A 288,358-nucleotide genomic window follows, 5' to 3' on the forward strand; every position below is an offset into this window, starting at 1 on the left:
AGAAAATTAAGGGCCCTGTTTACTAGGCCGCACTGTAGGAATGGGTGTCTCTAGCATTAGCACACGCTAAATTTTAGTGCACTCTAAAAATGCTAGTGCGCCTTAGTAAACAGGGCCCTAAATTTTGGATGTATTCTGTAGAAGTTGTTTACTTTTATAGTGTGTTTATGGATGCCTGTTCTGGTGTATGCATTTGATAATATTTTAATAACTGTCTATACTTATGGCTATGATTTCTGAACATGCGGCAACATTAAATGACAGACTTTTAAATGCCCAGCTGGGTATATATAGTAATATCATCTTTGTGAAATGTTTCAGATATATCCATGTACTTGCTCCCATGATATAAATGAATTCTATTATTTTGTCTCACTGTATTTTCAAATAAGCCACATTGAACTTGAATTTGTTTGGGATAATGTGGAATATAAATGTAAAAAACAAAAATCTTTTATCCTCTACCTTTTAAGACACTGCAAGTTTGTTCCAGTGAAGACTTAATTAAAATAACCTGTTCCTTAGCTGGGCCCTAGTATTACCATGTTGAAATGCAACCACACCATCTCTGTGGTTATGTTCCACTAATAAATTATTGGCTATCTTGAATGGATTATATAACCGTTGGATGCATGACTAGGACACAACATACACTTATGTATTCAATATCACAATTCCTCATGTACAGCCAGAAACAACCTTTTAGGGTGGATAGTGTTCACAATGAGCTCCTTTATTATCAACCAGACAGAAGAGATAAGAGAAATCAGTTTTGGCACAGTGTAAGTCATCACAAGAGCAAAATATAAGAAAACCAGTGGACTGCATTGTGGGCTTTTAGCCCATTTAGTTATGTTTAAACAAAAGAGATCTGCATGAAACAAAATATTTATTTGTACTTTGACTTATAAAACCACTTGTCCCTGAAACATGCCTAAAAACAGAATAATCCATTTGTGTATCTAAAATGTAAACATCTAGAAAACAGATACAGATGTTATTCCATGTGCCCTAATTAAATGGGAGTTTAATGTTACCTCCATTTAATTTCAGTATATTTAATTTTAGCATGTTCCATCTTTATAACTCAGGCTTCCTAAGGCAGAAGATTAACTCATCAAGAAACAGGATATCCTCACTGAAATCTCGCCTTCTGTATTGTATAGAACAGTGTAGAAAAAGGAGCACAAAATACAGAGGTTATAACTGATGTTTCTACCAGATACATCACTTTTTAAGCTGTTTAGTGATATCAATTTTTATTTCATTAAATTTATATCTAGACTAGTAAAAAAAGGCCCGTTTCTGACACAAATGAAACGGGCGCTAGCAAGGGTTTCCTCAGAGTGTGTATGTTTGAGAGAGTGTGTGTGAGAGTGACTGTGTGAGAGTGAATGTGCAAGAGTGAATGTGCGAGTGTGTGTGTGTGAGTGTGACAGAGAGTGAGACTGGGTGCGAGTGTGTCTGTGAGAGTGTGTGTGTGAGAATGAGATTGTGTGCCAGGCCGTCCCCTCCCTCTCTTCGAGTGCCAGGGTCGTCCCCTCCCTCCCTCTCTTTGAGTACCAGTGTCGTCCCCTCCCTCCCTTCTGTCTGAGTTCCAGGGTCGTTCCCTCCCTCCCTCCCTCCGAGTTCCAGGGTCATCCCCTCCCTCTGTGTTTCAGGGTCGTCCCCTCCCGATTTATCCTTTATATGGAGAAGGAAACATTGTTGATTTAAACTTAGAATGAACTCTGTACTTATCCTATGGAGGGATTGTTGCGGTCATGAGTGTAGTTCATCTTGCTGGGGTTCCAGTCGATAAAGTGACGTAAAAGTGGCTGTGGTGTACAGTCCAATCCCTGTTGGAGGTTTTTGATGTCCAGCCCTCAGTTGACCCTCCATGTTTCAGGGTCGTCCCCTCCCTCCCTCCGTGTTTCATGGTCTTCCCCTCCCTCCATTCCTCCCTCCGTGTTAGCCTCCGTAATCGGGATATGGGTGCAGCGCTCTGCAGGGAGGGGTGGGGGCTGAGGGTGTGTGTGTGAAGCGCCGAGGGGGGGGTTGATGTGCTGAGGGGGGGGGCTCCTGCTCGCCGCGGCCTGGCTGCTTTTTCCCATCGCCTTTCCCGGTGGCGTTGTGATCCGCGTCCACGTCACGTGCCCGGCCCCCTCCCAGGTCAGCCCTGCCCCCCAGGGGTGTGGCCACAATGGCTACAGTGACGTCAGCCAGGGCTTCGGAGCCTAGCAGACCAACTCTGAAGAAAGTCACGGACACAGGTAGCCAGAAGCATAGAACATTGGAGGTGAGAATTATTATATAGGATATGGGAAGGTTTCAAATAAGTAAAAAGAAAAAAAAAATTGCCCTCCACCTTTTAAGGCACTGCCTATCCAACTGGAACAGCTTTAGACTTTTAATAGATGGACCACACATTTATTTTTACTTATTTATTAGGATTGATTTACTGCCCTTTTGAAATAATTCACTTAAGGTGGTGTACAGTAAAAATAAATCAAATATAAGCGATAGACAATTACAGCAATAACAAAATATTAAAGCAAGAGGGATTGGGATGGAAGGGAAGGGTAGGGGAGCGGGGGAATAAGGGGAGGGGATTAAAAGTTTGGAAGATATAAAGTTGTTCTATTAGTTGAATAAGGTATTGCATTTGGGGAAGTTAGGAGTCTTGTTGATTACCATACAAATTGTTAATTATTAATGTTAGAGCTGCCTGTGACTATAGGAAGAAAGGTAGCTGCATATGTATTAGCAGGGACTATCTGATATTATACAGTGTATGTGTTTTCTTGATTCCTATTAATATTAATAAAAGATTCGAACATAAAAATATTAAAATAATACTGACTGTCATCTTGTTGGGCAGACTGGATGGACCGTGCAGGTCTTTTTCTGCCGTTATCTACTTTGTTACTATGTAATACAAAGTATAGCACAGTATACTACTTACAATGTCAACACAATATGTAATGGAACATTTTAATTTGACAGTGTAGGGTATAAGCAAAGATGGAACATATAGGGGTCCTTTTACTAAGCTGTGGTAAAAAGTGGCCTGCGGTAGTGTAGGCACGTGTATTGGGTGCGCACTGGGCCAGTTTTTACCATGTCTGCAAAAAAGTTTTTTTTTTAAAATTGGGACGGGAAAAGGGCCTGCGGTAAAACTGAAAATAGGGTGTGCCCAAAACCAGCCTGAGCCCTTAAAGCCACACATTGATCTAGTGGTAAGGGCTCATGCGCTACATATGCAGTGACTGGTCAGTGCGTGCCAAGGGCTGATTACTGCTGGAAACAACGTGTATTGCAGGAAATAAATCATCTAGGCACTCTAGGTGTGCGCAAAATCTGAAATTACTAGGGGTGTGGTAGCCTGGCAGTAGTCTAATTTTGACTAATTTAAAGAAAGTTGCATATGAGGTTAGAGAGATGATAAAATGTTAGCTAGGGTAGAAATGGGTATTTATTTTTGTTACATTTGTACCCCGCGCTTTCCCACTCATGGCAGGCTCATAATCTTTTGCTATTGTTTTGGGTGAACTAAAGCTCTGCCTACTGGCTTCAGCCCGTATAACGGACTTCATACGAAAACACACACAACGTCTCCTATTTTCTTCAAGCTCCTTGATCTCGGTCGTAGTCGTTTCCTTATTTGCTTCGTCTGACTCCGCCCACCTGTGAACCCCCGCCCGCTTGCACGTCCGAGTGCCCTCTGGTTCTTGCGTTGCGCTCGCGCCCTGCTGTGTCTATATAAAGGTTCCCACGTCTCCCCCATTCAGTATGTCAGCGTCCCCCGAGAAGCGGATGAAGATGGAATCAGCGCTGGAGCAGCTGAAGCAGTATACCACAGTTGTGGCAGATACTGGCGATTTCAACGGTAAGATCGCAAGACGTGTAGTGGCGTGAGAGAGAGAGAGGCGCGTCCCTCCTTCCTGGCCTGTGGCGCGGATTAGTTGCTAGTTGCACGCTTCTCTACGGGCCTTATTCTTAGTTTCCGCTTCTTCGCTTTAATTCATGTTATACTTACTGTCTTTACCGCTATTAGCCCCCCCCCCCCCCCATCAGATACGTGATGTGTGTTTGTCTATGTGCTTTCAGAGTACCAGCCCTTGATGTAGTCTTGTTCAGTGTCTTTCCTTTGTAAAGCTTCGTTTTCACCTCTATAATGGTCAGGATGGTGAGGCAATGAGGGCTGCTTCTACTCTCGCATGGGATTTGAGCTGTTGCAAGAAGATTTGTGCTGTAACGAGTTTTGTTTCTACATTTGTCTAGTTACGGAGCAGGAGTGAACTACTTCATATATCCTTTCAGGGTTCTTTCAAGAGGTTGTGGCATGAGACAACTGTTGCGCATTTTTTTAAAGGTTATTCTAGTTTGAACCGTGGAAGGTGGTAGGACTCATAGCATGTAAAATGCCCCACCCTGTAAAGTATTTATCTGATCTCGATTTTCCAGTTTGCTTAGAGTGTTTATTCTAGTTGGTGTTTGTTTTTTTTTGTTTTCTTTAGCGTTTTGGTCACACTATAACTTCCACTTTGTTTCATTTTTATTTTTCACATTTTGAATGCCCTTTCACTACTTGTAGCCAGATAATTTTATTCATCCATCTCTGTAGTCCCTTAGGGCCAGACGCACTAAACTTAACGAGCAAGTAGTAAACCCTGGCATGCACTAAAGACTTTTTTTTTCTGAGGATGGGTAGCAGCTACCGAAAACTGAATGCAGATGAGCAAATTGTGTAGAAACCCTATTGTAATGAGATGCACTAACCTTTTCCGATTGCCTTAACGCTGCAAAATCTAATGAGAGGTCTGTATGGGATTGAAAAACTGCTACAAAAGTAAAAAAAAAAAATAGCGCCCCGCTTTAAAAAAGATGTCTATTTTGGCCGTCATCCTCCCCCCCCCCCCCCCCCCAAAGACGCCGCGCCGCTCAACAGTGCAGTTGAGGATGCCCATTAAAAAAAAAAAAAAAAACCTTTCCTGAGCCAATCACAGCACGTTTAGCTTCCAGGTCTCTCAGCTGAGTGAAGCACTGCCAAAAGAGATGTTTTTTATTATTTGGGGGGGGGAGGGGGGGGATTGACGGCCAAAATGGAAATTTATTTTGGATGGGTGTTGGCCGACATTCCCCCCGCAATAATAAAAATGTCTTTTTTGGCAGTGCTTCACTCAGCTGAGAGACCTGGAAGTCTCTGAGCCAATCACAGTGCGTTTAGTTCTGCTAAACGCACTGTGATTGGCTCAGGGACTTCCAGGTCTCTCAGCTGAGTGAAGCACTGCCAAAAAAGTCATTTTTATTATGGGGGGGGGGGGGGGGGGGGGTTTGGGATGATGGCCAAAATGGACGGTTTTTTTTGGATGGGCGTCCTCAACTGCACTGTCCTCTGGATTGAGCAGCGTGGCGTCTTCGGCCGGCACAGGGAGGCGTATTTGGCATGTGCAGAGCAGCCAGCATAACGCTTGACTGGCCGACTGTTTAACTATGGAATTGAGAATGCAAATGAGCTACAATGAGCAGCTCATTTGCATTCCCTTTCCTTAATGCATGCCTGTTCCTTACCGATTCGCTAAGGGAATCAGGAAGGGCTCTAACGATTGTTTAGTGCATCGATTGTTTTTAGTGCATCGGCTCCTCAGTCTCCTTTACAGTTCCCACCTAGTTATCAGCTTTTAATTTCCTACTTCTCTAAGTCTCTCACTTAAATACCCTATCTCATTCCTTTACTTTCACCAGCTTTCTAGTCCCTCCCCCCCCCCCCCCCCCCCCCCCCCCCCCGAACTTCAGCTGCTACTTCTCATCCACTCATCTGCCTGCTAGTCCTTCTGTCATTCCTTCCCCCTCCGGGCCTTTTTGTATACCTTTATTCACTAGGAGTAGCCTAGTGTTTTGATCTAGAGAAAGTTTCTCTATCCCTGCCCCGTCCCCGTGGGCTCTGTTCTCATCTGCAGAATCCTTGAGAACTCATGATTTTATATTTAAGCCTTATTAAAATATAAAAAAGAACATTATGCTGCACAACTGTTGTGTATAAATTACAAATAGAAAACAATAACAATGAAAAGCTATAAGATCCCACATCTGTGAAGGATAGTGAGTAGGTAAGAGGGCTTTTGGTACCCTTAAGGTTTGGTGCATTAGCCAGTGCCTTGTTGGGTTGTTACAGTAAGACCTGGCTACCTTTTCAATTCTTTGAGGGCTGTTCTGTTTTCAGCTGAAAAATGTGCACTATATTTGCAGGACTCTTATATGATTAAGAGCATTATAGTTGCCTAGCGAGACACAATGTTAAATACTGTAAAGTAATATAGGTATGTCATGAAGGGTGCCCTATGCTGAAACCAAGGTTTTGACACTTTTACATAATCTCTATATAATAATTTGTAACTCTGCTTCCCTGGATGGCTGGCTGGGTTCGTAACAGTATGCTGACGTCAGCTCGCCTCCAGTGTTCCCTTCCCTCTGTGTCCCGCCTGCACGTAAAGACGAAATGATAACAGAGGAGGGTAGGACACGGAGAGGGAAGGCTGGAGGTCCGCGAGCCCAGCCTGCCGCTGTCACCTGAGGTAAGATGAACGGCTTAAAGGCAGGGCAATAGGAAGGACAGGGTCACTGGCCATGGATGTGAGGGCAGGGGAAGCCAGAATTGCGGGACATGGAGGGCAGGGCAGAGGAGAATTGCGGGACACGGAAGGGAGGGTAAGGGAGAGAGGAGAAATTGTGTAGAGAGCCTTCCTAGGGCCCGTTTCATTTTTAATGAAATGGGCTTTGTTGCTTGTGTAGTATGACTGTAGATAAATTTTATTTTTTATTTTTCTTACATTTGAACCCTGCGCTTTCCCACTCATAGCAGGTTCAATACGGCTTACATATTATATACAGGTACTTATTTGTACCTGGGGCAATGGAGGGTTAAGTGACTTGCCCAGAGTCACAAGGAGCTGCCTGTGCCTGCAATGGGAATCGAACCCAGTTCCCCAGGACCAAAGTCCACCACTCTAACCACTAGGCTACTCCTCCATGAGACCTGTAAGGTATAAGTGGAGGAGTGGCCTAGTGGTTAGGGTGGTGGACTTTGGTCCTGGAGAACTGAGGAACTGAGTTTGATTCCCACCTCAGGCACAGGCAGCTCCTTGTGACTCTGGGCAAGTCACTTAACCCTCCATTGCCCCATGTAAGCTGCATTGAGCCTGCCATGAGTGGGAAAGTGCAGGGTACAAATGTAACAAAAATAAATGACATGCTACTTATACTTGAGTTTGTCTTCTGGCCATGGCTGTATTTGTGCAGCATAATCTGCTGGACAAGTCCCTGCCATTCTGGGAAGGTCCTGGTTTATCCTGCCCCCCCCCCCCCCCCAGTCTTGACCACCTGATCTCACAATTGGGTTGGTGGGGAAGAGAGTATCATCAGTCATGTTCAGGTCCAGCTTGCTAGTCTCTACCATTTTAATGCTACGTAGTTTGTGCCATGTCTGGTATTGTCTCATTCTGTGTTTGTGACAGACCAGGTCTTGTATTGTTTTCTACTAACTACTTGAATTTGTGGTTTTAATCTATAAAATAAGCCCTTGGTTTTGTTGCCAGTAACATAACACTTTGAGAGTGAATAGCTAGCCTTAACTGCAAAGGTAAAACTTGAAGTGATCATGGTGTAGCTCACTTAGCGAACTTAGCATATATTTCATATTCCTTCAGTCAAAGCATTGATTTTAAGCTGCCTCATACCAAGTTATTTGGAGTGACTGTGGTACAGCAGTGAGCTGGTGGTCAGATTGTTTTTTTTTTTTTTTAAACTTATATTTATTTTAGATTTTTCTCACACCTTTATAGACCACTTATTAACTAGCTGCCTTCTACGTTGGGAAGGTTATGGTTATCTTTACATCAGGTATCATAAGCTCCTTGGGACAGCAGCTTCTGCTATATAGCCTGTCTTTCAGTCTCAAATCAGGATGATTTGAAATAAGTGCAGGAGAGTCCCTTGGAGTAAATACATCTGACTGGCTTTCCTGAATACTTGCTGTGCTGAGGAAATATGGATATTTCTTGAAGGAAAGTCTAATGGACTGCTTCTACAAGCTCTGTTTAGCCACCTGGGCATCTTTTAAAAAGCTGGTGTTTGAAGTTTAACTGGAAAATCCAGTTAGTTGACCTTTGACAGTAACTGTTGCAGTCCTGAGCTCATTTAGTAACTTATTTAGGAAATTGCAATGCTAGAGTTGCTTCATAAGGTATTGCTTTGTAAACATGTGGTTTTCACCATGCCCCCTCCACCCCTCTTACTCAAGGTTGGTAAGATCTGAAGGATATTGCTATATTAATTGCCTTCTAGTTGCTGGTGGTCTGACTGCATTTCTTTCCTAGACACTGAAGGGACTATTTAGTCTCTGCATCCCACCCAGTATGAATGGAAATAAAGCATATTTTATTATTTTTTTTATTTTATTTTGCTCACACCTTTTTCAGTAGTAGCTGAAGGTGTTGCATTCAGGTACACTGGGTATTTCAGCATATGAAACCTGGCATTTTGTGTGGTCTGTCTCGTGTGGGAGACTGGGATTGATGCCTTTATATGGCTGCTGTTTGTAACTAATGGTCAGTGAGGGGCAAACACCAGGTTCCTGAGACATGAAAGGAACATAGTGCTTTCCTTTAATCTTCAAGGAGCATTAGGAAACGGCTGGATGATAGGTCTGAACAGGAAGACTGACTAGATGGGGAAAATCTGTACCTTTTTTTTTTTCCCTTCCTCTGTACAAACATTTTGCAATGTAGTGGTGAAGCTAGGAGTGGAGTGGCGGAGTGGCCTAGTGGTTAGGGTGGTGGACTTAGTTCCTGGGGAACTGAGGAACTGAGTTCGATTCCTGGCACAGGCAGCTCCTTGTGACTGTGGGCAAGTCACTTAACCCTCCATTGCCTGCCGCATTGAGCCTGCCATGAGTGGGAAAGCGCGGGGTACAAATGTAACAAAAAAACAAACAAACTGGTGGTATGATAGTGGGTGATGAGACTGGCAGCAGTGCGGCTTGTCAGAAGCAGTATTCTACGCCTACAGAGCTGGCTTTTTATTCCTTTTTTACCTCTAGAGCTATGAGGTCCCTGAAAAGGATTGAGCGAAGTCTGGGTAACTGGGTATACATCGGTAAAGAGCTGTTGTAGAAAACGTAAAAAGCCATCTTCACTAGAAGTGCAGTGTGGCCTGTGAATTGGGTTTGATTCCGTTGCAGCTCCATGAGACTCTAGGCAAGTCATTTAACACTCCATTGCCCTGGGTACAAAAATAAGTATTTGTATATTATGTAAGCCACTTTGATTGTAACCACAGAAAGGTAGTATATTGAGTTCATTTCCACCCCCACCCCCATTTTTCAGAACCTATTGCATTACTGTTGCCAAACAGTGACAGAACTTCTTGACTCATTTTTGGAAGTGCCACCCTTGTATCCTATTCCATTACTGTTCCTGTGAGTTTGAGGAACTAGATTAAATTCTTGATACAACTTTTGAAATACTACTACTACTATTACTACTATTTAACATTTCTAGAGCGCTACAAAGTGTACGCAGCGCTGTACAAACACAGAAGAAAGACAGTCCCTGCTCAAAGAGCTTACAATCTAATAGACAAAAAGTAAAGCATTTAAATTTAAAATATTTAAGCAGTCAAGCACAAGAGAACAGTCACAGAAGGACAGAAGATGTTGAAGGGTGGTCAGTGTGATTAGGTCTACTCATTCTATACCACCCAGGACTTTGTAGACCTCTATCATATCTCCCCTCATCCATCTTGGTGTTTTATCCATGGAAATGGCTTTAAAAATAAATTGCTTTTTTTAATCCAACTGAGGGGCTGATAAATCTACCATGGGCTGCAGCATATGGTTGTGTGGTGCACCTGCATGTCAAAAGGGTTTCTGTGCTGAAGTTTCATCACTACATAGTCCTGTGTTGTTGTTGGGTAGCTAACTGGCTGTCATTTTTTTTAACGTTTAAATGTTTAAGCTTATAATAGTCACAAACATAATATGCTCATTACAACTAAGCACAATTGGTCTCTCAAACATACAATGAAAGTATTGAAACGCTAAACCGTAACCTCTCAGAATTACCCAGCTACCCGCCTGAACAATTATCTGGCTGTCATAGTTTAATATGCTGTACACTATCTACTATGAGGGCATAACACAGACCTACCACCATGGGTCTGTATCAGGCTCCATCTCCCTCCCCTCTTCACACCTTTTGTCCCAGCAAAATAAGAGGTCTCCTCCCTTGCAATTTAAAGTTGCCCTGGTGCTTAGTGGCACTGCCTGATTGACCTGGTTTTAAAAAGGTTCCTAGTGGGGTCCCCCAGACCCTTTACCTTTATAAGGCAGGAGCAATGCTCACTCTTTTGGTGCAATCATATTCATAAAGCCAGTGCTTAGCCTTGCATGGTACTCTTGGAATGCACCAAGCAATTCCAAAGTTGGCTGTACCCAGAAGCAGGAATGAGTGGGCATTGCTTGTGTTTTGAGGTACAGGTCTGTGGAGTTCTGGGCATTGGGGTTAGGGGTCTTAACTAGACACCAGAGACTTTTTTTAATTTTTTTTTATTATTCAGGTAGGATGGGGGGGGGGGGGGGGGGGGGGAATGAGACATGAGAGCAATATTTTTTTTTTTTTTTGGGGGGGGGGGGGGGGGGTGCCACTAGACAAACTATGGAAAATCTTTCTTTAGTTGGAGTCAATGCAATGAGCAGTAATTTGTTTGTTGCTTGATTTTAGCATGTAGCCGTATTCTTGGTTCTCTAATTTCATGTTAGAGCCACATTCTGAGACCATTCTACTGTGAGGGGTTCTGCATTGGCACCTGAGTGGTAGGTGCTAGTTTTGTCTTCAACTCAGAAGGAGTTATCTAAGGGACTTTCATTTGTCCTATCAAGCATGTATGATGCATTTAGTACCCGGCAGGGGTTATATAGATTCTTCAGAGATCTTAAATTGCGCCTTTTCTTTGGGGATTCTCAGGTGAGCAAGACTATTTCCCCAGTATGGGCAAAAAATCAGTGGATACCCCCTGGACCTGCAGATTCTTCCATCATGGCATTTCAAAAATTAGTTTGATCTGAGTAGGTTAAACGGACAAGTTGCTAGTATGTTTAATCTGGGTCTATTAACCATAGATGGTGTATTTGGGAACTAACAAATAACCATGTTGTTCAGAGGGCAGATAAGGGGAGAATCCATCGTGATTATGGACCGGGAAAAGTATATTGCTGAGGGCTTGAGACAGCTACAATAGATTATGATCCTACAGTTCAGTTGCAACAAAAAATTAGGGAATGTGTAGATACTGCGGTGATAAATGGAATTTTCTCAAGTAGAGAACAGTGCTTTCTATGCTGCCCTAGGGTTCCCTATATTTACTTTATCCCGAAGGTGCATAAATCGCTGATGGATCCCCCTGGATGCCCAATAGTGTCCTATGTTAGGGATTCCATTCAGTTTATTCAGATGTTGGACTTTGTGGCGCTTGATGGGCAGGACAGTGTTTATTTGGTGGTGCTCGATGTGGTAACCTTGTATATCAATGTTCCGCAGAATGCAGTAATAGTTTAGCTTGTGAGTATTTTGCTGAAGTTCAGGTACCAGTCTCCAAGATAACAGTATTGTGGGAATTATTGTCTTTGGTCATCTGCCACAACTATTTTGAGGTTTAGCAGAATTTTTATATACAAAAGGGTGGAGTGGCCATGGGGGCCACTGTCACGCCCTTGGCGTGTCTTTATTTGATGCAATTTGAAAATAATCATGTATATACCTCACCATATTGTGGCAATATTTTTGCTTTGGGAGAGGTATATAGTTGAGGCCCTCATGTTTTGGAGGGGATCAATGAGCGACTTCCAGGCATTTATTGGGCATTTAAATACAGTGGATGCGCACATCAAGTTTACAACCTGGATTGATGAGAAGGAGATAGTTTTCAGATTTTAAATATCCAAAAACTATTGAATGGTAGGTTTGAAACCATAATCTTTAGGAAAGGGACCGACAGGAACACTTTGCTCCATTATTCGAGTTTTTATGATGATTCTTTGGAGAGGTGTTCCTGTCAGTCAATTCCTTAGATTATGGCGGTTATGCTCTTCTACTGCAGAATTTAAAATACAATCGTGGTATATGATGGAAAGATTCTTACGAAGGGGTTACCCCATGGGGGTGCTTAAAGCATATAAAAGGGCATTATTCGCGCATAGACCTTCCCTGTACTTTCCTAAATAGGAGCTTGTTAAATAATTCTCTAGCGTGTGTGCTCCCTTTTTCCTATCAAGTGCCAAAGATAGGGCGTATTATTCACAAGTACTGGCATATTCTTGCTGTGCACCCAGTGTTCATTGAGCACCCTAAGGTTGTGTGTAGACGCAAAGCTAACCTGGGAGAAATCCTTAAGAGACTGATAAATTTTCTCTAGGCTTGCACTCCCCTTGTGGGAGGTGTTTATTGTAAACACTCTGACCTGAATTTTCTCTAGGCTTGCACTCCCCTTGTGGGAGGTGTGTTTATTGTAAACACTCTTTGACCACCAGTTGTTTGTCCATTCCGGGTACCACCAAGAAGTTTTATTTAAAAAGCAAGACCACGTGTAGTAGTGGTCAAGGGGTGTACTGTATTATGTGCCCCTGCTCTCTGTATTACATTGGCCACACGAAACGCCAATTAAAGCAGAGATTGGCTGAGCACATAAGTAATCTTAGACATCAGAAAAAAGAGGCTCCTTTAGTCTCGCATGTCTTCTCTTGAAGTATGGTGGCCCCGAATGGACTCCACTTGGAGGTAGAGTGGGGTTAGGGTGGATCAACTTTGAGTTCAGTTATTTAACCCAGGAAGTAGAATGTGCGGGCATGAAACTTGAGGAGTGGAGATCCGGGACTGACTTGACGGTAGTCCTGCTGGTAAGCATCCGTGAATAGTACTAAGAATATGTATGATAAGAGAGGATATCATTGGATGAGTGGTTATGATGTGCTTTGGCATTTATAGATTACATGGGAAGTAGTTCCTCCTGAAGTACCACAAAATGCGGTCACGCATCCAGGAACAGTGCAACGTTTGGGGCGATGTTTACTTTTAATGGACTGAGTGAAGCTCTCCTGCCTGCCAGAATATTGCTGTAAAGGGAGTATATTGCGCAATGCCATTGTGGATTAAAAGATTGTATACAACTGTCCTGTGGGATGTGCTTTTTTTTTTTTTTTTCTGCCACATGAAATTGTGGAACTGGGTTATATTAGAGATTCAGATCTGCACGGTATTAGGATCATATGGTGCAGATTGAGGAGGAATTTTTTCTCTTATTTTTGGACAGATGTCTGGTAATATCAGGAAGACCAGATATTTCAGATCTTAGGAGGATCCATATGACATGTGTGGACAATATGGCTTAAAATATTATGAGATGATGATTTACAATGTATGTGAGCGATTTGGCCCATAAAGGTGTGTAAGCAGGATTGAGCTTTGCCCAGACAAAAGGGAATGTGTATGTTGGGCTATGTTCTATTATAATAGAAATTTGACATTTACATTATTTGTATGGAGTAAATTATTAAAAAAAAAAAAGTGATTAAATTTTAACTGCCAGACCCTCGACCATTCTTCTAACTTTTGGAAATCCCTTATCATTGTATCTACTCCCTCCAGGGTATCCACTCTATTGGCTATTTTTGTGTCATCCACACAAAGGCAAAGCTTTCCTTCCAACCCTTCAGCAATATCTCTCACAAATATATTAAACAGAATAGGCCCCAGCACCAACCCCTGAGGAACTCCACTGCTCACCTTCCTTTTCCTCTGAGCGTATTCCATTTACCACCACTCTCTTCCACCTGTTGGTCAGCCAGTTTCCTATCCAGTTCAACCCTTTCAGCTTATAAGTCTTCTGTGGGGGACCGTATCAAAGGCTTTGCTGAAATCCAAGTAGATTACATCTAGCGCACGTCCTTCATCCAGCCAAAGAAGTCAATGAGGTTAGTTTGGCAGGATTTTCCTTTGGTAAAGCCATGTTGCCTTGGGTCCTGTAACCTGTTTTCTTCTAGAAAGGTAACTATCCTTTCTTTCAGCAGCGACTCCATTATTTTTACCACTAATGTGAGACTTACTGGTCTTTAGTTTCCCACTGCTTCCCTGTCTCCACTTTGTGAAGAGGGACCACATCCGCTGGTCTCCAATCTCGCTGTACCTATCCCGTCTAAAGATCTGTAAAATCTTTTTAAGAGGTCCCACAAGGACCTTGCTGAGCTCCCTCATAACCTGGGATGTGTATCTTATCCGACCCCATAGCTTTGTCCACTTCAGATTCTCAAGTTCATAAACCTCCTTCCGTAAGCAGCACAGTATCTACTCCATTCCCAGATGTTCCCTCATCACTCATCAGCCGATTACGGTCCTTCTCCAGGATTTTCCTCCATGAACACTGAAGACAAATAACTGTTTAGCACGTTCGCTTTATCCTCCTAGCCATTTGCATTATCTTTCAGTCTCACAATTCCATTACTATGTTTTCTCCTTTCTCCAGTATATCTGAAAAAGGTCTTGTCACCTCTTTACATCTTTAGCCATATTTTCCTCTTCACTTCTTTGCGTTTAATCCAATAATCTTTTCCATGTTCCTCTTCTTATTGCATTCTTTTATATTTCTTGAACAACGCTACTTGTTTGGAGAACCATATAGGCATACAGGCATCCTGTTTCTCTTTGTTTACTTTCCTCGTATAAAGATTAGTCACCACATTTATATCAGCCTTTAGCGTGGACCACTGTTTTTCCACATCTCCTACGCTTTCTCATTCCAACAGCTCCTTCAGGTATTCCCCTCCCCTCCCCCCCCCCCCCCCCCCCATTTTATCAAAATCAGTAAGTCTGAAATCCAGTACTTTGAGTTTTGTGCATCTGCACTTTGCCTTTGTCCTTGTATCAAACCATATCGTGTGATGATCACTTACATAGGTGGGCACCCACCCGGTTATTGGAAACGCTTCTCCATTTGTGAGCACTAGATCCAGCATAGACCCTTCCCTTGTGGGTTCAGTCACCATTTGTCTGAGCAAGCCACTTTGACAATTTTTTTTGGTATATTAAAAGCAGGAAGCCGGCAAAAGAATCGGTTGGGCCGCTGGATGACCGAGGGGTAAAAGGGGCGATCAAGGAAGACAAAGACGTGGCGGAGAGATTGAATGAATTCCTTGCTTCGGTCTTCACCGAGGAAGATTTGGGTGGGATACCGGTGTCGGAAATGATATTTCAAGCGGACAAGTCGGAGAAACTTACTGACTTCACGGTAAGCCTGGAGGACGTAATGGGGCAGTTCAGCAAACTGAAGAGTAGCAAATCTCCTAGACCGGATGGTATTCATCCTAGAGTACTGATAGAACTGAAAAATGAGCTTGCGGAGCTACTGCTAGTGATATGCAATTTATCCTTAAAATCGAGCGTGTTACTGGAAGATTGGAGGGTGGCCAATGTAACGCTCATTTTTAAAAAAGGTTCCAGGGGAGATCCGGGAAATTATAGACCGGTGAGTCTGACGTTGGTGCCGGGGAAAATGGTAGAGGCTATTATTATTAAAAACAAAATTACAGAGCACATCCGAGGACATAGATTACTGAGACCAAGTCAGCATGGCTTTTGTGTGGGGAAATCTTGCCTTACCAACTTACTTCAATTCTTTGAAGGAGTAAACAAACATGTGGACAAAGGGGAGCTGGTTGATATTGTGTATTTGGATTTTCAAAAGGCGTTTGACAAGGTACCTCATGAAAGGCTACAGAGGAAATTGGAGGGTCATGGGATAGGAGGAAAAGTCCTATTGTGGATTAAAAACTGGTTGAAGGATAGGAAACAGAGTGGGGTTAAATAGACAGTATTCACAATGGAGAAGGGTAGTTAGTGGGGTTCCTCAGGGGTCTGTGCTAGGACCGCTGCTTTTTAATATATTTATAAATGATTTAGAGAGAGGAGTAACTAGCGAGGTAATTAAATTTGCTGATGACACAGTTATTCAAAGTCGTTAACTCGCGACAGGATTGTGAAAAATTACAGAAGGACCTTACGAGACTGGGTGGCTAAATGGCAGATGACGTTTAATGTGAGCAAGTGCAAGGTGATGCATGTGGGGGAAAAAAGAACCCGAATTATAGCTACGTCATGCAAGGTTCCACATTAGGAGTTACGGACCAAGAAAGGGATCTGAGTGTAGTCGTCGATAATACGCTGAAACCTCAGTGTGCTGCTGCGGCTAGGAAAGCGAATAGAATGTTGGGCATTATTAGGAAAGGTATGGAAAACAGGTTTGAGGATGTTATAATGCCGTTATATCGCTCCATGGTGCGACAGCACCTTGAGTATTGTGTTCAATTCTGGTCGCTGCATCTCAAAGATATAATGGGATTGGAAAAGGTGCAGCGAAGTGCGACTAAAATGATAGCGGGGATGGGACGACTTCCGTATGAAGAAAGACTAAGGAGGCTAGGGCTTTTCAGCTTGGAGAAGAGACGGCTGAGGGGAGACATGATAGAGGTATATAAAATGAGTGGAGTGGAACAGGTGGATGTGAAGCGTCTGTTCGCGCTTTCCAAAAATATTAGGACTAGGGGGCATGCGATGAAACTACAGTGTAGTAAATTTAAAACAAATCTGAGAAAACGTTTCTTCACCCAATGCATAATTAAACTCTGGAATTCGTTGCTAGAGAACGTGGTGAAGAGGAGAGTGGTGACATCACGCTGAGCAATGGCGGTGTGAGAGAATAGCTCCGCATGCCAGCCTAGAAGCTTCATCATATATAACCGCTGGAAACGAATATAACGAGAAGAAAATTAAAATAATTGTAGCGGAAGACTTACTGCGGGCAGAGATGTCTGGAAGAGAAGTGGCGGGGTCCCGCATGTCTTTAAAAGACTTTACATATGTACTGCATCAGAGCGTGGACAAGATGGCACCTGTCGAAGAGCGGGGAAAAACTGCTAGCATCGGGGGTACTGCTTCACCCGGTGAGAGTACGGAGGAAAGAGAACTGTCTGCTAAAGACTTTTGGGCTCTGCTGGATGTGATCCGCTCCAATATTAAAGGAGTCCGTGAGGATTTTGCTACTTTAGCAGCGGACCTCCGCGGAGAGATTACAGAGCTGGGTCGACGGGTGGAAGATCTTGATGAACACGTGGAGGGCCAGCAGGAGGCTCTGGACACGGTAGAACATACATTGAAAGAACATCAAGCGGTATGTAGATCGTTGGAGAAGATTGAAGATTTAGAAAATCGGGGAAGGAGATCTAACATCCGCATTCGAGGGGTTCTAGAACAGGCAGAATATTTGGACTGTGAAAAGGTCACACAGCAAATCGTGAGCATGCTGCTGTCTGAGGACGGACAAGAAGTGGCCCCTGAATCAATTAAAGTGGATCGGGCTCATAAAGTAATGGCGAGGATGAGCTAATACACCAAGAGACATTATTGCCTGCTTCTCAGATTATAAGGTAAAAGAAGCGATACTCCACAAAGCGCGCAAAAAGGAAGCTCTGCAATGGGATACATTCCCTATTGAACTATATCGAGATCTGGCCCTGGCCACACTAAAACGACGAGCAGAGATGAAGAATTTCACCAGATACCTGCGGGACAAAGGAATTGTATACAGGTGGCAGCACCCATTTGCTCTGGCCTACAACCAAGAAGGAAAATGGAACCGGATTTTAAACATGGAGGCAGCACGTGCCACATGGCCGGAGGTGGAGGCTCCCGTGGGGGGTGCGGAAGAACACAGCAGTCTGGATTTGACATCTCGGCCGGCCCGACAGCGCTGGACAAGAGTGGCGAGAGGCAAAGGGCGCCTTACCAGACAGCAATCAGACAAGAAGTTGACACCCTCGCAGAACAACATGACTTGAATATTGGGACTGGTGTAGTGGTAATATATAAGAATTGGATGTTGCTTTTGAGAGGGTGGGTAAGGGTGCGAAGGGAATATGGTTATATATGGGGAAGTTGTGTGCAATGCTTGGCATGTGGTTGGTCACCGTTCTCTATTTTCAGAGGTGGGATAAAGTTGACTCATCGGTTAGATAGGGGGGGATGTGGGGGGAATGGGGAAAAGGGGTATCTCAGAGGGGGTTTCTTTTTACATATATGCTGGAGGCAGAGTCTCAGGAAGCTGAATAGGGAGGTTGATTGTAAACCCCCATGATAGAACTAACCTGTTTATCCCTCAATGCAAGGGGCCTTAATACCCCCATAAAATGTAGGAGGCTATTTAGGGAGGCAAAGAGGGTGGGAGCAGACATATACCTCACGTACTCCACTTCCACGTACTCTCTCCCTTCTAACAATCTACCCATAGATAAAAACTGTTTACCCCATCGCCCTCCTGCTATTATTCCATCACCGTAGCAATTCCCCAACGTCTTACCCTATAGTTTCTACGCACCAAAGGTGATTGATCTGACTCTATCTTCTTAACTTTTCACAATGTAACCCATAATCGCAATGTAACAAACTGTATTTCCATTATTTACAATGTATTGTAAGCCACACTGAGCCCGCAAAAAGGTGGGAAAATGTGGGATACAAATGCAATTAAATAAATTAAATAAATATTGTTTGTACAAGAGACACATCTGCTGCCCAGACATGAACATTTATTATATAATCAGGGATATCCTCACCAATATTTAGCTTCGAATCGACAGCAGGAGTGGGGATCCTTTTTAGGCAAGGCCGTAGCTGGGTAATACAGGAGGTAAAAAGGGATACTGGGGGTAGATTTGTGATAGTGGTATTGTCCCTTGGGGGGCAGTCTTATACACTGGTTAACATATATGCTCCAAATCAATCCCAGGGAGATTTCTATGCTGCCCTTGGCAATCATCTCGGGCGATGTGTACAGGGGGAGATATTGGTAGGTGGAGATTTCAATCTGACAATAGAGCCCGCGATGGATAATTCGACCGGAGTGGCTGGATATGCTCAGCCAGAGCGGGATAAACTACTCCAATTTCTGAATCACTGGGGGTTGGTGGACATTTGGCGGGTAATGCATATGGGCGAGAGAGACTATACGTGCTATTCTGCTCCACATGATACATATTCGAGAATAGATATGTGGATGGGAAGTGCAGGCATAGTTACCCAGGCAGAATCTACAGAGATTTACACCCGGTCCTGGTCCGATTATGCTCCGATAGTAATAGCCCTGAGGCGATTTCCAAGGAGTACAAGATCTAGAAGTTGGCAATTCCCTGATGGGTTATTGGATGACCCACAAAATGTACAAAGAATTGAAAAAGAAATTGGGGAGTTTTTACAGTTTAATGATACACCGGGAATAACACCAGAGATACTATGGGAAAGCTTAAAGGTGGTGATTAGAGGGAAAGTAATAGCATTGCAAGCATATTTAGGGAAAGACCATAGGGAGAAAAACAGCTTATAGACATACAGTACAACACCTAGAAACATTAAACAAGGTCAGGCTACGGCCAGACAGCAAGAGGAATTACATAGGTCCAGAGTTCAACTACTGGATTTGGAACTTAGTTATTAAGGAACAAATGCAGCGGACACAACAGGAATACTATTGAGTTTAATAATAAAGCGAGTAAATTATTAGCCTATAAATTACAACAGCTTAGGGGATGTAATGACATCGGTAGAGTGAGAATGGAAGATGGGCAGAGCTGGGATCAAGTAGAAGAGATTCAGAGAATATTTGTTGAGTATTATCAGAGGCTCTATCAACCGGAGGGGCAGGTGGCAGAGGAAGCTATACAGAATTTTTTGGACACGGTAGACATTCCTAGCCTGAGAGGGGCAGAGCAAGAATTGCTATCAGCACCCATAACACTAGAGGAAGTGACCTTAGCAATCAAAGGTTTACCCAGGGGAAAAGCCCCGGGTGCAGATGGGTATAGTAATAGTTAAAGCATTTATAGAATCTATCTTAGCACCCATCTTGCTTAAAGTGTTCAACGATATTCAGCTTGACTCTGTGCTCCCACGGTCGTGGCGTTTAGCCACTGTGGTATTACTCCTTAAGCCGCATAAAGACCCACAAAGTTGCGGCTCATATCGGCCCATATCTCTATTGGGAACAGACTAAAAAATGCTAACTACAATCTTGGCTGACCGGTTGCAAAGGGTGTTGCCTCGCTTGGTCCATGAGGACCAAGAGGGATTTATAGCAAATAGGCAAACTTTTGATAACACGAGACGAGCACAATATATACTGGACAAAATCAAACAGGTGGGACAACTGGTGATCTTTCTCTCACTGGATGCTGAGAAGGCATTCAATAGAGTGCTGTGGCCCTATTTGTTTGCATTGTTGAAGAAAGTGGGCATTAGTGGGCAATACTTATGTTGGGTCATGGCGCTCTATCGTCACCCTATGTCTCAGCTATGAATTAATGGTACATACACTGATTCATTTGAATTGTTTAGAGGTACTAGGCAGGGGTGTGCCTTATCCCCACTATTGTTCGCATTAGCTATGGAGCCACTGGCAATCTTGGTTAGACAAGATCCAGAGGTGCAGGGCATTCGCATAGGGCGGCAAGAAACTAAAATTATGCTTTATGCTGATGATGTCCTGCTTACACTTTCACAACCTGAACCCTCACTGAGAGCAGTGATGACGATACTTCAGGGGTATGGACAAGTCGCAGGTCTCAAGATTAACACTCAAAAATCAGAACTCATGCTAATACAGTGCCCTGCAGGGTTACAAGAGGAAATATAGTCTCACTTCCCTTTTCAATGGTCTCCTAAATATATTAGATATTTGGGGGTTAATTTAACACCAGATACAGGGGATTTATACCAGGAGAATTTTGGCCTGGATTGGCTGCTGTCGTGTACAGGATGCTGGGCTCGATGGACCCTTGGTCTTTTCCCAGTGTGGCATTACTTATGTAGGCATCCATAATCTCCCTACTTTCTGATTCTGCAGACGGGATGTTCCAATCCAAGTCAGACAAATTGAAATCTCCCAACAGTAGCACCTCCCCTTTCGTACCAATCTTTTGAACATCTATCAGATCCTTGTCTAACTTCTCCGTTTGTGCAGGAGGTCTGTAGATAACCCCCGTGTGAATACAGGTTCCGTCCTCTTTCCAGGACGATCCGTAAAGCTGCTTCCTTTTCCCAGGTTCCCCGCATTTCAACCGCTCTGATGTTCTCTCACATAGTGCCAGTCCTCCACCTCTTCGGCCCTCTATCCTTCCTAAAAAGATTATAACCCAGTATGGTCACATCTCATTAATAGGAATCGTTGAACCACGTCTTCGTAATAGCAACAATATCCAAGTTTTCTTCAAACATCAGGGCTCGCAAGTCTTGAACCTTATAGACTGAGCATTTGTGCTCATTGCTTTCCATGTGCTTAATGTGGTTTTCTATATTTACGTGATCTTTCCCTCTGCCATTGTTTATTCTGGAGGTGACTTTCTGAAATCCCTTGTTTTGCTTTTGTCACACCCACCCTCTAGTTTAAATGTCTAGACATACTGTCTGAATTTCTCCCCAAGGATCCTTTCCCATCACTGAAAGATGTAGCCCTTCATTATAGTACAGACTGTTATTTTTCCACATATTACCCCATGCTCCTGTGTATCTAAAACCTTCTTTACACAAAAACTCAAGCCACTTATTGAATTCCACTGTTTAGCAAAGTCTTTCCTCTCCCTTCCCCATGTAGGAATTACTTCAGAAAAAGCCACAGTCCGAACCAAAAATTTGTCCCTCCTGTTCTGTAAACTTGCTATTATTTGCCAGGTCATTTTTCCCCCCAGGTGAATTATAACATCAGCATTTGAAGCCTTGTTCTCTTCAGATCACTTTTTCAGTATTTGGTCTGTACATCTTGTAGCTGAAGATCCTGGAAGACACTTCACTAGGACCCTGAACTGTGTTCCTAATTTAATGCCTCTGATAATGGACTCTGTGATCAGTAAGAATTTTCTGCTTTTCATCAATCTGTCATTATTTGGGGGATGTTTCTTGGGTTTTTCTACTTTCACTTCCTCTGGTTCCACAACAGTATTTCTTTTTTTCAGCATCATAATGATGCAACGCTACAAAAGAATTTGACAGGGGCAAACCTTGTCACATCTGTGGTCGTAACCCCTCTCAGGCTTACCTTATTTCTGGCGGTCAGCGTCTAAGCTGGCTTTTCTGTTCTTCCTGAGTTAGCTTTGTCTCTGTCTCTGTGTGCTGGCTGCTTCCAGCACGGCACTGATTTCTCCATTGTGCTGCACCTGTGTATGTTGAGCCACTCTGTGCTTCAGTATGCTTTCTGCCTGCTTCTTGGTTTGTGCTCCTCTCGCCCTCTAGTGGCCAGAACTGGTGGCTGCCATAGACTGTCTTGCTGTCCCTACCCGTTTCAGGCTTCAGCCCAGCCCAGTCCGGTCCGGATCTTCCAGCTGCCAGACTTGTCTGTGTCTGAATAGCACCCGTAGTTGCCTGGAGATTGCTGCAGCTGAGCCTCAGGTGCTGATGGGCTTTATTAATCACCTAGAAACTTCTGTGTTTGCCTTTGCATCATCTAAGGTCCCTGGTATGTGGGTGTGCTCTGTGCACTTCTGCCTAGTCCAGTTTTATGCTGAGTTCTTGCCTGATTCTTGTTTGTGTGTAGTTAGCTTTGGTTTTATTTAGTTCCTAGTCTTGTTTCTGGTCTGCATTTCCTTGTCTTGTGTCTGTGTTCTTTATTAGTGGCTGCTTGGCAGCTTTTAGTCCTGACTCCCTCCTGTCTGTGTTTGTCTTAGTGGCTGCCTGGCAGCTTGTAGTCTTGACTCTGTTGTGTGTTTCCTGCTGGTATCCAGTTCCTGCCCAGTCCTGTAAGTCCTGCCGGCCACCTGCACCCAGGGGGTAAACTCCTGGGGAAGGGTGGTCAAGTGCAGGTGAAGCCGTGTTCTTGTCCAGTGTGTTCCTGCTTTGCTTATTCCTGTCTGCAGTCCCTGCTTTGTGTGTGTGTTAGCCCAGTGCTGGTTGGGGTGGTTTTGCCTGCCACTCCTTGGCAGCGGCCCAAGGGCTCACAAACCTAGTTGCTGCTTTGAGACCGGACAGCTTGTGAGTGTTCTGTCACGGATCTTAGTCTACCAGAGCCTATTGTGACCCATCTATTTCTCCGTTTCATTCTCTGAGGCAGTGGTGGTGGTGGTAAATTGGCTGGGAAATGAGTAATCCTGGGTGCTTCTTCAATTGTATCTAATTCCTTCTTGAGTTTCTGTTTCAAAGCTGATATTTGGATCTTATTGGTGGCCTTCAGTAGATAGTGATCTTTTTATAAGGAAGTAAATTGGGCAAGGATATATTGATGTAATTCCAGCCACCTAGGAATGTCCTGCTCCTTGAGATTCTGAAAGCTGTATGGTGACATATGTTGACCCCCACTCTTAAGTCTTGTCTAATACTGTACATGGAGTTTTGTTTCCATAAAAATTTTGTTTTAGACTAACTTTATAGAGATTGCAAGGAAATGGGAAAGGAGTCGTGCTGAAGATTAAATTTAGTTTGGGGGTCAGAACTAGCTTAATAGCTTCTATTTTTCCCCACAAAGTGTAAGGTAAAGGGGAGACAGTATCATCCATATTTATCTTGGGGTTTTATCAATGATGTTGGCTTGAGTAAAGGCTGATATTTCAAACTAAAACTACTGATCTTAACATCTTCTAATTTGGTAAGTTGAAAGAGCAAAAACTAGCTTATGAAAATTCCTCAGAATATAAAATTACACCTACAGTGGAAAGCACCCCCCCCCCCACCCAGTAGAAAGCTTGTCAAGTATGAGAAGGAATTAAAGCAGCGAGGACTAACTTGGAGCAGAATCTGAAGTTTGTTTGGAGCAGTCAATGGATTTCTTCTTCAAGGAGCCAAAACCTTGTCTGCCATTATCACCATTACGCACAGTTGAACAAGGAAGCTGCTCCTTGCATCATTCTAGTAAACATTGTTAGCCTGTTTCCAAGAACTGTACTGTAAAATTGTCAGCTGGGCACTGTACCAAAGCAGGCTTATTTTTGGATATTTTTTTTCAGCTATTGATGAATACAAGCCCCAGGATGCCACCACAAATCCATCCCTAATACTGGCTGCAGCCCAGATGCCAGACTACCAGCATTTGGTGGAAGAAGCTATTGAGTATGGAAAAAAGCTTGGAGGGTAAGAGCTCCTTTTTTTAATTTATTTTTTTAAGCAGTTTGGGGGGGGGGGGGGGTTACCAAGATGTTAAAGCAGTCTCATGATGTTTGTAGGATACTGAAGTAATATGCAGCTTAAAGTAAACTAATTTAGTGCATGGCTGTGACAGAACTACATTTCTCGGGGGCTGGTAGCATGGCCTAGGGCTGGGATCTGAATTCTGGCACAGGTAGGTCATTTATTCCTGTTGCGTTCTCGAGGACCTTGGCATTTTGTCAGGCTTCTTCCCCGGGAGCACTGGGTTCGTGAGTCCTTGGGCCACTACCGTGGAGCGGCAGTGGCAGGCAAGGTCACCTTCAATGTAGAGACGAGGCAAGACTGGACTGGAACCCCGGACTGGAGTTCTGCACTGGAGTGGAGCCCGCTGGACTGGAACCAACGGGACCGGAATCTGCTGGACAGGAACACACTGGACCTAGGCTTCACCTACGCTTAGCCACCGTTCCCCGAGGGTTGAGCCCTCAGGTTCGGGCGGCCGGCAGGGCTTACAGGAAAATCGGAACTGGAACTAGCAGGCAGGAACAACAGGAGTCAGGATACAGAAGTGCACCTAGGCAAAAGCAAGGCAGACAGGCAGGAAATATCCGGGCTCCGGCAATAGCAAGGCAGACAGGAAGGGAATGTCCGGGCTCCGGCAATAGGACTGACTGCAGGCAGAGAATATTCGGGTCCAGGCAGTAGGAAGGTCAGACAGCGGGCAGAGTAGTCAGATTCAGGCAATGGTCAGGTCAAGGAGCAAGCAGAGAATATCTGGGTACAGGCAGTGGTCAGGTTAAGGAGCAAGACTATGGCTGGAGCTCCAGTAACAAGGAGTACTGGCAACAGACAGAACTAGGGCTGAAGCAAAAGAAAACACGGGAAAACCAGAAAGCTAAACACAAGAAGACTAGAAGCTGTACACAAGCTAACAGGAAAGCTGTGCCCAAGCTAACCAGTCATACGCTAGAAACTCACACTAGGCAAACACAGGAGAACTAGTAAAGCTGTACACAGGCTAACAAGCAAAGCTGTGCCCAAGCTAACTAGTCATACGCTAGGAACTCACACTGAGCAAACACAGGAGAACTAGTAAAGCTGTTGTCGCGGTTGTGCCCAGGTCCCTGGCTCGCAGTCACCTCGGTCCTCGGGGTTTATACCTGGGGAATACTGCGAAGTGATGGTTTACCATTTCCCATGTTCCAGAGGATATGCTGGTCCGGATATTCCAGCTCTCCAGATTGTTTTGGGAGTTTTTTTTGAACCAAGCATCACCCATACCTGGTGAACTCCCTTGTGACCTGCCTTTATTAACCACCTGGTAAGATTCCTAGTTGCCTTGCAACAGTGTTCTTCAGAGGCGTTCCTTTGATGTGAGTTGTTGCAGTGCTTTTGTATTTTTCGTTTTGGTGACTTTTACTCTGCTTGTTTATTGGACTATTCTTCTGCCTACAGCCTGCCCTGACCCGGTTGTTTCTGGATTGTTCATTTGCCTGCTGTTTTCCTGGAACCCAGCGTGTTTCTAGTGACCTGTTATTTGTCAGCCTGCTGCTGTGTCCTGCAGTCCTGCCGGCCACCTGAAGCCAGAAGCTCAACTTCTGGTGAAAAGCAGCCAGGTGCAGGTGAAGCCTTGCTCTGGTCCACTGTGTTCCAGGTCCGGTCTGCCTTGTCTTGTGTTGGGGTGATTCTCCTGCCACTGCCGCTCCTCGGCAGTGGCCCAAGGGCTCACAAACCTAGGTTCCTGCTGTGTATACATGACAGCTGTACACAGGCTAACAAGCAGAGCTGTGCCCAAGCTAACTAGTAACAAGCTAGAACTCACACTGAACTGGACAATGTAGCAGTGCACAGAGCACTCTAACATACCAGGGACCTTAGACAATGCAAAGGCTGCAGTCTCTAAGTGCTTAATAAAGCCCTTCAACACCAGAGGCGCAGCTGCAGCAATCTCTAACTACGGAGGCTGTTCAGGCACAAACCACAGAGCAGGCAGAAAGCACAGTGAAACACGAGAGGCTTCCCACACCCAGGTGTCGTGTAGTGAAGCAATTAGTCATGCTGGAAGCAGCCAGCACAGAGAGAGAGCTAACCCAGGCAATACCCACAGGTGCAGTATAGTGAAGCAATTAGTGTCATGCTGCTGGATGCAGCCAGCACAGAGAGCCAGAGCTTGCTCAAAGGACAGACAGAAGAAACAGGAGCCAGCTAGGAAGCCGACCCCCAGGAACAAGGTAAGTATGAGGGTGGTCACAGCCACAGACGTGACAATTCCTCCTGTGCTTGCTTATTCCAAACTGTTTTAAACTGTGGGGTCTCCTATTAACAGGTTCACTTCTTGCTGCAGGAGAGGGGAAGAGTGAGCAGAGTTGTAGCTAGAGAATATGATTACTATTACTGTGGATATACTGCACAGTAAGGACAACACCCTAACTAGAATCACTGCAGATGAAGGAACAAAACTTTCCCGCCCCATGGAACAGGAAAAGACATTACCTTCTTCCGTTCCTGTCCTCCTCCCTGCAGGAGTTGCTTGCATTTTCTGGCAGTGACTCATGGGCTGGCTCCATGTTCTTCCTCCTGCTGTGTACCACCCTCTCTACTGCCTCTTCCTGTTTAGTGTCAAAACAGGAAGCTGTAGAAGGCAGTGGAGTTGACTTGTGGGTTGTGCCCTGTGCAGAAAATTAGTGGAGGAACAGCTGTTTTTTTTCCTGCAGCTCCCAGCACTATACTTGTAGGGATGCAGGAGCCAGACGAGCAACGAGATCCATGCTGTAAGTGCTCTGATCACTAGCCGCCAGGTTTCTGGCACATAAGGAATGCTATCACTTCACGATCCCTTCCCAAATGTTTTAATGGAACAATTGGTGAAAAAGGATGGTGTCAGCATTTGTCTAGGGTGGTCCCGGGATCGTAGAGGCAGTCAGGGTCCAGTTGACAGAGGCAGTGGGTTCCCAAAGAATATACAATCCACATGAGTTTGGATATATATATATAGAAAGGTTCCTTGTCATCAACAGCAGATGAATCCATTAACTGATGGGTTGTATCCGCCTACCAGCAGGTGGCGTTAGAGAGCACTGAGAAACCACAGTGACCTTTGATGGCTAGCCCCTTCTGCCTTCAGTATATCTCTGTTTCCAAGCAGGTGTGGATGTCGCTTGATCAGCTCCAGGAATTCTGCCTGGGGTGGCTCCTGTGCTTTGCCAGTAGAGTGGGGGTGTTGTGGCTGGTGGTGCCCACTTTGAAGGCATACTTGGTTTTGTTCCCTGTCCCTCGTTTGCTGCCTGCCTCCAACTTTCCTCACAGTGTGAAAAAAAAAAAAGCGCGCTTTTACTGCGTGGCTGTTCTGAGGCTTTCTCCAGAGTTTTCTGGTTCTGTGCAGCTTGACAGGAGCTCATTGACTTGGTCTTCTGAGGTGAGAGTGGTGTCCAGCTCCTCCGGGGAGGTTCCTGCAGACAGCATTCTGTGCGGGGTAAGTTTTGTTGCGAAGCCGCCATTTTATTTCTATATTTCCGTCCGGTTGGGCGATGGCTGCTGAAGGCGTTAAGCGCTGCTTCTGCTGTGGTAAACGCAGGTCGGCAGCGGGGCTTTGCAGTATGTGCTCCTTAGACGCTTGTGCTAATACGGGCATGGCGAGCAGCGATTCTTCCCACTCGATGGAGCTGGCAGTGGGCGCTATTTTGCAAGCGCTGCGTGACTTGGCCCTCACGGTTGCGGAGGAGTCTTGAGTGCAGGGGGATGCCTCGTTCTGAGGCTGCTAAAGGAGCTACTTCCTCCGCTGCTCCCAATTCGGGGGCGGAGGGCCAGGGTGAGGGGTTTATTTATTTTTTTTTTTCTCCCCTGAATTTGTGCTGCTGATGCATAAGGCCTTTATATTAAAAAGGACTCCACCGGAGACGTCTGACACTGTGTTGCGTTCTGGATTCCCTCCAGGTTTTGATAGTCCAGTGTTGGCTCCTGAGTTTCCTTCTTCCCCCGAGCATTGGACTGACGCTAAATGTAGACAGGTAAATTCCCCATCTGAGGGTGGCGCCTCTCCCTTTTTCCCCACTCTAGTCAGGCTGTGGGGAGTCTGAGGAGTCTGGTAGGCCCTCATGGACGGATGATCCATGTGAGGGTCCCTGGTGCCACAGGTTTTGGATGATCCTAAAGCGGTGCAGATTTTCCACGGCGACGAGCTGCCAGCGCTCATTTCTGACGCCTTGCAGGCCCTTTCTATTGAAGATCTGGCCGAGGGTGATGCCTCCTCTGTTAATCCTAGGATGGCTAGTACCAAGAAGCCTTCTCGGGCTTTTCCTGTGCATGACTCCATCCAAGAGCTTATTTCTGCTCAATGGTCTGACCCTGATGGGCCTTTGAAGATAGCCAGGGCTATGAGTAAGCTTTACCCTCTGAGTGAGGATCACTTGGCCCCTGTCGAGAATTGGGGGGTCCATCTCTAAATAACACTAGTACTGGGGTGATCCAGGAGTTATGAGGTTTTAAAAGGAATTGCCACTGAGAGAGACGTTAGGTCTCAAATACCGGCATTAGTCCGCCTCTCAGCACTGGCAAGGAATAGATACCAGCCTTATGACAAACTGGATTTAGGCTACAGGTTATATAATGCAGCGAATGATAGCCTGATGTAGCAAAAGCATTTGTACTTACAGCCTTTCATCATTAAGTGAAGCCCACAAACCATCATTTAGAATGAAGAGTTTATTTGCATATCAGACTTTAATCGGGTACATTCATCAGACAAATTCTGGATTCAGCTGACCGGAGCTCTGCTGCTTCCGAGGCGTTGGAGAAAAGTACTCCCGAGGGCTTGCATGCACCCTGCTTTTATACAATTTGGTCACTATACAAGTCTATGGAGAGGGATTTTTTTCCTCTAATATTGCTTAATCTATGAGTCATGACCTCCGGCCAGGTGCTCTTCCGTTTTAGTATTGCAACTTGTTGTGCAACTTCCCTTTTTGTAAACACTTCCTTAGATACGGACATCCAAACATCAAAACATGAACATCTCCCTAGATACGGACATCCAAACATCAAAACATGAACAAAACAACTTTTTTATGAAGATATCTAAATTTGGATATATTAGGTTCATATCATTTTGTGATCTGGGTTAGGATTTTAGCCATCAATTCCTTGATCTTGGCTTTTGCACTGCTTTTGAATGTCACACCAAATTCTAATGAGGCCCAGTCAGTGCCTTTTAGCAGTTTAAGCTGTTTAAGGTATGTAAATTGACCCACCACTATTCCAGTGGATGGATCCCAAGCGGGGACACATATTAACTTACAGGTAAAGCACGTCCTTGCTCAGCCAGTCATAGATTTTTAAACCTAGCTGGTATTTTTACAGCCTGAGTCCTAAAATCTGGCCTTCCACCCTTCCGGTGGGCATCCAGTGAGAGCCTCTTGCTGTAGTATAATTATACACCCCTTTTGGGATGCCTAAAGTGGGTGCGTTGATCATGGCCGTGACTAAGAAGACCACTCTCCCGGTGGAGGGAGGGGTCGCTTTGAAAGATATGCAGGACCGGTGGCTAGAATCCGTGCTGAAGCGGGCCTTTCCTTAAGGGCGGCGATTTCCAGTTCCTATGCAGCCTGTGCCTCTTTCCTGGTTACAGGAGGCGGTTGATCAGCCTGAGGATGGTACAGGTTCCCCCTCTGAGGTTGGCGTGCGTATGGAGTCTGTTCTGTCGTTTTTGGCTAATGCCCTTTATGACCTGGTCCGAGCTTGGCTAAGCAGATGTCTGTGGCGGTTGCTGGCCGCTGCCTTCTTTGGCTGCAGCATTGGGCGGCTGACATGGCCTCTAAGCAGAGGCTGGTAAGGGGGGGCCTTCTGTTATTTAGAGAGGACTTGGAGAATATTGTTATAGACCTGGGGGACTCTAAATCCCAAGTTACCTGAGGATAGGTCGCGGCCTTCTTCCAAAAGTCTTGTTTTTTCCCTCCTCTTCCAGGCCACGTTTCCGTGAAGCTCGCAGGTATCGCCCGGGGCGCTCTGCTGGGTTTTCTCAACGTGCCCATTTTTCAGCAGAGGAACTCCTTTCGCTCGGACAAACGTTCCGCAGCGGCCGGTCAATGGCCAGGAGTTCAGGGGCATCCTCCACAATGATGGGATGCCGGTCCACTCGTCGATTCCTGCAGTAGGGGGGTCGTCTTTCCCTTTTCATCGAGGAGTGGACCAAGATTACTTCAGATCAGTGGGTCCTGGACTTGATCAGAGAAGGCTACCGATGGTGCCCCGGTGAGAGACGCTTTTTTGGAGTCCCGATGTGGCACTGCCGTCAAATGGGCGGCGGTAGAGGAGACCTTGCAAGTCTTGCTGCACCTCGGAGCAGTGATGCTGGTGCCTCCCACCGAACGCGGTTGCAGTCGCTATTCCATTTACTTTGTGGTCCCTCGGAAAGGCGGGTCTTTCAGACCGATCCTCGACTTACAAGGAGTCAACGAGGCCCTAAGAGTGCGACACTTTCGCATGGTACCCTGCGCTCTGTCATTGCAGCGGTACAGCCAGGAGAGTTTCTCGCATCTCTGAACCTCAAGGAAGCGTATTTGCACATTCCTATTTGGCCTCTGCATCAGTGGTTTCTCCGGTTTGCGGTTTTGGGCCAACATTTCCAGTTTCAGGCCTTGCCTTTTGGCCTAGCCACAGCTCCCCTTACATTTTTCCAAGGTGATGGTGGTGGTAGCTGCCTTTCTCAGACAAGAGGGTATCAGAGTTCACTCTTATCTCGACGACTGGCACATCAGGGCGGATTCGGCAGACGAGAGCCGACTCGCTACGATCAAGAGTTATAAATTTTTCAGACTCTGGGCTGAGTGATCAATTTGCCCAAAATCACCTGTACCCCTGTCTTTGGGGGTCTGGTTTGACATGGCCTCGGGGTTTCTGTCTATTCCTGCGGATGCCTCGCCCGCGAGCTTGGGACTTTGTTCAGCTCCTGGGGTAGATCACATAGCCGTTGCCTTGACTTTCATCTCAAGCTATTCTTGATCCACTTCAATCTGGCTTTTGCCCCCTTCATTCAACAAACAACGCTTGCTAAAGTCTCCAATGATCTGTTCCTAGCCAGATTCAAAGGTCTCTCTTCTATCCTCATCCTTCTCAATCTATCTGCTGCTTTTGACACTGTTGATCACAGCCTGCTCCTTGATACGCTGTCCTCACTTGGATTTCAGGGTTCTGTTCTTTCCTGGTTTTTTTTTTTTTTTTTTTTTTTTCTTTTTTTGATACAGCACAACCAACATATGCACAAGATACCATCTTCTTAACCATAAAAATCTCACGTCAATAAAAACAGGTAACAATCCACTCTGTCAAAGATTTTACATTTTTTTATATCCCCCTATCTCCCTTCCAAACCGTCATGGCAGTCACAGACCCTCCTCATGCATTAGTATTTAGGATTTCATTCAGGTGTACCCATTCATCTGCTGTCGGGTTAAATTTGCCCCAGCGGCGATCTGTCAATTTTTCCATTGCTGTCACCAGGAGTGGCCTAGTGGTTAGGGTGGTGGACTTTGGTCCTGGGGAACTGAATTCGATTCCCGGCACAGGCAGCTCCTTGTGACTCTGGGCAAGTCACTTAACCCTCCATTGCCCGCCGCATTGAGCCTGCCATGAGTGGGAAAGCGCGGGGTACAAATGTAACATAAATAAAAATAAATTATGTATGGAAGGGCCTTCTTTTTGCTTCCAATTCAGAGCTGTAGTAGTTTTTGCCACCGCTAGTCCTATCCGTGTAATTCTACATTGCCATCTCTTCCTTCTTTTATTGCCCCACCCCAGTAAAACACCACTTAGGATCGCATGGGAATAAAACGCCCAGGGCCTTAGTGAGTAAGCTTGTTACTTCTCCCCAGTACCCATGCAATCTCATGCATTCCCACCATATATGATAAAATGTCCCTGTTTCCTTCTCACATCTCCAGCACTTATCTGAAGCTTCCGGAAACATTACTTTTAACTTATCTGGTGTATTGTACCATCTGCTTAAGATCTTATAAGCATTTTCTTTGATTAGCACGCATATTGATGCTTTTTTTAACCTCCATACACACTCTATGCCTAAATCTCGCTCCCATGCCAACATATACGGCAGTTTGACCACTTCTTGCCCTCTGAAATGCCCATATAACCTTGATATCCCTTTTCCTCCACCATCTATCGTCCCCCACAAATTTTCAAATCTTTCACTTTCCAGTGGATTATCCTTAACCCAATTCTCTGTTATATAACGCTGAACCTGAATATAGGCAAAGCGGTCAGACTCAGGGAGATCAAATTCTGTCTGAAGTTCTTCAAAATTCTTGGGAGCTCCATCTCCCAATAGTTCCCGAAAGCGAATCAGCCATTTCTGAGCCCAAGCCTTAAAGACCTTATTCTCTCTACCCACCAGAAACCCGGGTTCCTGGATAATCCAAGCATATGTTGATATCTTCTGAGAACCCCTTAATTTTTGTTTTAGGGTACCCCAAAGCTCCAACAGATGCGAGACGAAAGGGTTTAAGGTCATCCTTTTGTATCTATGCTTGGGGATTGAGGCCCATAGTAACCCATCCAACTTGCCCTCTTGAACAAAAATCTGCTAGTCTGGTCACCAGAGAGAGGTCCACCCTGCTCTATTCTCCAATCTGTTTTAATTGTGCAGCCCAATAGTACCAAAGTACATTGGGCATGCCTCTTCCCCAATGCTCCACTGCCCTCCACATTATCTGTTTAGATTATCTCGCTGGCCGTCCCTCCCACACAAAACCCCCTAATTCAGACTGTATTTTAAGAATCTCTCACTTGGGAACCTGTATATGCAGGGTCTGAAATAGAAACAGCAGCTTGGGTAAGATGTTCATTTTGACAGCTGCAATCCTCCTCCACCAGGACAGCCAGCCTTTCTTCCATCTATTCAGATCCCCTCGTATGCCTTTAAATAAGGGCACATAATTCAATAAGTATAAATTATCTAATTCCTTAGGGATCCAAATCCCTAAATAATGGAATTTCTTGTCATCCTAAAGGAAAACCTCTCCCCCATTTGTACTATCTCCTGCTCTGAGGCCGTAATCCCCATCAATTCGGATTTTTCTATATTTATTTTAAACCCTGATATAACCCCGAACCCACTAAGTTCCTTAATAATTATGCCTAATGTTGTCAGTGGAGATGCAACATAAAACAAAATATCATCCGCAAATAACTCCCATAACTTCCTGCAATGTAATCGAAGCCTCCAGTTCCACCCACTGTTCCATGATCCGCTGCAATCCTAGCTCCTGTAAATACTCCCGTATCTCCTCCTGGGTAGCCCTAGATTCCTTAGCATATAGTTCTGTATTGTACCGCCCAAACTGTTCTGATCTTTTTGTCTTGATAAAACATTTCTTCTCCTGTTCCTTTTATTTTAGTAATTGTGTTCTGACGTAGACCCCTGGCTAGCATATTGTCCGCCCTATTGCTAAATTCCAAAAACCTTTGTTGTAGCAAACTCCTGTGGTATTCTATCTTTCCCACCTATATTTTTTGCAATTCTGTTCTCCACTTTAATACTTAATCTAAGCATTTGGGATCCCCCTCTTTGGTGCACTGCCTCATAGCGAGCCAGCTGTTGACATACTGCTAACTCCTGTGCCGTCCGCTCTCTTTTTCTCTGGGACTCCCTACTTATAAGATGACCCCTTACAACTGCCTTCAATGCATCCCAGAGTGTTCCATCTGATACTTCCCCTGTATCATTAAAATCTAGGTATTCCTTTATAATCCCCCTGTATCTCCTGACATTCATATGCCTCCTCCAAAAGCGATTCATTTAGGTGCCAGACTGAACTCTTTTTTTTTTTTTTTTTTTTTTTTTTTTTCTTTTTTCTCCCCCCCCCCCCCCCCCATTCCTTTCAAGGAGATCCAAATGGGGGCATGATCTGAAGCATGTATACTTTCAGTCTCTGAACAATGTACTGCCCCCCCCCCCCCCCCCCCAGAGTACATAAGTACATAAGTAATGCCACACTGGGAAAAGACCAAGGGTCCATCGAGCCCAGCATCCTGTCCACGACAGCGGCCAATCCAGGCCAAGGGCACCTGGCACGACTACACCAAATGACGTCTATCCTAGTATACGATTGCTGTGCATGAGTAGTGCGTGAAAGTTTTTTGCCCAGGGTGTTGTAGTCTTCACACATCTAACAAATCAAGTTCTTTTATTAACCTTAGCAGCTGCCCCCTAGTCCATGCACCCCCTTCTGTTCAAACCCTTGAATGATCAATCCCCTCCACTGGGAAGTTAGTCACCCCCATAACCACCTTTCCCTCCACAAATGACGCTAAGTCTTCCCTTATTGATTCATAATATCCCCCCTGTCCCACATTGGGGCATATATATTCACAAATGTAATGGGCATATTACTTATCCTACCCTTCAGCGCTATACATCTCCCCGCCCCATCTTTGTATATTGCTTCCTTTACAATTGCAAACTATCTTTAACTTTTCAATGTTTTTTTTCTTATTGATGGCAGATCCAAGTACACAATTACATGAAAATGCCGTCACATACATTTAACCATTTAGTATATAGTCAATTGAGACCCTCCAGTGGATGTTGCCATCAAGATTTTTATCCTGTCCCTTAACATATGCCTATATGGCATACAACATTATGAACAAGTGTCTGTCAAATCAGCATCAACTATATCTAAACATAGTAGGGTATGCATTGCCCCCCTAATAATATCTACCAGACTCATAAGTATAATCATAGGCTGAAGCTTAACCCTTCAGGATGAACCAACCTTAATTCACAGAAATCTGTCACCTTTCCCTTAGTATCTCTTCTATCTCATAGGAATGTGAGGGTCTCCCAGCTGATTGAGAATAGAGCTACGTGCTTGAGGTTCTAGCACCTGTATGTAATTTTTCCAAATGAGGTAAAACTTTTTGCCTTTTAAACTTGAATTGTATGTCTTAGCAATAATGCATGAAGTCTGTTTCGCCATTGCCAGTATGAGGGGGACTCTCGTTTAACCCAGTTAACCAGTATACATTTTTTCCCAATTAAGCAAGCTTTATAAATCAACAGATTATGGTGGGCCGCACCAGCCCCCGACAAGGCATCCACCCCCCACAGCGCCTGGTCCGGTTGCAATGAAATGTGTGCATGCACAAGGAGCCCTAGGAAGGTAGAGATTGTTGTCCAAAAGATCTGGATTTCCTGGCATTCCCACAGAGCGTGATAAAACGTACACTGGGCCCCCCCCACATTTATCACATTCAGGTGAGTCTGTTCCTCCCATTTTATATAGCCTCGATTTAGATGTGTATGCTCGGAAGAGCACCCTTTCCTGACACACTCTCAGCTCTGCACTAGCTGTTCTCTTGGGAATTTTCCTCATATGACTTAGAAGCATTTGTGGAGTAACCACTCTTTGGAAGTCTCCCGCCCATTTCAGCATGATGTGGTATAGGTATTTGTGTTTCACTCTGCAAGAGTAGTTTATGAAGCAGCGATATTGAGGCAGCTTCCTCAGTAGGTGTTTCATAGAACTGGCTTATCTTGTTGGGCACATTAACAACTAGAGACTGATTAGGGATCCCTGCAACATAATGTGAAACCTGTTTGTATGCAAATATATCCGCCCACGATACTTCTCCATCCCAAAGTGTTCAGTTTCCTGATATTACCACCGGAATCCACTGTCTTGTACCCTATTTATTCCCAGTTGTCTCCATTTTCTAAATCTTACGTTATCCATACCTGGAAGGAAATCTCCATTTCCAACTATGGGCAACAGTCCACTTTGCCGTGTGTCAAAATCCCACGCCTGGTCTAGCTCTCTCCACACCTGTCTAACAGGTCTAATCAATAAGCTTTGCCGTAGTTTCTTTGGCAATGAGGTCTGTTGGGCCTGTAACATACTCCAAGCGCAGTGGGCTAGCCCATGCCTCTTCCACCTCCCGTGGGGTGAAATATGCTGTGTCTAATAGCCAATCTCCTAGGTGCCTCATTAAGCAAGCCCTATTATATTGCAATAGATGCAAGACTCCAAGTCCCCCCCTGTCCCACGTATCCAACATATTGTGCCATTTAATCTGCGGGCGCTTTTTATTCCAGAAAAACTTAGACAACATTCCGATCACCCTCCGATCTCTTTTCTTTAGGTGTATTGGCAGAACTTGAAAGTAGTACAGCCATTTCGGAAAAACTATCATGTTAAACAAGGATATTCTTCCCATCAGTGAGAGTGGCAAATTAGACCATCGATTTAGGTATTGTTTTGTAATCTCCACCAATTTAGTTATATTTAACTTATACAATTGTGCTGGGCCCCCCCCCCCCCCCCCCCCCCCCCGGTAACTGTATTCCTAAGTATGTAAATGAGTGATCTGTTTGCTTGAGTGGGCAATTTAAATTGGCCCACTTTTCTCTCATGTATAAGGGTTGAATTTCCGATTTATCCAAGTTAAGGCCGAAACCTGAAAAGTCTCCATATTCTTTAAAGATCTCCAAGATGGTTGACAGTGATACCTTGGACTGCCTAAGGATGATCAGTAGGTCATCCGCAAAAGCGGAAATCTTAAATTGCTCGGCGCCCATTTGTATCCCCTGCACTTCTGGCGTTCCCATAACATCCTGGAATAACAGGTCCAGCACCAGTACAAATAAGAGGGGTGACAAGGGACATCCCTGTCTAGTGCCTCTGGCGATCTTAAATCTCCTTGATATCACTCCATTCACTGTCACCTCCGCTAACGGGCCACAGTATAATGTTTCAATAGTTTTCCTAAAAAACCCATTCATCCCATATGCTTCCAATATCTCGAACATAAAATCCCATTGCACTCTATCAAATGCTTTGTGGGCATCAAAGCTTATCAGTTTGGAAGGAATTCGACCAAGTTTTATCTGCTCCAAAGCCTGTAAGACCTTGCGCACATTCTTCGTTACCGAACGCTCCCGTATAAACCCCACCTGTGGGTCTAATACCAGCTGGGGTAGGAATCTTGCCAGTCTATTTGCCATAATCTTTGCCAGTAGTTTAGCTTCATATGATAGTAACAATATTGGGTGATATGACTCTGCCCTAGTCGGATCTTTCCCTGGTTTTTAAGAGTACAATTATTTGCGCTGTATGCAGCGAACTGGGGAGTTCTCCTCTTGCTACATGTAGGTTAAAAACCTTTCCCACACATGCCCCTGCTTTGTCGACTAAGATTTTATGCACCTCAGATGTAAAGCCATCCACCCCCGGTGATTTATATAGCAGACTGTCCCTTATACACCGGCTAACTTCATCTTCAGAAATCTCCGCGTTTAATATAGCCCGCTAGTGGCCCGTGAATTGCGGTATATCCTGGCCCTCTATGTTGTTGCTTCTAAGCCTTCATCCCTTGGTTGCGAGTATAGTCTAGTGTAAAGTGTTTCAAATACCTTTATAATGTTCTCGTTTGTGTGATGTCTAGTTCCTTCGTCATCTTGGATTTGTCACCCATCTCCTCCCCCCACCCCCCTGCTTGATTAACTAACCTCGCCAGCATCTTCCCCTGTTTATTTGCATGTTTGTATAGTTATTTGTAGTACACCAGTGATTTCTGTGTTCTGGATTGGATCATTTGATTCAGTTCTCTGTGCCGACATCAGCAATTCCCTATGTCTATTAGATTGTGTCTTACCATACAACTGTCTTAACTGCCGTACTCTCGCCACTAATCGCACCAGCGCTGCCTCTCTCACTTTCTTTTTATGAGCTAAGTATATTATTTGGCCTCTCAATACCGCCTTAGCTGCCTCCCAAAACAATACAGGATCTGATTGAAGGCTATCTCTGTTGGTCTCTGTATATTCTGGTTTAGTATTATTTGTTGGACAACATATCTGCCCTGCGAATCTATTATCTTTCGCTTGAACTCACACTGTAGCCCCTTACGAAACAGTATAGCCACCCCTGCTTTTTCATTTGGGGTGGGACTATCCACCAAAGCTCCTACCCACCATCTGCACAGCTTTTTGTGTTCCAGCTCATTCAAATGTTTCTTGGAGTATGGCTATATGCCCTTTTTCTATTCAGTACCTGCAATATTTTGGATCGTTTGACTGGTGATAGTGTCATGGAATGTGGGGGGAACAACATCTTTACCTAACCCGTCCCTTATGTAATCCCACTAGGTTTATTCTCTGTCTTGAAATCACCTAGGGAAGAGAGGCGTCCCAGCTCACCCCCCCTAGCTCACCCCCCTCCAGCATTGCAACTGTGACAGTCCACTCCCTGCAAACAGATCTTTGTTTCCCAGTTTTGTAGTTTTTTTTTTTTTCCTGTTCATCCTGCCCTCCCCCCCTCCTTGTTCCCCATCGAGTCTTCGCAGGACTCGTCACGCAAAGGTACCCCGCTCCTTCTCTTATCCCCTTCCCCCCAAGCCCCTTTGCAGCCTTATTCTCCCCGTCGTATTGCTCCTCTTACAAACATATTATAACTATGTACACATGCAAAACCATTTAAGCTCATAGCAAAAATAAACCTTATACAGAAAAACTTAAGGGAAAAGAGACAAGCTTATCTTTCCAGGTCCCAGGGGCCACCCACCACCTAACGCCTGCTCCACTTAGTCTGTGCAGAGCAGGTGGTAAGTTGTACTCTTCTCCATCATCTAGCTCAGTGCTCTATTGAGGCAGATGTCCCTCAGGTCGCCCGCAGCTTCCCTCCAATATGTTCCTCTTGTCTTTAATTTCACCCACAAACTGATGTCTCATCCATTTGTTCCATTATGAGAAAGATCTGCATTCCCCACCTCTTGAGTCTTATAGCGACCACGATCCCGCCAGTGGGAAGTCCAGGATCTGTCAGTTTTAACTGCATCTCCTTGTGTTATTTTTTGTATTTTCCATAAGTCCTTAGGTCTCCTCAGCTATTTCGCTCCTCTAATTGCCTTCCTCCATTGTAATAATTAGTAACTCAGTCCTTACTGTGCTGCTTTTGCTGGTAATGATTTCAAAAATTCTCGAGCTTTCTCCACTGATTCATAGTTCCTTTCCACTCCATCTTGATAGTCGCAGTTTGGCTGGATATAGCAAGAAAAATTTTATTTTCCTCTCATAGCGCTCAGTGCATATAGGAGCAAATGCGCGCCTCGCTGCCGCCAAACTAATTGAGTAGTCTTCGAAGCACAATATCTTCCGACCTTCATATTTTAATCCTTGGCCCGCTCTAATTGCCTTTAAAATCACTTTTGTGCCCGTACTGCAAGAGCTTCAGAATGACCCCCCCCCCCCCCCCCCCCGAGGCTTTTCCGTTGACGGCGTGGCCCTATCCTATGGGCTCGCTCGATTTGTAGTGGATCCTGTAAGTTGTTTAATTGCAGCGTCTCCGCGAGCCAGCACTCCAGGAAATTCACCAGCTCCCTGTCTTTCACAGCTTCCGGGAGCCCGACTAACCGCAAGTTATTCCTTGCGCGATTTTCCAAGTCGTCTAGCTTTTGTTCCAGATCTGTTACTTTCTTCCGGATCGCCGCTCGTGGCTTCTCATCCACTTGTAAGCGGTCCTCCATATCTCCTACTCGCTGTTGCAGGTGATCCAGGTGGAAGCAGTCAAGCCTTTCATGTGCGGCTTCTGCCTTATCGTATAAGGCTTGCAGCTTTTTAACACTGCTTCCACCGCCACTGTTATCTCGTCAGTCCACGCGGAGCATACCGAGGAGCTCTGCCGGGTAGGGCTTTTCGCCATCTTGGGCTCCTGGGCCTTATTTTTCTCCTTTTCTTTCTTTTGTACCTTAGACGCCATTTCTCTGCCATTCTGCGATTTAAGGAGCTTTTCGCGTTCTTTTCCCCTTTTGCTTTATCTCAGGGTTTTATTGCAGAGGCTTGTCATTTGTCAATATTGCCGATAATTAATCGAGGGAATGTGGGAGCTCCGCTTTTTAGTGACCGCTCTCTCTCATGGCACCACGTGACCTCCAATGCAAACTATCTTTAATGTACACAATTAGACCCCCTGTTTTAGCCCCCTTAGGATCCGCCACTGGGAAACCCGCCCCTAAACCTTCAGTATTAATGGTACATCCCGTTGCCTTATGTGAGTCTCTTGCAACATTACTACGTCCCACTTCATCCTTCTCAATTCCCGAAAAATCACACTTCTCTTCCCCCGGCTGTTTAAGCCATTAACATTCCAAGAACCTACCCGGATCCCTCCCCAACCCCCTTCCCCCCCCCATCAACTGGCTCTTTCCTTCCAGCCAGTTCTGTTTCTGAAGAAGTGTCCTTGCCGGAGGCCCACCCTCTGATTGATCTATCCCCTACTTTTCATGCTTCCCTCTTATTCCCCATTATTTGACCTCATGTTAAACCCGCAATTCTGCAACAACAATGCATTACTGAACTGTTAACATATTAAAACAAACTTGACCTTCTCAGTCCCACTGTTACCAACTGCACTCCCAGAACAGTATCGTTTTCAAATCAGGTCCCATTTTCAGGCAGTGGTGATTTCCTTTTCTCTCTGTCCACTCTCTCCCATCTCGAATTGGTCTTACTTTCCCCTCCCTGTCGGGGCCGTTGTGGAGCTCCTGAGCCTGCGGGCAAGGTAGAGCAGCCCATTTCTGCAAGAATTTTCCAAGCGCCTTCTGGTTTTTGTAGTCTCAGATTTATCTCCCACAGTGACCCGCAGTCCGAAAGGGTATAGCCACCTGTATCACAGTCCCTCTTCTGTAAATACGAGGTGACCTCCTTAAATTCCCTTCTTTTTTGGGGTGTCATCTTAGCAAGATCTTGGAACAGCTGTGGCTTAGTTCTTCCATGTTATCTCCCCCATGGCTCTTGCTCTCTTCCATACCAGCTCTTTCACCAAAAACTCGTGATAATATACAATTATATCTCGGTTGATTTCCTCTCTGGGGGCCCAGGCTCCTATGTGCTCTATCAATTAAAATCTTCTCATGTCTTTGATCTTCAGCTGCTCCGTCTCCAGATTTCAAAATAAATGCACTGAGTTCTTTCACCACCTCCATTGTATCCTTGTACTGTTCCTCCTCTGGCACACTCTTAATCCGTAAGTTGCACCTCCGAGATCTATTTTTCTAGATCCTAAATTGCCCGTTCCAGCTCTTCCCGCAGCTGCCTTTCCTCTGCAAACCCTGTTTGAAGAGATCCCACCTTCTCTTCAGTCTCCGCTACTCTCCCTCCGATCTCCTTCACCTCCGCATGAAGTTCAGTATCGTGACTTTCTGGGCCCCGTTCTGCCCCTCACCAGGCTTCTCAGTTATATATTTAAATTTTGAAAGCTGCTTTCTGGCGACCATCATGTCCCGCGCTGCTTTATTCCACTACTCTGGGGTACTCCGATTATTTTTCGTGGATTCTTTCTCTTAAATTACGGACTCCAGCAGAGCTCCGTTATTATGCGGCCATTCACCGGCGCCGACGTCACTTCCTCCCCCCTGGTTTTCTTCTTCTCTCCCAGTGTACCTTTAGTGTATACTCTAGTGGATCCTCTTCTACTTCTATCCCACTGTCAGTTGGTGTACCTCAGGGATCTGTCCTGGGACCTCTTTTTCTCTTCTCCATCTATACTTCTTCCCTTGGTACTCTGATCTCATCCCATGGTTTTCAGTATCATCTTTATGCTGATGACTCCCAGATCTACCTCTCCATTCCAGAAATCTCAAGCTGAAACCCAGGCCAAAGTATCAGCCCGCCTGTCTGACATTGCTGCCTGGATGTCTCAGTGCCATCTGAAACTAAACATGACCAAGACTGAGCTTCTTATCTTTCCCCCTAAACCAACCTCTCCTCCTCCCCCATTCTCTTTCTGTGGATCTCATCCTTGCTGTCTCATCAGCTCGTAACCTTGGGGTCATTTTCAACTCCTCCCTCTCCTTCTCTGCACATATTCAACAGACTGCTAAAACCTGTAGTTTCTTTCTCTATAATATCAGCAAAATTTGCCCTTTCCTTTCTGAGCACACTACCAGAACCCTCATCCACACGCTTATCACCTCTCGCTTAGATTATTGCAACTTGCTTCTCACAGGTCTCCCTCTTCAATCTGTTCAAAATTCTGCTGCGCGCCTAATATTCCGCCAGTGTTATGCTCATATTAGCCCTCTCTCAAGTCACTTCACTGGCTTCCTATCCGTTTCCGCATACAGTTCAAACTCCTCCTATTGACCTATAAGTGCATTCACTCTGCAGCTCCTCAGTACCTCTCCACTCTCATATCTCCCTACATTCCTCCCCGGGAACTCCGTTCACTGGGTAAATCTCTCTTATCTGCACCCTTCTCCTCCACCGCTAACGCCAGACTCCGTTCCTTTTATCTTGCTGTACCATATGCCTGGATTAGGCTTCCAGAGCCGGTGCTTTTAACTCCTAACCCTTGTTCACTTGTTCAGAACCCTTATTTAATCATGTTCACTTTAATATTCCCTTATCTCTTGTTTGTCCTGTTTGTCCTAATTAGATTGTAAGCTCTGTTGAGCAGGGGCTGTCTCTTCATTTTCAAGTGTACAGCGCTGCGTACATCTAGTAGCGCTATAGAAATGATTAGTAGGAGGAGGAGGTGGTTCCCTGGGCGAGAGCTCACATGAGGCCACTGCAGATTTGCTCTGCTTCAGCAATGGTCTCCGATCTCCCAGGAATACCAACGCAGACTAACGTGGCTCCCTGTGGCCCGGCACAGTATGGATTGGTGGCTTTCCGACAGGATACTGCGACAGGGAATGCCGCTCGCGCTTCCTTCTTGGTGCCTGGTGATAACAGATGCCAGCCTTTCGGACTGAGGAGCTCATTACCAGGGAAGCTATGTTCAGGGTCAGTGGACACCCGTGGAAGCGGGATGGTCCATCAATCGCTTGGAACAGAGCGATTATTTCAGGTTCTGCTGGCCTTCCACAAGACTCTGAAGGGGCTTTTTGTCCGGGTGCTGTCGGACAACACGACAGCAGTGGCATACATCAATCGTCAGGGCGGCACTCAGTGCAGGGCCCTGGCCGCGGAGGCTGCTCAGATTTTCCACTGGGCTGAGCGCCACTTAGTTCTGCTGTCCGCAGCTTACATAGCAGGCCAGAGCAATGTCCAAGCCAATTTCCTCAGCAGATATCAAATCGACCCGGCGGAATGGGAACTGGCAGAAGTTTTTCTTCAGATTTGTGCCAAATGGGGGACTCCCAGGTTGGATCTGATGGCGTCAAGTGCAAACGTCAGTGTCTCGCTTTTTCAGCAGAAGGAGAGATCCTCGCTCGGCGGGGTTGGATGCTCTGGCTCAACCCTGGCCCTCCGGCCTCCTATGTGTTCCCTCCTTGGCCCTTGATAGGGAGAGTCCTTCTGAGGATCAGATGGCACCGAGGATTGGTGATCCTCGTCGCTCGGGATTGGCCAAGGCATCCATGGTAAGCAGACCTTTGTCGGATGCTGTTGGAGGCTCCACTTCCGTTGCCTCTGGTGCCGAATCTGTTCAGGTGCCAGTGACTGGAGGATCCCTGCTGATGTGGTCTTTCGGCCTGGCTCTTGAGGGCGCAATTGAGAGACAAAGGCTACTCTAACAAGGTCATCTCCACTCTCTTGCAGGCCCGCAAGTGGTCTACCTCCGCAGCTTATGCTCGGATCTGGGGCAAGTTTGAGGCATGGTGTGGTTCAAAAGCGGTCACAACCACGCGAGCTACAGTCTCGTTGGTCCTGGATTTTTTGCAGGACGGCTTACAAAAAGGCCTGGCTTACAATTCCCTTCGGTTTCAAGTGGCAGCGTTGGCATGCTTCAGAGGGAAAGTCTCTGGCTTGTCCCTTGCTGCTCATCCATACATTGTCAGAGTTTTTTTTTTTTTTTTTTTTCCAGAGCGGCGCTTCGGCGCCGTGTCCGGCCTGGAACCTGGAGCTGGTGTTGAGGGCTCTTCAGCGTTTACCTTTCGAGCAGCTTAGGTGAGCTTCTGAGAAGGATGTGACTCTCAAAACAGTCTTTTTGGTGGCCATGGGCTAGACGCATTTCTGAGCTCCAGGCACTTTCCTGTTGGGATCCTTTTCTGCAGTTCTCGGAGTCCGCGGTAACGGTACGTACAGTGCCTTCCTTCCTGCCTAAGATGGTTTCAGCGTTTTTTACCTGAACCAGCCCATTTTTCCTAGCTTCCGAGGGAGGACTTTCTGGATTCCTTTAGGCAATTGCGTCTTTTGGATGGCCGCAGGGCGCTGTTGCAGTATCTACAGATTTCAAATGACTTCAGGATGTCTGATCACCTTTTTGTATTGACAGGTCCTCGTCGCGGGTGTACGGTGTCTAAGGCCACTATAAGCCTGTTGGCTCAGGGAAGTCATTTTTTCTGCAAATCTGCTTTCAGGACGGTCTCCGCCTGAAGCGTTCAAAGCGCATTCCACAAGAGCAATTTCCTCCTCGTGGGCTGAAACGGGTGTCCTTTCTCTTCAAGAGTGGTTATGCGGCTACTTGGGCTTCTCAGCTCTCGTTTGTACGGCATGGGTAAAATTATGCCTTACCTGATGATTTTTTTTTTCCATTAGTCCCTCAGATCAATCCAGAGACTTGTGGGTTATGTCCCTCCACCAGCAGGTTAGATAGAGAGAACACTGAAGTTCGCCCACAAGAGGGCATGTGCAGCCATCCTAACTTCAGTATACGATACCAAAGCAGTAAAACTAGTTGAACAATAGAACGCTCTCCTGCCTCTCCAACAGAGCAAACAAGCTGCAGAAAAAAAATCTTGCAGCTGATTAACTAACAGTAACAATCGTTCCATAATAAACTTATTTAATCTCAAACTCGCAGACTACAAGAACGCGAATATAACCTTAACAAATTCTTCGATTATATACATCATACAGAATCAGCGAGTGTGAACCCAGGTAGGGCCTCTGGATTGATCTGAGGGACTAATGGAAAGAAAATTATCAGGTAAGACATAATTTTACCTTCCATAGCGTCCCCAGATCAATCCAGAGACTTGTGGGATGTACCAAAGCAGTCCTCAAGAAGGGTGGGACCGCATGCTCCCCGAAGAAAGCACTGAAACACGCATCCCGACGCGCCATGATATCCAGGCGGTAATGTCTTGCAAAAGTATGCACCGATGCCCAAGTAGCCGCTTTACAAATCTCATCCAACGGTACCAGCCGGTACTCCGCAATGGCCGTGGTCTGAGCTCCAGTCGAACACGCGCGAATCTGAAGAGGAATTGGTTTCCCCATGGAAAGGTAAGCAGAGCTGATCGCCTCCCGTAACCAGCGAGCGATCGTACATTTAGCTGCAAACAAGACAAAAAGATGATCAGACTTGCAGAAGGAATTAGTAGCCTCCAAATATGCGATAAGAACTCTTTTTAACATCCAAGCAACGTAACTGCCGAAAATCCTCAGGGTCATCTTCCCGTCTAAAAGTTAGCAAGTGCAGTTCCTGATTAAGGTGAAAACGCGAAATCACCTTTGGCAGAAAGGATGGCACTGTACGCATAGAGACCCCAGCTTCCGAAAAACGCAGAAAGGGATCCCTGCACGAAAGAGCTTGTAACTCCGATACCCTTCTTGCCGAAGCCATGGCCACTATAAATACCGTCTTCAACGTGAGATCCTTCAAAGACGTCTTACTCAAAGGCTCAACGGGGCACGCTGCAGCGCCTTCAGAACCAGATTTAAACTCCATTCCGGGACCACCGGTATCCGAGGGGGCCTAACGTGACTAACGCCCCGGAGAAAACAAACTACATCCGGGTGAGCGGCCAAAGAGCGACCACCCAAGCGGCCACGGAAACAGGACAGTGCTGTCACCTGTACCCTGATAGAGCTCAAAGAGAGGTTCTTTTCCAACCCCTCCTGCAAAAAGGCCAAGATAGACCAGAGAGGAGCTGATTCCAGCGAGATGCCCGACAATGAGCACCAGGAAGCAAAGGTTCTCCAGACTCTAGCGTACACCGCAGAAGTAGAATGCTTATGCGCCTGCAACATCGTCCTAATCATTGGTTCAGGATAGCCTTTGCGCCGGAGCCTCGACCGCTCAATAGCCAAGCCGTAAGCGCAAATGGGAGAGAATCCTGCATGGTCACCGGTCCCTGAACCAGAAGATCGGGAACATCCGACAGACCCAACGGTTAGTCTATCATCAGCCGAACTAAGTCCGCATACCAAGGACGCCTGGGCCAATCTGGAGCTACTAGAATGACTACTTTTGGATGCCGCGAGATTTTACAGATCACGTGACCGATCATCGGCCAAGGAGGAAAAACGTAAAGCAGGTCTTGCGGCCACCTTTGAATCAACACGTCCATGCCATTGGACCCAAATTCTCTGCCCCTGCTGAAGAAGCGAGGCACTGGCATTGGACCGGGGCCATCAGATCACTACCAGCATCCCCCAACGATCCGTGATCTGGTTGAACGCTACTTGCGAGAGCTCCCACTCCCCCGCATTTAGCCGGTTCCGGCTGAGGAAATCCGCCTGCACATTCAGGACTCCCGCTATGTGCGTTGCTGACAAGACGCGTTTCCGCCCAGCGGCAGAGGGCAAGAGCTTCTGAAGACAACTGAGCACTCCGAGTGCCCCCTTGGCGATTGACATAAGCCACCGCTGTCGCATTGTCGCAAAGAACCCGCACCGACCGGTTCAGTACCAAGGCCTTGATGGCTTGTAATGCTAACCGAATGGCCCGCAACTCCAACAGATTGAAAACAGTCTCCGATGGTCTCCATACCCCCTGTGCCGAGTGCCCTAGACAATGAGCCCCCCCAACCAGAGAGGCTGGCATCTGTCGTGACCACCCTCCATTCCGGAGAGGCGAGGGGCATGCCGTGAAGAAGATTGACCGATTGAAGCCACCACGCCACGGAATCCGGACCACATAATCCTCCGATAATGGGGACCAACAGCTGAGCAGGGACCACTGCAACGGACGCATGTGACTCCTGGCCCAAGGGACCACTTCCAACGTCGCTGCCATAGACCCCAGGACCTGAACATAGTCCCATGCCGTCGGGGCCTCCACTTGAAGAAGAGATGAAATCTGACGCACCAGCTTCAACCTGCAAGGTTCCGGAAGAAACACTGTGCCCTGAGAGGTATCGAACAGAACTCCCAGATATTCCAACGTCTGGGTCGGAACGAGCTGACATTTGCGAATGTTGATCACCCAGCCTAGCGAACTCAGCAGATTCATTACTGACTGTGTCGCCTGGGCACATTCCTCCTGGGACGGCGCCTGAATGAGCCAGTCGTTGAGATATGGATGAACTTGCACCTCTTTGTTGCAAGAAGGCTGCCACCACCACCACCATTACCTTTGAGAAGGTGCGAGGCACTGTGGCCAAACCGAACGGCATGGCTCTGAACTGAAAATGCTGTCCCATTACCGCAAAACGCAGGAAGCCAAATGGGAATGTGCAAGTATGCTTCCTTCAGGTCGAGCGCTGTGAGATACACTCCTGGTTGCACAGCAGCCATGACCGAGCGCAATGTTTCCATCCTGAAATGCCTGACTCTGAGGGCTCTGTTGACTGCGTTGAGATCTAGAACTGGCCGCCATTTTCCGTCTTTCTTTGGCACAACAAAGTTAATAGAGTAGCAACCCTGGCCGATTTCGGCCGACGGCTCCGGCGCTACTGCTCCTAAACGCAGCAATTCTGACAGTCTCCTGCACTGCTGCTCTCTTTAGCGGAGACTTTCAAGGAGACTCTAGAAAACTGTCGGAAAGAGGACGTGAGAACTCCAACTTGTAGCCGTCTCAAATGTCCAGCACCCATTCGGCTGCGGTCACCTCAGCCCACTCCTTCCCGAACTGAGACAGCCGTCCTCCAATTGCTGGAAAGGAATGAACCCAGGCCCCATCATTGGGCCCCTCTGCTACCCTGTTGGTTGCGAGAGGTCGAAACCAGCTGACGGCGATCCTGACGAAAGGGCTGCTGTTTCTGCTGAAACCGAGACTCAGGAACCCCCCCCCCCCCCCCCCCCCCCGACTCTGCCAGGCCTATATTGCTTGGCTTCCTTGAATCGAGTCCGGAAGCTCTTCGTCTGGGACTTACTCGTCCTCTGGCAAGCGGCCCTTGGAATCGCCCAAATCCTTGACTATCTGAGCCAGTGCCTCTCCAAATAGGAGGCGGCCTTTAAAAGGCAACCTTGCCAAACGGGACTTAGAGGCCACATCTGCGGCCCAGTGCTTCAGCCAAATCCAACGACGTGCTGAAACAGCCAACGACACTTCACAGACGCCCTGAGGATGTCATACAGCACATCCGCCAGGTACGCCAAGCCCGACTCCAACATAGGCAGACACTCGATCAAATCGTTAGGCGACGTCGCGTTCTGCACTCATGAAAGACAGGCCCGTGCCGCATAAGACCCGCAAATTGACGCCTGCAAAGACAACTCCGCCACCTCAAAAGAAGCCTTCACCGAGGCCTCAAGCCTGCGGTCCTGCGGATCTCGGAGAGCAGTGCCTCCCTCTACTGGCAAAGCAGTCTTCTTAGTGACCGCCGTAATTAAAGAATCTACTAGCGGCAAATGGAGGGACTCCAAGTCCTCCTGCCGCAAAGGACAGAGCTTGGCCATAGCCTGTGCCACTCTCAAGCTGGCCTCCGGCGAGTCCCATTGAGCCTTAATAAGCATGTGCATAGCCTCGTGGATAGAAACGCCCTAGAAGGAGTCCTAGTCCCGGACATAATAGAGGGCGCTGACCCTGCCTGAGATACGGGTTCGGGCGAAGAAATGTTTAACATTTCCATAGCCTTCAAGATCAAGGGCGGGAGCTCCTCCTTGCGGAAAAGCCTTGCCGCGGTAGGGTCATCCCTTCCCCCACCGGCAATTCTCCTTCCTCTAAGATCTCCGGCAGAGAATCTCCCGCACCTGGAGCCTCGTCAGAATCAGAGTGCCCCGAACCCTCAGCCCCCGGGCTAAAAAACTCCAAACGGACCCGTTTAGGGACTCTATGGGAGAAATCAGAAGAATCACGCTGACCCCCATCTAAAGTGTCCTCCATGGACTCCCCTCCCGCTGCCTTCATCAAAAAAGCTTTGTGCATCAGCAGTACAAGTTCTGGGGAAAACGGCGCCGTATGCGACATCCCCGAGGGGAGGGAGTCCGAGGCCCCGCGATCCAGAGCAACAACCGCCGAGGGATGCGTTCCCGTCACGCTTGCCTGCGGCTGCGGAGGGGAGGAAAAAATGGCGCTGGCTGCATCACGTGCTGAAGCTACCAGCGGCTTTCCCGCCGAGCGGATATCTGCTGAATCCGCCGCTTCCCCCTTGCCAAACATTCCGTCGGACCTGATCGGGGCTTGTCCAAGGCCCCTGCACATCCCTCGCAAGCTCTGGACGCCGGCTTTTGCGCTCCACACCGCTTAACGGTTTCCGAGGCCGACATAAAAAAATGTCAGACTCCCCAGCAGTCAAATTCACATACCTCGGAGTCTGCAGTAAGTAGACGGTGTCTGACCCACTTTAGGATTGCTCCGTTAGTGGCTTCGCCTATTTCTCCTTTTTTTTTTTTTTTTTTTTTGAGGCAGGAGAAAATTACAGGCTGACAGGCCTACACCTTACAAAGGCTGACAGGCTACCGGGTGTAGCCCCAACGTGCAAGTAAGCACCTCAACCCCAACTTAAGCTCAACAACCCCCGAGGAAACGGGATAGGAGCCAAATCACTGCAGAGCTGCACAGTATGTCCCCTCACCTGCTAGAGATAATACTGAAGTTAGGATGGCTGCACATGCCCTCTTGTGCTCGAACGTCAGTGTTCTCTCTATCTAACCTGCTGGTGGAGGGACATAACCCACAAGTCTCTGGATTGATCTGGGGACGCTATGGAATACAGGCTGGATGTGGCAGCAAAGCAGGATGCCCATTTTTGGAGCGCAAATGCTTGCTTGCAGAGTTGCCTGTTTCCACCCTATGTAGGGAGTGCTTTTGTACATCCCATCAGTTAATGGATTCATCTGCTGTTGATGACAAGGAAGGGAAAATTAGGTTCTTACCTTGGTAATTTTCTTTCCTTAGTCACAGCAGATGAATCCATGATCCCTCTCTGACTTTTTTTTTTGTTTTTTTTTTTTTGTTCAGATCCTTCATGCAGATATCGCATCAGGAGGAGTTTAAGATCAGTTCTCAGAGTTTCTACAAGCTGTTCTATTGCAGGAGGTTGAGAATGTCCCTCCTTTGTTGGCTATTGCTCCGGTTCTGGGGCGTTTGTTCACTGTGAGGAAAGTTCACGTTATTTTACCTTTCTTTCTCACTCTACTTTGGAAGTTTCATATACTGAAGGCAGATGGGGCTAGCCGTCCAAGGTCACTGTTGGTGGTGGTGGTCTGTGTGAAAGAGGAAAAAGTTGAAGTTTTATTTGGGGTAGGTACAAATGTTGAAGGCAGGAAACTCAGGTTGTGGGTGACTGGTATACGCGTGAGCGACTGTGTTTTCTGCTGGTAATTTTATCAAGGGAGGAAAACCAAGGGGCTAGGGAAAAATGTGACAGAATTTAAGGTGTGATAGAGGGGAGATTGAGGGGTAATTTGCTGTTTGGGGAAAGAAGCTAATAGGCTGTGTCTGTGTAAGAGGTGAGTTGTGTGGATGTTCTTGAGTACAAAGGTTTGGGATCAGACTGCAGGTTAAAGAAAATCCTGCACTGCCTTTGCATGAGTGTGCTGTACTCTCTAGATTGAACTGACAGCTATGCAAAGCAATGTTATGTATTTAAGTGAAGTCTGTGGGATAGAATGCTGAAACCTCATTGGAACAGGGGATGTTTTGCAGTGTGAGGTTCATGAATGCAGTGCAAGAGCCTGCTGCAGCACTTTAGGGAATCAACAGTGAGAAATGAGAACTTTAAATTTATTTGGTTTTGATTAGTGTGTGGCCACAGTATTGAAACCTAATTATGTCACCAGAAAGGAGTCATTTCCTGAATAAACATAGGGAGTTTAGGGTTTTGTCTCCCAGTTTTTTTCTTCGTAAGCGAGGTTTAGGAAGAAGACTTGTGAAGCATCCTGCATCAAAGACTTCTTCACGGGCCCCCACGCAAGAAAGAATTTGCACCAGTTAAGTACAGTCTGAATAATTACAGCTAAGTGCCAAGTCAGAGAAAAACTTTAGAATTAGTGCAGAGGAGAGAGTAAATACCACCTGTGGATTCTGCCAGGTAATTCCTTTGACTGAAAGATGGTTCTGTAAAATAAAATTGGAACCCAAAGAATCAAATTCTTAAAGTATTTGCATAAAAGAAACAATTACAGAGTTCACAGGAAGTGAAGGTTCTCAAATGTAAAATGTTATAAAAGGAAAAAAAAACACATCTGATGTTTGGGTTTTCTGTCTGTGAAGTTCAGTTGACCTGTTGACATACAAAACAAAAGTTAGATGTGAAATTGCATATTAGGGGGAAAAAACAGTTTTGTTAGGTTTAGAACAAAATTTTTCTCTAATATAGCTAAATAGCTCAATTTGAAACCATTATAAAAAAAAAAAAAAAAAAAAATATTGATATTCAAAGTAGAAGGTTTGATTCTTTAAACCGAAGCAACAGTGACTGCCATCTGATCTAGCAGCACATGCAGGAAAAGGAAACAACCAGCAGGATCTTGCTTGGCACTAAACTGAACAGGTAAAGATTCATTAAATAAAATGGCTCTACCACGCTTCTTCTGCCCATGCACATCAGAAGCATGATGGACAGTTAGGTACCGAGGATGTGATGGCAACACCTCATGTTTCAGGAGATGTTTCCTGCAGACAAACCACAGGAGGTTGAGCTCTCATCTCCCGAAAGAGCAGCATTTATAGGGGGGGTTGAGACCCTTAACATAACTGAACAATTTATTTTAAGTACATCACAGAGCAAGAAATTACAAAATGAAATTAGAACAGAACTGTACCATAAATTACATTCCTCATCCACATAATCCCCACCCCACTCCTAACTCCCCCCTCTCCCTATGCAGAAAAGAGCCACGGGATGGGAAACAAGAGGGCATGGCCCCCTACCAGAGAGCATCCCTTCACTCCTTACACCACACTCACTCAACCCCCAATATAAGAAAAAAAACTTAAGTGACAACCCTCTCGCCAAACAAAATAAGCATATAAAGCGAATGCTACATACCTGTAGAAGGTATTCTCCGAGGACAGCAGGCTGATTGTTCTCACTGATGGGTGACGTCCACGGCAGCCCCTCCAATCGGAAAACTTTACTAGCAAAGGCCTTTGCTAGTCCTCGCACGCCCATGCGCACCGCGCATGTGCGGCCGTCTTCCTGCCCGAACCGGCTCGTGTTCGTCAGTCCCATATGTAGTAAGACAAAAACAAGGGAAGACACAACTCCAAAGGGGAGGCGGGCGGGTTTGTGAGAACAATCAGCCTGCTGTCCTCGGAGAATACCTTCTACAGGTATGTAGCATTCGCTTTCTCCGAGGACAAGCAGGCTGCTTGTTCTCACTGATGGGGTATCCCTAGCCCCCAGGCTCACTCAAAACAACAAACATGGTCAATTGGGCCTCGCAACGGCGAGGACATAACTGAGATTGACCTAACAACTTATCCAACTAACTGAGTGTAGCCTGGAACAGAATAAACATGGGCCTAGGGGGGTGGAGTTGGATTCTAAACCCCGAACAGATTCTGAAGCACTGACTGCCCGAACCGACTGTTGTCGGGTATCCTGCTGCAGGCAGTAATGAGATGTGAATGTGTGGACAGATGACCACGTCGCAGCTTTGCAGATCTCTTCAATAGTGGCTGACTTCAAGTGGGCCACTGACGCAGCCATGGCTCTAACATTATGAGCCTTGACATGACCCTCAAGAGCCAGCCCAGCCTGGGTGTAAGTGAAGAAAATGCAATCTGCTAGCCAATTGGATAAGGTGTGTTTCCCCATAGCCACTCCCCTCCTGTTGGGGTCAAAAGAAACAAACAATTGGGCGGACTGTCTGTTGGGCTGTGTCCGCTCCAGATAGAAGGCCAATGCTCTTTTGCAGTCCAATGTGTGCAGCTGACGTTCAGCAGGGCAGGAATGAGGACGGGGAAAGAATGTTGGCAAGACAATTGACTGGTTCAGACGGAACTCCGACACTACCTTTGGCAAGAACTTAGGGTGAGTGCGGAGGACTACTCTGTTATGATGAAATTTGGTGTAAGGGGCCTGGGCTACCAGGGCCTGAAGCTCACTGACTCTACGAGCTGAAGTAACTGCCACCAAGAAAATGACCTTCCAGGTCAAGTACTTCAGATGGCAGGAGTTCAGTGGCTCAAAAGGAGGTTTCATCAGCTGGGTGAGAACGACATTGAGATCCCATGACACTGTAGGAGGTTTGACGGGGGGCTTTGACAAAAGCGAACTAAAGGCTGTCCTGAGATCGGCTTACCTTCCACAGGGTAATGGTATGCACTGATTGCGCTAAGGTGAACCCTTACAGAGTTGGTCTTGAGACCAGACTCAGACAAGTGCAGAAGGTATTCAAGCAGGGTCTGTGTAGGACAAGAGCGAGGATCTAGGGCCTTGCTATCACAGCAGACGGCAAACCTCCTCCATAAAAAGAAGTAACTCCTCTTAGTGGAATCTTTCCTGGAAGCAAGCAAGATGCGGGAGACACCCTCTGACAGACCCAAAGAGGCGAAGTCTACGCTCTCAACATCCAGGCCGTGAGAGCCAGAGACTGGAGGTTGGGATGCAGAAGCGCCCCTTTGTCCTGTGTGATGAGGGTCGGAAAACACTCCAATCTCCACGGTTCTTCGGAGGACAATTCCAGAAGAAGAGGGAACCAGATCTGACGCGGCCAAAATGGAGCAATCAGAATCATGGTGCCTCGGTCTTGCTTGAGTTTCAACAAAGTCTTCCCCACCAGAAGTATGGGAGGATAAGCATACAGCAGACCTTCCCCCCAATCCAGGAGGAAGGCATCCGATGCCAGTCTGCCGGGGGCCTGAAGTCTGGAACAGAACTGAGGGACTTTGTGGTTGGCTCGAGATGCAAAGAGATCTACCAAAGGGGTGCCCCACACCTGGAAGATCTGGCGCACTACTCGGGAGTTGAGCGACCACTCGTGAGGTTGCATAATCCTGCTCAGTCTGTCGGCCAGACTGTTGTTTACGCCTGCCAGATATGTGGCTTGGAGCACCATGCCGTGACGGCGAGCCCAGAGCCACATGCTGACGGCTTCCTGACACAGGGGGCGAGATCCGGTGCCCCCCTGCTTGTTGATGTAATACATGGCAACCTGGTTGTCTGTCTGAATTTGGATAATTTGGTGGGACAGCCGATCTCTGAAAGCCTTCAGAGCGTTCCAGACCGCTCGTAACTCCAGAAGATTGATCTGTAGATCGCGTTCCTAGAGGGACCAGCTTCCCTGGGTGTGAAGCCCATCGACATGAGCTCCCCAGCGAAATCAAAACTCGTAATGGCGATAAAGGCACCAAAAACAAGGAGAGAAAAAACCCGAACCAAGGCCTCAAAAAAAAAAAAAAAAAAAAAAAAAAAAAAGCCTACCCCGAAAGCGAAAGGAAACTTACGCGGGGTAAAAGCTGGAAACACGGGGAAAGGGAAAAGACTGTAAAGGTGGTCGTCTAATTTTTTTTTCTCAGCGAAAAATGCGAAGACACGCGAGGGTCAACTTTGAGGGGTGCGAAATGGCGCAAAACACGACCGTCCCGAGCGCGGACAAAAGAAGACTGACGAACACGAGCCGGTTTGGGCGGGAAGACGGCCGCGCATGCGCATTGGCGCGCGAGGACTAGCAAAGGCCTTTGCTAGTAAAGTTTTCAGATTGGAGGGGCTGCTGTGGACGTCACCCATCAGTGAGAACAAGCAGCCTGCTTGTCCTCGGAGAAAACACATACACACTCTTCCTTGAAAATCCATTCCAAATCATAAAAAGGGCTCTGAAGTCAAACTCCTAGGTCAACTGTTGACTTCTTTCACCCTGTCTCCACTTGCTTTCAACACTGCAGCTTTCTCTCATCGATGGAGCCACCAGTGGCGGGGGAAGTACAGAGGAGGCCACTCCAACCTTATGAAGAATCTGCCAGGCATCTCAATTTACTCACACAGTGCAATTTCCCCTCTGCAGGAAAACTCCCAAGGCAAATGGGAACATCCAACAGTATTTAATGTCGTCTGATACAAGTAAATCCAAAACGGACTTCATCACCTGATGCTGCTGTAGGGTGTAAGTAGAAACATCCTGATAACACTGAAATCCAGGCTTCATTGTAAAGCATAGGTGGTGGTTGTGGCTTGCAGCAGAACTCGCTTTGTCCTTGTGATTCAAAAAGTATGCCAGTGTCCTGAGGGATAATATCCTTAGATTTCCCCTGTGCACAGAGTGTACATGATAACCAAGACATGTCTCCTTCTGGAACCCCACAAACATAAGGTCTTTCTGCAGCCACGATTCTCAAGATCATCCATTTTGTAGAGTAACTTGGCGTGCTGCTCCAAAAAGCTAGTTCACACGGTGCTTTCATAGTGAATTGCTTCTTAGCTTCCAGTTCGCCATTCAATTGCCCAAGTCTGTACTTAAATTGACAATGTGTTCCACAGTATCTTCCTGGGATGCCTTAACTTCCTCTTTCATTTCAACCAAATAATGCTGCAGTCCCCAGGTTTGATCAGATGTTCCGTATCTCCCAGCGAGCCAGTGACTGAAAGCAGACAGAATCTGATTCCAAGACATATCAGCAGGGAGTTTAGCAGAGGACTGTGATGCACCTCCTCTCCCTTCTTGCTTGCCAAATTCTTGCCTGCCGCCTATCTCATCAAATTCAGCAAGCAGGTAGGTGCAGAAGTAAGCAATTACAAACATGGATGAGTGGTACTAGAGGGGCGATGAAGTGGAAGGGAGCAAAGGAATCAAGCTACCATCTAGGTAAGTGATGTCACTTCCTCCTCTTATGGTCCTGATTTTTGCATGGGCTTATTTTCTGTTCATGTGCTGGAGCCTTCACAGCAGAAAGGGAAGTGTTGGATACCTGAGATCTCGTGTTGTAGTGATTCTTTTTAAGATTATTGGTAGAAGGCTATGGTTGAGGAGGGGGTTGTGTATGCCATAGAAGGAAGTGTGGTGTAGTTGTCAGAGTGAGAGAGCTATGAAGATGTGTGCTGGAGATGATGTGGGAATGTGAACACAGAGAGTGGACAGGCATACAGAAGGGAGATGCTGAACATAGGGTGAATAGGGACGCAGAAATGGAAGATGAACGGTAGGCATGGAGATAGCTTCTATCAAATGAACAGGAGAACCTGATTAAGAAGACGGAGGGAAGCAGAAACAAGAGCGCGAGACCTGTATGACTTTAATAAAATGACCATATGACAAAAGGTAGTAGAAAAATGTATATTTTTTGTTTTGAGCATGTCTGATTTGAAATATACATCTTGCCAGAACTAGTGTTGGACATGGCTAGGATCCAGAGCAGAAATCGGAGAACACAAAGGCCCACTACCAGGCTGCACTTCAGCTTCCAGCAAGTATGGGACTCTTGCCTGATCAGGGGTCAAGGGCAGTTGCAGTTGCCCTAGTTGCACTCCCTTAACACTATCCCTGGCATGTACCATCTTTATATTTTACACAGTATAGGAGTAAATGCATCTTCATTATCTCTGGTGTATTACATAACTGAGGCTTGTGCAAATGGGTCAGAAGCAGAACTGGCAGGGATGGGGACAAACTACCTCCACTCCAGTACTCCTGATGTAAGAAGCCCGTGTAATGGGAGGGAGGGAGTCCTTGTCCATTCCCAGGATGTCCACCAAGTATTTTTTTAACCATCTTCAAGGGAGAAATTAACGGCGATTTGGGAAAATTAAGAAACCTAAGGTTGTCTTTTAGTCTGATTTTCCAGGTATTCAAGTCGTTTATGTAGGAAATTATTGTCTTTAACCAGAGCTGTTTCTATAGATCCCATTTCTTGAATTTTGATATCCACATGTTCCAATTTCTGGGTTTGCTGTGCAGTCACTTGTGCTTGAAGCAGGGCAGCCTCAGGAAGAACTTCAATATCAGAAGAATTCTGCTTTAAAGTAGTTTGCATAGAGGTTTGGCTAATGTAAACCATATCCCATGGTGACTCCAGCGTCAAAATTGCTGGTCTAATCACTCCACTAGCCACAGGAGGAGATTGAGATAGACTGTCAGCACGAGCTAACTTGGAAACAATAGCTTGAGGCAATACCTTTTGAAGCCTGTTGTAGTAATGTTTCCCAAAGTTGAGAATCTATCTCCGTTGCTGCAGTCACACCCTCAGACAGGACCAGCTGAGCCACTTCGGTGTCTGTCTCTGAACAGCCAACAACTCTCCTCCAGGCTGGGGAGGTGCAATTCGCTCCACAGGGCTCAGGGAAGCCCCGTTTCCACTCTTGATCGACTCCGAAGGGCCGAGAGCTGCAGAAGGGGTCGAAGTTCCCTGAGGACCCAGTTGCTGCCTGGGAAATTGCAGGGTTGGTTGTTTCATCGTCGAGGAGGTCACAGGAACCGAGGGATATTCCTTTACCTTCCCCCTCCGCTTCCCCATCGTTGACGAGGCTACAGAGGCACCAAGGAAAACTCACAAACACAGCAGCCTCCAGGAGCAAACACAGGTGCATCCATTCACAGCGCCATCTTGGAACCCCCCCCCCCCCCCCCTGAGTATTTCCATAGCTGCTTAGGCTTTTTCAAATGTTCATGTATAGATTGAACATGAATTCAACTGGAAAAACAGTAGTTTCTGCTGCATGTAAACTAAAGCCTGTAAGCCAAAATCTTTACCTGGGGTTTTTCATTAAGTTCAGCCATTTTAAAGGCACATGGTATGTCAAAAGTTAAGCCAGAAAGAATAGGGACAGACAGTGGTCTTTGTAAATCCAAAAAACTTTATTCAAAGCACCATATGAAAAATAAAAGTGGAGTAACTAAAGAGTAGGACACAACTCTGCTAGAATTCCTGCATTGGGAGTCATAGAACCAGCACTCACAGCCATTAAATGTGAGAGCAACCTTCCCCTGCAGGATATAGTCAATAACCAAAAGGGATTCTCTATTGCTGTCTAGGCCTCCTTTACTAATCAAGCAGTCCCTGGGCTGTTTTATCAAGAGGGAAGAAACCTTGTTAGACCTTGGCTCTAGGTTAGAAGCTTCTGTTCTTGCAGAAGGTTTAGTGCATTCCCTCCTAACTACATCCCAAGTACAGACTAATCCTTTGGAGATGCTAAGGAAGGAAAAAGAGTTGTTTTCTCATAAGGATTAATCTGGATGCCACACTTCTGTTCTGTTGGGTTATTTGTTAATTTTCTGTTAGGCAAAAGGTGGTGGTTCTTCATAGTAATGTAGTAGATGATGGCAGATAAAGACCTGTACAATCCATCCAGTCTGCCCAACAAGATAAACTCTGTGTAAAGTATGAGTTGGGACAATGAGTGAGGGTGTGGAATGTGGAGTAAGAGGGGCTGAAAGACTGGAGATAGAATGAGGCATTGAACAGGGATGGGGTATAAGGAGAGAAGAATCTCTGAAGGGATTGAGTGAGTGGAAATGGAGTTGAAAAGATGGAGGTAGCAGGTAATAAAAGAATGTCCTGGAGGCAAGGGAAGGAAGAGATAGGGATGGAGCTTAGGCAGTAGAGGTTAAGTGAGAACTGAGAGGGGTCTTGTCTGCTAATTCTCTCTGTGCATCTGTCTGTCCTGGAGAAGGGGGAATTGGAGACTGGGGAAGGAGAGAGACGGGGGGGGGGGGGGGGGAGTCATTGGGAATGCTAGTAGGTAGATGAGAGGTGAAAAGGAAGACAATAAGAGGGAGAATGAGGGTAAAATCAAATGGGCAAGTTTTTATAAGAGAAGTTGAAATACAAAAAGATCAGTGCCAGATGTAGAAAAGAAATGGAAAGGCAAACCTGGAAAAGTACTTGGAAGACTGACCAAAGGAAAGTGGGGATGGGGAGACAGAGACCAGCCCAATAAGAAACAAAATCTATATAAATCTCGCCTCCAACATTCTGAACCTCACTGTGTGGCAGAGAAACACTGAAGCCCTGTAGTCTTTTAGGCTGTTAGCACCACTCACTCTCACTCATAGACCCGCCCTCAGCCACGCCCCATCCACACATAATTCACAACCCGAACATTCTAAATGTAAATTTGTAGTTGCAAGATCCCATGAGTATCTGCCCCACCCTCACGTCACAACGTGGTGATGTGGAGGGCGGGGCTATGACACAGCCAATCGCCAGTTCCACCGCCCTCCGACGCACAGCGAGAAATAGCGACCTACACAGGGCCTCCACCCCTCCCCCCGACGCACAGTGACAACAGTAGGGTATCTGAACGAGGGTGTGTTTTATTTTAACCATGAATGCCTGCCCCGCCCACGCGTCAAACGTGATGACGTCGTGGGCGCAGCAAAGCCTAAACGAATCCAGGGTGGAACTAGAGAAACGGACCTCCAGAAGGAGACCCCTCAGAGACAACCCCCCCCCCCCCACCCATCCGCATAAACGGAACGACTCATGGACAGGAAAAAGAGGGAGGGCGCCGGCAGATGAGGGCTCAGGCCGGGGGTCACGGACAGGGTCCACTGGCGACTAGCAACAGGGGGGAGGGAAAGAGCACTGGGTCAGACTCCAGCGCTGCTGCCACCAAACAAACCTATGACATGCCTCAGGAGTATAACCCACGAGTGGAAGTGAGCCACGCAACACCACACTAAGCAAGGAAGCCCTTCGGTTAATCTGTTTCCACTCCAATAAGCAACCGTCATTCCAGTACACAAAAAAACAAACAAACATAGGAGCTGCTGCTACAAAAGAAAGGGGGCTCAGACAAAACCCTGAAATTGGGAGGGAAGGAAGGAAAGGGGGCACCTTACAACTTGAAAGGTAAACTATGGGGAGGGGGGTCCCTAAGACCCGAGAGGGGGAAAGGGGATTCCCTAAGACCAGAGAGGGAGGAAGGAGGGTCCCCAAGAACACGGGGGGGGGGGGGAGGGAATCCTCAAACCAAAGGGGCGGGGGGAGAGGGGAGGACACTCACTGTCTCACATACACACTCACTCTCACATACACCCACTCTCACACACAGTCGCAACCACCCTCTGTCACGCACACACACTTGCACATTCACTCTCTCTCTGTCACTCACAGACACTCTCTCAAACATACACACTCAGTGGAAAACCTTGCTATCGCCAGTTTCATTAGAACCAGAAACGGGCCTTTCTTACTAGTACCTAGATAACAAAGGAGAAAAAAATTTTAATGCAAGGATTGGGATCTCCGCTTTGAGAAACGTGTGTGTGTGTTTATTTTCTTTTTCTAGTTTTGTATTCTGTAGAGGAGAAAATGCATTTGTTTCTCATTAACCAATATTGCCCTGCTTATAGCATCTAGACTTCTTGGATAAAGGGGAGAGAGCTCAGAGTGGAGGAGTAACCTTATGGTTAGTGCAGTGGCCTGAGAATCAGGGGTATCTGGTTTGATTCCCATTGCAGCTCCTTGACTATTGGCAAGTCACTTAACTCTCCATTGCTCCAGGTACAAAAATCCCTAAATCTAATATGTAAACCGCTTTGATAACCAAAGAAAGGTGTACATCAAATCTCATCCCGTTTGTGGCTCCGTATTCTTTACCTCAGTGACTGATTCTGCTAGCATGTAGGGTCTGTGTAGGAATCTTAACAGTATAGTTCTAGTTTCCCAGTAGTAGGTATATTAGAGCTCTAGGTTCCAGTATATTTATAGTGCTGCCTCGGTTTGGTAAGTTTGCTATATAGGTTTGAAACTTCTTCTTGCAGAGCTTCATGTTTGCCAAGTGTCACATAAGGCTGTTGGCACCCAAAATAGTCCAACACTTTTAATCTCCATGTCCTGTAGAGTTTGTCACACAAACAAAAACCCATCCAATTTAGTCTGTGTTTGGCTGTGGAAAGAGCATGTGCTGCTCCTGAGAGTGATCACAATTTGAATATCTTTTTGTATGATGTATTCTGTTGTGGTATATATTTGATAAGAGAACTGGAGTTTCAGGGAGATTCTGTTCAATCCTTTAGAGAATCCAGATCACAACACAGAAAAATGTTTTTGGATGGTGCTATCAGTTTGATAGTTTTACCTGGTAGCTGAAACTAGCTGGAGGAAAGCTTTATGCATAGGTCTGTAACCTTGGAGGATGTAATGGGTCAGTTCAGCAAGCTGAAGAGTAGTAAATCACCGGGACCTGATGGTATTCATCCCAGAGTATTAATAGAACTAAAAAATGAACTTGCGGAGCTACTGTTAGAAATATGCAATCTGTCCCTAAAATCGAGTGTAGTACCGGAAGACTGGAGGGTAGCCAATGTTACTCCGATTTTTAAGAAGGGTTCCAGAGGAGATCCGGGAAATTATAGACCGGTGAGTCTGACGTCGGTGCCGGGCAAGATGGTGGAGGCTATTATTAAGAATAAAATTGCAGAGCATATACAAAAACATGGACTGATGAGACAAAGTCAGCACGGATTTAGTGAAGGGAAGTCTTGCCTCACCAATCTAATGCATTTTTTTGAGGGGGTAAGCAAACATGTGGACAATGGGGAGCCGGTTGATATTGTATATCTGGATTTTCAGAAGGCGTTTGACAAAGTGCCGCACGAAAGACTCCTGAAGAAATTGCAGAGTCATGGAATCGGAGGTAGGGTATTATTATGGATTAAGAACTGGTTGAAAGATAGGAAGCAGAGAGTAGGATTGCGTGGCCAGTATTCTCAGTGGAGGAGGGTAGTTAGTGGGGTCCCGCAGGGGTCTGTGCTGGGTCCGTTGCTTTTTAATGTATTTATAAATGACCTAGAGATGGGAATAACTAGTGAGGTAATTAAATTCGCCGATGACACAAAATTATTCAGGGTTGTCAAGTCGCAGGAGGAATGTGAACGATTACAGGAGGACCTTGCGAGACTGGGAGAATGGGTGTGCAAGTGGCAGATGAAGTTCAATGTTGACAAGTGCAAAGTGATGCATGTGGGTAAGAGGAACCCGAATTATAGCTACGTCTTGCAAGGTTCCGCGTTAGGAGTTACAGATCAAGAAAGGGATCTGGGTGTCGTCGTCGATGATACGCTGAAACCTTCTGCTCAGTGTGCTGCTGCGGCTAGGAAAGCAAATAGAATGTTGGGTGTTATTAGGAAGGGTATGGAGTCCAGGTGTGCGGATGTTATAATGCCGTTGTATCGCTCCATGGTGCGACCGCACCTGGAGTATTGTGTTCAGTACTGGTCTCCGTATCTCAAAAAAGATATAGTAGAATTGGTAAAGGTACAGCGAAGGGTGACGAAAATGATAGTGGGGATGGGACGACTTTCCTATGAAGAGAGGCTGAGAAGGCTAGGGCTTTTCAGCTTGGAGAAGAGACGGCTGAGGGGAGATATGATAGAAGTGTATAAAATGAGTGGAATGGATCGGGTGGATGTGAAGCGACTGTTCACGCTATCCAAAAATACTAGGACTAGAGGGCATGAGTTGAAGCTACAGTGTGGTAAATTTAAAACGAATCGGGGAGAATTTTTCTTCACCCAACGTGTAATTAGACTCTGGAATTCGTTGCCGGAGAACGTGGTACGGGCGGTTAGCTTGACGGAGTTTAAAAAGGGGTTAGATAGATTCCTAAAGGACAAGTCCATAGACCGCTATTAAATGGACTTGGAAAAATTCCGCATTTTTAGGTATAACTTGTCTGGAATGTTTTTACGTTTGGGGAGCGTGCCAGGTGCCCTTGACCTGGATTGGCCACTGTCGGTGACAGGATGCTGGGCTAGATGGACCTTTGGTCTTTCCCAGTATGGCACTACTTATGTAGGTCATGCTGCCTTTTTGCTAATTTAAAAGGGGGTTGGGGGAAGGGTGTGATGTGGTGGCAGTGTAGAAATGCCCCCCTCTGCTGCCACCCATAATATTTGTCTAGAGATGCTACTGGTCCAATTTTATCTGACTCTTCAGGTGCAACATCCTGTCTTCGTTAAACCTACCAACAAAACACAAATTAAATGGGCTACAGTCATAGCCAGTCTTTCAGAACACAACCTGCCCTACCTGTGAGAGGAAATGGGAATAGATAACGTTCCTGTGTAATCTGTTAGTAACAAGTGAGATTTTCTCAACTAGATATGTCCCTGCAAATAATCCTTAAGGAAGAAGTCTGTCCTTCATGCAAATGCAATAGCCAGTCCAACCATAGAATGGTATTCTGCTCAGACGAATGGATCTTGTTTGGGCCTATTGGTGCTGGGTCTCGGAACCAAAACCCAGTGCCTCAACCCCAGAAATTCCTCAACTGATTTTCTTAGACCCTCTGGCTTGATAAGTACTAAAAACACTGTACAAGAGAAGCTTCTCGCATTTACCAAAGTTTATTCTTCCCCAAGAACATGAAAAATAAGAAACAATAGAATTAGGAACAGCACATAAGAAACAGGGTATTGAGAGAACATAAAAAGGGAGGAGACATGGAGATGGTCGCATATTCCTTAATCTATCGAGATAGACTGAGGAAGATTTTCATCGACTCCCTTTGTCTTCCAGACCAGGCAGTTATATAGGCTGTAGTACAAAGAACTGGTCTCAGGAACACATCATACTTCATGCAGGATATGTCATTTGTTTCTTACAATTGCTCACATAAAAATATATATTGCATTTCCTTAAAAGTTACATCTCCTGCACATCCTCCATAAAAGCAATCTGTATCTCACTTCAAAGGATTCAGGACTCAGTTACCACGCCCCCCCCCCCCCCCCCCCCTGCAATAGCATTTTCTTATCCCTTCCCTGACTGCAGGATTTGTGTCTCTCTCCTCTTGTCAGCCCTGCCCTCTTGTCACCTGGAACTTTGCTTTGATCTGCATCCTAAAGGTCTCTCAGGCTAATAAACACACTCATGTAAACAGTGAAAGGCAAATGGCTCATTGTCTTTCAGTTGCCTGCCAGAGTGAGGTGGGGTACTTGCTCCACCTGGCCTGCTCAATACCATTCTAATTTACAGAAAAAAGAGAAATTTTCACTTCTCATCTATATATTATTTCTTAGATATTAGATATTTAGCAGTACTAAAACTGCTTGGTCTAGGCCTTCATACGTACCTCCACTAACAATCTCAAACCTTTTATCTGCAAAGGAAGTCAAAATGAATACTTTTTTGTTTCTAGAAGGAAGATGCCTGTGTGTATAGTAGTCAAGATGCTTAAAGCATATCCTGATCATCCTTTGTTGATCACTCAAGTTCTTGAGGCAAACTCAATACAAGGTCTGTCTCCTTTAAGCCCTTCTATCCCCCAGGATTTTTACCAAATGCATAGTTGTGGCCAGGGCTAGCTTAAGGGACCATGGCACCCTGAGCCAACTTTCTGGTTTGGTGCACCTTTCCATTGGTATGACCCCCCCCCCCCCCCCCCCCCCCCCCCAAATTCCTCCTTCCCTCTGCCTGCCTTGGCAGTTCCCCATACTGACTGTTTCATGTAATGCTACCTATATCAGCTCCTGCATATATCCTCTACCAAACCCCTATGGAAACAGGGAAGTTTGTCAAAGTAGGGGCTGGGGCTGATAGTGTTAGATGAAACACTGCGAGGGGAGGCTACCTTTTTAAAGGTAGATGGGGGAGGGTAGTCTGAGATGAGGAGTTGCTCATTCCTTTTCCCTGCACATGCAGTATCACCAGGTAACTTTGGGCCAGCTTAACCTATGGGGCTAGTGATGGCTCGGGCATTTAGTGCCCTTTATCTGTAGCACACTGGGCCAGAGCCTCACCTAGTTCATGGGTTAAGCCAGCCAGCCCTGGTTGTGGCAGGTGCTCATCTCAACTACTTTATCTAGTGTCATGAAATGCCTAGCACCCACCTGGGGTTAACCCTGCAGCCACCTAAAGGGTCCAACCCAGCACTACTTGGGCCCGCCTGCACCTGTGCACACGCTCATACACTGGTACTCTCCACCCACCACACCTGCTTGCCTCTGGGCAAGTCTATCACCTGCAAGTTAATTTCCAGGTGGTTTCTAAGGACACCTGAGCCACAATCCTAGGGGTCCCATAGTTCTAGAAAATACCCACAGACCAAGAGTACAAACTACCGGGATTCTGAGTCAGTCCAGGACAACAGAGCTAATAAACTAATAGGTTTATCATAAAAGGTGGAACAGTGAAAAGGTGTAAACAGAAATCATAATTATTTAAGAGGGATAAACAAGTTACTTTCCATTGGGGGTGGTGGGGAGGCTTTCCTCTCTTCCTGTGAAATGTAAGCTGAATGGAAAACAGCTGCAGCTTTAAAGCACAGGATAGGCACCACCTGCTGGCCAATTAAGGGAAATATACTGAGGGGAAAATGTCACACAGCAACATAATAGATTCCTCCTGTTTTGCCACAAGTGTCTACAAACAGCTTGTTTCCTGGCAGCTTCCTCAAAAACCTAGTTCTAGCCCAACAAGTTTACCTAATCCAGAGTTTAGGTTTGGAACTATAGAAATAGCCTTTCAGCCTACAAACAGGTTTTCACGTATGGGGTAGTTTGGACTTGTCACAAAACTCCTGTCAATAGAGAAAAAAAAATCTTTGCTTTTTATATCCACATTTTCCACTATAATCCAAGCAAGAGCCAGCTTAGCAATGCTCAGCCATATGGCCACCACATTAACAGTGAAAACCTCGGTAGGATCTGTTTTTAGTGGAACCAGCATACCCAGTGCTCTGCTCTTCTGCCATTTCTACATACCTTGGGGTGTCATTTTTGCTCTGATCAAGTCTGTCCTGAGAAGGTATTTCCAATACTGGGGAGTTCATTTAAATTCTTGTGAACCAGAACTTGTTCACATCCACTACCTGGAATTTGCAGCATTCGTATTCTGAAATTCAAATACATGACCAATTTGATACTGCTTTTTTGTGTTACAGCCAAAGTGGCTTACATATAATATGCAAGTATATTCTCTCCATCCCTAGTAGGCTCACAATCTCTAAAATCTGGGACAATGGAGGGTGAAGTGACTTGCCCAGGGTCATAAGAAATTGAACCCAGCCACTACACTATTTAGCTACTGATCTAATTATCCTTTCACTTCTGCTGGAAAGCAGCAAAAATTGAGCATAAGTGCCAATCGCACCCAACTACAAGCAGCTTCTGTGTTCCAAACCACTAGCAGGTTCAATTAAACCATACAAATGACCTCTGAATCGCAGTACTGCAAAACTTAATATAATTTTGCCAACAGTCAAAGCAAACCTGCTGCTGTGTTGTCATAACTCTTATTTGTTGGCCATATGATACCATCTTACACAAAAGACAGTACATTGGCATCTGTTAAGATACTGGGAAACAGCTTTTCTTTTACAGAAGCCTTCTGTGCAATGCTTCCTCAGCATTGGAACATCACAAGACACCATTCTTTGAGCCAGAGGAGTCTGCTTCCCTTGAGCATAACACCTAAAAAGTACACTTGCTGCTAATAATTGTCTCAGCTAAAATAAACTTCAGTCTATGAACTATATATTGTTTCGGCATAAAGACTGTTTACAAACAGCCCATTTTTACCTAGTGGTAACATTCCACAGCAAGGAAATGTCCTGCATCTTGTCCAGTTGGCACACATTGGCAGTTGGGTCTGATTTGCTGCCAAACTTTGATTAGCATGCAGTTATGAACAGGTGGTCTTCCAACATCTAAAGTGAAATAGCCAGTAGCTCTGATCAGGTATCTTTGAAGTCTGCATTGCTGGACACTAGTGCAGTTATACTTCACTAGTAAAAAAAAAAAAAAGCCTGTTCCTGACACACATGAAACGGGCGCTAGCAAGGTTTTCCTCGGAGTGTGTATGTTTGAGAGAGAGTGAATGTGTGTGTGTGACAGCGTGAGTGAGACTGGGTGTGTGTGCCATGGGCCCCTCCCTACCTCCCAGTTCCAGGGTCGTTCCCTCCCTCCAAGTTTCAGGGTCTCCCTCCCTGTATGGTATAGCCAGTATTCCAGTAAAGCTGCTCTGCCCCCTCCCTGCTTGCGGCTCTCTATCTCTCTCCGGGAGCCGAGTGGGCGTGGCAGAGTACAGTAGAGCGGCAGCCCTTCCCCTCGGCCCTCTCCTCCCTCCAGCTCCACTACCTTCTTGTAGTTCTTGCCCAACCACAGGCGCACGTTGTCGAACTGCAAGACAAGTGTCGGAGGGCTCGTAAAATTTCTTGGGCCGCCGTCCTTCTTCCGCACCACCATCTTCCAAGCGCTGACATACTGGCGGGCAGAGCTGTCCGGCCGCAGGCCGCCTCTGGTCGTTCTCTGAGTCATGCTGCGTCTCTCCGGCAACCTCAGTGCTCCAGCCACTCACCTACTCCCCTTGTCCGCTTCCCTCCATCCTTCACTCTGCTCTCTCCTCGCCGACTGGTTTCTCCTTCAGTGCTGATAGCTTCGCAGCTCCTCCCCTCTGCTAGCCAATCTGGTGTCTCCTTTCCGGTGACATCAGCCGGGGCTTCGGAGCCTAGCAGAAAGTCACAGACACCAGGCAACAAGATTAGAACGTTGGAGGTGAGAATTATTATATAGGATGTGCAGGCTACTCTAGAAAATGGGTTACCCAAAGATATTAACCTTTCACTTGGGAGTCACTGACTTACTATGGATTTCAAGCATTCCTTCCTTCCTCCTTGGTACATCAATACTTGAACTCAGGGAGTTGAGAAGAGGAAAACACACTGCACGGCAAGTTCGGAGCTCTATGAATTCCTACCAGTGACATGTGGTTGTAAGGAAAACTTATCAAGGTGAGCAGTAATACTTGCCTTTACAAAGATCTCCCAGGAAAGCAAGTAAGAGGTTATACTGGCATGTTCCTAACGTAACTGGATAAACGTACAAAAAACTGGCCAGGTAGGACTAAAATAACAATGGCACTTTTCCTGGGATGGGGCAAATTGTAGTTGCCCTAGGGCACTAAGATACAGAATGGAGTTAAAATACCTAGAAATGTATAACAAGACTCTACATATAACAGCTTCAGTTCTTGCTAAATGGTGTAGGACATTACTTCACAACTCCCTCCTGGAGGCATACCTACCCAGGTTTTCAGGATCACCTCGATGAGTGTGCATGAGAAACTTGTATATAATGGATTTTGGCTATTGCAAACTTCATTCATATTTATTGTGATACTGAAAACCAAATTGGCTAGGTGTTCTCCAGGCGAGGGTTGAAGCAGTAGTATAGAGGATAAACTAGTTTGGAAGTACTACATTTGTACAAATACTTCCTTAAAAGTAGTTCTTGGTAGCTCATCTGAACTTCAGAACACAGGACCAGTATTTTTATGTAGTAGCATTAAGGATCTTACTAGTACTTCATACCTCTTTCATAATGGAGCTTTACAGTTGGTGAAAAGGCCCTATGGAAACTGGTAAACATTAAACTTTTTGAATGATGGTAGAGAAGTACAGCTGCATATGAGAATTTGATTGTTAGAATGGATCAGCTTTTGATTGGGTCCCATTTTTAAAATTCACTTTTTTTCTTCTAATAGGTCAGAAAATGAACAGGTCAGAAATACCATGGACAAGCTGTTTGTGCTGTTCGGGGTAAAGATTCTGAAGAAGATACCTGGCCGAGTATCAACAGAAGTAGATGCTAGGTAGGATTTATAATACATGTAGACATCACTTTTCAAATTTGTCATGTCTCTATGGAGGAAAGTGGGCAGCAAAGGTGTAGTGTGGCTAGGAGTTGCTAATGGTAAATCACTATGAGCTTTATGGTACTATCGGATCCAGGTGTGCCCTCCAAGTCTGATTCCTAGCAACCACTCAATGAAGGACACCACCTTGGCATAATACAAGAATGGATTGCCATTACCTTCTCCCAAAGTATGGAGGTTTAAGTGACTTGCCCAAGGCCATGGAGTTGCTGCAAAATTTGAATGTGGACACTTAGTCGGCTCCACTGTTCTGCCCAAATGGGTGTTATCACTTCTACCAGCAGGTGGAGGTAGAGAACTGAATTCTTCCAGTGCCACCAGCATATAAGGTGAGGTGCTCCCTGGAACAATCCAGTATTTTTCTCTACCTTCAGCAGGTGGTAGGTCATGCTGATGGTGCTCCCTGGCCTAGCTCCCCACTCTGGCAGCCTGGTTGAGCTTGGAGCTTGGCTCCTCAGCCCCCAGTTGCACTTATAGTGCTACTGTAAAACTTTGGCTTGATCCTACAGGGCGTTGCCTGGGGGGGGGTCCCTATCCATCCATCCATCCATCCATCCCTCCCACATTCTTGCCCAGACCTTTCAGCAGCCCACATTACAGGCAAAAACAAGGTAAGGCAGACATTACCTTACCACTTCAGGCACAGGCAGCTCCTTGTGACTCTGGGCAAGTCACTTAACCCTCCATTGCCCCATGTAAGCCGCATTGAGCCTGCCATGAGTGGGAAAGCGCGGGGTACAAATGTAACAAAAAAATAAATAAAATAAAAATTCAGTTGCCTCCCTCCTGTATTCCAGAGGGTGGGAGCTGAAGCAATGGGCCTTTCAGCTCATTCTGGCTTGCTGGGGGGGGGGGGGGGGTCCACAGTTTTAACTTGAGGCCATTGTGTGGAGATGTTTGGGGAAGCCTGGATACTCCCCACAGTGGTCTCTACACAGCTGTACTCCAGGAAGGCCTCTTGGCTTATGTCAGGGTCTGAGTGTTTGGGGTTTTTTTTGTTTGTTTAGGAGCAGCCCTGTCTCACTGGAGGTATGAAAATCCTGATATTTGGGGTTTCTTGCAGCTAGGGTTGTATCAGGGGCAGGCTCTGACCTCCTTGAGGGTCCTGGTGGCTGCTTTGGCCAGTTTGTGTGGGAAGGTGAAGGGTATCTCTCAATTTTGCATAGAGGTGGCTCATATCCACCCTCTGCTATGCCCTTTCTTCTCTTCATGGGACCGGGCACTGTCTGATGCTCCATTTGAGCATCTTCACTTGGTTTCCATCAAGTACCTTCTGGTAGATTATAACCTCTGCTTGTAGAATCTGAACTACAGTCGGTGTTTTGCCGGAACCTGTATCTGTCCTTTACAGAGGACTTGGAGTTCCTGTGTACAGTCCCCTCCCTGAGGGATCGCCATTCATGTTAATCAGGAGGTCTACTTTTTTGGCAGAAGGTTTGGCTCTTGGGGATCTGAAGCTCCATGAGCTAGATAGGGTGCTGCTTTAGTAACTGAGGGAGATGAATACATTTCTTCTGTCTACCTTTGTGCTCTCTATGGCCCTCGAAAGGGCCGTTCAGCTTCTAGGCTTCCACTGTGAGGTAGATCAAGGCAGTTATTGTCTGCCTACCCAGCAAGAATCTGGTGCCTCAAGGTTTGAAGATCATACTCTGTTAGGGCTCTGGCTGCTTGGTCATTGCTCCATTTCTTTAAGCACTACAGATTGGATATGTTGGCCAGTCTGGTCAGAGCTGTCATTCTGGGGGAGGGGGGGGGGGGAAGGGAGCCTTTATTTGTGCAGAACAGTGAAGCTGATGCTAAAAGGAGAAATTGCCTTCCGGATAACTTCACGACACGCTGCAAGTCCACCCTTGGAAGACCTCAGCCTGAGGTTCTGTGTGTGCTCTGTGCTGGAAAGAAAATAATCTTGACTGGCAACCATACTGGGTTTCTGTGATGTGGCTATATCCTGGGATAAGCAGGGTAGTGAGTGCAACTGAAGTGTTTTGCTCACTTGATTATCATTGCATGTGCAGTGGTTTATGGGGCATGAGTGCATAACAAATGGACTTTTTTTTGAGTGGAGTCATACTGTATTATTCTGGGGAGCACCTTGGTTTATTGGTGGTCACTGGCAGAATTCAGTTCTCTACCTCCATCTGCTGGTAGGAAAGGATAACAGTACTACTAAATAGGAATAGGGATACGTTGGAACCACTAGAGTTACTCAACATTCATTGATTACACGTAAACTCAAGTGTATTTAATGTTTACAAAATACCTTTATTGAAAAAAATGTGCCTTTGACAATTAGCACTTATATTAACTAAAATCAATACTTAATCACACTATAGAACAGCTTAGGTGTGTAATTTTGACACATCCCTTTAAGTAATAATAGGGGGGGGGGTAATATCAGTTTCCGTTGTTTATCCATTGAGCAACGAGATATATATATATATATATATATATATATATACATGGGGAACAGTGGCTCCTGAGGACTTAAACCAGGAGGTAGAATGGGTTTGAGGCAGTGTCTCCTTAAGAAAAAAGTCTGGGTGACTTAAGCAATACAACTATTTAAAGATGGCGTTCTGGCCTCTTCAGACAGCTTCAGCGTAGCGGTTGTTAACCCACACATTGGGATGTCCCAGTCTGGGTGCAGCTGGTTTAATCTGAGAAAGTAAGTATGATTTTGAGTTTTATATTGTGATTTAGCAGGATATAAGGATTTAGTTATAGAGGAGTGGTAATGGGTTTGTGTTTTAGATGTTGTGGTGGTTTCGCCTGATGAAGTGAAATGCGGTCCAGCATTGGGGAACAGACATTCGCATGAGGAACAGCTGATGATGAATAGAGGAACTGTTACCCTTCACCGTGTACCTGTGGAGGATTTAAAGACATTACCTTACATTTTGCAAAGGTGGATTGTATAAGAGACTATCACAAAACGGACTGATGGTGGAATTACGAAAGTTCAGTTTGAATAAAATACCCGAGTGGAAAGCCGGGATGAGAGAGCTAACTGAAAATTAATAGCAATCCAAAGCCTTGGGAGATTGTAATAATTGTGAATGATGATAATACCCACTCACTTAAATATACATACATTGATGGAGAGTTTTAGTCAGGTACTACGAGTGATTGGTGAATGAATGATTGTAGTATTGATTTTAGTTAGGATAATTGCTAATTGTTAAAGGCACATTTTTTCAATACAGATATTTTGTAAACATTAAATACACTGGATTTTATGTGTAATCAATGAAAGGATAACACCAATTTGTGTAGCATGGTGTCTCTGACTAAAGAGAATTGTCCAGTAACACATAATTTCTCCTTTCAGTTCTCAGCCCACTGCTCTAACAATTGGGCTATCCCTCTGCTCCTCGTGGTACTATTAGCTTATTAATCCTTACTTAGCTTAGAACTTTAAGCTCCCCCTGTGATGTGCAATAACTTTTACTGTCTAGGTTATCCTATGATGCAAAAGGGATGATTGAGAGAGCCAGGACCTTCATTAAGCTTTATAAAGAAGCTGGAATTGACAAAGAGCGCATCCTCATTAAGCTTTCATCTACCTGGGAAGGAATCCAGGCTGGCAAGTAAGTATCTGCTTGTTAAAACAAGTGTGGGTATTAAGTTGTCTTATACATTGCTAATCACAATATTGCATGACAAATACTTGGTTCTTGATTCAGACTAGTGATGGTGTGCTTATAAATTGCTTATGCAATTCTTTCTCTTATGAACCCAGATCATTACCTCCAGTAACTTTTATCTAATGTTAGTTAGCCAGGAAATAGATGTTGCTTCTGTTCAAGTTTTTCCTGCAAGGTCTAATAGATTTGCTACTACATGTAGACTAAATTGGTTTTAATAAGTGCTTAAACACATAAATTGGTACTGTCCTGCATGCAAAAGTTCATCTTATCTTAGTATATAGAAACTGATCTTTCACTAGAAGATCTTAATATAAATTTATTCTTAGTTCATGCTACAGACTCATTTGGACTTGCCTGAGACTAATGACTTTAAGACTGATAGGGCCACTCTTCAGATGTCTTGCACAGCCTCTGAATATTATATATCCTTTTGAAATAATGTATAGAAAGAAATTTAGGATCAACAATTAATTTCCCATGCCAAATTCAATCCTGTTAAACTCCATTGAAAAAATGGGCCAGGTTTGAACTGTAGTTTTAGGAATCCCTCGTGGCCTAGTACATTGCTGGGGGAGAGGCAGCATAGAAACATGTGAAACACAAATCTTATGGCGTTTTCTTTAGCTTCCCCCTCCCCAATAATGAATGAACATTCACATGCTTTCCCTACTCTCTACTGCCACACCCATCTCAGCAAGGCTGACATAAGTGACTTGGTTATTTAATTTTTTTCTAAATTGTGAAACTTGAATGAGCTGTATAGCATAACCACTATGTGACTAAACCATGTACACTCACTGCTCGTGGTTATGTACTGGCTCCTAGTAGTTAAATACTGCAATACCTGTTGTGGGACAGTGGCATCTTATAGCTATAAAAATGCATCCTCTGAAATCTGATAGAGGCGTGTGGTTGGGACGGCTTCATTTTTATTTCCAAAATATTGTGGGAACCACACCATTCAAACTTTCCGTTCCAGGCCAGACAGTAAAAAAAGAGTGGTACTGTGTATGCTTTCATGAACCAGTGGGTACTAGAACACAAAGAGTTTTTTTTATTTTTTTTTTTTTCCTGTAAACCGAAGCACACTGATTAGGGAGAAGTGGCACCTTTTTGTGATGGTTTAAAAGTGCAGTGTGCATAAACAAGAAAATTGAACTGAAATGTGCTTAAGTAGCTGATATTGGTGAACCATGCAACAATATCAACTTTCTGGTAATTTAAAACAAAAAAAATATTGTACAGGGAACCAGGCCACCTTTGCTAGATGTTGGGGGTTTTTCCATCCTGAGCTGGCAACTTGTCTAGTCAAATTCAAGAGCTCTTCTGGTAGAGCTTACCTCCAGGATTTCAGTGATCAAGGACCACTGTACATATATTCAGAACAGATAATGCTTCATTGTAAGTATAAGTTCGCACGGTGAGGCCACTGGATACACGGCTTCCAGAGCCCATGGTGGGTACAGCTCGTTAAACAAGCTTTTGTCAGTTTGACAGCACCTGGGTTTAAAACACAACCTTCTTTTCACAGGGTCCTAGAGGAGCACCATGGGATCCACTGCAACATGACCTTGCTCTTTTCTTTTGCTCAGGCTGTTGCCTGTGCAGAAGCAGGGGTCACACTGATTTCCCCCTTTGTGGGCCGCATTTTGGATTGGCATGTGGCAAACTCAAACAAGAAGTCTTATGAGCCTTCAGAAGACCCAGGCAAGTGAGGTTTTTTATGTTTCAATGTTTTTATTGATGATGAAATAGGGTATAACAGATACCATAAAATATAGAACTTCAACAGTACATGGGAACAGACCATCATCAAATTTTTATATACTTCCTCTCTTCCACCCTCCCTCCCCCCTTACTTCTGTGTGTGCCAATCAATATTGGGGATAGTGGGTTTAAACATTCAGACCATGTGTACTGCCAAGGTAACTCACAATAGATTAAGGATCAAACTTCGCCCCCGTGGACTAAGTCCTTGTATATATCGGCCCCATATTGATATGAACTGTTTTTCTTTTCGGGGCTCCCTTCCCCTCTCTGGCTTCCCGGGTGTCCAACTCATGTATCTGATTCCTCCAGTGCCAATACACCGGTGGATCCGGGTCTATCCACTTCTGTAGAATAGTCTTGCGTGCCACTAAACATACCTTGCGACACCAAACTCTATTTCCTTTAGCCTGGGTCGCAAAAGCTCTTGTGTGTCTAAGACATAATGATCCCAGGTTCCACCTACTGAGACCTGTGTTATTTTAGTTAGATAACTCTGGATTTTTCTCCAAAAGGCACGTACCCTTGGGCAGCCCCAAAAAGCATGGTATAGGTTGTGAGGTGCATGATTGCATTTTATACATCTAGTATCATTTGTGGCCCTCATATGTCCCCATTGTTGCCCTGACATATATGCCCGCATAACCACCCTATATCCACTCTCTTAATCTCTCATCTATGGTGAGTGACGGAATGCGTCCCAGCGTTGCCCCGATGTCCCATCCTCTTAATGACTTCCCTGAGTCTCTTTCCCATTTTTGTATGATATATCCTAAATTATTTTGGCGATAGCGTGACACTAGTGCTCTGTATAGGGTTGAAACTGTCATTCTCGCTATCTCTAGGTTTTGAAAAAATGTGCTTACCAGATGTCCAAGTTTCAGTCTTAAGGCAGGCTGGTTTAGATGTAATGCTTAAAACCTGAGCATAGGCAAAGCGGTCTCCCCAAGTATTCCCTATCTTTTCTCGTAATTCCTTAAATGTTAGTAGGTTCCCTTCTGGTCCCATCAAGTCCTCCACCCTTGTGATTCCATTATTTCCCCATCTTATAAATGTAGTATTCTGCCCTGGCTCAAAATTCGGGTTTCCTCTGAGTGCTAACAGTTCCGATGTTGCTGGTGTGCCCCCCATGTTGATAGCCAGCCTTCTCCAAGCCATGCGCATGGGTTGTAACAGTCGACAACGTTTAAACTGGGTCGGAATCTGCCCCTGATCGAGATGTAGGAGGGTAAGAACATCATAGGGGGCAAAATATTGTCATGCCACCTCTATTGGCGTAAATATATTTGATTGGCCTATCCAATCTCCTACATGTCTCAGCAGGCAAGCCTGGTTATATAAAGCTATATCAGGCAGTCCCAGCGCCCCCACCCCCCGGTGCCAGCCTCCTAGTAAGGCTTTAAACTGCATCTTGGGCTTCTTTTTTTTCCCCAGCAGAATCTACTGAAAAGTTTTTGTGATTTTCGCTGTCTTTTCGTCGTAGTCGAATGGGAAGCGTTTGCATGAGGTATAACCACTTGGGAAATATCACCATTTGGATTACATTTATCCTGCCCCTCAAGGACAGCAGGAGGCCTTCCCACCCCTCTAGTTTGGTTTTTGTCCCTTCTAACAAGGTGGTGACGTGTAAGTCGTGCAATTTCTCCAATTCCATAGTCAGTTTTATCCCTAGGTATTTAAAAGATCCTTCCGCCCAGCTTAGTGGAAAACTTTGATCCCATAATGATTTCACTGTCGCTGAGGAAGCTAAGGCTTCCGACTTAGTCAAATTCAAGCTAAATCCTGCATAGTCACTGTATTCTTTCATCAATTCCATGAGTACAGAAAAAGATGCCTGGGGTTCTGTCAATAATACCAATAGGCTGTCCGCAAAAGCCACTATTTTAAATACGGTCTGACCCACTCAAACACCTTGCACTGTTGGGCTAGCCATTATATCTTGAATCAGCGGGTCCAGTGACAATACAAAGAGTAACAGGGATAATGGGCACCCGTGTCGGGTTCCTTGGCATATCGGGAACTCCTCTTATTCCATCCCATTAACCTTCACCCGTGCTTTTGGATTACAATAGAGAGCCCAGACTGCTGACAGGAATCTACCATCAAACCCATATTTCCCCAGCGTGGAGAACATAAATGGCCAATACACCTTATCGAATGCTTTTTCTGCATCGAAGCTTATAAGCAAAGAGGGGATGTCCTTCCTCTGTCTCGTATCCAATGCCCCAGTTATTTTCCTTACGTTTTTGGCTATAACTGTGCCCTCCACGAATCCAACTTGCGCTTCGTGCACTAGCTTTGGTAGTACTTTTTTCATTCGATTGGCCATAATTTTAGCTAATAATTTAATTTCCATATTGAGAAGTGATATGGGGCGATATGACTCTGGTTGTTGTGGGTCTCTACCTGGTTTTGGGAGCACCACTATTTGCGCTACAGACAAGTCCTCCGGCACTCGTTCCGCATCCACCATTGTATTAAAATATTTGGTGAGGGTCGGTGCAATGAACTCTCCCATTATTTTGTAAAATTCTGTGCGCATGCCATCGGGACCAGGCGCCTTAAGAAGGGTGCCTTGTCTAATAGCCAGTAATACCTCTTCATCTGTAATTGGCTGGTTTCAACTTATCCTTATCTTGTTGACTGAGAATTGGAAGTTCTAAATTATCTAAGTACAGGGATCCCGGCATACAATTCACTATAGAATTTTGCAAAGGTCTCACAAATTTTATTAGCTGCACGTTCTACTGTCCCTTGGGTCCCTCTGATTTGCAGTACTTGTCTTTTATTCCCTCTCGGGTTGGCTAGACGTGCCAGAAGGCGCCATGCTTTGTTTCCAAAGCGATGTAGCTGGAATTTGTAGTATAAGCGGGAGTTAGAGGCCCTTTGGTGTAGAAGCATATTCAGTGAGGCTTGGGCTTCTAAGAGGTTGCTGCGGTGAATTTCTAGATGTCCTTCCATATGTCTGGCGTGCCTTACACACTAATTTACTTAAACGCAATATTTCTCTATTTTGCATCTTTCTAACGTGGTGATAACTGATTATTTCCCCTCTTATCACTGCTTTTGCCGCGTCCCAAAACAGAACTGGGTCTCCTATATGTTGATTCAAAGTTTCATATTCCTCCCAGCGTTTTTAGTTTTGCCCTGAAGATGTCATCTCCTGCTAGGTCTAAGGGAAATTGCCAAGAGCTCCCCTTGCATTGGTTTATTCCCAGCTCCCAATCTAAGCATACCCAGGCATGGTCAGAAATCGTGTAAGGGCCAATAGACACATCCTTTACCCTCCCAAGCGTTTCTTCTCATAGGAGTATGTAATCTATTCTAGCCTGGGACTCGTGCCTGTGCGTGATGTGTATAGTCCTGCTCAGTGGGGTGTAACACTCTCCATACATCTATTAGATCTAGTATCTGCCCCATCCTTTTCAGGCCTTTGTTGGAAGCCACCGTGTCTCTCCTCTGTCCCTGTGAGCTATCTATTGAAGCATCCCACACTGTGTTGAAATCCCCGCCCACCAAGACATGTTCACCAGGGTAGGAACTCGAGTGGTGCATCACCTGGTTATAAAATTCTGTCATACTGATTGGGAGCATATACATTACAAATTAGTAGCTTCTGACCAGAAACTTCTATCTCCATCAAAACATATCTACCTCCAGGGTCCGCTACCAATGGGCGTACCAAGGCTGCCACTCCTTTATGGAGTAACACTGCCACTCCTCCTTTTTTCCCTTGTACCCCGGCAGAGATGCATTCCCCACCCACCATGTTTTTAATTTTGCATGTTCCTCTGGGCTGAGGTGCGTCTCTTGCAGTAGAGCTATGTCTATATGGTGTCTCTGCAAATGTTGTAAGATTTTTGTTCTTTTTATGGGTGAGTTGATGCCCCCCACATTCCATGTGACTAGCCTAACCATGGTCTATATGTAATCTATTCCTCTGTTGGTGCTCTTTCAGATCAAGTATCTTCCTCGGGTGGACGTCCCAGCCTAAGCATCCTCCTATGAGAAATTTGGTCCCTATTCATTACCCTAGTCCTTCCCCAATATAAAAGTGTTACCCCCCCCCCCCTTCCCTACCCACCCCTTCCCTTCCAGCCCCCACCTACTTCTTGCTGGCACCACTGGTGCTCTACTTCTGTGTATCCAATCAAGGACCCCCTCAAGTTTGCTGTAGTGTGTTTTCCCTCCCTTCACACATATTAAACAGCATTAACATCAACATTTAACTTAATGACCCAAAGCATTTAAACACCATTTACATTATTCCTGAATATTGCGCATTATCTCCTGTGCTTCCGATCTCCATAACTAGACCTGAAGTATTTTTAGTGTTTTGACTCATGTCTTGGATGTGCTCGGCCTTTCATGTTCTAGCTGGTCCACGAATGCTTGGGCTGCATCCACATTTTCGTAGAATTGTACAGTTCCATTGTGCTGTACTCGTAGCTTTGCCGGGTATAATAGGCTAAACCGTACTTGTAGGCTATGGAGTCTACCGCAGACTCGGGGAAAATTGTTTGCGTTGGAGGGATACTTTAGTGGAATAATCCTGGAAACACATAATCCGTTGCCCTTCCACTTCTAGCTTCCCTCCATTCCTGAGAGCAGATAGTATTTCCATCTTATGGTGATAGTGGAGCAGTCTGAGTATTACCACCCTTGGTCTATCGTTGAGAGCTCTCCTGGGACTCAGCCTATGAGCTCGTTCTATCTTTATTGGGCCTGCGGTACTTTGAGTCAACAATGTCTTAGAAAGCCAAGGCTATAAGAAACCCCGCAGTTCAGCATCTTTTATCAATTCAGGTACTCTGACCAGTCTGAGGTTGTTCCTTCGAGAACGGTTCTCTAAATCGTCCACTTTATCTTCCAGTGATGTCACTGCTTTCTTAAGGTGTTCAATATCTATTGTTGATTTCTGCGCCTTGGTTTCCATGTCGCCTAGTCTTTGCTGTACATCCTGCAAATCTGCAGTAAAGTTTGTAAACTTCTGGTCCATTCCATCTAGCTTATCATTTTATTTGTTGCAGTTGGTGACTCATAGCTTCCTCTACTGCTGTTTTAATTTCTGCAACTATTTCTGAGGCCCATGCAGAACTCACCGATGGGGATGGGGGAGAGCTCTTTTCAGCCATCTTGAGTCCCCCTCCTCTGGTTTTCTCCACCTCCTTTTTTTGATCCTCGGGCCACCATACAAATGTATTAAAGATGGCACTATTGTATTGAAGACCTGTTATTACTGCTGGCAGGTTAGTGCTGTTGCAGGTTGTAAACCCCCTCTACCACCTGTTATATCCTGTACTCTCAAAGCTGCAAGTGAGGTTTTTTTTTTTTTTTTTAGGGCGCTCTATTGCTTGTGTTGGAGGTAGAAGTATAGAAACATAGGAAATGATGGCAGATAAAGGCCATATGGCCTATCCAGTCTCGTTCGTACCATCTACTATCTCTTCCTTTCTTTAAGAGGTCTACATTCTTGTCCCATTCTTGCTTGGCTCTTTTCCACCAGGAGTCTGTTCCACACATCTACTTTTTTGTATAAATTTCCTTGGTGTTACTCCTGACTTTGTCCCCTTGCATCTTCCTATGTCCTGCTCATTCCTGAGATTTCTTTGAATTGAAAGATTTGCCTTCTGTGCATTCAGAGGTATTTAAAATGTCTCCATATTTCTCCCTCCTGACTTTTTCCAAGTATATCTATTGACATCTTTGTCATAATCATAAGGGACAGAAACTGACCGTTTTAGCAGCTGCACTGTGGACTGACATCTTGTAGGATGGAGTTGGAGTTTGAGGGGAGGGTAAGAAGGGAAGTGAGTATTCAGTGTGGGAGGCTAGAAACCAGGCCTTTCACTATTCAGTTTTGTCAGGCATGTTGTAATTTTTGTTGGTACACTTTGTTTTTGTGCCTGTTTAGTCTGATTTTTGACCTTCTGAATTTCAATAAAAAGATTCCAAGTAACAGAACGCAGTGGGGTCCAGAGGTCATCTACTAAAATGGTCAGGTGTATAAGAGCAGTAATGTTTATTAGTAAAGTGCTTTGTGCCTATTTGGTCTGGAATTTTGACCTGTTGAATTTCAATGAAAAGATTCCAAGTAACGGAATGGAGTTGGATCTAGAGGGGCAGCTACTAAAATGGTCAGTTTGTATAAGAGAAGTTTAGTGATCTATACTCCTGAAGTAACGTTTATTAGTAAAACTAGTAAAAAAAAAAAAAGGGCCGTTTCTGAGAGCAATGAAACGGGCACTAGCAAGGTATTTTTGTGCAATGAATGTTTTGAAAGGGATTTTGTGCCAGGGTGGCCCCCCTCCCAGGTGCAAGTGTGTGTTTGTGACAGAGAGTGTGTGGCAGGGTGGCCCCCTTCCTTCCTTCCGTCTCTCCCTGGCAGATGGAAGTGTGTGTTTGTGAGTGAGAGAAGAGTGATTGTGTGTGTGTGAATGAGTGTGTGGCAGGGTGTCACCCGTCCCCCCTTCCCTCCCTCCTTCCTTGCCTGCCTGCCGGTGAAGGGGAGTGATGTCAGTGCTGCATAGCATGCTAATCGTCTGTTGTGTGTGAACTGGTGGAGTAAGGAGTGCCCCCCTTCCTTCCCTCCTTGCTTGCCTGCCTGCCAGTGAAGGGGAGTTATGTCACTGCTGCATAGCATGCTAACTGTCTGTTCTGTGTGAACTGGTGGAGTAAGGAGTTCAGCTGTGTGTGTGTGTTTGTTTGTTTGTGGCTAATCGTCTGTTCTGTGCGATGTGGTGGAGGAAGGAGTGCAGTTGTGTTTATTTTTTTACCTAATGCTGCTGCATTTTGTTGGGTGTCGCCCTCGCGCTCCTCCGCGGCTCCGATTTAAGGCAAGGTGTGGAACTGCGTTTGTTTGTGTTATCTTCACTCGCCCTCGACGTGAGGGCGGGGTGGTCGCAAATGTTGTTTGTAGGGGGTTTGCGTCGGCATCGCAGCATTTGTATTCTGTGTTATCTTCACCCGCCGTGGATGTCATGGCGTGTAGGGGGGCTTGCGGCGGCATTGCAGCGTTTGCATTGTGTGGTACTGCCCTCGATGACGTGTTGACGCGAGGGCGGGGTGGTGATGCTGTTTGGATGTCATGACGTTCTGACGCGAGGGCGGGGTGGACACTCGTGCAGACAAATTCCGATCTCTGGCACCTCACATTCCGGAAGTTGCAGCTTCACTTAGAACGTTGGGATTGCGAATTATGTGCGGAAGATGCGTGGCTGAGGGTGGGTCTATCAGTGACAGTGAGTGGTGCTGACGGGCAGTGCTTCCCTGGGTGAGAATTATTATTGTAGATGAGCAGCTGTAAGTAAGGAATATGTCCTTTTAAGAGCATTACATGTTCAGACCACTACTAGATGACTGCATTTTTATCAAGGGGCTCATGTGTGTTAAACTGCATTTGCCATCATGGTCTATCTTACTGTATTAATATGGTTAATTTGCATGAGGAAAAGGTTTCCTCTCAGGGAGACTTAGCATGCTTCTAGAAATATTTCATAGCTTCTCATTCACATTCTCAACAGGGGTAAAAAGTGTGACTAAGATCTACAATTACTACAAGAAGCATAACTATAAAACTATTGTCATGGGTGCTTCCTTCCGTAACACTGGTGAGATAAAGGCATTAACAGGCTGTGACTACCTCACAATTTCCCCTAAACTCCTGGGAGAGCTCAGCAAGGACAACAGCAAACTAACACCAAACCTCACTGTTGAAAAAGGTATGTTTCCTTGAGAGGGCTTACAGTGCTTTGTAAGTCTTTTGTATGTTTGTACATTTTTCACATTCTGTCACATTCTTTATGGAGCTGCTTTCAGTGTGACTACTTTAGTAGTACGAACTAATCTTGCTTTTTGCAGAAATCTTCACATTTGATTTTGTACCTGGTAACTAATGACTGTAGGTTACTAGATTAGATTAGTTATCTGCTTTACAGGATGGTGCAGTTTTTTTGCCATTGGTAGCTGAGGGTTATCTGAATTCCAGTCTTTTGCAGTATATTTTTTCATGTCTTTGGGCACTTGGGCATTCACATCTTGCTGAGCCAATTGTGCTCCCATATTATCCTGTTGAAAGCTGACTTCTGTCAGTCCCAAGTCTTGTAGATTGAAGCATTAAAAAATTGTTTTTTCTCCCATGATATGCCTATGCTTTGCACCAGGGCTGGTTCAAGGCGTTATGTCCTGAGCCAACACCTCCTTTTTATGTGAGATTTTATATATATCTGCTGTTGTAAACCTCCCTGGATAAGGGTGGGTTAAAAATAGTCTAATCCAATACAGGTGCCTGGGCTCATACCACAAGAATGTCCCCACACTTGCAAGTAGGTGGATCATTTTTCCTATTAACTTCCTGCATGTCCCTTTCTAGTCTTTCTCTACTATTTCCTTCCTCCCCTACAGCTGACTGATGAAGAGGACTGTAGCCTAGTGGTTAGTGCAATGGACTTTGATCCTGGGGACCTGGGTTCGATTCCCACTTCAGCTCCTTGTGACTCTGGGCAAGTTACTTAACCCTCCATTGCCCCAGGTACAAATAAGTACCTGTATATACTATGAGTGGAGGAGTAGTCTAATGGTTAGTGCAGCCTTTAACACAGTCTGTTTGAAACCTACTCTCGGTCTCATTCCCCCATTTTTCTGCAATGTTATCAGAACACCTTACTCACACTCATAATAACCTAGTCTTGTGGTCCTGGTCTCCACATTGTAATCCTTTGTTGTGACTGCACCTCAGTGAGTGGAGTGGAACATGTAGACGTGAATCCTTTGTTTACCCTTTCCAAAAAGGACTAGGGAGCACACAATGAAGCTACAAAGTACTAAATTTTAAACCAGAGAAAATTTTTCTTCACTGACCATGTAAACTCTGAAATTCTTTGTTGGAATGTAGTAAAAGCAGTTATCTTAGCAGGGTTTAAAGGAGTGAAACAGGTAGATGTGAATCACTTGTTTACTCTATCCAAAAGACTAAGGGCCATGCAATGAAGCTACAAAGTAGTAAATTTAAAACAAATTGGAGAAAATCTTTCTTCTCTCAACATGTAATTAAACTCTGAAATTCATTGCCAGAGAATGTAGTAAAAGCAGCTTAGTGGGGTTTAAAGGTTCGGATAGCTTCTTTAAAAAAAAAAAAAAAAAATCCATTTATTAAAATGGACTTGAGGAAAATCCACTGCTTATTTCTAGGATAAGCTAGCATAAAGCGAATGCTACATACCTGTAGAAGGTATTCTCCGAGGACAGCAGGCTGATTATCACTGATAGGGTGACGTCCACGGCAGCCCCTCCAATCGGAATCTTCACTAGCAAAAGCCTTTGCTAGCCCTCGCGCGCCGATGTGCACCGCGCATGCGCGGCCATCTTCCCGCCCGAAACCGGCTCGTGCCGGCCAGTCTCGTATGTAGCAAGACAAAGAGAAGGGAAGACACAACTCCAAAAGGGGAGGCGGGCGGGTTTGTGAGAACAATCAGCCTGCTGTCCTCGGAGAATACCTTCTACAGGTATGTAGCATTCGCTTTCTCTGAGGACAAGCAGGCTGCTTGTTCTCACTGATGGGGTATCCCTAGCCCCCAGGCTCACTCAAAACAACAAACATGGTCAATTGGACCTCGCAATGGCGAGGACATAACTGAGATTGACCTAACAATTTTTCCAACTAACTGAGAGTGTAGCCTGGAACAGAAAAAACATGGGCCTAGGGGGGTGGAGTTGGATTCTAAACCCCGAACAGATTCTGAAGCACTGACTGCCCGAACCGACTGTCGCGTCGGGTATCCTGCTGCAGGCAGTAATGAGATGTGAATGTGTGGACAGAAGACCATGTCGCAGCTTTGCAAATCTCTTCAATAGTGGCTGACTTCAAGTGGGCTACCGACGCTGCCATGGCTCTAACATTATGAGTCGTGACATGACCCTCAAGAGCCAGCCCAGCCTGGGCGTAAGTGAAGGAAATGCAATCTGCTAGCCAATTGGATATGGTGCGTTTCCCCACAGCCACTCCCCTCCTGTTGGGATCAAAAGAAACAAACAATTGGGCGGACTGCCTGTTGGGCTGTGTCCGCTCCAGATAGAAGGCCAATGCTCTCTTGCAGTCCAATGTGTGCAGCTGACGTTCAGCAGGGCAGGAATGAGGACGGGGAAAGAATGTTGGCAAGACAATTGACTGGTTCAGATGGAACTCCGACACAACCTTTTGGCAAGAACTTAGGGTGAGTGCGGAGGACTACTCTGTTATGATGAAATTTGGTGTAAGGGGCCTGGGCTACCAGGGCCTGAAGCTCACTGACTCTACGAGCTGAAGTAACTGCCACCAAGAAAATGACCTTCCAGGTCAAGTACTTCAGATGGCAGGAATTCAGTGGCTCAAAAGGAGGTTTCATCAGCTGGGTGAGAACGACATTGAGATCCCGTGACACTGTAGGAGGTTTGACGGGGGGCTTTGATAAAAGCAAACCTCTCATGAAGCGAACAACTAAAGGCTGTCCTGAGATCGGCTTACCTTCCACACGGTAATGGTATGCACTAATTGCACTAAGGTGAACCCTTACAGAGTTAGTCTTGAGACCAGACTCAGACAAGTGCAGAAGGTATTCAAGCAGGGTCTGTGTAGGACAAGAGCGAGGATCTAGGGCCTTGCTGTCGCACCAGACGGCAAACCTCCTCCATAGAAACAATGTAACTCCTCTTAGTGGAATCTTTCCTGGAAGCAAGCAAGATGCGGGAGACACCCTCTGACAGACCCAAAGAGGCAAAGTCTACGCTCTCAACATCCAGGCCGTGAGAGCCAGAGACTGGAGGTTGGGATGCAGAAGTGCCCCTTCGTCCTGTGTGATGAGGGTCGGAAAACACTCCAATCTCCACGGTTCTTCGGAGGACAACTCCAGAAGAAGAGGGAACCAGATCTGACGCGGCCAAAATGGAGCAATCAGAATCATGGTGCCTCGGTCTTGCTTGAGTTTCAACAAAGTCTTCCCCACCAGAGGTATGGGAGGATAAGCATACAGCAGACCCTCCCCCCAGTCCAGGAGGAAGGCATCCGATGCCAGTCTGCCATGGGCCTGAAGCCTGGAACAGAACTGAGGGACTCTGTGGTTGGCTCGAGATGCGAAGAGATCTACCAAGGGGGTGCCCCACACCTGGAAGATCTGTCGCACTACACGGGAATTGAGCGACCACTCGTGAGGTTGCATAATCCTGCTCAGCCTGTCGGCCAGACTGTTTTTTACGCCTGCCAGATATGTGGCTTGGAGCACCATGCCATGACGGCGAGCCCAGAGCCACATGCTGACGGCTTCCTGACACAGGGGGCGAGATCCTGTGCCCCCCTGCTTGTTGATGTAATACATGGCAACCTGGTTGTCTGTCTGAATTTGGACAATTTGGTGGGACAGCCGATCTCTGAAAGCCTTCAGAGCGTTCCAGACCGCTCGTAACTCCAGGAGATTGATCTGCAGATCGCGTTCCTGGAGGGACCAGCTTCCTTGGGTGTGAAGCCCATCGACATGAGCTCCCCACCCCAGGAGAGACGCATCCGTAGTCAGCACTTTTTGTGGCTGAGGAATTTGGAAATGACGTCCCAGAGTCAAATTGGACCAAATCGTCCACCAATACAGGGATTTGAGAGAACTTGTGGACGGGTGGATCACGTCTTCTAGATCCCCAGCAGCCTGAAACCACTGGGAAGCTAGGGTCCGTTGAGCAGATCTCATGTGAAGGCGGGCCATGGGAGTCACATGAACTGTGGAGGCCATGTGGCCCAGCAATCTCAACATCTGCCGAGCTGTGATCTGCTGGGACGCTCGCACCCGCGAGACGAGGGACAACAAGTTGTTGGCTCTCGCCTCTGGGAGATAGGCACGAGCCGTCCGAGAATCCAGCAGAGCTCCTATGAATTCGAGTTTCTGCACTGGGAGAAGATGGGACTTTGGATAATTTATCACGAACCCCAGTAGCTCCAAGAGGCGAATAGTCATCTGCATGGACTGTAGAGCTCCTGCCTCGGATGTGTTCTTCACCAGCCAATCATCGAGATATGGGAACACGTGTACCCCCAGCCTGCGAAGTGCCGCCGCTACTACAGCCAAGCACTTCGTGAACACTCTGGGCGCAGAGGCGAGCCCAAAGGGTAGCACACAGTAGTGGAAGTGACGTGTGCCCAGCTGAAATCGCAGATACTGTCTGTGAGCTGGCAGTATCGGGATGTGCGTGTAGGCGTCCTTCAAGTCCAGAGAGCATAGCCAGTCGTCTTCCTGAATCATAGGAAGAAGGGTGCCCAGGGAAAGCATCCTGAACTTTTCTTTGACCAGATATTTGTTCAGGGCCCTGTTTTCTTTTCCACAAGGAAGTACCTGGAATAGAATCCCAGCCCTTCCTGCCGGATGGCACGGGCTCGACCGCATTGGCGCTGAGAAGGGCGGAGAGTTCCTCTGCAAGTACCTGCTTGTGTTGGAAGCTGTAAGACTGAGCTCCCGGTGGACAATTTGGAGGTTTTGAGGCCAAATTGAGGGTGTATCCTTGCCGGACTATTTGGAGAACCCACTGATCGGAGGTTATGAGAGGCCACCTTTGGTGAAAAACTTTCAACTTCCCTCCGACCGGCAGGTTGCCCGGCACTGACACTTGGATGTCGGCTATGCTCTGCTGGAGCCAGTCAAAAGCTCGTCCCTTGCTTTTGCTGGGGAGCCGAGGGGCCTTGCTGAGGCGCACGCTGCTGACGAGAGCGAGCGCGCTGGGGCTTAGCCTGGGCCGCAGGCTGTCGAGAAGGAGGATTGTACCTATGCTTGCCAGAAGAGTAGGGAACAATCTTCCTTCCCCCATAAAAACGTCTACCTGTAGAGGTAGAAGCTGAAGGCTGCCGGCGGGAGAACTTGTCGAAAGCGGTATCCCGCTGGTGGAGCTGCTCTACCACCTGTTCGACTTTCTCTCCAAAAATATTATCCGCAAGGCGAGTCCGCAATGCGCTGCTGGATCCTATTCTCCAGGTCGGAGGCACGCAGCCATGAGAGTCTGCGCATCACCACACCTTGAGCAGCGGCCCTGGACGCAACATCAAAGGTGTCATACACCCCTCTGGCCAGGAATTTTCTGCACGCCTTCAGCTGCCTGACCACCTTCTGAAATGGCTTGGCTTGCTCAGGAGGGAGCTTATCCACCAAGCCTACCAGCTGCCGCACATTATTCTGCATATGTATGCTCGTGTAGAGCTGGTAGGACTGGATTTTGGCCACGAGCATAGAAGAATGGTAGGCCTTCCTCCCAAAGGAGTGTAAGGTTCTAGAGTCCTTGCCCGGGGGCGCCGAAGCATGCTCCCTAGAACTCTTAGCCTTCTTTAGGGCCAAATCCACAACTCCAGAGTCGTGAGGCAACTGAGTGCGCATCAGCTCTGGGTCCCCATGGATCCGGTACTGGGACTTGATCTTCTTGGGAATGTGGGGATTACTTAATGGCTTGGTCCAGTTCCCCAGCAATGTCTTTTTTAGGACATGATGCATGGGTACTGTGGACGCTTCCTTAGGTGGAGGATAGTCCAGGAGCTCAAACATTTCAGCCCTGGGCTCGTCCGCCACAACCACCGGGAAGGGGATGGCCGTAGACATCTCCCGGACAAAGGCCGCAAAAGACAGACTCTCGGGAGGAGAAAGCTGCCTTTCAGGGGAGGGAGTGGGATCAGAAGGAAGGCCATCAGACTCCTCGTCAGAGAAATATCTGATGTCCTCCTCCTCCTCCCACGAGGCCTCACCATCAGTATCAGACACAAGTTCACGGACCTGTGTCTGAAGCCGTGCCCGGCTCAACTCCGTGGAACCACGGCCACGGTGGGAGCGTCGAGAGGTAGACTCCCTCGCCCGCACTGGCGAAGCTCCCTTCGCCGACATCGGGGAGCCTTCCTGGGAGGCGACCGCAGTCAGTACCGCAAGCGGCACCGATGTCGGAGACCTCACCCCGGGCAAGGGGCCAGCCGGCGCCCCACTCGACGGTGGCGCAAGCACCCCTTGTACCGGAGGGGAAGGGCGCAACAGCTCTACCAGGATCTCTGGGAGGACGGCCCGGAGACTCTCGTGCAGGGCGGCTGTGGAGAAAGACATAGAAGCCGATGCAGGCGTCGAGGTCAGAGTCTGTTCCGGGCGTGGAGGCTGTTCCAGGCTGTCCATAGTGGAGCACATCGATGCCTACTGGGTGCCAACTCCCTCGGCGACCCAGAGCTCTCGGTGCCGATACGGGAAAGGGACCGGTGTCGATGCTTCTTTGACTTTTTGGAACGAAGCATGTCACCGGAGCTTCCCGGCACCGACGAGGAGGACGTAGAATCCAGCAGTCGCTTCCTCGAGGCCGAAGAAGGTCGGTCTCGGGGGGGCTGCACCGCAGGAGCCCTCAGGGTAGGGGGAGACCCACCCGAAGGCTCACCGCTACCAGCAGGGGAATGGACAGCCCTCACCTGCACTCCAGTCGAAGCACCACCGTCCGACTTCAGCAGAAGTGGAGGTCCCGGTACCGCCGACGCAGCCTTCCGGTGTCTCAGCCCCGATGCAGAGGGTCGATGCCTCGATGCAGTCGCGGCCGAGGACGGAGGTCTGGACGCTGTCGACGTTGATGTACTCGATACTCCCAGTGCCGATGCCGACGAAGAGCCCGAGAACAAAACGTTCCACTGGGCCAATCTCGCTACCTGAGTCCGCTTTTGTAAAAGGGCGCACAGACTACAGGCCTGCAGGCGGTGCCCAGCCCCCAGACACTGAAGACACGACGCGTGCCTGTCAGCGAGATTACCCGGGCACACTGGGTGCACTTCTTGAAGCCGCTGGGAGACTTCGGTGACATGGGCGGAAAAATCACGCCGGCGAGATCAAAACTCGTGATTGCGTAAGGCACCAAAAAGAGGGGGAGAAAAAATTCAACCCGAGGCCTCAAAATGGCCTACCCCGAAGACGAAAAGAAAGTTACCGGGGCAAAAACTGAAAATAGAGGAAAGGGAAAGACCGAAAAGGTCTTCTTCCGAAATCCTTTTTTTCTGTAGCGAAAAGTCAAGAGACGCGCGAGGTCAACTTAAGGGGCGCGAATGGCGTAACACGACCGTACCGAGCGCGCACAAAAGAAGACTGGCCGGCACGAGCCGGTTTCGGGCGGGAAGACTGCCGCGCATGTGCGGTGCGCATCGGCGCACGAGGGCTAGCAAAGGCTTTTGCTAGTGAAGATTCCGATTGGAGGGGCTGCCGTGGACGTCACCCTATCACTGAGAACAAGCAGCCTGCTTGTCCTCTGAGAAAATATGTTGTACTGTTGTGGGATCTTGCCAGGTACTTGAAACCTGGATTGGCTACTGTTGGGGAAACAGCATGCTAGGCTTGATGGCCTTCCTAAATCCCCCCCCCCCCCCCCCCCCCCCCCTCTATTGCCCTGTCTCCATCCACAAGGCTTCTTACATTGCTGTGTCAATTATTGCTCAGATGACCAACAAACTCATCCCTCTTATTCCCAGTGACATATACTTATCTGTATACAAATAGCCCTAATGGTAAGCATTCCTCAGGATGATCTGCAAGTGAGGGAGATCAGCTGCCCCCCCCCCCCTCTATTGCCCTGTCCCCAGCCTAAATAACAGAAAACATCAGTAAATTCCCAGTATATTCCTCTCCCTCCCCTTGTCTCTAATCCCCCCTTAAAAAGGAGCAGTGCACACTTATTGCCATCTTACATCCCTGGAGCTTTAGCTTCAGCTAAGGGACAGATCTCATCCAAGCTGTTCATTCAGCAGCAGCTGCCATTTACTTTCATGTTCTTTACCCTTCAACTCAAAGATTTATTTTGTCAAATATGCAAACTTCTATTCTCCGAGGACAAGCAGGCTGCTTGTTCTCACTGATGGGTGACGTCCGCGGCAGCCCCTCCAATTGGAGATCTTCCCTAGCAAAGACGTTTGCTAGGCCTCGAGAAGTAGACTCCCGCATCGGCGGCGTGGAGCTCCCTCCATCGACATCGTCAGAGAGTCTGCTTGGGAGGCAGCCGACGCGGGCACCGCAAGCGGTACCGGCACTGGAGACCTCACGACGGGCAAGGGGCCAACCGTCGCCTCACTCGACGGCACCAGCCGCGCAAGCACCCCCGGTACCGGAGAAGGGCGCAACAGCTCCTCCAGGATCCCTGGAAGGATGGCCCTGAGGCTCTCGCTTAGAGCGGCTGTTGAGGAAGGCTGGGAGTCCGGTATAGGCGACGAACTGAGAATCTGCTCGGGGCGTGGAGGCGGTACTGGGCTGTCCAGGGTAGAGCGCATAGACACCTCCTGAATAGAGGGTGAGCGGTCCTCCCGGCATCGAAGCCGACTCCCTCTGCGACCCAGAGCTCCACGACGGGAAGGTGACCGGTGCCGATGCTTCTTTGCCTTCACACGAAGCATGTCACCAGAACCTCCCGGTACCGATTAGGACGTCTAATCCAAGCGCCTCTTCCTCGGGGCGGGGTCCGAAGAAGGTCGATCCCGGGGGGGCTGTCCGCAGGAGCCCTTGAGGCAGGGGGAGACCTACTGGAGGGCTCACTGCCACCAGCAGGGGAATGGACAGCCCTCACCTGCACTCCGGACGAAGATGCACCCTCCGACATCAGTACCAACAATGATCTCGGTACCGTAGACGCTGGAGCACTGGCCGATGACCTCGATACTGAGATTGTCGAAACACCAGGCGAGGCCCCGAACAGAACGTTCCACTGGGCCAATCTCGCCGCCTGAGTTCTCTTTTTTTTTTTTTTTTTTTTTTTAACAGAGTACAGGCCTGAGGACGGTGCCCAGCCCCCAGACACTGAAGGCACGAAGCATGCCTATCAGTGAGCGAGAGAGCCCGGTTGCACTGGGTGCACTTCTTGAAGCCACTGGGAGGCTTCGATGACATGGGCGGGAAAAATCACACCGGCGAAATCAAAATTCGCGATGATGGCAAAGGCACCAAAAATAAAAAGGGAGAAAAACCAGTACGGGCGGCCAACAGGGCCGCTATCAAAAGAGAAAGGAAACTTGTACGGGAAAAAACTCGAAAATAAAGGAAAGTTTTTTTTTTAAAGAACATGCGAAGTAGTATAAAAAAGATTTCCGAAACGGAAGGACGCAAGAAAAGCGTGAGGGTCTCCTCAGGGCACAGAACGACAGTAAACACAGCCATCCCGAGCGTGGAAAAAAGACTGACGAACACGAGCAAGTTTGGACGGGAAGACGGTCGCGCATGCTAGGGAAGATCTCCGATTGGAGGGGCTGCCATGGACGTCACCCATCAGTGAGAACAATCAGCCTGCTGTCCTCGGAGAATACCTTCTATAGGTAATCTAGCTTTCGCTTTATAGCTGTTTTCCATTTCCCTATGCCTTTGAATTATAAGGATGCTGTGGCCCACTCCCTCCACAGGGTCGTTGCTGCCACTTTCCCCCTCTTCACAGTGAAGAACACAGCCAGCAACTGAGCTGAGCACTACAGTGCTCTTGGCTTCCACTGCTCCATGCTGAAAAAGAGCTCTGAGTAGGGCTTACAATCATTAGCTGTCAAGATTCATCGTTGACTGAAGTGCCTCCTGTTTCCTCACCAGGAAGACACAGGAAGTAGCAGAAAACAGCAAACGGCATTCATGTGCTGGCAATGACTACATACTCTAGCTGAACATTTATCCCCCAAATTATAGCAGGACTATAATTTTGTTTTATTTGCTTTCAGGCTCTTGTTTTTCTTTACCCTTGCTAACTTCTGTCACTGGCATTATATTGTACTGAATATATTAAAACGGTTATAAAAAATTAAACCACAACTGCTATTGTCTTTCAAGTGTTTTGTTAAAGGGGCTTAATGCAAAGATGAGGATGGCAGAAATTATCAGGACTGCCTACTAACATTAAAAGCCCATATTAAGAGTATCGCAAACAGGCAGCACCAATTGAACAAGGACTGGCTGTTACCTCTTTTTTTTTTTTTTTTTCAGTTAAGCTGAATCAAACAAATTTTGTGAGTGATTTTGAATCGAATTGAGAAATGTTTGACTGAATTGGACTGCTGGGGCAGGGGAGCATTTTATTTATTTTTACTCCAAATAATTTCAAGCTTGAACTTGTTGCCAGTGAAAGTGGGAACAGCAGTTGTCCAAAAACCTTTTGAACCCACATATGCTAAATTATTGGAGGAAAAGACACTGCTTAACCTTGAGGTCAGTAGCATAGAAGTTACTCCTTGGAATTATGCTAGGTACTTGTGACCTGGATTGGCCACTGTTGAACTTAAGATGCTAGCCTATATGGATAATCAGTCTGACACAGTGGCAAATTCTTGTTAGGTTCAAGCCTTACATGCTGCTTGCTAATTTCATAGCAGGCTGTAGTTACGTATGTACTAAAAATTTGTCAATTAAAAGTTTTGCTGTTAATTCTTTAGCACTGCATTACATTTCAAGTTTAATTTGACTCTGTTAAATCTTCAAAAAAAAAATTCAGAAATGGTGGCTGCAATACTTTGCCAGTGGCACATTCTGACCTTGCCTTGGGAATGATTTAAAGCACCTCACATACTCTGAATTTGTACAAGTGCCATCATGTCTACACAATTCAACTTTTGTATGCCTTGCCTTAATCGTGGGCTGGTGTTGGCCAATCATTAATTCTAAATCTCCATTTTTCAAGAGAACATTACTGGCCTTGTATGGCTTAATTTTTGGTTGACTAAGAACTTTCTTTTCTAGGAGGTGGTAGGCTTCATTCACAGCTTTAATAAAACAGGGATGGATACAATAGAAATGCAAAGGATTCTCTAGCATTGCTAGCCCTGCCTTGGTGATAAAACATTGTAAAGGTACAGTCCATTGCTATGTTCTGCTTCTCTGCATAGAAATACCATACTTTTCTTGGCTTGCATTAACTGTGTATAAGGGATTTAGCTCTGATACTATGTAAGAAGACTTGCATGCAGTTTGATGCCTTCAGAGCTGCATTTACTTCTCACTGCCCAAGCTGCTTTTTTTTGTGGCTGTTGCATTTTAGTCTCTTGCATGAATCTTCTGAAAAGTGGCATCTTAAGAGAGGAACCTAGGTAGAGGAAAGCAACTCAAAACAGCCTAGTACGTTGCTGGTGTTCTATAGTATTTAAACTATTGATTTCTCCTTGTATGAGACATTCAAATTTTTGGATGGTATCTTTGGATACCAATTTTGGCAGGAATGCCTTTTACTGAAGTGGTCTCTATTAAATCTTAAGTATCTAGAGGCATCTAGAATAGAAATTCGTGTATTAACTGTTCCAACTTGCATCATAAGAACCCTGGTCCTTCTTTTAAGGAGGACCAGGTTTCTTATGATGGAAGAGTAAGAGTAGTGCATTTTTCAGAGCCAGAGCTGGGGAACTCAGCCAGGAAGGCATGGTCCAGCCAGAAAAGATAAAAACCCAGATATGAGAGATGGGGATTGGTGGTGGTGGGGGGAGGAAGCCCCCCCCAGACAACACTTCAACAAACCTTGCTCAGATGTGGCTTGCATACAGGGTAGGACTGGCTCCCAGAATAAAGGGGTTTGTATACAGTGCAGGGCTACTCCTATTAACTGAACTAGAAGTGCAGTTTAAAGCTGAACAAGCGGGATTTTTCAGTCTTGGCTCCTCAGCACAGGCTAAAACAGGCAAGATCTAGGCCCTAGTGGAGAGCTTCTAGTTGTCACCCACTGCCGTAAGGTGGTGTTGGGCACCCCAGCAGACACTAGAAGGTGCTCTACATAGAAGCTTATTAGATTCTGTCCTTGCCTGAGATCACCAGATTGAAATTTTCACTTCACTTCTCTGCCTACGTATGAATTTTGGAGTACAGCTGCTGTTGCCTCACTGAGGAACCAGTGTCCAGCTGCATGCTGAGCCTGAGAACCAGCACCACCTCCTACTTCAGCTGTAGAACAGGGACATTTTGCCAGTCTGTAGTTTTGTGGAAGTTTCACATCCTGCAATAACAGAATTTAGTGGTCCAAGTTGGAGAGGGCACCCAATCAAACTTTAGACTTGGTATAAAGACATACTTTTTGTAGATTTACTCAAGAGACTTCAAATATATTATGAACAGACGGTGGTGACCTTGGCTTACTTACAGAGACCAGAGTCTGTACCAGACTGTCTAAAGACCCCAGTCTAACTTAGCTGGAAGTTGTTTTTTTTAAACCTTGGGCTTCCTAACTTGCCATCTTGAGACAGGACTATCAGACTCTGAAACTGTGTGTCCAGTTAACCAGTGGCCCAGTGCCTTTAGAAAGTTGTTTCCAGATTCCTGATTGGACTTCTATGTTAGGACTCTAAAATGTCAACCCTGATGACACGAGCTTGAAGTTTCATTTATACCCAAAATCTGGAGCATGCAGTGGAGGACCCCTGAAGAAACATGCATGAATATGGGGGAAAACTAACTCTGGGAACTTTAAGGGATCAGATGAGGGAGGAATCTCAAGTTTGCAGTGCTCAAGCCCAGGCTAAAGATGGGGGAAAGCCTGTACCAAATCAAAGCACAAAAAGGGCATGCCCTTAACTACTGCCAAATGGCCCCCTTTGCTAGGGAGCATTTGGGAGTCATCCAGCTGTTTTTTCAGAGTCTTGCATGATGAGTGTCTTGTGGTGATGTACTCAGCAGTTTCTAAGCAAGACATAGTAAAATCATAAGACAGGCAACTTAAAGAATAACATAGTAGATGATGGCAGATAGACCTATATGATCTATCCAGCCTGCCCAATAACTCATTACATATGGTATGAAGTGATACGTCTTATATACCTGATCTTGATTTATCCTTGTCATTTTTAGGGCATAAGACCGTAGTCTGCCTGGCACTGGCCTTGTTCTAAAATTTCTGAAGTTGTCAAAGCCTCTGAATAGCTCCACTCCAGCCCATTCAAATCTATTCAGCCTTGATCAGGGCACAGACTGTATAAGTCTGCCCAGCACCGACTTTTCTTGGGATCCGATCCTTATTTAACATCTAGTAACTTCAAAAACTGATAACCCCATTTACATTGTTGCAAATGGGCTATTGTTTCGAGTGATTTTAAATATCAACACAAAATAGGTTTTTGGTTAATTTCATATTTTACCTTTGTTCATTGCTTTGCATTGGCTACCCGTTGAAAGATTTGTTACTAAATTATGTAGCACTGAGTATATCTTACTTGGGGGGGGGGGGGGGGGGAGGGGAATCCTGTACATCACTGTATCAGCCTTCATGTTCTTTGTGCTCATCTTTTTCTCAAAAAATTTTTTATATATTGGGACCACAATTGTGGCACGAACTGCAATTAGATTTTAAGGCTGCATTACTATTCCAGGAGGCTTACGGAATAAAGAATTGAGAATTTAGTTATAAAGATGTGTTAATGTCAAGATCAGACTTGGTAAAAAAAAAAAAAAATCCATCATATAATGCAGTCTGTAAATGTGAGCTGGCTGTTACTATTTAAAGTAACTTTTGTTTACTGTTATAGTTGTCTTACGTGTACATATCTTGTAATCAGCCTAGAATTCGCAAGAGCAGCAAATTTAATGCTGTTTAATGAATAAAATGGAGAAGACCCATAAGCAAATTGACCCAGTTCTATTGGACATGGTTAGGGCAAGATTGATAAATTTTCCCCCTTAGCTGACAAGCAAAACAACGTGGGCTAACACTAATTTACTGTTAAACCTTTATGGTTTTAAACCATTGTATAACACTGATAGTCATAACCACCCTAGTAAGAAAATTAGAAGATTAATGTGCCAAGGTCAGAAAATGTTACTGTTAAAATTTGACATACCCAGTGCTTTTATGATGCACAACTAATGAATCTACTAGACAATATATGAGCATTAATGGAGTAGTAGTCAACTGGTTCAGTGGATTTCAAAACAAATCTTACGAGGTCAAAATGTCCAACTTGATATCTGCACCATGGATGTCTGAATATGGAGTAGAGAATGACATGGGGATAAAATTTGGCCCTGTCTCCATGGGTTCTGTCATTCCATCCCCGTGGGCTCTATTCTCATCTACAGAAGCCTAACACTTATGATTTAAAAAATTTTTTTTATAAAGTATTAAAACAATTTGCTGTTCAACTATTTTATTATAAATAGAAACTAACAATGAGCAGCTCTAATAAACCCTTCCACCACACTCTACCCTTCCAACCCCAACAGTAGTTGACTTCTACTACCCCAAGGAACCCTAATCCACCCTGTTAAAATGTCCAGGGGTACAAATTACAACCCATTCTGTATACCATGAGTAGCCTAGTGGTTAGTGCAGTGGACTTTGATCTTGGGGAACAGAGTTCGATTCCCACTGCAGCTCCTTGTGACTCTGGGCAAGTCACTTAACCCTCCATTGCCCCTGGTACAAAATATGTACCTGAATATATGTAAACCACTTTGTAGTTGCAAAATCTCAGAAAGGCGGTATATCAAGTCCCATTTCCCTTCCCCTTCCCTAGAGGGGAGAAATATGACCTATGAAGCACTATTATGATTTTTTAATCTGTGGATGAATAAGTCATCAATCTCAGGATTCAGTCTAGCTCTCCTGTCTTCCACAGTCCCTTCTGCAATACAAGATGTGTGGTTTTTTTTTTTTTAGAAGATATGCTGGTAGCAGGATGTACAGGATCCCCCCCTCAAGCAAATTTTTCTAGCTGTGGCCAGCGTGTTGCTCGTTTTGTTTTTCCAAAATAAAAATATTATTGTCTTCCTCAATCAATCAAACACAAATATAACAGTCCAGTTCATTAATAGGCTTCAAAATAGAAAGTGACACAGGGACAAAGTTTGTCCCGTCCTGATGGGCTCTATCCCCATCCCTGCAGGACAGTTTGTCCTGTCCTCCGGGCTCTGTCCCTCTCCCCATCCCCGTGCCAGTCTCTAACGTGGAGTCCCAATTAGGGCAAGACTAACATTCAAATCTAGCACCATAAACAATATTGTTTGGAATGTCGCCTGAATATATGTTTGGACCTAATCAAACTAGCAATCGGAAATGCTAGACCTGGAGCTAAGAGGTTCGCTTCTGCATTTGCCTAACAAAGTGGCTTCTAAACCTAGTCCTGGAGGCATCCCAGCCAGTCGGGTACAATGAATATTCATGAGAATTGTATGCATTGCCTCCACTGCATGCAAATCTCATGAATATTTATGGATATCTTGAAAACCTGACTCTGGCTGCGGTGCCTCCAGGATCAAGATTATGGGAACCGCTAGCTTTTTTTTTTTTTTTAAAGTGTACTTAGTTCAGTCCTCTTGGAAACATTTACAAATTTTCACTTTTGGAAATTAAACCTCAATTTTCTATAACCAATAATTCATACCTGCTGTTGATACTGTTAATTGCATATTGTAACTTTTATTTGTTATATGTAAGCCACGAGCCAAAAGGGATAGAAGTTAACTAGATTTCATCCCATAAAATTGGATCCATGCTACAATTTATTTTATCACAGCCTATGCTATCTTTTTTTTTTTTTTTTTTTTTTTTTTTATAGTAACCCACACTGATTTAACCCTACCCCCCCCCTCCCAGGTCCAACTTGCTTATTTGGTATCAATGCTAGATAGACTGACCATAGATTTGGTAGGACTCTAAAAGAAGCACCTGAGGAAATTCATTCTTGACTGCACTACCCTGAAGCTCTAGCACTAATATGAAGATCAGAGTGGCAAGTACCCCAAGAGGTCTTTGTTATACCACAAATCAAGACAACTAAGCAGTATGTTCATATTCCAATTTCCTTGTCATCAAGCAGATGCAGCCATTACAGATGGGTTGTGTCCATCAACCAGCAGAGGGAGATAGAGAGCACACTTTTTTTTCAGTGCCTCATACCAGCTTGCTCCACTGCCTCTCTTCAGTATTCTCGATCTCCCCTAGCAGAGTGGCTGCAGCTTCTTCGAGCTCCATCTAAAATCTGCCTGGAGGTTGCTCCTGTGCTTTTGCAAGTTGTTAGCAGGGGTGTTGGAGGCTATAGCAGCTTCACTTTAAAGGCACATAGGTTCACCCTTTCCCTGCCTTACCCATACCTCCGTGGATGTGGACACATTGCTTAGCTTTCCCTGTCCTTCCCCACCAACAGTGGATGCAGGCACATAGGTTCGCCCTTTCCCTGCCTTTCCCACTCACCTGAGCCTCCGGAGTTCTATTTACCTCTGCTTTCCTCACAGCGTAAAAAAACAAAACAAAAAAAAAGACGCGTCGCGCTTTGGCGCTTAGACGCTGGAACAGAGGTTTTTCCTTGCCTTTTTCTGTGGGACCGGAGCTGTGATACTCGGTCCAGTGAGGTAAGAGTGTTTTCTGACTCCTCCGGGGTGGGTCCGCGATCGGGGCGATTTTGGCGCGAACCGCCATTTTGAATTTTACTGCCGTTTTCGGCGATGGCTGCGGAGACAGTAAAGCGCTGTTCCAAGTGTGGCAAGCGCAGATCAGCAGCGGGGCTCTGTAAATCGTGCTGTACAGACGTTAGAGCCGGCACGAGCATGGCGAGCGCCGATTCTTCGCGCTCTGAGCTGCCAGCGGGCGCCATTTTGAATTTACCACATGGCGTGACCTCCGCTGAGACGGAGAGTCCTGAGCCCAGGGGAAGGCCTCGCAGTGAGGCTGATATGGGAGCTACTAGCCCTGGCAGAGATCCGGGTGCCCAGGGTGAGTTTTTCTCCCCTGATTTTGTCTTATTAATGCATAAAGCATACATGCTTAAAAGAGCTCTCCCACAAAGCCCGGCATGGGCCTCTTCTAATGCCCCCCCGGTGGATTCTAGCCTGAGTATGCCCTCTGAGGCATTATTCCCTGATAATTGGCAGAATATGAAGCGCAGAAGGGCTCGTTCCCCATCAGAGTGTGCTGCACCTCCATTTTCCCCCCCGTGGTCGGGCTGCGAGGATTCGGAGGACTCTGGCAGGCCTTCATGGTCTGAGGAGCCAGAGTCTGGTGCAGAAGTGACTCAGGATCTGGACGATCCCTCCACGGTGAGGATTTTCCACCGTGATGAGTTGCCAGCGCTTATTTCTGATGCCCTGCAGGCTCTCTCTATTGAGGACCCTGCCAGTGGCACAGCCTCCTCTGTGAATCCTAGGATGGCTAGTACCAAAAAGCCTGCTCGAGCCTTTCCTTTGCATGACTCCATCCAAGAGCTTATTTCTGCTCAATGGGCTGACCCCGAGGGACCTTTGAAAGTTTCCAGGGCTATGGGGTAATTATACCCTCTGAGTGAGGAACATATGGCTCGCTTTGCTATGCCTAAAGTGGATGCCCTAGTCACAGCTGTGACAAAGAGAACTACCCTCCCTGTTGAAGGAGGTGTTGCCCTGAAGGATATTCAAGACCATAGACTGGATTCAGCACTTAAACGGTCATTTGAAATTGCAGGTCTCACTATTCGGGCGTCTGCATGCAGTTGTTATGCTGCTAGAGCCTGCCTGGCTTGGTTGCAACAGGCAGTGGAACAGCCCGGTGATGGAGCGGAGCCCTTTTTCAGATGTGGCTCCGCGGATGGAGTCGGCCTTGTCCTTTCTTGCAGACGCCCTTTATGATATTGTCAGAGCTTCGGCTAAACACATGGCAGTAGCAGTGGCGGCGCGCCGTCTTCTTTGGCTACGGCATTGGGCGGCGGACATGGCCTCTAAGCAAAGGTTGGTGAAGTTGCCCTTTCAAGGCCTTCTCCTGTTTGGTGAGGAGTTGGAGAAAATTGTGAAGGGCCTGGGTGAGGCTAAACCCCAGTGCTTGCCTGAAGATAGGCCTCGGCCTTCCTCTAAGGGTGCGGCGGTCCACTCCTCTTGCAGACCTCGCTTCCGTGAAGCTCGAAGGTACCGCCCGGGGTGTTCTGCTGGGTTCACTTCTCGTGCCTGTTTTCAGCAGAGGAACTCCTTTCGCTCGGACAAACGTTCCACAGCCACTGGCTCAAGGCCTGGAGTTCAGGGGCGACCCTCTCAATGATGGTGCGCCGGCCCTCTCCTCGAGTCCTGTCATCGGAGGACGTCTTTCCCTCTTTGCCGAGGAGTGGGTCAACATTTCCTCAGATCAGTGGGTCTTGGACCTGATCAGAGACGGTTACAGAATAGAATTCGACGCCCCTGTGTTTGTGGAGTCCTGATGCGGTTCTGCCGCCAAACGGGCGGCGGTATAGGAGACTTTACAAGGTCTGATTCAGATAGGGGCCGTGTCCCCGGTACCTCCCGCCGAACACCATCTACTTTGTGGTGCCGCGAAAAGGAGGGTCTTTTCGCCCTATTCTGGACTTAAAAGAATTAAACAAGTCCCTGAGAGTGCGGCATTTTCATATGGAAACCCTGCGCTCCATCATTGCGGCGGTACAGCCAGGAGAGTTTCTCACGTCTCTGGACCTGAAAGAAGCTTACTTGCACATTCCAATTTGGCCCCCGCACCAGAAGTTTCTGAGGTTTGCGGTGATGGGAAAGCATTTCCAGTTCCGGGCCTTGCTTTTTGGCCTCGCCACAGCTCCCCGCACCTTTTCGAAGGTTATAGTGGTAGTAGCTGCCTTTCTAAGGCGAGAGGGTATTCGGGTTCACCCGTACCTGGACGACTGGCTCATTCGAGCAAACTGTGCTGCAGAGAGTCAGCATGTAACAGCCAGAGTGGTCTCAGTACTTCAATCTCTGGGCTGGGTCGTCAATTTGGCCAAAAGTCACCTGACCCCCTCGCACTCTCTAGAATATTTGGGGGCCAGGTTTGACACAGCCTCGGGGTATGTGTACTTATCCGAGCAAAGGCGGTGCAAGCTTCAGAATCAGGTCCGTCTGCTCCTGAGGATGCCCCGCCCGCGAGCTTGGGACATTGTCCAGCTGCTTGGATTGATGACGGCCACCATGGAACTGGTGCCCTGGGCGAGAGCGCACCTGAGACCTCTACAGTATGCTCTACTCCAAAGATGGTCTCCAGTATCTCAGGATTACCAATGCAGACTTTCTTGGCTCCCTGCGGCCCGACTCAGCATGGAGTGGTGGCTCTCAGACAGCATGCTGCGGCGAGGAATGCCGCTGGCGCTCCCCGATTGGTGCCTAGTGGTGACAGATGCCAGTCTGAAAGGCTGGGGCGCACATTGCAAGGGGAAGCATGCCCAGGGTCTATGGACACCCGTGGAGTCGGAGTGGTCCATCAACCGCCTAGAGTTGAAAGCGGTGTTTCAGGCGCTTCTGGCCTTTCAAGTGACCCTGGAAGGATTGGCTGTCAGAGTGATGTCGGACAACACGACAGCAGTGGCCTACATAAATCGACAAGGTGACACTCAGTGCAGAGCACTGGCCGCGCAGGCCGAACAGATTTGCCACTGGGCCGAGCTGCATCTATAGTTTCTGTCGGCAGCTCACATTGCAGGTCAGAGCAACGTGCAAGCCGATTTATCTAAGCAGGCATCAGATCGATCCAGCGGAGTGGGAACTTGCAGACGAAGTGTTCCTGCAGATGTGGGGCAAGCCCGTGATCGATCTAATGGCGACAAGCACCAATGCCAAAGTCCCGTGCTTCTTCAGCAGACTGAGAGATCCTCGCGCGGCGGGATTGGATACCTTGGCTCAACCCTGGCCTCCGGGCCTACTGTATGTGTTCCCTCCGTGGCCCTTGATAGGGCGAGTGCTCCTGCAGATTTGGCTGCATCCAGGAGAAGTGGTTCTCGTCGCCCAGGAGGCCTTGGTATGCGGACCTCCGACAGATGCTCGTAGAGGATCCCCTTCAGTTACCTCTGGTTCCACGGTCCGGTGACCATGGAGGACGCTGGCCGATTTGGTCTTATGGCCTGGCGATTGAGAGGGCGCAATTGACAGGCAGAGGCTATTCCAATAAAGTAATTACCACTCTCCTGCAAGCCCGCAAGCGTTCCACTTCCGTGGCTTAGGCCAGGATTTGGTGCTAGTTTGAAGTCTGTTGTGCTGCCAGAGAGATCACACCCCTGCGGGCTCCTGTCTCGCCGATTCTGGACTTTTTGCAGGATGGTGTACAAAAAGGCTTGGCCTATGATTCCCTGTGGGTGCAAGTGGCAGCGTTGGCCTCCCTGCGTGGCAAGGTTGAAGGCGTGTCTTTAGCTGCTCATCCGGATGTGGCACAGTTTCTTAGAGGGGTGCTTCGGCTCCGTCCTCCCGTGCGTGCACTTTGTCCAGCTTGGAACCTGGGGCTAGTGCTGAAGGCCCTTCAGGGTGCTCCCTTTGAACCGCTTCGGCGTGCTTCAGAGAAAGATTTGACACTGAAGGCCGTCTTGTTAGTGGCCATTACTTCGGCGAGACAGGTGTCAGAGCTCCAGGCGCTGTCCTGTAGAGACCCTTTTCTGCAGTTTTCAGAGTCCGGGGTCACGGTTCGGACCGCGCCTTCCTTCTTGCCTAAGGTGGTTTCAGCGTTTCACCTAAACCAACCTATTTTCTTGCCCTCCTTTGTCAAGGAGGAGTTTCCAGAATCTTTTGGGCAATTGCACCTGTTGGACGTGCGCAGGACTCTGCTGCAGTATCTGTGAGTTACTTTCAGGACCTCTGATCATCTATTTGTTTGTTTTGCTATCAGGTCCTCGCAGAGGGTCTCCAGCATCTAAAGCCACTATTGCCCGCTGGCTTAAAGAATCTATCTTTTCAGCTTATTTGCTTGCCGGCCGGCCTCCGCCTGATGCCTTTAAGGCGCATTCCACTAGAGGAATTTCCTCTTCTTGGGCTGAAACTGGAGCGCACTCTCTTCAAGAGATTTGTAGTGCAGCAACATGGGCTTCTAAGCTCTCTTTTGCCCGACATTACAGGTTGGATTTGGCTGCCAGGAGGGATGCACATTTTGGAGCGCAAGTGCTGGCGCGTGGTGTGGCTTGTTCCCACCCTATCTAGGGATTGCTTTGATACATCCCATCTGTAATGGCTGCATCTGCTTGATGACAAGGAAGGTAAAATTTGGTTCTTACCGTGATAATTTTCTTTCCTTTAGTCATAGCAGATGCAGCCATGATCCCTCCCTGTCTGATGCTATCTGCTGTAAATCTATTTCAGGTTCTGTTCGTGTTTCCTGGAGATTCCGTCTTTGGGAGAAAGTCGGAAAACAGTCTTCAGGATTCTTGTTCAATTAAAGGAGGATGACTTAATTCCCTCCAGTTTCATGTTTTGGAGGATGAGTTTATTCCCTCCGGGAGGATGAGTTTATGCCCTCCAGTTATGCCTCAGTGGAGGATGAGTATGCCCTCCGGGAAGATGTTTCATTCCCTCCATTCTGAGTTAATGCCCTTTGTTATAGGGCCATCGTTCGCTGTGAGGAAAGCTCATGTTATTCCCATTGCGGTTTGCCATACTGCTTTGGAAGCTTCAAATACTGGAGAGGCAGTGGAGCAAGCTGGTATGAGGCACTGAAAAAAGTGTGCTCTCTATCTCCCTCTGCTGGTTGATGGATACAATCCATCTGTAATGGCTGCATCTGCTATGACTAAAGGAAAGAAAATTATCACGGTAAGAGCCTAATTTTCCCACATAACCCAAAGCTAAGCACTTCTGCATTTAAACTACTTTACAGAAAAAAAGCCTAGGGAAATCCTGCATATTCAGGAAATCAGTTTGACCTGGGCTTGGCTCCTTTCTAGCTTTGAATACTGCTAAGCTCTGCTTAGAGACGGCTTGAGCCATTCAGATAGAAGACTATCTATTCTGGTCCTAAGTGTTTTTCTACCCCAGAGATGGGCTTGGTGCTTCTTACCTATATTGGAGCAAACTACTATGCAAGTTGCAGTCATTACAAAGCTTCCACAGACAGCCAAACCTAAATTTCCTTAGCATCCCTCCAGACTGACCCAAAATTGACTGGGTTGTGCACACATACCAGCAGGTGAAGACTGAACTCTTGATTTCTTAAGTGAGCTCATAAGAACCCTGATTAGAGCTAGCTAGAATTAGTGTTCCGTCTTCAGCAGGTGATAAGATGTGGTGAGCCTTTTAGTTTCGGCATTTGTTTCTTTTGTCTTTAATTTTTTTTTTAATCTGGCCTGCCTTGTTAAACATCTGTGCTGTTTTTCCATTTGGCTGGCAAAGGCTGAGGCCTGCTGGGGTTCTTATTAGCCTTGGAGGGGGGGGGGGGGGGTGCTACTCAGATGGCCAGGTCCCTTCCCCCAGTCTGCCTCTGGGTTCTCTTGGTAAAGTATTAAAAAAAAAAATATGCCAAAGCCTGTTACTTTTAACTTGGTAAAAGTGGCTCCTGCTAGGCCCCATGATCAGTGCAGTGTACAAGCTTGGAAACTGTATTAAACAGGAGGTCTAGCAACAATGCAATCTGTTAGACGAGAACTTTCCTACCGTAGCCAGTTTTCTGGTATTTTGCACACAAATTGTGAAAGTGTGTTCTAGAAGTTTGTTCCTCCCCTGGCTGAACATGCCTTTCTGATGAGCACTCTAGAACTAGGCCTCTTAACGTGACCCTGTGAGGGAATGTGCTTAAAAGGAAACCAGAAATTTACTACATAGTACTCATCACAGGTGGATAGATGCATCCCAAGTACCTACTCATCACTCAAAAACAAGTGAGCTTCATAATGAAATTTTGCCCAAAAGGCAGATCTATTAATGTTACAGAAGGTGCCAGAAAAGATTGCCTAGTCAGCTGAGCAAAATGCTCTATGCAGAGTCAAGTGTTTGATAAGCTCAATTTAATCTGTCATTTGTGTAAAGTGCCTTTGAATATAGACCTGGGAGTAGCCTTTGTATCAGGGAAAGAATGGCAAGGAATACCCTTGTAATTTTTATAAGCCACTATAGTTCTCCAAAGGGAGTACATGCTGTTGGAAACACCTCTCAAATGGCTGAAGAATGCAGTGGTTCTTGAGCTTCTAGCCCTTCCAGTTTTGAGGTAAAGCACCATGCAAAGGGTTGCCAAAATGCAGATTACCTTTCCTGGAAGGTGGCTCCATTTGAGGCAGATCACCCGAGGATTGTTGAGCTGAGGAAGTGTATAGAAGAACCTGGTCTACACATTTCCCTACTGGGCTACCTTAAAACTAGGGCTGGGGAACTCAGCCAAGGGGTTGTGGTCAAGCCAGGAAGATTAAGAACAGACTTGGAAAGTAAGGGAGAATGGAACAGGTAGAAGCCCTCCAAACTGTACTTCCCGTATATATCTGAACCTTTTGTTGCTCAGCTATGGCTTTCCTACAAGGTAGAACTGGCCCCTTGATTTTGTGACTTAAATGCCCTGAATAAATAACTCAGGCCCCTTGTTTGCTTCTTTAAAGCCTCCCAGAGGCCATACTTATACACAGTATCTTCAAGATACAACTACTTGTTGGCTTCATTTGCTTTAAGCCCTCTGAACTAACTCTTTGAAATGTGTGAACCACTTACTATGGCTGCACATCCACCCCCCCCCCCCTCCCAATTTGAAGTCTGTCCATTCTTGATTAGTCTGCAGCTTGCCTACCATTGGCTTAAAGTTACAGTAGTAATGGGAGCAATGTAACTACTTTTTTTATTTTGACTTTCTCTGAACATTTGAGTCTGAATTTAAATTTGGTGTGTGTAATGCTGGATACCTGCTACTAATCAGTGTGCCCTGCACTTAGTAAAGTGTACAACCTTGCAGAATTATGTGAATTTTCTTCCAACAGCCCAGGCAAATGACCTTCAGAAGATACACCTAGATGAAGCAACTTTCCGGTGGGAGCATAATGAGGATCAAATGGCAGTTGAGAAGTTATCTGATGGCATTAGGAAGTTTGCTGCTGATGCCATCAAGTTGGAAGACATGTTAAAGGTAACCAGTTTAAATTAGGTTTTTTTTTTTTTTAAATACATCTGCTAAGTATAGCTGAATTACAGAAGTACAGTGGTGGAAATAAGTATTTGATCCCTTGCTGATTTTGTAAGTTTGCCCACTGACAAAGACATGAGCAGCCCATAATTGAAGGGTAGGTTATTGGTAACAGTGAGAGATAGCACATCACAAATTAAATCCGGAAAATCACATTGTGGAAAGTATATGAATTTATTTGCATTCTGCAGAGGGAAATAAGTATTTAATCCCTCTGGCAAACAAGACCTAATACTTGGTGGCAAAACCCTTGTTGGCAAGCACAGCGGTCAGACGTCTTCTGTAGTTGATGATGAGGTTTGCACACATGTCAGGAGGAATTTTGGTCCACTCCTCTTTGCAGATCATCTCTAAATCATTAAGAGTTCTGGGCTGTCGCTTGGCAACTCGCAGCTTCAGCTCCCTCCATAAGTTTTCAATGGGATTAAGGTCTGGTGACTGGCTAGGCTACTCCATGACCCTAATGTGCTTCTTCCTGAGCCACTCCTTTGTTGCCTTGGCTGTATGTTTTGGGTCATTGTCGTGCTGGAAGACCCAGCCACGACCCATTTTTAAGGCCCTGGCGGAGGGAAGGAGGTTGTCACTCAGAATTGTACGGTACATGGCCCCATCCATTCTCCCATTGATGCGGTGAAGTAGTCCTGTGCCCTTAGCAGAGAAACACCCCCAAAACATAACATTTCCACCTCCATGCTTGACAGTGGGGACGGTGTTCTTTGGGTCATAGGCAGCATTTCTCTTCCTCCAAACACGGCGAGTTGAGTTCATGCCAAAGAGCTCAATTTTTGTCTCATCTGACCACAGCACCTTCTCCCAATCACTCTCGGCATCATCCAGGTGTTCACTGGCAAACTTCAGACGGGCCGTCACATGTGCCTTCCGGAGCAGGGGGACCTTGCGGGCACTGCAGGATTGCAATCCGTTATGTCGTAATGTGTTACCAATGGTTTTCGTGGTGACAGTGGTCCCAGCTGCCTTGAGATCATTGACAAGTTCCCCCCTTGTAGTTGTAGGCTGATTTCTAACCTTCCTCATGATCAAGGATACCCCACGAGGTGAGATTTTGCGTGGAGCCCCAGATCTTTGTCAATTGACAGTCATTTTGTACTTCTTCCATTTTCTTACTATGGCACCAACAGTTGTCTCCTTCTCGCCCAGCGTCTTACTGATGGTTTTGTAGCCCATTCCAGCCTTGTGCAGGTGTATGATCTTGTCCCTGACATCCTTAGACAGCTCCTTGCTCTTGGCCATTTTGTAGAGGTTAGAGTCTGACTGATTCACTGAGTCTGTGGACAGGTGGCTTTCATACAGGTGACCATTGCCGACAGCTGTCTGTCATGCAGGTAACGAGTTGATTTGGAGCATCTACCTGGTCTGTAGGGGCCAGATCTCTTACTGGTTGGTGGGGGATCAAATACTTATTTCCCTCTGCAGAATGCAAATAAATTCATATACTTTCCACAATGTGATTTTCCGGATTTAATTTGTGATGTGCTATCTCTCACTGTTACCAATAACCTACCCTTCAATTATGGGCTGCTCATGTCTTTGTCAGTGGGCAAACTTACAAAATCAGCAAGGGATCAAATACTTATTTCCACCACTGTATGTTGAAGTCAACTCGGTGTGTCTGGCTCAGGACTGTGGGCTTCTAGGCTAAGCCTGGTCATGTTTGTTTACAAAACTTGCCAAAAGTTGGACAAGCCAAGACTAGGCAATATATAATAATTCATAGAGAAGCTGAAAAGGTAAGTCAATCACACCATTAACTAAAAGAAAAAAATGGGGGAGGAAAGGGAGACAATGAGACTATCATCCATCTTCAAATGCCCCTACTAAACCTGAAACACTATTGAAAAAGATAGGTTAAGCCCACTTTTAAAAGTTTTTGTAAAACTTCCAAATTTGAGCTGCTGAGGAAGCTTATTTTCAGAGCAGGGAATAAAGAAAAATGTTGATTAACTAACAAGCAGACTCAACAGGGAGGAGAGAACAGTGGTCATTCAGTGCAGCAGGCAAGTAGGAGCATAACTACTACTACTACTACTTAACATTTCTAGAGCGCTACTAGGGTTACGCAGCGCTGTACAAAATACACAAAGAAGGACGGTCCCTGCTCAAAGGAGCTTACAATCTAAAGAACGAAATGTCAAGTTGGGGCAGTCAAGATTTCCTGGGTAGAGGTGTAGAGGTTAGGTGCCGAAGGCGACATTGGTGGGCTTTAAGCAGGGATTTGAAGATAGGCAGGGAGGGGGCCTGGCGTATGGGCTCCACGCGTGGGGTGAGGTGAGGCAGAAAGGGCGGAGCCTGGAGTTGGCGGTGGTGGAGAAGGGTACTGAAAGAAGGGATTTGTCTTGAGAGCGGAGGTTACGGGTGGGAACGTAAGGGGAGATGAGGGTTGAGAGGTAAGGAGGTGCTGCAGATCGAGTACATTTGAGGTTAGTAGCAGAAGCTTGAATTGAATGCGGTACCTGATCGGAAGCCAATGAAGTGACTTGAGGAGAGGGGTGATATGAGTGTATCGGTTCAGGCGGAAGATAAGACGTGCAGCAGAGTTCTGAACGGACTGAAGGGGGGATAGGTGGCTAAGTGGGAGACCAGTGAGGAGTAGGTTGCAGTAGTCAAGGCGAGAGGTAACGAGAGAGTGGATGAGAGTTCGGGTGGTGTGCTCAGAGAGGAAAGGGCGGATGTTGCTAATTGTTATAGAGGAAGAAGCGACAGGTCTTGGCTATCTGCTGCATATGCGCAGAGGAGAGGGAGGAGTCGAAGATGACACCGAGGTTGCGGGCAGATAAGACGTGTCTGGACAGGTAGTCTGGCTTACCCTCTTGCAGGTCCCTAAAAGTTGTCAATAGCACTTTGAACTGTATCCTGAAAAAGAGTGTGAATCCTAGTGGTTAGAGTGGTGGACTTTGGTCCTGGGGAACTGGGTTCGATTCCCACTGCAGGCACAGGCAGCTCCTTGTGACTCTGGGCAAGTCACTTAACCCTGCATTGCCCCAGGTACAAATAAGTACCTGTATATAATATGTAAGCCGCATTGAACCTGCTATGAGTGGGAAAGCGCGAGGTACAAATGTAAGCAAAAAAAACCAATGGGGTAATGAGATCTTCATGGTTGGCATTGCATAAGAATTGGGCTGCTGTAGTCTGGAGAGGAGACTGCAATCTTTTTATGGCTGGCTGGGGAAGGCCTGCACAAAATGTTACAGTAGTCTATTGGTGAGGTTCACAAAAATATGGTAGTGTACATAGAGGCATATTTTCAAGGCATTTAGCCTTCCAAAGTTCCATGGAACTTTGGAAGGCTAAGTGCTTTGAAAATATGCCTCATAGTGTATCTGAGGTAAAAGGACAAATAATGCAGATCTGTCGTAATGCCAAAAAAAAAAATCCAAAAAAAATCAGATCTAAGAACTGACAACGATATCTTCACTAAAAGTAAGGCGAGAATCTATCATTACTCGTAAATGAAGTGACGGGTGGTCGTGGAGTACCATATAAAGAATGGGTGTGATGATAGCTGGCGCAAACTTTTTTTTTTTTTTTTTTTTTTAAGGGGAGAGCAGTTTTTAAACTAGAATGGGGGGAAGCTGACAGTCACCCAGGAGCACATAGTTCAGTGTGGAGTATCCTTGAAGGATACTACTGAAACAGGAAATCCCAGTAGAGAGGTTTCAACAATGCTGAAAGTAAGCCAGGTGTGCTTAAGAGCAGGATAAAGGATGCACATTATCCCCTTCAACTTCTAAGTAGCTTGTAGATCCAAGGGAAAAACACAATCTGAAGTGCCTGTATAAAGATGCTAGAAGCCTAAATGGAAGAGTTTAAGAGTACATGGCACTAAATGATGAGGTAGGTAGGTATGGGCATCTGAGTGGAAAGAGGACATCAATGGGACACTTAACAAGGTACAAATTGTATCAGTAAGAGGATCAAATTTGGAGGGGGATTGCGCTGTATGTTAGAGGGAATTGAGTCAAAAAATAAACATTCCACATGAAACAGCAGCATGGAATCACTATGAATAGAAATTCCATGTGTGAAGGGAAGGAGTATTCTTGTAGGGCTGTACTACCATCTTGCTGGGACAGGACAGATGAAGAAATGTTTATAGAGATTAGGAAAGCTGGCAAATTGGGCAACACTATAAAATAGGTGATTTCATTTACCCCAATATTGATGACCGTTACATCAGGGAGTGCCAGGGAGATAAAATTTCTAGATGTAATAAAACTGCTTCTTGGAGCAGCTGGTCCAGGAACCGACAAGAGGGGGAGCCATTTTGGATCTGGTCCTTGGTGACGTGCAGGGCATAGTGCGAGAGGTGATGATGGTGGGTCCCCTGGGAAACGGTGATCATAGTAGCTCAAACTTGATCTGGGGGAACCTGCAAAGGAAATGTATTGTAGGTGCATTTAATTTTTGAAAGGGTGACAAAACGAGAAATAGTCAAGCTAAAAGGATCGGCTGCTAAGGTTAGGACACTGAATCTAGGCATGCAGGAAACTGGAAAGAAAATTGTCCAAATTGGACATGAGCAAAACCACATGGAGGAAAGCTATAAGCAAGTGCAAACACATCATAAAAAGAGACAAAAGTGGAACACATACATGTGCCCAGAAGAGAGAGAAAAGAAAAATACGAACAAATGAAAAACGTACTGAACACAAGCTTTGCTAACATCAAACAAAAAGCCATCAACAGTGGATGGGCTCGCATAATATTTCGAGGAAAAAAACAAAGATCAAACCTAGATTTCCTACACAAGTGTGAAATCAACAAGGACCATATTGGGCAGCATCAGGCAGACAATCTGGTCTTCCTTCAAGATACCAATAACCAGTTCAGTTAAAGCACTACTGACAAAATATATGCAGACGATGTCACCATCTACATACCTTTCAACAACAGCATCACAGATGCTGGATAAAGCCAAAAAAAGGGAATCTACATAATGGAACTGGGCCACCACAAAACTAAGACAAAACCAAACTCCTGGATCTGTCCAGCCAGCACAATCCCACCACTTACCAAAACCTCATAATAGATAATCGAAACAAAAATACTAGGAATCGTTCTTGACCAGATATGACCCTTGAACACCAAGTTGCTAGAATTACATCAAAAAGCTTCAAAACACTATGGAAACTGACGTTTAATTTCCACAGGCAATCATTCAGTCTTATAGATGCTGATATTGTCCCAACTAGACCACTGTAATGCACCATTACATAGGCTGCAAAGAAAACCTACTACGATCACTGCAGACCATCCAAAACACAGCAGTGAGATTGATCAAATAGAGCAACCCCATTGGCTCCTGATCAAGGCCAGACTATTTTTCAAAACTAGTACAAAATCAGCTTGTTTGGCATGTCACAAGACTACATGCTAAACAAGATCAAGGTCACCAAGAAATGCAAACCCAGGAACCATAGGCTACCTATTCGCCTACCAATATGCAAAAACATACTATACAACTCCACCTACGCAACGGGATTTAGCTACCTAGGTTCAAAATGTTAGAACTCGATTCCCATAGTCATAAGCATCACAAACTACCTCCAGGTCAGAAAAGACCTTTCTCTTCAGGAAATTCTATGAGTAAAATATGCACTAATCATTCTAGAACAATAATATACAACACAACCTCTCTGACATATCTTTTCAAGAAACCCAGTGAGTATTCTATATACACTGTTATCTTGCCAACCACTGCAAAACAAAGCCTCATATAACCTTGTAAATGTATCTCACAATTATCCAAAAACAAAGTTTCAGTTCAATGTGGCTTTGGCTTACATTTAACAGTTAAAGATTACATTGATTCAATTACAAGTATGAATAAAATTAAAAATAAATCTTTGGAAGCCCAGACCTGATGCATTCCACATATCTTGCAAAGATGGAAAGAAGAGAAAACAGCTGTGTGGTTAAAAGGTGACGTAAGAGGCTTACAGCCAAAAGATTGTCCTTCAAAGAATGGAAAAAAGACCCAAATGAAGAAAATAAGTAACATGAGCGCTGGCAAGTTGTATGCTAAGCATTAATAAAGAAGGTTAAAAGAAAATATGAAGGGAAACCTGCCACAGAGGCTAAAAGCTTCTTCAGGTATATCAGAAGCAGAAAGCTTGCGAGTGAATCCATGGGACCATTAGATCACAAAGGAGCAAAAGGGGCATTCAGAAGACAAGGCCATAGCGAACAAACTGAATTCTTTGTTTTGATTTTTATGGAAGCTGCAAGATCTGCCTGTACTGGAAATGGTTTTCAAGGATATGATGCAGAGGAATTAAACTGAAAGATGTAGGTGAACCTGGAAGATGTACTGATTCAAAGTTTGACAAATAGTAGTAAATCATATGGACCAGATGGCATACATCCAAGGGTATCCAGAAGAACTCAAGCATGACAAATTTGACAAATAGTAAATCATCAGAAGGGTTGGAAGGAAAAGTTTGCCTTTTTTGTGGATGACACAAAGATAGCCAATAGAGTGGATACCCTGAAGGGAGTAGAAACAATGAGAAGGGATCTTCAAAAGTTAGAAGAATGGTCAAGGGTCTGGCAATTAAAATTTAATTGCATTCATTTAAAGTACTCCAACATATTAATGTATTAATAGCATTTATTAAACATGTGCCCATAACCTAATGAATTCCTCGGAACTCCCATCCACTCACCAGTCATCACACACACCCTTTCATTCCCCATACATCCATATGATAACACCTTTTGGTGTTGGTGTCTGAGGATCTGAAGGTGAAACAATGTGACAAGGCGATGGCCATGGCCAGCAGGATGCTAGGGTGCATAGAGAAGGGTATAACCAGCAGAAGGAGATGTTGATGCCTCTCTACACGTCGTTGGTGAGGCCACACTTGGAGTATTGTGTTCAGTTTTGGAGGCCGTATCTTGCTAAAGATGTAAAGACTGGAGGCGGTGCAAACAATATGAAAAGAGACTTGCCGACCTGAACATGTATACCTTGGAGGAAAGGAACAGGGGTGACATAATACAGACATTCAATTATTTGAAAGGGTATTAATCCACAAACAAACCTTTTCTGGAGACAGGAAGGCGGTAGAACTTAGAAGACATGAATTGAGGTTGAAGGGGGGTAGACTCAGGAGTAATGTCGGGAATTAGTTTTTCATGGAAACAGTGGTAGATATGTGGAATGCCCTCCCACAGGAGGTGGTGATGAAAACGATAATGGAATTCAAACATGCGTGGGGGATACACAAAGGAATCCTGTTTAGAAGGAATGGATCCACGGAATCTTAGCGGAGATTGGGTGGCAACACTGGTAATTGGGAAGCAAAACCGGTGCTGGGCAGACTTCTACAGTCTACACCCTGGTCATAACTGAATAGATAGGGATGGGCTGGAGTGTACATTTTAAGGGGCTTCAATGTTAGCTTCAGAACTTTTAGTACAAGAACAGTGCTGGGCAGACTTTTATAGTCTGTGCCCTGAGGAAGGCAAGGACAAATCAAACTCTGGTATACATATATCACAAACTCATTTTACATGGTATATCTTGTGCAGACTGGATGGAGCGTTCATGTCTTTATCTGCTGTCATTTACTATATTATCTGGACTGGATGGCATATATCCAAGGGTACTCAAAAACACGAGCATGAAATTGCTGATATGCTGTTTATATAACCTGAGTTAAATTCATCTGTAATTCCTGAAGATTGGAGGGTGGCTAATGCAATGCAATGCAAAACACCTAAGAGAGAAACTACTCTGGCTCCCGCTCAAGGAAAGAATCAGAGTTCAAGATCTGCACGACCGTATACAAAATCATTCACGCAGAGGCCCCAATCTACATGCTGAACCTAATAGACTTACCACCCAGAAATGCCAGAAGATCAGCCCGTAAGTTCCTCAACTTGAACTTCCCCAGCTGTAAAGGAACCAAATACAAACAGGCATACGCTACTACCTTTGCGTACAAAAGCACACAGCTATGGAACGCACTACCCAAGACCCTGAAAACCACGGACAACTTAACCAACTTTCGCAAAACTTTGAAGACATTTCTCTTCAACAAAGCCTACAAAAATAATCCTTGATGGATCAAACTACAAACCTTTGAAGACATTTCCCTTCAACATAGCCTACAAAAACAATCCTGATGAATCATACTACTCCGTACATCACCCAAACGCTCTAAAACACTTTGACACGACCTTACCCATTACCTTCTAATTAATTCCTCTCTTACTCCAATTCATTACCGACTGTATCCAACTCTATGTAACGATAATACCAAATTACACCCTGTAAGCCACATTGAGCCTGCAAAAAGGTGGGATAATGTGGGGTACAAATGCAATAAATAAATAAAAATAAATAAATGCCAACAGTTCTGGGATGATTGGGAAATTACAGACAGGTAAGCCTGATATCGGTGATGGGCAAAATAGTGGAAACTATTTCATAAAGAGTAAAATTACAGAATGGTTTAATGGGACAGTTGGCATGGGTTCAGCCAGGGGAACTCTTGCCTCACCAATTTGCTTCATTTCTTTGAAGGAGTGGATAAAGGTGAGCCAGCTGATGTATTTAGATTTTCAGAAAGCTTTTGATAAATTTCCGCATGAGACTTGTGAGAATTAGTCATGGGGATATGAGGTAAAGTTCTAGTGTGGATTAGGAATTTGGTTATTGGACAAAAAAACAAGAGGTTAGGGTTCATTCCAAAAGTACAAAGACTAGGGGACACTCAAGGAAGTTTTATGGAAGTACTTAAAACAAGAATTCTTTTTTGTTTTTTTCACTCAACAAAAGTTCTGGAGCTCTTTGCTGGAGGATGTGGTAACAGCAGTTAGCATATCAGTTCAAAAATAGGCTTTGAGAATTGTTGGATGAAAAGTCCATAGTCTGCTATTGAGACAGGCATGGGGAAGCAACTGCTTGCCCTGGGATTTGTAGCATGGAATGTTGCCATGATTTGGGTTTCTGCCAGGTACCTGTGACCTGGCTTGGCCATTGTTGGAAACAGGATACTGGACTAGATACTATTGGTCTAACCCAGTATAGCTACTATTAATGTTCTTACGTTGTGTAGGCATGTGTGGAGATCCAACAGTTCTTTGAGGACTGGCTGATTAGACTGAAGCCACTAAGCAGCTGGTAAAGAAGGTAAGGGGTTAATAGGGTCGGTATGATGGAGCAGGAGAATATCGTCTGCATAAATATACATATACAGAGATGTTAAAGGATTGGATCAGAGTGGCTAATAAAGTTTTAATAGGGGAGGAGAGAATGAGACATTGGGGAATGCCACATACTAAAAAAAAGGATGAAGTAACACCTGCATGTGCATGAGTAACTGAATGATGCTGAAGAAATAAGTCCTATAGAAGAAAGCTGGTGGAGCAATAGGGGGTGATCAGGTCAAAAGCCACTAATGCGTCCAGAGAAACCAGGATTGTAACCAAGGCCTTATCAAGATTGCCATGAAGTTTGCTCCCTTTTTATAGCTCTTTGAGTAATTTCACCTCTAAGCTTTGACCACATCTAAATGGAAAAAGTTAGACCTATACTGCAGTCACCCATTACTTCAGTCACCCATTACTTCATTGGGTAGACACCGACAAATGGACTTAACTGCAAAAATGCATATATGTTGCAGATTTGCAATATAATTGTCCATAATAACCAATGACAAACCGTATTTTGCCATCCCAGGGTGCCCAGTTGATTGAAGACGTACTATATGAGCACAGTGCCAGCTCCTCTTGCTGCTTAACGTGAACTCCAAGCTTTTGCTCACCTTTGCCCTCTATAATAGTCTCGAGCCCAGAATCTGAAAAGCCATTTGTCAAAGCATTGCTTCATCATGCATGCTTCTGGAAATGTGTTCTGTTACTCCATGCCTTTCAAAGGTATGGTACATAAGCATTGCCATACTGAAACAGACTGAAGGTCCAAGCCCAGTATCCTATTTCCAACAGTGGCAAGTCCAGGTCATAAGTACCTGGTAAGATCCCAGAACTGTAAAACAGACTATGCTGCTTATTCTAGAAATAAGTCAATTTTCCAAATCCATCTTAATAGCAGCTTATGGACTGTTCTCTTAGGAAATTATAAAACCTTTTTGTTTTAACCCCTGCTAAGTTAACTGCTTTTACCACAGTCTGGCAAATTCCAGAGCTTTTTTTTATTAAATAGGAGAGAACTTATTTCTTCATTCAACTTGTAAACTTACTAAATAGCTTAATTGAGTGCCCCCTAGTCCTGGAAAGAGTAAACTGATTAACCTCTAACTGTTCACTCCACTTAGTATTTTGTAGACCTCTATCATATCTCCCTTCAGCTGTCTCTTTTCAAAGCTGATGAGCTCTAGCCACTTTAGCCTTTCTTCATAGGGAAGTCGGCCCATCCCCTTTATCACTTTCATCACCCTTCTCTGTACTAATTCCATTATCTATAGTAACCAGAATTGTACATCATATTTGAGGTGCAGTCACACCATGTAGCAATATAGTGGCATAACATTCTCATTTTTGCTTTCCATTCTTATGTTGAAACCCTATGTTCAGTGTGCAGCTGTGTTTAAGACAATAGAGTTAGCAATTATCGTCGATTTGACACCTAGATCCTTTTCCTGGGTGGTGACTCCCAATGTGGGACCTTGTAACATGTAGCTATAATTTGGGCTCCTCTTTCCCATATGCACCACTTTACAGCTGCTGACATTAAACGTCAGCTGCCATTTGGATGTCCAAGGTGCTCTTGCAATTTTTCAGTGCTCTTGCACTTTAACAACTTTAAATAACTGTCATCGGCAAATTTAACTGACTAGTTATCCCCATCTGTAGATCATTTATAAATATTAAAAAGACGGTGGTCCCAGAAGAGATCCCTGGGGAACCCCGCTATCTACTCTTCTCCATTGAGAATACTGACCATTTAACCCTAACTCTGTGTTTTTTTTTTCCTATCTTTTAACTGGTTTTTAATACACAATTGTTATCTCCTAATCTGACTTTCTAATTTCCTCATGAGCTATGCAGTTTCCACTAAGACTTAACTGCTAGCCTGAAAGATTTATTTTTTTTTTTTTTTACTGCTTTGGCTGTCATTACTTTCTGCTAAGTGTTTCTTCAGTTAAATAACTAATCTTTAAAGTTAGTCATGTAATGCCAAAACTCTTGCAGTGTTGCTTGGGGGTGGTGGGGTAACAGGCCACTGCGTTAACCACTAGGCTTTTCCACTCCTCCTGAGAACCAAGGGAACTGGGTTCAGTTCCCACTACAGCACATTATGACTCTGGGCAAGTCGCTTAACCCTCCATTGTACCTGTATATAATATGTAAACCACTTTGGTTATAAGAGGCAGTATATCAAATCCCATCCATCTACTTGATAGCATGTAACTCAGGGTTATAAATGCCTGAAAGGAGAATACATTTTTCAGTTATGAAATTGTTTTACTGTGATTTAATTGATTCCATGGTTGAAATTATGCAGAGAAGGACTGGAACCCTTACATTCTGTAGCAGAATTTCTTGGTTGATTAGAAATTAGTACTTGCACAAATCATTTGTGCAGATCTACTCTATAGGGTGAGAGTCCAAAAAAACTGTTCAACAAAGTTAGAACTTGGTGCCCAGATGACTTAAGGACTTGGTGCACATTAATGTTGGTAATGTTGGTGCATGCTAAACATGGATAAAAGGGCCCCTAACTGTTCAAGTGTAAAATAGGATGTGTAGCATGCAACGTCCTTTAGCACATGGTAAGTAGAGGTGCACAGGGACATAATCTGGTTCCCATCAGTCTCCACTCAATTCTGTTGTCCCCATACCAACCTGCATTTAAAATCTTGTGTAAAAAAAAAAAAAAAAAAAAATGCATCCTATAACTCTCTAAAATTTAACATAAAACAATGGGCACAACTTGTAAGAAAAAAAAAACATTAACATACTGCAAGCAAACAAGTCTACAGAGCCAGAGCTCTGTTCCTTTCTACATTCCTCAATTGCTAATCCTGGAACTGAAAAGTTCTGATGTCCTGGCACCAGGAGTTCCCAGCACAGAATAGGCAACACATTGGTTTTTCAGCCACACATGGGATCTGTTGCCAGTAGATATATAGATTGATATGTTGTATGTTTTGAGCCAGAAATGTGTGTGTGTATATATGATTTTCTATGTTTTGTATGGGAGTACTTTGAGTGGGGTTTTTTTTTTTTCCATTTTCAAATTTTTCTTGGTTGCGGGATAGGGTTTAAAAACATTTATTTTAAACTACCTGCATGTAAAGCTGTTTGACTGACTAAAGGATTATTTTGAAGCCATTTTCCTTTCAAGCTATTTCAATTTGGAATGCACTACATTTTTTTTATTTGATAATTTTTTTTAAGGTGTTAAAAGTTCTTATTTTGTAGATCCTCATGTTTAGAGTTATTTAACTGCCTTGAACCTTTTGCTGAGACTAGTGTGATCTACAAGTCTCTACTTAGATTAATCTGCCTCTGATACTTCTCATTTTGGACGTATTAGTGGTTAGCAATTGGCTGCACCTCAACTACAGCTTGACCTGCTACCACTGTTTGTAATCTTGTTTATGGCACACTTCACCTTTCAACTGTTGTCTGATCTATTTAGCCATGGATTCAGCAGCATATAAAATAGTGATCCAGGTGATCAAGATCCTTTAAGGATGCTGTCACATGGCTGAGCTTCTAGTTGTCGGATGCCATTTCAATTCATTTTGTTTGGCCCACCAGATGGTAGTGATGGTTTAGTTCTATCATAACCCTGTCATAATGGTTCAGACACCACAACTTCTGCCAGCAAGGAGTCAGGAACTGCTTATTTGCACTTAGTTCAGTGGCTGTTGTGCATAGCTCCTTATATTCTTGGCCACAGATTTCAGTGTCCGTAGAACAGTGTTGCACTGAGTTGACAATTCCTGCTTGAGCCTTTTCTTTAGTGAATAGTTGACTATTTGCTTTGTGCAAGGAGGTGATTGCATTCAACTGTTAACTTTCTTACCTTACTAGATAGGTCATTTGGATCAACTTCCGGTTTTCTTTTTGTTTTTTTTTAAGGCTGGAGTCCATGAGAGTACAAATTGAGACCTGCACAACCTATCCAGGCGTAATCTCTAAAATACTGCTTTCATATTAGCTGTATTATTGGTCACATAGATGAGACTGGCTTGGTGGAGATTATACTCTTACCTTTCAAGTATTTAAACATCTGTATGGTCTTCCAGTCTCTTCTCATGTCTCTTGGTGCAGTCCCCATATTTGTTACCTTCCTCTGGACCACTTCAAGTAGTTGTACATTTTTAGCAAGATAGTCTCCAAAACTGAACACAGTACTCCAGGTGGGGCCTAATAAAACCTTCTTCTGCTGGTTAAACCTCTGTATACAGCCTAGCATCCTTCTGGCTACAGCCACCACCTTGTTGCACAGTATCCAAGGATCTGAAGGCGACGAAACAGTCACCCCAAGGTCCCTCACCCTGTCTGTGCATGCCTCTCGCTGCCTAACATACATCTCCCTTGGATTTCTACTCCCTAAGTGCATCACTCTGCACTTCTTTGCATTAAACTTTAATTGCCAAACATTTAGACCATATCCTCGTCATGGTTTCCATAACCTTTTGGCAATGTCGCTCACAAATATATTGAACAGAATTAGCCCTAGCACTGATCCTTGAGGCACTCTACAACTCACCTTTCCTTCCTCAGAGTGAATTCCATTAACCACCACCCTCTGGCATCCGTCAGTTCCTAATCCAGTACCACTTTGGGTCCCAACTTCAGCCTGTCGGGCTTATTCAAGAGCCTCATTAGGAACTGTGTGAAAGACTTGCTGAAGTCTAAGTAGATTACATCTAGCGCATGTCCTTGATCAATTCTCTGGTCACACAGTCAAAATTTTCAATCAGATTGTGTTTGGCACTATTAGATTGTAAGCTCTTTGAGCAGGGACTGTCTTTCTTCTATACGCCTTGTAGCACTATAGAAATGCTAAATAGTAGTAGTAGTAGATTTACCTTTGGTAAAACCACATTGTATCCTATTGGATTCCACAAAATTCATTACCCTTTCAGTATCACTTCCATTATTTTTCCAATAACTGAAGTGAGGCTTACCAGCCTGTAGTTTTTTTTCCAGCTTCTGTCACTTCTATTGTGAAGGACCACGTCCTGTTCTTCTCCAATCCCACAGAATCTCCCCCATATTCATGGATGTATTAACACATCTTTAAGAGCACCTGCCAGAATTTCTCTGAGCTCTCAATATCCTGGGATGGATATTGTCCACCTTTAAATTTTTTTCAAGTTCATAAATGCTTCCGTGAATGGTGATATATCCTTTCCATTCTATGTACCTTTGCCAGTCGATTGTGGTCCTTCTCCATGATTTTCTTACATGGACACAACAGAAGCATTTGTTTAGCACATTTGCTTTTTCCTCATTTATCCACATAGCAGTTCACAACATCTTCCATTTAGTCTTCTCTTTTCACTAATATACCTGAAAAAGTTGTTCCACTTGGCTCAAAAAAGCTAGATACTTGTCTTGCTGTGGGACTGCTGCCTGTGGCGTAGTATTGGTAAGCTAACTAGTTTAGTTTTTGCTGAGTGAGTTAATGTCTTTGCTATTACTTTGCAGTACATTGGTTAATCACTTGTAGACAGTCCCAATTAAGCCCTGTGATATGTGATAAATCCTCCTACCTTTTAAGACTATAAACTAGTTTGGGTTGAACTGAAATTGTCAGCTTATAATAGGCTAGTTTAAAAAGGTGTTTGAGCCTGGAGTGGATGACACACATCTGCTGGTTTTTAAAAAAATGTTTTTAAAGCATTTCCAGCATGTAAATTACTGTGCAGGTTCCTTACCAGTCTTGACTTCACCAGGCTTTCAGAACAGCATTTTTAAGAAATTTTTGCACCTATTGAAGTCCAATGTGGTTCTATACAGCACTAATCTATTACTTGCATGATGTATACACTGGTGTGCTGCCTCTTGTCAAGAATTCCACTCTTCAGTGGGCCAAAAACTCGGCAAGACTTAATTCAGTAAGTGTGTGTGTGTGGTTTTTTTTTTTTTTTTTTTGTAAAGGTCTTTCTTCGTCAGGGGAAGAGCACATTTCTCTGGCGGCTTTAATGGCTGGCTGGGTTTTCACCACAGTTTGTTGCAGGGTGCTCTTCCCCTGACAAAGCCCCAGTTGGCGAAACGGGACCGTTGGGGAGCCCCTTGTTTGAGCACCAATAAGCTAAGTAGCTGTGCTTATTAATATTTATGGCTGTGATATTTAGCACTGATAAATATTAGAAGCGCACAATTGAACACTCAGGGAGGAGGTCGGTAGAGGACCAGTGATTATATGGTTGTGACCACACTGATATAATCTTATTGATTAAAAAGGTGTCACTGGTCTGAGTTCCTCTCCCCCTCCGTTATTAATTCACTGTTTCACATTTTACATGTAATACCTGCTGTGCTTTGGTTGTTACTACATTTGTATCCCACTTTCTCACCTATTTGCAGGCTTAATGTGGCTTACATAGGACCGTTATGGCGTTCGCCAGTTCCAGTATGAACAAATACAAGGTGTTATGGTAGAAAAAGGTTCAAGTATGATAGATACGTTGGGGAAATTTAGGGAGGAAGTGGGAGGTAGGGTTGTGTCCATTGCGATCTATGGTTTTGTTGTGTTGCATGTGTTCAGGCTTTTATACCAAGAGAAGACAAGTGTGTAAGTAAAAGAGAATGACCAGACCAAAGGCTGCAGAGAGATCTAGAGAAATGGCTAGGGCAGTTTTATGGCAATCAGAGTGTGTCCACAAACAGATAGGACACCAATATCTTATGAGAGCTGTCTTTGAACAAAACCACTTCCAACTGAGTAGGGCCCCTGTGAAAATTTGCTTTGGCATCCCATCCCAAAAGAAAATCCTGTCCTTGAATCCTAAGATTGAGTAGAGAACCACTGGCCTAAGGTGTTGGAGTAAATAAATTAATGGGAGTCAATATTCAGCTGATCAGGTAAGGTGTTCAGCATTTTTTTAAAAAATGCCATCCACTATTTATTATTAGGATTTATTTACCACCTTTTTGAAGGAATTCACTCAAAGCGTTTTTTTGGCGAGAAGGTCGAGCAAGTGGTAGAGCAGCTCCACCAGCGGGAAACTGCCCTCGACAAACTCTCCCACCAGGCGCCTTCAGCATCTACCTCAACAGGTAGACAATTTTTCAGGGGAAGGAGGAATGCTCCCTATGCTTACAATAAGCGTAGGTACAATCCACCTTCCAGACAGGCCCCTGCAGCTCCCCAGCAAAAACAGGGGGCTGGCTTTTGACTGGCTCTAGCTGTGCCGGATGATCTACCGGTTGGAGGGAGGTTAAAACTTTTTTCACCAAAGGTGGCCTCTCATAACCTCCGACCGGTGGGTTCTTCAAAAATAGTCCGGTTGGGGTAGTCCCTCAATTTGATCTCCAGACCTCCAAATTGTCCACCATGAGCTCAGTCCTTCAGCTTCCAGCACAGGCAGGTACTTGCAGAGGAACTCTCTGCCCTTCTCAGCGCCAATGCGGTCGAGCCCATTCCACCAGGGCAAGAAGGGCTGGGATTCTATTCCAGGTACTTCCTTGTGCAAAAAAATAAAAATAAAAAACGGGGGATGCGTCCCATCCTAGACCTAAGGGGCCCTGAACAAATATCTGGTCAGAGAAAAGTTCAGGATGGTTTCCCTGGGCACCCTTCTTCCCATGATTCAGAAAAACGATTGGCTATGCTCTCTGGACTTAAAGGATGCTTACACTCGCATTCCGATACTTCCAGCTCACAGGAAGTATCTGCGATTCCGTCTGGAAACACAGCACTTTCAGTATTGTGTCCTGCCCTTTGGCTTGTCTCCGTGCCCAGGGTGTTTACAAAATGCCTGGCGGTCGTAGCAGCGTCGCTACGCGGACTGGGGGTGCATGTGTTCCCTTATCTCGACGATTGGTGAAGAACACCTCAGAGGCAGGAGCTCTCTACAGTCCATGCAAATGACTATTCGACTCTTGGAGCTACTAGGGTTTGTCATCAATTACCCAAAGTCCCATCTTCTTCCAGTTCAACGACTAGAATGCATAGGAACTCTGCTGGACTCTCACACAGCTCGGGCCTATCTTCCCGAGACGAGAACAGACAACCTTCTTTCTGTCTCTCGTTTCCATGGCCAGGGCATCTCAGCAGATCACGGCTCGGCAGATGTTGAGACTTCTCGGTCATATGGCCTGCACAGTTCATGTGACACCCATGGCACGCCTGCACATCAGATCTGCTCAATGGACCGTAGCTTTCCAGTGGTATCAAGCTGCGGGGAGTCTAGAGGATGTGATCCAGCTGTCCACCGATTTTCACAATTCTCTTCAGTGGTGGACAATTCAATCCAGTTTGACCCTGGGACGTCCCTTCCAGATTCCTCAGCCTCAAAAGGTGCTGACCACTGATGCATCTCTCCTGGGGTGGGGGAGCGCATGTAGATGGGCTCCACACTCAGGGAGCTTGGTCCCTCCAGGAATCAGGTCTTCAGATCAATCTTCTGGAGCTCCGAGCGATCTGGAATGCTCTGAAGGCTTTCAGAGATTGGCTGTCCAATCAAATTATTCAAATTCAGACGGACAACCAGGTTGCCATGTACTACGTCAACAAGCGGGGGGGGGGGGGGGGGCACTGGATCTCACCCCCTGTGTCGGGAGGCCGTCCAGATGTGGCTTTGGGCACGCCAGCATGGCATGCTTCTCCAAGCCCCGTATCTGGCCGGCGTAAACAGTCTGGCCGACAGATTGAGCAGGATAATGCAACCTCACGAGTGGTCGCTCAACTCAGGCGTTGTACGCAAGACCTTCCGAGAGTGGGGCAAAAAGTGGATCTTTTTGCCACTGAGCTCAATCACAAGCTCCCTCAGTTCTGTTTCAGACTTCAGGCCCACGATAGGCTAGCGTCAGATGTCTTTCTCCTTCATTGGTGGACAGGCCTTCTGTACATGTATCCTCCCAAACCTCTCGTGGGGAAGACTTTGCTGAAACTCAAGCAAGACCGTGGAACCATGATTCTGATTGCGCCTTTTTGGCCCTGTCAGATTTGGTTCCCTTTTCTGGAATTGTCTTCCAAAGAACCGTGGAGATTGAGTGTTTTCCAGCCCTCATCACTCAGAACGAGGGGGTGCTTCTGCACCCCAACCTCCAGTCCCTGGCTGTCACGGCCTGGATGTTGAGAGCATAGACTTCGCTTCCTTGGGTCTTTCTGAGGGTGTCTCCCGAGTCTTGCTTGCTTCCAGGAAAGATTCCACAAAAGTGTTATTCTTTTAAATGGAGGAGGTTTGCCATCTGGTGTGACAGCAAGGCCCTAGATTTATTTATAGTTCATTTATATCCCACATTTCCCCACACATGCAGGCACAAATGTGGCTTACAAAAAAATCAGGAGGAAGTACAAATTATGAAGATAAGGATAAAGCGAAAGAAAAAGGTTAAAGGGGAGCATTGACAGTGGAAAACTAAGCAGGGTGGGGACCATAAAGGGGAATATTAATCAGCAGGGGAACAAGGGGAGTAGGTAGCAACAAATAAGTAGGTCTTCAGTAATTTCTTGAAGAGGGTGTGGTCCATTTGCATTTTGAGGTGCCTCGGCAGAGCATTCCACATTTTTGGGCAGCAATAGCGGAAAGACGAGGAATTCTTGTATTTGACGCCCTTGCAGTTTGGAAAGTGGAGTTGAAGATATGACCGGGCAGCAGGCACAGAATTCCTGAGTGGAAGGTCAGTCAAGTTTAAGCATGTAATCAGAGGCAAGCCCATAGATAATTTTGTGGGTTAAAGCACAGACTTTTTTTTTTTTTTTCCATTCATTTTTATTAGAACAAAATTTGCACAAAGTTACAGGATTGTATGTACAGTGTTCACTATAACATGGTATTCATACGCCAAACAACAACTTTCCCAAGGTTTTAAACTTTTCCCCCCCCCCCTTCCTACCCCTCCCCTTTCCCAAAGAAAACATACCCGCTCCCCTGCCCTCCCCCCACACCACCCTATTGCCCCCTACCCTCCCCCCCTCATAAGTTCAGAATACGGCTACGAGCAGTTGGGGTAAGTGTGTCCCAAAAGGGTGCCCAGGTGGCACAAAAAATGTCTCCTTTGTCCGACGCCAAGTCCTTTATTTTTCGTTTCTCTAAAGAGCACATTTGGATCATTGCTGTACGCCACTGTGCCAGAGAGGGCCTCTCCGCATTTCTCCATACTTGTAAGATTGTTCTCTTGCCCATCAGCACAGCGCGTTTTAAAAAAGCTTTCATCTTCGCTGGCATACACCCCGCACTGGCAAAGGACTCAAATAGTTGTCCTGGGGCTATCTTCCATCTTGTGCCCCAACAGCTAGACACCTGCAGACCCACGCTTTTCCAGAATTGTTGCACCCCGGGACACGTCCAAAACATGTGTCCCAGGTGTGCCCCAGAAACTCCACATTTTGGGCAAGAATCCACCTCCGCTATGGTTGCCCTCCAGGCCCTATACGGCGAGATGTACAGTCTCAGCAAAAATTTTAGCTGTAATTCCTGCCAGGTTACGTTCTCTGTAATTTTAGTTACCGATAGCAACTGGCTGTGTAAGTGCTCTTCCTGTAGATTAAGTCCCAGTTCTGTATTCCATTGCTCAGTTATCTTGGTGAAGTCAAATTTTGGGAAAGATTCTCTTATGCTAGAGTGAAAGTATTTTAACGGTACTCTCTGTTGGGCCTCCAGACCCAACAGTTCAGTAAGTTTATCACCTGTCTCCACAGTCAAAGCTTGTTTAGGGAGAGAGACCACATAATGTCTCAGTTGATAGTATGCAAAGACATCTCCTTGATCAATATGGAATTCTGTACATATGTCCTGCAAAGGCTTCATCTCCCCTTTTTCCGTTACAACGTGAAACAGGTATATTATCCCATGTTTTTCCCAGTCCCTAAATTTAATAGACGTATCACCTACCGGAAAGTCCGGGTTCCCTCTGATCGACAGAAGTGGGGAATTTTTACTATCCAATGAAAGGAACCTAGTCACCCACTTCCAGGTTTGTTTTAGTGGCTGAAATATAAATCTGGCCTGGCCTAGAGTATTTCCCTGATATCTCCTCCCATGTACCCAACTTGCAAAATGGGTCTTTCCTATCATTTGTGTTTCTGTCTTTGTACAAGAAAAGTAGGATGTGGAACGAAACCAATCTGACAAGTGTCGTAGGTTGCTGGAAATGGAAAAAAGCCGCAAGCTTAGGAGGCCTAGGCCTCCCTTGGCTCTAGGTAAATGGGCCCTTTTTATGTTTAGTCGAGCCCTCTTCCCGTTCCATAAGTACCCATTTATCCTTTTATGTAGCCATTGCTCATTCCTCCGTAACAGATATATAGGGAGCATTTGAAATTTGTATATCCACATGGGAAAAAGGACCATGTTATATAATGCTACCCTCCCTAAGAGAGACAGCGGTAAACCCTGCCAACTTTTCAATGTCTCTGCTGTCTTCCTCTTCAAAGGTTCAATGTTTAAAAGTATAAATCCCCGCCAAGTTCGTGGGAATCTTCACTCCCAAGTAGGTGATGGAGCCCGACGCCCATCTTAATGGGAAACAACCCACCCACCGGTCTTTTATTTCAGGGAATAGGGGTAGTGCCTCCGACTTCTGCAAATTTAACCTGAAGCCGGAGTAGAACCCGAACTCCTCCACAGCAGAGAGCAGTTTATAAAGCGATTTCTGAGGGGAAGTGAGTGTTACCAGTAGGTCGTCTGCGTAGGCCAGTGTCTTGACATTTTGGAATGGCAATTCTACGCCCTCTATATCTGGATCTTTCTCAATAGTACGTATCAAAGGCTCTAAGTAGAGCAGAAATAATAATGGTGATAGTGGGCAGCCTTGTCGGACCCCTGCTTGGAGTTCAAAGGAAGGGGAAACGAATGAGTTAATAGTTTCGCTGAAGGTCCCTCATAAAGAGCTTGAAGTGCTTCCTTGAACCATCCTTCTACCCCCACATATTCCAAAACTTCAAACATATAGTCCCAATGCACTTTATCAAATGCTTTCTCAGCATCAAGGCCCACTATTAACAAAGGCTTTTCTATTGCATGGCAGTGAGCCATAGCCAGCAATAGCTTACGTACATTTAGGGTGGAGTGTCTGCCTTTTACAAAGCCCACTTGTGGCGAACTGATCAACTCTGGCATATAACATGCGAGTCTTGCAGCCATTGCCCTTGTAAGTATTTTTAGGTCCGAGTTCATCAAAGAGATTGGTCTATAAGATGTTACCTGATTGCTGGGTTTTCCCGGTTTTAAAATTAATGTAATTAGAGCTGTGTTTACTTCTTGTGGGAAAAAACCTCTCTGAACCACCGCCTCGAAAAATTGGGAAAGATACCCCCCGGCCTGTGGCGGCAGTAGCTTATAGTATTCGTTAGGCAGGCCATCAGGGCCCGGAGTGGACCCCAAGGGGAGCGATTTTATTACCTGCTGTATCTCTTGTGCTGTAATCGGTTTCCCTAGCCGGGCCCTAGCTGTCTGAGGCAATTTCGGTATACCCGAGTCTTCCAGATAATCAAACAATTCTGGGCCTTTTCCCTGTGGTTCGTTTGAAAAAGTTTTAGTAAAGTAGTCGTAAAATATTTTAGAGATTCCCTCTTGGGATGATATCTTGTCTCCTCTGCTATCTAACACTTCTGTAATTAATGGTCTGGTTCCTCTGCATCTCACAATGTTTGCTAAAAGACGGCCTGCCTTATTTCCATATCTCTGGAAATTTAGTTTCCCATACATTAACTGTGTTTTTGTTTGTTCATGTATTGCCGTATTCAAGGCCGCTAGTGTAGCCGCTAGGTTACTTTGATTTTGCAGGGTTGGCTGCCGAATACTAATTTGTTTCAATTTTTTATATTCTGTTTCTAGCCTTAATATGGTTCCCGCTTTCTTTTTCGCCTGCGTGCACACATACGCTATGACACCCCCTCTCAGGACCGCCTTAGAGGCCTCCCACAGCAAAATGGGTGAAGTACATGAACTTTCATTGTCACTCAGGTATTGCTCCCATAGATTTATCAAATGAGTCCTGAATTGGGCGTCACCATACAAGTGCGCAGGGAATCTCCATCTAGCTCCTGTGCTTCCCGTCAAAGTAAACTCCAAATCGACCCAAACCATACAATGGTCCGATACTACTAAGGGTCCAATCTCTGCACCCCTAACCTTAAAGAACCAAGATTGGGTTATCAATATGTAGTCAATTCTAGACCAGGTTTTATGTGCTTTGGATAGGTGGGTAAAATCTCTAACCGTAGGGTTCAAGGTCCTCCAGGCATCTATGAGGTTGAGAGCCCTGCTCATTTGTGACAGGACCCGTGATCCCGCAGCCCCTATTTCGCTATTCCTGACATTTGACCTGTCTTTCTCTGGGTCCATCACCTCATTAAAATCTCCACCCCACACCCAGGGGGCATCTGCATAACGGTATCCCAATGCGATCAAATCTTGGAAAAATCTTGTGTTTGAGTCATTTGGGCCATATACTGAGCATATATAAAAAGGGAGTCCATACAAAACAACATGCAGCAGTAGTATCCGTCCCTCTTTATCTTTATGGATCAACTTAGTCTTGCAATGGAGACCCTTTCTAACTAGAATTGCTACGCCTCTGCGGCCATTTCCAGCTGAGGAATAATAACATTCCCCAACCCATTGTCTGGTTAGTTTCTCATGTTCTACATCTGACAATTTGGTTTCTTGTAGACAAGCTATGTCCACTTTTTGTCTTTTTAGTTGTGTTAATATTTTCGTACGCTTTACAGGAGACGAGATACCTGAAACATTCCATGAAATTATACGTTTTGTGATACTACTCATCATGTAAGGTCTCTCTGATATCTAGCGTCGGTACTCTGTGGTATACCACCCGGGAGCCCAGCCCCTCCCTGTGGCTTCTTTTATTCTTGTTCCCCATTTGCTCCCGTCTATTATTGAAATGTATCCCTGGACCCCCCTTCCCCCATGACCATCTCCTAAGTAACTCCCTCCCCCCCTCCCCCCTTCATGTCCCTGCCCAACTCTCCCCTGATATTCCCTCCTAGTTTAGTATTTCCCATATTGGGACAGAATCACTATTGATGCACGAGGCCCCCCAGCCCCCACTTACAGTACTATACAGTTCACATAACATATTCCCCAATATCTTATAAACCTCTTAGAGTTTCCCAGTTTTATAGCCATAACATTCACCATTTGAAATCCAATCTCTTTCTCAGTGTAGTTCAGTCTCCACTTCTACCAGGGCTTGTAGATATCTGTCCATTATTTGTTTCCAGGGTTTTCACCATTTCCATCGCGGCGGCCGCCGTTTCAAACGCCTGCCACCTTCCTTCGTGTTTAATTTTCAAAATAGCAGGATATATTAGCATAAAGTTTTCTTTTGCCTCGTGCAGGCGACGACAGATTGGGGTGAATTGTTTCCTTCTCTCTTGCAACGATGCGGAATAATCCTGAAAAATACGGATCAATTGCCCCTCAAATTTGGTGTCATTTCTTTTCAGGCGATATCCCCGTAGTATCTCCGTTTTATGAATATAGTTATGCAGTTTCAGAATCACTACTCGGGGAGATGAGCGGCCATCTTGTTTCCTGCCCACGCGGTGTATTCTCTCAATACACAAGGGCCCTGCATGGTCCGAAGTTGCGAATTCCTTTTTCAACCATCTTGTCACCACCGTTTCGAGCACCGAGTCCCCCACCGACTCCGGGAACCCAACTAACCTCAGGTTTGCCCGTCTCGATCTGTTTTCAAGGTCGTCTAATTTGGCGGTGACCTCTTGCAACTTTTCTGTGTGTTTTTTCAGTTGCTGCGGTATCGGTAAAACAGAGTCCTCTAGCTCCGATACCCTGTGTTCCAGCTCACCGGTACGCTGCGTAGTTTCGGTCAGTAGGGATTCGAAGTTTGCGAACTGCGTGGTGAGCGTTGCCAATTTTGTCTCTAACGCTTTCTCCATAACCTCTGTGAGTTGTATTAACTGTTCTGGAGAGAATTTCTGTTCCAGCGGTTCTGGGCGCTGCTCTATGGCTTGTTCGGCGCTCTTCAGTTTTTCTTTCTCTTTTTTGGCGGTTTTCCCCGCCATCTTTTTCGCAGGGGTTTCTACAAATTTGTCCATTTGTGTTTCAAGTCCCTGGGTCTATATGCTGGAATCCCGTTTGAGTATAAATTTTAAGTTTTCAGATGCCGGGTGGCTGCGGGGCCTCGGAGAGCAGAGCAGGCACGTCCTGCTCTCTCTACTGCATCACGTGACTCCTAAAGCACAGACTTTAAAGGCGATATGTTCCTGTACAGGTAGCCAGTGAAGGTTGTAGCGCAGAGGCTGCGCATGTGTGAATCGATTCTCACCCAAAATCAGTCTCGCAGCTGTGTTCTGGACTGTATGGAACTTTTTTTAGGAGATAGAGCTTGCAGTCCACATAAATCTCAATGCACAAGGGTGAGAAACAGCTCTCTTGGAAGGAAATATCTAATGCGCCAGAGCCTCCACAGACCCTGCTTGAATACCTTCTGCACTTGTCAGAGTCTGGTCTCAAGACCAACTCCGTAAGGGTTCATCTTAGTGCAATTAGTGCTTTTCATTATCCTGTAGAGGGTAAGCCTATCTCTGGATAGCCTTTAGTTGTTCGCTTCATGAGAGGTTTGCTTTTGTCAAAGCCCCCCTGTCAAACCTCCACCAGGGTCATGGGATCTCAATGTCATTCTCACCCAGCTGATGAAGCCTCCTTTTGAGCCACTGAATTCCTGCCATCTGAAGTATTTGACCTGGAAGGTCATTTTCTTGGTGGCGGTTACTTCAGCTCGTAGGGTCAGTGAGCTTCAAGCCTTGGTAGCCCATGCTCCTTATACTGAATTTCATCATAACAGAGTAGTCCTCCGCACTTACCCTAAGTTCTTGCCGAAGGTGCTGTCTGAGTTCCATCTGAACCAGTCAATTGTCTTGCCAACGTTCTTCCCCGTCCTCATACCCGCCCTGCTGAACGTCAGTTGCATACATTGGACTGCAAGAGAGCATTGGCCTTCTATGTGGAGCGGACAAGCCCTTTCAGACAGTCTGCCCAAATGTTTGTTTCTTTTGATCCCAACAGGAGGGGAGTCGCTGTCGGGGAAACGCACCATTTCAAATTGGCTGGCAGATTGCATATCCTTCACTTATGCCCAGGTTGGGCTGACTCTAGAGGGTCATGTCATGGCTCATAGTGTTAGAGCCGTGTCAGTGGCTCACTTGAAGTCAGCCACTATCGAAGAAATTTGCAAGGCTGCGATGTGGTCCTCAGTCCATACATTCACATCTCATTACTGCCTTCAGCAGGATAACCGACGCGACAGTTGGTTCGGGCACTCGGTGCTGCAGAATCTGTTTGGGGTCTAGAATTTATTTATTTATTGCATTTGTATTCCACATTTTCCCACCTTTTTGCGGGTTCAGTGTGGCTTACAATATGATATAAATGATGGAAATACAATTTGTTACAACTTGGTTATGGATTACATTGTGTAGAGTTAAGCGAGACAGTCGAAGTAACGTTAAGGAATGTAACAATGGAACACAGACACTGAAACATTGGAAGGGACAATGGGAGGCTTAAAGGGCAATATTTAGGCATGAAGACATATGGTATACATATTTCTCTGAGTGGAGGTATGAGTGATGTGAGATTACGGGGATGAGATTGCAGAAGTGGATGTATGATGCATTAGTGAACATTGAGTGTGGACTTTGTGTTTTGGCTCTTTCCGTATATTTTTTCAAAAAGATGGGTCGTCAATAATTTGTGGAAAGAAGCTTGTTTGTGGATCATTCTTAAGTTGCGCGGTAGTGTATTCCAAAACTGCGTGCTTATGTGAGAGAAGGTTGACGCGTGTAGCATCTTGTATTTCAGGCCCTTGCAATTGGGGAAGTGAAGGTCGAGGAAAGTTCGAGATGATCTTTTGGCGTTTCTGGGTGGTAAGTCTATTAGCTCAGACATGTAGGCTGGGGCTTCGCCGTGAATGATTTTGTGGACTAACGTGCATACTTTAAAAGTGACGCATTCCTTGAGTGGTAGCCAGTGTAGTTTCTCTCGTACTGGCTTTGCACTTTCATATTTTGGTTTTCTGAAGATGTCTGGCTGCTGTATTCTGGGCTGTTTGAAGTTTCCTCAGTATTTGCTCTTTGCAACCAGCGTATAGTGAGTTGCAGTAATCCAGATGGCTCCACCCCCCTAGGCCCATTTTTTGTTCTGTTCCAGGCTGCACTCTGTTAGCTGTTGCTTTGTAGGTCAATCTCAGTTATGTCCTCGCTGTTGTGAGGCCCAATTGACCTTTCTTTGTTGTTTTGAGTGAGCCTGGGGCTAGGGATACCCCACATGTGAGAATAAGTAGCCTGCTTGTCCTCGGAGAAAGCGAAGTTACCTGTACCAGGTATTCTCCGAGGACAGCAGGCTGATTGTTCTCAGCAACCCGCCCATCTCCCCTTTGGAGTGGTTATTCTTTGTTTGTTTTTCACATAACTGAGGCAGGAACGGATGCGCGTGGGTGGGAAGATGGCCACGCATGCGCGGTGTGTCCGCCCCGCGTCCTACGGACTGTTGCAAAGCTTCTGGATTTTACTGGGAAAATCTTCTGTTCCTGGGGCCGCCGTGGATGCTGACCCACATGTGAGAACAATCTGCCTGCTGTCCTCGGAGAATACCTGCTACAGGTAAGTAACTTCTTGCTGTGGTAGGTAGCTTCACAAAAATGGTGGCGTACTTAGTTAACAAAAGCTGTTTGTTTTTCCTTGAAGTATTGCATACTGTTGAAGGTAAAATTCCATATCATCAAGCTGATCAATCCATAGACTGGTGGGTTGTGTCCATCTACCAGCAGGTGGAGATAGAGAGCAAACTTTTGCCTCCCTATATGTGGTCATGTGCTGCCGGAAACTCCTCACCAGTATGTTCTCTATCTCAGCAGGTGGTGGTCACACACAGCAGCAGCAGCTCTGGCTAGGCCTCCAAGCCTAATTTTTAGGTTTTGTTGAGTGCCTGGGGTTGAGGGCTCTTTTGAGCAAGTGCAAACCTGGTGGTGCCAGGTCCCTCCTTTTCTCCCCCCTCCCGCTGGCTCCGTTAAAAAAAAAAAAAAAAAAAAATTTTGAACGGCCTTAAAGGCGTTTATTTCGACGTTTATTTAAGCGTCTATTGCAGCTACTCACTGAGACACCAGGTCGTTACAACTCGGAGCGGACAGCAGGTAATTTTACCTTTTTATAGCGGGCGGGGGTTCCCCGATTCTTCTCCTCGTGGCACATGGCGGCGGAGGGCGAGGGCGCAAAGGGTCGCTCCCCGGGTCGCTTGAGCACTTCTAGAGGGGATGCGGGGGTCTTAAAGCCTGATTCGCCCTTCTTGGGTGACAGTTTCGTGACCGATGAATGTTCCGGTCCTTCCTCCGGCGTGGCGGTTTTTCCCGCCATAAACGCCCATCCCCCGCTCCTCGCCTCCGCCATCTTGGCCGGCCACGCGGCTCGGCCGGCTTCTTCTTGGGCCGCCCTTGAGGTTGGAGACATTAATGCCATGAACGCCCTTAATTTGGGCGACGGCACAGAAGCGGCTAAAAATAAGAGCCGTTCTTCCCGCGCGGCTCCTTCGCGGAGTTTCGCGCCGGACGCCATTTTGGATGCGCAGCATGTCTCTCCCCCGCTGTTGCGAGCGCCGGTTGAGAGCGCGCCTAGGGCTGTTGCCCAGGCTGCGGAAGTGCACGGTCTGGGGGGTTTCTCCCCCGAGTTTGTTTTGCTGTTGCATCAGGCCTTCCTCATGCACAACGCTGCCCCCGCTCCCTCGTCTGGTAAAGAGGTTGAGGTTCCCAGAGGTAAACGCCCTCGGGTTGATTCTCAGGCCTTGGAGGAATTTGTCTCCTCCGATGTAGATGAGGGCAGCGTGTCTGAGGTCTCCCAACGGTCCTTTGCGGATTCCTTGGAGGAGACGGATCCCCGCTCGGATGGAGCGGATGACCCCTCTGCAGCGCGTTTCGCCCAGAGGATTTGCCCAACCTGTTGTTACAGGCCATGGACACTTTGAAGATATCCTCTCCGGAGGACGTCTCTCCCTCAGCCCCTGTTGGCTCTGCCATTATGCTGGGGACTAAGCGCCCGCCTAGAACCTTCCACGTGCATGATGCCATGCACACCTTAATTTCGGCTCAATGGGATGTCCCAGAAGCGAGCCTTAAAGTGGCTAGGGCTATGTCCCGCCTCTATCCTTTGGCTGTGAGTGAACGTGAGGCCTATCTGTGGCCTACCGTGGATTCTTTAATCACTGCGGTGACTAAGAAAACGGCTTTGCCGGTGGAAGGTGGCACGGCCTTGAAGGACGCCCAAGACAGGAGATTGGAGGCGGCCTTAAGGTCGTCCTTTGAGGCGGCTGCTTTAAGTTTGCAGGCCTCAGTTTCCGGCTCCTACGTGGCCAGGGCGTGCCTGACTATGGTGCAGCGGGCTTCCCCCTCGGACCATTCCTTGAGGGCTGATTGGCCAGCCCTGGAATCGGGCTTAGCCTATTTGGCAGACTTGCTGTATGATGTCTTGAGAGCCTCAGCTAAAGGCATGGCTCAGACAGTCTCTGCGCGGCGGTGGCTTTGGCTGAAACATTGGTCTGCTGACCATGCCTCTAAATCCCGCCTGGCTAAATTGCCTTTTAAAGGCAAGCTGCTCTTTGGGGTCGAGCTGGACAAAATCGTGACCGATCTCGGCACGTCTAAGGGCAAGAAGTTACCGGAGGTCAGGGCTCGGGCTAGTGCTCGTCCCGGTACCTCCAGAGGACGGTTTCAGGAAGCCCGTCGGTACCGCCCGGGCAGGTCGGGTGTTTCTGCCCCCTCTTCCTTTAAGAGGAATTTCTCCCCCAAGCAGCATTCCTTTCGCAGAGACCGCCGTCCCGGAGGTGCTCCCTCCGGTCCTCCCCCAGGGTCTCGTACCCAATGACGGGGTCTTGGTCCACGCCCCAGTACAGATTGGAGGACGGCTGTCCTCGTTTCTGGGAGAGTGGACCACAATCACTTCAGACGCTTGGGTGCTGGAAGTCATCAGAGACGGCTACAAGCTAGAGTTCTGCCGACCCTTAAGAGACGGGTTTGTACTCTCTCCCTGCAAGTCTCCGGTCAAAGTTGTGGCAGTGCAACAGACTTTGGACAATCTGATCCGCCTGGGTGCGGTCGTTCCGGTGCCAGAAAGTCAGCTTGGCAAGGGGCGTTACTCCATTTACTTTGTGGTACCAAAGAAAGGAGGTTCTGTCCGGCCTATCCTCGACCTCAAAGGGGTCAATCGGGCCTTGAAAGTGCGGCACTTTCGCATGGAGACTCTCCGCTCTGTTATAGCGGCAGTGAAGGCAGGGGAGTACCTGGCATCCTTGGACATCAAGGAAGCGTACCTGCATATTCCCATCTGGCCTCCTCATCAACGCTTTCTGCGTTTTGCAGTCCTGGGACGACACTTCCAGTTCAGAGCCCTCCCGTTCGGGTTGGCTACTGCTCCGCGGACCTTTTCCAAAGTAATGGTGGTCATAGCGGCCTTCCTGCGAAAGGAAGGAGTACAAGTCCATCCTTATCTGGACGACTGGTTGATCCGAGCCCCCTCTTATGCAGAGTGCGGCAAAGCTGTGGACCGGGTAGTTGCTCTTTTGAGCTCCCTGGGATGGATCATCAACTGGGAGAAGAGCCAGCTGCGCCCGACTCACTCCCTGGAGTATCTGGGAGTTCGATTCGACACCCAAGTGGGCAGAGTGTTCCTGCCAGACAATCGGATTGTCAAGCTTCAGGCTCAGGTGGACCAGTTCCTGGTAGCCTCTCCTCTTCGGGCTTGGGACTATGTGCAGCTGTTGGGCTCTATGACGGCCACGATGGAAGTAGTGCCCTGGGCCAGGGCTCATATGAGACCACTACAACACTCTCTGCTGCAGCGCTGGACTCCGATGTCGGAGGATTATGCGGTGCGTCTTCCCTTGGATCCAGCAGTGCGCAAGGCGCTGAGCTGGTGGATGCAGACAGACAAGTTGTCTGCGGGAATGCCTCTGGTGGCCCCAGAGTGGATTGTCGTCACGACGGACGCCTCATTGTCGGGCTGGGGAGCCCACTGCTTGGGAAGGACAGCGCAGGGGCTCTGGTCTCCTGCAGAGGCGAAGTGGTCTATCAACCTCCTGGAACTCAGAGCCATTCGGTTGGCGCTTTTGGAGTTCATCCCGGTACTGGTGCTGAAGCCTGTACGGGTACTGTCGGACAATGCCACGGCTGTGGCCTATGTCAACCGCCAGGGAGGTACCAAGAGCGCCCCTCTAGCCAAGGAGGCTATGAGTCTATGCCAGTGGGCGGAAGCGAACCTGGAACAGCTGTCAGCGGCCCACATTGCCGGAGTCATGAATGTCAAGGCGGACTTTCTCAGTCGCCATACCTTGGAGCCCGGAGAGTGGCAGCTATCTGCTTAGGCGTTCTTGGACATCACGAAGCGCTGGGGCCAGCCGAGCCTGGATTTGATGGCGTCATCGGCCAATTGCCAAGTGCCGCGCTTCTTCAGCAGAGGACGGGACCCTCGATCCCTGGGAGTAGATGCTCTTCTCCAACAATGGCCGACACAAGAGCTTCTCTATGTGTTCCCACCCTGGCCCATGTTGGGCAGGGTCCTAGACCGGGTGGCAAAGCATCCCGGCAGGATAATCCTGGTGGGTCCGGATTGGCCCAGACGTCCCTGGTATGCGGACTTGATCAGGCTCTCAGTCGACGATCCTCTGCGGCTGCCAGTGGAGCAGGGCCTGTTACATCAGGGTCCCGTGGTGATGGAGGATCCCTCCCCCTTTGGTCTTACGGCCTGGCTATTGAGCGGCAGCGTCTGAGGAAGAAGGGCTTCTCAGACAAGGTCATCGCCACTATGCTGAGAGCGAGGAAACGCTCTACTTCTACTGCTTACGCCAGGGTTTGGCGTATCTTTGCAGCGTGGTGTGAAGCAGGCTCACTTTCTCCCTTCACTGCTCCAATTTCTTCAGTGTTGGCGTTCCTGCAAGAAGGTCTGGACAAAGGCCTGTCGCTCAGTTCCCTTAAGGTCCAGGTAGCGGCTCTGGCTTGCTTCAGGGGCCGCCTGAAGGGTGCTTCCCTGGCTTCCCAGCCAGATGTGGTGCGCTTTCTCAAGGGAGTTAATCACCTGCGCCCTCCTCTGCACTCAGTGGTGCCTGCGTGGAATCTCAACCTGGTGCTAAGAGCATTGCAGAAGCCGCCGTTTGAACCCTTGTCGAGGGCATCTCTGAAAGACCTGACGTTGAAAGCAGTCTTTTTGGTGGCTATCACTTCAGCCAGAAGAGTTTCCGAGCTCCAGGCGCTCTCATGTCGAGAGCCTTTTCTGCAGTTCACTGAGGCAGGAGTGACTATTCGCACAGTGCCTTCCTTTCTGCCCAAGATTGTTTCTCGCTTCCATGTGAATCAGCAGCTCTGTCTCCCTTCCTTTCGTAGGGAGGACTACCCAGAGGAGTACTCTGCTCTTAAATATCTGGATGTGAGACGAGTCATCATCAGATACTTGGAAGTGACCAATGATTTCCGGAAATCGGATCATCTGTTTGTCCTGTTTGCAGGTCCTCGTAGGGGTCTGCAGGCTGCTAAGCCTACAGTGGCAAGATGGGTCAAGGAAGCCATTGCAGCGGCTTATGTGGCCGCGGGGAAGGTGCCGCCTATCCAGCTGAAGGCTCACTCCACAAGAGCTCAGGCGGCCTCGATGGCAGAGGCCGGTTCCGTCTCCTTGGAAGAGATATGCAAGGCGGCAACTTGGGCTTCGGCCCATACATTCTCCAAGCATTACCGCTTGACTGTGGCTGCTCGGGCGGAGGCCCGGTTTGGAGCTTCAGTGTTGCGGTCAGGGATTTCTATGTCCCGCCCTGGGTGAGTACTGCTTCGGTACATCCCACCAGTCTATGGATTGATCAGCTTGATGATATGGAAGGTAAAATTATGTATAATCATACCTGATAATTTTCTTTCCATTAATCATAGCTGATCAATCCATAGCCCCTCCCAGATATCTGTATTGTTTTACTCTGGTTGCATTTCAGGTTCAAGTTTAGTCTTCAGTTACTTCAGAAAGACTTCGTGTTCAAGTTTTTTCACTTGGATTCTTCAAGAGTTAAGACGAGTTTGTGTTACAGTGAGCTGCTGCATTCCTCTCCCCTCCGTTTTACGGGGCTGGATTGAGACTTATAATTCTGCCGGCACTCCCTCCCGCTTCGTGCGGCTGTAGGGCAGTTTTGTACCCCTCCCGCTTCGGCGGTGTTCGGGTCAGTCAGCTCCTCCCGCGGTTGCGGTTGCAGGATAAGCCAGATCCCCCCGCATCGGCGGGTGTGGTGTCCCTCCCCCGCTCCGCGGGGATGAGCTGGACGGATTCCCCTCCCCCACTTGTGTGGGGATGAGCTGGGTTAATTCCCCTCCCCCGTTTCGGCGGTGGTGAGCTGGGCAGAGTGTCCCTTCGTGGGTGTAATTCTCTAAGTGCTGAGTCCTGCGGATGGAGCTTTGATATCGACATACTGAGGAGTTTCCGGCAGCACATGACCACATATAGGGAGGCAAAAGTTTGCTCTCTATCTCCACCTGCTGGTAGATGGACACAACCCACCAGTCTATGGATTGATCAGCTATGATTAATGGAAAGAAAATTATCAGGTATGATTATACATAATTTTACCTTATGTATCATACCTGATAATTTTCTTTCCATTAATCATAGCAGATCAATCCATAGACTGGTGGGTTGTGTCCATCTACCAGCAGGTGGAGATAGAGAGCAATCCTTTTGCCTCCCTATATGTGGTCATGTGCTGCCGGAAACTCCTCAGTATGTCGATATCAAAGCTCCATCCGCAGGACTCAGCACTTAGAGAATTACACCCACAAAGGGACAATCTGCCCAGCTCACCACCGCCGAAACAGGGGAGGGGAATTAACCTAGCTCATCCCCACACAAGTGGGGGAGGGGAATCCGTCCAGCTCATCCCCGCGGAGCGGGGGAGGGACACCACACCTACCGATGCGGCGGAATCTGGCTTATCCTGCAACCGCGGGAGGAGCTGACTGACCCTAACACCGCCGAAGCGGGAGGGGTACAAAGCTGCCCTACAGCGGCACAAAGCGGGAGGGAGCGCCGGCAGAATTTAGGTCTCAATCCAGCCCCGTAAAACGGAGGGGAGAGGAATGCAGCAGCTCACTGTAACACAAAATCGTCTCAACTCCTGAAGAATCCAATTGAAAAAACTTGAACACGAAGTCCTCCTGAACAGGAACTGAAGACTAAACTTGAACCTGAAATGCAACCAGAATGTAAACAGTACAGATATCTGGGAGGGGCTATGGATTGATCAGCTATGATTAATGGAAAGAAAATTATCAGGTATAATACATAATTTTACCTTCCATATCATCATGCTGATCAATCCATAGACTGGTGGGATGTACCGAAGCAGTACTCACCCAGGGCGGGACACAGAAATCCCTGACCGCAACACTGAAGCTCCAAACCGGGCCTCCGCCCGAGCAGCCACAGTCAAGCGGTAATGTCTGGAGAAGGTATGAGCCGATGCCCAAGTTGCCGCCCTACAAATCTCTTCCAAGGAGACGGACTCGGCCTCTGCCATCGAGGCCGCCTGTGCTCTAGTGGAATGAGGCTTCAGCTGGAAAGGCGGCACCTTCCTTGCGGCCACATAAGCCGCTGCAATGGGTTCCTTGACCCATCGTGCCACTGTAGATTTGGCAGCCTGCAGACCCTTACAAGGACCTGCGAACAGCACAAACAGATCAGACTTCCGGAATCATTGGTCACTTCCAAGTATCTGATGATGACTCGTCTCACATCTAAATATTTGAGAGCAGAGCACTCCTCTGGGTAGTCCTCCCTACGAAAGGAGGGTAAACAGAGCTGCTGATTCACATGGAAGCGAGGACCAATCTTGGGCAGGAAGGAAGGCACTGTGCGAATAGACACTCCTGCCTCAGTGAACTGCAGAAAGGGCTCTCGACATGATAGCGCCTGGAGCTCGGAAACTCTTCTGGCTGAAGTGATAGCCACCAAAAGACTGCTTTCAACGTCAATTCTTTCCAGAGATGCCCTCGACAAGGGTTCACAAGGCGGCTTCTGCAAGGCTCTTAGCACCAGATTGAGATTCCACGCAGGTACCACTGCGTGCAGAGGAGGGCGCAGGTGAATAACTCTCTTGAGAAAGCGCACCACATCTGGCTGCAATGCCAGGGAAACACCCTTCAGGTGACCCCTGAAGCAAGCAAGAGCCGCTACCTGGACCTTAAGGGAACTGAGCGACAGGCCTTTTTCCAGACCTTCTTGCAGGAACGCCAACACTGATGAAAATGGAGCAGTGAAGGGAGAAAGTGAGCCTGCCTCACACCACGATGCAAGGTACGCCAAACCGTGGCGTAATCAGTAGAAGTAGAGCGCTTCCTCGCTCTCAGCATAGTGGCGATGACCTTGTCTGAGAAGCTCTGCTTGCTCCAACGCTGCTGCTCAATAACCAGGCTGTAAGACCAAAGGGGGAGGGATCCTCCATCACCACAGGACCCTGATGGCAACAGGCGCCGCTCAGCTGGCCTCTGCAGAGGTCCGTCCACTGAGAGCCTGATCAAGTCCGCATACCAGGGACGTCTGGGCCAATCCGGACTCACCAGGATTATCCGGCCCGGATGCTTTGCCACCTGGCCTAGCACCCTGCCCAACATGGGCCAAGGCGGAAACACAAAGAGGAGCTCCTGTGTTGGCCACTGTGGGAGAAGAGCATCTACTCCCAGAGATCGAGGGTCCCGTCCTCTGCTGACAAAGCGCGGCACTTGGCAATTGGCTGAAGATGCCATCAAATCTAGGCTCGGCTGGCCCCAGTGCTTCGTGATGTCCAAGAACGCCTGAGCAATATTCATGACTCCCGCTATGTGGGCCGCCGACAGCTGTTCCAGGTTTGTTTCCGCCCACAGGCATAGCTTCATGGCCTCCGTGCCTAGAGGGGCGCTCCTGGTACCTCCCTGGTGATTGACATAGGCTACAGCCGTGGCATTGTCCGACAGGACCCGTACTGGCTTCAGCGCCAGGCCCGGGAGAAACTCCAAAGGCGCCAACCGAATGGCTCTTGAGTTCTGGGAAGTTGATAGACCACTCTGCCTCTGCAGGGGACCAGAGCCCCTGCGCTGTCCTTCCCAAGCAGTGGGCTCCCCAGCCCCACAAAGAGGCGTCCGCCGTGACGAAAACCCACTCCGGGGTCACAAGAGGCATTCCTGCGGACAGCTTGTCTGGCCTCAGCCACCAGCTCAGCGCCTTGCGCACCGCTGGATCCAAGGGAAGGCGCACAGCTTAATCCTCCGAAGCTGGAGTCCATCGCTGCAGCAGAGAGCGCTGTATAGGTCACATATAGGCCCTGATTCCATCGTGGGCGTCAGAGCCCAACAGCTGCCCATAGTCCCGAGCCCGAAGAAGAGGCTGCTAGGAACTTGTCCACCTGAGCCTGAAGCTTGACAATCCGATTGTCTGGCAGGAACACTCTGCCCACTTGGGGGTCAAATTGAACTCCCAGAAACTCCAGGGACTGAGTCGGGCGCAGCTGGCTTTTCTCCCAGTTGATGATCCACCTCAGGGAGCTCAAAAGAGCAATCACCCGGTCTGAAGCTCTGCCGCACTCTGCATAACAGGGGGCTCTGATCAACCAGTCGTCCAGATAAGGATGGACTTGTACTCTTCTTGCTTAGGAAGGCCGCGATGACCACCATAACTTGGAGAAGGTCCGCGAAGCAGTAGCCAACCCGAAAGGGAGGGCTCTGAACTGGGCGTGTCCTCGGAACTGCAGAAAGCGTTGATGAGGAGGCCAGATGGGAATATGCAAGTAATCTTCCTTGATGTCCAAGGATGCCAGGAACTCCCCTGCCTGCACTGCCGCTATAACAGAGCGGAGAGTCTCCATCAGGAAGGGCCGAACTTCCAAGGCCCGATTGACCCCTTTGACCCCTTGAGGTTGAGGATAGGCTGGACAAACCTCCTTTCTTAGGTACCACAAAGTAAATGGAGTAACGTCCCTTGCCAGGGTGACCTGGCACCGGAACAACCGCACCCAGGCGGATCAGATTGTCCAAAGTCTGCTGCACTGCCACAGCTTGACCGGAGACTTGCAGGGAGAGTGCACAAACCCGAAACAAGGGTCGGCAGAACTCTAGCTTGTAGCCGTCTCTGATGACTTCCAGCACTCAAGCGTCTGAAGTTACCCTGGTCCACTCGCCCAGAAACTAGGATAGGCGTCCTCCAATCTGTTTTGGGCCATGGACCAGCGCCCCGTCATTGGGTACGAGACCCTGGGGGAGGACCGGAGGAGGCACCTCCGGGACGGCGGTCTCTGCGAAAGGAATGCTGCTTGGGGGAGAAATTCCTTTTGATGGAAGAGGGGGCAGAGGAGCTCGACTTGCCCGGGCATTACCGACGGGCTTCCTGAAACCGTCCTTTGGAGGAACCGGGGCGGGCACCATTGGCCCGAGCCCTGATCTCCGGTAACCTCTTGCCCTTAGACGTGCCGAGATCGGTCACAATCTTGTCCAGCTCGACCCCAAAGAGCAGCTTGCCTTTAAAAGGCAACTTAGCCAGGCGAGACTTAAAGGCGTGGTCAGCAGACAAATGCTTCAGCCAAAGCCACCGCCGTGCAGAGACTGTCTGAGCCATACCTTTAGCCGAGGCTCTCAAGACATCATACAGCCAGCCTGCCAAGTAGGCCAAGCCCGATTCCAGGGCTGGCCAATCAGCCCTCAAGGAAGGATCCGAGGGGGAAGCCCGCTGCGCAAGGGTCAGGCACGCCCTGGCCACATAGGAGCCACAAATTGAGGCCTGTAAACTTAAAGCAGCCGCCTCGAAGGACGACTTTAAAGCCGCCTCCAAACTCCTGTCTTGGGCGTCCTTTAGGGTCGTGCCACCTTCCACCGGCAATGCCGTGTTCTTAGTCACCGCAGTGATTAAAGAATCCATGGTAGGCCCAAGAAAGGCCTCCCGTTCACCTTCAGGCAGAGGATAGAGGCGGGACATAGCCCTAGCCACTTTAAGGCTCGCTTCTGGGAAATCCCATTGAACCGAAATCAAGGTGTGCATGGCTTCATGCAAGTAGAAGGTTCTAGGCGGGCGCTTAGTCCCCTGCATAATGGCAGAGCCAACAGAGGCTGAGGGAGAGACGTCCTCCGGAGAGGAACTCTGCAGCACGGATCTTTCGCTCAGAGGATTTGCCCAACCTGTTAGTGCAGGCCATGAGCATTTTGAAGAGGGGTCATCCGCTCCATTCGAGTGGCAATCCGTCTCCTCCAAGGAATCCCCAAAGGACCGTTGGGAGAACTCAGATACGCTGCCCTCATCTACATCAGAGGAGACCGAGTCCTCTAGGGCCTGGAAGTCCACCCGAGGGCGTTTGCTTCTGGAGGCCTCAGCCCCTTGATCAGAGGGGGGAGCCGGGACAGCGTTTATCATAAGAAAAGCCTGATGCAGCAGCAAAATGAACTCAGGGGAGAAACCCCCTAGACTGAGCACTTCTGCCGCCTGGGCCACGGCCCTAGACGCACCCTCAACCGGCGCTCGCAAGAGCGGGGGAGAAACATGCTGCGCATCCAAAATGGCGTCCGGCGCGAAACTCCGAGAAGGAGCCGTGCGGGAAGAACGGCGCTTAACTTTCGCCGCTTTCTTGCCGTCGCCCGAATCAAGGGCGACCATAGCATTAACGTCTCCCAGCTCGACGGCGGCCCAAGAAGAAGCCACCCGAGCAGAGTGGGCGAGTAGCGGGGGATGGGCGCTTATGGCGGGAAAAAAACGCCGCACCGGAGGAAGAACCGGGACACTGACCGGACTCCAAACTGATGCCCAACAAAGGCGATTCAGGCTTTGAAACCCCCGCTAGACGCACACACGCGGTCCGGGGAGCGAATCCTCGTGCCCTCGCCCTCCGACGCCATAAGCCACGTGGAGACCAAACGGGGAATCCCCTGCCCGCTATAAAAAGGTAAAATTACCTGCTTCTCGCTCTGAGCTGTAACGAACTGGTGTCCCAGTGAGCAGCTGCAATACACGCTGATATCAATGTTGAAATAAACGCCCTTAAAGGACGTCAAAATTTTTTTTTTTAAACGGAGCCAGCGGGAGGGGGGAGAAAAGGAGGGACCTGGCACCACCAGGTTTGCACTTGCTCAAGAAGAGCCCTCAACCCCAGGTACTCAACAAATCTAAAGATTAGGCTTGGAGACCTAGCCAGAGCTGCTGCTTTGTGTGACCACCATCTGCTGAGATAGAGAACATACTGAGGAATTTCCGGCAGCACATGACCACATATAGGGAGGCAAAAGGATTGCTCTCTATCTCCACCTGCTGGTAGATGGACACAACCCACCAGTCTATGGATTGATCAGCATGATGATATGGAAATGGGTTTTACTATTAATGCAGCGCTGTATTTTGTTTTATTTTATATTAATTGATTTTCATAATAGTACAAACAAGTTTGTAAGGCAATACAGAGAAAAAAAAACAATTTTTCTTTAAACATAATTATTAAACATGTATTAATCGTATCACTCTTCCTTAGACCACCATTAATAGGGGGGGGGAGGATTCCAAACAGATTTAAGGAGAAATATCACTCAAAAAGAAAAAAAACAATTCTTAGTACAAATTGGCATAGTCCTGATTTTCATTCTACTTCATTTGCAGTTATCAATCAAATTTCCTATTCAGCTAGATGGGTTTTTAGCGTCCAGAAAGAGCCTTAATTGAGACGGCTCAAAAAAAAGACATATTTAATGCCAGACATATTTATACATGGATATGCCAAAGTAAATATTGCACCCAACGCTCTCACTTAATCTCTCAGTGCCAGAAATTGCTTTCTCCTCTGCTGGGTAGTCTTGGTAATGTCAGGGTAGACCCATATTTTCTGCCCACAGAACAGGGCTGAGGAGTGTTTAAAGTACATTTTCATAATCATATTCAAATCCTGTTCAAAAACCGTGGACACTATAAGGGTCCCTCTTGAAGTTATTTCTATCATTGAGTCTTCTAATAACGCTGTTAAATTCTGTATATCTGTTGCAAATGCAGCGCTGTATTCTTGAAAATGAAGATGGTCCTTGCTATACAGAGCTTACAATCCAATCAGGACAAACAAGGGATTAAGGTGGGAATGATAAAACTGACATTGGTACTGAACAAGTGGCTAATAGGAATTAAAAGCAGCCTTAAAGGTGGGCGTTTTAGCCTAGATTTGAAGGTAGCCGGAGATGGAGCTTGATGTACTGATTTAGGAAGTCTATTCCAGGTGTATGGTGCCGCAAAATAAAAGGACTCTCTGGAGTGGACAGTGTAGGAGAAGGGTGCACGTGAGACTTACCCAAGGAATAGAGTTCGGGGAGGGGCGAAAAGTGAAGAGGTACTGAGGAGCTGCAGAGTGCACTTGTAAGTCAATAAGAGTACTTCCAACACTATATGGAAATGGAGCCAATAAAGTGACTGAGGAGAGGGCTAATATGAGCATAGCGACACTCGCTGAATGTCATGCAGCAGAAGTTTGAACAGATTGAAGGGGAGAGGTGGCTTACTGTGAGAAGCAAGTTGCAATGGTCTTAAGTGAATATATTCAACAGGGTTGTTGCTTGGAAACACTAGACCTGATGCAATGACTATAATGCAGTCAAATCTTTGGACCCCAACATTGTTTTGTAGTCTAACTTTTCAGGGTAATCTGTACATTGGTAAACACTAACTGCAGATGAAGAAGCACATAGGGTTTAAATTGATTTTCCAGTTCAATTACTAGCTTCAGGTAGCTACAGTAAACTAGGTTACTCTGAAGTCTTTGAGGAAAGCTTGGAGTACTTTTCCAGGGTACTAAGTTGTGTCCCAGGAATGACAAACTTCAGAAGTTAGGAGAATCCAAGATGGCTGCCATACCTATGAACATCGAGGAGCTGCTTTCTTAGTTAAGAAAATAATGCCAAAAAGACGGGGGAAAACAGCAGCTCGAGCTTCCCCCTTTACCTCTTGGCCCGATGGACCAATATGCCAGACCCTCGGGACAGAATATCCGGATCGGGAGCGGTCCCGAGAGTAGCGCCGGCGTCTTGGAGGAATCGGCTAACTCCGGGCAAAGTGTTTCGTTGAGCCCTGATCAGAGGACTCCGCCCCCGCAACCGCGGTTTACCAGCTCTCCCTCAGGAGGATCAACGGGGTCTCCACCTTTGAGCGGAAGGGTAATTCCAGTGAAGGAAGCTCTTGAACAGCGCGAGGAAGAGCCAGAGGGTCAGTTTACAACTCCCGAGATGACCATTGCAGGGACCCAGGCTGTGGGACGAGGAGGAGAAGAATTAGTGGGTTCTCAGGATCTACTTTCATCCTTTTCCCTTAAAATTCCGGAGTAACGTTGGATGCCTTATGGGACTTAATGGCACAGGCCGTTAAGACCTTTACTGGTCAATCTAAAGTTTTATCTGAGAAATTGGTTTCTATAGAACAGAAGATAGTTAAAAATGAATCTGATATTAAAGGTTTAAAAGACAATGAAGAAAAGATGGATAAAAAGTTTCTAGAGGCTGAGAAAGTACAGCAAACTATGGTGAAAGATGTTGTAAATCTGAGAAGGAAGATGGAACTTTATGACAATTTTATGAGGTATAATAATATCAGATTTATAAATTTCCCCATGGTCAAACCTGCAGACATGCTTAAAAGATACCTATTGGAAGTGTTACAAATCCCTCAAGAAAATTTACCACCTTTTAACCAAGCATATTATGTGCCACAAAAAGATCTTCAGCAAGAACAAAATGTCTCATTAGATGTTTCCACACTATTAAAGACTTCTGAAATTGAACAAGCCAGGCTAGCGACCTTGATTGCTACCTTAGCATTATCATCAGATAAAGCTTGGCTATTTAGAATGTTCTTTAGAAATAAAGATAAATTATTTATTGGACTTAAAGTAAATTTGTTCCCAGACGTTTCAAAGGAAACTCAAAAGAGGAGAAAACAATTTTTTGTTGAAATCAGCAGTTCTTCAATTGGGAGCCGTATTTTATTTGCGGTTCCCATGTAAATGTGTGATTCCATATAATTTGATGAAGTATTTATTCACAGAACCCTTACAATTAACATCCTTCTTAGCCTCTAAGAATACAATAGGAGTGAAATAAGTTTTTTCTGTTAGTTCTAGGTATTATTTGAAGTTGTATTAAACAATTTTCTTCTAGTTACCTCCATATATTGTATCTTGGATTCTCTCTTTGGTGGACTTTTAATATATTTCATATTATTTTTTCTTTTATGGTCGTATGTATAGATATCCTGAAATATTTACTTTCCTGCTCAAGGTTATATATCTTGATATATTTTGTAAAATGAATAAATAATTAAAAAAAAAAAAAAAACTTCAGAAGTTAATGGCTGTCCTGTGACACCTGAAACTTGCAACTGCTGTTGAAGGGCTCATGTAGGTTCCGGTACTAGTTCTTCAAAATGCTGCTTCATGGAATTTTGCCTGCAAGAAGACTATATATTATTAATTACATTTGTACCCTGCGCTTTCCCACACATAGCAGGTTCAATGCGGCTTACATAGTAAATAGAATTACAAAGTCTTGAAGGAGAATGTTAGAAGTTGTAGTAAACACAGTAGTACAATAGCATTAAAACACTAATATATATATATTTTTTTTTAGGTACGAATGTTTGGTACAGAAAATGGGAAGTAGAAAATTGAGTTATGAAACCGAAGAGGTGCCTAAACTTTTTTACTGATCACATGGGACCTGCAGGATACAGACTCCTGATCACCTACATGCAATAGTTGTACTGCTGGCTACTGAATCTTATTTTTTTTTTTTTTGAAAGGGCCAAAACTGTCTATTGGTGAGCTATTAAAATTGCCATTTAAATTTTGGTTTGTGTTTAAGTGTGTTTGTGTTCTACAGTGATAGTGTAAATATCGGGCATATTTTCCTTAAAATTCAGGGAGACCAAGTTCTTTATGGTTATACTTAAATTTTCAGGTACAATGAACCTCTAGCTTGGCTGTGATTCTAGGACAAATGATCTTTTAAGATCTTCCCTACTTCACCTTCCTGGATCTGGCATAAAATGTGTACAGAATATTCTAACTGTAGATTGTCATAGAACAGCCTGCTTCCAAATGTGTACAGTGAAGCAGAATGACCAGCAGTCCAAAAGGCAGATGCTCTACATGGTCTTTCAATGTTAGAAAAGCATACATCTGCAGTTTGCTTTGAAGTAAAACACAGCATATAGATACTTATATGGTAAGCTAGCTGGTGTCTTTATGCCTTTCATTTGGCACAACTCTCCTTAGCTAAGGTGGAATGCTTTTAGCAAAGTAATCATATTTAAAGACTGCTTATACTTGTATTTTTTTTTTTTACTTATAGCCCACCTACAACTAAGCAGGGTACAAAAAACAAAACCTGCATAAAAATATATGTATTTGACATTTATACCACATTATCCCAAGCAATCAAGTTCCATGTGGCTTAGATAATGGAATGTATGTTTTAAACCATTATTCTCATTTAGATATGGGATCCATTATCGATCAGAATTCTTTGAAGAGGAAAAATGTCAGTATTCTACAATTTCAAATAGTTTATTCTAATTGTATTCGGTAGGGAATGCCAGCATTTTGTACCCTGATATTTAAAAATGAGTTCATGCTGCCGATTTTACTTATTACTTTCTTGCAAGTCAGGAGATGGGAGTCTAAAGTAGTTCTGAGTTGCATTACCTAGAGGGAGCTTAAAGGTTGCATGCGCTCTTGTTATGCCATATAATATTTGGAATACAAGAGTGAATATATTTAACCTGTAGCAGGTATTCTCTGAGGATAGCAGGCTTCATATTCTCACAAGTGGGTAGATACTGATCTGCATTGCCTGGGCCAGCATTTATGCCAAAGGTAATAAATGTAGAGCTTTGAGAAGTGAGCTGTGCTCCACCGCATGCGTGAGTGCTTTCCCACCTGTTGTGTAAATGTGGTCTCAGTTCAATATTAAAGCAAAAAACAACCAACCAACCAAGGAGACAACTCCAAGGGGAGGTGGGTGGGATTATGAGAATATGAAGCCTGTTGTCCTTGGGAGAATACATGATACAGGTAAGTATCTTCGCTTTCTCTGAGGACAAGCAGGCTTGCGTATTCTCACAAGTGGGGAATCCCTAGTAATTAGGCCTCACAATGGCAAGGACATTACACAGATTAACCTGAAACAATATACAATAGAGTGCAGCCTGGAACAGAATAAAACTGGCCTAGGAGGGTGGAGTTGGATTCAAGACCAGAACAGATTCTGCAACACTGACTGCCCAAACAGACTGTCACATTGGCTAACTTGCTGAAGACAGTAGTGAGATGTGAATGTGTGGACTTTGATCAAGGCTGACCTCAAGTGGGCTACCGAAGCAGCCGTGGCTCTGGCATTGAGCCGTAATATGACCCTCTGAGGCTAGCTGAGCCTAAAAGCAATCTGCCAGCCAATTGAATATGGTGTTTTCCTGATGGTAACCCCTATCCTGCTGTGATCAAAAAAACAAAAGTTGGGCAGACTGCAAGAGAGCACAGGCCTACTACATGGAGCAGACAAGGCCTCCACAGACAAGTGTGCAAGCTGCTTTTGCCAGGATGGGCATGAGGTCGGGGAAAGAATGTTGGCAAGACAATCGACTGGTTCAGATGGAACTCAGATAAGTCCTCCGCACACACCCTAAGTTCCTGCTGAAGGTGGTGGCTGTTATGAAACTTTAGTATAAGCTGCATCCACCACTAAGGTCTGAAGCTCACTAACCCTATGAGTTGAAGTAACAGCTACCAAGAAAATGATTTTCCAGGTCAAGTACTTCAGATGGCAGAAAGTCGGTGGCTCAAAAGGAGCTTTCATCAGCTGGGTCAGAATGACATTGAGATCCCATGACACTAGTGGAGGTTTGACAGGGGCCTTTGACAAAAGCAGACCTCATGAAGTGAACTTGCAACTGTCCACAGATGGGCTTACCCTCTACATGTTAATAAGCACTAATTGTACAAAGGTGAGCCATAACTGAGTTGGTCTTGAGACCATATTCTGATAAGTGTAGAAGGTATGAAAATAGGTTCTGCGTAGGGCAAGTAAGGGGATCTAGGGCCTTGCTCACACCAGATGGCAAACCTAGTAGCACCACCTCTTAGTGGAATTTTTCCTGGAAGACACTCTGAAAGACACAAGGAAGTGAATTCTAGGCCCAGCATGAACCACTTTGCTGCTACGTCGGTGCAGTGGAAGCATTGGTTGCAATGGCTGCTCGAGCTGTCAGTGTGCACCAGCATTAGAGGTCTCCACCTGCCTCAACATCAGACCTGACCCAGGAAGCGTACAGATCAAATATTCTCTTCTGTGGCATCGAGTGATCCCAGTGACAAGCATCAAGCAAAGGCAAAAGTATCTGCACAGTGCTGGAAGCTCTGCTCCCCCTCTTTAGTTATGGTGCTTGCAGGCTCTCCATTTTGACTCTGGCCCAGCCTTTACAGATGCTTGCACTCAGTTCTGAGCCATAGTCAGATGAGCTGGTGCGCTTGCTGCAGCAGCAAAGTGCACAGGCACTGAGGGTGCTTGCACCAGCCAACATTGCTCCACTTTGTTGTAGAGGCCTGTGAGCAACTACCACCTTTACCTTGCTGGACTGATGCAGTGATATTTTCAACATTGGGGGAGGAAGCTGCTCCAGAGTTGCACAGCAGCCCCATAGCTAAGTGCCTGGTATCAGGGCCTGGACATGCCAGAAGGCCAAGGCACAGACATCTCCCATAGGAGTATTCTGCCAGGCTAGACTGTTCATGGCAGTCTTAAGGAGCCAGAGTATTTCTTAAAGGTCCTGCAGCATACCATCAGAACCATCTCTTCACAGAAGAAAATACCTACCTGAGGAGCTCTCCTTCACAGGTTGTCAAGAAAATGGCAGAATCTCTACCATTTGAGTTGGAGACAGAAGAGCCCAGGGTGCAATTATTTTATCCCATATTAAACCTGAGGGCCCTGAACAAGAAAACGTTCAAGGATTTCCCTGAGCATCCTTTGCCCCATGATTCAGAAGAATGATTGGCTATGCTCTCTGTACCTAAAGGATGCTTATACTCGCATTCAGCATCCTGCTGTTTTGGCCTCTTGTCTACTCACAGAGTATTCATGAAATGTAGTCAGACCATCGCTACACAGAGGAAAATACTTGAACTCCCAATCTCGAGGATTGACTGAGTGAGCACCTTTTTATTGTGCTCTTATCAGTGCAGAGAACTCTGTTTTGGAGCTGCTAGGGTTCACCACTTACCCCAAGACTCATTTACACTTGCTACAACAATTGGCGTACATAGGAGCCCAGTAAACATGGTTCTGGCTCAAGCTGCTTTTCCACAGGAAAGGACAATTGTACTTGTGGTAATAGACTCAGGTTTGTGGTAGCCAGGTCACAGCTTGGCAAATGTTGAGGTTGCTAACCATCTACCCTATACAGTGCATGTCATTCACATGGCATGCCTCCATTTTGAGAAGCTGCAATGAACCCTTGCAGCTGTTCTGTCACCCTAGAGCTGGAGAAGTGTGTACTCTGGACAGTTCTGTCCAATTTGACCTTAGTAGGGGAGACTTGACAAACTCAAGCAGGACCAGGGGATCATGATCCTCGTGGCTTACAAGTTGAGGCAGATATGGTTCTCTCTTCTGGAGTTGTCTGCTGAAAAACCATAGAGGTGAGACCATCATGTAGAAAGGGAGTTTATATCCTAATCACTAGTCCCTGGCCTTTACGGCATGGATGTTGTGTAGAATTTGAATCCTTGCAACTGCCTGTGGCTGTCACAAGATCCTGCTAGCTTCCATGAAAGATTGTATTACAGTTATAACTTTACCCACTGGACAAGAAATGGAAAAAGAGGAGGAGGAATAGCAATTATATATAAATCCGAGTTCATCATCACAATAACCGAATCCATTCTACCTCAACTTGAAATCGCTTCGGTAAGAATTAATCACTCAAACCTGCAAGAACACCTTACCGCAGTCTTGCTCTATAGACCACCAGGTAACTGGCAAGAATCCCAAACATACCTAATGGACTTTATCTCGAACACTTGTGTCTCCAGCTCAAACCTCATCATATTAGGAGATATCAATCTACATCTTGAAGACCTCAATTCAACCAGTACCCGAGAATGTGAAGAATTCCTACAATTATGGGACCTTCATAGGACACACACACAACCTACCCACAGAAAAGGACACACTCTAGACATCACACACAACTTTGACCCCAATGCAAACCTTATACTAACAGACACTAAATGGACACCTGTACTATGGTCAGATCACTATAAAACAAATATCTCCCTCCAATGGCGAACAAAAGGACCACCAAAAAAACAAGAACGGAAAACCTACACAACGAGAGGAAAAATAGATCCGGTAATATTTTGGCAACAAATTTACCATAACGAATGGACAATAAAAACAGATACAATCCATTTCCTCCTAGAATGGGACGACAGATGCAGATCTATACTAGACAACATTGCTCCAACCCAAACTAGAATCTCGCACAGAACTCAACACCATGGTTCAATGACGAGTTGAAAAAACTCAAAACACAAGTCAAAAGGTTAGAACGAGCTTGGAATAAAAAGAAAGATGACACTACACTTAACTCCTGGAAACAACTTAAAAAAAAATACAAATACACCATAAGACAAACCAAAAGACTACATTACAAAACTATAATCGGACCAAATTACAAGGACACACATAAACTTTTCCAACTCGTGAATAAACTATTAGATATCACACCAATCACAACCAACAGCAAAGACACGCCTGATGCAGACAATCTCGCTAGATACTTCAACGAAAAAATAGTACAACTGCGACTTAAAATACCTACTAGTACCATTGATTACGCGGAACTCCTCAATTGCCTAGACCCAGTCCCTGGTATTCACCCAGCGGATAGAACCTGGACAAACTTCGAGGTAATATCGGAGAACATCAACTCCCAAATGCTCAAAAGATTTGCCAAATCACACTGCAAACTAGATATATGCCCAAACAGCCTGATGACATCTGAGCCTCAACAATTCATAAACGACATAACGAAACACCTGAACTACATGCTACAAAATGGATACTACCCGAAGAAAAAAGGAAACATCTTACTCACACCCATAACCAAAGACGCAAAGAAAAATGCTAGTGAACTAACTAACTACAGACCAGTAGCATCTATTCCCTTAATAACCAAACTAACGGAAGGGTTGGTAACCAAGCAACTTACAAACTATCTAGATAAATTTTCAATACTTCACGATTCCCAATCAGGATTTCGGTCTAACCACAATACCGAAACAGTATTAGTAACTCTCATGGCTAAATTCAAACAAACGATAGCATCTGGTAAGAACATACTACTTCTATAATTCGACATGTCAAGCGCTTTCGACATGGTTGACCACAGAATTTTGTTACACATTCTTGAATACTTCGGAATTGGAGGCAACGCCCTCAATTGGTTCAAGGGATTCCTAACCACAAGATCATACCAAGTAACATCTAACTTGACTATTTCAGCCGCATGGGTACCTGAATGCGGAGTACCACAAGGATCCCCCCTCTCGCCGACCCTATTCAATTTAATGATGATACCCCTGGCAAAATTACTATCAAATCAAAACCATAATCCATACATTTATGTGGATGACGTAACGATCTACATCCCATTCAAACAAGACCTAAAAGAAATTTCCAATGACATCAACCAAAGTCTTTATCATGCATTCCTGGGCGGATGCATTTCGGCTAAAACTCAACGCAGAAAAAACCCAATGCCTAATACCTCCCAACATAACAAAGAATTCACCGCCATTAATACACCAACCCTAAAAATTCTTGGAGTGACCATTGACCGACGCCCAACACTAGAGAACCACGCGAAAAACACAACCAAGAAGATGTTCCACTCAATGTGGAAATTAAAAAGAATACGACCTTTCTTCCCAAGGAGTGTTTTCCGCAACCTGGTACAATCAATGGTGCTAAGTCATCTAGATTATTGCAACACACTATATGCCAGATGCAAAGAACAAATAATCAAGAAACTCCAAACAGCCCAAAACACTGCAGCTAGACTTATATTTGGCAAACCAAAATTTGAAAGTGCTAAGCCCTTACGAGAAAAACTACACTGGCTCCCACTTAAGGAACGTATCGCTTTCAAGGTATGCTCATTAGTTCATAAAATTATCCATGGAGACGCACCAGCTTACATGTCAGACCTGATCGACTTACCACCTAGGAATACCAAAAGATCATCCCGCACATTCCTTGATCTGCACTTCCCCAGCTGCAAAGGAATGAAATACAAACTAAGGCATGCGTCAAACTTCACCTACCTGAGCACGCAGCTATGGAATGCACTACCGCACAGCTTGAAATCAGTCTATGAAAGAACGAACTTCCGCTCTTTACTGAAGACCCACCTCTTTAATAATGCCTATCACAAAGATCAACCAATGTGAATATGTACAGATCGCCTATCTATATTTAGAATTGTCTCTTAATATCTGCTTGTACACTATTATTCTGTCTTATTATCATCGTGCTGACCAAAACCCTGCAATACTAAATGTTTATTAACTAACATTCTTCCACTATTCATGATGTATTGTAAGCCACTTTGAGCCTGCAAAGAGGTGGGATAAGGTGGGATACAAATGCAATAAATAAATGAGAGGTTTGCTGAGGGGGAAGGCCCTAGATTCTCTTATTCAACACACAAACTGAGTAACTCCTGCACCTCTCTTGAGTCTGGTCAAAAAGATACAACTTGGTAAGGGCTTGCAGTGCAATTTAGGCTTATGTCTTTACATCTCAGTGATATCTCTGTACAGCCTTTAATTTGCTTCAGGAGAGGTTTTGATTTTAACAATGCTAAACTACACCTCTGAGTGCAATCTCTCCCTCTCCCCTGCCACAAACAAACAAAAAAACCCTCACTGGTGGTCTAGTGGACCCCTTTCCCCTTGCAACTCTCCTGGACCTAAGGTAGGAGGCAGGAACAATGTTTCCTTGTTTCTACCTCTGTTACCATCTTCCAACATGGCAGTACCTACCCACATGCAGTACATCCTGAGATGCACCACGTACAAGTCAGCCTGATTAAACAAGGGAATTTTTCCCTTAGTTGGCAGAGTTGCTAAATATAGCAAAAACATATTTGGTTGATAGACTAATCTCTCATAGTACATCCTAGGTTGCAGTGCATCAGGTTAGGTGCTGCAGTTTTTGGAAGATGGCACTGTACCAGAAGCAAGTGGGTGGCACTCGTGCCTGTAGGGCTAAACCGATTACCTCCCCTCTGTTCAGAGGGCAGGCCAGTTGCAAAGTAGAACTTTAATTATAATTGACTAGCACTGGACTTTTTATAAGACCAATTTTATGTTCCCTCATGGATCCAAGTCCATAGCCCTTGTAATACTGACAAGTAAAGTCTAGTGGATGCTCCTAGAAAGTTACATGGAAGTACTTTTAAAACAAACAGGAGGAAATATTTTTTTCACTCAACGAATAGTTACGTTCTGGAACTCTGTGCTGGAGGATGTGGTAACAGTGGTTAGTGAATCTGCATTTAAAAAAGGTTTGGATAAATTCCTTGAGGAAAAGCCCATAGTCTGCTATTGAGACAGACATGGGAAACAACTGCTTGCTGTGAGATTTGTAGTATGAAGTGTTGCCACAATTTGGGTTTCTGCCAGGTGCTTGTGTCCTGGCTTGTCCACTGTTTGGAAAACAGGACACAGCTAGATGGATCACTGCTCTGACCCAGTACGGCTATTCTTCAGTTCTAACTGATTTAAGGCCCAAATTTAAAAAAAATAGAAATAGATTATACCGTAGCATTACATAAAGTATTAAAGGAGGATCACGTGGTGCGATGCAGGAGTGAAGTCACATTTGAACTCAGCCATTCTCCCTCATCTAACGTCTTTATCAAGCCCCATAGGGGGAATAAACGAACCCCTGCTTTTTCAGAATAACAACTTGGAGGTCGGACAGTTGTTTGCCGGACAGATTCGATCGAGAAAGCACGGGATGGCGGTGAAAATGCAGAGAGAGGAAAAAGAAGCAAGGCTGCAGAGCCCAAGATGGCACCTGGGCAGCAATCGCCGAACTTGAGCGTTTGCTTGATGTGGACAGCAGAAATTACCGTGGAGTTTTTGAGCCAGATCAGCTAAAATTGTTTATAGAAAGTAAAAAGCTGCCCAGATAGTTTAGGTTGAGTAATTAAGAGATAAACATATATTACTGGGGGTTTTCAGCCAGGCCATTTATCCTCAAGTAATATTACCTGTTGTTTCTCCTTGAATTAGTTCTCTCCTCTCCTAATTTGGATTGTGGTCTAAGAAAGCAGAATTTAAATGCTTATTTTACTTTATTGGAGAATGCTAATCTTAATATTAGTTTTTTCTTTTTTCTGTTTGTAAATATTATTATAGCATCTCTAACAATTACTGCTGTTTTGCCATTTATAAGTTCTATCTTGTAAATCATAAAGAATTAATAAAGAATAAAAAAAAAAAAAAAAAAAAAAATTACCGCGGAGGTTACAGTGGTGGTAGAGGCGGCTCTGGATAAACTGCAAGCTCTGTTTGGGCGGATTCCGCCCATGAACGTCTTGATGGCTTGCACCTGGACTTAAAGACCACATGCAGCAGCGGGTTAGCGACATCGAAGACCGTATGGTAGCATCGGAACAACCGGCAGGGGCCCTGCAGAAAAGAATAGCGGAGCTGGAAAACAAGCTGGACGACTTAGAGAACAGGTCTAGACGTAATAACCTACGTCTGGTTGGTCTATCTGAACAGATCAAGGAATCGGAGCTGGGGAGCTTTTTAGAGTCCTGGATCCCGAACTCCCTGAAACTGAATAACTTACCAGGCCCGCTGTGGATTGAGAGAGTGCATCGGCTGGGACCGAGGAGACAAGGTGCGGAGCGACCACAAGCAGTGATATTGAAAATCCTTCATTATGGACACACAGGCGATTCTGCAGGCTCTGCGCTCCGGAGGGGAACTTAAGTATGACGGACGGAGAATTCTTTGCTTTCAGGATTATTCAGCACGAGTGGCAGCGGTGCAAAAGGAGTTTCTGCCTGTGTGTGCGGCGCTCCACGAGAGAAAAATTAGGTTTGCCCTGATATACCCAGCGAAACTGAGAATCCACCATGAGGGTACAGAGAAATACTTTGAAGCAGTATCAGCAGCTAAAGAGTTTATTAACGGTCCGGCGCAAGAGGTGGCAGCTTGACGGGCAATGGAAAGTGGTGAAGGCTGCAATAAAGTTTGAAGGAATACTTCTGGACAAGTGAGCAGAGTTGTGACTAAAAAGTCTCTAACTGGACTTTTGAATCTGAGGTTAGGAGACTTTTATAAGTATGCTTTAGGGAAAGAATGTTAACACATGAGCCCATACATATGGAGGACACTTGCAATGATTTAAAAAGGGGGTGCAAATTAATAACTGAAGTTTCTGGTATATCCCAATGAGTGGATGGCTATGTGTCAGGGTGGGGAATGGGGTACTAATACGTGATGAGTTCCCATAAGGAATTTGAGGGTTTGGAGGGGAGAGAGGGGACTGTTGAGGGGGGAGGGAAGGGGAGAGCTTGGGGGAGGGGGGAAGTTCTGCTCGAGTAAATGGTGGGCTGGGAAGAGAGGAAGGGAATTGAGGGCTTTTGCTGGGGAAGAAGGCAGAAGGGAGAGGTGTAGGCTGGGGCACCTTTCCCCTTATATTGAAACAAACAGCTTATTTCGTCCACCTCCGACAGGCTATGGTTAAATTAGTGTCTTGGAACGTGGGAGGTATTTTCTCCCCGTTTAAACGGAGTCAGATCTTGCAAATCTTAAATAGACAAAAAGCACACATAGCAATGTTGCAGGAGACGCATTTAACAGCGTTGGAACATAAAAAGTTATGTAAATGGTGGGTGGGAGATTATGTGGAGAGTCCAACGCCTAACAAGAAGGCGGGAGTTGTTATTTTGTTCCACAAAGGGCTCCATATTACCAAGAAGCGGGTGATTACAGACCCATTGGCTAGATGTTTTTCTGGAGGCCCACGTGAACAATCAACCTTTTTTTTACTAGTTAATGTGTATGCACCGAAAAAATATGATAAGCGGTTCTATCAAACCATAGTGAGACATGTACACTCTTTTGATCAGATTCCAATAATTATGGGGGGTGACTTTAATTCAGTATATGATCCGTTATTGGACAGTACTGGTACTTCTGGGTCCTAATAAAGGTTTTTCTGGAGCATTTTACCCTTGAGTGTGGTGACTGATCTCTTGACATCGGGCCCTCTCCACCCCCTTTTTTCTGTTGTGTTCGATTGCTGTAGAGAGAGTGAACCCCACTTTGTTTTTCTGTGCACTTCTAGGGTAGGACCAGTGAATTTGAAGAAAGGAATCCCATGGTTATGTTCCTTGCTGGATCTGGTGGACGCATGGCATCTGTTCTACGCGGGGGAGAGAGACTATGCCCACCTTTCCAGAGCACATGACACGTTATCGCGTATTGATTATATTCTGGTCTCATCGAATAGGGTATCATCTTTGATAAAAGCGGAGATAGGGCCGACACAGGTGTTGGATCATGCATTGGTGTGGGTCTCCCTTTCTTGTGGGAGGGATGGGAGTCAGAAGAGCTGCTGGCGTTTCCCTAGGGCACTTTACTATGATGCGCAGTTCACCCCCTATCTACAATTCCAATGGAGAGAATATACAGAGTTCAATGAAGAAAGTTATCACAGGGACCCAGTATTATTTTGGGAAGCAGCCAAAGCGGTATTGCGAGGAGCAATTATATCATACTATTCACATAAGAAAAGAGCCCGGGATGCGGAGATACTCCAGCTGGGAAAGTTAGAAGGGCAGGCATGTCAGCGGTTTGGATCCAATCCAACGATCTTAAATAAATCTAAGTTGCTGGAGGCCCAGACTTCCTTGAATCAGTTACTACATGCCAAAGTAAAAAAAATCAAATCACTACTATCATTATCAGTTATATAAACATGCCAATAAGCAAGGAAAGTTGCTGGCGTGATTGGTGAAACAGGTAGGAGGCTCGCGCTTTGTGTCGCAAACCAGGGATGCGCAGGGAGGCCTTCACCATAATTCGGAGGGAGTGAATGAGGTTTTTCGGCAGTTTTATGAGAATTTGTACTCCCGCCCAGAAGACCTGGGGCTTAAGGCAGAGTGGTATCTAGAAGGTCAACAACTTCCCAAGATTACGAGTAAGCAGCAAGAGTGTCTTAATGTGGCAGTCTCAGAAGGTGAGGTGAGCTGGGGTATACGTGACAGCCCTTTGCACAAAGCGCCGGGAGTAGACGGGACTTCCGAGTTTTATAAGCTTCTTAGCTTAGATATAGTGACCTGCTTGACGGTGGTGTTTAATTGGTTTGTACACATGGGAAGTTTGCCAGATACTCTGCAGAAAGCTCAAATAGTGGTGTTGCTTAAGCCGGGCCGAGATCCTTTTCAAGCTAGTTCATATAGACCTATTTCCTTACTTCCCTTTGAAACAAAATTATTTGCAAAAATTTTGGCAAATAGGCTAGCAAGGATACTGCCAAGGATAGTAGAGGAGTCGCAAGTGGGGTTTGTACGGGAAAGATCAGTAGCCCGTAATATGAGACAGATTCTGGGGGTCCTGGAGAGATTACATCATCACTCAACCCCGTCTTAATAATTAGTTTTGACGCAGAAAAGGCGTTCGACCGTGCCAACTGGGATTTCATGTTTGCTATTCTGTGGGCTTACGGCATGGAGGGATTCTTCCAGAATGCAATAGAGGCCTTATACCAGGGGCCTACTGCTGAGGTATGGGTTAATGGGCAGGCTTCTGAGACATTTGGGATTGCCAGTGGAACCAGACAGGGATGCCCCCTCTCCCCACTTCTTTTTGTGTTGGTGTTAGATCCCCTAATTAGAGAAATTCAAAGGAATGAGGAGGTGAGAGGAGTACAGATAGGGAAGGAATCCTTTAAGATTTCTGCTTTTGCAGATGACCTATTAGTTGTGATACAGGAACCCCAGATATCTTTGCCGTCCCTGCTGGATATATTTGCTGAATTTGGGCATTACTCCGGATTTCGGCTTAATCTTGATAAATCTGAGGTTATGACCCTCCATGTGAGGGAGGAACATTGGGAGGGGTTAAATTGCCCATTTAAAAGAGCAAGGACTGCATTTACATATTTGGGAATTCTGCTCACTTAAGGATCCCAAGCAGCTCTATGGTGCCAATATAGCGTATTTGCTAGAAAGCACTGAGGAAACCCTTGGGAGATGGGAGGGATTACCACTATCATTGATGGGCTGTGTCTCGCTGTTTAACATGGTGCTTTTCCCCAAATGGCTATATTTTCTGCAAACACTACCTTTATATCTTAAGCAGAAGGATGCGAGAGCTTTGCAAAGACTTTCAAAATTTTGGGGGGCAAAAAAAGGCCTCGGATACGGTTTTTGCATTTAGTAGGGACTTGGAAGGGTGGGGGCTGGGAGTACCAGATATTAAATATTACAACATAGCTTGTTTATTGCGTCATCTAGGGGAGTGGTTCCATCAGATGGAAAACATGGACGCCGCTCTGTGCAGCCCTTTGAGTTTTTTATGTCTTGCATGCTGAATTAAAAGATCTGCCGGTTTATGTACGGACTAGTGTTTTAATATGGCCTTTGAAGGCACTATGGAGAGATATGGCTGGGTTCTGGTCCTTCGATTACCGGTGTAGTAGGTTATTACCCATTCAAGGGAATGACTCATTCCGGCCTGGAATGGAAAACTCCTGTCTGCTGTCTTGGGGAGAGAGGGGTATCACATCTTTGCATCATTTGTGGTAGTATCAAGACTATGGTGGCTCTAAGACTGGATACGGCAGAGTGGGGAGTCTGCTTTGCTTATGTACAGGTTCAACATTACATAGCATCTTTGCCTTGAGTGTCGCTTGGTGTTGATTTGACCACTAAGATGGAGGAACTATTCGAGATGGTGTCAGAAGACCCTATCTTGATTTCCCTGCTATATATATGGCTGATAGCAGTCCGGCCGCAGAGAGATCTAGAGCAGTTGGTAAGGTGGACTGCGGATACACAGATGGAGGTTACTTCGCAGGATTTGATGAGGAGCGTGAGAGGGGTTTTGATATGGACACAGAGCACAGAACTTCGGGAATGCCAGATTAGTGATATATCGGGCATACATCTCTGTCACGCTTGAGTCGAATGGGTATTTAGAATCTGCCCAATGTAGACTCTGTGGTGCGGCCCAAAATGATTTTTACCACACGTTCTGGAATGTTCGGCTATAACAGCGTTTTGGATTAGGGTAGTTAAGTTTATGGAAGGGATTGGGGTTGTAAGGTTAAGCAACTGCCAGAACTGCCAGTGTGCATACTACTGGGATGTCAGTCACCGTTGGAGGGTGGAATGGCTCATCAGACTGTATTGGCTCACAAGGCTTTCCTCGTTGGTATGAAGTGCATACTGATGGGGAGAAATGATAAAATAGACTTTTACTTCAGCAGATTTAGCCCATACGCAGCAGAGCTTTAGAAGTGTTAACTCCCATTTTTTTTTATTCTCTCTCTCTCTCTCTCTTTCACACAGACTCTTGAATAAAAGATTCAATTACTCTCTCTTCTTTAACTTCCAAACAAAAATGATGTTTACTTACAGTTTCTTCAGATAATTATTTACATCATACTTGCAGTAGACATGGTAAAACTACTGAATACAAAAATTCTGTCAGTTGGTTATCATACAGCTTGAAGAGAGATTGCTAACACCATCTTATGCTGACACAGACTGACTCACTCTCAGAGCAACTAGAGTGACTCAGACACACCCACAAGACATTACACTATATCCAATGACATCATAGCTCATAGAATTGTTGACAGTTAATGCATGCAGCACTTGTCTTTCACATATTCCTACACATACTAGTTAACTAGATTCAAGAATTGCCTCCCTCTTTTTGGCAATGGCGTATTCATTTTCATGCATTACTTATGCTGGAACTCCAGGACTCTCTGCTTAATTTTAAAACGCAACGTAAATTTTCTCTTATTTGGGCAGGGTATATTAATACCATGTCTCATAAAGCTTGGAGTCATATTCTTAATAGACTTAGAGCTTTGTCTAGTTCTCTCGCAGCAACTAGTGGTAATTAAATGGGTTTAATATTTCTTCCTTTCTGGGATTGGTAATTACTTTGGTGGAGCAGAAGAGGGAGGGAGGGAGGGAGGGAGGGGGTGGAGGAGATGGGGGAATATAGGGAGGGAAGGCACTATTAGTGCATACTAAACACCCTAATTCTTAATATGTAAAGTATTAAAGGAGGCAGCAATAGACACAGCAGGATTCTTCATAGAAAAATGGCTTGCCCTTAAGGGTTTAAAGCAACATACATGCCCTAGGCCCAGAAGCTAGGGCCCACCTGCTTATTACCCAATGGCAGTTCAGAGTTGGTTTATACAACCTGATGGTGAAGTCTTTTGGAGAGATGTAACAGAAGCTCGGAAAGGTCCATTGGTGCAGAAGAGTCTTGGTTCAGGAGCAGAGGGAGGTGGGTGGAGTCTTATGAGCTAAACATGACAGCATGTTAGCCTGGAACTGGTGCGTCACCAGACTCAATTTTTGGACTGCAGAGGTGTTTCTTATATATCGTTTCGGACTGTAGGATATGGTCCCTGCAGATTAAGCCAGCACTTCCCCATGTTCTGGACTACCTAACCTGGGACAGTACTGGAATGCCTCACTTGACTCGGTAAGGTTGCAGCTTTGTAAAAGACGTCCTCCTAAATTTGCATGGACTAGTAGACTTTAAATGAGAATGTAAATACTTCTGGGAACTGTCCTGCTTCTTGTGATCTGTGATCCACTTAGAACCGTGAGGTGTTAGTTATATTGTTAATGCTCACTGCTTGATATGAAAGTAGGCAAGAATAAAATTTTGTTTACCAATGGAAAACCAAAATCATATTGTCTTTTGGAGAGAGGGATAAATAAGCTATTGACAGTAAATAGGATGGTGTTATGCTATGAATGACTCTAAAGATCAAAGCGCGTAGTTGTGCTTATGACATCAATAGTCAACTGTGAACTATTGTGCAAGGGCCATACCCAGGTATCTTCAGTTCATTTGTATTAAACCACAAGCCCTTAGTCTTGTCTAAGTCTCACAAAGGGACCAGTGTTTTATTTCCTGCATCTCAGAAAACAAACTATCATGAGATGCACCTGAGACCAACAAGAAAATATCTACGTAAAACAAAGGTTTCATAACATCCTTCAGTTTTACATTCTTAAGTGAGTCTTAGAGAGAAGATCGTCATGGAATGCCACATGGTGGTTGCCATGAATTAGAAAAATTTCTATCCTTCATTACTGAATAAGACCTATTCCCTATAAAACAATGAAACCACTGAAGAACAGTTGAAGTGAAACCTGATTCAGAAACATAAGTATTGCCATACTCAGACAGACCGAAGGTCCTCAAGCCCAACAACCTGTTTACAACAGTGGCCAATCCAAGTCACAAATACCTGGCAAGATCCCAAAAAAGTACAAAACATTTTATGTTGCTTATCCCAGACATAAGCAGTGGAGTTTCCCCAAGTCCATTTTAATAATGGTCTATGCACTTTTTCTTTAGGAAGCCATCCAAATCTTTTTAAAACCCTGCTAAGCTAACCGCCTTTACCACATTCTTTGGCAACAAATTCCAGAGTTTAATTACACAAGTGAAAAAATTTCTCCGATTTTGTAGCTTCATCACGTCCCCTAGTCCTAGTATGTTTGGAAAGAGTAATCAGAAGCTTCACTTCTACCCTTTCCACTCCAATCATTATTTTATAGACCGCAATCATATCATTTTGTCGCCCTTCTCTGCACCTTTTCTAATTCCACTATCTTTGTTTGAGATGCTGTGACCAGAATTTAACATAATAGTTGAGATGCGGTAGCACCATGGAGTGATACAGAGGCAGTATAATGTCCTCATTATAGTTTTCCATTCCTTTCCTAATATGTAATGCTCTATTTGCTTTCTTAGCCGCCGCAGCACACTGAGCAGAAGGTTTCAATGTATCATCGACGACACCTAGATCCCTTTTTTGGTTGGTGACGCCTAATGTGGAACCTTGCATTATACAGCTATAATTTGTGTTCCTCTTTCCCACATGCATCACTTTGCACTTGCTCACATTAAATGTCATCTGCCATTTAGACACCCAGTCTCGTAAGGTCCTCAAATAACGATGGTTGTGTCAAATGTGGATATATCAAATTGAAGCAAAATATCCTTTCCTTAATACTTACATTTAACATCTGCAGTAAAAAAAACAAAATAAAACTCAAGTGCTATGGTACATCCTAAATCATGCTGAGAATAATGAAAAATTAGTGTTTTGCAGAAATTAATGTTAATTGGAGACTCACCAATAGTCTTCATCATAAAGCATATGGGGCCAGGCTTAAAGACCTTATATATACATTGGAAGAAAGGCAGGAGAGGGGAGATATAATAGATGTTTATATAAACACCAGGGAGGTGAGTCTCAATTCAAAAGGCATTCTGGAATAAGGGGCATAGGATGAAGATGAAAGGGGATAGACTCGGAAGTAACGTGAGGAAATACGTCTTCATAGAAAGGGTGGTGAATTTGTGGAACAGCTTCCTGTGGAGGTGGAGGAGATGAAAACAATGTCTAAATTCAAGAAAGCTTTGGAAAAGTACATTGTATCTCTAAGTGAGAGGAAGAAGGGATAGGAGGTGGCATGGATGGGCAGACTAGATAGGCCATATGGTCTTTATCTGCCTTCATTTTTTCTCTGTTTACTGTAACTGCTATCAGCATTCACAGATCACTTCCTAAGACCACATGTTCCACCCATCCCATCTTTCATTCATACTCCACTGAAGTTATTAATATACTAGTAAAAAAGGCCCGTTTCTGGAGCAAATGAAACGGGCGCTAGCAAGGTTTTCCTCCCCAACCCCCCCTCCCTACCCACCTCTTCGTCGTTGTGAAGGCACTGACGCCATTGCTCCGCACGCCGTCAACGCACGCCACCTTCATCTCCTGAGTCCTTGTTCGTTGTGAAGCCACTGATGCCATTGCTCCGCCCTCGATCTGTGATGCCATTGCTCCGGCCTCAACGTCATAACGCCCAGAGTGATTCGAACCCGAAGGAAGTGACACTGACGTCCGTGTCCTCAGAACGTTGAGGGTGAGTTTTATTATATAGGATTGAACACATTACATTGCAGTGCAAATACTCTGGTCACCTTTGATGTTGAATCACTATATACTAATACTCCACAGCAAGAAGCTTTACAAACAATAGCTGAGACAATATCCCAAAGAGATGTTTTTAGGAAACTGGCAGATATACATTTTAGATTTCAGAAGTTGCCATAATAAATCTTTGAAAAACCATCTGTTTTAGTTCCTCAGGATTAAGAAACTTTGTTAAACAAACACTACATTCAAAGCAGATGCCTTGAATGAATGAATTCTTCTGGAAAAAGGATATCCAGCAGACTGCATTGACAAGTGCTACAAGAAAGCTAAAAATAGGGATGGACCCAAATTACTGACCACTGTTGCGAAGAGAATATAGTGTGCACCTTTTATCCTTCACTCATTTTAAGTACACAAATATTGCCATACTGGGACAGACCGAAGGTCCAAGCCCAGCATCCTGTTTCCAACAGGGGCCACTCCAGGTCACAAGTACCTGGCAAGATCCCAAAACAGTACAATATAGTTTATGCTGCTTATAGAGAAATAAGCAGTGGATTTTCCCCAAGTCCATTTTAATAATGTCTTATGGACTTTTTAAAAAGGTTTGGATAGCTTTGTAAAAGAAATCACACTAACTGCTTTTACTACATTCTCTGGCAACGAATTCCAGAGTTTAATTACATGTTGAGTGAATAACATTCAAGCATTACTATGACAGTCTGACAGGGTGGGAGGATGGGGGTGGGTCGGAGGTATGCATGGGGACATCAAAGCATATCATTGATATTCTAACAGGATGGGTGTGGATAGGTGAGGGGTGGGGTGATCAACAGAGACATACAGCTTTATGGTTTATAATGGGCTAGGAACCCCAGATTATTTCCGATCTGACGAAGAAAGGCAACCTTCGAAAGCTAATCAAGAAATGTATTAAGTTATGTCCAATAAAAAAGGTATCATCTTATTTTCTTTTCCATGTTTTATTTTGTTTGATTTCTATTGATAACCTTAAGAGTGGACTAACACGGCTACCACACTAAGTACATAAGTACATAAGTAGTGCCATACTGGGAAAGACCAAAGGTCCATCTAGCCCAGCATCCTGTCACCGACAGTGGCCAATCCAGGTCAAGGGCACCTGGCACGCTCCCCAAACGTAAAAACATTCCAGACAAGTTATACCTAAAAATGCGGAATTTTCCAAGTCCATTTAATAGCGGTCTATGGACTTGTCCTTTAGGATCTATCTAACCCCTTTTTAAACTCCGTCAAGCTAACCGCCCGTACCACGTTCTCCGGCAACGAATTCCAGAGTCTAATTACACGTTGGGTGAAGAAAAATTTTCTCCGATTCGTTTTAAATTTACCACACTGTAGCTTCACTCATGCCCTCTAGTCCTAGTATTTTTGGATAGCGTGAACAGTCGCTTCACATCCACCCGATCCATTCCACTCATTATTTTATACACTTCTATCATATCTCCCCTCAGCCGTCTCTCTCCAAGCTGAAAAGCCCTAGCCTTCTCAGCCTCTCTTCATAGGAAAGTCGTCCCATCCCCACTATCATTTTCGTCACCCTTCGCTGTACCTTTTCCAATTCTACTATATCTTTTTTGAGATACGGAGACCAGTACTGAACACAATACTCCAGGTGCGGTCGCACCATGGAGCGATACAACGGCATTATAACATCCGCACACCTGGACTCCATACCCTTCCTAATAACACCCAACATTCTATTCGCTTTCCTAGCCGCAGCAGCACACTGAGCAGAAGGTTCAGCATATCATCGACGACGACACCCAGATCCCTTTCTTGATCCGTAACTCCTAACGCGGAACCTTGCAAGACGTAGCTATAATTCGGGTTCCTCTTACCCACATGCATCACTTTGCACTTGTCAACATTGAACTTCATTTGCCACTTGCACGCCCATTCTCCCAGTCTCGCAAGGTCCTCCTGTAATCGTTCACATTCCTCCTGCGACTTGACGACCCTGAATAATTTTGTGTCATCGGCGAATTTAATTACCTCACTAGTTATTCCCATCTCTAGGTCATTTATAAATACATTAAAAAGCAACGGACCCAGCACAGACCCCTGCGGGACCCCACTAACTACCCTCCTCCACTGAGAATACTGGCCACGCAATCCTACTCTCTGCTTCCTATCTTTCAACCAGTTCTTAATCCATAATAATACCCTACTTCCGATTCCATGACTCTGCAATTTCTTCAGGAGTCTTTCGTGCGGCACTTTGTCAAACGCCTTCTGAAATCCAGATATACAATATCAACCGGCTCCCCATTGTCCACATGTTTGCTTACCCCCTCAAAAAAATGCATTAGATTGGTGAGGCAAGACTTCCCTTCACTAAATCCGTGCTGACTTTGTCTCATCAGTCCATGTTTTTGTATATGCTCTGCAATTTTATTCTTAATAATAGCCTCCACCATCTTGCCCGGCACCGACGTCAGACTCACCGGTCTATAATTTCCCGGATCTCCTCTGGAACCCTTCTTAAAAATCGGAGTAACATTGGCTACCCTCCAGTCTTCCGGTACTACACTCGATTTTAGGGACAGATTGCATATTTCTAACAGTAGCTCCGCAAGTTCATTTTTTAGTTCTATTAATACTCTGGGATGAATACCATCAGGTCCCGGTGATTTACTACTCTTCAGCTTGCTGAACTGACCCATTACATCCTCCAAGGTTACAGAGAATTGTTTAGTTTCTCCGACTCCTCTACTTATGTTGAGTGAAGAAATATTTTATCTGATTTGTTTAAATTTACTATGTTGTAGCTTCATTACATGCCCCCTAGTCCTAATATTTTTGAAAAGAGTAAACAAGCAATTCATGTCTACCTGTTCTACTACACTCATTATTTTATAGACCTCTATCATATCTCCCTCGGCTGTCTTTTCTCCAAGCGAAGAGCCCCAGCTGCTTAGCCTCTCTCATAGGGAAATCATCCCATCCCCTTTATTATCTTTGTCGCTCTTCTCTATGCCTTTTCTAATTCCACCATATATTTTTAGATACCTATGTCAGACCAAACAGTTATAGTACAGCTTCTACTTTATTTTCAAATATTTTAATCCATTTAACAAATGCTTAAATACCCCAGATCATTCAACCGCATTCACACAAACACTCTTCCCATAAACCTATTCTAATACATCAATAACTAACTGCCATAAAGCACATCTGAACAGCTTACCACCCTCAGCTGTGCTGTGGTAAGCAGAGCTCTTTAGCTATGTATGACCACCTTAAGAGTCACAACACTTCCCTCCTGTGATCTAAATCTTTACAAGTCCTTTACAATCCAGGTTTGTCCTCCACTTTCATTATGCAAAAGCGTCTTTCATGCAGAGAGTGTCTTTCAAATCCTTAAATTCTTGTTTAATGCAGAGAGTATCCTTACATTCATGATAATATCCAAATCCTTGCATATCTTTAGTTCAGATGGTTAGCAGTAGTTAAACCCAAAATCGCTGACAGCCACACACATGTATTCATTTCGCCATGCTTCTAACCCAGACTCTACACAGAAGCTAGTGATCCACACCACAAAAAGATAAGGACAGTGTGGACAGGTAGTCCACTCCAAAAACTCAAAAAAGACGTTTTCTCTCTTTTATGTATGTTGCTCATTCCTTTGTGTTGTCTGTCACTTGTGTCGCTCCTGCGAGACTGCAAGAGAGAGGTTTCCGGAGTAGCCATGAACTGGAGATGAGCAAGAAGTTGCCAGGCTTCAAGATCCAACTTTATTTATGGACTTTGCGTATTTATATGTTTTTAAATAGTTTTATATGAATTAAATAGTGGTATCTACCGCTACCAGGTGAATTTTTTTTAGAGTCAATTTATTCCTACCTTAATAAGATGGTTCACTCACCAACAATACCTAGGAAGAAATAAATCACCCAAGGCTGCATCATTTGCTCTTTATTAGATACCTTATTTCTTATCAAGTATTTGTACAATTAGCAGATCAGTGATATCTCACTGGGAGTACAGAACATTGCTACACAAAATTTTACCTCTATATCTGAGACTCCAAAGAATATACAAGCAACATGTACAATCAATTGCTTATGGGAATACAGTACCACAGCTACACACAGGTGTTTGCTGGGTCTGAGTCTCTAATGTTTTATTTTAGGGTCTTTTTCATCCTCACCCCAAATTACCAGCTGAAGCCAATTTAAGGATATAAAAGACTCAAGGATACTTATGAGAAAGCAATAGGATTACTTGCCAATTGATTGGTTTCTCATGGGAGAGCAGCCCTACTTGCACAAGGGTGCTGGCTGTGACTGTCTCACTCTAAAGAAATAGGAAGTACAATCACTTATATACGCTCATTAACATAACAGGTCATTCTGACAATAATCCCATTTATTGGATATATGCTAATATAATGGTTAACACTGATTGGCTATGGTAGTGAGTTGATTAGTATTTACTGGAAAAGCTTAATAATAGACCAGCTCTTACTGGAAGACTAAGTCATCTTCCTGAGATCTTATTCTGTTTTTTCACCAAACATCTGTGACCACAATGTTGCTAAACGATGTTACTCTGTTTTTCCACCTACGCCCGTTCCTCTTTCTGCTGCATGAATGTCACAACAGATCATGAATTCTGCAGTCACACTTGAAGTTCAAGTTAAAGTCATGGGCCTGTAAGTTTTTTTTTCTCATTTAGATCCTGAACCAAAGTCTCAGGCCTTGAATCAAAGCTCATAGCTGTAATAATAAGACACAGGTGGCGAGTGTTCTGACCCTATATTCATGGAGGCAGGTTGTTTATTTTTTATATGTATATGTTGGACATTGTTAGATTGCATTTCCTGTAACAGTTTACATTGCTTATGCCTTAAGAAAGGTAAAGAAGTGTCTTTGTACTGCAAATATTAATCTTCATGCAGTGCTCTATAATAGGCTTTCCTGAGCACATGTCCCAGTTCCCTATGCATTGTGGGACTTTTCTTATTAGCTGGCCTTGGCCCTGTGTATGTGGGCTGGAGCCTGCCCTTCTCTTTTGGGGTTTGAGAGTGTGACTGCAAGATGGTTTTATAAGGACTGTGTTAATATGAAGAAATCTTAGAAAGGAGGGGCAGGTGGGCACCTGACCTGCGGTTAAGTATGATTCATAGATGAAGAAAGATTAGAAAAAAAAAAAGTCCCTCTCCAATTGAGTTGTATGGACTGTAAATGCTATATAAGGACTGTGCATCTGAGCTATAGTCGGAGTCCCTCCCCAACTTGACTCGGACAACGGCGAAGCTCTGGCCGGTTGAACCCAGAATTTGACTGATGTGTGTAACAGCTGACAATCTTTCGGTCCCTTCGCTGGAACACTCTTGAAGACGCATAGTATCAAGGTGTTTTGTCTATGCCCGATGCATGTTTTCTTGTTTAGATAATTTTTCTTTGCACGTTTTTTTTTTACTACAGATATAATAAAGGTGCCCCTGTTATAAATCCCTGAGCTAGGATCCAGCTCGAGATTTAACTTGGGCCACCTGAGGGCCTTGCCTTAAAACATCCTATTTGGATTGTTTTTCCCTTCCTTTTCCTACACCATGTCCTCTCCATCATCCCCTACTCCACTGGAAAGAGTTCTTAACTTTTTCCCCGCAGATAGGAAAGAACTCGCCCGTTATGTCAGAAATGGAGTTCCTCATGGTCCACTAAAGACCAGGGACTGGAATGGCCATCAAGTGGTTCATTTGATCAGGGCAAGCTTCAAGCCTTGATCTGTTATAATGAATCCCGCAAGACAGGAAAATCAAGAGGTAAACATTTAGCTGCCATAAACAAGTTCATACTGATCTCTCGAAAGGAGCATGATAAAGCTCTGGCTAACTCTGATCCTAACCAAGCCCCCTGTCAAGAGGCAGTGACACCTAGTGCCCCACCACCTTATGATGCGGCAGCTGCTGCTAGTCCTGCCAAGCTGCTACCCTGTGCAGTGGGATATACCCCAATACCCCCAGGATACTGTGAAACCTGCAACGGATTCCCAGGTAAAGGTTTCCCAGGGGTCACGGACTGATGGCCTCCTCGCTGCCTCCGGGATCTCTTGCTTCCCATGATATTTGACCCACCTACGACCGTGCTCATCTCTGGCACTAGATATATCTCCTCTTTCATCCAAAACTAATCCTACACGACCTTCAGGTCCCTCTGGATCAACAAGTGATCTGCCCTCCGTCCCAGGGGTTGGCATTAACTCAGGCCGTCCACAATGCCTACTATTACCACTGCTCCCACTGTGCAATCATTTACCCAGACAGTTGTCCCGCAGCCACCTCATGTCTATCGCACTATATATGGCAACGAAATTGAAATACCTCCTCCTGTTATTGAACAATATCCTTGTGTTGCGAACCCCCCGGTTCCGGTAACCACCCACAGACCATCTAATAGCAGAGTAGATGCCGCTGCCCTGAGTTAGGGACAGGCCAGGCCCCACACACGACCACCCAAACGACCAGCAACCCATATGCGTGGAATGCTACTCAGACATTGCCTCCACCACCACTTTTGGACTCTTCTGTCCAAACTGGTCCCTTGCCCCCTGCAACCTTACCTTGCCCTACTCTGTCCCAGTTACGACAGATGGGCTTTGTACCATACAGCCCAGCTATGCAAGCACGCGCAATTTGTCAGGAACTACATGATCAGGGTTATGTTAACTTTCCCTCTGTTCCTGTTAGTCCTTCAATGCCTACCCTTGTGCCTGAATGCTCTACTCCCCCGAGATGGGACATGTTGGGCGCGCGTCCCAAAGTTAGACCCCCCCATCAGAGGAAGAGCTGGAAGCTCTTCAGCGTCCCCTATACTTCCAACCAAATCTGGTAAGGAGGATATCCGACATGAGCCTCTTCCAACGTTCCACTTGTCCTCCCTTGAGGATGATGGAGCGATCCCTTCCTTTGCAGACAATTCACCTCGCCATACTCTACCCACAGCCCTCCCACGTGGTACACCGATCCCTTCAGGGGCAAGTTCTATGCCACCATGCGGCCACACATTGGCCAGTATGGGGGATGACCTTGCTTTCCTTTCTGAAGGACTACGCTCCTTACGTAAGTCCCTATCCACGCACCCGTGTCCTGATACCCCAGACACAGTTGCATCCGCTGCCAAGAAATCTGAATTACCCCAGCCACATGACTCTATTGCTCATAACACCAGGCAGCGTCAACCTAGAAGTTATCTTACTGCCGAGGGTACTAACCGGTGCCTTCCAGACACTGGCAGGCTTCGTAAACCTACGGTGCTCCTTGCCACAGATACTAGTACATTGCATACCCTATCTAATCCACCTACCACTCCTGCCCAATATGTGGCATTACATGAAAATTCATGGCATTATGTTCAGCCATGGATTGATGATCTTGCAGGATAGTCTGAGGCTCTCCAGCCCCAGTCTGCTCTTTACCCACGTGAAGGATCCTTGCGTTCTGACAAGCTTTTGTTAGTGCACGATCTTATTATGACCACCCTGACCCCCATTGGGACCAGGAGACCACATTATACTTAATCCAAGGCCTTCTGGTTTGGAAAAAGTATGAGAATCAGTTTCCCCCAACCGCTGCTGTAGGGCCAATCACTTCCCCAGATGTTAAACTTCTACCCCTGTTGAATAGGATGCCAGGTGGTGTTCCTCATACAGAGTACACTCCACTTTCGGCTGTTGAACTAAATAGCCTTATACTTCAGCTCCCAGATATTGCAATGGGTGGCAATCGATGGTTGAAGAAATTACAAGACATTACATTAGGCACCACTCTGTCAGTTGGTGACATGAAAGCCTTATTGGGTAGAACCCCACACACTAGCGTCACCGATATATTCACTCAATCGGGTTATGCCGAATTTGTTACTGACAACCAGTATGATGGCAACCCTTTGACAGAGATTCAACCAAAGTGTTTTCAGGAGATCCGGACCATGTATCCGGCCCTCAAAGATTTCTCTGTTATCACCTCCCAAAGGTGGGAAGTGGGCTCCGAGCCTATTGAGACTTACTTACTCAGACTCCAAGAACTTTTTAAAGAAGAGACGGAGGAAAAATTTGACTCTGATAATGCTCTTCCAGTGTTCTACCATTTACTCAAAGGAACCCTACCTTCAGAGATTAGAAATAAATTAGAAAACACAGTTGGTATCCAACTGGAAAAATGGCCAAAAATCCGGGAACATATCTTACATCATTGCAGAAGGCTTATTAAAAGCAAGCAAGATGAAGTTCAAAATCGTAAGACCATACGCACTAATTTGGTTGTGTTGCAGACAGAGGATCTCAAAGATAAAAGAGCCTCTAAGAGCTCTGACACTGATCCCAATACCCCCGAGACCTCTCCCCCTGTTATAGTCATGTATGCTGACCAACGGTACAACTATAACACTCGAAACCAGGGCCCACGGCCCTACTGCCCAGATCGCAGAACTGACTACCCTGAAGAACGAGGTCGTCGACCTCAACCTCAGAGAGGTCCCCCACGGGGCCCCCCTGATGCAAATAGACGACCCAGAGACTACCGTTCTCGGCCTAGTCCTGATCGCTATCCTGATGTGCAGTGTTATCGCTGCCAGCAATACGGTCACTATGCTGCTGAATGCTCTCAGACGCACCCATATAGATTTAGAAAGCAGGTCCGTCAAGATCCTCCCGACCGCCAGTCATTCCCTTTGCAGAACCCGGATCAACGCCGCCCACAGTGACTAGGCGTGGTCCGCACTACAGCAGGCTTGGATGATCCTATGATCACCCTGCTTATCTGTGATATCCCTGTCCCCTTTTTAATTGACACAGGCGCTTCTCGCTCTGTGCTGGCCCACGTTCCGCACAAACTGCAGAGGCTTCTCAAAGTTTCTCCAGACAACATTACCACCACCGGTTTTGATGGTGTCCCAACGGACACACCACTGCTCGAGCCTCTGCCTATCAAATATGCCGATTTACAGCTTTCAGCTCCATTCCTGTATGCTCCACTATGCCCTGTTAATTTACTTGGAAGAGATCTGTTGACATTGTTTCACTTTGAAATTCATTTTGATCCTTCCCCCAATGAGAACACTTCACTCATGATGGCTGTCACCTCTATGGTTGAGAAACAAATAGAGGTTGCATTAAATGACTTACCTGGTTTTCTTTGGGCCACACCCGAGAAACCCTATGGTGAGGTTACAGGCCCTCCCATCGCATCCAGCTCCTACCGGGCTGCAAAGGCCCTAAAATTGCCCAATACCCGCTGAAGCCCGAAGTTATTGCTGGAGCTCAGGAACAAATTGATTCCTTATTACAGCAAGGTATTATGAGAAGTGCTATTCACCATACAATACTCCATTGTTCCCAGTTCCAAAGAAGGAACCTGGAACCTTCCGCATAGTGCAAGACTTACGCGCGCTAAATGACCTCACTTATTCCTCATGTTGTGGTATAAGCCAATCATCAGAATTAAATGTGTAGCATGATGTTGTGTTGGATCAGATACATATATATACACCAATATATTTGTGCAGCTTTTAAATATATATATATTTGACACTGCAGCAGAGAAAATAGTCTCATTCCAAAGCCCTCTTCCCTCTTCATTTGGGGAATATTTACAAGACAAAGGTACTGCTGCAGTGGCAGGGACCTCACCTTGCCTTTTCTCATTCCTTAAACAAAAGACTTAAGACTGCTTTAAAGTTTTAAATTGACTCTATTTCTCTGATCAACACAACAAAGATTGGACCTAACCAGTAGAGGCAAGGAGACAAGCAGGTGGGAAAGACCTGAATACCCCATTGAAGACAAAGACTTCAGAGGGGAGACCATAAACAGGACATTTGCTTGTCAAAGGTATACCTGCCCCTCCCATCAGCTTTCAGACATGTGCAGAAAGGAAGGACTTAGAATGTGGTCATGTGAACAGACTACATTAACCATAATGCCTTGCAAAATATCCAGGACATGCACACACCATGCTTCTCTGCTAACATTATAAAAGGCCGGAAACAGCCCAGCTCGCTCTCTTGGAACCTGCCTCCTCTTGGGACCTGCTGCTCTCTTTGGGTCTGCTGATGCCTTGCTCCTGAAAATGTGCTCATCAATCAGCTAGACCCCAGCATGCTTGTAACAAGGACTTGTAAGTTAACCTACCTGCTACTTTGTTCTATTTTAAGCACAGATTACCTGTAAAGATCTCTTAAAACCTACCTCTCGTGTGCAATTGTATATTAAATCAACCTTTTTGAAGCTAAAAATACGGTCTCTTTGTGTTCTGAGTATATGGTATCTTTTATATATACTTAATTTATTTAATTTATTGCAATTATCACCTTTGGTGATTGGTGGAGAAATTAATATCCTAAAACTTATAAATACAGCACCTGCTCTTAAATTATAAACAGTGGCGAGTTGCTCTAGAGCTATTTTTCCCCAAAATAAATCATTTCTGTAACATATGTATTGGTGCAGAACGTGGGCAGGTATCTGTGCGAGTAGAATGAAATAGCAGTGTTCTTAAATTATATTTTTGTATTTTGCTACTTTATAGTGAACTGAGTATCAGGTTTCATTAATTAAATTTCCGATTGATAAATTGATAAGGTTTTCAGGGCATTTAGAATATTTAGAATGCTGTGCTGAATGGATGTTTGGTCTTATTTAGGTACTTATGCACTCATGTTCTTTATGTATTTCATAATCAAATCTTTAGGCATGCTCTGGCATAAAATAAAAACCAATTTTGCAGTTTCTTTTGAGAAGGACATAGATAACCCCACTTTGCCTAAGCAATGCGTAGAATCCTCTGGCCCTAATCCTTGGACCGTAATGTAACTGATGATATTTCCATCCCCTCTGATATTGAAACAAAATGTGATTATATTCAATTAAGGAAGGGAGCAAGAGAATTTCTGCATGCACTTGGTTAATGTGGACCATATATAAGAAAGCCTTAAAAGAACATTCAGAATTGAATGAGAAGTTACTAACCAAAGAGAGAGAATGCATGCAGGTAGACACAGAAAGGATTTTCTAATCACAATGGCTAGTTGCTTAAATGATCAATTAGACGCCCTTAGAATACAGGTACAAAGGCAGGCAGCACAGGAGACTAAAATGAAAGCCCAAATTTTAGCTTTAGGAATGCAGGCCAGCCAGGTTCCAGACTTGAAGCATTTAATCAGAGAATTAATACTGCAAATGCCACATATAGATGAGAATATTGATCATGTACACTGTCACAAGGAGATAGAAACCTTAAGACAAAAATTACAGGGTGCTCGTTTGCAGGTCTCAGCCTTTACGGGTCTCCCATTTGTTCCTCCAGACCCAAATACAGCTACAGCCATGCCTGTTTCAGCTGTGGTAACAGTATCACAGTCCACACCCGTAGCAGGAGGTTCAACTAGAACCATTAGTTCTCAGGCCCCCTCACAGCATCCAAAACCTCAGCACACAGATGCACCACCTGGGCTGCATTCTGATCTAAGCTCCCATGGAAGGGAATCTCTAATAAGAGAATCAGCTCCTAAGTATGTAGCTACTGAAAACCACAAGCAAGCATGTGACATTTTAGCTAACAATAACAAGAGAAATTTGCCGCCAGATAAGCAGAAACTTATAACCACAAGTCCTGCTGGACCAGAAACTGACATTCTGTCAGCTCTTCCTGCAATTTACTTTCAATGAAACATGAGGAGACGCATCCAGCCTGGACTGGACTTCTCCACAGCATGACCCACTCTGCAGATGGCCAGGGCAATCCAGGTGCTAATTTTTAAAATAGGTTGGACAGGAAAATAGAAAAAGTTTTTGCTATAAACCTTTTGAACACTGATAAGAATTTAAAATGTAGCTTTTATTGTTCTTTTGATTTAAAATGTAGCATCTATTGTTCTTTTAATTAAAATATTCTTCTATTGTTCTTTTGAATGTATAAGATTTAATAATGTCTCTCTGCAATATTAAGATTTAAAGATGTAGCTTCTATTGTGACTATAGTATGTTGAGAAATAGATGTACCTATAGAATATTGTTTAAGGATTTAGAAATGTCTTTTTTCTGATGAGTGACTCCCACTGGAGTTGAAACTAAAATACTGGGTAAGAAGTTTTAAAAATGCCTCCTTATAATAGGTAACTCCCGCTGGAGCTGAAACTTAATATTGTGCTTTAATGTGAATTAACAAGATATGCTTATTTTTCTAGAAAAGAAACTAAAGCTTAAGAAAATAAAGCCTGTCTGCACTGCACGCTGCTCACATACAATGGTCTAAGATTATGGGAAGGAACTGTGAACAAGAGAGGGATCCCCCCCACCAGAACCAGCCATGTGACCTGCTAAAATTAATGTGAAAGTGTCTGTCTTTTTCAGAGTTCGAGTTCTACTTATGAGATATTAATATTTTTATGGCGTTAGTAATTAATACATACATGGCTATCTCAGATACTTTATAAATAAATACAGTGGTGGAAATAAGTATTTGATCCCTTGCTGATTTTGTAAGTTTGCCCACTGACAAAGACATGAGCAGCCCATAATGAAGGGTAGGTTATTGGTAACAGTGAGAGATAGCACATCACAAATTAAATCCGGAAAATCACATTGTGGAAAGTATATGAATTTATTTGCATTCTGCAGAGGGAAATAAGTATTTGATCCCCCACCAACCAGTAAGAGATCTGGCCCCTACAGACCAGGTAGATGCTCCAAATCAACTCGTTACCTGCATGACAGACAGCTGTCGGCAATGGTCACCTGTATGAAAGACACTTGTCCACAGACTCAGTGAATCAGTCAGACTCTAACCTCTACAAAATGGCCAAGAGCAAGGAGCTGTCTAAGGATGTCAGGGACAAGATCATACACCTGCACAAGGCTGGAATGGGCTACAAAACCATCAGTAAGACGCTGGGCGAGAAGGAGACAACTGTTGGTGCCATAGTAAGAAAATGGAAGAAGTACAAAATGACTGTCAATCGACAAAGATCTGGGGCTCCACGCAAAATCTCACCTCGTGGGGTATCCTTGATCATGAGGAAGGTTAGAAATCAGCCTACAACTACAAGGGGGGAACTTGTCAATGATCTCAAGGCAGCTGGGACCACTGTCACCACGAAAACCATTGGTAACACATTACGACATAACGGATTGCAATCCTGCAGTGCCCGCAAGGTCCCCCTGCTCCGGAAGGCACATGTGACGGCCCGTCTGAAGTTTGCCAGTGAACACCTGGATGATGCCGAGAGTGATTGGGAGAAGGTGCTGTGGTCAGATGAGACAAAAATTGAGCTCTTTGGCATGAACTCAACTCGCCGTGTTTGGAGGAAGAGAAATGCTGCCTATGACCCAAAGAACACGTCCCCACTGTCAAGCATGGAGGTGGAAATGTTATGTTTTGGGGGTGTTTCTCTGCTAAGGGCACAGGACTACTTCACCGCATCAATGGGAGAATGGATGGGGCCATGTACCGTACAATTCTGAGTGACAACCTCCTTCCCTCCGCCAGGGCCTTAAAAATGGGTCTTCCAGCACGACAATGACCCAAAACATACAGCCAAGGCAACAAAGGAGTGGCTCAGGAAACAGCACATTAGGGTCATGGAGTGGCCTAGCCAGTCACCAGACCTTAATCCCATTGAAAACTTATGGAGGGAGCTGAAGCTGCGAGTTGCCAAGCGACAGCCCAGAACTCTTAATGATTTAGAGATGATCTGCAAAGAGGAGTGGACCAAAATTCCTCCTGACATGTGTGCAAACCTCATCATCAACTACAGAAGACGTCTGACCGCTGTGCTTGCCAACAAGGGTTTTGCCACCAAGTATTAGGTCTTGTTTGCCAGAGGGATTAAATACTTATTTCCCTCTGCAGAATGCAAATAAATTCATATACTTTCCACAATGTGATTTTCCGGATTTAATTTGTGATGTGCTATCTCTCACTGTTACCAATAACCTACCCTTCAATTATGGGCTGCTCATGTCTTTGTCAGTGGGCAAACTTACAAAATCAGCAAGGGATCAAATACTTATTTCCACCACTGTAGATCTGATTCTGTTTACTTACGAGATTAATATTTTTATGGTGCTAGGAATTGATATATATATGGCTATCTCAGATATATTTCTATATTTTAAAAATAAACAGATCTATGTTGTTCTACTTATGAGATAGTAATGAAACTGCTGTGGTAATCCAAGATGGATGCCACAGATGATGCTTTTGTGTTTTATTAATTTTGCTAATTGTTGCTTAGTTCTAAATGAATGAAAATGCTTTGGCAAATCCAAGATGGATGCCACGTACGTTGCTTCTGTGCTTTTTGTGTTCTACTTGCAGGTTAAGCTCAATCCTGGATCTGGAATGGACGATCGGAGACCTAAAGGCCTAATAGAGTTCTTTGTTTGTTTGTCATGTGGTCTCCATGTTACATGTTTGTTTTATGTTATGGGGTACCCAAGAAACTATAAGCAGACATTAATAGACCCTCCCTACTAACAGTCCCTCCATTAGTTCACATTGTCCAAGAAAAAAAAAAGAGAGACCATTTTCACTGGCAGACGAGCTATAGAAAGAAAACCATGTTCACTATTATTCAAGCTATGGCTCACATATATATTAAGTTCTACCAATTGCTATCTAAGGTTATATATTCACATGTGTATATTTGAAATTATGAGCAAATGTTTCTCTTTACATGATCTATCAGGTACAATCAGTACAGGGAATGTTTCTGACCTTTTTTAGTTTATTATACATCACAGCCAGTACGTGCAAAATGCTCTCTCTGGAATGAAATATTGGCTGTGTGCAAAGCACAATTAACATATCTTTTCTAAATTCTTTACAACATTAAACACATGAGTATTGTCTATTAATTTGCTACATTAAACACTGCTAAAGCAGATAAATATGGTAACCTTTTACCACACTCATTACCCATAAAAGGTTTCTCTCTGAAAAATAAAAAGTTTCTATTTGAAAGGTAGTTCATGGCATTATACCATGACTCTGTTTTTGTTTATTTGGTCAATGATTAAGTAAATATTATTGCATAGAATTGATAGGAATAATTGTTTTGTGTGTAATAGTAACCTAGGAAATATTATTATAATCGCGTACATATGTCTTTCTTATTTCTAATGAAACAGTAGTATAATAGCTCCACATTTACACTCTTGCTTACTATCTGTCCTTTTATCACTGCTGTGAATACCTCAGTTAGCCTCTGAGATAGAGAATATAGGGAAATATTCACAGAGTATTTTTCCTTGGAATGTCACACGCTGAGAAAAGTGACTGAATAGATTGTTCCACCCCATTGCGGTGGTATAAATTGGTCAATTGAGCTCTCATGCTATTGATTTGGCTAGCATACTGGGTAAGATATCCTGTGGCATAAACTTGGGAGCAGCCTATGCCCCTGAGCATGTGACACAAAAGAGGTGGTCTCTGGAAATAGAGCAAAACGGCACTTCTGTGGCTGAAGTCATATAAAGTGTACTTGCAATCCTATTTTAAACCAGAGCAAAGCCATACTCTGCCACCTGACTGAATGAAAGCCTAATGAACTGACCACAGAAAACTTAACCCTAGCTACCTAAATGTAAGCCATGAGTAAACAAAAGTAATAATGATGAGTCTTTTTGCTATAACAGTCATATTCCAGCTGATGCAGGCCTGACGGCCGAAACACGACGTGTCGAGTCTTCTAACCTTTAATAAAGTCTTTTTTAAGAACATCTTCCAGTTTCTGGTTTCCTTGGTCGTACTCCCACTTTTTCATACACTTTGTTTTTTCTCGTGGGGTGCTTGAGGTTTCCACCTGTTGGTGGATCTTCTCTCATATTCCAGCTAAGGACATATTCCAAGATTCATAGTGATGTGACATAGTAGATGACGGCAGGAAAATACTTGCACGGTCCAGTCTGTTCAATGTCCATTATTAAAAGATTCACCTCTTACAGTACACATGCCATGTAAACAGTTCAGTACCTTTGCTATTATTCTTTTGAATTATGCTACTGTACTAGGTTAGAGTTAGAGTTTTATAGTTTATTTATGGTTCCTTGCGCCAATATATTAAAAATGTATTTTCACTCACAACCAAGAGAGGGACTGTTGTGGTATAAGCCAATCATCAGAATTAAATGTGTAGCATGATGTTGTGTTGGATCAGATACATATATATACACCAATATATTTGTGCAGCTTTTAAATATATATATATTTGACACCTGCAGCAGAGAAAATAGTCTCATTCCAAAAGCCCTCTTCCCTCTCCTTTGGGGAATATTTACAAGACAAAGGTACTGCTGCAGTGGCAGGGACCTCACCTTGCCTTTTCTCATTCCTTAACAAAGACTTAAGACTGCTTTAAAGTTTTAAATTGACTCTATTCCTCTGATCAACACAACAAAGATTGGACCTAACCAGTAGAGGCAAGGAGACAAGCAGGTGGGAAAGACCTGAATACCCCATTGAAGACAAAGACTTCAGAGAGGAAACCATAAACAGGACATTTTTGTCAACGTATACCTGCCCCTCCCATCAGCTTTCAGACATGTGCAGAAAGGAAGGACTTAGAATGTGGTCATGTGAACAGACTACATTAACCATAATGCCTTGCAAAATATCCAGGACATGCACACACCATGCTTCTCTGCTAACATTATAAAGGCCTGGAAACAGCCCAGCTCGCTCTCTTGGAACCTGCCTCCTCTTGGGACCTGCTGCTCTCTTTGGGGTCTGCTGATGCCTTGCTCCTGAAACATGTGCTCATCAATCAGCTAGACCACAGCATGCTTGTAACAAGGACTTGTAAGTTAACCTACCTGCTACTTTGTTCTATTTTAAGCACAGATTACCTGTAAAGATCTCTTAAAACCTACCTCTCGTGTGCAATTGTATATTAAATCAACCTTTTTGAAGCTAAAAATACGGTCTCTTTGTGTTCTGAGTATATGGTATCTTTTATATACTTAATTATTTAATTTATTGCAATTATCACCTTTGGTGATTGGTGGAGAAATTAATATCCTAAAACTTATAAATACAGCACCTACTCTTAAATTATAAACAGTGGCGAGTTGCTCTAGAGCTATTTTCCCCAAAATAAATCATTTCTTGTAACACTCATACCCGAATGTTGAAAATCCAACTACACTCCTCAATAGCATCTCCCTACAGACATATCATTCCACTATTGATTTATCCAACGCCTTCTTCTCCATCACCCTCGACCCTGAAAGTCGCCCACTAACGGCTTTCCAGTTCGATAACACAACTTATCATGGACCCGTCTTCCCCAGGGGTTCACCGACAGTCCTACCATCTTTTCCCAAACTCTAGCGGGGCACATACGGAATTTAAACGTTACAGGTATGCTCTTCCGCCACATACTTCTATTGTTCAGTATGTGGATGACATGCTCACATGCCCTGACTTCGACACCTGTGTTCAAGTCACCTGTGACTTTCTTGGCTTTCTTGCCACGAAAGGATACAAAGTTAACAGAAAGAAATTAAAAGTTGCTCAGACACAGGTTACCTTCCTTGGCCATCACATTGGCCCCCGTCAGAAGGGCCTTGGTCCCGAAACTCTTCAACATGTTTCATCCTTGCGTATGCCCACTACCGTTTCCAATCTCAGAGGTGTCCTTGGCATGTTAAATTTTTGTCGCCTTTCGATACCCAATTATTCGGCCCGGACTCAGCCGTTTTATATGAAACTGCAAGGCAAACAGAAAGTTAAGCATGAACCCTTGCATTTCACAACTCAGGAAACAACTGATCTTATGGCCCTGGTGAAAGATGTTATGCTTTCATCACCATTGGCAACCATTGATGTTTCTCAGGATGTGCACCTATGGGTTGTGCATACTGAAGACACATGGTCCTGCCTGATTACCCAAGAACATGATGACCTTGCATGCGGTTACCTTTCAGGTACCTTTTCACCTGTTGAGAGAGCATTTGCTACTTGTGAGAAAGGCCTTGTTGCTGCCAATACCGCTGTTACAAAACTATACAGCTACATTCCTCACCTTCCGGTGATTCTCCACACGTCCCATGATGTTAAATATCTGCTGGACAAACAGATTAGTCACATGACTGTCTGCCGTTTACAAAAGTATCAAGTACTTTTGTTTAGTGTAGTGCACTCATTCACCCATTAACTTTAACTGACCTCAACGTCTGGATCCACTACTCACCGTCACAGAGACAGCACAGAATGCTATCTTTCCCCACCAGTGCACTACCCAATTGTCTGTGCCCGAATCCCTCCATGTGCATTCTGAAATCTTGCAGAGTGGCGAGATTTGGTTTACAGACGGTTCCCAGCAAAATGGGGTAGCCAGTTTTGCTGCCCTCCGCTATACACCAAATGAATACATATAGACCCTGTACAATTTAGACTACCCGACACATTCACAGCTCAAACTGCAGAACTCGCCGCTGCTGTATATGTTCTGCTGTTTAAAGCACTACACTCAGATTTGAGCATCGTAACTGACTCTGACTATGTTTTTGCTTCCCTGCACTCCCATGTTCGCAAATGGAACCAGAGAGGTATGATTTCCTCTACTGGGCAACCTTTAAGTCATTTACCTTTGTGGACAGCACTTTTTGATGTGCTGGAGCAGCGCCATCAGAAAGGTCTCCGCACCAGTATCTCCTAGATAAAAGCGCATCAGGAGACGGTTTTTTCTTTCACCATCAATGGCAACCATGCTGCTGATGAGCTGGCCCGTGAGGTCACTTCCAGTTCCATCCTTTCTTCCGGATCCGCTGCTGATGCAACATTTCCTGTAATTGCGCCCTCGGCGCCTCTCTTTGACACGCCTCCCTCTACTCCATCGGATTCCACAGAATCTGATACTTCTCCAAGTACCCCTCCCCTTTTTCACGCTCCTCCCGTCATTACCTCCCTCTTATCTCCTGTACCAGCGCCTATTCCGAAAGAGCATTCTTCTCCTGCTACGTCTCCTTCCTCCTCTGAATCCCTTATTTCCGACTTCTCTACTACCCTTACCTCTTCCCTCACACAAGCAGAACTCACCTTGTGGAAGCAAGCTGGATGTTTCCTTAACCCAAATGGTTTGGACCCATCCCAATGGTCAATTATGTGTTTCACAGCATGTTTTGTCCTTCTTCTGCATGCTCTCCATTACCCTTTACATTTAAATGCCAATACACTGTATGATCAACTTTCGTCCAAATTATGGGCTCCCCAACTGATGCCCATGTGTCATACTGTTGTTCAATTGTTATAAATGTTTCTTGTATACACCCAAACGGGGACCCGTTATCCCTTCGGGTCATTTGCCTGTGGTCCAAGGATCCGGCCAACATTGGTACGTTGATTTTACAGATATGCAGACACCTGTTCGTGGTAAACTGTATCTGCTTGTCTGCGTGGACGCTTTCTCTAAGTGGGTGGAAGCTTTCCCCTGCTCTAGAGAAACTGCACAAGTCATGGCACAGTCACTCTGTAATGAAATTATCCCACGATTTGGTATCCCTGCCAAAATCACCACAGATAATGGTACACACTTTGTTAATGAACTCCTTTAATCTCTCCTTCCTGCACTTGGTATAACACACAGAACTGTTTGTGTCTAAAACCCACCAGTATGGGTTGGTTGAGCGATACAATGGATTGCTGAAAACCAAATTGCGTCAGCTTATGGCAAATGGTATTAAAAACTGGCTTGATGCCCTTCCATTGGCACTCTTATCCCTTGTGCCGCTCCATCTGCTTCCTAAGCTGACTCCCTTTCAATTATGTACGGTCGCCCTATGCGACTTCTACCTGGCAATCCAGACGCTCTATGCCCGATCAGTACTCAGTATATTGGGATGTCTTGCAAAGGATAGTAAGCTCTCTGTCCTCAATTCCGCAGGCTCTCAGACAGAAGAGGGGATTGTGATGCCAATAGATCCCCCCCTTTTAAAGTGGGCGATCTAGTGCACCGGCGTTATTATACACACAAGACCTGGCGAGATCCCATCTATATGGGGCCTTCAAGATTGAATCTGTCAGCTACAGCTGTCAAGCTCGAGGACCACTCATCCTGGGTCCATCTGAAAGATATACGAGCCTTTCCGAATATCGAGTCAGGCCTTCTTGATGTTGCCAGCTCAGCAGCCCCTGGAGAAACCAGCCCTACCACGGACCCCATCTCCACCGCCACTGAGCCCAAGACCACCGACACCCCACCCAACTCTTCTTAATCACTTTGACCAACTTGACCAACCTTCCCCTGAGTAGCAGCTGATTGATCTCTCCGACATCACCGTCCAACAGATCGCAGATACATCTGACTCACCACCTGCGTCCCCACCGCTCCTTACACCTCAACTTGTACCTGCTCCCCGTGAGTTGCCATCCACACCTCCACCTTCCAGTGTTCCAGAATTTCCGCTTCCCTACGTAGATCTCCGTATCCGTCTCATCCGAATCCGCAATTTAGCAGCAGAATTGGATTTGGGTGAACCAGAATCTGCCGAGTATTCTACCCTGCAGGATTTATACCGCAACATCAACCTGCTCGACATTTTGCATTTGTATTTCCCAAATCAAGCCAGATAAATGCCACAACAATCTAAGCCACAGTCCACTCCAGAGGCTATTCCCTTGCAGAAAGTTTCAATTCCATCACCACCTCCTCCAGCTTCCCTCGTTGGGGTTGTCCTCCGCAAGGAACCAACTGCAGAGAACCTAGCTGCCCTCGATGACATCAAGGAGCCAGACCCACGTAAAACTGAACCTTACCCTGTTGATATTTGTAACTCTGAGCAGTTTTCGGATACCATCACTCAATGGTCCAACGATTTTGAAGACGCTGATCTTGAGGACACGGACGAAGGAAGCACCGCTGCAAGTGCTGCCTCCGCAGAAGTCGCGGTGGTACATCAGTACACCCTCTTCTTCTGCTTTCCGATTGTTTGCAGTTGGACTTGTGTTTTATCATACTTTGCATAGGTTTGGTGTTGTTTTGTACTGCACTTTTTACCTCCACTACCAACAGAAACCTAGGTGATTATTGGTCCACACTCAGTGCCTTCCATCTTGGCAACTTTACCTTGCCCGTGGAAACGCCACTGTACTTGCAACTCCTCCAGCAGTCTACACAACGCCCCAAGAGAACACCACATTAACACACACTCACTGAAAGCACATCCCTCCACACGACCAAAAGGATCAGTTTTATCACCAACCAGAATACCACCCCCCTTGGCAGACACACTTGCTGCGACAGAATTTTCGGCTGGCAATTTACAGTGCCAATTGAAATTCTGACGACTACTCCTGTCCTCACTGATTCTCCTATTCTGCATCCTACAAGTGTTCCCGATAATAACGATAGCTCAGACCTATGTCCCCCATTTTTGCTACTACGTTTGAGGATAATATTACCTTGCCTGAACTGCAACCCCACCCTCCTTCTTATCCTCGGGTGCCTGATAGTGACTGTTCCTCTCTCCACGAATACTACCCCTGACCACCCAGGATTCGAAGGTCCCAGCTACCAATTCACATACACGCCCACCCAGACCGCATCGCACGTTCCATCTCCTTCAGAAGGCTTCCCACCTAGCCTGGGCATTGTAGTAAACCCATAAAACATTTCTTTCATTTCCTTCCTACCACACGCTCATATTAAGTGTTACAGGTCCCCATATGAGCTGATTGACCCCCTGCATAGTTTTGCTGGATATTGGGATCCAGCGCCCCGACGATTATATTCTTTGGGATCCCAATTACAGATATCATTTGTTTGTGTGAGCCCCTATTACACGCTCCGGTCCTGGCCTCGCCAGAATTGTACAACATCTTGCCTCGATACTTCACAACGCGAGTAACAGTAAAGGTAGCACGAGGTACTCTCCCATTCATTAGACCCATACAGGTGAAGAAGTTATCTTTTGGATGTCACTATAAGCTCTATGTACGGATTGGTTGCCTTGGCTTTTCGTTAGAAAAGTCGGGAACAGACTCCTGAGAAGTATGCATCTCACCAGACGGCAAAGGTTCATTTGCCGCAGTCCGTTTACACCCGTGACATATAAATATATGTCCCTAGAAGAATAGATAACCAGCCTTCACCGCCACAAACGGTACCCTCCCTTGAATTTCTACCACTGTCACCCTTCCGACTTCGGAGATTCAGTAATTCTTGAACCCCCGAATCACTTTTCAGATTCTCAAGGGTTAAGATATACCCACTGGGATCCAGCTCCAGAAGACGATCCCAGTTGGGATCCTTTCACCCGGATCATACACTGTGTGAACCCTTACTTGAGAGTTGGACGTTGGCCCCAGTCGGACTGTCATTCACACCCTTGCATTGTTTGGAGGAAGTTTAGGTTTACAAATAGAAACAGACTGAAGTGCCCCTGGTGAGACCAGGAACTCGTGAGGTAGTGGATTTCTGGTTGATCACATACGCTGTGCTTAACACTGATTGGATACCCTTTCTATTTATTAGAGAGGTAGGATTAAGACCTTTGGAGGTATTTAGCCTTTTTGAAACAGGTAGTCCCACCGAAACAGGAGCTACTAGAATCTATCCCCCTTACACAAGTAACACCTGATGATATATCAGTTTTTGGTGTATTTTGGGAATACTGATTGTTGTAATTGCAGCTCTTGCTAAAACCCTAGGACTAATTTTGTTACTCACATTATTCATTACCCGTCAATTGCCATTCTTACAGTCTTGATACAGTGTATAATCATGAAAACCACCAACATGATGTGCCTAGTCCTCCTGCTATGTGTATCCACCATGCCCATTGTACAAGGAACGCAGAGTTTGCAAAGTTTTCTTCAGAAAATAATACCCAATTACCAAATAACATTAGCTACAACTAAGGAGGACAATTATTATAACCCTCGATGTGTGTGCTTACACCTATGTGTGTGTGAACATCCTGTGCAGGTAGTATCTGTCAGCTTTTGAGATATACCTGTGTCCCTTTTCCACATGTGGAAGTTGGCACAAAGTATGGTGGTACACAGGTACATGGGTTCCCTATTCAGGTAAAGAAATTCCAGAACTCAAAAAGAGTATTTCTATTATGAAACCACAAGTGCTTACTACTTGTCCCAATGACCAAGTGCAATCAGGTAGCTATCACTTTCAGAGGAATAACTGCTGTTACGTACAGAACCTATTCCTTAGGAATAGATACTACAGGCAGGGATCCTATTGGCAAATTTCAGATTATTCCCCCTCCCCAACCAGAAAGCAACCCCTTAATGCCAACCAAGATCCCAGAAGTAAAGATTCCCTATCAAGTTGTACCGATTAATAACCCCAAGATTAATTGCACTGGAAACTGGGTTTGGGGATACTAATCTGTGGCTCTAATGGGCCCACTATACTACAGCGAGTCTGAATGTTTTCTAACTGTTATTTTTGCGCCCATGCAAGGGCAGAACCTACAGTAGTCCCTTTTCCTTTAGATCTTTACAATGATCCAGATGGTTTTGGTGTATGTTAGAGTTATACAGGTAAAAGAAGAAATTAATCAGTCTTGTCACATCTTGACAAACATCACCCCTACTTGCCCCCTCGGCTGAGGGTACCACCCGCATTCAGAATTCCAGACCCTGCTACAAGGTATCATACATGTCTGGAACGATATGGAATTAGAAATACACGGTTTCTGGAAAATTTGACCAATTGCAATACCACCCTAGGAAGAGGGGCTCTGCGAGGTCTGAACTTCACAGACTTCTCACAGGCTAGAGCCGATGTATGGTGGTATTGTGGAACCCACACCATCCACCATACACTTCACAGAAGTTGGACAGGCCGATGTGCCCTAGTCAAATTGGTAATTCCAATCATTATAGCATCTTTGATTCCTCCTCATAGCAGCTCTTCCTCACGAGTGAAGAGACATGCAATGCCTGGATCTTTTGATGATCGGGTCTATATAGATGCAATTGGAGTTCCAAGAGGGGTCCCTGATGAGTTCAAAGCCAGAAACCAGATTGCCTGCAGGATTCGAATCTGCCTTCTTTTGGTGGTCGACCATCAACAAGAACGTAGATTGGATTAACTACATATATTACAACCAGCAGAGATTTGTGAATTATACTAGAGATGCAGTTCAAGGAATTGCAGCGCAGTTAGATGCCACTAGCAGAATGACGCTAAAAAAATCGATTAGTGCTTGACCAAATGCTAGCGGTCCGACGGCCGGCGTATGCCGCAAAATAGGTACACAATGTTGCACTTTTATCCCCAACAACACTGCTCCAGATGGATCAATTACCAGAGCTTTGAAAGGCCTTACCTCACTGTCAAAGGAGTTGGCTGATAACTCAGGTGTTGACACATCTTGGACGGTTGGATGGATAAAGCATTTGGTAAATGGAAGACATTTATCATTTCTGCAGCCACCACCATAATCATAGTGGTTTGCAATTTTTGTATTAGTAGGATGCTGCATAATCCCTTGTGCTAGAGGCTTAGTATAACGCTTAATTGAAACAGCCATAACCAAGAAAACAGGTACAGGACAATATGTCCTGTACGAAAATCTCCTTCCCAATACCACAGGAGACAACACATTAGACTATCTCCCTATGAGATGGACCAATCGCTATGCAAATGTTAGAGACACTGTAGAAATGTCTGCAACGGTATAATCAAGTAAGAGCACATAGGGATGCAATATAATGATGTAAGGCTTTACAAAATGATGTGATTAATAATCACTATGACTATGTAATCAATGCCAAAGTATACTTTAGAATATAATCAGTATATAACCAAAGAATTAGTGATTGTTAGTAATCCATATACACACATATGTAAAAGTAAGATTTACCTGCATATTAATAGGTTTTGAAAGATATTATTTTGTAATCATAGTATGTTACTTAATTGCAGATATGGGTAAGCCCCAAGAAGGGTTAGAATAGCAGAAACAGTGTCTATGTTGTGACCTGGAATTCCAACATCTGGCCATACCGGTTTTCAATTAGACTCTCTAATCCGATAATTTTACAGGATACCTTCTGGAATGGATGGTACCATAGTAAGTTAACCCTGGTGTCACCCTATGAGATAGGGTGAAGAGGGGAATGTTAATATGTGTCCCAGCTTGAGACCCATACACTGGAACAGTGGTGGGCCAAGTTACATAGCTCAAACAGCTGAAAAGCACTGACTAGGCCTGAAAATCAGATGATGGCCTTATAGCTGAGAGCCTGCAAGAGCGGGACTGCTTGGGAGTCTTATTGAAACCTGGTACAACTTTCAAATTCAGTGTAAGAGTTAAGATGAAGGAATTAATGGCAGAAATGGTAAAAAGTTTGGTTCATAAGATGGAGTCTGTCCTTATAAGATGGCTCCCAGAGTCACAAGATACAAAGAAACAGATCTCTGAATATTAGGAAAGAGGTTTTATAAGTGTGGAAATTGGCATTATGAAGAAATCTTAGAAAGGAGGGGCAGGTGGGCACCTGACCTGCGGTTTAAGTATGATTCATAGATGAAGAGAAAGATTAGAAAAAAAAGTCCCTCTCCAATTGAGTTGTATGGACTGTAAATGCTATATAAGGACTGTGCATCTGAGCTATAGTCGGAGTCCCTCCCCAACTTGACTCGGACAACGGCGAAGCTCTGGCCGGTTGAACCCAGAATTTGACTGATGTGTGTAACAGCTGACAGAATCTTTCGGTGAGAATAAAAGACTTTCTATCACTAACTTCTCCAGTCTCAGTCTCAATCTCTTCCTTCTCTTCAAACTGTTCCATAGAATATTAGACACACAAGTAAATTATCTCTCACTCATGTAGACTTTATGTGGGAACACAAATGGCCAAAGATTCACTTAGATCCTAAAGACAGAAAGCTGTGGTCATGGGAATTAGATTTGAACTGCGCCTTCTGTCACCCCCCCCTACACCTCCGTGACCGGAGGCACTCCTTAGAACCCCCCATGGAACGGGGTTTCGCAGGAGTTTAGGGAGGGCTTGGTAAAGAGACTCATGGAAGAACAACTGTAAGCTAACTTTGTTGTCCCTGTTCCATATTCCCCCCTTTTTCAAGCTACTGCAAATGACATGGTTTTTATCATTTAAGTATTAGCATCTACTCATCAGTGCTGAGATTTCATGGCTTCCCTGGTTATAGGGTGAGCTGGTGAGAACACACTCCCCCATCTGCAAGGCAGAGACTTTTGTTCTGCACATCTAAGTCTATTTCCTTTGTGTGATATGTATTAAGTTTTGGTTCAAGAGTTCTGAGTCTTCACAGTGATACTCTGGTTAACTGCATGAAATCTGTTGCGTAGACAGCCTATAAGGAGAGAGAAAAGAAACAAATACATTTTCTCCTGCTGTCTGCCAAAATAAGATGTACATTTCTCAAAACACACCACATTCTAACCATTAAAAAGAATTGAATAATTTTTTCTACTTTTTGTGGTCTGGGCACTTTGCTAAGTGGATTGATCCCACTCTCTTCCACTTTTTGTGCCTGTTTTTTAAATTGTTTTCCAGGTCTACCTTTCCATTTCTTTGCTCTTGTCTTTCTTCCCTTCCTTCTCTATATCCATCTGGTACTGATCTTTCTTTTTTTATGTGTCTTTTCTCTTCTTTGCCTCTATATCCACCTATATATAATTTTTACCCCTTGTTTCCCTATCACCCTCTAGCCTAGTTTCCATTTTACTTCTCATCTACCTACCAGCTTTCCCCATCCCCTCTCCACAATATCATTGCCTCCCTCTGTCTTTTCCTCTACTTTCCTGTTTCCTCTCCTCAGTCCATTTACATCTTTTGTACTTATCAACTGCCTCTTATTCCCTCGCCATCCTTGTCTCTCCTTCCTTCCCTTGCCTCCATGCCATTCTTCTATAAGCCATATCCAGTTGACTTTCACCATCTTTTTAAACCCTATTTCTACCATCACTCAATCCCTTGAGAGACCATTCCCTTCCTTGTCCTTTTCCAATACCCCAATCCCTCTTCAATGCCTCTCTCCATTCTTCCAGATCATTCACACTACGTCTCAACCTTCTTCATCCCCATTCTCTTACTCATTTCATACTCTCATTTATTCTTCCAACCCATTAACTTACCCCCAACTCATACCCACCATTTGCCAAGTACTCACTATCTGCTTGAAATTCTCTCCATGTTTCCCATGCATAATTCCTACTGTGCTCACCAATACTCTCTCATTCAATCACCAAGTCTGGCATGTGTTCTGTTCCCCTTCTCTCATCCCTAGCCCCATTCATGTTCTGCTTCTCTTCTTTCTCCCCCCCCTGACATCCCAACTTCTGCACCTCTTTTTCTCTCCCTAGTACCATCCACCTCTGCTCTGTTCCACTTCTTCCCCCTCCCATTCATCTTCTACTTTTATTCTTTTCACTCCCACCTTCCATGTCCCATCCATCTTGTGCTCTTTCCTGGTTCTCTAGACCATTTGATATTTCTTCTTTCTCCATATTCACTGTCCATCGGTCCTATCCTTCACCTTACTTCTGTGGCCCCGGCCAGCTTCTCCCCTTCACTTCCCTTTCTCTTACACCTCTGCCCTGGCTCAGCATCTCTTCATCTCCCCTGCCCCCTCCCCATGGTATAGCATATCTCTCTCTCAAAACTTCTTGGTTGTACCACAGAAAGGCTGTGTATCAAAGCCATGACCCTTTACCCTCTCTCTCCTTTCCTGGGTCCAGTATCTCTCCTACTCTCGTCCCTACCCATCTATCCACTCTCCTGTTTTCCTGTCTCCATTTGCCTACCCCCCCCCCCCCCAATCCCAGTCTCTCTCTTTCTGCCTTTTCCCTGTGTAGCATGAGCGGAGGAATTTTTGGAATTATTTTGATGGCAATCATATACATTTATATAAAAGATGTTTTGCTAATGCAACTGAGCAGTATCAGAAAAATCAAGTCTGACCCTCCCCCTCCAGGCAACTCATAGCTTGTAACAATAGCACTAGCTAGGTGGATACAATCACTACATCTCCAAAGAACAAAGTCTGCATACTGACAGCAATCACAGAGACTGGAGTAACAAAAACAGCACAACTCCCAGACCATGACCCACTTAATCTGACAAAAGAAAGTCTATCTGTCTGAAACTCCCAGACAATGACCCCAATATACCCCACCTGATTCAACCTATTGACCCCAACAAGAAATTATAAAACTTGGGACACAGTCCATCCTCTCTCTTCTCCCTGGACCCTGCCTGCTGGATGATCTGAATCTCTCTGGGACAAGTCAGGTTCCATTCTCAACAAATCTGCCAAAAGACTTATTTTCCAGCAAGGACCACATTCACCACTCCAACCAGCAGCAGAAAGAATTCATCTGAAACTCAAAGACTATCCAACTACAGAGAAATGAGCTCCTTCACCACTCCAGCCAAAAGACCTCCATCACGCCAGCCGGCAACAAAGAATTCATCTGAGCCTCAATCAAAGTGAGTTACTATTAAGCCAACCTAATTAATAAGTCATACTTTCTAACAATATTGTGGCACATTTCCCTTGTGTTAACATCCCTAAAAACTGCCTTCTAACATTATTGAATTACCTGTATTATAAATAACATTACTGGTAAAAATCTGGTCCTTTATGAGCACATGTTCTTAAATCTAAACAGTGCAGGTTAATGCAATTTCCCAAAATCAAATTGTTCATTTTTTTGTTGAGAATGTGGGCAAGGATGATAGTGCACAATACTGTCCTCCTAAAAGTTAAATTATTAAAACTGTATTGTACTGCTTTATAGAAAATTTAGTGTCTTGTTTCAATAATAAAATCCTGTTTGTACTAGTGAAAAGTCACCACACATCTTTCTTGGTAACTCAACTGAGTTACTGTCCCTGTGGATTTATTTTTCATTTTCCTGTCACTGTGGATCTCGGTGAGACATTCTCAGTATGCTGGAACTGATTCTTGGCCATTCTTTAATTTTCTAACCTCTTACTTACTATTTATTCAGTCTGAAATTTTCATCCTTAGAGGTTGGTAACCACTTGTTGTTCAGGCATATTTTCAAGGGTGGTCTTCATGCCAGTAAGGTTACTGAACACCCATGGACGTTATGCCATTCCAGCTATCATTCTAAGCCTCTCTTCTCCATAAAAAGAGCATTTCTAACACACACAGTCTACTCTGGCTTCTGCCCATACCAATGTGTGGATTCTTCAATTTTTAGTGCATAACCATGTTTTGGTGTAAAAAGTGAACTGATTTTTTTTTTGGCTTGTTCTGAGGGTGCCACATATTTACTGTCCCTGTGGCTTTAATTTTCATTTTCCTGTCACTATAGATCTTTGGTGAAGACATTCTCAGTATGCTGGAGCTGGAACTGATTCTTGACAATTCTTTACTCTGTTAACTCTCTTACTATATATACAGTCTGAAATTTCCATCTGAAGTGTTCCACACTAAGCTGATCTTGTATACCCTCCCCCACCAGGGAACCTATCAGTTCTTTAGCCTAGATTCCCCTGAAGAGATCAAGTGAAATAAAGCACAACACTCGGGGGAGGAATAACTTCTGAAGTCATCCCCAGGGCAGCAACACCCGGAGGTAAGCCAGGATGCACCGCAGTGTCAGACACCTGCGGCAGAGCTCTTTTCAGCATGAAAGCCTTATGCATTAACAGCACAAACTCAGGGGAGAAAAAACTCACCCTGACCCTCCGCCTCCGAATTAGGAGAAACGGATGAAGTAGCTCCTCTGGCAGCCTCTAAACGAGGCATCCCCCTGCACTAGGACTCCTCCGCAACCGCGAGGGTCGAGACATGCAGCGCTTCCAAAATGGCGCCCGCTAACAGCTCCATCGAGCGGGAAGAACATCGCTCACCATGCTCAAACTAGCGTAAGCATCTAAGGAGTACGTTTTACACAGCCCTGCTGCTGATCTGCGTTTACCACAACGGGAGCAGCGCTTAACTCCTTCAGTAGCCATCGTCTGACAGGACAGGAATAGGCTTCGCACCAAAACTTACCCCGATTGGAACGGCGTCCGCAGGACCTCCCCGGAGGAGCTGGGCACCATTCTCACCTCAGAGGACCGAGTCTACGAGCTCCAGTCAAGCTGCACAAAACCAGAATCACTGGAAAAAGCCTCAGAACAGCCACACAGTAAAAGCACGCTTTTTTTTAAACGCTGTGAGGAAAGTTGGAAGCAGGCAGCAACAGAGGGACTCCGGGAGGTGGGGGGAATTGGTAAGGCAGGGAAAGGGCGAATCTATATGCCAAAGTGGGCACCACCAGCCATAACACCCTTGCTCAACTGGCAAAGCACAGGAGCCACCCCAGGCAGTCTGAAATCCAGGAGCTGATCAAGCTACGTCCACACCTGCTGGGAGACAGAGAAATACTGAAGGCAGTTGGGGCTAGCCGTCCTAGAGGCACTATGGTCTTTCAGTGTTCTCTATCTCCGCCTGCTGGTAGGCGGATACAACCCATCAGTTAATGGATTCATCTGCTACTGATGACAAGGAAGTTTTGTTTCCTGCAGAATTTTCAATATATTTCATTCAAGGCTCTCCCTAACATACAATGCTACCCCTCTACCAAATCGATCCACCCTATCACTACGATATAATTTGTACCCCAGTATGACAGTGCCCCACTGGTTATTCTCCTTCTACCAGGTCTCAGAGATGCTTATTATATCTAATTTTTCATTTAGTGCAATATATTCTAACTATCCCATCTTATTTTTTTAGGCTTTTAGCATTCGCATATAGACATTTCAAATTATGTTTGCTGTTCCTATTTACATCATGCTCAGTACTTGACAGTATGAATTTGCAAACTTTTGTCTGATTTTTATTTAAGGACACCTGATCTACTACGGTTTCTTTTGCAACCTCACTATCGGGATACCCTATCTTCCCCTGTTTTGGTGATATCTTTGAAAGATACCTTATCCCGCACCATGCGCTTTTGAGTGACTGTCAGCATTCCCCCAGTTTTCTAGCTTAAAAGCTGCTCTATCTCCTTTTTAAATGCCAATGCCAGTAGCCTGGTCCCACCCTGGTTAAGGTGGAGCCCATCCTTTCGGAATAGGCTACCCCTTCCCCAGAATGTTGCCCAGTTCCTAACAAATCTAAAACCCTCCTCCCTGCACCATCGTCTCATCCACGCATTGAGACTCCGGAGCTCTGTCTCTTGGAACTTCAGAAAATGCTACCCTAGAGGTTCTGGATTTGAGCTTTCTACCTAAGAGCCTAAATGCGGCTTCCAGAACCTCTCGCCCACATTTTCCTATGTCATTGGTACCCACATGCACCAAGACAGCCAGCTCCTCCCCAGCACTAAAATCGTATCTAGGTGATGCGTGAGGTCTGCCACCTTCACACCAAGCAGGCAAGTCACCAGGCGATCCTCACATCCACTATAGAAGACATACATAACCCGTGCATCCAAAAACCTGAGCAGCCACCGGCACTTTGCCAACTAAGGGTGAGTGCCTAATAATATATCATGGTCCTTCAAAAGGACCTTTTAATAAACCAGAAACACTTCTGTTACTTATAATTTTTTTTTAAATATAGAATTAAACTAGCTACACAGCTCTAAAAAAGAACGCTTAACTTCAAAAAACACAGAACACAGATATTTGAAGGTAGGGATCTGGGCCAGTCCGGAGGGACTAAAGGAAAGCAAATTAGCAGGTGAGGTCTAATTTATCCTTCCTTAGTGTCCCTCCGGACCGACCCAGAATGTGACTGATGGGAAGTATCAAAGCAGTGAAAATATTGGAGGGACCCTAGCAGCCCCACCGACAAAACGCGCGCTCCAAAAGCAACCTGACAACAACTGAGGACGTTCAAACAGTAGTGCTTAGAAAAAGAATGCAAAGACGACCAGGTCGCCGCCCTACAAAATGTCTTCTGGAGGCCCCAGACAATGCTCTGCCCAAAAAGTAGCCTGATCTCTAGTAGAGAGGGCCTTAACATGCTCTGGAACAGATTTCCCAGAAAGAAGATAAGCTGAAGCTATCATTTCTTTAGGCCAAAGAGAAATAGTGGGCTTAGAGGCCATGAACCCTTTACGTGCACCTCCAATCAGAACAAACAAACGATCAGACCGCTGAATGTCATCAGTAGACCTAACGGAGTGTTTCAATACCCGTTTAACATCCAAACACTTCAAATGTCTCTGCTCTTGTGCGCCGGAGAAAGAACCTAAACAGGCAAACCACCAGCTGAGAAACATGAAACCTAGTTACCACCTTAGGAAGAAATGAAGGAATTGGGCCGCAACACCACTCGATCAAAACAGAACACCAGAATGCGGACCTACACGACAACGCCTGCAACTCCGAAACTCGCCAAGCTGAAGCTACAGCCACCAAAAATACTGTCTTCAGAGTCAAGTCCTTCAGATTACAGGACGACAAGGCTCGAAGAGAGGCTTAGTAGAAACGAAAGCACCAAATTCAGATCCCAACTAGGAAAAGACAATTGCGAGAGGGGGGCGAAGGAGATTAACCCCCTCAAAAAACACACCATCCGGATGACTAGCTAAAGATCTCCCCTGGACACGACCACGAAAACACGACAAAGCCGCAATCTGCACCTTAAGAGAAGCCAAAACAAGACCTTTGTCAAAACCGCACTACAAAAATACAAAAATTGGGGAACCGAAGCACTAGAAGGAGATAAGCTAAACTCCTTACACCAGTCCTCAAAAATCCGCCAAGTGTGCACATAGTTCAAAGAGGTAAAACGACGACGAGAGCGAAGCATAGTAGCAATGACCGCAGCAGAATACCTTTCTTAATCACTTAGCCCTCCCAAGAGCCAGGCCCCCACGGATTCATGCTTCAAAGAACAGGTTTTTCTTATTTTCTTTAAAAATGCACAGGGACACAGAAGAAAATTATAGCAACACAAAAGAGAGAAAAGTATAGAAAAGACTGAGACTGAAGGGCTCACCACCTTCCACCTGCTGGAGACTGAGATTATGGATCTTCTCTAGCTGGCAAGGGCTCTTATTGGCTCGCTAGAGTCACAATTTTTTTCCTCAGTCTCCACCTGCTGGAAGGCGTACACAACCCATCCGTCACATTCTGGGCTGGTCCGGAGGGACGCTAAGGAATCACTCTGTATTCTCATACTGGAATTGGCGATCGCCATCATGTTAATATGTAAGCCACATTGAGCCTGCAAATAGGTGGGAAAATGTGGGATACAAATGCAACAAATAAATGTATCTATACCTGAGTTTCTGCCAATTCATCTGCTAGGGTTGTAAGTCCTAGGAGGGCTTTAGTCCCATCAGGAGCTGTGTTATTGGGTACTGTGAAGAGCAAAGAAACTACAAGCCCCAGAAGGCAGTGCAGCACCAGAGAGATTCAGAACCAAGGAACTACAAAGCCCAGAAGGCAGGGCAATGTCAGAGAAACCAGGAACTAAGAAACTACAAGGTCCAGAAGGCAGTGCAGCAACAGCAGAGGGATCAGGTGAAGGGAGAGGATTCTATGCAAGAGAGGGAGGAGCCGGGGTTTGAGTGGGAGATAGAATCAGATGGGGGAGGGGAGGAGCCCCTAGACCGAGAGGAAGGGGCTGGAGGCCCAGCGGTGTGAAGGGAGAGGGGGACGAATGGGGAAGGTGGCAAGAGTAAACAGGGGCCAGACCTTCAGTGAATGAGGAGAGAATGTGTTACCGGTGTGGAAGGAAAGGACATCTGAGGAAGGACTGTTTTGCAAAATTAGGGTTCACCTCATACTCTCAAGGGCCAGTGGTGAAGCAATTGAGGCAAGCAGTGGAAATATGTGGGGTCTGGGTCAATGCTCTGCTAGATTCAGGGGCTGATCAGACCATGCTGTCTCGGTCCCTGTGGGAAAGAGGGGAGTATGTAATGATAATAGGGGCCAGGAGGTCAGCATTCAGTGTGTTCACGGGGCTACCACTACATATCCCCTTAAGCGGGTTAGTATAAAAGGTCCTTCAGGTCACACTGGGTATGGTGGCAATATTACCCCGGCTACCTCAGGAACTAATTTGGGGAGGGATTGGCCCCCATTTGTGCACTGTTTAAGAGAAAAGGAAGGGTTGGTCGTTTACTCGGGGGCAGAGAAAAGAGCAAGAAGGAGTAGAGCAGAACGTATCACATATTTTCCCTTTCATTGGAGGTACTAGGGGCACCTGGGAAGACTCGGGAGTCAGGGCAGCTAAAAAAATCAACGCAGAGGCGCAGGGCTCACACAATGAAAGGGATTGAGCAGGTAGGGGAGTTTCCGGAGGATCCTCAGGAGTTGTTGAGCAGGTTCCCTTATTTTATCAGGGAATAGGAGTCAGATCTCACATTGAAATATGCCTGGGAACGGGTGAGGGAGCCGGTGGGGGGCACAAAGGGGCCCAAGTTTTGGACAGAGAAGGGTTTACTGTTTCGGGTGATTCCAGCTGAGGGCAGTGAGGATGAGATTAAACAACTTATTGTACCTAGGGGATTCCGGAATTTGGTGTTACAGTTAGCGCATGACCATCCTCTGGGAGGACATAAAGGAGTCCAGAATACAGTGAGACAGTTACTAGGGCGGTTTTACTGGCCTGGGGTATATAAAGAGGTAGAGGAATACTGTAAATCCTGTGTGGTGTGTCAGAACCTGACAGAGAAAGGGCCAAGTCCTGCTCCATTGCACCCTCTTCCCCGAATTGAGAATCCGTGTGGGAGATTGGCAATGGATATTATTGGTCCCCTACTGAAGTCCAAGAGAGGGTTTTCTTATATTCTGGTGATTGTTGATATGGCTACCTGTTTCCCCTGGGCCATACCCTTGCGAAATATCTCGGCCAAGGTTATTGCTGCGGAGCTGATTCGGCTTTTTTGTGAGGTCGGCTTTCCTAGGGAGGTGTTAACTGATAGAGGCACCAATTTTCTTTCTCGCATCCTTGTACAGGTTTGGGAGGCTTTTGGTATGAAACACATTTGTACTTCAGCCTATCACCCTCAAACCAACGGCCTAGTGTAGAGGTTCAATAAAACTTTGAAGATGTTGTTAAGGAAGGGGTTTGGATCACACTATGAAAACTGGGATCAACTTTTGCCTTTTGCATTGTATGTATCTAGGGAATGTGTGCAGGCTTCTCTAGGAGTATCCTCCTTTGAATTATTGTATGGGCGGGCACCAAGGGGAGTGTTGGATATTCTCCGGGAACAATGGGTACCACCAGAAAGGGAGGATAAAATGGTAGTAGAATATCTTCATGATTTGAAAGGGCGGTTACGGAGGTTAGGCACTTATTCCCGGGGTAATCTGGAGAAAGCCCAAAGTTATTAGAAGACTCATTATGATCGGAGAGCGCAGGTCAGAGTATTTCAGGAAGGCGATAAGGTGGTGGTTAGGGTCCCGGATAATCCACATAAATTTTTAAGTAAATGGAAGGGACCCTGTACGGTGAGGAAACGGTTGGGCCCAGTCACTTATGAGGTATTGAATGAGAAAGGGAAGCCTCAGACCTATCATGCGAACTTACTCCAGCCTTGGCAGGAAAGGAAAGCCTATTGGGCTAAAGGGGAGGAGGAATTCGAGGACTTAGGACCTCAGATATCAGAGATCTTTATTCCTAGGGCAGTGACAGTGGGAGACAGCTTAGAGGGTTCACAGAAGGAACAGATGCAAGCTCTGTTGCTGGAGTTTCAGGATGTTCTCACAGCGTGTCCAGGGGAGACACACTTAATCGTACATGAAATTGAGACGGAGAAAGGGAGGGTGGTTCGTCAGCGGCCTTATAGGTTATCCCCGGGTAAAAAGCAGGAGGTAGTTAAACAAGTGAAGGAAATGCTGGACTTTGGGGTGATCGAGGAATCCATTAGTCCGTGGGCGAGTCCTGTGGTGTTAGTGCCTAAGAGAGATGGATCCTGGCGTTTTTGTATTGATTTTCGGCAAGTTAATGCGCTGTCTGTGCCAGATGCTTGTCCTATGCCTCGTATTGAGGATTTGATAGATAGGCTGGGTTCGGCACAGTTCTTGTCTACTCTTGACTTAACAAAGGGGTACTGGCAAATTCCCTTATCGAGGAAGGCTCGGCCTAAGACAGCTTTTTGCACCCCGCTTGGGTTGTTTCAATTCAAGCGAATGCCATTTGGCTTAAATTCAGATCACACCAGGAATATGCTGCTGCATATTTGGATGATGTAATCATTCATAGTCCAGATTGGGAGACTCATGTAGCCCAGGTTAGGGGGGTACTGAGATCCCACTACTGCCCCTTCCTCTCGGTCTAGGGGCTCCTCCCCTCCCCCATCTGATTCCATCTCCCAATCAAACCCCGGCTCCTCCCTCTCTTGCATAGAATCCTCTCCCTTCACCTGATCCCTCTGCTGTTGCTGCACTGCCTTCTGGACCTTGTAGTTTCTTAGTTCCTGGTTTCTCTGACATTGCCCTGCCTTCTGGGTTTTGTAGTTCCTTGGTTCTGAATCTCTCTGGTGCTGCACTGCCTTCTGGGGCTTGTAGTTTCTTTGCTCTTCACAATATGAAAGTACAGCATTGCCCCCCTCCCCCTCCTCTTTCAGCTAACATCATGTCTAGTACCATTCTATTCTCCCATGCCATTCTACTGGTTGTATCTAACTGTTCGGCTATGCCCTTTACTACATTTTGGGTGTAGTTTATGAATCTTTGCTAGTTGTAATATATAGTTTGTCCAATCTACATTCTTATTGAAAGTTGACCACCAAAAAAGGGCAGATTCAAATCCTGCAGCTATCTGATTCCTAGCCTTGAACTCAACTGGTACACCCCTAGGAACCCCTATACTGTCTATATAAATTCTATCATCAAAAGAGGTACTTATGGTACCTCTCTTTTGTCTATTATGTAACTTGGGCCCTTTTTCAAATGCCAGGGTGAATGGCATAGCCAATTGTACTAATGCACATGTGCCTGTCCAGCAGAGTAGGCCTGAGAATTCTTCCCCACAATACTACCACACATCTGCTCTGGCTATTTTCAGGTTTGAATAGTTTCCACTTGTCGCGTTTGTGAGTTCTTGTGCCCGACGGGAGCACGGAGGCGAAGCCTCGAATCTGCGCACCGTTGGGCAGCCGAGCAAACCCCGCGGCTTCACCTGTGGTGACTGCCGTTTCCTGAGGGTTGAGCCACCAGGTGCAGGCAGCAGACAGGTGCCCCCTCCCCCAACTCCCCCTTCATTATCTCCTCAGACCCTTGCTGAATTCTTTCACAACAAGGTTCAAAAGATAAATCTTGCTTTCTCTACCTCACCAGCTCTCCCTCCACTGGTCCGTTCCCCTCTCTCTCCTTCCCCTCATTCCCTTTCCTCCTTTCCTGAAGTTACTATTGAGGAAACTACACTTCTCCTTTCTTCCTCAAAATGTACCACCTGTTCCTCTGATCCCATTCCCACCCACCTTCTTAATGCCATCTCTCCTACTCTTATTCCTTTTATCTGTCACATTCTCAACCTCTCACTTTCCACTGCGACTGTCCCTGCTGCCTTTAAACATGCTGTGGTCACACCTCTCCTTAAGAAGCCTTCACTCGACCCTACTTGTCCCTCTAATTACCGACCCATCTCCCTCCTTCCTTTTCTCTCCAAATTACTTGAGCGTGCTGTTCACCGCCGCTGCCTTGATTTTCTCTCCTCACATGCTATTCTTGACCCATTACAATCTGGTTTTCGCCCTCTCCACTCAACCGAAACTGCGCTTACTAAAGTCTCCAATGACCTATTACTGGCTAAATCCAGAGGTCAATATTCCATCCTCATTCTTCTTGATCTTTCCGCTGCTTTTGACACTGTCGATCACAGCATACTTCTCGATACCCTGTCCTCACTTGGATTCCAGGGCTCTGTCCTTTCCTGGTTCTCTTCCTACCTCTCCCTCCGCACCTTTAGTGTTCACTCTGGTGGATCCTCTTCTACTTCTATCCCTCTGCCTGTCGGTGTACCTCAGGGTTCTGTTCTTGGTCCCCTCCTCTTTTCTATCTACACTTCTTCCCTTGGTTCATTAATCTCATCCCATGGCTTTTCCTACCATCTCTATGCTGATGACTCCCAAATCTACCTTTCTACCCCTGATATCTCACCTTGCATCCAAACCAAAGTTTCAGCGTGCTTGTCTGACATTGCTGCCTGGATGTCTCAACGCCACCTGAAATTAAATATGACCAAAACCGAGCTTCTCATTTTCCCCCCCAAACCCACCTCCCTGCTCCCCCCATTTTCTATTTCTGTTGATGGCTCTCTCATTCTCTCTGTCTCCTCAGCTCGAAACCTTGGGGTCATCTTTGACTCTTCTCTCTCCTTCTCTGCTCATATCCAGCAGACCGCCAAGACCTGTCGTTTCTTTCTTTACAACATCCGTAAAATCCGCCCCTTTCTTTCCGAGCACTCTACCAAAACCCTCATCCACACCCTTGTCACCTCTCGTTTAGACTACTGCAATCTGCTTCTTGCTGGCCTCCCACTTAGTCACCTCTCCCCTCTCCAGTCAGTTCAAAACTCTGCTGCCCGTCTCATCTTCCGCCAGGGTCGCTTTACTCATACTACTCCTCTCCTCAAGACCCTTCACTGGCTCCCTATCCGTTTTCGCATCCTGTTCAAACTTCTTCTACTAACCTATAAATGTATTCACTCTGCTGCTCCCCAGTATCTCTCCACACTCGTCCTTCCCTACACCCCTTCCCGTGCACTCCGCTCCATGGATAAATCCTTCTTATCTGTTCCCTTCTCCACTACTGCCAACTCCAGACTTCGCGCCTTCTGTCTCGCTGCACCCTACGCCTGGAATAAACTTCCTGAGCCCCTACGTCTTGCCCCATCCTTGGCCACCTTTAAATCTAGACTGAAAGCCCACCTCTTTAACATTGCTTTTGACTAGTAACCACTTGTAACCACTCGCCTCCACCTACCCTCCTCTCTTCCTTCCCGTTCACATTAATTGATTTGATTTGCTTAGTTTATTTATTTTTTGTCTATTAGATTGTAAGCTCTTTGAGCAGGGACTGTCTTTTTTCTATGTTTGTGCAGCGCTGCGTATGCCTTGTAGCGCTATAGAAATGCTAAATAGTAGTAGTAGTAGTAGTAGGACTTCTGGATACAGGCACGGGTCAGACGGCCGCAGGCAACAGAGAGCAGCTAGGTACAGGCAGAAGCAGGTCAGGAACCAAGCAGAGAGTAGTCAGGGGTCTCGCAGTGACCAGGGCTGGCAGCGAGCAGAGCACAAACAGGGTACCAGTAGGTATCAGGTCAGGCGGCGAACAGACAGTAGTCAGGACTCAGGCAGGGGTCAGGTCAGGTGGCAGGCAAAGCATAATCCGGTGTTCAGGCAGAAGGTCAGGTCAGGCAGCAGGCAAAGCATAATCCAGTGTTCAGGCAGGTCAGGTCAGGCAGCAGGCAAAGCGTAATCCAGTGTTCAGGCAGAAGGTCAGGTCAGGCGGCAGGCAAAGCGTAATCCGGTGTTCAGGCAGAAGGCCAGGTCAGGCGGCAGGCAAAGCGTAGTCAGGTTCCCAGCCAAGGTCAGATCAGGTCAGGCAACAAGCAGCAGACTATGAGGCATATTTTCAAAGCACTTAGCCTCCCAAAGTTCCATAGAAACCTATGGAACTTAGCCTCCCAAAGTGCTTTGAAAATATGCCTCAAAGTCACACAGGAGCACAATCCAATCTACAAAAGTAGAAGCCGAAGCTCTGAGAGAAGGAGTTGGTGCTCCTAAATAGCTCCCACCATCGGGAGCAACAGGGCTCAGTGGGTGCAGAAGGCTCTAGGTTGGCTGGCCGCAGGAGGGGGGCAGAGCCAGGTTGTGGGAGGCCAATCCCGGCCACCAGAGGCGGAGCCAGACCTCCCGCGCTCCCTGGACCCGCACCCGGAAGAGAAGGAACCACCAGGATGCTGGCGCTGCCAAAATGGCCGGCACCCCCCTGCGGGACCCAGGATGCCCCCCGGATCATGATCAGGATCCCCAGGAGAATACCGGGAACACAGCTGCAGGGCCACTCCCCTCCACGAGGGTTGAGACGAGGAGCGGAGCAGCCGAGCAGTGCAAGACAGAGTGGGGCAGGAGCAGAACAGCACGAGGCAGGTGAGGAACATGACACCACTAGCCTGCTTCCCAGTCACATTCATCACGTGTGTGCATGTGTGTAAAACTCCTACCTGCCTGGTTGCCCCTTCCCCCCATCTTGAGAGACAGGCTGAATGGTTCCCATGGCCTGGTGAGAAGACTGGTGGTTTTCACACATCTTTAAGGCTTAGTGCCGGGAACAGCAGTGCTAACGATTTACAGGAGTCCTTTCCCCATTATCCTTCTTCCCGAAACAGAGCCAGCATACATCTCATTGTACTGGGATTTGAATTCCACCCCAAAGAAAAAGGGGTACTTCTAGCCATCTGCCTGCCTGTGGCACATGCATAGCCATCACTTTTGTTCAAACTTGCCACTGTGAATTTGACCCATTCAGCTCAGGCATTTATTTCCCCATATCCTGTTTCTATCTCAAATGTTTGTCTCAAATCCTTCATCTCTATTACTTGCACTACCTCAGGATCATTTACAGGTGGTTGAAATAGCTTTATTATAGGCACTAGTAAATCTGGCCCATTTCTGACACAAATGAAACGGGCGCTAACAAGGGTTTTGTCGGAGTGTGTATGTCTGAGAGAGTGTGTGTGTGAGAGAGAGAGTGAATTTGCGAGTGTGTGTTTGTGACAGAATGAGACTGCTGGGTGCGAGTGTGTGTGCTCTGTCCCTCCTGCAGCCACCCACCAACCGACCGAGTGTCCTCTCTCCCCTGCCACCCGCTGCAGCCACCCAGTGATTCTCCTTTTTGCTCTGGCCCCCTTGCAGCCACCCAGCGATTTTCCATTTTCCCTTGCCCCCATCCATGCTGTCTTCTCTCCCCTGCCCCCCCTTCCAGCGAATCTCAATAGTCCTGCTGAGAGAAACGGGCGGGAAGGGGACTTGCTGGAAAAATAAGCATTGGTTTCCATATCTCTGTATATAAAACGCACTTAGAATGTTGTATCCGAATCCCCTGGTGATTGCCTTGCTGTTCTGTTTGGGTGGTTGTTTTGTTGCGATGTTGCCACCGGTCCGCTCCGTAGTGTAAGGAGAAACACCTCCCACGTTCTATGCGCATGCCCTGGTGATTCCCTTGCTGTTCTGTTTGTGTGTTTGTTTTCTTGCGACGCCGCTGCCGGTCCGCTCCATTGTGTGGCGCTCTCCCTGCAGCCCATTCGGTGACTGTCAGTGCTCCACCCTCGACGTCATCACGTTGTGACGCGAGGGCGGGGCACACACTCATGGGGGAACAGCAATCTACACAACTACGGAAGTTGGAGACTTGCAGCTTCCGGCTTCATTAGCACGTTGGAGTTGCGAATTATGTCTGGATGGGGCTTGGCTGAGGGAGGGTCTATGAGTGAGGGTGAGTGGTGCTGACAGCCTAGCCTACGAACAGTACAGGGCTTCACTGCCATGAAGTGAGCTTCAGAACGTTGGAGGTGAGATTTATATAGATGTTTGTTGCAATCGGAATATTCTGAACCTTCTTTTCCACAAAGCGAATGCTACATACCTGTAGAAGGTATTCTCCGAGGACAGCAGGCTGATTGTTCTCACTGATGGGTGACGTCCACAGCAGCCCCTCCAATCGGAAACTTCACTAGCAAAAGCCTTTGCTAGTCCTCGCGCGTCCATGCGCATGCGCAGCCGTCTTCCCGCCCGAACCGGCTCGTGTTCGTCAGTCCCGTATGTAGCAAGACAAAGACAAGGGAAGACACAACTCCAAAGGGGAGGCGGGCGGGTTTGTGAGAACAATCAGCCTGCTGTCCTCGGAGAATACCTTCTACAGGTATGTAGCATTCGCTTTCTCCGAGGACAAGCAGGCTGCTTGTTCTTACTGATGGGGTATCCCTAGCCCCCAGGCTCACTCAAAACAACAACCATGATCAATTGGGCCTCGCAACGGCGAGGACATAACTGAGATTGACCTGAAAAATTTACCAACTAACTGAGAGTGCAGCCTGGAACAGAACAAACAGGGCCCTCGGGGGGTGGAGTTGGATCCTAAAGCCCAAACAGGTTCTGAAGAACTGACTGCCCGAACCGACTGTCGCGTCGGGTATCCTGCTGCAGGCAGTAATGAGATGTGAATGTGTGGACAGATGACCACGTCGCAGCTTTGCAAATTTCTTCAATGGTGGCTGACTTCAAGTGGGCTACCGACGCTGCCATGGCTCTAACATTATGAGCCGTGACATGACCCTCAAGAGCCAGCCCAGCCTGGGCGTAAGTGAAGGAAATGCAATCTGCTAGCCAATTGGATATGGTGCGTTTCCCCACAGCCACTCCCCTCCTATTGGGATCAAAAGAAACAAACAATTGGGCGGACTGTCTGTTGGGCTGTGTCCGCTCCAAGTAGAAGGCCAATGCTCTCTTGCAGTCCAATGTGTGCAGCTGACGTTCAGCAGGGCAGGAATGAGGACGGGGAAAGAATGTTGGCAAGACAATTGAATGGTTCAGATGGAACTCCGACACAACCTTCGGCAAGAACTTAGGGTGAGTGCGGAGGACTACTCTGTTATGATGAAATTTGGTGTAAGGGGCCTGGGCTACCAGGGCCTGAAGCTCACTGACTCTACGAGCTGAAGTAACTGCCACCAAGAAAATGACCTTCCAGGTCAAGTACTTCAGATGGCAGGAATTCAGTGGCTCAAAAGGAGGTTTCATCAGCTGGGTGAGAACGACATTGAGGTCCCATGACACTGTAGGAGGCTTGACAGGGGGCTTTGACAAAAGCAAACCTCTCATGAAGCGAACAACTAAAGGCTGTCCTGAGATCGGCTTACCTTCCACACGGTAATGGTATGCACTGATTGCACTAAGGTGAACCCTTACAGAGTTGGTCTTGAGACCAGACTCAGACAAGTGCAGAAGGTATTCAAGCAGGGTCTGTGTAGGACAAGAGCGAGGATCTAGGGCCTTGCTGTCACACCAGACGGCAAACCTCCTCCACAGAAAGAAGTAACTCCTCTTAGTGGAATCTTTCCTGGAAGCAAGCAAGATACGGGAGACACCCTCTGACAGACCCAAAGAGGCAAAGTCTACGCTCTCAACATCCAGGCCGTGAGAGCCAGGGACCGGAGGTTGGGATGCAGAAGCGCCCCTTCGTCCTGCGTGATGAAGGTCGGAAAACACTCCAATCTCCACGGTTCTTCGGAGGACAACTCCAGAAGAAGAGGGAACCAGATCTGACGCGGCCAAAAAGGAGCAATCAGAATCATGGTGCCTCGGTCTTGCTTGAGTTTCAACAAAGTCTTCCCCACCAGAGGTATGGGAGGATAAGCATACAGCAGACCCTCCCCCCAGTCCAGGAGGAAGGCATCCGATGCTAGTCTGCCGTGGGCCTGAAGCCTGGAACAGAACTGAGGGACTTTGTGGTTGGCTCGAGATGCGAAGAGATCCACCAAGGGGGTGCCCCACACCTGGAAGATCTGTCGCACTACACGGGAATTGAGCGACCACTCGTGAGGTTGCATAATCCTGCTCAACCTGTCGGCCAGACTGGTGTTTACGCCTGCCAGATATGTGGCTTGGAGCACCATGCCGTGACGGCGAGCCCAGAGCCACATGCTGACGGCTTCCTGACACAGGGGGCGAGATCCGGTGCCCCCCTGCTTGTTGACGTAGTACATGGCAACCTGGTTGTCTGTCTGAATTTGGATAATTTGGTGGGACAGCCGATCTCTGAAAGCCTTCAGAGCGTTCCAGATAGCTCGTAACTCCAGAAGATTGATCTGCAGATCGCGTTCCTGGAGGGACCAGCTTCCTTGGGTGTGAAGCCCATCGACATGAGCTCCCCATCCCAGGAGAGACGCATCCGTTGTCAGCACTTTTTGTGGCTGAGGAATTTGGAAAGGATGTCCCAGAGTCAGATTGGACCAAATCGTCCACCAATACAGGGATTTGAGAAAACTCGTGGACAGGTGGATCACGTCTTCTAGATCCCCAGCAGCCTGAAACCACTGGGAAGCTAGGGTCCATTGAGCAGATCTCATGTGAAGGCGGGCCATGGGAGTCACATGAACTGTGGAGGCCATGTGGCCTAGCAATCTCAACATCTGCCGAGCTGTGATCTGCTGTGACGCTCGCACCCGCGAGACGAGGGACAACAAATTGTTGGCTCTCGTCTCTGGGAGATAGGCGCGAGCCGTCCGGGAATCCAGCAGAGCTCCTATGAATTCGAGTCTCTGCACTGGGAAAAGATGGGACTTTGGATAATTTATCACAAACCCCAGTAGCTCCAGGAGGCAAATAGTCATCTGCATGGACTGCAGGGCTCCTGCCTCGGATGTGTTCTTCACCAGCCAATCGTCGAGATATGGGAACACGTGCACCCCCAGCCTGCGAAGTGCCGCTGCTACTACAGCCAAGCACTTTGTGAACACCCTGGGCGCAGAGGCGAGCCCAAAGGGTAGCACACAGTACTGGAAGTGACGTGTGCCCAGCTGAAATCGTAGATACTGCCTGTGAGCTGGCAGTATTGGGATGTGTGTGTAGGCATCCTTCAAGTCCAGAGAGCATAGCCAATCGTTTTCCTGAATCATGGGAAGAAGGGTGCCCAGGGAAAGCATCCTGAACTTCTTTGACCAGATATTTGTTCAGGGCCCTTAGGTCTAGGATGGGACGCATCCCCCCTGTTTTCTTTTCCACAAGGAAGTACCTGGAATAGAATCCCAGCCCTTCTTGCCCGGATGGCACGGGCTCGACCGCATTGGCGCTGAGAAGGGCGGAGAGTTCCTCTGCAAGTACCTGCTTGTGCTGGAAGCTGTAAGACTGAGCTCCCGGTGAACAATTTGGAGGTTTTGAGGCCAAATTGAGGGTGTATCCTTGCCGGACTATTTGGAGAACCCACTGATCGGAGGTTATGAGAGGCCACCTTTGGTGAAAAGCTTTCAACCTCCCTCCGACTGGCAGGTCACCCGGCACTGACACTTGGATGTCGGCTATGCTCTGCTGGAGCCAGTCAAAAGCTCGTCCCTTGCTTTTGCTGGGGAGCCGAGGGGCCTTGCTGAGGCGCACGCTGCTGACGAGAGCGCGCGCGCTGGGGCTTAGCCTGGGCCGCAGGCTGTCGAGAAGGAGGATTGTACCTACGCTTGCCAGAAGAGTAGGGAACAGTCTTCCTTCCCCAAAAAAATCTTCTACCTGTAGAGGTAGAGGCTGCCGGCGGGAGAACTTGTCGAATGCGGTGTCCCGCTGGTGGAGCTGCTCTACCACCTGTTCGACTTTCTCTCCAAAAATATTATCCGCACGGCAAGGCGAGTCCGCAATCCGCTGCTGGATTCTATTCTCCAGGTCGGAGGCACGCAGCCATGAGAGCCTGCGCATCACCACACCTTGAGCAGCGGCCCTGGACGCAACATCAAAGGTGTCATACACCCCTCTGGCCAGGAATTTTCTGCACGCCTTCAGCTGCCTGACCACCTCCTGAAAAGGCTTGGCTTGCTCAGGGGGGAGCGCATCAACCAAGCCTGCCAACTGCCGCACATTGTTCCGCATGTGTATGCTCGTGTAGAGCTGGTAGGACTGAATTTTGGCCACGAGCATAGAGGAATGGTAGGCCTTCCTCCCAAAGGAGTCTAAGGTTCTAGAGTCTTTGCCCGGGGGCGCCGAAGCATGCTCTCTAGAACTCTTAGCCTTCTTTAGGGCCAGATCCACAACTCCAGAGTCATGAGGCAACTGAGTGCGCATCAGCTCTGGGTCCCCATGGATCCGATACTGGGACTCGATCTTCTTGGGAATGTGGGGATTAGTTAGAGGCTTGGTCCAGTTCGCCAGCAATGTCTTTTTTAGGACATGGTGCATGGGTACAGTGGACGCTTCCTTAGGTGGAGAAGGATAGTCCAGGAGCTCAAACATTTCAGCCCTGGGCTCGTCCTCCACAACCACCGGGAAGGGGATGGCCGTAGACATCTCCCGGACAAAGGAAGCAAAAGACAGACTCTCGGGAGGAGAAAGCTGTCTCTCAGGAGAGGGAGTGGGATCGGAAGGAAGACCTTCAGACTCCTCGTCAGAGAAATATCTGGGGTCTTCCTCTTCCCACGAGGCCTCACCCTCGGTGTCAGACACAAGTTCACGGACCTGTGTCTGCAACCTCGCCCGACTCGACTCTGTGGAGCCACGTCCACGATGGGGGCGTCGAGAGGTAGACTCCCTCGCCCGCATCGGCGAAGCTCCCTCCGCCGACGTAGTCGGGGAGCCTTCCTGGGAGGCGGCAGCAGCCGGTACCGCACGCGGTACCGACGCCGGAGACCTCACCTCGGGCGATGGGCCAGCCGGCGCCACGCTCGACGGTACCGGTGGCGCAAGCACCGCCGGTACCGGAGGGTTAGGGCGCAACAGCTCTCCCAGAATCTCTGGGAGAACGGCCCGGAGGCTCTCGTTCAGAGCGGCTGCAGAGAAAGGCATGGAGGTCGATGCAGGCGTCGACGTCAGAACCTGTTCCGGGCGTGGAGGCTGTTCCGGGCTGTCCAGAGTGGAGCGCATCGACACCTCCTGAACAGAGGGTGAGCGGTCCTCTCGGTGCCGATGCCTGCTGGGTGCCGACTCCCTCGGCGACCCAGAGCTCTCGGTGCCGACACGGGAAGGGGACCGATGACGATGCTTCTTCGACTTCTTGGAACGAAGCATGTCACTGGAGCTTCCCGGCACCGACGAGGAGGACGTAGAATCCAGTCGTCGCTTCCTCGGGGCCGAGGCCGAAGGAGGTCGGTCTCGGGGGGGCTGTACCGCAGGAGCCCTCAGGGTAGGGGGAGACCCACCCGAAGGCTCACCGCCACCAGCAGGGGAATGGACAGCCCTCACCTGCACTCTAGACGAAGCACCACCGTCCGACGACATCAGCCGACGAGGTCCCGGTACCACTGACGTCGATGCAGCTGTCCGATGTCTCAGCGCCGATGCAGAGGGCCGATGCCTCGATGCACTGGCGGCCGAGGATGAAGCTCTGGACGCTGAAGACGTCGATGCACTCGATACCCCCGGTGCCGATGCCGACGAAGAGCCCGAGAACAAAACGTTCCACTGGGCCAATCTCGCTACCTGAGTCCGCTTTTGCAAAAGGGAACACAGACTACAGGCCTGCGGGCGGTGCCCAGCCCCCAAGCACTGAAGACACGACGCGTGCCTGTCAGTGAGCGAGATGACCCGCACTCACTGGGTGCACTTCTTGAAGCCGCTGGGAGACTTCGATGTCATGGGCGGAAAAATCACGCCGGCGAGATCAAAAGTCGAAATGGCGGAAAAGGCACCGAAAAAACAAGGGGAAGAAAACTTCGACCCGAGGCCTAAAAGCGGCCTACCCCGACGACGAAAGAAAACTTACCGGGGCGAAAAAGCTGAAAATAGCGGAGGGAAAAAAGACCACAGAGTCTTTTTCCACACAGAATGGGGGTTTTTTTTTTTTTAACAACACGACGAACGCGCGAGGTCGACTTTGCGGGGCCCGACACGGCGAAAACACGACCGTACCGAGCGCGGACAAAAGAAGACTGACGAACACGAGCCGTTTCGGGCGGGAAGACGGCCGCGCATGCGCGGTGCGCATGGACGCGCGAGGACTAGCAAAGGCTTTTGTTAGTGAAGTTTCCGATTGGAGGGGCTGCCGTGGACGTCACCCATCAGTGAGAACAAGCAGCCTGCTTGTCCTCGGAGAATAATCTTTAAACAGCATGCTAAGGGGTCTCTTCCTGATACATCTATTCCCATCCCAAACAGAGTATTATGTATTTCCTTGGTATAGGTCTTACCATTAACCTCTTCTGTCCACTTTGTACCAATGATTGTCATGAAAACAGCATTACAATCCTTATCTTTACAGTCAGACTGAGAGGGTCCGTTAAGGGATAGTTATTTTTGCGTCTTCTCCACTAGGTGTAGCAGTCCATCCTTGTGCCTGTGTAGTGCACAATACATAATATCAAGTCTTACAGGGTGCATCTAGACACATACTTGTCTTCCCTACTATATTTTCTCGTGCTTTTAAATCCCCATAGTCAATTAGGTTGCACACGTCAAACCTAATTACTTGGGGTTTACTGGTTTCATTTATCCTTATTTTAAGCTTCACAGGCTTATTCTGAATAGGATGAAATGACTTTGGGAAAGTGGTGTATGCGACCATGAAAGCATTAACATGACTCATTAACATCAGTATTATGATTACCAACAAGGAAAGGCTGAGACCACTCATGTTAGACAAATTAGTCTAAATCATCTCCTTTGTCCTCCCTTAGGTCTCCCCCAGAACCTTTCCCTATTTAAGCAGCAGATCAAAACTAGTCCTACAAGTTGCAATACTATCACTGCTATTTCTATTTCTTTTATCTGCATTTAAGAGAGGATATATGCACTTTATTCAAGGGAGAGGGACTGTCATAGCCCCTATGCTAAAGGAAGACAGTCTTCCAATCTTAACATGCCTAAACAGTCCAATAACTCTATCCCCCCTCTTTCTGAGAAAGTACCAAGGTTGCCAACCCCCTCCCAGTATTTCATTGTTATTGCAGCTCTTTGGGCTTCTTACCTCCCTTTCTTCTCTCTCTTCCTGTCTCAGCACTTTTATCACTTTGCACACATTGCTTTAAACTAAGAGCTCCTTTTGTTAATGATTTTAGAAAGCTATAATATGGTAATTTCTGTTAGAGAGGGCTTACAAAAGAATATATTATCATCCCTAAAAAGTTCCTTTCTACCAGAGCATAAGCTATTCTTTTGCAATTAAGTTGAATGAAAAAGTAATATATTTACATATTCTCACACTGACTAACTAAACGAACTGTACTGCCATGCTCTGAGAAAGGGGAAGAGGGAAAGAGTGAAAAACCTAGAGTAGGATCCCTAATCCTGATCCCTTTCTCCCTTCCATTCATGATGTACACACACCCTGAACCTCTTCAAGGAGCACAAGCATCTCTACCAGAAGACTGATTAAGCTGCAGCTTAAGGTTCTCGCTGCCACAGAACAGCTGCAGGGGACTAATGGGTCTCTGACCTCACCCATGGAAAGCTGTGGGAGACCCGAGGACTCCCACAGGAGTCTGCAAACCTCCCCAGGCCTCCTTTCGTAGAAGCCCTTAAATATCAAATATGAAGAAACTGGGAGTGATCCACTCCAGTTCCCCAATCACATTTCTGAAAAGCCTACATATAAAACTGCCTGAATCACAAGCAAATCAGGCCACAGGGGAGCGCTGGGGCTTCAGCATTCCCATGTGGAGTTGCAAGAAAGATGGTGCCCTCAGGCGCACACACACACACACCCAAGAAAACAACTGCCCTGCGCCCACCAAAATGAGCTGGGAAGGAAGGAAACACCGCTCCACGGAGTTGGGCTGTACAGTGGATCTCCAGCACGAGAAACTGCAGCAGCCCAGTGGCTCCCACATTGGGAGCCGCTTTTGCTCTGCCCCACCTGCGCAGATAGGATAATGACTACTCACCCCTTCGGGAATCGCTGTCGCATGCCAAGTCGGTCCTCACACCATTCAGCCGGTACTGTAAACCGGCATGAGCTTGCCATGCTGGACAAATCAGACTGAGGAGATTTTTTTTTTAAACAGTGCTCAAACTGCATTTTTTTTTAAAGGCAGCAGAGGATGCTGGAGCAAAAGAAACCTCAGACTCCTTTTAAAGTCAGGAGAGTGAGAACCACAAACACCGGTCAGGCAGAGTGGAAGGGTTGATGGGGAGGAAAGGAGGGACCTGGCACCACCAGGTGTGCACCCAAGTCCCAAAACACCTCAGACCCCATAAGCTCGACTAGACCCTAGGGACCAGGCCAGGAGCCAGTCAATCCAGAGCTGCACAGATATGACCATCCACCTGCTAGATAGAGAGAATACTGAAGTTAAGGTGACTGCACATGATCACATATAGTAAAACTCTGAAGCTCTCTCTATCGCCACCTGCTGGTAGAGGGATATAACCCACAAGTCTCTGGATTGATTTGTGGGATGCTATGGATGCTATAGAATGCAGAGTTCTCACATGAAGGTTTAAAGATAAGAAAATGTAAACCGAGCAGAACTATCAAATAGAGACTGTCTATGGAAAAATTTCAGAAGGGACTGTCATATGATAACCAGCACTGATGTAATAAGGGGTAAATGTGATCAATATCCAATGAGAAACTTAAGAGCAAACACCTAATGTATTTTGTAAGTTCTTTTTTTGTATAGGTTCTCTGGTTATGGGGGGGGGGGGGGGCTATTTATATCAATAAATAGAAACTCAAATGTTGAGCATTTGATTTTCATAACATGTCTGTTTTAATGGCCCTGTAACCGGGAGAAAAAAAATCTCTGCATGAATATAACATGTGCTAGGGTGTCCCTTTAACCAGCCCCACCAAAATGACACACTGATTACGATGTATAACAAATTACTACTCTACAATGAAAAATTATTCCATTATTATACTTTTCATTGTGTACATCCGTATGGCTCAAATGCCGGCATGTTTATATAAGTGAGATGAAATAAAAATGTTACCAATAAGGAACGACAATGAGGTGCAGCAGCTCAGAGGTTTGCTTGATTTATTTTGGGTGTATACAGAACGACAGCTGCTCGGGGGAGGATAAACAGAATTCGTTTCAACGTTTTGTATGTAACCTCCTTGGCGTCTCTTGGCACCGACAACTACGAAGTACCATTTATTTTGCACCGGTTTTTTTTTTTTTCTATCTCCTGGGGCGATTACAAAGCCAGCTTAGCCCCGCAACCCCAGTGCAACAACTACCTCAAGCCGCTTCTTCCCACGATCAGTATACAAATATAAATATTACACCAAAGACGCAGCAGCCTTTTTCCTTTTCGACGCTGCCGCTGACAACTTCTTGCATCTTTCTGAAGCTATTCCCCCACCCCGCAGGACTTTCTCCAGTCCGAAGGTACTGCCACCCAAGCCCCGCGAATCCACCACCATCAATATAACTATTTTTTTTCAATATTTATAAAATGTCCTTTTCTCTATTTATGATTAGGGCTTGCAATAACATTCAGAAACTGAGTTATTGATTAGGCAGGATGAGCAGTGCAACCACTTACCAGTAGTTCGCTTCTCCAACTGCTACAAGTAAAAAACCGTCCTCGTCGTGGGCTGGGCGGGAAAGTGAGCGTGTGTGTGGCGTGTGTAGAATATGAGGTGAAAAAGGGTAGCGTCACACGTTTTAGATAAAGAGGAGAGCGAAGAAGGCTGTTTTTTAAGTACTACCGGTCATCTTGAGGTAAATAACATGGGCTTTTTCTTTTCTCCCCGTTTTACTGAGTCTTCGGCTTTCTATGGGATACGCTTTTACACTAAGAATGGAACAGACACGTTTGCTGAGCTTATTATACGGAATCAACTGCCCACCTCTCTTTTTTTTATATTTGGAGTATGCATATGTGGAGGTAAGAACAAGTTTAATGATAGGAGAACTTGTAAAAAAGCAACGAATGTCAAACAAATAACATGAAGGCACAAAAAAAGTGGAGGAGTGGCCTAGTGGTTAGGGTGGTGGACTTTGGTCCTGAGGAACTGAGTTTGATTCCCACTTCAGGCACAGGCAGCTCCTTGTGACTCTGGGCAAGTCACTTAACCCTCCATTGCCCCAGGTACAAAATAAGTACCTAAGCCGCATTGAGCCTGCCATGAGTGGGAAAGCACGGTGTACAAATGTAACAAAAAAAAAAAGAAAGTCCAAGAAAAAAAGAGAGTAACAGGAACATGCAGATGGCTGTTTATTAACAGACAGGGTTTTTTTTTGAGGGGGTACTGAGTGCAGGTACCTTTTCCCATTGTCTGCTAAAATTGACCCATGGACCCCAAGTTTTAATGAAAGAGCTTTGGCTCTACACACTAATTCTGCCTTGTCATAGATTCTGTGACTGGTTGCAGGGGGCCTGGCTATTGTAGGGTGGCTCTCTCAGTGATCAACCCATCCTTGAAGGGTGGTTTAGCATTTGAGTACTGGCACCTTTTTTGCTAGAAAAAATGTTCTGTTAACAGACAAAATAGAAATACAAACTTTGGACATTTAAGGTTGGCCGTTGCAGCGGGTTTGTTGTTATGGTTTTAGCGGAAGAGACATTTGTGATCGGCTTCGGTGAGGTAGTTTCACACCAACTGGTTTTCATTGCTCCTGATGCAGTGAAACATGGCCATGTTGAGCACTGGTTGTGAATCCTGGGAGCTTAGAACAACTAATTAAATGAACTGTTTTTCTTCCTAAGGTCTGCTTCTCAGTTTAAATTTCTTTATTGATTTTATACAAAAACAAAGTACAAAATCTATGTATGAAAAGACTTCTGATGTAAATACAAGCTAACAACAAAAAAACCAAGAAGCTACAGCAAGGAAATGTGGAGGGGCATAATTGAAAGGGGCGCCCAAGTTTTCCTGAGGACGTCCCCGCAGGACATCCCGGCGAAGGGGCGGGGAAACCCGTATTATCGAAATGAGATGGGTGTCCATCATTCGTTTCGATAATACGGTCGGGAACGCCCAAATCTTGACATTTAGGTCATCCTTAGAGATGGTCGTCCTTAGACTTGGTCGTTTCTGATTTTCGGCGATAATGGAAACTATGGACTCCCATCTCAGAAACGACCAAATGCAAGCCCTTTGGTCGTGGGAGGAGCCAGCACTTGTGAAACAGGTGGGAAATCAGGAGACGAAAGGCAAACTTTGGTTCCAAACAAGGCAACTTTATTGCTAGCAAGTGAACAGCACCGAGTAGTCTCGGGACACTGTGTGTCATAAATCATCTGACACTTACATTTATACTTCCCTACTGGGCCTGCGCATTTGGCCCCTTACACATCACAACTGGCATGCGCAGTAAACTTTTGTAGTTCTTACAGTACAAAATTGTAGTCCCAGTACATACTCACGTCATAACACTGAAATGATACTGGCAAGAAAAACGAAACTTAGCAGCTTACTCTTCACACACACACAATGCTCCTTTCTACCACAGGAGATAAGGTTCGGCTCAGGAATGCAGGGGGTGTCAGCACCCTCCAAGGTCGCGTTGCTACATGCAAGCTGGTCTTGTATAGGCCTTGCAAACTACTGTTACAAGCTATATGTCTAATAGTCCTGCATTCTGTCCTTACATTAGTAAACAACAACCTTCTTGGTTAGTAAACAGTAAAACTGGATAAGGCACAAATGTCCAGTGCAGTAATAAAGTGTGGCCAAACAGCCAAAAGCAGAGGTAGAGTGCATAAGTCCATCAGTAGGCACAAAACATGAGGTTGTCCTGTTGTTCAGCAGTATTAGGGTAGTATTCGGCGTTCCACTCCTTCATTCCCCCCTTTTGATACTTGAACATCCATTCTGGTGGAGAGTATCACCTCCATGAACCCTGAAAAGGAAAGAAAGGACAAGGATAGTCAGCGAGGGAGGCAACAAGCGAGCCCTAAGCCCTTGCGCAGCCGTTGGTTGCTTCGCCGGGGTTGAGACGGAGGGTCCCTAGAGGAATCCCCCCCCCTTTGTAGCCGGTCTTTTGCTGGCACAAGGGTAATGGCCCATTAAGTGACTCAGGGGGTTCAAAGTGCACATCAGCCACAAGGTGCTTCATCGTCAGCTTCATCAGACTGGGGAATGGGAGAGTACATCTGGAGAGCCATAAGTTGGGCAGCAGCACGGCGGTCAGCGATGCTTTCCATGGTGGAGCGGAGACACCTGAAAACTAAGGGAAGAGATAAAGGAATTAGTAAACAGGACAACAGAAACAGGCCACCCATGACAAGGAGGCCTTGCAGGCTCCCGGAGGTTGGCAACCAGCTAGTTAGGGAGGAAGTCCAGTCCCACGCGCTGTTCCAGGTCTGGACGGGGACGTGGGCTAATTTGACCATCCGGTCAGTTATCTCTTTGATGACATGGCTCTGGTCATCAATCTGTAAGCAGCAATTACTGAGGTTAAACTTGCCACACACCCCGCCCTCCTGGGCTAGGAGGTAGTCAAGAGCCAAGCGATTTTGGTAAACTGCGGTAATGAGCTTAGTGTTTTGTCGGGCTAGGATATTGAGGGCAAAGGCCGAATCGTTAGTAAGGATTTCGAGCACGGCCTGTAGGCGAATAATACGATTCAGCATATAGATAGGGGTGCGGTACCCGTATGTACCATCTTCAGCCCATGTGGCCGGTCCATAGTAATGAATGATGCGTTCTGGCGGCCACTCGTTGTCTTTCCAATCTCCAATTTGGACTTTGGGCTTGGTGTTTAGAAAGGACCTTTTACGTCTGGCAGGGTTATCTGGCCCTTTTTCCACGTATAGGGGGATACCCAAAGTTTCGCCAATTCGCAGGGGCAGAAGGAAAAAGCTAGGTCGAACAGTGCCCAAGAGACAGGTACCGTACCAGCGGGCCGGGAGCTGTTCGTAGGCCCTGCGCCCGCAGATATAGTAGTAGCCCCCCGGGGCTACCCACTTGAGGGAGGCGTTTCCTCCGTATGTCCATGTTGTGTTCAAGGTGGGTTCTGTCCAGATAGGTTCCGGGGCGGGCAGGTTATCCGTTTGCCACCAGGTCGTCCGGCTTCCATTATACTGAAGAACCCCCGTGCAAGCAGAATCTCCCACTGGTACAGAGTACCGCTTCGATGGCGCTCGACTAGCGCAGAGGGTGCCTATGATATTTGTTCTCAAGGCCCATTCGTACGGCTTCGGCCGCTGGGGAAAGGTAATGTTAGTGGTGTTAAGTGCATCCCATGTTTGCTGTCGGATCTCTCTCGCTTCCCAGGGCCATTGTTCACCCATGTCGGTGCCTCCACAGACGAAACAGTTGGCAATTCCCAGGGAGAGGGCAATGTTCTCGGCCAAGTTAAGGAACATATTCCGGGCTTCTGGGGAGATGGGGAACTTAGTCTCGGTCTGTTCAGCACGAGCAATTTCATCGAATACTTCTTGGTAGCCGACGACAGTAGTCTGGTAGTGCGTAGGAGGCTTTGTTTCGAGGCTCTGATATATGGTAATATATGTCAAGGGATCCATTCCTCCACCGTCAATGCCAAGGCCCCACGTCCCTCTCCAAGGCATGTCGTGTCCTCGAATGGGCCAGTCTAGGGACACATAGTTACCAGAACCTCGACGAAACTCGCCCAGGCCGGTGCATCCGGCATATCCTCCTCCCGTATAAGCACATACTCGGTCCCAGCCCGAGGCTCGAGTGTCACCGGCGCATGGGAGCCAAACCCACGGGGAGCAGCATCTCATGTCTGGACTGAAGGGGCAGACATACTTGTGGTCGTTCACATATGCCTGACGCCAACTCTGGCTACCACATGTGCGAGACCAAGGGTGTTTGTCCATGGCGACACAGACGTCGAAGGTTAGGGTTGCTATAGTTTGGATGCCACCAACGAGGATGCGAGTGGAATTTACGTAATACAGAATGCCATCGCCCTCGACTCCCGGGGGCCCGGCCACATACGCAGGGAGTCCTACGCTGAGGGTGATATTGTAGTATCTTGGCTTGGTAGGGCTATGGCAGATAGTGAGATTGCCTTGGAGGCATCTGTGGAACTGTTGGAGACCATTCGGGGTGATGAGGGCACAAGTCGGGAGAAGCTGGCAACCGCCTTCTGGGGGCTGCGTCTGGTGGATGAGGGTGGTAACCAGGTGATATCCTCCCTCTATACGATGGCGCACCAGGCGCAAACATTCGGTGCAATTCTTGCTCAGGGTGGTAGGATAGCTCGGGACTGCACACAGGAGAAGGAAGATGTTCAGCATTATAGATTTGGTGGGAGGTATCCGAGCTTTTGCAGCAGGAAGATAATGAGGCCCACGATGAAGGCTGCGATAAACAGGGAGCCAAAAACGCAGTGGGTCCAGAAGCTGAGTTCCTGTTGCTGGGCAGGCATGAATCTGGTGGTTCACGTCTTTCTTAAGGTCAGCCGTAATGGAGCGTCTGGATGGTGATGAGCAGTCCAACGCTTCGGGGTGCTGTTAGTGGGAGCGGCAGGTTTCAGTCGGGTCCAATGTATCCACACCGAGCTTCCTGCAATTTTAACAGCGGTTGGGGTCGTTAGGAGAACAAGGGAGGGCCCCTTCCATTTGGGCTTTAGACAGTCAGATTCATCCCACTCTTTTACCCAGACCTCATCTCCTACCCTGAACCGATGTGTGGGATTGGTGAGAACCAAGGGAGCTACTCTTTCAGTGTATTGCTGGATGTCTTGCACTACCTCGTGTAATGCTTTCATCTGTCTCACTAAGGAACTCTCGCCCTGTATCTGCAAGGAGTCGGGAAAAGAGGGTAGTGGTGGTGGCCTAGCATACATCATCTCGTAAGGAGTGAGGCCGGTAGCCTTGGGGGTACACCTAAGATGGAGCAAGGCCAGTGGAAGCAGATCGGGCCATTTGGCTTTGGCTTCTTGGCATAGCTTGGCTAGCTGGTTCTTCAGGGAACGGTTAGCTCTCTCCACTATTCCACTGCTTTGGGGTCTCCAGGCACAATGTAACTTCCAATCGAGGCCCAGTCTCGTACTGAGCTGTTGAGTTACTTCACTGGCAAAGGCAGGACCGTTGTCGGAGTTTATCTGCTTGGGGAGACCGTATCTGGGTAAGATTTGATGAAGCAGTAGGGAGGTGACTTCTTTAGCCATTTCCGTTCTAGTGGGCTGGGCTTCAATCCATCCGGTGTAGGTACACACGGCGACGAGGATAGCTTTGTAGCCCCGAGCCGGGGGCATGTGTGTAAAGTCAATCTGGCAGACTTGGAAGGGGCTAGTGCCTCGGAGAACATGTCCTGGCATAGGACCGGGCCCCGTTCGAGGGTTGTTCCGGGCACAAGTTGCGCATCGGTTGGAAGCATTTTTGGTCCACAGGGACAGTCTGTTGATGTAGTAAGTTTTCTCAAGTAGGCGCCCCAGAGCGTCTCTGCCCAGGTGGGTGCGATCATGAGCCTCTTTGGTCACTGCCCAGGCCAGGGCTTCGGGTATCCATATGCGCCCGTCCTGTAGTATCCACCATCCATTGCGTGACTCCAGGCCCTCTTGTCGGGCCCACTCCGTTTCTTGGGGGGTGTAGATAGGGGTCTCTGCGGGGAGCTGGACGACGAGTACGGGGTCAGAAGGATGAGATGAGTAAGGGAGCTGACTTGCCCTTTTTGCGGCATCATCCGCCCGTTGGTTACCACGGGCGATAGGGTCCGTCCGGCCGGTGTGGGCCCTGCAATGCATCACAGCCACTTTCTTTGGCTTCCAGACTGACTCGAGTAGTTGGCAAATCTCAGTGGCATTCGCGAGCCCTTTTCCTTCAGCTGTCAGAAATCCCCTCTCCTTGTACAAGGCTCCATGCACCTGGAGGGTGAGGAAAGCGTATTTGGAGTCAGTGTAAATATTAACAACTTTTCCTTCAGCCCACAGGAGGGCTTTGGTGAGGGCGATCAGCTCCGCTTTCTGGGCTGACGTTCCGGGCGGCAGGGCCATAGCCTCGATCACGTGGTCCTCAGATACAACAGCATAGCCAGCTCTTCGACTTCCCTCTATTACTTGGCTACTTCCATCGGTGAACAGGGTGATGCCCCCTTGCCAGGGTTGGTCCTTCAGGTCAGGTCTGCTCGAGTGCACAGTGGCCATTACCTCTTCACAGTCGTGGAGTGGTGGTTCAGGGGCCGGGAGGAGGGTGGCAGGATTGAGGTTGGTCGTGTCCAGGATCCGCACCTCCGGATTTTCGCACAGGAGGGCCTGGTATTTAACCAATCGGGAGTTGGTCATCCATCTAGGTCCGTGGCTCTCGAGTAGGCCGCGGATGGTGTGGGGTGTGGTCACAAAGAGTGTCTGGCCAAACGTGAGTTTATTGGCCTCGTGTATCAGCAGACAGGCCGCCGCAATGCTTCGGAGACAGCCCGGCCATCCTCGTGCCACGTTGTCCATGCTCTTGGAGAGGTATGCTACAGGGCGCTGCCAGGTGCCGATCAGTTGGGTGAGGACTCCAAGTGCCAGTCCCTTCTTTTCGTCGACGAACAAGTGGAACGGCTTAGTCACATCTGGCAGTCCGAGCGCTGGTGGGGCCACAAGGGCCTCCTTGAGGTCCTGAAGGGCTTTCAGTTCGCTTTTCTCCCACTGGAGGTTTTGGCCCTCGAGTTCAGGTCCTTTTAGCTTGGCGTACAGATCATGGGTCAGAACAGCGAAGTTGATGATCCATATCCGGCAGTATCCAGCGGCTCCGAGGAGTGCTCGCAATTCCTTCTTATTCACAGGGGTGGGTTGGTTGCGGATAGCTTGGGTTCGGGGGGTACCGAGCCTTCGGGTTCCTTCTCGGAGGCGAAACCCCAGATACTCGACTTCGATCTTGCATATCTGAGCCTTTTTGCGACTGGCTCGGTACCCCTGGGCTTCCAGGGTTTTCAAGAGGTAAAAAGTAGCTTCTGCACAGTCCGTGTACGTTTCCCGGGCTACCAACAAGTCATCCACGTATTGGACGACCGGCCCGTATTCGTCCTGGTACGTTTTCAGGTCCTGGGCAAGTTGGTCGCCGAAGAGGGTGGGGGAGTTCTTGAATCCCTGGGGGAGTCGGGTCCAGGTAAACTGCTGCTTATTACCAGTCTGTAAGTCTTCCCACGTGAAGGCAAACAATTTCTGGCTGTCGGCGGCGAGGGGGATGGAGAAGAAGGCGTCCTTCAGATCAATGACACTGTACCACTTGGTCTGGGCTGGCACTTGGGCTAAGATGGAGTAGGGGTTTGGTACGAGAGCAACTATGTCGGCCACCTGGTTGTTGACTTTCCTCAAGTCCTGGACGGGTCTGTATTCGGATGTTCCTGGCTTCTTAACGGGCAACAATGGGGTATTCCACGCGGATCTGATCGGTTTAAGGACCCCTTGTTGGAGGAGTTTCTGTAGATGAGTTTGCATACTATGCCGGGCTGCATAGGGGATGTGGTATTGTCCTTGGTTAACAACTTGAGCATTTGGTTTGAGTTCAATCCAGATGGGGATAGCGTTAACGGCCAGTCCTCCGGGGTTCACTTCTGCCCATACACCAGGCACTTCATCCATTATGTCTCGCCTCTGCTGGGCAAAAGGGGTATTCTGGTCGTAACGGCAGCTGCCAGGCCCTACGGTTGGGGGAGCGTGTAGTCTCCATTCTTCCCGTACCGGGCAGATAAGTGTCACTGGCCGATCTTCAAAGCGAGCTTCCACTTCACCCGTGGTCTTGAACTTCAAGGTGGCCTGGAGCTTACAGAGTAGGTCTCGACCAATCAAGGGGACTGGACATCCAGGGATGTGTATGAACTGATGAGACACCATTGTCCCTCCGATCTGGACTTGGCGTTCCTTGAGGAGGGGGGCTGCAAGGGATTTCCCGGAGGCTCCCACAATTGGTATAGTTTCTTTCGTGGCTGGGGCTATGGCGGTGGTGATAACAGATCGTTGGGCCCCCGTGTCTAGTAAGGCCTTCATAGACTCTGTCCCCACCCGAATTTCCACCAGAGGGTCAGTGGGGACTCTGCCCTCCCGGTCTCTTCATGCGGTACTGTCTCGGGTAGCCTCCATGGCCATCTGCCATTCCCTCCGGTCATCCCGTCCTCTATCTCTTCGGCCCCTTCCCCGGCCTCGTCTGGGGGCCCCTGTACGGTCGCCCGTCTCCTCCTCTCTCTGCCGGTCCCATGGTTCATCTTCTCTCGGGCTGTCCCGTATCTCCTCTGGACAATCAGCCCACCAGTGTCCTTCTTGTCGACAATTTGCACACTGGTTACGTCCTATGGGGGACCGCGTTCCTCTTGTCCTTCTGCCCCTCCCCTTTGGTCTAGACCTCATTCGTTCTTCCAGCACCGTGGCCAACACATCTGCCTTCTCCCGCATCCGCCTGGTCGATTCCTTTCGGGCCTCCGTCTTCTCTTCCTGGTCGCGATATCCGAATACGCGATCCGCTATAGCTTTCAGTTGGCTGAGGCTCATCCCTTCGAACCCCTCCGTTCTCTGTAGCTTTCTTCGTATATCCGGTGCCGACTGGCTAACAAAACTCATAACTACGGTTGGGAGGTTCCTGGGGTCTTCGGGGTTTATCGGGCTGTGCCTTCTAAATGCCTCCATAAGCCGTTCCAGAAAATCCCCCGGACTCTCGTCCTTTTGTTGGACTACACTGTGAATTTTCCCCATATTGGTAACCTTCTGTTTCCCCTTCTTTAAGGCGGCCAGGTACGCCTGCTGGTATCGGCGGATAAAGGTTTGGCCTTCAGCGGTTCGGTAGTCCCACGCAGGAGCAGCGAGGGGCGCCTCCGTCTCTATTAGATTCTGTAAGTTGGCATGGGTGGGGTTCGCATCCCGGACAGCTTGCTCCATATTTTGTTGTAAAAGGCGGCGTTCTTCAGTGGTCAGGATGTGGGCGCTCAACTGCCTAAGGTCCCCCCAAGTCGGATTATAACTGTATATAATGCCTTCCACCAGCTCCACCAACTGTTCGGGTTTCTGGTCGTAGGACGGCCCATGCAATTTCCAGTTATACAGGTCAGCACTTGAGAAGGGAACGTGGCTATAAACTGTTGATTCAATGGGCTGGCCCCCCCCTTCCGCCGGGTTAGGGGTATAGGTGGTGGATTGTCGAACTGGGAATAGGTTAGTGGCTCCCTCTTTCCTGCTCGAAGGGAGAGCGTTGCGCGGACTCGATTGGGGGAACCGAGTAATGTTCTTCACAACCCGTTTACTCTTCCGTATGGTTGCGGGGCCCGGTAACTCAGGTGAGTCTGGACGGGACGTCTCTCCGGCCTCCGACTCTGACCCGGAAGCATCATCGTTATCCGGGCCCTCCTCCAGGCTCGCGATGTCAGGGTATATCGGGGCATACGGCGGTGGCGCGATGTCGTCTTCGTATGCTTCCGCCGTAGCAAGTATCGGGGCCTTCGGAGGCTTCTTTTTGGGCAAACCCTGAACTTTCCCTAGGGTTTCCTTTGGGGGTTTCATTCTAGAACGTGTGTTGGTCGTACGGGGCGTAGCTCCTACCTTACCAATGGTAGCAGGAGGCGTGGTCTCAGTGGCTTCAGCGCTAGGGGCGGTAGGCCGTATGGGGGCGGGCCCTGCGGCCTTCTGAACGGCAGCGGTTGCCGAGCTTTGGAGAGCGAAGGCATGGGTCGGCAGGGCCTTAAGTTTAGTTTTCCGGCCCTTTCTCTGCTTTACCACCATGAGGGCGGCCTTTTCTACCTTCCGTTGGGCCCAAGCCGGCGGGTCCCGGACTACATCCAACCACGCTTCTATGTATGGGATGTCCTCGGGACAGCCTGGGTTTCCCTCAACTATAACAATATTCATGACCGCCGCCACTTTTTCATACTCGAATGACCCTCCCGGGGGCCATCCGGCAATTCCAAGCCCTGGCCACATAAATTGACATCTCTGTATCATCCCGGCCCTGCTACATTTATCTAGGTCGAACACTTCGCTAAAGTGTTCCGTCATTAAGTCTAACGGTGAAGACCCACCCCCGCCCATCCTAACCTGAGTGCCAAAGGACAGGTGACAGACAAAGGGGGAAGGGGCGGTGGAGGAGTAAGGGGTCTCGTTCCACCAGACACAAAAGGGTCAACACTCGGCCTGACCAGGACGCGGTCGCCCGGCCTGGAACTGCAAGCCCATTCACACACTTTCATACGCCACAAGAAACCCTCCCGTTCGCCGCTCGGTTTCGTCGCCGGAGCCTAGTGAGTTTCGGGACCTAGTCGTATACCAATAGTCCGTATTAGTCACTGGCTAAAAGAGGGTGATCACGCCTCTTCTTCGGTCCTTACTGGGCCGGTCACTACGTAGAGTATACTCGCCTGTCCGCCGGGGTCGCAGGCTGCGCCGTCGTACGCTTCTTTCTGAAATAGAAAAGGTGCCTTGCCGGAACCACACAGCCCCCTCTACAGTCAGGCGGAGTTGATCGACCCTCCTCCGGGAGATGGACGCTGAAATCAGCGGTGGCCACTCACCAGCTTCTCGGGTGGGGATCGACAACCTGACCCGACCACAGTGGGGGAGGGGAAGAATATAATCCGATTCCCCTTTCTACTTCTGTCCCATCTGGGTCGCCAATGAAACAGGTGGGAAATCAGGAGACGAAAGGCAAACTTTGGTTCCAAACAAGGCAACTTTATTGCTAGCAAGTGAACAGCACCGAGTAGTCTCGGGACACTGTGTGTCATAAATCATCTGACACTTACATTTATACTTCCCTACTGGGCCTGCGCATTTGGCCCCTTACACATCACAACTGGCATGCGCAGTAAACTTTTGTAGTTCTTACAGTACAAAATTGTAGTCCCAGTACATACTCACGTCATAACACTGAAATGATACTGGCAAGAAAAACGAAACTTAGCAGCTTACTCTTCACACACACACAATGCTCCTTTCTACCACAGGAGATAAGGTTCGGCTCAGGAATGCAGGGGGTGTCAGCACCCTCCAAGGTCGCGTTGCTACATGCAAGCTGGTCTTGTATAGGCCTTGCAAACTACTGTTACAAGCTATATGTCTAATAGTCCTGCATTCTGTCCTTACATTAGTAAACAACAACCTTCTTGGTTAGTAAACAGTAAAACTGGATAAGGCACAAATGTCCAGTGCAGTAATAAAGTGTGGCCAAACAGCCAAAAGCAGAGGTAGAGTGCATAAGTCCATCAGTAGGCACAAAACATGAGGTTGTCCTGTTGTTCAGCAGTATTAGGGTAGTATTCGGCGTTCCACTCCTTCACTTGTAGTGCACTGGTCCCCCCTGACATGCCAGGACATCAACCGGGCACCCTAGGGGGCACTGCAGTGGACTTCAGAAAAAGCTCCCAGGTGCACAGCTTCCTTACCTTGTGTGCTGAGCCCACCAAAACCCCCCCAAACCCCACTTCTCACAACTGTACACCACTACCATAGCCCTTACGGGTGAAGGGGGTCACCTAGATGTGGGTACAGTGGGTTTCTGGTGGGTTTTGGAGGGCTCACATTTACCACCACAAGTGTAACAGGTAGGGGGGATGGGCCTGGGTCTGCCTGCCTGAAGTGTACTGCACCCACTAAAACTGCTCCAGGGACCTGCATACTGCTGCGATGTACCTGAGTATGACATTTGAGGCTGGCACAAAATATTTTAAAGGTTCTTTTTTGAGGGTGGGAGGGGGTTAGTGACCACTGGGGGAGTAAGGGGAGGTCATCCACGATTCCCTCCGGTGGCTATCTGGTCATTTTGATCACCTTTTCGTGGCTTGGTCGTAACAAAAAAAAGGACCAAATAAAGTCGTCGAAGTGCTCGTCAGGGATGCCCTTTTTTTTTTTATTATGGGTTGAGGACGCCCATGTGCTAGGCACCCCCAAGTCCCGCCTTCGCTACGCCCCCGACACGCCCCCAAGTACTTTAGTCGTCCCCGCGACGGAAAGCAGTTGGGGACGCCCAAAATCGGCTTTCGATTATGCCGATTTGGGCGACCCTGGGAGGACACCCCTCTTCTGATTTGTGTCGAAAGATGGGCGTCCTTCTCTTTCAAACATAAGCCTGCCAGTAGCACATCTAATATAATAAAACGCACCGTGAACGTTCTAATGAGGACAACGTTCTGTGAAGCCCTGAAGCCCTGAAGCCATCTGACGTCACTGAAGCTGTAGGGTTCGTGGATTCGTGGTGTGAAGCCTTCAAGCCAGCCAGCCGTCTCTGCCCCGCCCTCGCGAAAAAAACAAACAAATCGGGAAGCGAAACGTCAGGGAAGGAGGCGGCGCTCCCCACGTCTAGCCTTCCCTTCGCTGTGTTCCGCCTTCAAAATAAGGCGGAACACAGCGAAGGGAAAGCTAGACGTCGGGAGCGCCGCCTCCTTCCCTGACGCTTCGCTGCACGAACCGCCACGGAGGTAAAGTTAAAAAGAATAATAAAAAAAAAAAGGGGATGCATGGATGCGAGGCATGGATGCGAAGGGGGGGGGGGAGGGAGAAGAGGGCGGGCCAGGCTGGGACATGGGAGAGAGAGTAGCATGGATGCGAGGGGGGGGGGGTCATGGAAGGGCGAGAGGGGACTTGCTGGAAAAGGATGAATGGAGGCGGCAGGGGACAGAGGAGCATGGATGGGTATGGATTAGGAGGACAGGGCACAGGGAGAGAGGGGAATTACTGGAAATGGATGAATGGAGGGGGCAGGGGACAGAGGAGCATGGATGGGCATGGATTGGGAGGGCAGGACTCAGGGAGAGAGGGAAATTGCTGGATAGGGAAAAATGGAGGGGCCAGGTGACAGATGAGCATGGATTGGAAGGGCAGGACTCAGGGAGAGGGGAATTGCTGGATAGGGATGAATGGAGGGGACAGATGGGCATGGATGGATATGGATTGCAGAGCAGGCCTCAGGCAGAGAGGGGAAATGCTGGATAGGGAAAAATGGAGGGGCCAGGTGACAGAGGAGCATGGATGGGCATGGATTGGAAGGGCAGGACTCAGGGAGAGGGGAATTGCTGGATAGGGATGAATGGAGGGGACAGATGGGCATGGATGGATATGGATTGCAGAGCAGGCCTCAGGCAGAGAGGGGAAATGCTGGATAGGGAAAAATGGAGGGGCCAGGTGACAGAGGAGCATGGATGGGCATGGATTGGAAGGGCAGGACTCAGGGAGAGGGGAATTGCTGCATAGGGATGAATGGAGGGGACAGATGGGCATGGATGGATATGGATTGCAGAGCAGGCCTCAGGCAGAGAGGGGAAATGCTAGATAGGGAAAAATGGAGGGCCCAGGTGACAGATGAGCATGGATGGGCATGGATTGGAAGGGCAGGAGTCAGGGAGAGGGGAATTGCTGGATAGGGATGAATGGAGGGGACAGATGGGCATGGATGGATATGGATTGCAGAGCAGGCCTCAGGCAGAGAGGGGAAATGCTGGATAGGGAAAAATGGAGGGGCCAGGTGACAGAGGAGCATGGATTGGAAGGGCAGGACTCAGGGAGAGGGGAATTGCTGCATAGGGATGAATGGAGGGGACAGATGGGCATGGATGGATATGGATTGCAGGGCAGGCCTCAGGCAGAGAGGGGAAATGCTGGATAGGGATGAATGGAGGGGGCAGGTGACAGACAAACATGGATGGCCATGGATTGGGAGGGCAGGGCTCAGGGACAGAGGGGAATTGCTGGAAAAGGATGAATGGAGGGGGCAGGGGACAGATGGCCATGGATTGGGAGGGCACGGCTCACACTCTCTCTCTCATATACAATGTCTTTCTGACTCTCACTCTCACACACTCTGTCTCACACTGTATCACATTCACTCTCTATGTGCCACACAGTCACTCACACACTCGCTTGGTGTCATACACTCACTCTCACAGAGAATCTGTGTCTCACACACACTCTCTCTCTTGCCCACACACACACACTCTCTCTCACACTGTGTCTCACATACACACTTGCACACACTCTCATTCTCACACACACTCTCTCACAAACACACTCACACCCAGACTCACTCTCTCTCTCACACACTCACACTTTCACTCTGACTCTCAAACAGTCACTCTCACATACACTCTCCCAAACATACACACTCCAAGGAAAACCTTGCTAGCGCCCGTTTCATTTGTGTCAGAAACGGGCCTTTTTTACTAGTTGTACATATGTTGAGAGAGGTAACCAATTTGGACCGAAACTCATGCAACAAATTAAAGTTTCAGGCTATATATACTTTATGTCTATAGGTGAGGCAAACAGAATTCCCCCAGGAAGAATTAAGGACATTCTTAATTGCAGTAGCAAATAAGATATCTAATAAAGAACTTTTATGTGAATTTGAAGTATTTTGAGAACATAATGATCTCAATATAATATGCTTATATTGAACAGGATCCTGAATAGGAAGCACATTACCTATAGTGGACCAAACAGAATTCCTATAAGTTTGAGAATAATTACAATCAAATAAAATATGTTGCAAGGTACCCCTTTCTTTACCACAAGACCAACAATTTAGTGAAATATTCAAATCAATACGTTGTGATCTAACAGGTGTCCAATAGGTTCTATGAGCTAGAAAGAACATGGACTGTGTTATAGACGCAGATCTAGAAGAAGAAAAAACTGAAGACCAGAGTGTCTCTCAATCTTTCTTGAAAAGTAAGGTTTAAATCTTGCCATGAGCTTTGCAACCCAGATATTCGTGTTTAATATGTTTTAGCAAATTTATAAAAATGGGAAGGTGTAGCCCAAAGCATGAAACTTTGTGCAGTGGATTAGCAGAGAGGGAGATACAGAAGAATGAGTACATTGGTGTCATGATTTTTTAATAAGAGTACTAGTGAAAAAGGCTCCTTTCTGACAGAAATGAAACAGGCGCTAGCAAGATTTTCCTCGGAGTGTGTATGTTTGAGAGAGAGTGTGTGAGAGTGAATGTGCAGTGTGTGTGTGTGGCAGAGAGAGAGAGTGAGACTGGGTGCGAGTGTGTCCGTGAGAGGGAGAGTGTGTGTGTGAGAATCAGAGTGTGTACCAGGGTCCCCCCTTCATCCCTGCCTCCATCCTTCCGAGTTCCAGGGTCATCCCCCCCTCCGAGTTCCACGGTCCCTTCCAGTTTCAGGGTCCCCCCACCCTCCCTCATACTTTGAGGGTCCCCACCCTCCCAGTTCCAGGGTCACCTTCCCTCCCTCCCTCCCTCCCAGTTCCAGGGTCCCCCTCCCAGTTCAAGGGTCCCTCCCCCTCCCAGTTCAACGGTCCTGTCCCCTCCCTTCCTCCCTACCTTTGAGGTGCTTGGGGGGGGGGGGTTGCTATTTGCTGTCAACCTAAGGAGAGACTGCTTCTGGCGTCCAGCAGCTTAGTCCTGTTGTGACCCACAGGCAGCTGGAGGTCCCTCATACTCTAACACACATTGACAGGCAACGGCGGGGCTGACACAGCCACGGGCACTTACCTGGATAAAGTTTGTATTGTTGAAAAATGATCTGACAATACAGAGTTTAAAATTGCTGTTTATAACAGGTAGAATATTTTTGAAAGTTGTTTTAGTGATATTTAATTTAGATTTCATGATATTCATATGTACAGATGGGTAGCTTTCAAATAAATTAAAAAGGTGTGCAGTAAGAAAACAAAAACCTTTTGTCCTTTACCTTTTAAGGCGCAGTTTATCCAGTAGAAACAGCTTTAGACGTGTTTCAGATGGAGGAAGAAAAAAAAACGACAATGTGGATCAGCAGCTCCTAGGTGTGCTTGGTTTTGAATGTATGGGAATGACAGCTGTGTTGGGGAGTGGAAACAGAGATTAACCAATGGGCTTTCTTGCTTACAGTGTAGTTGATTGGGTCACTTTCACTCGTCCTGCTGCATGGCCAGAGTCGGAGAGGAGAGGGAGTGCAGCAGAACGGTGAGCGAGCGGCTGCGAGAGGGTGGGTGAGTGGGACTGTGGGCGGGGGAACGGGGTGCAGCGGTGATTTTGTTTGGTTTTGAGTGTTTGGGAATGACGGCAGCGTTGTGGAGTGGAAACAGAGATTAACTAATGGGCTTCCTTGATTCGTTGAATGTTAGTGCTTCGCCCTCAACGTCATCACGTTTGACGCGAGGGCGGGGCAGACACTCATGGGCAAACTGGATATCTATGCCACTTCAAATTTCCGGCTTGAGGCTTTATTAGACCGTTGGAGGTGCATTTTATATAGAGAGAGAAGAGTTGGAGCTATTGATTATTATCAAAGCTTGTTTTCAGTTCAGAAAATCTTTTCTAAGGTAGAGAAGCCTTGATAGTATTACTACTGTTGATGGGATGGGAAGAGGGAGTATGTTCAGCATGTGGGTTAGTGCAGGATCATAAATCTCTGATGTCTAGTATCCCTAAAGCCTGCCAGTTGGCCTATGACATTTTTTTTTTAATTTTTGGATTATGCCATATGGAGGTAGAGTTGGAAGAAGACCAAGGTATATCCAAAGAGATATCTAATTCTTTAAAAACATTGTAGGTGGTCTTACTGGTTTGGAAAGGAGGGTAGTCAGAAGCGACATACCAGGGGATTTAGATAGGAGGGAAGGGGACAGTTAAGTCTGCTCAATTTGTAGCCATCTTTGGTGTGAAATATTAAGATTTGAATTAGCAAAGGTGAATATAAGAGTATCATTCCGTAGCATCCCTCCGGACCGGACCAGGATTGGACTGATGGGTTGTGTACGCCTACCAGCAGGTGGAGACTGAGAAAGTTCTGAGACTAGAGAGCCAATGAGAGCCCTGGCCATATGACGCTAGCCTCAGTATTTCTCAGTCTCCCAGCAGGTAGGAGGTGAGCCCATTAGTCTCTCTCTTTTCTTGTTTCTTACTCAGAATAATTTTATTTTATTCTATTTTCCTTCTGTGCCTGGGGAATTCTGTTTAGAGGCTTTAAGGTCTTAATTATTTATTTTCTTACAGCCTCTGGGGTGTTATACTCGGGTGTCCCAGGGCCCTCCCCCCTTTTCCTCCCCATCTCCCTTCACTTTCTGGGGAAGGGGTACCCTTTCTGTTGAAAGGTGTACCGCCTTTGAGAGAGGCAGCCACTGTTGTTTTAAATCTCTATATTTCCCCTGTGTGCTAACGAGCAGGCAGCTCCTTTGCTGTGAGATTTGTATTGTTTTTATTTCTTGTCCATCAGCTGTTCTTTAAAAAAAAAAACGGAGAAGTGAGAATTTGTTTCCCCGAAGTCTAGACGAGCATTTAAAATTTTTTCTTTCTGGAATAATTTGTTTGTCAGACACCCGTTCTTTTATTAAGCGGTGTTCTTAAAAAAAAAAAGCGCAGTTCACCTTGCTTCCAGTACGCTCAGCTCCGCTATGGCAGAGAAGTTCAAACGGTGTTTAGTTGAGCGCGGTTCCAGCGCTGCTTTGAGCACATTTTATTCACGGCATTTGAGTGCGGTTTCATCGTGGCCTTTGAGCGCGGCTCCTTAGAGGCATGTTGAGTACTGTTCCATCGTTGCATGCTGAGTGCGGTTCTATCGGTGTATGTTGAGCGCGGATCATTGCTACATGTTGAATGCCGCTCCTTCGGCTGCATTTTGAGCAGTTTCGTTTTCTTGCGTTTCCACCGGGCCATGGTGGACTTAGCTCCTTCGCTCCATGCCGGTCTTAGCCCTCAGTTTTGCGTTGGATTTCGTTCCATTGCTGTGTGTTGAGTCTTACAGAGATATCTCTCTATATAAAAGGCAACACCATCTCTCTATATAAAAGGCAACACCAACGTTCTATGAAGCCTCCAGCCGGAAGTGTGAAGGGGGCGAGATATCCGGTTTCCCTATGAGTGTCTGCCCCGCCCTCTCTGTAACACAGTCAGTGAAGGAAAACAGCAGAGCACGAAATCAAATCGCTGGCTCTGTAACAGTGAAGGACTCAGAGGGGGGAGGGGAGAGAGGCCAGAGGGCAGGGACACACACTCCCACATGCACACAGAAGAAAACATTGCTAGCCCCCGTTTCATTTGCATCAGAAACGGGGCTTTTTTACTAGTATATATTGTTCTTTCCTGCGTTGGGGGGGGGGGGGGGTCTTCCCCTTTTTGCCGAGTTTCTCTTTTCGTCAGGTTTTTGATATTCGAGTTTTTCTCTGTTTTTAGGAACCGGGTTCCATGCTTGTGACTAGCGTTGGGTTTTGTTTCCTGTTTTCCACATTGAGGAGCCCGCCCTAAGTTGCGGACTGCTTTTGTACATCCCACTCGTCTCTGGATTGATCTGTGGGATGCTATGGAAGGTAAAATGAGTTATTCCTTAGCGTCCCTCCGGACCGGACCAGGATTGGACTGATGGGTTGTGCTCGCCGACCAGCAGGTGGAGACTGAGAAAAAACTCTGACTCTAGAGAGCCAATAGGAGCCCTGGCCATGTGACCTTAGCCTCAGTATTTTCTCAGTCTCCCAGCAGGTAGGAAGTGAGCCCATTAGTCTCTCCTTTTCTCTTTAGATATTACAGATATTTGTGATAATTCTTCTGTGCCTGGAATCTTATTTAGAGGCTTGACAGGGTTTCCTTTCTCTTCTTTCTTTGACAGCCTCGGGGGTGTTAAACTCGGGTGTCTCGAGTCCACCCCCCTTCCTCCCCATCTCCCTGGCTTAGCAGGGAAGGGCCGTCCCTTTCTCTGGAAAGGTGTACCGTCTTTGGGAGAGGCAGCCACTTTTAACAGGTAGCTGCTTTAAAAGAATTAAATCAAATAAAAGTAAATTCAAAGAAGCAGCCTTTCTTTCCCCAGACTTCTAACGAGCAGGCAGCTCCAGTGTTTTATTATGATTGAGGGATTATAAAAAAACAAACAAAAAAAAACAAACAGAAGAAAATAATTCAGTATCTGTGACTTTAAACAGCGATTTTTCTCGTCAGATTTAATTTCCTCCATTTTCTTGCGTTTTGGCGGCGGCAGTTTAAACAAATGAAAAAGAAAAAAAAAAAAAAGAAAGGTGCGAACCGCGTAAGCGCGTCCACCTGTTTTTTCTGATATGGCTTAAAAGTTCAAACAGCTGCTGTCGGTCAGCGTCGCGCAGTTCACGCAGCCGGAACGTGTAAATTTTGCTCTCCCTTCAAGGTTTCTTCGGGTCCGGTGCTGCCTCCAGTTTTTTCGGGACCTTTTTCGCCGGCTGTTGTTTCTTCGCCGTTCCACTGGGCTCCGCTTGTTCGGAGGTGTCGGGCGCGCTGTCGACGATCGCCACAGGGCCAGTGGAGCGAACGGCGGCCATTTTGTTTCTCCCTCCATCTTATCAGTCGGGGATCTCTCTGCTGAAGGTAAGGCTGCAGTTCATAGAGCAGTTCGGCTCCAAGATGTGTACACTTTTGTATGTGCTGAACGGCGTATTCTAAAATGCTCTTCACATCAGCAGGCAATATTTGGTTGAAAGGGGGCTCCTTTCATATATGGATATATAACAAGCTTTTCTTCTTTTAAATTTCTATGTATCACGGGGCTGTTAACACTAGTTTTTTCTGGTGCTCAGTCATTTTTCATTGCCTGGTGGAAAATCTACATCTTATCATAATATCATAATTCATTTCAAGCATTTTCCTCAATAGCTGTAGTATTATACAGTGTTTTAAGAACTTTAGAAACTTTCTCTATAGGCATAGAGTAAATTTCTGTCTTTCTCATTCCCTGGTGAATAGGACTACATTGTCTAAGAGTCAATTGATTGGTACTTTACAATTCTGACCATAATATTAGTTCCTTTCAAGCATTTTACTCCATGCGTATGATGTTATATAGTGTTTTAAGAACTTAACAGACTCTCAGTGGCTGTAGTGTTATACAGTGTTTTCTTTTTCCGACTTTAAGAAGCCTTCTCTAGAGGCATACAGTATATTGTTCAGATGCCATGGGGATATATCAGCTCTTTCATATTCTCTGAGGGACAGTCCTGTCTACCAAGCTCCCAGTCACTCAGCTGCCTTAGCAGGCATGCTTTATTCATGTCTTCCCTTCTTTTCCAACTGCCTTGAAGCCTCTCATTTTTCATTTTAGCTTTCTTCTGGTTTTTACAGGACATATGGTCACTTAGAGAATAAAGTCATCCTTTCACTTAAAGATAGTGGACGGTCCTCAAACCATCTACTCGTGTTTGTCTCTACTCTATCAGTTCAGCATTGGCAGATTATAAACATCCTGGTTTGGTCCAGTATGCCTATACATACCATCTGCTATCTCTTCCTCTTCCTTAGAGACCTGATGTTATATCAAGCTTTCTTGAATTCAGATACAGTCTTGTCTACACTGCCTTCACCAAGTGGCTGTGGCACAACTTCACTTTTTTCGTTACAGGTAATTTCCAAGTTTGTCCTTTTTCATTTTCATTCTATGCGCCTTCACTCCAGAGTGTTCTTTCAATTGGAAGGGGATTCACTCACTTCCTGTGTATTTATACCATAGGTACATAAGTATGGTTATGCTGGGTAAGGCCTAAAGTCCATCAAGTCCAGCATTCATATCTAATGGGCATAGGTACATAAGTTTTGCCATTCTGGGGAAGCTCAAATGTCCACCTTTCTACAGCCAGAACAGCATTAAAGAAAAGAAAAAAAAAAAAAAAACCTCTCACGAGAGTATCGAACAGAAATCTCTGCTCCAAAAGCAAGGCTTTGCAGTAATTCTGCAAACTAACGCATACAATATTTGCCATGGCTGTTCACCACTAGGAACACCGGGGGACCTGGGCCTAGGTTCGGTGTTTTAACCTGAAACAAGCTCAACATTCATATCTATTGGGTGTGAGTCTGGTACTACTACTACTACTTAACATTTCTAGAGCGCTACTACGGTTACGCAGCACTGTACAAATTAACAAAGAAGGACGTTCCCTGCTCAAAGGAGCTTACAATCTACATCTCAGTGAGGGAGGACGCATGACCGTGGTACGTGGATTAGTGGTATGTGGATTAGGGAGATCCAAGAAATTACAGGCCGGTGAATCAGACGTTCATACTGGGACAATTTTTTTCTGTCCGGAGCGTACTACCATAGCTGGTGGACTCCTATATTCAGAACTTTCTATATTCAGAACTTACCCAACTATGGAACGCCATAGAGATAGGGTTGGAGTTTGTAGCCCTATTTAACTGGTGTCCTTGGTCACCCTTCCTCTTCTCCTCAGGATCCAGAGAATGGCTAGTTTTTTGCTTATGCATTAACCGGTCATTTTCAGCAGTACTCTCTCTTCCGTTCTTTTATAGATCTAAGAGGATGTTCATTGCGCTCTTAGGGTCATTTCATTCTTACCTACACGACTGCCTAATTGGAGAAAGTCTTATCAGCAGAGTTCTCAGGTCACGCACCGGGTGTTGCATTTCTTACAGTCTCTAGGTTGGGTGGTGATTGTAGCCAGGCCTCTCATTTGATCTCTCATTTGATCTCTCATCAGATATCTCTGATTTTCTCTTTGTTTAGTCAGGTTGGCTCACAGTCTTTTGTCTCCTCTGCAAACATCCCAGTTTATATTTTTCTTGGTGACCTTGGGCCTTCGGCCATTTCCTCGCTCTATTCTGCAGAATGCAATTTTACTTTCTAATGCCCAAGAAGGAATTTTCCTTCATCCTATTGCGAATCTCAGGGTCATCAATCGCACTATTTAAGTGTCATCTAGTTATCTCAAGAACCTTAGTTCTGTCATTGGGATGCTTCGTGCAGTACACTTTTTGGCAGAAGCTTGTTTGTATTTTTTTTCTGGGGGACCTCGGCAATTCGTTTTACCTTCGGGTGAATTTTGTTTTCCCTACTGACAAACAAGGCGGAGAGAGCTATGTTGGTCCTTGCCATGGCAATGGGTTATGTCATCCGCCAAGGAGGAGTTAAGAGTATACTCTTGAGTTTGTACTCATTTTTTCTTAGTTGTGTCACCCTGCATTTAGGTGAATGGACTCTCATTTTTTTCAGCCTTACTTCCTCACTGCGACACTTCAGGGCTATCTTTTTTTGCCTTCAGGCTCACGAACATTTCTTGCTTCTTCCGTTCAGCAACAGTCTTGACGGAGACAGGGACAGATGCCAACGTCCAGCAGGGGTTTTTCAGCCTTCTTTATGCGTTTCTTCCATCATCTCACTAGGTGTTTACGCAGAACCAAGGCACCCTTCTACATCCGGACCCCCAGTCACTCAAACTTATGGCGTGGTTACTGGGTCTGCAACATCTTTGATATTTTCGCAGGAAGTACTGCAAGTTTTAATTGCTTCCAGACAGAAATCTACATTAAAGTCCTATGAATCAAAGTGGCGACGGTTCACTCTGTGGTACTCCTCTCGCCACTTCATTCCACAAACAGTATCCATTTTGCATGTTTTGGAATATCTTCTGCATCTTGCAAAATCTTGTCTGTCTTACTCATCCATTAGAGTTCATTTGGCAGCTCTATCAGTGATGCATGATACTGTTGACAACCGCACGCTTATGCAGCATCCACTGTCAAAGCGGTTTCTTAAAGGAGTCCTGAACCTGTACCTCCCGCTTCGTCCACCAGCTAGGTGAACTAGGTGAACAGACTCTTAAAGTTCTGTTTTCTAGTAGCCATAACTTTTTCTATAAAGTTTTCCTCTTCAAGCAGTGTTTCCCAGTAGCCATTGCAGCAAGTAGATCTATGTGTGGAATACTTCTACGGTTGGTAACTTCTTTTCGGTTTGCTGTAGTTTAAAGTTTTCACCTTTCCCAATCGATTTTTTCTTATTGGTTTTGTCCTTCTAGCCAGTAGGCGTAAAAGTTTTTCATTGTTTCTAACCCGCTATATCGCGAAGGATCAAGGAAATGAGTGTCTATTTCTCTTCTCGCTGAGAGGGCAGTTCCACAGCGTATTACAACATATTCCACAACTTCAGAAGCGGGCTCTATTCTTACTATGGCGATTTTTGGTGCTCTCGGTGCACATTGGTAAGTGGGCAACTTAGTCCTAGTTTCATTTTATTTTGCTCATTGGGACACACTACATGTTGTCGCCAGGTGGCCTATGCAGCATGAACATTTCTCTGCAGTTTTCATAGGGTCCCTCCCTTCAGATTACTGCTTTGGTACTTCCCATCAGTCCAATCCTGGTCCGGTCCGGAGGGACGCTAAGGAAGGAGAAATTAGATCTTACCTGCTAATTTGCTTTCCTTTAGTCCCTCCGGACCGGACCAGGCCCCTCCCATGTTCTCTCTACTCTTTAGCTTCTTTTATTAAGTAGGAAGTGTATTCAGTAGGAAGTGTATTCATTCCTTTACGATTCGTGGAACAATACTATATATATACAGAACTTTACGTGGTCTATACCACTTCTCTGGTGGTTGCTGGTGAGCTCAATTGCTGGAATCTATCTATAAAACCTTAAATACGCCATACCACTTCTCTGGTGAGAGTTGTGGCTGAGCTCAGTTGCTGGAATATCTATAAAACCTTAAATATGATTTACCACTTTTCTGGTGAGAGTTGCTGGTAAGCTCAGTTGATGGAATATATATAAAATCTTAAGTGGGCCATACCACTTCTCTGGTGAGAGTTGCTGGTGAGCTATAAGACAAGTGAGCCATACCACTTCTCTGGTGAGAGTTGCGGGTGAGCTATATTATACGTGAGCCATACCACTTCTCTGGGGAGAGTTGCTGGTGAGCTATATTACATGTGAGCCATATCGCTTCTCTGGTGAGAGTTGCTGGTGAGCTATAGTACAAGTGAGCCATACCACTTCTCTAGTGAGAGTTGCTGGTGAGCTGTAATACATATCGGGCCATACCACTTCTCTGGTGAGAGTTGCTGGTGAGCTCTGATACTTGGCATTGCCGAGTGCTTTGTGGCTGCTAGGATTCCATACGGCACAGAAGGTCTTTCTTTCTTTCCTGCTTTGTTATTCAAATACTGAGGCTAAGGTCACATGGCCAGGGCTCCTATTGGCTCTCTAGAGTCAGAGTTTTTTCTCAGTCTCCACCTGCTGGTAGGCGAGCACAACCCATCAGTCCAATCCTGGTCCGGTCCGGAGGGACTAAAGGAAAGCAAATTAGCAGGTAAGATCTAATTTCTCCTTACCTGATAATTTTCTTTCCATTAGTCCCAACAGATCAATCCAGAGGCCCGCCCTTTACTGTTGTTTGTTTGCATAATTTCCCTTGTTATCAGGGGGGATGGTACGTTAAGTTCTGTCCTTTTCTAGGGGACCACTGGGACTTGACGGACAGCTACAGAGGACGGAGTACCTTCATGATTACAATTGCCACTTAGGTGGTTTCCCTCCCGCTGTGGCGGTAGAGGAAGAGCCTGCAAGGGTTCTCTGGAGGCAGGAGTGGTATTGCATTTTGGATTGTTTTTCTTCTTCAGCTGCTTTGGTATCGACAATACTGAGAGTAAGCTGGCTGTACAGGTCTACATATACCAAGACTCTGAAGTTCTCTCTATCTCCACCTGCTGGTAGGGGGACATAACCCACTCGTCTCTGGATTGATCTGTTGGGACTAATGGAAAGAAAATTATTATCAGGTAATAACTAATTTTACTTTTCTTGTGCATCAGCTGTTCTTTAAAAAAAAAAAAAAACAACAACAACAATGGAGAAGTGAGAATTTGTTTCCCCGAAGTCTAAACGAGCATTTGAAATGTTTCTTTCCTGAGTTTTTTGCTTGGCAGAGACCCGTTCTTTTCTTTAGTGGTGTCCTTTAAAAAAAAAGGCGTGGTTTGCCTCGCTTCCAGTTCGCTGAGCTCCACTAAGGTGGAGAAGTTGAAACGATGTTTAGTTTGTCAGCGCCGGGGAGTGGGCACTTCTGGCTTCTGTAAGTTTTGTACTGCCATGGAGGATTCTCTCTCCCCGTCGCCGTCTTTGCCTGCTGCTTCTGCGAAGTCAGTTGCGTTTTCCTCAGACGCCTCTTCTACTGCCCTGGATTCGGGAACAGTGAAATTGGCGCGAACGGCCACCATTTTGAATTTGGCGGTCTCTACTCCTCGTGAGTGCTCTGTTTCTCGGCCTTCAGGAGTGGACGCAGAGGCAGGGACTCTGGTACAGTCTGGAGGGTCTCACGAAGGGGGTTTTCCCGCTGAGTTTGTCCTCCAGATGCACCAGGCCTTTTTGATGAGGAAAGCTGGTTTAGGGCCAGGAATTTCAAAGGAATTTTCAATGACTTTTCCTCCTGCTAAGAGATCTAGAGGATGTGATTCACAGAGAGATTTTTACTCTGACCAAGATCAGGATATGCCCTTCTTGGAAGAGGAGGACGGCTTGGCTGAGGATCTTTGGGAGGATCAGTCTCCTGTTGATCCTGAAACAGTACCTTTTTTCCAAGGGGAAGATCCTTCGGTAGCTAGGGTTTTTCATAAGGAAGGTTTGCCAGTGCTCATATCTCTTGTTTCATCTACTCTTTATTTCGAGGATCAACCTCAGACTCCAGAGGTCCGTAAGGATGACTTGTTGGTTAAAGGCACTAGATCTTCAGCATGAACTTTTCCCATGCACCAGGATATTTGGGATGTTATTAAAACTCAGTGGGAAGTTCCAGATTCGGCTTTTCGTCCAGCCAGGTCCTTGACCCACCTTTACCCAGTGCCAGAAGTAGACCGAGCTCTTCTTAAGGTTCCGCTGGTCGATGCGGTGGTATCGGCGGTTACCAAGCGTAACACAGTTCCTGTGGACGGAGGAATAGCTCTTCAGGATGTTCAGGACTGGAGGTTGGACTCTCTGCTTAAGAATAGTTTTGATGTTTCATCTCTGGCGGTGCAGGCGGCTATTTGCAGATCTTTGGTGGCCAGAGCTTGTTTTCACTGGGCGGAAAATGTCCTGGATAGATCTAAGGAGGATCTCGCTGCTATAGATGTAGAGGTGGCCAAGACTGAGACGGGATCTGCTTTTCTAGCAGATACCGAGGGGCATAATTGAACGAAAACACCTATCTCCATGGGCGTTTATCTCCGAGAACGGGTCCGTGAAGGGGCGGACCGAACCATATTTTCGAAAAAAATAGACGCCCATGTTTTATTCAACAATGTGTGAGCTGGGCGTTTTTGTTTTTCAGCGATAAAGGAAAATGAAAGCGCCCAGCTCAAAAACGAATAAATCCAAGACATTTATTTGTGGGAGGGGCCAGGATTCGTAGTGTACTGGTCCCCCTCACATGCCAGGACATCAACCGGGCACCCTAGGGGGCACTTTTACAAAACCAACAAAACAGGTAAAAGAGCTCCCAGGTGCATAGCACCCTTCCCTTGTGTGTTGAGCCCCCCAAACCCCCCTCAAAACCCACTGCCCACAAGTCTACACCATTACTATAGCCCTAAGGGGTGAAGGGGGGCACCTACATGTGGGTACAGTGGGTTTGGGGGGGTTGGACGACTAATAAGCATTAAGCAGCACAATTGTAACAGGTAGGGGGGATGGGCCTGGGTCCACCTGCCTGAAGTCCACTGCACCCCCTAACAACTCCTCCAGTGACCTGCATACTGCTGCCAGGGAGCTGGGTATGACATTTGAGGGTGAAAATAAAAATTTGTGAAACATTTTTTTGTGGTGGGAGGGGGTTAGTGACCACTGGGGGAGTCAGGGGAGGTCATCCCCGATTCCCTCCAGTGGTCATCTGGTCATTTAGGGCACTTTTTGGGGCCTTATTCGTGAAAAAACAGGGTCCAGGAAAAGTGTCCTAAATTCTAGCTAAAAACGCATACTTTTTTCCCATTATCGGTGAAATGCGCCCATCTTTGTTCGGCAGATAACCACGCCCCAGTTCCGCCTTCGCCACACCTCTGACACGCCCCCATCAACTTTGTCCGCATCCACGACGGAGTGCAGTTGAAAACGTCCAAAAATCGGCTTTCGATTATACCGCTTTATTCGGTTTTGTGAGATAAACGTCCATCTCCCGATTTAGGTCGGAACTTGGGCGTTTTTCTCATTTGATTATAAGCAGGACCTTGTATGATCTTCTTAGGGCTTCTTCTATGTCTTTGGCTTTGGGTGTCGCAGCTCGCCGATCTCTTTGGTTACTAGGTTGGTCGGCAGATGCGGCTTCCAAGTCTAAGCTCAGTAAGTTTCCTTTTAGGGTCTCTTTTTTATTTGGAGAAGACTTGGATAAGTTGGTACATTCTTTGGGAGAATCTAAGTTTCCTCGCCTTCCAGAGGATAGGCCTCGTCTATCTGGTCGGGGTTCTTTGTTTGGTCGTGGTAGGGCGAGAGATTTTCGTAGATTTCATATTGGCCGGGGAGCTCAGGCTCAGAGGTCTCAGTTTTTCAGTAGGACTCGGTCCTTTTGCGGTTTCCGCAGAGGAGGTAGAGTCTCAGGTGCTGGTTTTCGAACCCCCTCCCGCTCTTCCCAATGAAGGTGTGAGGGCCTCTCCTCTTGGAGCTGGGCAGCCTTAGGAAGGAAGCCCATATTTGGGCTTGAGGACGTCTCCGGTGGGGGCAGCCATCTTGAAGACAGCTGTGCATGTTTGGGCTTAATTCCTGCCTCCAGTCCTTCCACGCTTCGGCTTCTATTCAGTTTCCTGGGTAGTTGCAGTGCTTCTGGTTTGGTACTGTTTGCTGCCTGGTATTGTCCTCTGTCTGATCCTGGACTTGCTCCTGTTTGCTGCCTGGTATTGACCTCTGCCTGATTCTGGATTTGCTACTATTTTGCTGCCTGGTATTGGCCTGATTCTGAACGTGCTATGGTTTGCTGCCTGGTATTGATCTTTGCCTGTTCCTGGATCTGCTACTGCTTGCTGCCTGGCACGGACCACTGTTTGCTCCTGGTCCTGCTTTTGCCCATTGTTTGGCTGTGCCCCGTGGACTTTGTTCTGGATTCAGTTCTCTCTGCCATCTGCTTCCCGCACCTGGGGGCTCAACCCCTGGGGAACGGAGGGGGGCACAGGGGGAACTCGGGGTTGGCTGACAGCCCGGTGAGGAATCCTCCTCCATAGGGCACAAGGGCTCACATCTCCACTAGGTGAGCCTGACACTTCAGATCAGTGGGTCTTGGAAGTTATTCGCAAAGGTTATGCCATAGAATTTGCAAGGCCTCTTTCAGACGCCTTTCTGGAGTCTCCCTGTTGCTCTCATCAAAAGGCAGGTGCGGTTCGGGAGACTCTACAAAGGCTCTTAGATCTTTAGGCTATTTGTTCAGTCCCTTCTTCTGAGTGCAGACAGGGTCATTATTCCATTTACTTTGTGGTACCCAAGATTCTTATCGTCCTATTTTAGATCTCAAAGCTGTCAATCAGGCTCTGAGTTACAAGTTTTCGAATGGAGACTCTTCGATCAGTTATTATTATTAGCATTTGTGTAGCGCGTTATAGTGGCAGTTCGGGCTGGAGAGTTTCTAATGGCCTTAGATCTGACAGAGGCATATCTACATATTCCTATTCGGCCTGCTCACCACAAGTTTTTGAGGTTTGCGATTCTAGGTTGCCATTTCCAGTTTCGAGCTCTGCCCTTTGGCCTAGCAACAGCTCCGCACACTTTTACCAAGGTTATGGTCGAGGTAGCAGTGGCTCTCAGGAAACAGGGAATCCTCGTCCACCAGTACCTAGACGACTGGTTAATCAGGGCAAAGTCTTATCAAGAGACTCGCCAGGTTACGCATCAAGTGGTACATTTTTTGCAGTCTCTAGGTTGGGTGATAAATGTAGCCACGAGTCGTCTGGTTCCTTCTCAGTCTCTGGAGTATTTAGGGGTTACCTTCGACATGGCTCAGGGGCGAGTTTTTCTTCCCCAGGGCAGAATTGTCAAACTGCGGTCTCAGATACTAAACTTACTTCACAGATGCGACCTTTGTGCTCGAGATTATCTTGAGGTCCTGGGGTCCATGGCAGCGACGATAGAGGTAGTTCCCTGGGCCAGAGCTCATATGACATCTCTCCAAGTGTCTCTGCTGTCCCGGTGGTTCTCTCAGACGAACTCTCTTCTGATGAGGTTACCTCTCAGGAGTGCAGCTCTCTATTCTGGTGGCTGCGGACAAAGAATATTGTCACAGGAATGCCGCTGGAGTCTCCTCAGTGGGTAGCCTTAACAACAGATGCCAGTCTTCGGGGCTGGAGAGCCCATTGCTTGGGCAGGTGGACCCAAAGTCTTTGGTCTCCTCTGGAGGTGTCCAAATCCGTCAGCTTTTTAGAGACCAGAGCTATCCGGCTGGCTCTGCAGGAATTTCGTTCCCTCCTGGCGGGCAAGGCGGTACGAGTTCTCTCGGACAATGCCACGGCGTTGGCTTATGTCAACCGCCAGGGGGGAACGAAGAGCCGTTTTTTGAGTCAAGAGACGGCGAGGCTCATGGCGTGGGCAGAAGTTCACCTCTATGCCATTTCAGCTTCCCATGTAGTAGGAGTCGAAAACATTCAGGCAGATTTTCTCAGTCGGCACACTCTCGATCCAGGGGAATGGTCTCTCAGCGATTGAGTGTTTCAGTTGATAGTAGCGCAGTGGGGCACTCCAGTCCTAGATCTGTTCGCTTCCAGTCTCAGTTGGCGAAGGGACTCAAAAGCTGCGGGAATAGATGCCCTCTTACAGAGGTGGCCTTCCGGTCTCCTTTACGCGTTTCCTCCGTGGCCTCTCTTAGGTCGCCTCCTGCAGCGGATGGCAGAACACGGAGGTCCGGTAGTTCTGGTGGCTCCAGACTGGCCTTGACATCATTGGTACGCGGACCTTTAGCATCTTCGGTCGGCGGCTTCTCTTCATTTTCTAGTTCACAAGTCCCTGCTGTTACAAGGGCCAATCCCACATCCAGACCCGGCTCGATTTTGTCTTGCGGCTTGGCTCTTGAACTAGCTCGATTAACTAAAAGAGGTTATTCAACTCCAGTAATTGCTAGTATGTTGTGGTCTCGCCGGCGCTCCACCTCTCTAAATTATGCCCGCACTTGGAGAATTTTTGAAGGTTGGTGTGAAGAGGCTGGTATTTCTCCTTTTCGGGCTTCTGTAGCGCAGATGTTGGATTTTCTTCAGCGGGGATTTGAGAAATGTTTGTCTCTTTCTACTCTGAAGGTACATGCGGCGGCCCTTTCCTGTTTCAGAGGTCGGATTCGAGGTAAGAACTTAGCTAGTCTTCCAGATGTCGTCCGTTTTTTTAAAGGGAGTTAGTCTTCTTTGCCCTCCAGGCAGATCGATTTTTTCCTTCTTGGGATCTCAATATTGTGCTTTCGGCTCTATCTGGTCCAACTTTTGAGCTGTTGTCTGCTTCTTCTCTTATGGATTTGACTCTTAAAGCGGTGTTTTTAGTGGCCATTGCTTCAGCAAGGAGGGTCTCGGCTTTTTCCTGCAGGTCTCAATTTTTGGAATTTTCTAAGGAGCGAGTGGTTCTACGTCCGGTTCCTTCTTTCCTGCCTAAGGTGGTTTCTCGTTTCATCTTTCTCAGTCGGTTATTCTTCCGGTTTTGGGATCCTCCTCAGGCTCGGAGGAGCAGAGGAAGTTGCGTACTTTGGATGTTAAGAGAGTGCTTAAACGCTCTCTCGCAGTTATTGAGGGCTTTCATCGCACGGATTGTCTTTTTGTTCTTGTTGCTGGTTGCCGAAAGGGGTTGGCCGCTTCTAAGCCCACGTTATCTCGATGGATTAAGGAAATGATAGCTTCTTCTTACATTCTTGCGGGTACAGAGGTCCTAGACAGTGTTAAAGCTCACTCCACGAGGGGGCAGGCAGCTTCTTGGGCGGAGTGTTTCTTGGTACCCCCAGCAGATATTTGTAAGGCAGTGACGTGATCCTCTCTTCATTCTTTTTCTAAACATTCCAGACTTGATGTACATTGTCGGCAGGAGGGTGTCTTTGCGTCTCGAGTACGCACAGCGGGTTTGCTGGGGTCCCTCCCGTAGGACTACTGCTTTATTACTTCCCATCAGTCCAATCCTGGTCCGGTCCGGAGGGATGCTAAGGAAGTAGAAATTAGATCTTATCTGCTAAATTTTCTTTCCTTTAGTCTCTCCGGACTGGACCAAGCCCCTCCCATGTACTTTCAACTCTTCAGATTTTTTTCTTAGGTTTGGAAGTGAGTGAGTTCGTTTAGCAGAGACGGAGTTGTTTTGTAAGTTTGTAGTTATAAAAAAACCCCAAACAAATTCTTGTATATATAAGATTTTAAGTGGGCCATACCACTTCTCTGGTGAGAGTTGCTGGTGAGCTCTAATACACGGCATGGCTATTAGTTAAGCACATTTAACGAGTGCTTTGTGGCTGCTTAGATTTCACGGTGCACAGAAGGGTGTTCTTTCTTTCGTTCCTTCTTTGTTAGTCAAATACTGAGGCTAGCGTCATATGGCAAGGGCTCTCATTGGCTCTCTAAGAACTTTCTCAGTCTCCACCTGCTGGTAGGCATACACAACCCATCAGTCCAATCCTGGTCCGATCTGGAGGGACTAAAGGAAAGAAAATTAGCAGGTAAGATCTAATTTCTACTTTACTCTTTTCCAAAATACTAGGACTAGGGGGCTCGCATTGAAGCTACAAAGTAGTAAATTTTAAAACAAATTGAAGAAAATATTTCTTCACTCTGTGTAATTAAACTCTGGAATTTGTTGCCAGAGAATGTGGTAAAAGCAGATAGCGGGGTTTAAAAAAGGTTTAGATATCTTCCTAAAAGAAAATTCTATAAGCTATTATTAAGATGGACATGGGAAAATCCACTGCTTATTTCTAGGATAAACAGCATAAAATGTATTGTACTGTTTTGGGATCTGGCCAGGTACTTGTAACCTGGATTGGCCACTGTTGGAAACCTGCTGCTGGGTTTAATGGACCTTCGGTCTGTCCCATTACGGCAATGCTTATGTTCTTATGAGTGACTGGTTGATTCAAGGCAGAAACAGTTAACGGGGAAGAGTCAATCAAAATGTTAAGGCAGATCATAGAATCCTACAGGGTAGTGTAGGGGGAAATGAGAGCGGATAGATATGAAGGATTCTCCCCTCCCAGTGTTTAGCGCTATTTAACCGGCCATCTGCAAATATTCAGCAGGAGATAGCCAATTAACTCCTGCTGAATATTCCCAGTCGGCGCTTAGCAGCTAACCAGTTATATTGAACGATATAACCAGCTATCAACTATCAACAATGAAAAAATGAACTTTCTTATAATAACCAATCCTCACTATCCTCAGTCTTAAAAGTTCTTATTGAGAACGTCACTTATCCCCTTGAATCAACAATGAAAATTCTAGGAATCGCAATCGATCAATTCATCACCCTTGAAAAACAAGTCTCCAATGTGGTATCAAGTGTCTTTCACTCACTTTGAAAAATAAAAAGATTAAGACCATTTTTCACTAAATCAGTTTTTTTTTTTACCTTAGTTCAGTCCCTAGTTCTAAAAAAACTTGATTATTAAAACTCCATATATGCAGGAATCAAATGCAGCCTACTTTGAAAATTTCAAACTACCCAAAACACAGCTGTATGTAAATAACCACTTTTCACCAAAGCATCACCTCTTTTATATGCTCTACACCGGTTGCCAATAAAAGAAAGAATATCGTTTAAATTATGTGTATTTATTCACCAATTTTATATGGCTTGGCCCCATCCCATCACGCAGTGCCATTTTGTCATCCAGAGAACATCTTATCCTATATTTCCAAACTAAAAATGTAAGATACAAATCAGTCCTTAATGCTAATTTCTCATATCAAGGAACCAAAATTTGGAACTTTGTTCCCAAATTAATGCATTTACAATTACATGCCATTCAGAAGCCTCCTGAAAACATACTTCTTTAGATCAGCCTTTCACGAGAATAACAGTAATTTGACTGTAACTATCGATCTCTGCTAAATAATACCCTCCAGCAATAATTTTTTTGTTCCAGCATATTGAAGCATATTCAACTCAGTTTAACTCCATCATTAATATATCATTTCTTGCATTTTACCTTCAAGAAGTACCTTACCCTAAACAATTCATCTCTCTTCATGTTATAGAAACTCACATGCTTTATTTTAATTTTCTGTTAAATCTCAATAATGTACTTCTCAATAATGTTTGTTACATAGCGTCCCACGGATGAATCCAGAGACTTGTGGTTATGTCCCTCTACCTACAGGTAGAGATAGAACTTCAGAGGTTTTACTATATGTTGTCATCTGCAGCCACCTTAACTTCAGTATTCTCTCTATCTAGCAGGTGGATGGTCATAACTGTGCAGCTGTGGATTGATTAGCTCCTGGCCTGGTCCCTTGGGTCTAGTTGAGCTTCTGGGGTCTGAGGTGTCCCGATTCTGGGACTTGGGTGCACACCTGGTGGTGCCAGGTCCCTCCTTTCCTCCCCCATTGCGTGCTCTTCTCTGCCTGACCGGGGTTTGTGGTTCCTCACTCTGCTGACTTTAAAAAGAATTTAAGATTTTTTTTGCTCAGTGTCTTCTCCTGCCTTAAAAAAAAGCCGTTTGAGCACTGTATATGGAGGAAAAAAAAGAAATAACTCCTCAGACTGATTCATCCAGCGCAGCCAGCTGATGCCGGTTTGCATCAGCTGGCTGAGGGGTGTGAGGACCAAGTTGGCATGTGACAGCGATTCTTGAGGGGGTGAGTAGTCATTACCCTACCTGCACCGGTGGAGAGAGTAAAAGCAGTGCCCTGTGTGGGAGCTGCTCAGCTGCTGCTGTTTCCTGCGTCAGAGCTCCACTGTGCAGCCCGACTCTGTGGAGTTCTGTGCTTCTATCAAATTAGTTTTATTCAGGAAGGTGGCTGGCCTTTCTGAAGGTTACAAGTTCACGGCTGGTTTATCCACCCTATTAGAAACTGTGGACTCAGCTGTGTTTCCAGTGGGGCATATTTTGTTTCATTCTCTCGTTCTTGCCTGGCCAAGCAGTTTTTGCATGACTGGAACAGTTATCACTACACTACTGTACTAAAGATTGCCCTCCTCTCTTTTTGCACACTGATAGTGGCCACACCTTTACATACTAGCCTGGCCAAGCAGTTCTTGCAAGACTGGAACAGTTATCACTACACTACTATACTAAAGATTGCCCTCCTCTCTCTTTCTGCACATTGATACTGGTCACACCTTTGCATACTAGTCCCAGCTACCCTGGTATCTGCAGTGTACTCGGTACCTCTAATTGCTTCTATGGCATTTTGAGGTACCGCTTCACGACCCATTGCAGCTTGCTATCTGTAGCGCGCAATTGTGCAACAACCATATTCTGCTATGCCATCTGGCTCTTGTTCTCAGCTGCACTTGCTAGTTCCAATGTGCAGCAGTTCTAGTTCACAGTTACACCAGCCAATTCTTGACCCTTCCTGCAAGAAGATTGCGCTGGCTTAGGCATCAGACCACTGATGTGGCTTCCAAGTCACATTTGGGAACCTGCCTTTTGGAAGTAATCTTGGGAGTGGAGAAGATCTAGGGCAGTTGGGTAAAGATGTGAGGGACTCCCAGTGCTCGGAGATTGCCAGGGGACGAGTCTAAGGATGATTTTAAATCCTCTCTGTTTTGTTGTAGGTTTCGTGGGGCCAGGAAAACCACTTTCAGGGTTTCCACTTCCACTATGACAAGCCACCTGGCTGCTGATAGAATGAGCTTGGTTTCAACTCCAGCTCTACCTATGCCTGCTGCATCTCCCAATGATGGAGTCTCAGTTCACTCCTCGGGCAGGACTTCTCTATGGGTTTCAGGAGAAGTGACCAAGATTGCCTCGGCATGTGTCTTAGTTGTTCTATTGCATGGTTACAACCTGGACTTCACTACAGATTTTTCTTGGAGTCTACATGCAAGCTCAAACACTAATATCAGGCAGTTTTTACGACCTTGCTAACATTTCTGCCTTTAGGCACAGTCGTGTCTGTCCCCAGTTGCAATCAGGGGATTGGGAAGTTCCTTTTGCTTTGCAGTTCCAACCAGGGAGCTTCCTTCCAGCTGAGTTTGGACGTCATAAGAGTCCAGGGTGTTTACGGTTCAACTTTTCACAATGGGAATCTTGCAGCGTTTAATAGTTCAGTCTGGTGGGGAGAGTTTCTAGCCTCCCTGTACCTCATATTCCCAGTGCTCCTTCCCGCAGGGGGACCTTAACAATTTATGACCATGACATTCAGCCTTTCCACATTACCAAAGACATTTTTTCAAGGTCATGGTGGTAGTGGCAGCTTTCCTTTGTGAAGATGGATTGCAGGTTCATCCATACCTCGTGACTGGCTGATTTGCAGCTCTCTCTATCAAGAGTCTGTAGATTTCATCCAAGATACCTACCCTTTTCAGTCCTTAGGATTCAGTCACCAAGAGTCAGTTGTTTACTGCATGAATCTTGGCTTGTCATGGAGTGATGTTCCATATATGCTTGGGAAGTCCTTTCTTCCTTTTGCACCTCAGTAGGAGGTGCTAACTCAAGTCAGGTTCTACTTTCCCTACCAGGTCCAGGATATGGGAATAGGTTCAAGTTGTGGGCACAAGGGTCTCTTTCTTAGACATTCTCCCATGGGTCTGATTCAGTATCGGAGCTCTTCAGGGGTTCCTTCTCTGCTTTGTCCCCATCTCTATGGTTCCCTTCAAGCCAACTTAGTCTCAGTGGGTTATTTCAACATAGCCTTCCGCTGACATTTCAGAAGTTCTTTCTCTCTGGAGGCTGCTGGGGTGTGCCGTAGCTGGTGGCAACAGATTTCGGATCTCTTACAGAGGCCAGACAGTCGACCACCTCCTCATTTTCCAGATGTGGAGTCAAGGCTGGCTTAGTTGACAGTTTTCTTCTATGATTTATTTCAAGCGTCGAATAAGCAGACGTTTTTGGCGGTCACAGCTTCTAACAGTGGCTGGTTTAGCTCCCTTTTCAGGACAAGCTATTGTTTGAGGATTCAGTGAAGTTGGTGAAAGATCTGGGTGTCTCATAGACTCAATGTCTTTCTGAGAACATGTCTACACGTTCGTTTCAGTCGGGACAGGCTCACCCTTATCTTTAGGATACCTAGGCAGCCTAGTTTTCTTCAGCGATCCAGTCCAAGCAGGGTCTCAGAACTCCTGACTTCATCCGTTCGAGTTCCTCCAGATTTCTACTGAAGGGGTGATGGGGCACATAATCCTGTCTTTTCTGCATATGATGGTTTCTGCCTTCCATCCCATTCCACCTTTGTCTCTTCCCACTTCTTGGACGTTCACCATGTACTCCTATACTATTTAGAGGTGACCAGTGAGTTCCGTTGGTCAAATCTTTGCTTCATGCTTTGCTCGGGACCTTAGGAAGTTAATACAGTTTCCAAAACCACACTTTCCTTGTCATCAAGCAGATGCAGCCATTACAGATGGGTTGTGTCCATCAACCAGCAGAGGGAGATAGAGAGCACACTTTTTTCAGTGCCTCATACCAGCTTGCTCCACTGCCTCTCTTTAGTATTCTCTATCTTCCCTAGCAGAGTGGCTGCAGCTTCTTCGCGCTCCATCTAAAATCTGCCTGGAGGTTGCTCCTGTGCTTTTGCCAGTTGTTAGCAGGGGTGTTGAAGGCTATAGCAGCTTCACTTTAAAGGCACATAGGTTCACCCTTTCCCTGCCTTACCCATACCTCCGTGGATGTGGACACATTGCTTAGCTTTCCCTGTCCTTCCCCACCAACAGTGGATGCAGGCACATAGGTTCGCCCTTTCCCTGCCTTTCCCACTCACCTGAGCCTCCGGAGTTCTATTTACCTCTGCTTTCCTCACAGCGTAAAAAAACAAAAAAAAAGACGCGTCGCGCTTTGGCGCTTAGACGCTGGAACAGAGGTTTTTCCTTGCCTTTTTCTGTGGGACCGGAGCTGTGATACTCGGTCCAGTGAGGTAAGAGTGTTTTCTGACTCCTCCGGGGTGGGCCTGCGATCGGGGCGATTTTGGCGCGAACCGCCATTTTGAATTTTACCGCCGTTTTCGGCGATGGCTGCGGAGACAGTAAAGCGCTGTTCCAAGTGTGGCAAGCGCAGATCAGCAGCGGGGTTCTGTAAATCGTGCTGTATAGACGTTAGAGCCGGCCCGAGCATGGCGAGCGACGATTCTTCGCGCTCTGAGCTGGCAGCGGGCGCCATTTTGAATTTACCACATGGCGCGACCTCCGCTGAGACGGAGAGTCCTGAGCCCGGGGGGAGGCCTCGGAGTGAGGCTGATATGGGAGCTACTAGCCCTGGCAGAGATCCGGGTGCCCAGGGTGAGTTTTTCTCCCCTGATTTTGTCTTATTAATGCATAAAGCATACATGCTTAAAAGAGCTCTCCCACAAAGCCCGGCACGGGCCTCTTCTAATGCCCCCCCCCCCCCGGTGGATTCTAGCCTGGGTATGCCCTCTGAGGCGTTATTCCCTGATAATTGGCAGAATATGAAGGGCTCATTCCCCTTCAGAGAGTGCTGCACCTCCTTTTTCCCCCCCGTGGTCGGGCTGCGAGGATTCGGAGGACTTTGGCAGGTCTTCATGGTCTGAGGAGCCAGAGTCTGGTGCAGAAGTGACTCAGGATCTGGACGATCCCTCCGCGGTGAGGATTTTCCACCGTGATGAATTGCCAGCGCTTATTTCTGATGCCCTGCATGCTCTCTTTATTGAGGACCCTGCCAGTGGCACAGCCTCCTCTGTGAATCCTAGGATGGCTAGTACCAAAAAGCCTGCTCGAGCCTTTCCTTTGCATGACTCCATCCAAGAGCTTATTTCGGCTCAATGGGCTGACCCCGAGGGACCTTTGAAAGTTTCCAGGGCTATGGGGCAATTATACCCTCTGAGTGAGGAGCATATGGCTCGCTTTGCTATGCCTAAAGTGGATGCCCTAGTCACAGCTGTGACAAAGAGAACTACCCTCCCTGTTGAAGGAGGTGTTGCCCTGAAGGATATTCAAGACTGTAGATTGGAATCAGCACTTAAACGGTCATTTGAAATTGCAGGTCTCACTATTCGGGCGTCTGCATGCAGTTGTTATGCTGCTAGAGCCTGCCTGGCTTGGTTGCAACAGGCAGTGGAACAGCCCGGTGATGGAGCGGAGCCCTTTTCAGATGTGGTTCCGCGGATGGAGTCGGCCTTGTCCTTTCTTGCTGACGCCCTTTATGATATTGTCAGAGCTTCGGCTAAACACATGGCAGTAGCAGTGGCGGCTCGCCATCTTCTTTGGCTACGGTATTGGGCGGCGGACATGGCCTCTAAGCAAAGGTTGGTGAAGTTGCCCTTTCAAGGCCTTCTCCTGTTTGGTGAGGAGTTGGAGAAAATTGTGAAGGACCTGGGTGAGGCTAAACCCCAGCGCTTGTCTGAAGATAGGCCTCGGCCTTCCTCTAAGGGTGCGGCGGTCCACTCCTCTTACAGACCAAGCTTCCGTGAATCTCGAAGGTACCGCCCAGGGCGTTCTGCTGGGTTCACTTCTCATGCCCGTTTTCAGCAGAGGAACTTCTTTCGCTCGGACAAACGTTCCACAGCCACTGGCTCAAGGCCTGGAGTTTAGGGGCAACCCTCTCAATGATGGTGCACCGGCCCTCTCCTCGAGTTCTGTTATCGGAGGACGTCTTTCCCTCTTTGCCGAGGAGTGGGCTAACATTTCCTCAGATCAGTGGGTCTTGGACCTGATCAGAGACGGTTACAGAATAGAATTCGACGCCCCTGTAAGAGACGTGTTTGTGGAGTCCCGATGCGGTTCTGCTGCCAAACGGGCGGCGGTAGAGGAGACTTTACAAGGTCTGATTCAGATAGGGGCTATGTCCCCGGTACCTCCCGCCGAACACGGCTGCGGCCGCTACTCCATCTACTTTGTGGTGCCGCGAAAAGGAGGATCTTTTCGCCCTATTCTGGACTTAAAAGAATTAAACAAGTCCCTGAGAGTGCGGCATTGCGGCGGTACAGCCAGGAGAGTTTCTCACGTCACTGGTCCTGAAAGAAGCTTACTTACTTGCACATTCCAATTTGGCCCCCGCACCAGATGTTTCTGAGGTTTGCGGTGATGGGAAAGAATTTCCACAGCTCTCCGCACCTTTTCAAAGGTTATGGTGGTAGTAGCTGCCTTTCTAAGGTGAGAGGGTATTCGGGTTCACCTGTACCTGGACGACTGGCTCATTCGAGCAAACTGTGCTGCAGAGAGTCAGCATGTAACAGCCAGAGTGGTCTCAGTACTTCAATCTCTGGGCTGGGTCGTCAATTTGGCCAAAAGTCACCTGACCCCCTCGCAGTCTCTAGAATATTTGGGGGCCAGGTTTGACACAGCCTCGGGGTATGTGTACCTACCTGAGCAAAGGCGGTGCAAGCTTCAGAATCAGGTCCGTCTGCTCCTGAGGATGCCCCGCCCGCGAGCTTGGGACATTGTCCAGCTGCTTGGATAAATGACGGCCACCATGGAACTGGTGCCCTGGGCGAGAGCACACCTGAGACCTCTACAGTATGCTCTACTCCAAAGATGGTCTCCAGTATCTCAGGATTACCAGTGCAGACTCTCTTGGCTCCCTGCGGCCCGACCCAGCATGGAGTGCTGGCTCTCAGACAGCATGCTGCGGCGAGGAATGCCACTGGCGCTCCCCGATTGGTGCCTAGTGGTGACAGATGCCAGTCTGAAAGGCTGGGGCACACATTGCAAGGGGAAGCATGCCCAGGGTCTATGGACACCCGAGGAGTCGGAGTGGTCCATCAACCGCCTAGAGTTGAAAGCGGTGTTTCAGGCGCTTCTGGCGTTTCAAGTGACCCTGGAAGGATTGGCTGTCAGAGTGATGTCGGACAACACGACAGCAGTGGCCTACATAAATCTACACGGCGGCACTCAGTGCAGAGCTCTAGCCACGCAGGCCGAACAAATTTGCCACTGGGCCGAGCTGCATCTATAGTTTCTGTCGGCAGCTCACATTGCAGGTCAGAGCAACGTGCAAGCCGATTATCTAAGCAGGCATCAGATCGTTCCAGTGGAGTGGGAACTTGCAGACGAAGTGTTCTTGCAGATATGTGCCAAGTGGGGCAAGCCCGTGATGGATCTAATGGCGACAAGCTCCAATGCCAAAGTCCCATGCTTCTTCAGCAGACGGAGAGATCCTCGCACGGCGGGGTTGGATGCCTTGGCTCAACCCTGGCCTCCGGGCCTACTGTATGTGTTCCCTCCGTGGCCCTTGATAGGGCGAGTGCTCCTGCGGATTCGGCTGCATCCAGGAGAAGTGGTTCTCGTCGCCCCGGATTGGCCCAGGAGGCCTTGCTTTGCGGACCTCCGACAGATGCTCGTAGAGGATCCCCTTCAGTTACCTCTGGTTCCCAACCTGTAGACACATGGTCCGGTGACAATGGAGGACGCCGGCCGATTTGGTCTTATGGCCTGGCGATTGAGAGGGCGCAATTGAGAGGCAGAGGCTATTCCAATAAAGTAATTACCACTCTCCTGCAAGCCCACAAGCGTTCCACTTCCGTGGCTTATGCCAGGATTTGGCGCCAGTTTGAAGTCTGGTGTGCTTCCAGAGAGATCACACCCCTGCGGGCTCCTGTCTCGCCGATTCTGGACTTTTTGCAGGATGGTGTACAAAAAGGCTTGGCCTATAATTCCCTGCGGGTGCAAGTGGCAGCATTGGCCTCCCTGCGTGGCAAGGTTGAAGGTGTGTCTTTAGCTGCTCATCCGGATGTGGCACGGTTTCTTAGAGGGGTGCTTCGGCTCCGTCCTCCTGTGCGTGCACCTTGTCCAGCTTGGAACCTAGGGCTAGTGCTGAAGGCCCTTCAGGGTGCTCCCTTTGAACTGCTTCGGCGGGCTTCAGAGAAAGATTTGACACTGAAGGCCGTCTTGTTAGTGGCCATTACTTCGGCGAGACGGGTGTCAGCTCCAGGAGCTGTCCTGTAGAGACCCTTTTCTGCAGTTTTCAGAGTCCAGGGTCACGGTTCGGACCGTGCCTTCCTTCTTGCCTAAGGTGGTTTCAGCGTTTCACCTAAACCAACCCATTTTCTTGCCCTCCTTTGTCGAGGAGGAGTTTCCAGAGTCTTTTGGGCAATTGCACCTGTTGGACGTGTGCAGGACTCTGCTGCAGTATCTGCGAGTTACTAACTCTTTCAGGACCTCTGATCATCTGTTTGTTTTGCTATCAGGTCCTCGCAGCGTCTAAAGCCACTATTGCCCGCTGGCTTAAAGAATCTATTCAGCTTATTTGCTTGCCGGCCGGCCTCCGCCTGATGCCTTTAAGGCGCATTCCACTAGAGGAATTTCCTCTTCTTGGGCTGAAACTGGAGCACTCTCTCTTCAAGAGATTTGTAGTGCAGCAACATGGGCTTCTAAGCTCTCTTTTGCTTGACATTACAGGCTGGATGTGGCTGCCAGGAGGGACGCACATTTTGGAGCGCAAGTGCTGGCGCGTGGTGTGGCTTGTTCCCACCCTATCTAGGGATTGCTTTGATACATCCCATCTGTAATGGCTGCATCTGCTTGATGACAAGGAAGGGAAAATTAGGTTCTTACCGTGATAATTTTCTTTCCTTTAGTCATAGCAGATGCAGCCATGATCCCTCCCTGTCTGATGCTATCTGCTGTAAATCTATTTCGGGTTCTGTTCGTGTTTCCTGGAGATTCCGTCCTTGGGAGAAAGTCGGAAAACAGTCTTCAGGATTCTTGTTCAATTAAAGGAGGATGACTTAATTCCCTCCAGTTTCATGTTTTGGAGGATGAGTTTATGCCCTCCGGGAGGATGTTTCATTCCCTCCATTCTGAGTTAATGCCCTTTGTTGTAGGGCCATCGTTCGCTGTGAGGAAAGCTCATGTTATTCCCATTGCGGTTTGCCATACTGCTTTGGAAGCTTCAAATACTGAAGAGAGGCAGTGGAGCAAGCTGGTATGAGGCACTGAAAAAAGTGTGCTCTCTATCTCCCTCTGCTGGTTTATGGACACAACCCATTTGTAATGGCTGCATCTGCTATGACTAAAGGAAAGAAAATTATCACGGTAAGAACCTAATTTTCCCATATCAGTGTTGTAGAGCACAATTTTCTCTTTCAGATGATACTGTTCACAAGCTGATTCAGGCAGACTCTTTTTTAATAATTGGCTTTGAACTTTGGTATATTTTACCATTTGCGCTGACAGTGCCAATGTTGAAGAGATCCTGCAGGGCGGTTATAGATGCTGGTTAGTTGGCAGTATTATGTCCAGCACAAGCGTAATGTTTGTTCAAAATTGTTTGCATGGAAGTTGTTGCGGTCTGAATATTGGTCCAAATATGTTCCGATGAGTCGCGACCAATTTTGATGCACACTTCGAGTCAACTTGTTTGACTGGATTTTGCATCCATAATGTTAAAATGTATTTCATTTGAATTAGCATAAAAAACTGTACAGGATTTGACTTTTTTAGCCATTCTTATAAATGTGTTTGGATTTCATTAGACCCCAAAAATGGCATTTTGGTAATTGTCGCGCGCTCATGGTCTGACAACCTTTCAGAAAAGGGGGTCTAGATCTGCAACTATTGCAGTTAGAGACCTCAAATTTTGGGAAATTTTAACACCTGACTCGCACAACAGATAAAACTTGAACAAAATTGGAGAACATAATGGTGGGAACTTTTTTTTAATTTTAGACCACTTGGCATGGAATGACCCAGAAGTCTCTGGATTGATTTGTGGGATGCTGTGGATGGTAAAATTAGTCCTTACCTGATCATTTTCTTTCCATTAGTCCCAACAGATCAATCCAGAAGCCCACCCTTTGTTGTTCTGGGTTGAGTGTTTTCTTCTAGTTGCTTCAGTTTCATCAGATTTCGTCATTTGATTTTTGGCTACAAAAAAAAAGCGCAAATCAAAACATAAAGGAAACCTTCTGTTGTTACCCTCCCGCAGGAGCGGTTGAGGAGCTTATATGGGCTTTATGCAGGCAGGAGAGGACTTACTGTTAGATTCCCTCTTCCTTCTTTCAGTGCTTTGGTTTTAACAATACTGAAGTTAAGGTGGCTGCACATGATCACATATAGTAAACCTCTGAAGTTCTCTCTATCTCCACCTGCTGGTAGAGGGACATAACCACAAGTCTCTGGATTGATCTGTTGGGACTAATGGAAAGAAAATGATCAGGTAAGGAGTAATTTTATCTTAGATAAGTCACATTGAAACAGAGTATACGTAAAATAATTTACTTCTCTTGCTGTAATATAAAATCATACTTAGTTTCTGTAGCGATTCACATGATGTATCTTAATGTCTGTTAACTTTCTATGGTGTATTTCTCAATAATGTTTGTTTCCTTAGCGCCCCTCCGGACCGGCCCAGGATTGGACTGATGGGTTGTGTACGCCTTCCAGCAGGTGGAGACTGAGAAAAACTTCTGACTCTAGAGAGCCAATAAGAGCCCTGGCCATGTGACCCTAGCCTCAGTATTTTCTCAGTATCCAGCAGGCAGGAGGTGAGCCCATTAGTCTCTCTCTCTCTTTTTCTCTTTAAGATACTAGAGATAATCATAATAGTTCTTCTGTTTCTGGGGAATCTCAGTTAGAGGCTTGGCAGATAAGGTTTCTTTTCTTTTCTTTTCCAGCCTCTGGGGTGTTAAACTTGGGTGTCCCCGAGTCCCTCCCCCTTCCTCCCCATCTCCCTTACATAGTTGGGAAGGACTACCCTTTTGGTGGAAAGGTGTATTGCCTTTGGGAGAGGCAGCCATTATTAATTTAAAGGAAAATATAAGAACGAAAGGAAATTAAAAGGAAAAGCTTTTACTTTCCCCAGAGTGCTAACGATCAGGCAGCTCAGTTGTGCTCTATTGCTCTTGTGCACTTTTTCCGTTTCTAGCTCTACTGTTTTGAAAAAAAAATATTTAATACAGTACCCGTGGCCTTAATGACAGATTTTCTTGCTTAGATTTTTTTTCTTTCTCCGTTTCCTCGCGTTTTGGCAGTGGCGGTTTGTTTAAAAAAAAAGTTGTGAAGCGTTATTTTCAAGGCAGAGAGAGCTCAGCTATGGCAGGCAGGCGAAAGCGTTGTTTTCTCAGCGCCGGATTGTCAGTGCTCTAGGTTCTTGCAAGTCCTTTATGGCGCTAGTCGTTTCTTCGGTGCCTTTTTCTCTGTCGGTGCTTACTTGCGTTTTTGTTTGCCGGTCCGTCGCATCTTCTTCAATTCCTTTCCATAGCGTCCCACAGATCAATCCAGAGACGAGTGGGTTGTGTCCCTCTACCAGCAGGTGGAGATAGAGAGAACTTAAGAGTTTTACTATATGTAGACATGTGCAGCCATCTTACTCTCAGTATTCTCTCTATCTCAGCAGGTGGATAGATATATCCTGTGCAGCTCTCTGGATTGAGATGTGCTCCTAGCCTGTTCTCTCAGGTTTAGTTGAGCTGATGGAAATTTGCTCCTGGGCCTGTTACCTCAGGTTTAGTTGAGCTCATGGGAATTTGCTCCTAGCCTGTTCCTTCAGGATTAGTTGAGCTGGGGGTTCATGGTCATGCTGAGCCAGTAAGAGGTACACCTGGTGGTGCCAGGTCCCTCCCCTGCCCCTTCCCTGTTGCCAGGCTTGGTGGCCTTCTTTGGAGCTACGCTTCTGATGTTCCCTGCAACTCCTGCCTCTTTAAAAAAAAAAAAAATTCAACTCTTGATTGAATGCATCAGCTAGTATTTCCTTCCTTTGGGGCTCTATTACTAGTTTCCTGTGGGTAAGTGTAATTTTCTTTATTTAACGTTCGGTTTGGGCGCTGGCAGGGAGAACATTATTTCTGCGAGGACAAGCAGGCTGCTTGTTCTCACTGATGGGTGACGTCCACGGCAGCCCCTCCATTCGGAAACTTCACTAGCAAAGTCCTTTGCTAGTCCTCGCGCGCCCCTGCGCACCGCGCATGCGCGGCCGTCTTCCCGCCCGAACCGGCTCGTGTTCGTCAGTCTTCTTTTGTCCGCGCTCGGTACGGTCGTGTTTTGCGCCGTTCGCGCCCCTTAAGTTGACCCTCGCGCGTCTTTTTGACTTTTCACTAAAAAAAAAAAAGTGATTCCGGAGAAGGGCCTTTTGGTCTTTTTCCCTTTCCCTAACTTCTAGTTTTTGGCCCCGTTAAGTTTTCTTTCGTTTTCGGGGTAGGCCCCTTTGAGGCCTCGGGTCGAGTTTTTTTCTCCCCATCTTTTTGGTGCCTTACCGCAATTACGAGTTTTGATTTTTCCGCCCATGTCATCGAAGTCTCCCAGCGGCTTCAAGAAGTGCACCCAGTGCACCCGGGTAATCTCGCTCACTGATAGGCACGCGTCGTGTCTTCAGTGTCTGGGGGCTGGGCACCGCCCGCAGGCCTGCAGTCTTTGCGCCCTTTTACAGAAAAGTACTCAGGTAGCGAGATTGGCCCAGTGGAACGTTTTGTTCTCGGGCTCTTTGTCGGCATCGGCACCGGGAGTATCGAGTGCGTCGACGTCGACAGCGTCAACACCTCTGCCCTCGGCCGCGACGGTATCGATTGCATCGAGGCATCGAACCTCTGCATCGTCGGGGCCGAGACATCGGAAGGCTGCGTCAGCGTTGGTGGTACCAGGACCTCCGCTTCTGCTGATGTCGTCGGACGGTGGTGCTTCGTCTGGAGTGCAGGTGAGGGCTGTCCATTCCCTTGCTGGTGGCGGTGAGCCTTCGGGTGGGTCTCCCCCTACCCTGAGGGCTCCTGCGGTACAGCCCCCCCGAGACCGACCTTCTTCGGCCTCGGCCCCGAGGAAGCGACGGTTGGATTCTACGTCCTCCTCGTCGATACCGGGAAGCTCCGGTGACATGCTTCGTTTGAAAAAGTCAAAGAAGCATCGACACCGGTCTCCTTCCCGCGTCGGTACTGAGAGCTCTGGGTCGCCGAGGGAGTCGGCACCCAGTAGGCATCGGCACCGGGAGGACCGCTCACCCTCTGTTTAGGAGGTGTCGATGCGCTCCACCTTGGACAGCCCGGAACAGCCTCCACGCCCGGAACAGACTCTGACATCGACTCCTGCATCGGCTTCCATGTCTTTCTCGACAGCCGCCCTGCACGAGAGTCTCTGGGCCGTTCTCCCAGAGAAACTGGGACAGCTGTTGCGCCCTTCATACATTCCTTCCCCGTTTCGGCGGTGGTGAGCTGGGCAGAGTGTCCCTTCGTGGGTGTAATTCTCTAAGTGCTGAGTCCTGCGGATGGAGCTTTGATATCGACATACTGAGGAGTTTCCGGCAGCACATGACCACATATAGGGAGGCAAAAGTTTGCTCTCTATCTCCACCTGCTGGTAGATGGACACAACCCACCAGTCTATGGATTGATCAGCTATGATTAATGGAAAGAAAATTATCAGGTATGATTATACATAATTTTACCTTAATTTGGGCGACGGCACAGAAGCGGCTAAAGTTAAGAGCCGTTCTTCCCGCGCGGCTCCTTCGCGGAGTTTCGCGCCGGACGCCATTTTGGATGCGCAGCATGTCTCTCCCCCGCTATTGCGAGCGCCGGTTGAGAGTGCGTCTAGGGCTGTTGCCCAGGCTGCGGAAGTGCACAGTCTGGGGGGTTTCTCCCCCGAGTTTGTTTTGCTGCTGCATCAGGCCTTCCTCATGCACAACGCTGCCCCTGCTCCCTCGTCTGGTAAAGAGGTTGAGGTTCCCAGAGGTAAACGCCCTCGGGTTGATTCCCAGGCCTTGGAGGAATTTGTCTCCTCCGATGTAGATGAGGGCAGCGTGTCTGAGGTCTCCCAACGGTCCTTTGCGGATTCCTTGGAGGAGACGGATCCCCGCTCGGATGGAGCGGATGACCCCTCTGCAGCGCGGCTTTTTAGCCCAGAGGATTTGCCCAACCTGTTGTTACAGGCCATGGACACTTTGAAGATTTCCTCTCCGGAGGACGTCTCTCCCTCAGCCCCTGTTGGCTCTGCCATTATGCTGGGGACGAAGCGCCCGCCTAGAACCTTTCACGTGCATGATGCCATGCACACCTTAATTTCGGCTCAATGGGATGTCCCAGAAGCGAGCCTTAAAGTGGCTAGGGCTATGTCCCGCCTCTATCCTTTGGCTGTGAGTGAACGTGAGGCCTATCTGTGGCCTACCGTGGATTCTTTAATCACTGCGGTGACTAAGAAAACGGCGTTGCCGGTGGAAGGTGGCACGGCCCTAAAGGACGCCCAAGACAGAAGATTGGAGGCAGCCTTAAGGTCGTCCTTTGAGGCGGCTGCTTTAAGTTTGCAGGCCTCAGTTTGCGGCTCCTATGTGGCCAGGGCGTGCCTGACTATGGTGCAGCGGGCTTCCCCCTCGGATCATTCCTTGAGGGCTGATTGGCCGGCCCTGGAATCGGGCTTAGCCTATTTGGCAGACTTGCTTTATGATGTCTTGAGGGCCTCAGTGAAAGGCATGGCTCAGACAATCTCTGCGCGGCGGTGGCTTTGGCTGAAACATTGGTCTGCTGACCACGCCTCTAAATCCCGCCTGGCTAGGTTGCCTTTTAAAGGCAAGCTGCTCTTTGTGGTCGAGCTGGACAAAATCGTGACCGATCTCGGCACGTCTAAGGGCAAGAAATTACCAGAGGTCAGGGCTCGGGCTTGTACTCGTCCCGGTACCTCCAGAGGACGGTTGCAGGAAGCCCGTCGGTACCGCCCGGGCAGGTCGGGTTCCTCTGCCCCCTCTTCCTTCAAGAGGAATTTCTCCCCCAAGCAGCATTCCTTTCGCAGAGACCGCCGTCCCGGAGGTGCTCCCTCCGGTCCTCCCCCAGGGTCTCGTACCCAATGACGGGGTCTTGGTCCACGCCCCAGTGCAGATTGGAGGACGGCTGTCCTCGTTTCTGGGTGAGTGGACCACAATAACTTCAGACGCGTGGGTGCTGGAAGTCATCAGAGACGGCTACAAACTAGAGTTCTGCCGACCCTTAAAAGACGGGTTTGTACTCTCTCCCTGCAAGTCTCCGGTCAAAGCTGTGGCAGTGCAGCAGACTTTGGACAATCTGATCCGCCTGGGCGCGGTCGTTCCGGTGCCAGAAAGTCAGCTTGGCAAGGGACGTTACTCCATTTACTTTGTGGTACCAAAGAAAGGAGGTTCTGTCCGGCCTATCCTCGACCTCAAAGGGGTCAATCGGGCCTTGAAAGTGCGGCACTTTCGCATGGAGACTCTCCGCTCTGTTATAGCGGCAGTGAAGGCAGGAGAGTTCCTGGCATCCTTGGACATCAAGGAAGCGTACCTGCATATTCCCATCTGGCCTCCTCATCAACGCTTTCTGCGTTTTGCAGTCCTGGGACGACACTTCCAGTTCAGAGCCCTCCCTTTCGGGTTGGCTACTGCTCCGCGGACCTTTTCCAAAGTAATGGTGGTCATCGCGGCCTTCCTACGAAAGGAAGGGGTACAAGTCCATCCTTATCTGGACGACTGGTTGATCCGAGCCCCCTCTTATGCAGAGTGCGGCAAAGCTGTGGACCGGGTAGTTGCTCTTTTGAGCTCCCTGGGATGGATCATCAACTGGAAGAAGAGCCAGCTGCGCCCGACTCAGTCCCTGGAGTACCTGGGAGTTCGATTCGACTCCCAAGTGGGCAGAGTGTTCCTGCCAGACAATCGGATTGTCAAACTTCAGGCTCAGGTGGACCAGTTCCTAATAGCCTCTCCCCTTCGGGCTTGGGACTATGTGCAGCTGTTGGGCTCTATGACGGCCACGATGGAAGTTGTGCCCTGGGCCAGGGCTCATATGAGACCACTTCAACACTCTTTGCTGCAGCGCTGGACTCCGATGTCGGAGGATTATGCTGTGCGCCTTCCCTTGGACCCAGCAGTGCGCAAGGCGCTGAGCTGGTGGATGCAGACAGACAAGTTGTCTGCGGGAATGCCTCTGGTGACCCCAGAGTGGATTGTCGTCACGACGGACGCCTCGTTGTCGGGCTGGGGAGCCCACTGCTTGGGAAGGACAGCGCAGGGGCTCTGGTCTCCTGCAGAGGCAAAGTGGTCTATCAACCTCCTGGAACTCAGAGCCATTCGGTTGGCGCTTTTGGAGTTCATCCCGGTACTGGTGTTGAAGCCTGTACGGGTCCTGTCGGACAATGCCACGGCTGTGGCCTATGTCAACCGCCAGGGAGGTACCAAGAGCGCCCCTCTAGCCAAGGAGGCTATGAATCTTTGCAAGTGGGCGGAAGCGAACCTGGAGCAGCTTTCAGCGGCCCACATTGCCGGAGTCATGAATGTCAAGGCGGACTTTCTCAGTCGCCATACCTTGGAGCCCGGAGAGTGGCAGCTATCTGCTCAGGCGTTCTTGGACATCACGAAGCGCTGGGGCCAGCCGAGCCTAGATCTGATGGCGTCATCGGCCAATTGCCAAGTGCCGCGCTTTTTCAGCAGAGGACGGGACCCTCGATCCCTGGGAGTAGATGCTCTTCTCCAACAGTGGCCGACACAAGAGCTTCTCTATGTGTTCCCGCCCTGGCCCATGTTGGGCAGGGTGCTAGACAGGGTGGCAAAGCATCCCGGCAGGGTAATCCTGGTGGGTCCGGATTGGCCCAGGCGTCCCTGGTATGCGGACTTGATCAGGCTCTCAGTCGACGATCCTCTGCGGCTGCCAGTGGAGCAGGGCCTGTTACATCAGGGTCCCGTGGTGATGGAGGATCCCTCCCCCTTTGGTCTTACGGCCTGGCTATTGAGTGGCAGCGTCTGAGGAAGAAGGGCTTCTCAGACAAGGTCATCGCCACTATGCTGAGAGCGAGGAAGCGCTCTACTTCTACTGCTTACACCAGGGTTTGGCGTATCTTTGCAGCGTGGTGTGAAGCAGGCTCACTTTCTCCCTTCACTGCTCCAATTTCTTCAGTGTTGGCGTTCCTGCAAGAAGGTCTGGAGAAAGGCCTGTCGCTCAGTTCCCTTAAAGTCCAGGTAGCGGCTCTGGCTTGCTTCAGGGGCCGCCTGAAGGGTGCTTCCCTGGCTTCGCAGCCAGATGTGGTGCGCTTTCTCAAGGGAGTTAATCACCTGCGCCCTCCTCTGCACTCAGTGGTGCCTGCGTGGAATCTCAACCTGGTACTAAGAGCATTGCAGAAGCCGCCTTTTGAACCCTTGTCGAGGGCATCTCTGAAAGACCTGACGTTGAAAGCAGTCTTTTTGGTGGCTATCACTTCAGCCAGAAGAGTTTCCGAGCTCCAGGCGCTCTCATGTCGAGAGCCTTTTCTGCAGTTCACTGAGGCAGGAGTGACTATTCGCACAGTGCCTTCCTTCCTGCCCAAGATTGTTTCTCGCTTCCATGTGAATCAGCAGCTCTGTCTCCCTTCCTTTCGTAGGGAGGACTACCCAGAGGAGTACTCTGCTCTTAAATATCTGGATGTGAGACGAGTCATCATCAGATACTTGGAAGTGACCAATGATTTCCGGAAATCGGATCCTCTGTTTGTCCTGTTTGCAGGTCCTCGTAAGGGTCTGCAGGCTGCTAAGCCTACAGTGGCAAGATGGGTCAAGGAAGCCATTGCAGCGGCTTATGTGGCCGCGGGGAAGGTGCCGCCTATCCAGCTGAAGGCTCACTCCACGAGAGCTCAGGCGGCCTCGATGGCAGAGGCCGGATCCGTCTCCTTGGAAGAGATATGCAAGGCGGCAACTTGGGCTTCGGCTCATACATTCTCCAAGCATTACCGTTTGACTGTGGCTGCACGGGCGGAGGCCCGGTTTGGAGCTTCAGTGTTGAGGTCAGGGATTTCAATGTCCCGCCCTGGGTGAGTACTGCTTCGGTACATCCCACCAGTCTATGGATTGATCAGCTTGATGATATGGAAGGTAAAATTATGTATAATCATACCTGATAATTTTCTTTCCATTAATCATAGCTGATCAATTCATAGCCCCTCCCAGATATCTGTACTGTTTTTATTCTGGTTGCATTTCAGGTTCAAGTTTAGTCTTCAGTTACTTCAGAAAGACTTCGTGTTCAAGTTTTTTTTTCACTTGGATTCTTCAAGAGTTAAGACGAGTTTGTGTTACAGTGAGCTGCTGCATTCCTCTCCCCTCCGTTTTACGGGGCTGGATTGAGACTTAAAATTCTGCCGGCACTCCCTCCCGCTTCGTGCGGCTGTAGGGCAGCTTTGTACCCCTCCCGCTTCGGCAGTGTTAGGGTCAGTCAGCTCCTCCCGCGGTTGCGGTTGCAGGATAAGCCAGATCCCCCCGCATCGGCGGGTGTGGTGTCCCTCCCCCGCTCCGCGGGGATGAGCTGGACGGATTCCCCTCCCCCACTTGTGTAGGGATGAGCTGGGTTATTTCCCCTCCCCCGTTTCGGCGGTGGTGAGCTGGGCAGAGTGTCCCTTCGTGGGTGTAATTCTCTAAGTGCTGAGTCCTGCGGATGGAGCTTTGATATCGACATACTGAGGAGTTTCCGGCAGCACATGACCACATATAGGGAGGCAAAAGTTTGCTCTCTATCTCCACCTGCTGGTAGATGGACACAACCCACCAGTCTATGGATTGATCAGCTATGATTAATGGAAAGAAAATTATCAGGTATGATTATACATACTTTTACCATAAGCAGGCCGATACCTTTGCCTGGGTCTCCGCGGTGATGTCTGGTGTGGAGAGATACAGTTGGGTGTCATCAGCATAGAGATGATATTGGAAACCATGAGATGAGATCAGGGAGCCCAGGGAAGAGGTGTAGATTGAGAAGAGAAGGGGTCCAAGGACCGATCCCTGGGGAACACCAACAGATAAGGGGATGGGGGTGGAGGAAGATCCATGAGAGTGAACTTTGAAGGTGCGGTGGGAGAGATAGGAGGAGAACCAGGAGAGGACAGAGCCCTGGAACCCAAATGAGGACAGTGTGGCAAGAAGTAAGTCATGATTGACAGTGTCAAAAGCGGCGGATAGATCGAGGAGGATGAGGATGGAGTAGTGGCCTCTGGATTTGGCAAGGAACAGGTCATTACAGACTTTAGAAAGTGCTGTTTCTGTCGAGTGAAGAGGGCGAAAACCGGATTGAAGCGGATCAAGGATGGCATGAGAGGAGAGAAAATCAAGGCAGCGGCTGTGGACTGCGCGCTCTTGGAGAGGAAGGGTAGGAGGGAGATGGGGCGGTAGTTGGAGGGACAGGTAGGGTCTAGTGATGGTTTTTTGAGGAGTGGCGTAACTACAGCATGCTTGAAGGTGTCGGGGCAGTTGCAGTGGAGAGAGAGAGGTTGAGGATATGACAGATGGAGGGGGTGATAGTAGGAGAGATGGTGTTAAGTAAGTTGGTGGGGATGGGATCAGAGGAACAAGTGGTGCATTTTGAGGAGGAAAGAAGGCAGGCGGTTTCCTCCTCGGAGATATCAGGAAAGGAGGAGAAGGAGGTCTGGGTTGGTTGGTTGAGGGAGAGGGTTGAAGGGTGAAGAGGAGGAGGTGGCTTGGTAGTGAACTCAAGGTTGATCTTTTGCACCTTGTCGCGGAAGTAGTCAGCCAGTGATTGAGGAGAGAGTGACGGGGGGGTGGGAGCGGAGGGCACTTTGAGGAGGGAGTTAAGGGTGGCGAAGAGACGACGAGGGTTAGAGCTGAGAGAATTAGTCAATTGGGTGTAATAGTCCTGTTTGGCAAGGAATAGTGAGGACTGGAAGGAGGATAGCATGAATTTGTAGTGAAGGAAATCTGAATGGGTGCGAGATTTCCTCCAGAGGCGTTCAGCAGATCGGGCGCAGGAGCGAAGGTAACGGATGCAAGGGGTCAGCCAGGGCTGGGGATTAGTACGCCTTGTGGGACGGGAGGTGGATGGTGCAAGGGTGTCCAGAGCAGAGGAGAGAGTGGCATTGTAAGCGGAGACAGCCTCGTCAACAGACTCGGAGGACATGATGGAGGGGAGGAGATTAGAAATACTAGATGATAAGGTGGGAGGGTCAATAATCTGGAGATTCCTGGAAGTAGTGGTTAATGTTGGGCGGGGCTGAGGGGGAGGGTGAAGAAGTGTGAAGGTGATCAGGTGATGATCAGAGACAGGAAGAGCTGAGGTGTGGAAATTGGAGGGTGAGCCGGAAGAGGAGAGGACGAGGTCAAGGCAATGGCCATCACGGTGAGTAGGGGTGGTGGAACATAGCTGGAGGTTGAAGGAGGATGTTAGAGTGAGGAACTGAGAAGCGTGAGAGTTGGACAGGTCATCAACGTGTATGTTGAAGTCTCCGAGAATGAGGGATGGAGATTTGGGTTCAAGAAAAACAGAAAGCCAGGCATCGAAGTCGGTGAGGAAGGAAGGGAGGGATTTATCAGGGGGGCGGTAAATGACTGCCACTCTGTTCGTATGTGGGCAGTGGTCTAGGAACAAAGTGTGGGATTTTGTAGTTAAGGATCCCTGTTTTTTCCACTTTCTACAGCTGAGGTAGCCCCGTATTTCCTCTGACCAGTGGGTCTTGAAGTTTATTCGAGACAGCTATGCCTTAGGCTTCGCCCAGGTTCTTTCAGACTGTTTTTTTTTCTAGAGTCTCCCTGTCATTCTAGTTGCAATGCACACGCGGTAGGGGACACTCTACAGAGGCTCTTAGGCTTTCAAACCATTTGCCCAGTTCCTTCTTCAGAGTACGGGCAGGGTCGCTATGCCATTTTCTTGGTAGTTCCCAAGAAGGAAGGTTCCTTCGTCCTATTTGGATTTCAAGGCCGTCATTCGTGCTCTCAAGTCACAAGTTTTTTGTATGGAGACCCTTCAGTCCGTCAATTTGACGGAAGTTTTGTGGCATATTTCTATCATGACTGGTCTTTACAAGTTTGTGCGGTTTGTTATTCAGGGACACCAAACTTATGATAGTGATAGCAGTGGCTTTAAGGAAAGAGGGGGTTCTCGTTCTCCCTTATCTAGACAGCTGGCTAATTAAGGAAAGAAAAATCTTTTCAAGAGAGCCGGCAGGTCACAGACTGAATGGTACAACTTTTATGCAGTTCTTAGGTTGGCTAGTAAAGGTGGCCAGGAACTGTCTGACTCCTCCGCAGTCTCTAGAGTATTTAGGGGCTACCTTCGATACAGTGCAGGGTCGTGCTTTTTCTTTCCCAGAGCAGAGTTCTCAAGCTGCGATCTCAGATTCAAGGAGGCAGCGACTATGGAGGTATTGCACTTGGTCAGAGCTTTCTTGAAGTCTCTCCAGTTTGGACGTCCTTAAGGGCGTTTATTTCGACGTTTATTTAAACGTTTATTGCAGCTACTCACTGGGACACCAGTTCGTTACAGCCAGATGTGGTACGTTTTCTCAAGGGAGTTAATCACCTGCGCCCTCCTCTGCACTCAGTGGTGCCTGCGTGGAATCTCAACCTGGTGCTAAGAGCCTTGCAGAAGCCGCCTTTTGAACCCTTGTCGAGGGCATCTCTGAAAGACCTGACGTTGAAAGCAGTCTTTTTGGTGGCTATCACTTCAGCCAGAAGAGTTTCCGAGCTCCAGGCACTCTCATGTCGAGAGCCTTTTCTGCAGTTCACTGAGGCAGGAGTGACTATTCGCACAGTGCCTTCCTTCCTGCCCAAGATTGTTTCTCGCTTCCATGTGAATCAGCAGCTCTGTCTCCCTTCCTTTCGTAGGGAGGACTACCCAGAGGAATACTCTGCTCTCAAATTTCTGGATGTGAGACGAGTCATCATCAGATACTTGGAAGTGACCAATGATTTCCGGAAATCGGATCATCTGTTTGTCCTGTTTGCAGGTCCTCGTAAGGGTCTGCAGGCTGCTAAGCCTACAGTGGCAAGATGGGTCAAGGAAGCCATTGCAGCGGCTTATGTGACCGCGGGGAAGGTGCCGCCTATTCAGCTGAAGGCTCACTCCACTAGAGCTCAGGCGGCCTCGATGGCAGAGGCCGGGTCCGTCTCCTTGGAAGAGATATTCAAGGCGGCAACTTGGGCATCGGCCCATACCTTCTCCAGGCATTACCGCTTGACTGTGGCTGCTCGGGCGGAGGCCCGGTTTGGAGCTTCAGTGTTGCGGTCAGGGATTTCAATGTCCCACCCTGGGTGATACTGCTTCGGTACATCCCACCAGTCTATGGATTGATCAGCCTGATGATATGGAAGGTAAAATTATGTATCATACCTGATAATTTTCTTTCCATTAATCATAGCTGATCAATTCATAGCCCCTCCCAGATATCTGTACTGTTTATATTCTGGTTGCATTTCAGGTTCAAGTTTAGTCTTCAGTTCCTGTTCAGGAGGACTTCGTGTTCAAGTTTTTTCACTTGGATTCTTCAAGAGTTGAGACGAGTTTGTGTTACAGTGAGCTGCTGCATTCCTCTCCCCTCCGTTTTACGGGGCTGGATTGAGACATAAATTCTGCCGGCGCTCCCTCCCGCTTCGTGCGGCTGTAGGGCAGCTTTGTACCCCTCCCGCTTCGGCGCTGTTAGGGTCAGTCAGCTCCTCCCGCGGTTGCAGGATAAGCCAGATCCCCCCGCATCGGCGGGGTGGTGTCCCCCCCCCGCTCCGCGGGGATGAGCTGGACGGATTTCCCTCCCCCACTTGTGTAGGGATGAGCTGGGTTAATTCCCCTCCCCCGTTTCAGCGGTGGTGAGCTGGGCAGAGTGTCCCTTTGTGGGTGTAATTCTCTAAGTGCTGAGTCCTGCGGATGGAGCTTTGATATCGACATACTGAGGAGTTTCCGGCAGTACATGACCACATATAGGGAGGCAAAAGGATTGCTCTCTATCTCCACCTGCTGGTAGATGGACACAACCCACCAGTCTATGGATTGATCAGCTATGATTAATGGAAAGAAAATTATCAGTAATGATACATAATTTTACCTTACATCATTATTGGTTCAGTCTGGACCAGGCAGCTCTGGACACGAGGCTGGGCCATAGGTTACGCGAATTCCTGAGGGGGGATGCACATGGACAGGTATCAATATCGAGTTTGCATAGAGCTTTAATGTCACTAAGTCCGCCTCGTGCATATGAGATGCTTAAAGGCACATGGAGTAAAGATTTGGGATATGAGTTGAAGGGAATAAATTTTGCTAAATTGATCAAAGATATACCCAAGCAAGTGGGTGGAGCGGAGCTGCAGGAGAGTCAATATAGGATTATCCATCAGGGATACATTACACAATCACAGGCAGCAAGGGCTGGTTGGATATCTGATGCCCAATGCCCTAAATGTCACAGAGAAAGGAATACCTTTTTGCATGCATTTTGGAGATGTGACAGAATAAAATTATTTTGGGAAACGATACAGAAATACCTTGAAAAATTATCAGGGCAAGGGCTACTCCCATCCTGGAGAGGAGTACTTTTGAACAAAAGCAATGCATATGGGATTTCAGATAAAAATTTGGAGTCACTCTTCTGTAAGGCATATGCAGTGGGGGAAAAATGTATACTCAGGCACTGGATGCAGGCTGAACCACCCTCTGTTTGGCTCTGGAGGAATAAGCTCCGTGAGCTAATGCTGTGGGAAGCCAGGGCTGCCCATGGCAACTCAAAGAGACGAAGGAATTTTATCAATATATGGAACCCATATCTGCAAAATATTTCGCATAAAGCAAGAAGTGCTGTATTAAATAATTTTAGCAAACCCCAACTTATAGAGAACCCGATAGACATATACTCCTTGTATTAGATAGGTAAAGTCTGGTGATAGAATTTTGAAAGGAATAGATACCATGAAGTAAGAAGCTCATGGTACAGGAAATATAAAGGGGGTGGGGTGGGTAGGAGGGGAGTAAATGTAGTAAAATTGATGATACAGTTAAGATGTACATAAATGCACATGATGTGTCACTATGATATATCTGTCCCAAATGTTTGATCATCAATAAAAGTCGTATAAATATAAAAAATAGAGGGGGTGGGGTGGGGGATAAAATGTTAAAAGTTTGATGACAGATTGTGGCAATTTGACTCTCCTGAGTACATTTTTTTTTTTATATTTGAGTTCTGCATATTCAGACTGTGGAAAGTGTTTTCTTTGACTTGTCATCAATAAAAAATGTTGAAACATAAATAGTTCATTTCTGAATTACTGACTTAACATTTAATTTGATTACAGCGGCGTACCAAAGGCAGGGCGGTGGGGGCCGTCCGCCCCGGTTGCACGCTGCTGGAGGGGTGCAGAGAGCAGCTGCGTGCCTGTCGGCTCCGCTGGTTCCCTGCTCCCTCTGCCCCCTTAGGTTACTTCCTGTTCTGGGGCCGAGGGAGCAGAGAGCCATGCGGCTGCTCCCAGCAGCCAAGAATGCACCCGGGTGGGGTGGGGGGTGTCATTGTGCCAGGAGGGGGGGTGCACATCGGCGATCCGCCCCGGGTGGCAGCCAACCTAAGATCGTCACTGTTTGATTAATCTTCTTGTAGATGTAATTGGGATTTCCTTAGCGTACCTCCGGACCAGCCCAGACTGTGACTGATGGGTTGTGCACGCCTTCCAGCAGGTGGGTACTGAGAATTCTCATAGAACAGAGTGAGCCAATACAAGCACTCAGTAGGACGAGAAAGATCCAGTAATCTCAGTTTCCAGCAGGTGAAAGGTTGTGAGCCATTCAGTCTCCCTGAATTTTCTTTTCATTTCTTTCTGTGATGAGTCCTTTATTTTTTCCTTACTTTTGTGCGCCTGGGCTGTATAGAATAACCTGTTCTCTGGAGGCTGAGGTCCACCGGGGCCTATTCCAGCCTTGGGGGTGTTGCACCTGGGTGGCCGGGTCCCTCCCCGTCAATGTTTCCTTTCATAGTCTTCTGTGCTGGTTGAGCCTTAGCCTCTTCAGGGGAAGAGTGTCAAGGCAAGGAGAGGCAGCTGTTTTCTCTTGGTTCACAAGAGAACTTAGGTGTCAGGAAAGTTTATTACTAAAAAAAAAAAAGAACTGTGTAGCTTGGTATTCATGGGCATACCGGCTCTCCTGGGCTTATTTTTCGGCTGCTCTCTCCTCCTTCCTGCCGGAGTTGCTAGTTAAAAAAAAAAAAAAAAGCACGCTGCGGCTTCATTATGGCTGAAAAGTTCCAGCGCTGTTTAGTTTGTCAGCACTGCGGTTTGGGTTCTAGCGGCGCTTGTAAGTACTGCACTGCTGTCGAGGGAACCCCGGAGTCGGGTCCTGCGCAAGTGCTCTTGGCAACTGTCAATGAGGCGGTGAAAAAAGTTGGCAGTCCTGTTTTCGTCGGGTATTGCTGCCATTATGAGTCCTACCGGGCAGGCAGAACAGTCTGTTTCTGTGCAGGTTCTGGCTCCCCAAGTTTTTTTTGGAGGATAATGCTTGTGTTTCTGTGGGGTTAGAGGCTGGCTTTTTGTTCTGCAAATGTACAAAGCCTTTATGGTACAGCAGGCTTCCCCTTCTCCTGGGATTTCAGAAAAGAGACCCTCAGAGAGTCAGTTGGTAGCTGCTAAATTGGCACAGGGGCTCTGGAAGACAACCTAGGGTCTGACCCAGGCTTAGATATGCAAGCTTTAGAGGACCAGGATTTCTTTCAGGCAGATAATCTGGATGAGGATCCTGGTCCGGGGGATTCAGAATCAGATCCTTTTATTTCTGGCAAGTTAATTTCTTTGGTTTCTTCCACCTTGCGTTTTGATGAAGAAGACGCTTCTGCTTCAGAGCCACGCAAGGTGGACCTATTAATCAAAGGGGTCCGTAAGTCAGGCAGAACTTTTCCTATGCATCAGGACATCAGAGATACCATTCAGGTACAGTGGGGTATTCCTGACACGGCCTTTAGACCGGCTAAATCCATGGTATGTCTCTATCCAGTTCCCGAGGCGGATAAATCGTTTTTAAAACTGCCTGTAGTGGTTGCAGTGGTGTCTATGGTCACCAAGCGAACTACAGTGCTCGTTGATGAGGGCACTGCACTTAAGGATCTGCAAGACCACAATGTGAAAACGTTGCTGAATAGTAGCTTTGAGGTGTCGGCCTTAGCTGTACAGGTGGCCATCTGCAATTCCCTCGTGGCCAGAGTGTGTTTTCGGTGGTCAGAAAGGATCCTTGATAGGTCCGCTGATGATTTATCAGCCATTGATGCTGAGGTGGCTAAACTTGAGATGGGCTGAGCTTTCCTAGCTGATGCTTTGTATGACCTCTTGTGGGCTTCAGCCAAGTTAATGGCTTTAGGAGGTCTTTTTGGCTTTGAGGCTGGGCGGCGGATGCAGCCTCGAAGTCTAAGCTCAGTAAGTTTCCTTGTTGGGGCTCCTTATTATTCAGGGCGGATCTCGATAAGTTGATTCATAGTTTGGGGGAAATAAAGGTTCCGAGACTTCCTGAAGGTAGGCCTAAGCCCTCTTGGTGTCCTGTCAGGGTTGTGATTTTCGTCATTTTCGGGTGAATAAACAGACCAATTCAGGTCCCAGTCCTTTCGGGGAGCTCGCAGAGGGTCAGAGACTTGGGGAGTTCTTTCCAATACCCTGCTCGTGAGTGACAAGTACAGAAGAACACAAACCTCCGCACAGGTAAAGCCAAAGCAAACAGTCACAGTGAAGGAGGCAAAATAAGTTACCTGCCAATTTATAATCGCATTGCTGTTATACCGCTGGCATATTCACATCAATCTCAGTCACTTTTGCCGGTAATGTATACTTTGTTCCTAGCACTGTAACTGTTTAAACGGGCTTTTCCCACCCTTTTTATTTCCACTGTTGACACTGACTTTAGATGCCTTTGTTCGCTCTAGGTTATCATTCCTTATATCTCTAGTTTATATTTAAATCTTTTTTTATTGACTGAAAGGTCAGTACATATAAACAGAAAACATCAACTTGAACACTAATCTAGTACAAGAACATCAGTCAGCATTTCACAGTCAATGAAATTTCTTTTTATCCCCGGACACCCCACCCCCGTTTCTTATCCCTCTACTTTAAATCTGTTTATATTCATTGTAGTTGATATTAACAGAGACCACACATACTATTTCAGAACGTATAGTAATAAACAATCTTATATCATGGAATTATCAAGTTTCGCTTCACATTCCACAATGAACCATAGTGTAACTCTTTAATCCGTAATTAACCCCTTTCTCCTGCCTTTCCTAGTTATCAAACCCTCCCTCCCTACCCTCCCTTCCCTTCAAGATCTAGGATACTTTCCGACAGTCTGAATACAAGCTGTAGTCACTAGAAGTTCAACAGGTAGCTCTTTGAAGCATGTGTTAATGTCTGTATAAATGGGTTCCATTTCTTTAAGAATTGCTGCAAGTCTGATTCTGGCCTGCCTTGGCACATCTGTCTTTCTAAACGCATTAAAGTCACCATTTTCATTCTCCACACCTGTACTGAGGGACCATCTGGAGAAAGCCAATCTACCAGAATTGATGCCTTCGCTATGACTATGGCCCGGTTTATGAATGCAATGCAACCTCCTGGAACCGGGGCTTTCACCTCAGGATTACCAAATAGCAGCAACGGGGAATATCGCCAGTCTATAGCCCACAATTTAGAGACTTGGCTCAAAATTTTCTTCCAAAATTCCTCCACCTGTGCACAGTGCCAGAACATATGCCCCAAAGTCGCTCCCTCCTTCCCACACTTGGGGCATTCTCCATCTGGGGAGGCTCCCATGTGAAACGCTCGCCGTGGGGGAATGTGTAGTCTGAGGGCAAATCGATATTGCATCTCCCAATGTGCTGATAGTAAGGAGGATCGCTGGATTGTCAGGACATGTCTTTTGAACATGTCAGACGTTACTGTGATATTCAAGTCACTCTCCCATTCCCCAGCGTATTTATCATAGTCCAATTCCAGTTTATGATCTTTGATGTGTCTGTGATGGTATTTCAAAGGCACTTTCTGTTGAGAGTTGAATGAGAATGCCTCCGCCACTTCCACTTGGACATCTTCTGTTAGGTCTTCCCATTCCAGGCTAGACACATAATGTTGTAACTGCCAATAATGAAAATAATCTTTCGGAGTTATCAGCTTTGACCTTTGAAGATCTGTAGATGATTTTAGTTTCCCTTCTTCTGTTAGTATTTGTTGAAGATAAATTATTCCTTGGTCTTCCCAGCGTTTAAACACCGTGTATAAATCTCCTGGAGGAAAGTCTGGATTCCCCTTCAATGTCAAGTATGGAGTAGTTTTATAAGAGAATTGATGCATTCTGCAAATCCACTTCCAGGTTTTTTGCGCAGTCTGTAGAATGTTAGTAGCCGTCAAAACTGGGAATGTTCTCTTACCCAAACCATGAAGGGCACTACTGAAGTGGAGGGGTTTTAATAAGTTTTTCTCCATTTGAGTCGCTGAAAAATCTGATGTGTTACGGAACCAGTCATTGATGTGTCTCATTGCACAGGCCACCGTCATTTGCCGCATACTCAGCACTCCCATTCCCCCATATTCTTTTGGTATCTCCATCACTGTCTGAGGCAGTCGCGGTCTTCTCCCCTGCCAGAGGTATTTTCTTAGCATTACATTCAACTGCTTTTCATCTTTACTAGAAAGGTACAATGGCAAAACTTGAAAGATATATAGCCAGCGTGGAACTATCATCATGTTATACAACGCTATGCGTCCCGTGAGAGAGAGAGGTAGCCCCTGCCAATGACCCAGCCTTGTTGCTGTTTCAGTCAGCAGTTTTTGAATATTCAGATTATAGAGTTGGGATAAATCGCTCGGGATCTGCACCCCCAGATATTTGATGGTTCCTGCCGCTCTGCGTAATGGGAATTTAAATCTCTGCATATCATCGGGGCTGGTCTGAATGTGCATAACACTAGATTTCTCTAAATTGACTTTAAAGCCTGAAAGTTTACCAAATTGGGAGACCCTGTTTATCAGCACACTCAGTGACGTTGTTGGTTTTGAGGTCATTATCAATAAGTCATCTGCAAACGCTAATGCTTTCACAGTCTCTCCCCCTACCTCTACCCCAGCTATCTCCCCCTCTCGTTTCAGGCTCCTCAGCAGTGGTTCTATCGAGAGGAGGAAGAGGGCCGAAGATAATGGACAGCCCTGCCTCGTGCCTCTTGCTATAGAAAATTGTGCTGTTCTTGTGCCATTGATCAGTACTGCAGCTGTGGGGCCCGAGTATAATGATTGAATTGCCTGGTATGCCCATCCCTTGACACCTATGTGTTGTAGCACTGCAAACATGTACTCCCATTCCACTCTGTCGAACGCCTTCTCGGCATCCAGACTCACCAAGATTGCCTTTGTTTCTGTACAACTACATTGTCCCATTGCCATGAGTAGACGCCTCACATTTACTGCGGAGTGCCTATTTCGTACAAAACCCACTTGCTCTGGTTCTATTAATGTCGGTAACACTCTCTGAATTCTGTTTGCTAGAAGCTTGGCCATGATTTTTGTATCCACATTGATTAGTGATATGGGCCTATAGGAGTCTGCCTGTGTTTCTTTTCTTCCTGGCTTTAAAAGTAATGTGATTAACGCTTCATTAGCGTAGATTGGGAATTCTCCAAGTTCCACCACCTCTTCATAATATGAGAGCAGAGGTCTTATTATTTGCTGGTTTAACATTTGGTAGAATGCACTAGAGAACCCATCAGGCCCCGGAGCCGAATGTTTAGGCAACGTTTTAATTATGTCTTGTAGTTCCTTCCCTGTTATTGGTGAATTAAGTTCCTCTAACTCTATCTCTCCTAGCTTGGTTAGCCCTGCCCGCTCTAGATACTGATTAATAGAGTCTGTAGAGTGGGGCATTGGCGTAGAGTATAAGTCTTGATAAAAATCTCGAAACACCTTCGCTACCTTGTCTCTTTGGTTTTGAATATGGCCCTCCTTGTCCTTGACCGCCATTATTACTCTGCTTCCTCCCCAAGTTTTTATTACGCGTGCTAACATGCCTCCCGATTTGTTCCCAAAGCGTTGTAACCGATATTTCCTACGTATTAATGCCCTAGAGGCTCGGTCCTGTAGGAGGGTATCTAACGCTATTCTTGCTGACTGCATTTGCTCTTTGAAGAATGTATTGGGATTATTAATATACCTGCGCTTTGCTTTTTGGAGTCTTTTTTCTAGGTTGGTGATTGCTCTAGTGATTCGCCTTTCTCTTTTAGCTGTGAATGCTATAATTGCCCCTCTTAATACTGCTTTAGCTGCTTGCCAAAACAAGGATGGCTGGCTTTTGTGGGCTGCATTAAATTTTTCATACTCCTCCCAGCTATCTTGTATATAACGTTTGAATTCAGTGTCTGCGGCTAAGTATGTTGGAAAGCGCCAACCCGCCCCGACTCCAAATGATTCTGGATCTGTCAAGTCTATCCATGTCATCGCGTGATCTGAGACCTCTTCTGGCCCTATTACTGCGTCTGCTACCATATGAAACATGTTTTGATCTACAAGGATGTAATCTATCCTGGACCAGCTGCCATGTGCCCGTGACAAGTGAGTATAGTCTCGTGAGTCTGGATGAAGAGTCCGCCACGCATCCACCAAATTTAGTGATTGCATGAATTGTGGAAGGGCTCTCGATCTCATTCCTCCCCTGTTGGCCCGTCTAGGTGCTGAGCAATCTAATGTTGGATCTGCTACGAGGTTAAAGTCTCCCACTATAATTAGGGGGAGAGCTCTGCGAATGAGACATCGTTGGGCCACCCGCTCATAGAATGATTTGTCAAATAGATTTGGCCCATACAGTGCTACCAGCATATATTCTCGATGTTGAATCCATAGATGAATCATCAGATATCTCCCCTGAGAATCTCTTTCTATGACTTCCGATTTGGCCACTAATCCCTTGCGGATCAGAATAGCTATTCCTTTACTCCTCCCCTCAGCTGGAATCGCATGAACTTCTCCTACCCACGCCCGCTTCAGTTTCTGATGTTCTTCTGTATTGAGACGGGTTTCCTGCAAGCAGACTACATCCGCTCTATGTTTTTTAAGGGCTGCTAGAATTTTTGTTCTTTTGATTGGGGATGAAATACCTCCCACATTCCAAGTGAGGAACCGAACTAAATTGTGCTTAGTCATTACTATGTCCAGTTGTCGTGTAGCGGTGAAATTTTTTTTTTGTGAGGAACCCCGGGGCCCAGCTCCACCCGTGTTCCTTCCTATCTGACCACATGGCTCCAGTGACCTGTTCTGTTGCCCTTCCCCTTTCTATGTGTCCACCAGAGTGTTGTTCTCTATATGTGTCCCAGAAAGTCTTGCACTTTACTTTCCCTCCCATCCCCCCCTCTCTCCCGCCCCCCCTCCCCTCCCCCCCTATCCCCCTTGACTCCAACCTTGCACTCCCCTCTCTTATCTTAGATCAGGTGTGCCGAGTCAACGATGGTAGGGTCTCCTCCCTCCCCCCTCCACACTTGCCATATATAGTATCTCACAGTTCAAACTTGTTCATCTCTCTCTGCAGGAAAAACACAGCGCTGTAAATCACTTCATATAGTACTTACTATTCAACATTTGGCTATTCAACCAACGTTCTGGCGTCCAACTGAGACTTAACTTTAGATTACTGAGTTTCTAGCTCTCAAAGAGTTATGTTATGTTCTTCAACTGTTGTTTCCCCCCTGTTCAGAGTTTTTATGATCCTGGAATTGAAGTGCTTCTTGAGCTTCTTTTGGAGAGCCAAAGGATCTCCAGGTGCCGTCCTTGTTGATTTTTAATTGTGCTGGATATAGTAGCAAAAACCGTTGGTTCCTCTCTGCAAGTTGTCTGCAAATCGGGGTAAAAGCTTTCCTGCGTTCCTGTAACGCCTGAGAATAGTCTTGGAACACTTTAATACTAACTCCATTCAAGTTTAAGGAATCCCATTTTAATCGTGCTCCCCTTAGAATTTCTTCTTTATGTACAAAATTATGTACTTTAACAATCACTGCTCTTGGTCGAGTTCCATTATTAAGTCTTTTCCCCAGTCTGTGAGCTCTTTCCAGGCAGAGTGGTCCCATGCTGTCAGAAAGGGCAAATTCTGATTTTAACCAGCGTTCTAATTGTTCCGCCAGAGCCCGATCCGGTATCGACTCCGGGACACCTATAAGTCTCAAGTTGGATCTTCGAGATCTATTTTCAAGATCATCCATTTTCATTGCCTGTGCTTTCAATTCTTTTTGTAGCTCTTGCAACGACGCCACAGCGCTAACTGCGGCGTCCTCTGCTTCCGACACACGTGCTTCAAGTTCGCCCGTTCTTTTTGTTGTTTCACCAAGTTTCGTTTCTACGCTTGTTAGCCTTTCAGCAATCTGGGTTAGTTGCGGTTCCAAAGCGGACTTTACCGCCTCTGTGAGCTGTTCGAGTTGAGCCTGGTGGAACCTTGGCGCCGAATCTGACGCTGGGCTCGGCGCCATCTTGTTTTCGCCGACCCCTCGCTGCTTCTCTGGCTCTTTTTTTGTTGTTTTCCCCGTCATCGCTCTAGTTTCGCGGATGATATAAGAGTCCATGTGTCTTAAGTTTGTTTCCGATTGCGTTCCTTCGTTTTTCAGCAAGTCAATCCAGTTTGTGGAGGGTTCGAGGGAGGGAGAGCCCGAGAGTGAAAAGGAATGCGACCTCTTCCCTCAGCCCATCACGTGACTCTCTTATATATCTCTAGTTTAAACAAACGACATATGTTATACACGAGTTTGGGATTTGAGGACTTTGCAACACCTTGTTGTCTGTGAAATTAACATCAGTGTGTTTATTGGTCTCCCGCTTTTTCATTGACTCCTGTTGTTCTTGGTCGCTATCTGTTGTTTCAAACACAGCCTTGTATTTGGTATTTTGTTTTTCAAACACAACCTGTTTCTTGTTCCAGGAATTGCCATAGAAATAATATACAGGTACATTTTAGCTATATACTCCATAGGTCATTAGTGACTTTTAATAAAAAAAAGATTTTTAATAGACCACCTTTTAAAATTAAAATTCTAATTTAAAATTATTTTTTATTTTAATAAGGAATATACTCAGAATGTTATTTTGCTTTCTTATATTGTATATATGCATAGTATGAATCCTTGCTTTTCCTTATTTTTAATTTGTGTCCCCTTGATTTTTATGTATAAATACATTATTGTTGTGCCCCAATGTCACTCCATAATACTAATTATTGTTCATTTATTTACCATTTTTATATATAAAAGAGATTCTTTTTTATATATAAAAGATATTCTTTTTGTATACGCATTTGATTGTATGTAAATGTTACTCTGAGATACTAATTATTTTTCTATTTTGTATACATGTATTTTATTTTAGACTTTATTAATTTAAATGTAAAAGTCTGTGTCTTTGCTTTGCATTTTTTTCATTTTTATTTTTATCAATTTCAATATACAACTGAACAACATCAGACTCATAATTACGTTTAACAATGAGATTGCCACATATGACATTTAAGAATCATTGCATTTCTGAGAATCAATCAAAGCCCTTAAACCCTCTAGATTTCTCCCTCCTCCCCCCTCCCCCCATCATTTCTCTAGCAACTTCCGAACCCTCATTCTCTGATCCCATTATGTAGCCTATTAAATACGTCTCAGACAGATGACCATCGCTCATATTGTTCCCATGTTTTATAGTAAAGAGTCAATCATCCCGTGCGCAAGCTGTAAGTTTAGATAACAATCGGATGCCATCCAGCTTGTGTATAACAGCTTGGAGATCTGGGAGAGATGGCTGCTTCCACGCCGCCACTAGTACCAGTTTGTTTGCAATGAATAACTGTGTTGCAAATCGATGGATGGAGTTCCGAACTCCCGGTGGCTTAATTTGTAGAAGGCAGTGGTCCATTTTCGCAGGATAGCTTGTCGCTGTAACCTCAAACAGGAATTTCAATACAGCTGTCCAGTAACACTGTGCATGTCTACAGGTTCACCAGACATGTACCATGTCTCCTTTCAACTCGCATTGCCGCCAGCATAAGTCAGATCCTTTATGGAACATTTTAACTAAGTGATGTGGGGTGTAGTACCAGCTATATAGCATTTTGTGCCCACTCTCTACCATGGCACTAGATACTGAAACTTGTAGCAAGAATTTAAATGTCTGTTCCTATTGTGGGAAAGGGTATTTTTCCCCCATAACTGACTCCCATTTGGGCAAGTAATATTCAACAGGGTTCCCATATAGTAGCAGGGCTTTATATAACCGAAAAATACCTCCTCTCCCACCCCCTCCCTTCAAACCTCGCTCTAAACCCGTGTCTGTCAATCGGAGCTCATCCTGTGCTCTGCGCTTGATGAAGTCCTTCACTTGGTAATATTGAAAGGCTTGTAGGGGGGACAGACCATGTTCCTGTTGCAGCTCTTCAAAAATTACAGCTTCCTTGCCATCAAGCAGATGAATCCATTACGAGTGGGTTGTGTCCATCAACCAGCAGGGGGAGATAGAGAGCACTGAAAAACCATAGTGCCTCATGGCCAGCTAGCTCCATCTGCCTCTTCAGTATTCTCTATCTCCCCAGCAGGGTGGATGCAGCTTGTTCAAGCTCCTTCAGAAATCTGCCTGGGGTGGCTCCTGTGCTGTTGCCAGTTGTAGCAGGGGTGTTGTGGCTGATGGTGCCCACTTTAAAGTCACATAGGTACGCCCTTTCCCTGCCGTACCTGGCCCCCGATGTGGATGTAGACACATAGGCAAGCCCTGTCCCTGTCTTTGCCCACGCTGTGGATGCAGGCACATAGGTTCGCCCTTTCACTGCCTTTCCCACGCTACTGATCCTCTGGAGTGGAAAAAGTTGCCTCTTGCGCTGTTGCCTCTAACTTTCCTCACAGCGTAAAAAAAAAAAAAAAAAGTTGCTTCGCGCTGTGGCACTGCGATCCAAGAAAAGAGGCTTTCCTTCAGTTTGTGCAGCGGATCGGAGCTCTGTTGACTCGATCCGGAGAGGTAAGAGCATTTTGAAGCTCCTCCGGGGTGGGCCCGCGTTCGGGGCAATTTTGGCGCAAATCCGCCATTTTGAATTTCCTGTCGTTTTTGGCGATGGCTGCGGAGGTTGTAAAGCACTGTTCCCATTGTGGCAAGCGCAGATCAGCAACAGGGCTCTGTAAATCGTGCTCTTCTGACGTCAGAGCCGGCCCGAGCATGGCGAGTGAGGTTTCTTCCAGCTCTTTGGAGCTGGCAGCGGGCGCCATTTTGGAACAGCATGGTGCGACCACCGCTGAGGCGGAGGGGTGTGAGCCTGGAGGGGAGCCTTGAATGGAGGCTAATATGAGAGCCATTTCCCCCGGACTGGAACCGGGAGGCCAGGGTGAGCCATTCTCCCCTGAATTTGTTTTGCTGCTGCAGAAAGCATTTATGTTAAAAAGAGCTCTCCCGCAGGGGTCTCAATCGGCCCGGCTGCATGTGTCCCCTCCAGTAGAGCCCGGCCTTGAATTACTGTCAGGTGCGTTTTCCCCTGACAGATGGCCGCAGGACAAGCGCAGAAGGGTGGATTCCCCTTCAGAGAGTGGCGCACCCCCGTTTTCCCCCCCGTGGTCGGGATGTGAGGAGTCTCAGGGGTCTGGCAGGCCCTCGTGGTCTGAAGAGCCAGAGGAAGGTGCAGGATGTTCACTGGATCCAGATGATCCTTCCACGGTGAGACTTTTCCACCGCGATGAGCTGCAAGCGCTGATTTCTAATGCACTGCAGGCCCTCTCTATCGAAGATCCTGCAAGTGCTGAGCTCTCCTCTGCTAATCCGAGGATGACAAGAACTAAGAAGCCTGCTCGAGCCTTTCCTTTGCATGACTCCATCCAAGAGCTTATGTCAGCTGAATGGGCTGACCTCGAGGGGCCTTTGAAAGTTGCCAGGGCTATAGGGCAAAGAGAACTACCCTCCCGGTTGAAGGAGGAATTTCCCTGAAGGACATGCAGGACCGACGCCTTGAATCAGCTATAAAGTGGTCCTTTGAGATTTCAGGCCTATCCTTACGGGCGTCTGCATGCAGCTGTTACGCTGCCCGAGCCTGCCTTGCTTGGTTACAACAGGCAGTGGAACAGCCCGGAGATGGAGCGGAGCCCCTTGCGGAGGTGGCACCGCGGATGGGATCGGCCTTGTCTTTCTTGGCTGACGCCCTTTATGATCTGGTCAGAGCTTCGGCTAAACAGATGGCTGTGGCGGTGGCGGCTCGCCGCCTGTTGTGGCTACGGCATTGGGCGGCTGACATGGCCTCTAAGCAAAGGTTGATGAAGTTGCTCTTTCGAGGCCTTCTCCTATTTGGTGAGGAGTTGGAGAACATTGTTAAAGGCCTGGGGGATGCTAAACCCCAGCGCTTACCCGAGGACTGGCCGTGGCCTTCCTCCAAGGGTCAGGTGGTTCCCTCCTCTTACAGACCTCGCTTCAGAGACGCTCGAAGGTACCGCCCGGGACGTTCTGCTGGGTTCACTTCTCGTGCCCGTTTTCAGCAGAGGAACTCCTTTCGCTCGGACGAGCGTTCCGCAGCAGCTGGCTCAAGGCCTGGAGTTCAAGGGCGACCCTTTCAGTGGTGGTGCGCCGGCCCTCTCCTCGCTCCCTTATAGGAGGACGACTTTCCCTCTTTCACGAGGAGTGGGCCAAGATTTCCTCAGATCAGTGGGTCTTGGACCTGATCAGAGATGGCTACAGAATAGAATTCAATGCCCAGATAAGAGACATGTTTGTGGAGTCCCGATGCGGTTCTGCTGCCAAACGGGCGGCGGTAGAGGAGACCTTACAAGGCTTGATTCACCTAGGGGCGGTGTGCCCGGTGCCTTCCGCCGAGCTCGGCTCTGGCCGTTACTCCATTTACTTTGTGGTGCTGCGAAAAGGAGGGTCTTTTCGGCTTATCTTAGACTTAAAAGAAGTCAACAAGTCTCAGAGTGCGGCATTTTCACATAGAAACCCTACGCTCTGTCATTGCAGCGGTACAGCCAGGAGAGTTTCTCACATCTCTGGACCTGAAAGAACCTTACTTGCACATACCAATTTGGCCCCCGCACCAGAGGTTTCTGCGTTTTGCGGTGATGGGAAAACATTTCCTGTTTCGGGCCTTGCCTTTTGGCCTCGCCACAGCTCCCCGAACCTTTTCAAAGGTAATGGTGGTAGTAGCTGCCTTTCTCAGGTAAGAGGGTATCTGGGTTCACCCGTACCTAGAATGGCTCATCAGAGCGGACTCTGCAGAAGAGAGTCATCATGTTACAGCTAGAGTGGTCTCAGTACTGCAATCTCTGGGCTGGGTCGTCAATTTAGCCAAAAGTCACCCGACCCCCTCTCAATCTCTAGAATATTTTGGGGTCCGGTTTGACTCAGCCTCGGGGTATGTATACCTACCCGAGCAAAGGCAGTGCAAGCTTCAGAACCAGGTCCGTCTGCTCCTGAGGATGCCTCGCCCACGAGCTTGGGACATTGTCCAGCTGTTGGGGTTGATGACGGCCACCTTAGAAGTGGCCTACATAAATCGATAAGGCGGCACTCAGTGTCAAGCACTGGCTGCAGAGGCCACTCAGATATGCCACTGGGCCGAGCTACATCTGCAGTTTCTGTCAGCAGCTCACATTGCAGGTCAGAGCAACGTGCAAGCCGATTAAGCAGAAATCAAATCGACCCAGCGGAGTGGGAACTTGCAGACGAAGTATTCCTGCAGATCTGTACCAAATGGGGGACGCCCGTAGCGGATCTTATGGCCTCAAGTGCAAATGCCAAAGTCCCATGCTTTTCAGCAGACGGAGAGATCCTCGCTCAGCGGGGTTGAATGTCTTGGCTCAACCCTGGCCTCAGGGCCTCCTGTATGTGTTCCCTCCGTGGTCCTTGATAGGGCGAGTTCTCCTGCGGATTCGGCTACATCGCCCCGGATTGGCCCAGGAGGCCGTGGTATGCAGACCTCTGGCGGATGCTGGTGGAGGCTCCCTGGCCGTTTACCTCTGGTACCGAATCTGTTGTCACAGGAACCGGTAACCATGGAGGACGCCTGCCTCTTTGGTCTTACGGCATGGCTATTGAGAGGGCGCAATTGAGAGACAAGGGATATTCCAGTAAAGTCATTTCCACTCTCCTACAGGCCCGCAAGCGTTCCACTTTTGTGGCTTATGCCAGGATTTGGTGCCAATTTGAGGCTTGGTGTGCTTCTAAAGCGATTACACCCGTGCGGGATTCTGTCTCACCGATACTTGACTTTTTGCAGGATGGTTTACAAAAAGGCTTGGCCTGTAATTCCCTGCGTGTTCAAGTGGCAGCCTTAGCACGTTTTCGAGGGAAGGTCGCTGGCCTCTCTTTGGCTGCTTGCCTGGATGTGACACGGTTTCTCAGAGGGGTGCTTTGGCTCCGTCCTCTCGTGCGGGCTCCCTGTCCGGCCTGGAACCTAGGGTTAGTTTTAAAGGCCCTTCAGTGTTCGCCCTTCGAGCCGCTTAAGCGAGCTTCGGAGAAGGATGTGACCTTTTTCTGCAGTTTTCAGAGTCCGGGGTCACGGTTCGGACCGTGCCTTCCTTCTTGCCTAAGGTGGTTTCAGCGTTTCACCTAAACCAACCTATTTTCTTGCCCTCCTTTGATAAGGAGGAGTTTCCAGAATCTTTTGGGCAATTGCACCTGTTGGACGTGTGCAGGACTCTGTTGCAGTATCTGCGAGTTACTAACTATTTCAGGACCTCTGATCATCTGTTTGTTTTGCTATCAGGTCCTCGCAGAGGGTCTCCAGCGTCTAAAGCCACTATTGCCCGCTGGCTTAAAGAATCTATCTTTTTAGCTTATTTGCTTGCCGGCCGGCCTCCGCCTGATGCCTTTAAGGCGCATTCCACTAGAGGAATTTCCTCTTCTTGGGCTGAAACTGGAGCACTCTCTCTTCAAGAGATATGCAGTGCAGCGACATGGGCTTCTAAGCTCTCTTTTGCCCGACATTACAGGCTGGATGTGGCTGCCAGGAGAGACGCGCATTTTGGAGCACAAGTGCTGGCGCGTGGTGTGGCTTGTTCCCACCCTATCTAGGGATTGCTTTGATACATCCCTCTTGTAATGGATTCATCTGCTTGATGACAAGGAAGGGAAAATTAGGTTCTTACCTTGGTAATTTTCTTTCCTTTAGTCATAGCAGATGAATCCATGAGC

The 288,358-nt window shown here is 46.7% G+C and overlaps 1 protein-coding gene across 1 annotated transcript; it reads left to right on the top strand.

Moving 5' to 3' along the window:
• The first annotated feature begins 3,669 nt into the window (after positions 1-3,669).
• Positions 3,670-147,980, top strand: TALDO1 (transaldolase 1). Its single transcript, XM_030201300.1, has 8 exons — positions 3,670-3,868; positions 24,062-24,185; positions 68,627-68,734; positions 72,253-72,384; positions 73,976-74,151; positions 81,735-81,932; positions 105,779-105,924; positions 147,760-147,980. The coding sequence occupies exons 1-8, from the start codon at positions 3,772-3,774 to the stop codon at positions 147,790-147,792; spliced, it is 1,014 nt and encodes a 337-aa protein (XP_030057160.1). The 5' UTR covers positions 3,670-3,771; the 3' UTR covers positions 147,793-147,980.
• The last annotated feature ends 140,378 nt before the right edge of the window (positions 147,981-288,358 follow it).

The sequence above is a fragment of the Microcaecilia unicolor genome, chromosome 4 (assembly GCF_901765095.1).
Source record: "Microcaecilia unicolor chromosome 4, aMicUni1.1, whole genome shotgun sequence".
NCBI classification, from domain to species: Eukaryota; Metazoa; Chordata; class Amphibia; order Gymnophiona; family Siphonopidae; genus Microcaecilia; species Microcaecilia unicolor.

Excerpts from the sequence above, each read along its gene's own strand:
- TALDO1 (XM_030201300.1), top strand. The coding sequence starts at position 3,772 with ATGTCAGCGTCCCCCGAGAAGCGGATGAAGATGGAATCAGCGCTGGAG. Across the intron at positions 24,186-68,626 it reads TATGGAAAAAAGCTTGGAGG|GTCAGAAAATGAACAGGTCA; the intron begins GTAAGAGCTCCT and ends TTCTTCTAATAG. Across the intron at positions 72,385-73,975 it reads GAAGGAATCCAGGCTGGCAA|GGTCCTAGAGGAGCACCATG; the intron begins GTAAGTATCTGC and ends TTCTTTTCACAG.